This window comes from Chroicocephalus ridibundus, chromosome 14 (assembly GCF_963924245.1).
Source record: "Chroicocephalus ridibundus chromosome 14, bChrRid1.1, whole genome shotgun sequence".
In the NCBI taxonomy this organism is placed as follows: Eukaryota; Metazoa; Chordata; class Aves; order Charadriiformes; family Laridae; genus Chroicocephalus; species Chroicocephalus ridibundus.
In genome coordinates this window covers 11,703,574-11,908,047 of record NC_086297.1, presented here as the reverse complement: position 1 = coordinate 11,908,047, position 204,474 = coordinate 11,703,574, and the positions used below count along the sequence as shown (strand labels likewise).

General features: G+C 53.9%; 5 protein-coding genes across 5 annotated transcripts; all 5 read left to right on the top strand.

The window, feature by feature from the left end:
• The first annotated feature begins 13,100 nt into the window (after positions 1-13,100).
• Positions 13,101-19,293, top strand: LOC134523275 (cytochrome P450 2C5-like). Its single transcript, XM_063352027.1, has 9 exons — positions 13,101-13,381; positions 13,884-14,046; positions 14,419-14,568; positions 15,352-15,512; positions 15,672-15,848; positions 15,953-16,094; positions 16,528-16,715; positions 17,978-18,119; positions 18,321-19,293. The coding sequence occupies exons 1-9, from the start codon at positions 13,205-13,207 to the stop codon at positions 18,512-18,514; spliced, it is 1,494 nt and encodes a 497-aa protein (XP_063208097.1). The 5' UTR covers positions 13,101-13,204; the 3' UTR covers positions 18,515-19,293.
• Positions 19,294-21,127: 1,834 nt separating this feature from the next.
• LOC134523282 (F-box/WD repeat-containing protein 10-like) lies at positions 21,128-37,792 on the top strand. The gene is made up of 14 exons (XM_063352045.1): positions 21,128-21,467; positions 25,036-25,195; positions 26,118-26,327; positions 26,429-26,556; positions 27,751-27,873; positions 28,509-28,618; positions 28,821-29,024; positions 30,009-30,130; positions 30,639-30,787; positions 31,500-31,642; positions 32,498-32,656; positions 33,709-33,908; positions 34,903-35,088; positions 36,648-37,792. Exons 2-14 carry the CDS (start codon positions 25,042-25,044, stop codon positions 37,523-37,525), a joined length of 2,766 nt encoding a protein of 921 aa, XP_063208115.1. The 5' UTR covers positions 21,128-21,467; positions 25,036-25,041; the 3' UTR covers positions 37,526-37,792.
• Positions 37,793-43,054: 5,262 nt separating this feature from the next.
• Positions 43,055-50,076, top strand: TVP23C (trans-golgi network vesicle protein 23 homolog C). The gene is made up of 7 exons (XM_063352285.1): positions 43,055-43,153; positions 44,290-44,372; positions 45,260-45,404; positions 45,878-45,967; positions 47,264-47,395; positions 47,482-47,610; positions 48,631-50,076. The coding sequence occupies exons 1-7, from the start codon at positions 43,142-43,144 to the stop codon at positions 48,661-48,663; spliced, it is 624 nt and encodes a 207-aa protein (XP_063208355.1). The 5' UTR covers positions 43,055-43,141; the 3' UTR covers positions 48,664-50,076.
• A 26,679-nt stretch (positions 50,077-76,755) lies between these two features.
• Positions 76,756-159,771, top strand: LOC134523453 (tektin-3-like). The gene is made up of 8 exons (XM_063352392.1): positions 76,756-76,797; positions 151,484-152,098; positions 152,657-152,740; positions 154,114-154,184; positions 154,466-154,609; positions 156,375-156,597; positions 157,815-157,969; positions 159,555-159,771. The coding sequence occupies exons 2-8, from the start codon at positions 151,520-151,522 to the stop codon at positions 159,769-159,771; spliced, it is 1,473 nt and encodes a 490-aa protein (XP_063208462.1). The 5' UTR covers positions 76,756-76,797; positions 151,484-151,519.
• Positions 159,772-166,418: 6,647 nt separating this feature from the next.
• PMP22 (peripheral myelin protein 22) lies at positions 166,419-186,275 on the top strand. The gene is made up of 5 exons (XM_063352441.1): positions 166,419-166,576; positions 167,829-167,929; positions 169,143-169,233; positions 181,595-181,735; positions 185,979-186,275. The coding sequence occupies exons 2-5, from the start codon at positions 167,852-167,854 to the stop codon at positions 186,143-186,145; spliced, it is 477 nt and encodes a 158-aa protein (XP_063208511.1). The 5' UTR covers positions 166,419-166,576; positions 167,829-167,851; the 3' UTR covers positions 186,146-186,275.
• The last annotated feature ends 18,199 nt before the right edge of the window (positions 186,276-204,474 follow it).

The following is a 204,474-nucleotide window of genomic DNA, read 5'->3' as shown; positions in this document are numbered from 1 at the left end:
GCTCACTCCGCTAAAACGGGCTCAGGAAACCCACGCTCGCTCTTGGGCCCTGCAAAGGATCTGCTTCACCGCAGCCCCGCAGCCCTCAGCCTCAGTCTTCCCATCTGCGAAATGGGCCTAGAAAGGTGCTCCCAGGATTTTTACAGCCTCTTTTAGGATCGATGGGATTTTTTGGTAGTCCTATGAGCTTCTAGGCGTACTGTCGATCATCCCCCAAAATAAGACGATGGGATGCTGCAGCTGCTGTTTCCGTCAGTCCAAACAACCCCCCAAAACAGCGTTTTCCCTGCCGGCTCCAGGACGATGCTCAGTGCGGGCAGGGCGCACTGACGGATGCACAGCACCACAATTCCTTAAAAAAAATGAACAAGCCTCAGCCGTGTTCCTTCCAGCTCTCTGAAAACCCAGGGGAAAAAAATAAATCCGTGCTCATCTAACGGAAAAAGCCAAGAAATTTTGCATTAATGGAGAGCAAAAGCTGCCCTGGGTGGATGGTGCTGGGGGGAGCGCTCGTTTGCTCCCCAGGTTGTGCTGGGCCGTGCAGCAGCCCCTCTCCTCCCCCTCTGCCCAGTGCCATCTGAGGACATTCCCAAGATTTTGGGGGCTTGCTGTTATTTGTAAAACAATGGCCCTTCCTCCCTGTGACCATTTTCTTGCAAAACCCGTCCCTGCTCCCCGCGCCGGCAGGCAGCTCCGCACCACGCCTCCCCGAGGACGCTCTCACTTAATATTAAGCCCCGAGGAGCAATCATGGGCATCTTAAGTGACTGAACCCCCCCGCCCCTCTCCAAGACTGCCGGGAGGTGACAAAGCAGGAGTGACAAGGGTGGGAACAGCAGTGCTCACAGTAGCCCCGGGCTTGAGCTCAAATCCAGCCTGACGCCGTGCCGATGCTTTCCCTGGTCCCACAACCCAGCTCCCTGCGCTGCGCTGCGTCCCTGGGGGGCTGCCCGGGCTGCCCCCAGGAGGTGAAGCCCCAGCCCAGCGTCTCCCACGCCAGGGGAGCTGGCAGCAGCCCAGGGATGAGGTTTGGGTCTCTCAACCCCTGTGCCTGGGCAGCAGGGCACGGACCGAGGCGGGAACATCCCCATTTCGGGGCTCGTGGGCTGCTGGCGAGGGATCTGCCGCTTCATTTAACCGTCGTCACGCGAGGGCTGAGATCGGGTACCGCGGGCTCGCTGCGATGGCGGGGGAAGGTGGCCGAGCTCCCCAGCCGGGCTGGGACGCACCGGGAGCAATCCCAGAGGCGGCTCCAGCTCCGCTCGGCCGCTCCGGAGCTTCTCCATCCTGCGGGATGGGGGTGAGGGACCGGGGCTCCCGCTGCAGCCACCCAACGTCTCTGATGGCGCCCCATCGTGGGGTCCCCTCCTGGGTCGGGGCAGGGGGGCTGCACCCAGGGGTGCCTTTCCTCCTTTTGGTGCGTCACAGGGCACAACCTGCCTTCGGATCCAGGAATGTCGTGCTCTCAGGGAGCTCCTGGCATCTCCCCTGGCATCAGCTGGTGCAGGCTCAGCGCTTCCTCTCTCTATTCTTCCACTCTTAATTGCACTGTGACCGCGGAATGGCAAAAAGGGACAATTTATGGCATGGATACAGGAAATTTTGGCTCCTTTGAAGAGGTACAGAGAGCTGCACGGTTCAGAGCTGTGGTTCCCACCGTGTGATGTTTTGAGCCGTTGCTGGAGAGATGGTTTACAGCCTTTCACTGGAGCAGGGAGGGTAAAACTCGTGGACGCAACCCTGGGAAAACACCTGTAGGACACAGTAATGGCGTCCACCTTCTCCTGGCCCAAAGGCAGCTGCAAAACACCGTGTCAGGGTGGATTCTTCTTCTCTTCAGCAACGCGGTGGTGCCAACACGGTCAATCTGACCACCCCAGCCTGCTTCTGGCTTTAACCCTCTTGCCTTGTACACGTGGTGACCGAGCTGTCCCTCCCATCCCCCCCCGCCCCACCACCACCCCATCCTCTCGGCGCTGTTGAACCTCCAAGACCAGAGAGCGTCGGCCCAGATGGGTCAAAGCAAATTAGCATCAAAGCAACCCGTTTCGGTGGAAAACCATATGATAAGCGAAGAGCCCTGAGACGAGCCAGGCGCCAGCCCAGTTGCCCCTACCCGCAGGTGCAGCGCAGGCTCCTCCTGACCCACATCCGTCCCTCCGTCACCCGACCTGCTCCCAAAACACAGCGCCAGCAAACGTCACATCCCACTGTGACTCTTCGCGGGCTCTGGTGGGCTCCATGGTGTGAACGTAGGAAGAGCACCAGCCCCTACTCTGTTGACGACAGCCCTGCGAGCACCAAGGATGCTCTCCCCCAGCAGCGATGAAGCTCATGTCCTTTCCGCAAGCTGATAAGTTCCCCAGCGAAAGGGCTGTAATCATATTTCCCTATTTTTCTGTTCCAGGAGGCAGAGATAACGAAGGGCGCGATGGAAGTGGGGCCTGTACAATCCCCGCAGCAGGAAAACAGGAGGAAAAGGAGGCGGGGAGCGGGGGAAGCGGCCGGAGAGCTCGCAGTAAGGTCCCATCCTTGTCATTTGGTGAGCGGGCAGCCCCCTGCCACGGGCAAGCCCAGCCTGGGTGGCACCCACCATCCCACAAATGCCACCAAATCCCTGTGTCCAAGCCTTCATCCTCCCTGCGACACCGTTCCCCAAAAACCTGGAGCCACCAGACTCTCTGGTTTATTCCCGTGCAAGCGTAAATAATCGTCTGGGCACTAAGAAGCAACAAAGGAGCGAATTCCCAGCAGCCGGGCACCGCTGCAACGCCGACGGTGCCGCAGCCCTCTCCTCCCCGTGCCCGCCGGGATCTGGCCTGGCACGCCTGGCACGCCGCCACCTGGCACGCCGCCGCCTGGCACGCCGCCGTGCCCTCCGAGCCAGGGCCCGGGGAAGGGGAGCCATGCTCCACCTGCCATCTGCTCGCCTGGCTCTGCCGCCCCTCTCCCGCCGCGTCCCGTATGGCACCGGAGCTGCCCCTTTTCGGACGGGTGACGAGTGATGCCGCTGGCGGGGGCCGCGCCGAGAGGCTCCCACGGAGGGTCCGGCTGCCGGTTCCCTCCAGCTCCCGCTCTGCAGGGATCCCCCCCGCCTCACCTGCGGTGACACACATGCTGGGGGTTAAATCCCTTGGGAGAGTGGACCTGGATGACACAAGCCCCTTGTCCCCAAGCCAAAGCCCCAAGGTAGGGGTGCGCAGGGCACTCCGAGCATCGCTCTGCCCTCCCCAGCCGGAGGGACGGGGCGGGGAACCCTTAGCCCAATTCCCAGGAGCTGGTATCTATTACAGAAATGCAAGGGAAGGGTTTTTCCAGGCAGAAAGCTCCCGGCGGAGGTGCTCCCTGTCCCCAGGGAGCATGCCATCCCAATCTGCAGGGACACGGTGCCGGTGCCAGGTCACCAGCCCGGCTCTCTCCCGGTCGTGCCGGGGAGGGTGCAAGCATCCCGCTCAGCCGCCTCCGGCGCAAGTGCTATTTTCTCCCCTTTCTTGGCATTACCGTATTTTAATGAGGTTCATAGATGCGGTAAATACACAGGCGCGGGGAGCAAAGGCACGGCGTGCCCTGGATAAGGACGCGGCGCGTTTGCAAGGTGGCAGGAGAGAAGCGGGGCGGGGGGAGGCAGATTTTTTCTCCTCTCCGTAATTACTGCGAGACCGGTGAAGAGCAGGACGGGGAGGTTTCAGGGCAGCGCAGCCCGCACCTCCACAGCCGTTCGAAGAAATCCCATGTATTTTACAGCCTTTAAATGACTCTCAGAACAGCTCGCTCACGTCCCCGCTGGGATGCCCGTCTCCCTAACCAGGAAAATGGGAGCACGGCAAGGGTCAGCTCATTTTCCATGCGTACGGCGCAGGATTTGCTCTCTCCAGACGGTTTTGGATGGTGCTTGGGCTCCTGGCACGTTCCCATTGGCAACCCACAAGGCAATTCCCCCTGGAAAGCTGCATCCTCTTCTTTAAAAATAGAGCCGAGAACTGGGAGAGGGACCAGTGCAACTGGTCCCATTAGGAGCAAGGGTGCAGGGAGAGCGGCGGGATGCTTTTCTGGCGTGATTCGGAGCACAGCGTTGCACCTTTCGTCCCCAATCCAGACCCACTACCAGCAGCGCAAACTGAGCCTCCCCGTCGCATCCTGCCTTGCTCTCCAGGGAACTGCAGGGAGAGATTAACGCTGTGTAATTAAGCAAGCGGAGGCCGTACGGGAAGCGCCTGCGAATCCCCCCGAACCGCCCCTCGCTCCTCGCGCCCGGCCGCGGCCGGCATGCACCGCACAGGCGGCACGGGGAAGCGTCAAGCTTAAAAATTAAAACATTATAGGAAAGTTTAATCGCGTCTTTCGGTTCTCCCCCCGTTGGTGATTCACCCAGCTAATTTGATTTACAGGCCAGGGGGGGCGGGGTACGTGCACCCGCGGACCAGGACCGCGCTCTACCAGCGCGTGTCTCCGGCCAAATATTAATAGATATTTGGGCTGTCTTCACGCCCGGCTCTCCCGGGCTGAGTGACCTTCAGGGCAAGCTCGCCTTTGATGTGCATCGCTTCGGAGCGGGATTGATCCTGCAGGCACTTCAAACACCGGCTGCCTTCGCTTGCCTTCGGTGCGAACTCTGATTAACGGGCAAAACGCCTGTCTCTCTTTTTGCTGTGACCACTGAAGGAATCCAAACGAAGGCTGGCAGTCCCTGATTAACCAGCGCCCTTTCCACGGCTCTTCCCAACGCTGTCGCCGTGCCCTGCTCTCCTTTGCCGCTGCTGTGCCGATCGCCCGCTGTCGCCGCCGTATTAAAATCAAAACCATGGTAGACTAGAAGCAAGGCGATGGTATTTATTGAAGGAAAATGGGAATTGCTTCATCTTTCTGCTTGAATTATGGCTTACTACTTGGCAAGATGGGACACAGGAGCCCCTGCCCGCCCCTCGCACTTGTCCCCAGTGTCCCATGGGGCTCCCAGAGACCTCGGAGAAGTTTCATGGACTTTAGGAGCAGGAGAAATGTGCTGGCACCGGAGGAAGCCTCGTCCTCCTCATGGGAGGAAAGCAGACCAAGCCGTCTGCTTGATTTAACTGCGATGTGTAGATGGATGAAGGAAGAGCCCGGCGGTCCTCCGGTGCCGAACCCTCAAAGGGCGCAGGGTTTGGCCCGTCGGTCTTTTACAAGCCCAAAGCCCTGCTCAGTGCCCACGCTGCCAGGGCTATCCCCAGGAGCTAAGACCACGATGTGCTGCTGCCATCTGCCTCCAACGAGCAGCCACCAGGACCTCAGCTGAGATACGCAGGCGAGGACCGACAGCAGGAGGATGGCGAGCGGGCGAGGGGGACCGGCCCCGCGGCTTTGCCTGCCTCACGCTGGGACCAAACATCGCGCTAAAAGGACTGTAGTTTCCATATTTGCCTGTCAGAGTCCCAGGACTTTCGCTGATTTACTATCAGAGTCCCAGCAAAGGACTTTCGCTGAACCAACTTCACAAATAATCGAAATCAGTTATTTTATTGAGAGCGACAGCCGCAGAGTCGAGATTGCCGTTGATAAGTTCACTAACTACGATAGCGCGAATTACTTAAGGTTGATATTGTTAGCAAAAAATAAGGATAGTACAACAACCCGGGGTAACATTCCCAGCACAGCATCCCTGCCCGGGGTGGAGGAAGACAACGCGGCCCGTCGGCTGCTCCGGCAGGTATCGAGTTTCTTCTCTCCCAATTTAAGTCATTTTTTCCATCCTTTTAGCCCCAAAATTATGAGGTGTCCTTCCCCTAGGTGACGTGTAGTATGATTTGGGTGGAGAGAGGGAGTGCTATAGTCATATCTGTTTAGCATGATCTCTAAAATCTTCATTAGCGTACACAGCGGTGTCAACTTTAATATGCATTTCACAGGTAACGAGGCAAAGGTGGATTACCCGGCACGGCAGCCTCTTGAGGAAACAAAGAGCTATGCAAAGTCTCTGTTATCTTGATTTTACTGTCTCTGCTGACGAAAAGCAGGGCTGTCCCGGCTCCCCAAGGCTCCCCTGTTATTTATGTACCCTGTGATGGCCAGACAAGCCTTCGCCCCCCTGGGTTGCACAAGAGAGAGCGAAGCCAGTCTGAATTGCTCTTTGAGCACACATACTTCACCTCATTATCCAAATTCCACACCAAACAAACCACATTTTTATCACCGAGACAAATCAAACCGTGCCTCTCCTACACACCAGAGCGGGTCTGGGTTGGTCACTGGTGTAAAAGTGGATTTTCTTGAGGGATCCCACAGCAAACCCCAGAAACAAACCCCCCGGAGTGTGAAAGGGGCTCCAGCGTCACGCTGCCGCGGAGCTACACCCCGGCGAGAGGAGATGACGGCGATGACAAACGACACTCGCCCTATAATTACAGCCAGACTCCAATGCAGCGAGTACTGCTGCATTATTAAGAGCAACCAAAAATACTCCCAGATTAGTCATTAGCCGGCCCGGGTTACGCAGCAAGCGGCCCCCGGGGCTGTCTCACCCCTGCGCTTGCAGAGCTGAAAGGTGGGGGGGAGATTAAAATGGTTTGCAGCTCTTTTTACGCATCCTTCCTTTTGCGTGGCCGAGGCCCTGGGGTGAGTGGAGCATCTCCAGAATGCCCCGGCTCTGGGGAAAACTGCATTAGGATAATATTAATTGCCTTAGTGTAGTGCAACAGCTTAGTCTAAGCCAGCAGAGCTGAAGCAATGCACGAGGTCAGGGGAACCCACGGGTGTAGATTTGCTTTGTGCCCAAGGTGGGATCTGGGCGTCAGCCTTGAAAATTGGCTTCAACGTGAAGGGTGCGAGAAGGAGGTTATGGAGGCTCCAGCAGGTCGAGGGAGGTTGTTCCCCCGCCTCTACTCCACTCTTGTGAGACCCCACCTGGAGTCCTGCGACCAGTTCTGGAGCTCCTATTGCAAGAGAGGTATGGACGTGCTGGAACGTGTCCAGAGAAGGGCCCCGAGGGTGATCAGAGGGCTGGAGCACCTCTCCTATGGAGACAGACTGAGACAGTTGGGGTTGTTCAGTCTGGAGAAAAGAAGGTTCCGAGGAGACCTTATAGTGGCCTACCAGTATCTTAAGGGGGCCTACAAGAAAGCTGGGGAGGGACTTTTCAGGATGTCGGGTAATGGTAGGACTAGAGGGAATGGATTAAAACTAGAGATGGGTTGCTTTGGACTGGACTTTAGGAAGAAGTTCTTCACCATGAGGGTGGTGAGACACTGGAACAGGTTGCCCAGGGAGGTGGTGGAAGCCCCATCCCTGGAAGTTTTTAAGGCCAGGCTGGATGGGGCTCTGAGCAACCTGATCTAGTGGGAGGTGTCCCTGCCCATGGCAGGGGGGGTGGAACTAGATGATCTTTAAGGTCCCTTCCAACCCAAACCATTCTATGATTCTATGATTCTAAAGCCCAGGCTGAAACCACACACGGTGTAACGGCAATGCAGCAGTGCTGCCACAAAGGCTGTGTTTGAAAGCCTGTGGACCAGAAGCCTCCAGAAATATTGTTTGACACCTCTGATAATGACCTGGGTGATGGGGCAGGGCGCACCCTCAGCAAGTTGGCAGGTGACACCACAACGGGAGGAGGTGGCTGATGCAGCAGAGGGTGGTGCTGCCACCCAGAGGGACCTGGGCAGGCTGGAGAAACGGGCTGAGGGACCTCCTGAAGTTCAGCCAGGGGAAGGGCCAAGAGCAGCCCCAGGACATGCTGGGGCCACCCAGCTGGAAAGCAGCTTGGCAGAGATGGCCACAGCGCTGGGAGCAAAAATCCCAAATGTCCGGGGGTTGCTCCCAGAGCAAAGGTGCAAGGAGGGAAAGCCCTGGCTTGTTCTTACGCTCTCTGGGAACTGCTTCCATCGCCCCACAAGCCTCGGGGCGCCGGGCTTTCCTGGTGACTGCATCCTCAAATGCACCCCTTTCCTGGCTGCAGCGCTGGGTGCCAAAAATCCTGAACGTCCGGGCATGGCTCCCATGGCCAAGGTGCCAGGAGGAAAAACCGTGGCTTGTTCTCACACTCTCTGGGAACTGCTTCCATTGCCCCGCGAGCCTCGGGGCGCCGGGCTTTCCCAGCCACATCAGCCTCAATACCCACCTGCTCCAGGCACCGTGCCTGGCAGTCTGGTAGACACCAAGCTGACCATGGGCCAGCAGTGCACTCTCCCAGCAAATGTGGGGACCAGCCTCCTGAGCTGCATTGGGCAGAGCATCGCCAGCAGGTCCAGGAGGCAGATCCCACCCCTCTGCTCAGCACTGGTGAGACATATCTGGGTATTGTGTCCCACATTGGGCTCCCCGGTAGAAGACAGGTGTAGACATGCTGGAGCGAGTTCGGAAAAGACTAAGGGCCTGGAGCATCTCTGCGATGAGGAGAGGCTGAGCGAGCTGGGATGGTTCAATCTGGAGAGGAGATGGCTCAAGGAGATCTTATCCATGTGGACAAACGTTTGATGGAGAGAGGTAAAGGAGACAGGGCCAGACTCTTCTCTGAGGTGCCAAGTGACCAGAGGCAATGGGCACAAATTGGAATATAGGAAGTTCTCCTTAAACGTAAGAAAATGCTCTTTTATTGTGAGGGTGGTCAGACACGGGAAGAGGTTGCTCAGAGGTGTTGTGGAGTCTCCATCCTTGGAGATATTCAAAGCTCGACTAGACCTGGCCTGGAGCAGCCTCCTCCCGCTGGAGCTGGGCGTTGGAGCAGATGAGCTCCAGAGGTGCCTCCAGCCACGGGGACTTGGTGTTTCTGCAGCTGTGAGCCCCAGCCAGACCCTACTCCGAGCTGTGCCATGGCTCTGCTCCCCATCTTCTTCCCCGGGATGTGGGACGTGTCCCACTCCTTCCCAGTGTTTCGACACCGACTGCAGAGAAGCACTAGCTGAGAGACAGGAACAACCATTACGATTGCCTCCAGCACATCTTCTTAGATCTAATAACCCAGACGGTTTATTGACTTCTTTATTTAACTGGAGTCATCTTCTCTCTCTTCCGCGCAGCCGTGTTTGCCTCACGGCTTTTCCAAATACACGTCTACACCGAAAAATACCCCATGAGCATCATTTCTTCTAATTCCTTGAATCTATCCTTCAGATACTTTCTGGGTCTGACCCAGCCACATAACAATTTAATTGAGCGACGCTTTCCCCCATCCCCTTGCGAAGCTGCAGCGTGGCAGGCAGGAACCAGGCTCCGTCCCGGCTCCAGGACCAGGCACGGCTGGGATCAGACATCCCCCTTTGCTCCGGGAGCATGCAGCCCATGCGGGGCCAGCGTGGGCTGCTCTGCTCCTCGAGTGCTTTTACATGTTATTTCTGCACGAGTTTTGACCCAAAACGTGACTTTGAATTAAAATCCAAATTGCCCTGGCAATCTCTAAATGGATTATTTATTTTTTTAGTAGACAAAATGTTCTTTCCCTTTTTTTTTTTTCGGTCACCTCACATGGGTCCGTTCGTGTGGGGGTTTTTCTGGACCATCCCTACTATTTGAGGTTTTGAGGCACAAAGATCTCACTGACTGATCCTAAAAGGATTCCAAAGCCCTGCAGCAGCCTGCTTCTCTACTGCCCCCCGGTTCTCCAAGAGCCCTTATAAGAAAATCAGTAGAAAGACGGACAAAGTACTAATGGTTTTGGGTCCATATGAAGCGGTTTGGGCTCACTGTAGGTCCCAGCCCCGCAAAGTGCTGAAGTGGCTGCGCCAAAGGCCAGCTGGGCTCTTCCCTCCTGAGCTTCCTTCAGGCAAAATGGTGTTCAGCTGCTACAAGTTGAGTCAACAAATTCTACCTTCCCCTTTTTTTCTGCACACTTGACAAGAGATACCATAGGGGCGGTAAATTCCATGTCTTTTGGTTTAATTTATTCTACAGATTATGAAGAGAAACTTAAACCCGAGTTTCATCAAGCAGTTCAAGAAGACGAATGAGAAGTTTCATCACCCCTGGGAGTTCTTATAAAACTGCTTGTCTGGTTACCTGGACTCACACACTCCTCATGCCCGGGGTGATTTGTTTGAGTTCTCTATTTCATTAATAAAATGTGATACAATAATGGGGTCTTTTTGTTGCATTAGAGACATTCAACTTTCGAAAGACCTGCTGTAGCAATGAGCAAGTGTCTCACTCAAATGCTACCAGTGTCCAGGCAGGCGGCCACGGGCTCGCCCGCAGAAGAGGGAATTTTCCATTGGATTTACACTTTGCAACTCAAATTAATCCCCACGGCTGTTTCTTTTCCTGTTGTTCGGGTGACTCCTTTGTATTGTTTGGCTGCCGTGGAATAAACGGTGTCAGTCACCGAGAGGCTGTTCACCCCCCTGCCAAAATTCCCAGTCCCTACATAACCTCCCCGAGCAAAGTTCCCCACTTGCAGGCACCCAAGCCAAGAATTTAGAGCAATCCCTGGGGAAGAGCTGGTACAGGGTGGGACGGGGTAAACAAGTGAGTCATGGTAAACTCCTGGCCTCAGTCCCAGTGGGACTCAGGTACGGGGCTCCTGGCATCACTGTAGGGCTGCCCCTCCAGCCACCATGACCCTCTGCCCCCAAAGCTTTGGGGTGCTGGTGGAGCCCCCTCACAGAACCACAGAGAGGTAGGGGCTGGAAGGGCCCTCTGGAGATCACCCAGTCCAACCCCCTGCCAGAGCAGGGTCACCCACAGCAGGTGGCACAGGAACGCCTCCAGGCGGGTTTGGGATGTCTCCAGAGACGGAGACTCCACCACCTCTCGGGGCAGCCTGTGCCAGGGCTCTGCCACCCTCACAGCAAAGAAGTTCCTCCTCCTGTTTAGGTGGAACTCCCTATGGTCAAGTTTGTGCCCGTTACCCCTTGTCCTGTCCCCGGGCACCACTGAAAAGAGCCTGGCCCCATCCTCCTGACACCCCCCCTTTCAGTATTGATAAGCGTTGATAAGATCCCCCCTCAGGCGTCTTTTTTCCAGACTAAAAAGACCCACATCCCTCAGCCTTTCTTCACAAGAGAGGTGTTCCAGTCCCCTCATCCTCTTGGTAGCCCTTTGCTGTCCCCTCTCCAGCAGTTCCCTGTCCTTCTGGAACCGGGGAGCCCAGCACTGGACCCAGCGCTCCAGATGTGGCCTCCCCAGGGCCGAGCAGAGGGGGAGGATGACCTCCCTCCACCTGCTGGCCACACTCTTCTTGATGCCCCCCAGGATGCCGTTGGCCTTCTTGGCCACAAGGGCCCATTGCTGGCTCATGGTCACCCTGTTGTCCACCAGGACTCCCAGGTCTCTTTCCACCGAGCTGCTCTCCAGCAGGTCACCCCCAACCTGTCCTGGTGCAGGGGGTTATTCCTCCCCAGGTGCAGCGCCCTACACTTGCCCTTATTGAATTTCATAAGTTTTCTCTCCGCCCAGCTCTCCAACCTGTCCAGGTCTCTCTCAGCCAACCCCCCCAGCTTTGTGTCATCAGCAAACTTGCTGAGGGTGCACCGTGTCCCTTCATCCAGGTCATTGATGAATATATTGAAGAGGACTGGGCCCCTTACTGACCCCTGGGGAACACCACTCGTCACTGACCTCCAACTAGACTCTGTGCCCCTAATCACCACCCTCTGAGCTCTGTCTTTCAACCGGTTTTCAGTCCACCCCACTGTCCATTCATCAAACCCACACTTCCTAAGCTTCCCTATGAGGATGCTGTGGGAGACTGTGTCGAAAGCCTCGCTGAAGTCAAGGTAGACACCAACCACTGCCCTCCCGTCATCTGTCCATCCAGTCATGCCATCATAGAAGGCTATCAGATCAGTCAGACATGATTTCCCCTTGGTGAATCCATGTTGAGTACTTCTGATAGCTTTCTTCTCCTCCACATGCCTTGAGATGACGCCCAGAACGAGCTCCGGCAGCTTGGGGGGTGTGTGTGTGGGAATTGAAATATTGAAACAGAGCAGTCCCAGGGCTGTGGAAGGGTCATTCCCGGTTGTTTTTTGGTGATTTGAGAGAGATTTGGTGTAAGGAATCGCACTGTGGCTATGGAGAGCATCCTCCTGGAGCCTGTCTGGGATAAGCCCGGCTGGCGACGCTGAGCACCCGTGGCCCGACACCTGCGCATCGTCCTGCTACGTGGCCAAAAAAGGCTACTAGTGCAGAGATCCCCTCTGTTTCCATCAGCCCTGCGCAACTGCAGTCCTGGCTCTGCCGTTCATCCCGCGGCTGGACACCGGGGGATGCTGCCTCGCTCCGCTCTGGGTGAGGGTTATAATTCAGGCTCCCCTCAAGAAATACCGCTCCATGCCTTCTGTCGAGGGCTTCCTCCTTCCACTGCAGAGGCTTGCATGAAATCAAACCTCATCCCTCTTTTCCTCGCGTCCTTTGCTGGGTAGTGGCTCATGACAACTCTCTCCATCAAGGGCTGCGAGGGCTTTCGACCAGAGGTGTGGTGGCTCAGCCGGTGCCAGATGTGCTCGCGTGCAGCCAGATGTGCTGGTGTTTAGAGCGAGATGCTCAAAAGCACCAAGAGAGCCCTGAGGAGGTCGGAGGAAGAGTTAACCCCATGCCTGCAACAACCACAACAACCTTGGGCTGACGTTCCTCCCAAACCCAAGTGGAACCCCAGAATATTTCAGAAAAAAAATTTTAGTTTTTCCCGGGACTGACTCATTTTCCATCAGAAAGGAGTTTGATGGAAAATCGTGACCTACCCTAAACCCAACAAGTACCTGACCAGCACCTGTGCCCTGCTCCCAGGTTCCCCCAGTTTACGTCTACAAGAATGTCCCCTCCTGGGTCACTACACTGGTATGCGAGACAGCGACAAAACAAGCAATGACCTGGCAGTAACACGCAAGATTTTTCCAGGACGGTGACATCTTCTCCCGTCGCATGCCACCAAGAGGGAGATCCGAGCAAAAAAGGAATCAGCGGCGCGGGGAAGGGCGGAGTGGCGAAACGCCTGCGGGGTTTTGCAATGCTTCTCTCGCCCCGTGTCAGCTCTTTCAGATCGGTGTTACAACACGGTGGGGCCAGGTATGCGCTTGACCGGGAGAAGCCGGCATTTCCGTGTCACTGACCGCCCGGGGAGCGGCGGGGGGACGCGCCAGAGACCACCCCGGGGATGTGGGTAGGGCTGTGCCTATATAGAGTGTGAGGAAGGGCAGAGGCAGCAAGTTTCAGCTCCTCTCTCCCCTCTGCTCGGTTGTGATTTTCTCCCTGGAGGGGGAATTTCTTGATTTTTTTCACTGCTCAGCGGCACGGGGCGAGGATGGATGCTGGACTGGCCGTGGTGCTCATTATTCTCCTCCTCCTCTCCATCCTCTGGTTCCTGGACTGGAGAACCAGCAGGAAGAGAAGTCGGCTGCCTCCGGGACCAGCCCCATGGCCCATTCTGGGCAACCTATGGCAAAAGGATGTCCTGCCCCTCTACAAGACCTACGAGAAGGTAAGAGAGGAGCTGGTGGTGCCGGACTCACTCCCAGCCCCAGCAAGGCAGCAGGAGGGAATGGGAATGGGAATGGGAATGTCCTGTGTCAAAATAAAATGGGAATTGTGCAGGTGACTCTTTTCCCACCTTTCTTTTCTCTTTTTCCCTCCCTCTTGTCTTGCTCTGCCAGAGTTGCCTAAATCCCTGCTAGCGGGAGCATAATCAAGACTGTTATTGAAGTCTTTCTCCTCCTCTAAGGTGGTGCTGCGGCACCGCTGCCATCCAGACACGCTTTCCGGAGATGATGTTTTGAAATCCCAAAGCAGCAGCGGGATCAGAACCCCCTCGTCCCGGGCCAGGGCTGGGTGGGAACGGGTCGAGGACGCCGGCCTTGAGGGAGGTTCTTCCCCTCCCTGCCCGTGCATTTGCCAGTGTTGTGGCCACGAGACTTCATTTAAAATTAAATGAACGGCTGGGGTTTGGGACCCTCACTCACCACAGCTTTCCCGTCCTCCCCCAGCTCAGCAGCACGTACGGCCCCATCTTCACCGTCTGGCTGGGGCTGAAGCCGGTGGTGGTGCTCTGTGGGTACGAGGCGGTGAAGGATGCTCTGCTGGGCCACTCCGAGGAGTTTGGAGGAAGACCTGAAATACCCCTTCTGGTGCAGCTATCGAAAGACTATGGTAGGCGCCTGCATTTCTTCTAGACGCGATTGCTGTCTGGGTGAGCAGAAAGTCCCCGACTGCAGCTGTCCATGCTCATGTCTAGTGAGGGACTCAACACCCAAGACCTCAAACACCCATTTCCCACTCTGACAGTCCCTCTAACTATTAAGCCTCTTGTCCAAGGACAGTATTAATTCCAGGTAACCAGTTCCAGCTTTGTTCTGAGTTTCTGTAGAGATCCTCAGCCTTTCAGGGATGCTGTGCACGCAGCAGGGTCGTTCCTTGGCTTACTGTCCTATTGCTCCACAGCTGGGCTCAGAGCAGGGTCCCCCATTCCTGGGGAAGAGCGGTGGGGCGGGCAGGTGAGTGGTCTCCACTGCCTCCCTCCAGGTTTTATCTCCAACAACGAGAAGAAGTGGCGGGAGCTGCGGAGGTTCACGCTCAGCACCCTGCGGGACTTCGGGATGGGGAAGAGCTCCATGTCGCAGCGGGTGCAGCAGGAGGCCCAGCACCTGGTGGAGCTGCTGGCAGAACTCAAAGGTGACATGAGTCCCATCCGTCCTGGCTCCTGTGGCAGGTGGAGGACATACAACAGCCTCACGGGACATGTGTGGTCCCAGAGCTGTTTGCAATGGCTGGCGTGGACGATCCTTGAAGGGAGAGGGGTTAGGCTGCATCCCACCCAGAGAGCGCTGCAGGGCTGTGATACAGTCATGGCTTAAGGGTCGGGGTGGGAGATCCTGCTCCAGAACTGGGTGCACGTGGTGGGGGACCATGGAGGAATATTTCGTGCCCAAAGAACAGAAATAGGAAATTAAAGTGCATGGCATCGCGAACGCAAGAAAAACATATTGCTCCAGCAACACAGGGGTTATCAGGGCGATGTCCTCCTCTCTGACAAAACTGAACTGCTCAGTGCCACCACCTCTTCTGGGGCTTCCTGAATATAAGAGGAGACGGAGGCTCCGTCATACACTGGCTCCTCTGCCCTGATGTGCGGTGCTGGCCAGGGGCCGCTCATGGCAGGGAGATGTTCTGCAGCCCCCCAGGTCCCCAGGGCACGTCAGCAGGAGCCCAAAGCACCCGGAGATGCCTCTGCTTTCCTCAATCCCAACCACTGGGGAGGGGTTTAGGAGCAAGGAGGTCGATGTAGGAGCCCACAGCGCAGGAGGGCCCTTTGCTTGGGCTGTTAGGCCCAGCAGATTCAACCAGGGCTCAGAGTTCAAAGGACAGGGGCTCGAAGGGGGAGGAAGGGTGTTTTCTGTGTTGAAGCAAATAACTGTTGACTTTCTGATGCCTTTCTTGCCACTTTTGTGGCTGCAGGAAATGCCTTTGAGCCGATGACAATGTTCAGACACGCAGTCGCCAACGTGATCTGCTCCGTTGTCTTCGGGAGCCGTTACAGCTACAGCGACACAGCCTTTCTGGAGCTACTGAACGTGATCGGGAACTACATCAGCTTCTTCCTCTCCCCCATCGCCGTGGTAGGCATCCACCCTCATGCCCAATGTTCTCGGGTGGTCGAGGGATGCTCCTTGGCTTTGGGTCACTCCTTGCCTTTGATGGGACAGCATGGCTTTGAGGAAAGGTACGGGAGGCTCCATCCAGACACCTGAGTCCTCCTGTTCCTCCTCCATCTGCAGGTCTACAACACCTTCCCCAACATCATGCACCGCCTCCCGGGGCCACACAGGAAAGTCCTGGCTGAATGCGAGAAGCTGAAGGACTACATCCGAGAAAGAGTCGAGCTTCACAAGCTGACGCTGGACCCCAACTGCCCCCGGGACTACATCGACTGTTTCCTTATGAAAGCGGAGAAGGTAGAGGTGGTGCAAAGTGGGGCGAGGGCTGCCCTCCAGACCTGGCTGCAGCCTGGAAAATCACCCAGATGACACTGAATCCCCTCCCTACCGTGTCCTTGCAGGAGAAGAGCAGCCCGGAGAAGATGTACAGCAACGAAGACTTGGTCATGTCAGTATTCAACCTCTTTGGTGCCGGGACAGTGACAACTAGCAACGCCCTGGTCTTCTGCCTCTTAATACTGGCAAAATATCCCCGTATTCAAGGTAAGGGCAGCAAAATGCATCTGCTCCCTGTGCCTGAGGAGGTCACGGTGCAGCAAAGACACAGACAGAGAGTCCCAGCCCTGGTGGGTCCTGTTTGGGGGGAGACCAAAATCATCCCGCATGGGTCACCCAAGGGTGACAGCCATCACAGCCACAGACACGCCGGGGGATCCGGGTACCTGATCCCTTTTTTCCATCCCTGCTTGTGCAGGTGGCCCCAGACTGGCCTATGAAAGATGCCTTGAACCCTCCAGATCTGGGGAGGTACATGGTCAGAGACCCTATTTCTGGTCTCTATGAGGGTTTATGCCGGTTTCTCCCTCTCTGCTAGATCATCCTTTGACTCTAGGATAGGTGTCCAGGGAGGCCAGTAAGAATTTACGGGGGGTTTTGCACAGCAAGCACTGCAGCTCCACGCCTGCCTTTTCCCCAGCCAAGGTCCAGGAGGAGATCGATGCGGTGGTGGGTGCTGGCTCTGCTCCCAGCACAGAGGACAAGCTGAGGATGCCGTACACCAACGCAGTGATCCACGAGCTGCAGCGCTTCCACAAGACCCGTATCGAGAACTTCCCGCGGATGACAACGCAGGACGTCGTGTTCAGGGGCCACACCATCCCCAAGGTAGACATCATGGCCCTGAAGTCTCTGTGTCCCCGAGGGGAGGGGTGACAGGGGGGCTTGAATGAGATTCGCCTTGGCCCCTGGACTGTTTGCTCCCTCCTGGAGGTCCTGGGTCTTTCCCAGTCCTTGGTGGGGGGAGATAGTGATAACCTTTTAGTGGAGGAAGAGAGGGAACTTGATGCTGCTGCCAGTTCTGCCCACACACAGAATCACAGAACCACAGGCTGGCGGGGGGTCGGAAGGGCCCTCTGGAGATCACCCAGTCCAACCCCCTGCCAGAGCAGGGTCACCCACAGCAGGTGGCACAGGAACGCCTCCAGGCGGGTTTGGGATGTCTCCAGAGACGGAGACTCCACCACCTCTCGGGGCAGCCTGGGCCAGGGCTCTGCCACCCTCACAGCAAAGAAGTTCCTCCTCGTGTTGAGGTGGAACTCCCTATGCTCAAGTTTGTGCCCGTTACCCCTTGTCCTGTCCCCGGGCACCACTGACAAGAGCCTGGCCCCATCCTCCTGACACCCCCCCTTTCAGTATTGATAAGCGTTGATAAGGTGCCCCCTCAGGCGTCTTTTTTCCAGCCTGAAGAGACCCAAATCCCTCAGCCTTTCTTCACAAGAGAGGTGTTCCAGTGCCCTCAGCATCTTGGTAGCCCTTTGCTGTCCCCTCTCCAGCAGTTCCCTGTCCCTCTTGAACCGGGGAGCCCAGCACTGGACACAGCACTCCAGATGTGCCCTCCCCAGGGCAGAGCAGAGGGGGAGGATGACCTCCCTCCACCTGCTGGCCACGCTCTTTTTAACATATCCCAGGACACCATTGGCCTTCTTGGCCACAAGGCTGGCACACCCGTGTCCCTTGCCTGTCCTGGAAAACACCTCTTTCCACCAGGGAGACGGCCGCAGGCCCAGGTTTGACTGCAAGCGTTTTGTACAGCACCCACCTTGAAGGAACACCTCCCTCCTTTGGACCTTGTGCAGCGAGAGGGGTTTTAACGTAAAACAATGGGAATAACTCAATAATTTCTGTCTCATGAGGTGCACAGAGACCGGCAGGACCCCGGGGACAGCGGAGCCCCACAACAGTTGTCCCTGCCTGGCACAGAGCCATCGCTCTGGGCTGCATCCCTACGGGCATCGGAGTGGGCATCGGGGGGTGCACCCAGCCTCTCCCCATGCCCTCCAGATGCTCCTCACTTGCTAATAATCCCCCTCGGCAGAGCCCTGCGTCACGGTACTGATGTTCCTCCTTGCCCTGTCCCTCTCCCACAGGGCACAGTTGTGATTCCGGTATTTTCTTCCGTGCATACGGATCCAACCCAGTGGGAGAACCCCAAGGAAGTCGACCCAGGGCACTTCTTGGATGAGAAGGGCGAGTTCAGGAAACGTGAAGCCTTCATGGCTTTCTCAGCAGGTCAGTGCTTAACCCCCACACAGCCACCTTGGCCGTCACCCTGCCTGCATCGACTCCCAGCACCGCCAGCGTGAATATCAGTTGGCGCCAAAGTTATACCCATGATATGAACTTTCTCGCTATCCTTTTACGCCCTTTTTTCCCCAAGCGCTGGGTGAAGCCCTCAGCCCGGTGCTCACCCTCCGCTTCCCATGTCCCCAGGGAAGAGGATGTGCCCAGGAGAGGCGCTGGCCCGCATCGAGCTCTTCCTTTTCCTCACCACCCTGCTGCAGAACTTCACCTTCCAGCTCGCCATCGAGCACAAGGAGACCGATTTATTCTCCCTATGGCTCGAGATAGAGAGGAGGGCGATACCAGGCATGTTCTTCGCTATTCCGCGCCCGGTGTCCTCTTAAGCAGAGAGGAGCAGGGAGGAAGAAGATGTCTTCCAGGTGCCTTCACTTCTTCTGCAATCAGAGCAAGCGACGCCACCATGAACGCTACAGCAGCAGCCACCAAGGAGGGTGGCTTTGAGCTTCTCCTCGGAGATCTGCCAGGCATCTCTGCCACCAGCTCCGTGGGCATCCTTGGCTCCCAACCCTTCCCCTCCACGTCCCTGTAACACGAGGAAGACAGCGCTGGTTTTCCTCCCCCCGTATCTATTGGCTCCAGTCAAACCTCTTGCTCCTTGGGGCAGGGCTGCCTGTGGCTCCCCGGCTCGGCTGGGCGCTCCCTCGTTTTGGCACTTCTGCAATAAAAATAACCGTCGCAACTGGATGCTGGTGTTTGTAAGAACGCTTGAGGTGCCTCTCGACGTAAGGGCGGTGACGCTCAGGCTTCCCTGCCCTCCGCAGGCGGTCCGTCAGCCAGGACAAACCAAGGTGACAGGCACCTAACGCTTCTGCTTCCCTGCTTTGTCCCCTCTCTCTGTGCATTACACAGAGGCTGTGACACTGCAAATCACCATCACTTCTGTCCCCGCACCTCATGAACGCCTTTTAGGCCATCGAAATGTTAAAAAAATGATGCACAGGGGGAAACGTGCTACAGGACAGCGGTGCCGTGCTTGGCAAGCAAGACGTATTCTGCCAGCAAAGTCACCGCGTCCCTCTCAGGGTGCTCGCGCTGCCTGAACCACCCCTGCAGGAAGAGGGATGCACTTGCCAGCCCCCAGGCATGCTCCAGCCTTTATTCCAAAACATTGGGACTTTAAAGAAAAAGGGTTTTTTTCTTTAAATACTCGTGCAAGGGCAAAATAACCCAGACGCACTCAGCCCAGCCTCCTTCCGCCAGCTGAATGTGTCTTCAGGCTTTGGAAAACCAGTAAGTTTCCCATTGCTTCCAGTTCTCCCAGATACAGGACTTCAGCTCCATGTCTGTTCCCAGGGTGTCTTCATCTTTCCCAGGTTTTTGTGTGTCCCAGGACAGACGGAGCCAGGGAAACATTCGGTTTGCTTTAGCTGATTTGCCTCCGCGGCTTTTAATCTTCAAATGAATCTTACACATCTCAGGAATGTATCGCTAATCCCCGTAGCTCTGAGGCAGGGAGGGCTCCCCAGGACAGGCAGAGACACCTGAGCTCTTCCAGCAGCAAAATGCTTTCAGCTGGAGAAGGTTTCCAATAAAAGGCCTGAGCTGCAGCACACAGGAGCTGTAGCTCAGGAGAAGTTGTGGAAAAGGGCTTAGGGGTGCTGGTGGATGAGAAGCTCAACGTGAACCAACAATGTGTGCTTGTAGCCCAGAAGGCCAGTTGCATCCTGGGCCACATCAAAAGAAGCGTGGCCAGCAGATCCAGAGAGGGGATTCTGCTCCGCTCTGGTGAGACCCCACCTGGAGTCCTGTGTCCAGCTCCGGAGCCCTCAGCACAAGAAGGACATGGACCTGTTGGAGCGGGGCCAGAGGAGGCCACAAAGATGATCTGAGGGCTGGAGCCCCTCTGCTGTGAGGACAGGCTGAGAGAGCTGGGGGGGTTCAGCCTGGAGAAGAGAAGGCTCCGGGGAGACCTTAGAGCCCCTTCCAGTCCCTAAAGGGGCTCCAGGAAAGCTGGGGAGGGGCTGTTTGCGAGGGCATGTAGCGACAGGACGAGGGGAAATGGTTTAAACTAGAGCAGGGCGGGTTTAGATGAGACATTAGGCAGAAGTTCTTTCCACTGAGGGTGGTGAGACGCTGGCCCAGGTTGCCCAGAGAGGTGGGGGAGGCCCCATCCCTGGAGACATTCAAGGCCAGGCTGGATGAGGCTCTGAGCAACCTGATCCAGTTGAAGATGTCCCTGCTGACTGCAGGGGGGTTGGACTAGATGGCCTTGAGAGGTCCCTTCCAACCCAACGCATTTGGTGATTCTAGAATGCTGTGGGAGAGAAGGGATAAAAGCAACATGCAGCTTGCTGTCTCAGCTGTGGGGCTGTGCCTCTCTGAGGTCCTTCATGTCAATATTTACCTCTAGCAAATACTCTTGGGTGCTGGCTCTGCTCCGTGAGCTCCTGTGCAGCTGGGGAAGTCACTCTGGGGCTTGTTTGAGAGGAGCTGGCAGCGTGGGATGTGCTCCCAGCTGTCCCCTTCTCCCTGCCCAGGGGCTTAGGCTTGTTGCAGTGGGGCTGGGGGTCTCTATGAAGCCTGGGACTGGAGGGCAGGGGGGCTGTTGGGGTTTTGTGGGGGTCTCCAGGCTGGTTTTGGTGGGTGTTGCCTTGCACCTCCCTGCAAGCACGGAAAGGGGAGAGCAGGGAGCGTGCCTCGGGGAGAGGTGCCTGTGCCCTCCCGGAGGTAGGTGACACCGGGGGTGTTGGGGACTTTTCTCACCCTGGGCCAGCGGTTCCTCGATGGTGGGTGCTGCCATCCCGAATGGCCCATTTTGCCAGTAAAGATTATTTCCTAGATACCACCGCGAGAGGGGCGTTTCTGTGCGTAGGGAGTGAAATGCATCTCTGGGAGGGCTTGTGATCTCTTCAGGGGGGGAGCTCCAAGCTTTGATTAATTGATTAATTTGAGGCAGCCTGTAGCTGGGTTTGGAGCCGGTGAAAAGGGGTGGATTTGCTGTCAGGTAGCTCTTAGTGGCAGGAAAACAACCCTGCACTGGAGAAGAATGGCTGAGGCCGGAGCCCTGCTCTTCTCTGCTTAGGAGTTACCTTAAAATCCTGCGTGGGGACGTGTGTGGGATGACGACTTGAGTGCCCGAGCCCGTTGCCCTGCCAGCTTTGTGCAGCGCGTTTGTTTTGCAAGCGCCAAACTTGAAACCACAGCACCAGCGGTGCCGGAATCTCCGGAGGATGGAGAGAGCATCATGTTCTCATCCAACGCTGCCTTTTCCACTCCCGCCTCTGCCGAAGCGAGAGCCCAGTGGGCACGCGAGAGCCCCGAAACTGCCGTGCACAGGTACGCAGCCCCGCTCTCCGAACGCGTTTGTGCCCGTCTCCGCAAGGGATGAGGGGGTATGAGTTTATTGCGGCTTTCCCCTCTGGGCTGCTCTGCAAGGCTCCGTCTTCTTGTCAAAAAGTCGTGTTGTTGTTTTGTTGTGTGTGTTTTTTCTTTTTAATGACTTACCTAATCCTCCTACCTTCTCCTAAATTATGGATGAACCAGCCTGTACTCATATTCTACGTGCGTTTTTTGACTCATTAGATGACTAAATAGAATCTTTTTTCAAGCTGGGGAAGCTTGGGACTCAGGAAACTAAGTGAAAAAAAACAAACCCAAACCAAACATGCGTTTGACCAAAACAACCTGATTTAAAGCATTTTTGCCTGACCTCTTTCCAACATCCCCCTGGATCGGCACTTATTGCCCCTGGGTTTCCGTGCCTGAAAACCAGATGCTGGGGCGTCCCAAGGCTGGCGGTGCTCCTGCTTCCCCGAGGACTTTTTTTTGGTTTTACGCCTGTTTCCTTTATTTTTCCAGCTGATTTGTGCTCTTTCGGGGAGGGGGGGGAACTGCAGTGCCCCCGTCCCACCTGCGGGCTCCCATCCTTGCTGGCGGGACCCCGAAAGCGGGTGCCGTTGAGCGGCTCTTTGCGGTGGGGGCGGCTATTAGCAGCGCTACGGCCCGGCGGGCGGAGGTTTGCGGTAGCGGGTGTCTCCTAGCAGCCGCGACGCGACGGGGACGGGCGGCGTGGTGGGGGGGGGGACGACACGACGCGACACACACGAGTCCCGCCGCCCCCCCCCTCCCCACACCGAGGGCAGGTAAGGGGGCACCGAACCGCCGGGGATCCCCGGCAGCATCGCCGGGGCCTGTGGCCGCCCCCCCCGCGCCCCCGGCCGGGTGTGGGAGCGGGGCCTGTCTGCGCCCGGGCGTGGGGACAGCGGGACACCCGGCCGAGCTTCAGGTGACGCGTCATTTGCTGCGTATCGGGCAGAAAAGAGTGGACCGAAAAACCAAACCCCAACCAACCAGTCCCGACGGCGGTCGGGCCCGCGGGGCTTGATTTTTTTGGGGGTGCTGACGCCGCGGTGGTTTCGCCTCTGGTGCTTTTTAGAAGTTCTCGGTGGAGCGGAGGCAGATGCCACCCTGCTGGGGCCGTGCCGGGTCCCCCCGAGCTGCGAAATTCCTCTTGGTTTCTCCCAGCTCAGGCTCGCAAAGCCTGAACTTCGCAGGAACTGGAAGGAACTCCTCTGGGCGCAGGTCGGGAGGTGTCCGGCTCTGGAGCCCTCAGCACAAGGAGGGCACGGAGCTGTTGGAGCGGGGCCGGAGGAGGCCCCGGAGATGCTGGGAGGGCTGGAGCCCCTCTGCTGTGAGGACAGGCTGAGAGAGCTGGGGGGGTTCAGCCTGGAGAAGAGAAGGCTCCGGGGAGACCTTCCAGCCCCTTCCAGTCCCTAAAGGGGCTCCAGGAAAGCTGGGGAGGGACTCTGGATCAGGGAGTGTAATGATAGGACACAGGGTAACAGCCTCAAACTGACCTAGGGGAGATTTAGGTTGGATATTAGGAAGAAATTCTTGGCTGTGAGGGTGGTGAGCCCCTGGCCCAGGTTGCCCAGAGAAGCTGTGGCTGCCCCATCCCTGGAGGGGTTCAAGGCCAGGCTGGACAGGGCTTGGAGCAACCTGGGCTGGTGGGAGGTGTCCCTGCCCAGGGCAGGGGGGTTGGAACGAGGTGATCTTTTAAGGTCCCTTCCAACCCAAACCATTCTGTGATGATGTCTCACAGCGCAGGTGGCTTTTAGCAGACCCTTCCCTGCAGGGTCAGCAACTACTGAGCCCTGTTTTGGTGGAGAGAAACAGCACGCAGCCTGTGCCGGTGCTCCTCCTTGCTGGGGAACGAGCTGCACTTCGCAGAGTGGTGGGGCTGGGATTATGAGCTGCGTGTGAGCGTATCTCCTGTCCCCTGGGGAACGCGGGGTGCTGCAGCCACCCTTAGCTGTTTGTCCCAGAGGTGAAGATCTGCCTCTCGGCGTTCTCGGGGCGTGCTGTGGGCCAGCCTGCAGTCGGAGGAGATGCCCAGGCTGTGCATCCCCGGGGGACAAGCGCTGTGGTCCAGGGGTGATGCTGTTGTGGTTTAACCCCAAGTCGGCAACTAGAACCACGCAGCGGCTCCCTCGCCCCCCACTTTTTTCCTCCCAAGAAGGGTGGGGGAAGAAGAAAAAAAAAAAAGAGGGGAAAGGGAGGAAAAAAAACCCAACCCCTCATGGGTTGAGATAAATACAGTTTAATAGAAATAATAACAGAAAAGGAAAAATTAACAATGACGACACAGGTGACTCTCACCACCCAGTGAATTGGCACTGTCTGGAGCAGTGATTGCGGATTCCCAGCCAACCCCCATTCCTACACCGAGCATGACATCCATGGTATGGAGTACTTCATCGGCCATTCCATCCTTCTGTCCATTTTTCTAGGGGAAGCTGAAAAAAAAGTCCTTGAACAGAGTAAATATCACTTAGCAACAACCAAAACCACCAGGTATTCTTCACCTTCCTTTCACAGCAATCACTAGATAGGAAATTAACTCTTTCCCAGCTGAAACCAGCAGAGGTGCTAAGATGGAGGTAACGTTCCCTTCTGCCATCTGCAGGAGTTTGGCACCTCCAAATGCTGCTGCTCTGGCTGTTCCCCCTCCTCTAGCAAGCATTTTATCACATTTGTCAAAATTCCCTGTGCGGGCAGTACAAAAGAGTAAGTGCCGAAAGAAGCGACCCAACCAGCATAACCATTAATTGTAGCTCGATTTGCCTTGTGCTGTTAAGCTCCTGGTTAATACCGCAAATCTGGGATCATTTAGGTCTCCGATCCCTTCGGCTGCAGGAAATGAGTGGGCAAAGCCGGGGGCACAGGTCGCGGAGGGAACGGGGTGTTCTTGGCAGCAGGAGATGGGGCCGGATGGGGCTCAGACCTGGCAGCTTTGTCCTGACCCAGCATCAGCCTCCCGGAGCCAGCTCCGCCTCGGAGCCAGCTGTATGTGTGCAAGTAACCCTGCAGATGAGGGCGTCATTAAAGGGGTGATAAATATAGCCTATAATGAATTATTGTTGACAACAGCATAATGATAAGAACTTTCTCCTGAATTCTTCTGGGTAATGTGTCTCAGGTTGTGAACGGAATGTTTTAGGTAGTGAAAACCACGCGAAAGAAAGCGCTGAAGGGACCAATCCTGCATAGCTAGACTAAATAATACAGTACGATTTCCTTATGAGATACTTAATAGAATCATGGAAAAGACCTTTAAGATCATCAAGTCCAACCGTTAATTTAGCACTGCCAAGTCCACCGCTAAACCATGTCCCTAATGCCACATCTTTTAAATACCTCCAGGAGTGGTGACTCAGCCACTTCCCTGGGCAGCCTGCTCCAATCTTTGATACCCCTTACGGTCAAGAAACTATTCCTAATAATGAATCTGAACCTTCCCTGGTGCAACTTGGGGCCATACTACTCTAACTTCTGCAATCCCCGAATTCAGCTCTAAGAAGCCTACTGGGATTGTAAGGTTTGACCCTTTGCTGAATTCTTCCAGAGGAAGATGATGGACGGATCGCCGGCTGAATCCCAAAGCAGCTCCAAGGAAGACAGCTGTCCTCAGCCCGGTGCCCAGATTCGATTTCCGCTGTGGTCTGCCAGCACTTCTTCTGCAGCCCTTAGAAATAAATCCTCATCTGCGAGAACTGGCCGGCTTGGTAAGATGGGGTGCCGCTGCCTGAGTGTTTAATACTGGAGAAAATCTATGGTGTTTCATACCAGAATATTAACAACGGGCGCCACTTAGGAACAATTCTGTTCTGGGTCACTTTGAGGGGGGAAACAAACCACCATGGCAGTAATTAGCTGGGAAGTGCCATGCAAGAGGAGGTGATGCCATTCAACAGATGCTTGTCTTTGCTCTGAGTCGCTCCCCCAGTTTGCCGAGGTGCTGCCGGTGCGCTCGTAAAGAATAGGGAAAAGAGAGCGTCTCCCTTGTTGCTCACGGCATGGACTGAGATCTTCTCTCAGGTTCAAGGGCTTCCACCAGCACAACTTGAATTTCAAAAGGTAGCACTGTGGCTGCCGTTGCACCTGGAAGGAAGGACCAGCTTACGCTATGGGAGCGTTGCAGTTTGTCAAAGATGCCCAGACACCTTCATCTGCAGGAACTCCCGACGTGAGGAGGGCATTAGCTGCATTTACCCTTCCGTTATCTCAGGGACAACAGAGAAATCTGTCCCCCGTTCTTTCCTCCTGCAATGTCATAAACCCAAGTCAAATTTTTACTGAAGAAAACCTAATGGCTAAAGGAAGAGAAGGTTTTCCACTCTTTTCAGGAAAGAAGTGCTGTGTCCTTGGCATGAGGTTGTTTTGATATTCCCCCTTGGAGGCTGGGGCAGACGCCCTCCCACGCTGGTGGTTGCTGTAGATAGAGGTGGAAGAGGTAAAGTATCTTGTGTTTGTAAAGGGAAAACTGTCACACCGCGTCCCCATCAAGCTCACTCAGGGTCTCCTGTGGCCCCTTGGGTCTCCTGACTTTTCCAACCAACTCTTGCAGGGCCATTACTAACCGTTAATACCATTAATAGCCACCAAAGCTCAAGCGCTCACAAGACTGTCAATTCTTCTGTCTTCTAGGCGGTCAGCCACCAGCAATGCACTTCTGGCCCCAAAACACCGAGTGCCTCATCCAGGAGGGTCCTGATGCAGAGGACAACTCACCTATGATGTCCTCAGCCCATCAAGGTGACGCCGTGGTTCCTGCATCTCTCCAGTCATCCTCTAATGTCGGCCCATCCAAGGACTTCATTCGCTGCCTGCCACTTCAACTGTCCATGTACATCCTGGGTAAAGCTGCTCTGATTTTTCCAAAGGTGGTTTCCCCTAAGGGTCATGGATGGGGTTTAACGTGGACAGGGGTCAGTCATTCTGTCCTTTTAATTCCACAGGGTTTTTGGATCAAAAATCCCTCCATGCATGTGCTGCCGTGAGTAGATGCTGGGCTTTTATGGCTGAAGAAGTCAAGAGGGAACGTGTGTGTAAAAGGATGACACAGGAGAAGATCTTGTATTTGCAGGTATGATGTCTGGGCTTCTGCAATTATTATGCCTTTCAAAAAGGGTCTGTTTTTCTGCTACTGCCCAAGCCATTAGACGGAGATGCTTTTACTAGAGATTCCCTCCCAACTTCCCCCTGTTCCTACTCCTTGCATCCACAGAGCTAAGCCAGGTTAGATGTTGACACAGTCACAAGTAAGCACAGCAGAGTAGCCTTTACTGACCTTTGCAGAGCCTGGGACTCTAAAAATGGATCAAAACATTCTTGTAATCAAGAAAACAGTGTTTGGTCACAAATTTTAGAATCATAGAATGGTTTGGGTTGGAAGGGACCTTGAAGCCCATCCAGTGGCACCCCCTGCCCTGGGCAGGGACACCTCCCACCAGCCCAGGTTGCTCCAAGCCCCGTCCAACCTGGCCTTGAACCCCTCCAGGGATGGGGCAGCCACAGCTTCTCTGGGCAACCTGGGCCAGTGCCAATACTGGACTTCCAGGAGCTAGTGGAAATGGGGCAGAGCTACAACAGCTCCCTGAGGCATCTCAAAAATGAGCTTTATTTGCTCTGCAAGGAAGGCGGGAATGCTAGGGTTCCCTGTGAGGAGTCAGAGCTGGTGGTCGGGACGCAGTACAGCGGTACGTCTAGGAAAGGCTTGTCCTTTAGTACAGACCTGCCACAGACCAAGCTAAGTGTAAAGGGAAATCCCTGAGAGACAAAGTCTTTTCACGCTTTGAGTTGTGAAGAGAGCATGGAAATCTCAGCTCGGTGCTAGCATTCCAAGGAGGCTTAATGGAAGGTTCCGCACATTAAAAATGAATCTTTGATATTGATAAAGATGTTTGGAGAGCCTCTCATCTCACTGGGTCTGGATTCTGAATCAACTGAGCGCTCACCAAAGATGAGGTGCACTTTGAAGTCTCTCTTTCCTGGTGAAATGGAAAAGTTTTGCAGCTTATTAAAAGCTTAAGACTAAAGTTTGGGGGGAGGGTGGGGTGGGGAAGAAATTATTTTTTACAAGAAGTTAAATTTTATACCAACAAAGTGGTAAATGCAAGCCAGGTCTCTTAAACTGTGAGAGCAAGCCAGTGTGTGCAGCTCGGCTTTGCACGTAATTCAGCATCTCACGGAGATGCCGAAGCACCAAGACACGAGCAGCAGCACCCTCTGTGTGCGTGGGCTCTGCAGCGACTGTGTTGCCTCTATTGGTTCATTCCAGGGGTCGTCCCCAAGAGGAGCGGTTTCAAACTATGCTAAAACAGTCAACGTGACAATTCCACAGTTAAACGAAGAGGGTGATGTCATCAAAGAGCAAGGCCATGATCGGGAAAGTATAACAAAGGTGCGTTGGAAGTTGTTTGCTTTCGCTGGATCCCGCATCTCGGTGTTTGGGGAGGAAGGAGGGAATGGTGGTCTTGGCGGACAGGACTGAATTGAGGGTTGCTGTGCTCTTCTCCCCCTCCTGCTTCTGGTTTGCACCATCGTGAGCAATTCGTAAGGACCTTCTTGCGTGGGAGCCTGCCTCCCTGAACTCCTGCCTTCATCGCAGGATAATAGAATTGCCCAGGTTGGAAGGGACCTTGCAGATCATTGAGTCCAACCATCAACCTAACGCTGCCAACTCCACCACTAAACCATATCACTAAGCACTACGCCTACCCATCTTTTAAGCACCTCCAGGATCCCAGTTGCATGAATAGCTGTGAGGTGCTGGCAAGGGAAGGCGGCGTCAGGAGTTCACGGCCTTTTTCCCAAAGAATAAAGGCTGCAGCTGTCAGGTCTTCCATTTTTGCCACGGAACACGGCATGGGAACAACCAGGACGTTCTCGCACTCTGGGTGTCCCTTACCAGCACTCTCTGACTCTGTTGGTCTCATCGCTATAGTGGGGACCAAGCGGATACATTTAATGCTACAGAATAATGCTGCAGTCCCCCCGCCCTGACTTATATTTTCCTATTTCTCTTTCCATCGGGAGGAGGAAGACAATCTGCAGGCCGTCTATCGCGACCTGCAAACCGACACGATTCAGTTGGAAGAGAGAAATGTCTTTTGTGGCTCCTACAATATTCGTGTCCTGACAGACCGGTGAGTAGACTGCCTGGCTGTAGGGCCAAACGGTGGCTTCTAAAAACCTCTCCTGTTCCTTGCAATCCTTCTGTGGGAGTCTGTGGCTGGAGAAGGGTCCCTCAGCATCAGTGCGAAGAAATCCTCGGTGTCACATCCAGTTATGTATAAAGATATCAAGGTTGTTAACCCGCTAAAGCTCATCTCACTATTTCTTATCCAGCCCAGACCGAAGCAGAATAATCCATTACAGTGGTGGAAACTTGGTAGCCGTTGGCTCTGCAGACCGAAAAGTGAGGCTTCTGGACATGTCGGGAATGAAAGAAGTGCCACCTCTTCTTTCCGGCCATGCTGGGAGCATCAAAGCACTCTTCCTCCATGAGCAGAAAGGGTTCATTCTCAGCGCAAGCTTTGATCTCAGCATCAGGTGAGCAGCACGGGGGCTGTGCCCCAGGACACCAGCCCCTCGGCAAACCTGGGAAAAACGAGACTTTAACCCTTCCACCCCGACCTTTAGGAATCCTCCTTCCTATCCTTTTCATTAAAGGAGAGTAGATATGGAAACGCATTCCCCACTCACGCGGGACAGCTGCTGTTTCCCAGTGTCACCCAGTACTGAATGATGAAGTAGGAAGATAAGTGACGTGCAGGTTTTCCTATGGGAAACACATCTGGCGTTTTAAGATGCTTTAGGGACTTGCAGTGAGATTCTGGCCTTGCCAAGCGCAGCGTCGGGTCCGGGGAGGCTGGGTTTGCCCATGCCATTTTGGCTAAGCAGGTTCAACACGGTTGTACGCCTGCACCTCTCCCGGCACTGCCCCCTGAAACAAGGGGTGGGTGGAGATGGTCAGCTCTTACCTCTTCTTTATCACTAAATCTCAGAAACATCACAATGAAGGGTGAAAAGTTAAACAGCCGGCTGTCTGGCTCTGGTGTGGCGATTGCACAACTTCATTGAAGGCGGCATTTAACAAAAAGGGAGTTTATACCAGCTCAGGCTCTGCCCTCCCTGCTCTTCCCACTCCAAAAGGGCTGTTTGTTTAAGCGCAGGCTTGAGTTGTCTAGATAAAGTCAACAGAAAGCCTCTTGGCACCGGCCGGTAACAAAACAACTTTATCTGTAATGCTCTACATTTTAAGGTTAACTGAAGGTGACCGTGCCAAAGGTGAAATGCGTGAAATCTAGACACGCGTTTCCAGGCAGTTTGGAGGCAAAAGAACAACGTATATTGGTAAAAATTTAATGCTGAGCCTGACTTGATCATTCCAAATCCTCCGACACCTTAGTGGAATGACTCCTGATTTTAACCCAGTGTGTGTGGGAGAAAAGCTGGGCCTGTTAAGCAGGGAATAATGACCAAGCCATCAATTGAGTTAATCACTGTATTCCCTTTTTGGCCGGCCCTCTGTAGGTGCTGGAATATACGCAGTGGTGCTTGTATGAAAGTCTTTAACGGGCACTGCGGGACGATCACCTGCTTGGATTTCCATGAGGAGCAGTTTGTGTCAGGAGCCAGAGACGGGATGGTAAAAGGTGAGAGCCAAGACCGGCAGCTTCCCGGCCAAAGGCAAGCAGTGGTGAGCGATGGGCAACGTGCCTGGGAGATGTGTGACGAATCGGATGGTGAATTTTAGTATCTCATATTTTTGCTACCAGAAGAGCCTCAGCTGACACGCACGCACACACAAGACCCCTGCGTCACCAAATAAATTCTCATTATTTCTGCTTTTACGCCGTTTCAATGGCTTCGTGGCCATAGGGCCAGACCGAATCTCGGGAGAGCGGTATCAGCTTTCAGCTTGCCCAGAGATTTCCTTGGTTTTGGCTTATAGAAAAGGATGTGCCATTTTCTGCACTTCCCACTTGAAAATTTTGCCATGCGATTACACTCTATAAGCCAACACCTGGCTCCACGCAGAGCTCCAGGTACAAGGTGCAACTGTAATTCCAATAGTATCTTGTAACTAAGTTAGAAAAAAAAAACCAACAACCTGTCGTGGGGGCATAAATAGTTAATATTTCTCCCTTTTGCCGCTGACAGTGTGGAGCCTGGAGAGTGGGAAATGCCTCAAGACTCTGAAGCACGGCGGGGGTGTTTGGGTGGTTAAAACGGATGGTGCCCGTGTCGTCAGCGGGTGCGACCGAGGGCTGGCGAAGGTCTGGTGTGCCGAGACCGGCACTCTCATCAAAGTGAGTTTCTTCATAGGTGGAGAATTTCGTGCTAAATTTTCCAAAATCTCCCGTGCTAGTTTTGGAGCTTTTCGCTTATGCTGAAGACTTTATTTAAAAAAAATAATAAAAAATCCAAAAAACCAAAACCAAACGCTGTTTAAACTGATAAAAGAAACTGCAGAGTTATTGGTGAGCAAACAGCGTAAAAACCAATTTGAAAACGATTGCCAGTTTTACCCCAGGGTTTGATTTCCCTTCCTTAATGCCCATCATTACACGGTCTCTGCAGAGACATTAATTTCTCTCCTGTGGAAACATTGAGAAGCTGGGAAGAGGGCGAGAGGGCTTGACTAACAGCTCTCGGGGTCGGAGGTGTCATGGGCTAGCCCCAACACTAAGAAACTTGCTCCCAGAACCAGTTTATGAAGCTGAAGGAGCTGGATAACTGCTCTGCAATGTTAAAGATTGAGGCCGGAGTCTGCGAATTACCTTTAGCAGGCGCCCAAAATTGGTATTAGTCCACATCTGAGAGGAGTCTATTGCTATAATCCGTGGTATTATACGGTATTATTGGTATACACACCATATAGGGTGTATTGGTATGTCATAACAACACCCAGTAAAACTGCAGCGCAGGATCTGAGGCTGGTATTGTGAACGCCGTAAGATATCGCGGCGCGGTGACGCCCAGATTGCTGACAGTGTTTCACCTCTTTCTTTTACTTTGCAGACCTTGGAGGGGCACCAAGGCCCGGTGAAGTGCTTGTCCTTTGATCAGTGGCACCTCGTCACAGGAAGCACCGACGGATACGCCCTGGGATGGAGCATGTTGGGAAACCTGAAGAGATGCCTGATAGCTTTCCGCCACCCTAAGTAGGAACCAGATGTGTTTCCAGTTGTGTTCAGCAGTCCTCTGAACCCGTACAGAAAACGTCTCCCTTGTTGGAACGGAAAATGCCTTAATTATCAGTCTTAGGCTTTGAAATATCCTCACTTTCAACAATCTTCCTCTTTAAAACAGTGTCAGGTCCCATGTGGTCGCAACCAGTGTTTGCCAGTTAAGACCTGTAACAACCTGAAACGCAAACACCCAACCCCTTGTTCACAAACAGGGATGACTTAAGGCTGACAGGGCAAAGTCCAGTATTTCAAGGATCCCAACCCGTATGCAAAAGGGTACGCGCTGCCTGGTCAAGAGAAGGTACTGTCTCTGTCAGAGGTGGCTGAGTTACACGCTGAACCCTACCAACCGTATATTATGTCACTTTCTAATACTTCAATAGCTTATTAGATCTGTGAAAACTGTAGCATGTTGTTTTCATTTACTTTCCTAGACATAAAAATGGAATTTAAAAGGCAGCAGATGGCCATAACCACACTGGTTGCTCTGAGGATGTGCTGGGTTGGTTGATCTCCGTCTCTGGAGACATTCCAAACCCGCCTGGCCGCGTTCCTGTGCCACCTGCTCTGGGTGACCCTGCTCTGGTAGGGCATTGGACTAGATGATTTCCAGAGGTCCCTTCCGAGCCCCACCAGTCTGTGATTCTGTGGTTTGGACATGGAGTGATTATGAAGGACTTCACTACTTAAATATCTCAATGAGCTTTTTTATTTAGCCTGTTGCTGGAGACAGACCTTTGCGTCTTCTCCAAGGCGCAAGAGGTAGTTGATTGTGTCTCCTTGGGAAAGCATGATGAAGGTACCAACACGGACACGTTGTGTTTTCAGGGAAGTTCTGTCTCTGGAGTTCCTCTATCTGCGAGTCATCAGCGGCTGTGCCGATGGCAAGATTCGGGTATTTAATTTCCTGACTGGGACCTGCCTGAAAGTGCTGATGGCCAACAGCAGAGGGGACCCCATATCTTCTTTCTGTGTTGCAGAAAACAGGTTGGTGACGACGGCTGCAGTCAGTCTCTGAACCAAACTAGGTAGATAACATTGCGATTTAAGGGATTAGGTATTTTTTTACTGTCCTTCTCACAAGTAAGCTTTAAAGGGCTCTACTGCTTATTGACTACTTCAATGACTCGGTTTTGTAAGCAATGGCTGAAAATAGATTTGCTTGGTCCACTCAGCAATCTACAATAGCCGGTTTCTAAACAACTTAAAATACAGCATTGGAGCAGGTCGCCCAGGGAAGTGCTGGAGTCGCCATCCCCGGAGGTATTTAAAAGATGGGTAGACGTAGTACTTGGGGACATGGTTTAGTGGTGGACTTGGCGGTGTTAGGTTTACAGTTGGAATTGAAGATCTCGAAGGTCTTTTCCAGCCTAAACGATTCTATGAAGCAACTGTAAAGCTGAGTTGAAAACCCAAATTTTTTTAAGAGGCTGGGGAATCGAGCCAAGGCCTGACAAAGCCTTCACCCCTTCCCTGACCTACTGCCTCTTTTGTAACAGCCACCCAAGGAAAATTCCTCCAGATTCCTTCACATCTGCACTTCTCAACTGAAGGTAGTTCCCAGCTTCTGTGTAAGCAGTAGCTACGACACTGGTGTGTTATCAGGGCTGTTTTGGTCACAACTCTAAACCGCAACAATATATGGGTTGTTAGGAAGAAAACTCCGTCCCACCCAGACCCAGTACACCCCTCCAATTTGGGTTTAAGTGTCCCTAGTGATACGGTATCTCCAGTTTCTTCTGGCATTGCACTGATCTAGCTCAGTCCACCGTTGGCGATTTTCATCCTAACTATTTTAAAACTATTTTGGCCATAGAGCTGGATGAAAAGAGCCCCCGGGAGCTCCTACAGAGTATGAGTTAAAATGCACAGTGTCTGACTGATGAGACTAATTGCTGTCGCTTCCGCAAAGAGGCGATGGTTATCTCAGAGCTGTTTAAGTGCCCTCAGGTTTTGCATTGCACAGAAGCAAATGGCCCTGTTAGGTAGTAATTGCTGCGTGAATGATAATTTTCACGGCTTTTCCTTCCCTTCTCCAGGCTGGTGATCAATTCACCAACCGGTCTGTTGCTGTTCCAGTTTGAGGAGGTCAGGTGGGACTATACCTTAGACACTGACCGGGAGATGGTGAGGAAGAAAAACCAACACAACGGGACTTCAGCCAGAGCACCGCTCCCCCTCCAGCCACCCGAACGCCCCAGCCTCGGCCAGATGCACCCACTTGCTCTGCAGACACCAGGTACCCACCAGTTCAATGCCGTCTTGCTGGATCCGCCGCCGGTCACCAACTCCGGAGCATCTCGAAGTATCGCATACAGCCCTTGTCGCGCTCCGGCATCATTTTCGGAAATGAGTTAGAAATAGTTTCACGTAGCCGCTGCCTTCATCCCAATCAATATGCAGACTCTCCGCTTTTTTTTTTTTTCTTTTCAGTAGACGCGCTGTTGCATTTCAATAGTTCTGTCACTTCCAGGCTTTTGTAAAACCTTTGTACCTTTTTAGAAAGGGTTGGTAGAAATTCGACGCGTTTGTCGAGACAGGCGCTGTCACTTTCTGGGTAATAGAGGAATCAGTGGTATTATTCATATTCTTACAGCTGGCGCGCGCGGAAACACGCTGCTGATTCAGTGCTTGAATTATTTATCAGAAAAGACTCTGGAAAGTCACAGGACACCTGCATTCAGGATCTGCCATCACCAGGAAGTGCAATGGCACATAAGCAGCCACCTTTTAAATTGTAACATTGTGGTGTTATTCATTTTTTTTAAATCAGCAGTTATTTAACGCGGTATGTATCGCAGATCTTCCAGCTCTGCAATCAAACTGTACGTCGCAGGTAAACTCACGGGCTAAGAAAGTTTTCGTGCTTTTGAGGCATGAACTTAATCTCCTTGATGCAGCTCTACTTGGTAACAGATCTACAGTTCGTAGAAATGGGAAACAAATAGGAAATGCACTATATTTTAATTTTAATGGCAAAAAAAAGGCATAGGTTGTGTATACATGCTTAATACTCAAAAAAAAAAAATGAACATTTGCTGTCATGTTTGAATTCTGTGAGGTTTTCTGCTAATCTTTGGATTATTTCTAATACCTAGACCTTTAGAAGCTGTGATAGGAGGCAAAACAGTAACCAAAGACTTGAGATCCCATCAGTTACGAAGATTTCATTTAATAAAAATCAAGTTTAACACCAGTGAAGTTGAGAGATGGCTTTACGTTCTGCTTTCTAGCACTCTGCTATGAACTGATGGAATCAGCAGCTTGCCAGCAGCTTTTTCTCGAGATGGAAAAGACTTTTCGTCTTCCGGCAGAGCAGCAGAAAAAGCTTTTCATCCCTGGCAGCCCAGAGCTCCACGCCTTCGCCTTGGGAAAGCCAGCGAGAGCGCTGTCTGCAAGAATCCGAGCAGATACCACCGGTAAGGGCTCTTCACAGCCAGGTAGGACGGGAATTCTTCAAACCAAGTGCGCCTAAGACGAGTGAATGGCTTAAAGAAAAGGTGAGGCTCTCTAGAAGACAGCCCCATTCTAGACGAAAGGTTTGCAGTGGTAAAACAGAGCACTTGCAAGAGCCTGTGATGGCTACAGAAGCTGCTTTAGACCTATCAAAAAATAGGAGAATCGATCAGTTCTAGCTATAAAGCCTAGTTCTCTGTATCTATTTTTGGGTGTTTTTTTTTTACTGTATCCTTATTCTATTTTTTTGATTTCTTCAACAGGTGTAGGAGAACTGTGTGCAAAGTGTATTCAAGTAGTTGGTATTTAATCAACAGCAGTAACTCAAAAAACTGTTTAAAAAAAAAAAAAATTATATGTAGATCCTCTCAGCCAGCAACAGCATGGCAACCCGAAACTTGACAATGAGATAGTACCGAGATCAGAAAAATGCGGTCTGTGGCCATATGGCGTTTGTCTCGAGTTAATTTTTCTCAGGTTTTATATTCGGAATCTGTTGGTACCTTAAAGGTTGAGGCACACTTTGAAATCTTACTGAAGAGCTGTACCAGTCAAAAGTCCCGAACCCCAGAGTCCTGGTGTTTGTAACCGAGATGCAGGATCATGTGCAGATGCGTAGATTAAACAGTTCTAAACCCCGTGAATGGGGAACAAGCAGTAATTTTCATTAGTTTGCTTTGCCGTATTCTGCTTTTCTGCGCTGTCACTTGATGTTCTCTGAAATACGTTTCCAGAGGGTGGAAGTTGCAGTTAACCAGCCTGGAAAAACAGAACCGTATTGCAAAGCAATGATACGTGAACAGCGTGGCGTTGCAAAGCGAAGTGACAAATTAATCGCTACGGCAAGGCCATGGGACTGAGCATCTTACACCGTCTGTGTCATAATCCCCATCCAGTTCTTAGCCAAGGGTGTAATCACCCAGTCCATGTCCGTCACACAGCACAGGTCCCTCTCTCCATCCGTTGGGACAGCAAAGCCAGGCTGTGAAGCACGTCTTGTGATTTCCAATCCCAATGTGGCTCCGAGTAGTAACGGTTCAAACTGGTTCTCAGGTGTTGGCTCCTTCAAAGATTTCTACCAGGAACTGCCTTGTCTTGAAGCCTTTTCCCAGTGCTGTAGGACAAGGAGGGGGTGCATGGGAAGAGGTGGTGGGGAACCTCCTTCCTTATTAGAAACCACGGTGTCAAACAAGGTGGGTGCCGAGTTATCCACCCACAAATACAACGCGCGTTACAGAACCTGACTTCAGTTTGAGCCGTACAGGCTACGGCAAGGAACACCTCTCGGTTAACGAAGACAGCATTAGCTCTGATGTTGGCAGCATCATTAACGTGGCCAAACTGCAATGGGCACCGTTGGTTTGTAGCTTCCTACGCCGCCTGTTCTGTAGATAAACTTGGGCTGTCTATATGCCTGTCAACCCAGCACCCATCCCTGGTCTTACTCTGGTACTACCCTGCCAACAGTGATCACAAAAGCTATCCTCAACTCCAAATGTGGTGTTTTGTTTTTTGGAAACAGATGGCAAATGTGAATATGGCCCTTCTCTCTATGCGCCTGCACATCCTGACGGGGCAGAAGCCGCTTTGCAGCACGAAAAGGGAAGAGACCTAAATTTTCCAATGTCCCCTGACAAGTTCTTCTTAGTGGTCAGCATGCTGCAGAAAGCCTGGAAGGCAGCCCACGTCTGCTCCAGCGTTAAGGACACTGTGAAAGTCAGGGAAGCATGGGAACCTCCACGGGAACACGGGCAATGCCGCCCTGAAAAGGTACAACTCCACAAAACCCCTCTGCAACACAAAAAGGATCAGGCAGTCCAGCTCCAACGTGTGAGGCTGCACAGCGATTCTCTGACTATGAAAAGCATTTCTACGCCCTTTGAAACCAAAATGCTGCAGCTCAAGCTGAAAAACTCTTTGCATGGACCCACTGTGAATTCCTCCATCCCTGCTCCTTCTGTCGTACGGCCCAAGACTTGTGGTTTCTCACGGGAAAAAAAAGCTCACGGTGGTCATGGTAAAGTCATTCCTCTCCCTGAAGATGGGGTTCCGCTTATTGATCCCTTTACAGCTTCTTCTGACCTGATCAATTCAACGCATGTGATGATTGCACAGATGAAAAAGAACGTGGTTTCACGGAGAATAAAGCCTTTTTGTCCATATGCTGCAGACCCTTCCCCGAGCAGCAGCGGGTTCAGGCTTCTGACAGGAAAACAGAAGGCAGCGTACGAGGCAGCGGCTGTAGCTCAGGATGAGGAACAGCAGACAAAGCTCACAGAAGATCAGCAAAGAGCACGCAAGAAAGCCTGGTTAAGGAAGGTTAAAGGCCTCCCTGTAGACTCTTTTACTGGGGAGGGGAAAATAGCGGCTCCTGAACTTGGGTTTAACACATTTATCTGAGGTAATCCCTCAGTCCAACAAACGACCAGCACCTGAGGATTCTGGTGTCCAGCTGAGTCTGCCATGTCAAGATCCCTGTGGCTTCTAAGTACACAAGACGTCTCCTGTGTAAGTTCTTCTAAGTGATATTATTGGTATCTTCAGCTGTTTCTCAAGGCAGTGAATGGATTGAATTCCAGGAGAGGACTATCTTTCTAGACCTGCTGTTTACTACAGACACAGCACGGTTTGACACTAATATGGCCCAACTGTGTGTGAAGAATAATAAAAAAATCTTACGGGAGTTCATGTGGATTGATTAGTTTATAAATGGAAGGAGTGTGGACTGAAAACTGGCTGAGCCCAGAGGGTGGTGCTCAGTTGCACGGAGTTAATTGGAGGCCAGTAACTAGTGGTGTAGCCCACGGGTCAACATCGGGTCTGATCTTGTTTAACATTGTCATTAATTAATGACGTGGGTGCTGGGGCAGGGCCTACCCGCGGCAAGTTGGCAGACGACACCACAACGCGGGGAGGTGGCTGATGCAGCAGGGGGTGGTGCTGCCACCCAGAGGGACCTGGGCAGGCTGGAGAAATGGGCTGAGGGACCTCCTGAAGTTCGGCTGAGGGACCTCCTGAAGTGCTGCCCCTGGGGTGGAGCCGCCCCAGGCACCAGGACATGCTGGGGGCCACCCAGCTGGAAAGCAGCTTCAAATCTAATTTGTATTAAATAAAAAATAAAGGTAGTGGTTTCTATTCCTGTTTTTGTGGATAAAATGCCTAAATTAACGCTCAGGACCTACGTTGCCTTGAGTTGGGAAGACAAAAACCTGTCTAGTTGTCCAACTTTGAGTAGCTGGGCCAGTGTAGCAGATACATCTCCGTTATTTTCTTGCATTAGAGACTTGAGGCAGGACATTCCTGCCCATGGTCACATCAAGGGTCCTCTCAGCAGCAGTTCTGGTTTGAGACGAAAGTCTGAAACTCTCCATACACTAGGGTGATGATTAGTTTTGGTTTATTTTAACGTCATCTTCAACTTCCAAATCCTGTGACTAAGCCAGACCTTGCTAACAGTGGAAAAATAACAATAGTTGTCCTCCAAAGAATGATAACGAAGAGGTAATAAAAACTAAGTGCCCGTGTAAAACTATGAGGAAGCCAGCAAATAACGAGGCCGTGGGAGCTGGGCTGTTGTAGCTGAGATTTGCTGCCGAAAGGGGATGGGGTCGGGGGCGGGAGGTTGGTGACTGTCCTTGCTGCAGCAGGTCTGTGCTATGGGACAGGGATTGTAGCTGTCTGGGGGGGCTTTTCCTGACGCAATTTTCTCAGACTCGAAGCAGCAAGGATTTCACGCTTAGCCACGGGATGGCACTTTCTCACAAGAAATCAGGCGTAAGCTCAGCACAGCTGCAGCCAGAGGCCCTTTGGCACAACCCCCCTGGAAAAAAGCATCTCATAGAGGGAGGCTGATGGAAAAACCACCCGGAAAGGCCGAGGGCTTTTTAGTCGCGCTGAAGTGAGGAGGTTTGGAGTGTTGCCTTCCTCTTTGGAGCCAATAAATCAGCATCTCCCTGCAGGTGTGGGTGCTCAGGTGCTTGCAAGATGCTACAGCCAAGGGAGATGGTGGGACATTACCTACAAAGGCAGAGCTGGAGCGCATCCTGCCATCGGCTTTAGGAGCTGGGCGTCCGAGATGCATCAGAAGGGAATTAACGTATGGGAAAACGTCGTACACGGTAGCTGAAGGTAACTCTGAGGAGGTGGGTTTACTATCTTTGCCAATTCCCTTTGGAATTAAATTGACCTCTCGGTGCGCCTGGCCTTTGGGGGCGCAGGGGTGACAACCTGGGGGTGCTGTGGGCAGCACTGGGGTCGTGCAGGACACGAGGCACCGCCAGCAGAGCCAAAGCCAGGCAAAGCGGTGGCAAGACCGTTTCGATAAGAGTTTTTTTGTAACCAGGTGCCACTAGCGTTGTACTTGTGTCATCCACAAAGCGTCGATAACGTTATCCCGAGACGACGATATTGGTGCCACAGCCATTTCGTCTGTATAGCTCAACGGGTGCTTCCGAACAAAACAGTTTTACACCAGTGTTGGTTACAGCTAGAAGAGGAATGGTGCTCGATGCTTCACACGGTGAACTGAGAAGGAGCACAAGAGTAATAAAAAGAGGCAACAGCAAAGATATAAAAAGCAAATTAAGTTTTTTATATAGTATTGTATTTACCAGTAACAGCTTTGCATTGCCTGTGAAGCGGCGTACTGAATTCAGCGAGCGTAGAAAACGCACTTGGCTAGTTAGGCAAGCAAAATGGACTTTTTAATGTTGTCTTCCATCAAAATGAAAACAAAACTGTGTGCAGGCAGTACTGAAGCGAAAGGATGTTTCGCTTGTTTGCGGCTGGATCGTGCACCATGAGATTAGATCGTATCAGGCTTAAAATCGTGGTGATGCTAATAATGACATCTGCCCTTTCTAAATTGGAAAAAAAAAATAAATAAAAAAACCTAGAGAGATATGAGAGACCATTAAACAGCCAGGTCTTTTACGATGAACGTTTTGTCTTCTGCGTAGTACGCTTATTTCTACAGTGCTTCTCTGTCGTGGTTTTTCAGGCGTTTTGTAGAAATAAAGTGTTAATTGGAATGCAGTACTGGTTTTGAGTAAGTCATACGAGGGAGGGCTGTGTCACTTACAGCACTAACGGATGCCAGAGCTCTTTATAAGCGAGCGGGGACGTTACCCCTGGAGCATGGGGGAATCTGAGCTCCGGGGTGACAGTCTGCGTGGCCGGGGGTTTTCCCTATATCCGCAGCTCCACGCCTCGCTCTTCCTCCCGGACGGCTCTAACCGTGGCGTCCCCATCTGCGTTTTGGGGACATCGTACACAAGAGACTGCTGCTCCGCTGCCCCCCAAGCAGGCAGTTGTGTGGTGGGTGGAAAAGAGGGATGAAGGGGACTCTGTCGTCCCCCAACGCCGGGACAAGGGGAAAGCGCAGACACCCGCTCCCCAGCTCGGAGCGTGTCCCAGCCCCGGTACCAAACAGCACCTTGGGGTCATCTGGGAGGGACTGCTGTGTGTGAAAAGGCTGTATTGATCACAAAATAATAAAGCCTAAAGTACTATTAATATTTGTTTTGCTTGGTCCTCAAAGCAAATATTTGGACATGTGCTTTAAAAAAGGGGCAAAAAAAAGAGAAGAAAAAAAAAAAAAAGGAAAAATACCCAAACGAGTGGCTGTTTCATTCAGAGGTTTTTCCAGTAGAATTTTTGGTTTACTTTTTTTAGTTTATTTTACTTTTTGGTAGTTTAATGTAAAGGTTAGGCAGCGGTGCTGCGTGTCTTTAGAGGTCCCAATAAATTTTTGTTTCTTCAACAATAACAGGATTAATTGCGTTGCAATTAATATTGTTTCTTCAACGATAACAGTATTAATTGCTGTAATATCTCTTATGCCGCACCGCAAGCAGGTCTGAGGTTTTTGCAGAGACACCGCAGGGAAGATTGTCCAACGAGAATGCATCGCTTGTACCAGCGCTTCACACGCTTCCACATTATTGCTTTAGAAGATGGTATTTTTAACTAAAAACTAGGGACTATTGGTAGTGACGTATGCTAGTCACACGGGCCCCCCTTGCTTGTTCTCCCCTGGGTCAGCCCAATTACAGACTTTTTTTGTCCTTAAGAAGCTCTGGATTTCTACATCTTTGCTTCGATCTATGACTTGCTAGAGAGGTCACGTTCTTATAGGTCTGAAATCTCTTTTACAGCATATGAACACAGCAAAGGATGAGCTAGACCCCAAAAATAACAAAATCTGAACTAAACACATAGTCCTTCAAGAGTATATCAGCTCCCAGATCCACTTGGTAAGCCGTTATGGCTGGAACCAGCTCTGGTAAGAGTGACCCAGAGAGCGAGAGATCCTTTCTGCTTCAAACAGGATCGTCATGATCCTTCAAATAGGCAGCAAGTAATAAAACAACGTTGTGCCTCGTTGCAAGGCAACCTCTTTGTTCCTTTACACTCGCCAAAAACAGATGGAAGAACAACCAGAAGGAATAACCGTATAGTTAACTCTCCCGTCTTCCTTTATAAATGAAGCGGGAATGTACTTGTTTCTTCCCTAAAGAATGCTTTCTAAATTGTTAGTGTACAAAAAACGCTGGGCAGCGTGTTTCAGATGAGCTTTTACAGCATGTGAGCGAACTCGCAACTGCTGAGGGATCCTCAGGTTTGTGCCTGCCCTATGCTCACACCCGTTGCTCCAAAGAGCAATTTTAAAATCCCTGTCACCTTGCGCTTTCTTTCCTGCAAGCTCGGTGCCTTTCTGTAGACTGCGTAAAAACTGAAGCTTAAAGCTTCCCCTTTCTTTTTAGCTAGGCTGCTCGGCCTTTCCTTATGTTCTAAAAATAGTGATCTGAGGGTGTTATTCTATTTTGAGCTTTTTCTACCACATCCACACCACATCTACCCATCCAGTTGTTTGGTATTTTTTTGACCTGTGCCTGGCGCAGACTTTTATCAAGCTGCTTGGGAAGAGGCGCGGTGAAGCGAGCGCTGGGCACGGGCAGCTCTTGCAGAGGTACCAGCCCCTGCCAGTCGGCACAGACACTCAGCTGCCCTGCGGGAGCGAAGAGGGTGGCTAAAACCCCCAAACCTGGCTTTGTAACGGTGCACGCTCCTCAGTGGATGTTTTTCAGATATGTTAGAGATTAGGAAAGGTGAGGCTTCAGAAAAGGTAGGGCCCTGGAGATGCTGGGAGGGCTGGAGCCCCTCTGCTGGGAGGACAGGCTGAGAGAGCTGGGGGGGTTCAGCCTGGAGAAGAGAAGGCTCCGGGGAGACCTTCCAGCCCCTTCCAGTCCCTGAAGGGGCTCCAGGAAAGCTGGGGAGGGACTCGGGATCAGGGAGGGGAGCCACGGGACGAGGGGGAAGGGTTTTAAACTGAAAGAGGGGAGATTTAGATGAGATATCGGAAATTAATTTATCACTGTGAGGGTGGTGAGCCCCTGGCCCAGGTTGCCCAGAGAAGCTGTGGCTGCCCCATCCCTGGAGGGGTTCAAGGCCAGGTTGGACGGGGCTTGGAGCAACCTGGGCTGGTGGGAGGTGTCCCTGCCCAGGACAGGGGGTGGCACTGGGTGGGCTTTAAGGTCCCTTCCAACCCAAACCGTCCTATGATCCTATGAAAAGCCACTTTTCCTCTTCAAGCTCTCCCTCTCACTATCTCCACCTGACATCGACTCTGGGTACTACGCGTTCGCCCTTCACGGAGCTACAGCCGTGCCTCCTGACGGAACACCGGCGGGGCTCGGCCCGGCTCCCTGGCGCTGCGGGAGCCTCTTCCCTGGGAGGAGCTCCCTTCCCGCCGCAGGCGCTGCGGGCAGGGCCGGGCCGGGCCGGGCCCCGCGGTGCGGGTTCTAGGGGTGGGGGTGCCGCCGCGCTCCCTCAGGCCCGGCGCGGGGGAATCAGTCCCAACGGTCGCCGGGCCTCGCACCGCCCCCTGACATCACCGCGGCTCGCGCCCCGTCCCGCCAGCGCGCACGCGTGGGAGGTGGCCTGGGGTGGGGCGTGCCGGGATTGGCCGGCAGCGGTGACGTGGCGGCGGCAGGCGGAAGTGAGGGGGCTCCCACCATGCTACGGCAGGTGAGGGGGGACCGGGACCGGGGGGACAGGGACCGTGGGGCCCTGGCCCTGGCCCTGGCCCTGGCCCTGGCCCTGGGGTTGAGACCGGGCCCGGGACCGTGGGGGCCTGGGTCGGACCTAAGGCCTGGGCCCGGGCCCGAGACCGTGGGGGCCTGGGTCGGACCTAAGGCCTGGGCCCGGGCCCGAGACCGTGGGGGCCTGGGTCGGACCTAAGGCCTGGGCCCGGGCCCGAGACCGTGGGGGCCTGGGTCGGACCTAAGGCCTGGGCCTGGGCCCGGGCCCGAGACCGTGGGGGCCTGGGTCGGACCTAAGGCCTGGGCCTGGGCCCGGGCCCGAGACCGTGGGGGCCTGGGTCGGACCTAAGGCCCGGGCCCGGGCCCGAGACCACGGCGGGGCCTGGGCCGAGGCCTGAGGCGGGCAGGCGGGAGCGGGGCGGCATCGTCCGGGCCCCGGGAGTGTGAGACGGATCGATGGGAGCATGGATAGGCGCTTTCTGCTGTCCTAGGCCTGCAGCCCCGCGGGCTGCGCTGCCAGCGCTGGGGGCCCGGAACGCGACAGGGGTCGCTGGGAAGCGATCGTGCAGCGATTCACAGTCGGGGGGAGCGCGGGAGGACGGGGCAGGCTGATGTTCTGCGGTGCTGCCCGAGGCTGGAAGCCGCTGAGGCAGGGCTGGGCTCAGGGAGAGGGTTTCTGGATGAGAACGCTCGCTGCTGGCATCACCTTTCTGGAGGGCCTGTGATGGAGATGCGCCCTGTCTGTAAAAATAACCAATTCTGGTTCCATCACCAGTCTGTCTGCTAAAACGCAGGAGGTTGTGAACCTTAGCCTGATGTAGAAATAGCTTTTGCTCTCTAAGAAGGATGAAGAATAAAAGACCCTACTCTAGGCTGTGAAGTCAACTGCTTGGGTGCAAAAAGGATTCTTGGACTCACGTTGTGAGATTATGTCGATTTCACAAAGCACAAATCAAAACGTTTAATACTGCTCTTTTGTATATGGTTAAATCTTCAGATGCTTCCCAAAGTCATTTTGGTCTTAAGGTGACGCTGTAATACTTCTGAGTAACCAAAATTCTCACTACTTGAAAACTCGTTCTTTTTTCTCACATAACTCTTTGCACCTGTTCCCCGCTTTAGGACAGCAGTGATGACATTGAGGATGTGTCTCTCTTTGATGCAGATGATGATGTATCCAGGAGATCAAAAAAGTCAAAAATAAGGTCAGTGGCAGTAGAGAGAGTTTCCAGATGAGGTCTATGTGGGAGCCTGAGGAAGGCAGGACTGCCGTATTACATTGAAATACGTAATGGCAAATACTTTCCCTATTTGGATAGAGGTAATGGAAAGTGACTTTTACATAACTGAGAGAGGCAGTTCCGGAAGCTCAGCTTGAATTTGTAGGTCTGTGCCATCATGCCTCTGAGTGCCCTCACATTTAATACATGTTTGTCTTTCTGTGCGTAAGGAATCTACGCTGATACAGTGACACTCTGTAACTGGAGGTTCTCACCACATCGAGTGCTGGTTCTGGGCTAGTCCATTATCTCTTCCCCAGTCTTTGTTCTCCAGTATGTCTGGTGCTGCCCTGCTGTCTGCCACGTCCTGGCGTAGTTGGTCCAGCTGCCTCCTTCCTCGTTCTGCCCAAACTCCTGCCACAGAGCAGCGTTCAGACACAGGTGCTGTGGTGCCCCTGGCTCTGTACTGCATGTTTCTGACCTGGAAACTGCAGAAATCAGAAAGAAGGGCGAGTCTGCTGTGTTGAGAAACGGGATCTTTCCATCAGAGGTATTTCCTCTGTCAGAACTTTTTTTGAATTTACACCATTAAAATTGCCTTACATTGGACAGCGGGTAAAACTCCCTTTCCCCTTCCACCCCAAATTCTGTTTGCGCGTCAGGTGTGGCTGCACATAGAATGTGTCTTCCTTATGATGAGCTTCTAGTCAGTTTATTTCCCATATTTTCAGTAGTTGTTGCACGCTGGGTTCATGTTACAATGCTGACCCTCATCTTGTAAGTTGGCAGGAGATTGCCTTGGCAATGTCATTTCTCTGAAATTGCTTCAGTCTTGTCTGAAAGAGCTGTGACTGCACTGTCCTTCATTCCAGGCATCCAGTGGCGTCATTTTTCCACTTATTCTTCCGAGTCAGTGCGATAGTTGTCTATCTGCTCTGTGAGCTCTTAACTAGCAGCTTTATTGCCTGCATGGTGACAATTATCCTCCTCTTGTCGTGTGACTTTTGGGCTGTAAAGGTAAGTTCCTAATCCGCTTTCTGTTATTTTTGTCTTACTATATAAGAATAATTGAATGAAGAATTCACGTCACAAAAAAAAGTAACTTCTTTGTGCCTTTCCAACAAAATGATACCCAAGTACTGTGATGTATTGCAATAATACAATAATTGAAATAATAACTCTTAAATCGCTGTTTACTTGACTTCTTATTGAAAATCAAATACAGGACATCTATTATTAGCCTTTCTTTTAAAGTAGCGCAGGCTTAGTTAGATCACTCTCGAATCACCAGAAATATGCCTTACTTTATATTATTACAGTAATTTGTTACTGCACTGGACATATCAGAAAATAGATTGCTGTGGATGTAAGAGCCATGTAATCTTGTTTGCCCAAATGTGAAGCATTGAAAATAGCAACCCAAAGAGCTGGACTTTGGCAAATGGTTTCTTTTAGCAGAAGATGTAAAGCTCATGGCTTTTCTATTTCAGAATGTCACCGGGCGACTGATGGTTGGCCTTCGCTGGTGGAACCAGGTGGATGATGATGGCAGAAGTCACTGGGTATTTGAAGCCAGGAAGGTAAGTTTCTTTCTTTGTATTTTTTTTCCTTCTTTTAATTGTTTCTGTTTTATGAAACCCCTATTAATCGGCGGTTATGCTTGTGATGGTAGATTGCTGGTTTACTTCTAGCCACTTCCAGATCTGTACCCACGGGCTTGTTCCACGTAGGCTGCTGAATGAGCTTTGCGATTGTTGAATTATTTAAAAATTCTCATGATGTATTGATCTGGCTTAATGTAAGTAATAAAGTTGCACGTAAAATGCAATAAATGTTCCCATGTACCATCAGTGACCTGCAAGTTTTCTGGTGTGAACTTGGAACAGGTGATATAGCTTTTATCTCCTATAGAAAACTTATTGGAAGTAGGAAGAGAGATAATAGCATTTGTCATGGCTATTGCTTTGCCTTTGTGTTCATGATGGCTCCTGCTACCTCTTTAGTATCCCATCTGTCAGGCACTTGACAAGGTGTCCCGTGTTTAGCCTTTTGATCCCTGTCTCTTATCTCTGTTTGTGTGGAGCTAATGGGATGCAGATCTGGACTGAGGTGAAGATCATTTCCTGCGGTCAGGACGGAAGTCTGCAGTGGTGCAGGGGCTTGAACCTGAACCTTTCTCCGTCTGAGTTTGTGCCCTCACACTACAGGCACATTCTTTCTCAAAACTCTGCTAGTTTAGAAAAGCTAGAACATGCTGGGGACGGGGGGAAAGGTAGCTGAACTGCTGTTGGTGCTGGAAATTTACCCATAAGTTGTTAACCCAGTCCAGATTTTTTAACTAAAGTGAGAAGTAAGTACTTGCTTGGGATCTCCTGCTCTGTAAAGACTTTATAAAAATCGGTAGTGTAGTGTGAATCAGACCTCTGTGTGTAAAGAAAAAATTACCCTACTTTGATCCCTAAGAGGTATCAGTATTTAGTTCTGCCAGTGCTAAGATTAGTGAAATTCTGGTTGTCTGTGCAGTGATTTGGAGGTAGAAAACATTACCGGTTTGGCTGTTTCTAGGCATTGTGACTGAACCATGCAGTAAATATCATGTTTCCCAGACTTAGCCTTTTAGCCCCAAGCATTCCAAGAGTATTTGATGCTGCTGCCTCCCCTGTTTCTGATAGAAAACTGACAAAAGGGTCCCTTAAATGGAAACATCTCCTGCGCAGAAAGATCTTTACGTGATGTAGAAATTGATCTAGGAAGCACCTAGTTCTGGTGTGTGGGGGCAAAAAACAGGGGGCTTCTATATTCTGGGCTGTTTGTAATGGCAATGTGAACTATACAATGGAGCAGCCTGTTAATTTCCATTTCCTTTCCATTTCTAGGTATCAACACAAGGGAGTAAAACCTCATCAGAAGCAGAGTCCCGAATTTTCTGGTTAGGTCTAATTACCTGTCCTATGATCTGGGTGATATTTGCTTTCAGCGCTCTCTTTTCTTTCAAAGTGAAATGGCTGGTGAGTGGACTCCCTCAACTCAGTAGGAGAGCCTGTATGTTACAGGCAAGGCGGTGTAAATCAGTGACTGTTTTCCTGTGTCTTAGGCAGTGGTTGTGATGGGAGTGGTGCTTCAGGGAGCCAACCTTTATGGTTATATCAGATGTAAAGTCGGCAGCAGAAAGAACTTGACAAGCATGGCAACCAACTATCTTGGGAAGCAGTTCTTGCGGCAGGTAAGATTTCTGGGGGTTCGGAAACCCTCCAGCCATATTTGTTTCTCTCCATCAGCTCCCTTACTGCCCGGGCCGTGAAAAGAAAGACTGAAGACGTTATTAGTAGTTCTGCAGGGGGAACCTTCGCACCTTGCTGCGTTGTGAATTTGAGCCCCCTTAGTGAAGTCACAGAATAACTTGCTAATTGCTGGCATCAAGTTCCATTTGCAGGGCATCGTGAGCTCATATTATTTGCTGGTGCCATGGACAGGTGCCATAGAAGTTCCTGGAATATGGCTGCTATACTGGAAATAAGGAACACAGTGAACGTGCTGACAGCGTGAAAGGGGTTTTGATAAACTACTGCTCTTGGATAATGCGTTGCTAAATTATTCCTTCCATTGCACTGCTTCTTCTTCAGGTTGTGCTAGCCACAAAGCCATGCATCTGGAGGGATGTTGCGTTGGTCCCTGTGCTCCAGCGTGCAGCTGCAGCGTGTGGCTCTTAGCCAAAAGGGCTGCTGCTGCCCCTTATTTCTTTCTCACTTCCAAACAGCTCTTCTTAACCAGTCCTTTTCTGCCCCAGAGCTGGGTTTTCTTCCTTCCTTCCATAGGTCCCTGCAGCAGTAGGCACAACCATCCCTGTTCCGCTTCTAGGCTGTCGTTTCACTTCTGCCTTTACCGAGTTTCCTGGCTGTGGCTGGCTGGATTATGCAGCTGGCTCTGGGGACAGGTGGTTTGGCTGCCACAGGTTCACAAATATTTGCCGGAATTATTGTCGTTAGTGCAATCGAAAACTCAACCATTGCTGAACTGTTCTTCTTGGCAGTCTGTGCCGGGATTGTGCTCTTCTGTTAGCTGGGTTTGCTTCTGAATGCTTTTACTGCTGCAGCGGTTGACCAAAGGCCCAGACCAGTCTCGATCTCTGGCAGAAACGTCTGTCTTGCCCCAGAATCATGGCAGTGAGTCACACAATTCTCCCATACTCATTGTCTTCTTTTTTTTTTTTTTTTCTTTTTTTTTCCTTTTTTGCCTTCTGCAGACTGTGGCTAAAGAGGACCAAACAGCATCCTGAATGTGGCGGAAGCCTCAAGCCAGACTGGATTCACAGTAGTGGACAACAGAGAGTGTTGCTCTGACCATGAGATTTGGGAGCTGCATACGTGAGGTGTGAATTAAAAGAAGTAAATAAATTGTGCAAGACTTCAGGTTAATGCTCCTAGCGACTTATATTCGATTTTCCACTAGCGGTTTGTGTTTCAGTCCTTTCTTTAGTTTGATTAATTAGAATTAATTTGCCTAAACTTTAAATCAAAAGTTATCCTAGGTAGCTTTCGTACAGGTTTAGAACTACTGGATGAATTAAGAGAAAATTGCCGGACATCTTCCTTCAGAAAAACCATGCACAAGCCGAGCCTTCTGTTATCCAAGAATTCCCCAGTTCCTCCAGCAGCTGGTGCCTCAAATAGTTTCAGTTGTGGACTTTGCTGCGTTTTGCTCTCAGAGGTCGTTGCTGCTTCTGTTACGGAGTTTAGGTAGCGCTCTTTTGGCTCCACGTCTCTCTCATTCTCTGATTTGATGGTGATTGTGGTGAAAGACGTCTAAAGAAAATGTTGGCTTAGCAGGAAGGTTATTGAAGTCTTGTGGAAACTGCAGAAAGTGACTTCTGAGCAGCTCCAGTCCTTTTTGGTTTTATATCTGAAGCTTTCTTGGAGGTCTCAGTAACATCTTAAACCCCTGGATTTATGGGAAGTCCCCCTTCTACCTGCAGGCCTGTGTATGGAGAGCGTAGCAGGAGTAAAACCAGGTTACGAGGAAGGTTGCAGGCACAATTTCAGAGACGGAGTGAATCTGAGAGCAGTCATTGTCTGACTGAAGCTGTTAAAGCGATGCCACCCGGCGGCGTGTCGGCCGGACAGTAGCGTGTGCTTGGTGCCACGGGTCTTCTCTGGCCAGGAGGGCATAGGGTGGTGTGATCTGCGGTTTCCTCACCAGCCCCTCGGCGCAGGATCGCAGGGAACGGAACCGGCAGGGGTTTACGTTTGTTGAATCCATGCAGGGTGCTGTCCTCAAGCCGCGCTGCTCCCCACGGAGTCGGGGGCGGGGGGGGGACTGGAAAAAAGCCTTTTGTAGGATGGTGAACGTGGCGGCTGGCAGTGTTCGCTTAGATGGCAGAAAGTGGTGTGTTTTGTGTGAAAAGGTCTGTGAAAGGGATCCGTTCCTTCTTGTCACGTCGTTCTGTTCAAGGCAGATTGTGCTTTCGCAGCGGTGGATATTGTAAACTTTGGCTGAGGTATTTTAAATTAAGAATGTGGTTTCTTTTTGCATTAATGGGTATTGTAAATTGTGGGATTGCATTAACTCTCTCTCCCTGTACTGTAGCAATACTTGGGAGCTGTACATTTGTTTAACTCTTTGGATTGATACCTTCCTTTTGTAAATATGTATTTATAAAATCTTGAAATTAAAATAACGCTTTGTTTAACCAGACCAGATATCCCTTCTGTGATTCGTGGCTGAGCTCTATGTATACGCTGTCTTCTTGTAATGTAGTTTTAGCAGGGGTTACTTGTCAAGTTAAACCGTGCTGTTGAGCGAGCTCTGGCACAGTTCCTTTCACCCAGGGGTCTTGGACAGTTTTCCCTGTGCAAACGCTTTCTTCGTAAGCGTGCTGGAGTCGTTATCATGCAGAGCTGAAGTAATTATCCCTCTACAAGGCTCGGTTGGAGTGGGTGACGTTCCTTCTGAGGGCACCGAGAGGGCTGCTCTGCCCAGGTCCCTGGGCAGGCGCTGCTGGCAGGTGGCAGCGGGCCACCACGTAGCGGGAACTTCTAGTCCCCATTTAACCTGGAAGAGATGATTTATTTCTAAGGAATGAATGTAAACAGGCCAAATGAAGTCAAGTGCTGAAATGAAGATGCTTCTGCAGCCGTGCGGGGATGCGCAAGTGCAGCATCTGGCCGGTACGGCGCGATGGAAGGGAAATCCTTTCTGCTTCAGTCCAACGAGCCCCCAATTTGTTCGGAAGGACGGCACCGACTCCGGCACAGCTCCAGCCACAAGGTAGTTGTTTTAAAACGTGTTGAAAGTTTTGGACTTAATGTTTATTCCCCTGCTGCCGAAGCTCCCCCCAAACCGCTGGAAAATAGAGTGCGCTTTTCGGGAAGTTGCAGTTTATTTAATCAAGGACACAGGCATTTATTAGTACGTGTCTTTAAATATAGCCCTCTTTGGCTTATTTTTAGCCTCTTGGCAAGCGTTCAGTCTTTCGGCTTCTGAGAAGCTGGCATTTTACTGCATTTCTCCACGGTGTGGATCAGAACCAAATTTCTTATCGCTGCTCCAGTTGGGTGTGAGTCGCGTTTGATTTTTCACTCGCTGCCTGCTGGGGTTTCCTGTGAAGCAGGAAGCGGGAGTTGCCGCAGAATGGGGAAATTCTCTGAATGTGCTTTTCTTCGGCAAGCCTTGGGAATCCACGCTAAGCTGTGTAATGGTGGCCCCACCTAAGACCTCCGGGCCTGGGTGGTGGCTGAACTTCCAGGGTTTACAGAAGCAGAAATATTCCAAGAACAATAATAATAAAATACTATTTGCTCTGAAATAGCAAAGTATGCCTCAGGTGTTGCAAGCACAGCTGAAAGGTGGGCTTGAAATCATCCTCATTTTACAGGCAGAGCTATTTTGTGTCCTTGGAGCATTAGTGTCTTGGGTCAGCGAGGAGCTTCTTGCGGAGCTGGGGACAGAACGGGCCCTGGGGACATATGGTATCTATTTTGGGGTGCGTGAGGCCTCATCCTTCCCATGTGTCCTAGGGATACGCTGCTCCGTTGCGCTTTGGCGGCAGCGGCGACCTGTCCCCTCCTGCTGCCTCAGACCAGCCTTGGTTTGTCCTCACCCACCGTGGCCTTGCCAGCGTGGCGCTGGCGTCCCCAGGGAAGGCGCCTCATTTCAGGGGCAGAAGCGAGGCTTTTTCTGACCTCGTGCTTTAACACGTTACCTTGATGCACCTGGATATTCTCAAAACGCAAAAGCTTAAGAGGCAGTTTTGCCCCGTTGGGTGCATCTCCCCATCCCTCTGTGCTACTCCCAGCCCTGGGGAGAGCCGCAGGGCAGGGCGAAGGAGGGATGCTGAGTGCGCGCAGGCGACCTGGCCCCGGGGAACTTGGGACCTGTCTCTTTTTTTCCTCTATAGATTTCTTGGAGACTTGCTGGGCCCGGAGGGCGGCGGGGAAAGGTCTATTGTAGTCCCTTGGCAGAGGCCACGCTCAGCCCTGCTCACGCAGGACAGGACATCCCAGCTGGTATTTCCTAAACAAAAAGCTGCAGTGACTAATGGAGAGTGACCTTTGGGGAGACCAAAGGGAGCGGGAATGCGGGTGAGGAGGGTGGATGTTGGCCAGGACCCAGCGCTGCTTCCAGGGCTCCTGGCAGGAAGGAATTTCTCGCTTCCCTCCTGCTTTTCTGTGCAAAACAGCCCCAATTTGGGGAGCAGGCGTCCCTCCCCGCCCTGCAAACCCACGGCAAACCGAGAGCCTCCCCACCGCCCTGATCGGACAAGCGAAGGGTAGAGAGAAAGGAAACGCTATTTCTGTTTTACTGATAGCAGCATTTTTATACCACAGAGGACACGTGAGCGCGTTGTTATCTGCTTGTGTGTGCCGAAAGCAAACCGGGTCCATTGAAGGCGATGCCAGTTCCTTCCTGTCCCCTCTGGTGCCAGCGCGTGGCTCGGGGCAGCTGGTGTTGGGGACACGCTGTGCTGGTTTCCGCCGCTCAGCCACAGCCTGCAACGCCCAGCTGCTTGAATTTCACTCCTTTTTCTCAGGGGGAGGCATCGCCTTCGGGTGCTGCTGTGGGGACAGCCTTTTCCTTGGGTGCTGCTGTGGGGACAGCCTCTCCCTCGGCTCGTGGCAGTACGTGTGCTCCCAGCTCTGTCTCGAAGCTGCGAGAACGACCCTCTGGGTCAGACCGAACCCACCAAACCCGAGGTTTGTCTCCAGCAGTAGCTAATTCCGTGTGCCTGGCAAAGGCCGTATGGAAAAGGCAAACTCGCAGCCACTCCAGGAACACCTTTTGTACTCCCACAGGTTTGTGGCTTCCTCTATCACCTGATGGATTTTGCTGCCATTAATTTGACCGACTCCTTTCTGAGCCCGCACAGGCTTCTAGTATTTGCAGTGTCCTGCGGCAGAGAGCTCCACAGATTAACGCTGAGCGTGGAAAGATGCTTCACATCTCGTTCGCGTGGAACCTGCCTCCAACTTATTTTGGTGCCCGTGTGGTAAGGGAAGAGAAGGCCAGGGGTATTCTGTGTTTGCCACCATACGCGGCGGCAAGATGCTGGGTTTTATGTTAAACTTGGGGTTTGAAATCCCCAGACAGACTGAAACTACTGTTGGGATCCTGCTGGATCAGCTTGCTGAAGAGCCAGGGTCTCTCCTCCCAAAAGCCACCAGCTCACGCTGCACCCCCAGGAGCAGTTGGCATCCCCCAGGAGAGGGATTACTGTCTGCCAGGACTGTCCCAGCAAGGCCACAGGTTTAACTGGAGTAAAGATGTCCACGAGGACGTTGTGGCTTCACGTCCAAGGGGACTTTTGTAAGGAGACAGTTGAGCAATTGGACCTCAAGAGAAGACTGGGATGTGGGGAGTTGTGGGATTCCTTCCAAGTATCTTCCTTTTCTATTCCTGGCAGGGCTGAGGATGACTCAAATGCTCTGGAAGGGCTGGAAGGTGCTTTGATGCCCGGCAAGGGAAGTGAGCCAGTGTGAGGAGGAGAAGAAAGGCTGGGGCTGAGACACTATTTGTAAGACATCTTCATGTTTTGGGCTAGTCCCGGCTGTGTGCCTGGTGCTTTACCGGGGCAAGCAGCACAAGGGTACACGTTTTTTACGGTGATACTCAGCAAGGCTGGCAGGGGTTGTCCCCGTTTCTCAAGATGGGTAACGAGGAGCAAAGCCAATGTGGATACACACACCAAGCCTTGCCCAGTGGCTGGACTGGGCCGGGGCTGAGCACGTCCATCGCGGGGCAGGAGCCGGCCCTGGGGGGGACAGTGGGGGCAGCACGAGGAAAGACAGGGCTTTTCTCGCAGCGGCCAGGCTGGGGCTTCCCTGGGGTGGTGGCAAAGGCCAGGAGTGACCCCAGGGGATGGAGCCCCGGAGATGGGGGGGAGCATGGTTGGGTTTCCCTGGAAAGGGAAGCATCTCGATTTTCTAAGGGATATTTAAAGAGGAGAAGGAGGAGACAGTATTTAAACCGTAGTGTAGTGCAAGGTAGAAATGGGCAGCAGAGGTGATTTTAGGCAGGGAAGCTTAGGGCCGTAGGGTATAGGCTTCAGGTCACGTCACGCTACTGAATTATCTCTAGCACAGATGAACTACATCTGCTTCAAATAGCTGGCTTTGTTCACATTAAAACGGCCACTCTGCATCATGCCAAAGGTCACTGTAACTCCAAATCCAGTTTCGGACCCTGCCGATGCTGAGGAAACGAGGGTGTAAAATAACGATGCCCCTCTTGCACCTGCTTAAAGCCTGGCAGTCGGTGGAGCGGGATCTCAAAGGCTGTGTCCGCAGCGTCGTCGCTAACAGCTAGGAATTTGTCTCAGGACTCGGTGGCGTCCAAACCCTCCCATGGCGAGGTATTTCCTACAGAAATGAGGTGTTCCCAGGGAACCCCTTTGGTGTCCTTCCCCTGGTCTGAAAGCTCTTATTTTATTCCCATCCTTTGTTACGGATTTTTTCCACAAACTAGTCATTTGTAAATTATCCGATTAATGGCTATTAAAGCCAGAATCAGCTCATCCCCCAGCTGCTTGCCACACGTTTCAAAGAGCTTTAACATTTGCCAGGTGGGACTCCCCTCGCCAAAAGCCACCTTGACGCTCTTCAGCTGTTTCCTTATCTCTGTGAATCCCGGTCTGTAGAAGCCCAACCAGTTTGCTCGGTGTAGGAGTCGGAGTTTTCTGGTCTGTTGTTCCTCATTGTCCTCCCAGAATCCTTTAAAAAAAACAAAACAAAACCAAACCAGTATCGCGCTTGCCACCTTCCACCCGTGTTGGCAGCGGGAGACGCAGTCGGTTCGCCGGGGGATTAGTGACTCGGTGGGTTCATCCCTGAGCCCTTCGGGCTCCTCCTGCGAACCTCTTTGGCTTGTTGAGTTATTCCTCTTCGTGCCGCCAGCTTTGCGCAAACCTCCTTCTATTTAGTTCATTTTGGGTGAGTTCTTTAGATATTTTTTTTTCTCTTTTTTTCTCTCTTTTTTTTGGTCACACACAGCAATGTGTAAACAACTCCATAGTAACCAGTGGAGTACATGAGTCATGTAGCTTTTCTGCCGCGGGACAGACTCACTTGCTCTTGCCTACTGCCGTGTTTCCAGACTAGAGCAGGGTTTGGTTGGTGAGATGATTACTCACGGTTTCCTACTGACTCTGCCCATGTGGAGTCCAGCCCTTTTTTGACGGTTTCTATGACTTCTTCCCCGTTAGATAGAGCTTCTACCCCTGCGGGACCTTCCACGCTTGTCCTCTGTCCCCTCTGCTCTAAGGTTTTAAAACTCCACGGAAGTTTCTTTTAACTAGGAAGCCGGATTATATTTTGCTTTTGTTGGAGCCCTCCCTCACATCTGGACCCTGTTTCAGAAGGAATTTGAATCGCCCACCGAAACTGCCTCTAGTCTCGGGAACTTCCACACCCGGCTTCCCAGCATCCGAGAGCCCACCAGGCCGGGGAGGGGCCTGACCCCACCTGCGGGCAGAGGTCCTGACCCAAAACCTCACCCGGAATCTCTCCGGATGAGAGGAAAACGCAGGGTCTGTAACATCCCATCCACATTAAGCGTTGGAACAGGCTGCCCGGGGAAGTGGTTGAGGCACCGTCCCTGGAGGTGTTTAAAAGCCGGGCAGACGTGGTGCGTAGAGATGTAGTTTTAATCTAAACTATGTTGTGGTTTTTGTCAGAGTTAGGTGGACGGTTGGACTCGATGCTCGGAGAGGTCCCTTCCGACCCAGGCAATTCCATGATTCTATGATCCCTGGGGGTTTTTTCTCTCTGTTTGCAGCCAGGTGGGGGGTGAAGCATCCCCTGGGGTTCCAGGGGACTGGGCAGCCCTTAGGGGACGTTAACCCAGCTTTTTTGTTAGCCTCTGGCCAGTGACCCCCCCCCGGGCAAAACCTCCTCATGCCCCCTTGGTCCTTGTGTCTACGGGCAGCATCAGCAAACATCTGGAGCAGCCTCTGCAGCTGGGGCCCTCCAGGCTGCGTGACGCACTCCATCCCTCTCTGAACCCGCACGGCAGCAGAGGGAGCTCTTAGGCTTTTTTTTTTTTTTTTAAATTAATTAAATTTTTTCTTTTTTTTTTCTTTTTTTTTTTTTTTTTAAATGGAACAAAGAAAAGTTTTCTGGCAGGGCTCGTTGGAAACGCCTCTGAGGATCCATCCTACCATGTGAGAAGCGCCAGGAGGAACCTGCCAGCCCGGCGCATCCCATGCGAGCGTGGGACAGCGGTGGGAAGGGTGTCACCTCCCCGGGCGTCACCCCTGGCCGCGGCCGCCCGTCCTCCCACCCCTCGCAGAGGGGTGACAAAGAGGGAAAACAATAACCGAAACCACCTCTCCTTCCGTTAGTGCTCCCTCTGAGCCTTCTGGGGCCGAGCGGGGATATAACGGGAACATGATTTCACCGCCCTGATGTTACGGGGTGGTGTGAGCAACCACTTGAGCTGGAAAAAGTAAGTAAATAGCAAATTTATTCCCAGCTGGGTGTGTGTGTGTGGGACCGGCTGGCTGGGTTGTCTCCTCAAACAGACCTGGGGACCTTCCCGATTTTGGGGAGTAAACTCTTGATTTAAATAAATGGTTTGTAGGATGCGGTTCAACCCTGCAGCCCTGTGCCGGGGGACACGTCACGCCCCCATGGGTCCAGCATCCCTCCCTGGTCCGTGGGCTGGGTGTTCCCCAGAGCAGCGCCGCGGTTCGGGATGCAGGGATGGACGTTTTACCATCGCTTTTAGTGGGAGCTGCCAGGTTTAGTTGTTGGACACCACTGTAAAAACCATGTCTGCTGCTTCCAGGCTCAACCACGTATCGTTGATGCTTAGAAGCAGCAGCTAAATGCTTTCCCTGCTATTTAATTGATGACATTTTGGGACGATAGGACACAGGGGACGGGACAACCTGGCACCAGTGGCAGCCAGGACCAGCATCACGTGGGTGCACTTAAACTGGTCCAGCACAAAGCGAAACAGATCAACCCCCATAATTTTTTTTCTTCTGGTGGATTCAGTTTCACTTGGCGTGGCCGGGGACGGGGAAGGTGATCCCGTGATCCATGAGGGGCAGTGAAGAGCCGGCGCAGCACCTCTCACCTCTCACAGCCCGCACCCCATGCCAGCCCCCCCCCCCCCCACCTCGGTGACGCTGTGGGGTGCAACGCTGCTCCCCGGCACCTCCATCCCACCTCGATGGCTTTCCACAGCTGACAACCATGGGGTTGTGGTGCCTTTTCGCAGCATAACCCTGAGCCCAGGTCCCTGGAGCTCTTGGGAACGTCCTTAGGAAAGACCTGGCTCCCTCAGGTCCTTCCCAAACCACCACCCCCCTGCCCCCCCGGCCTTGCAGCACTTGGGTCTGGCTGGTTCTGGTGGTGGGTGAGGAATAGCCGTCACTTGCTCAGTGACATTTCAGCGCCGAGCCATGCTTTCAAATTGTCGGGTCTGTGTATGCCCCTGCCACGGCCGGTTCCTACCCACCAGCTCCCAAACCCATCATGACCTGGTTTTGCAGTTGCTCCTCATCCCTCCTCGCTCCAGCCAAGCGGTTCGGGCCCCTCTACTGGGGTGGTCTCACCGAGAGACGTCAAGTACAAACATCCCCAGTGTAATTTTTGGCAACGTCAAAGTTTCTGGCTTCAGATATATCAACAGGACTTGTCATTACATTTAGCTGCTTTCCCCTACCCTCGCTCCCCTGAGACCTTACATGATTTTCGGATCTCTACAAAACATCTGACCTGGTACCCGAGCCTCGGATTTCATTTTCACAAGGTGGGACTGCAGTTTGCCTCCCCTGGCTGACATCCCCATCCGTGCGGAGCCCTGTCGCATCCTCATCCTCCATCATCCTCATCCTCCGCCAGCGTGGCAAACGCCGTGACCCACGTGTGTCTCGTGGCTGCTTCTCGCTCGGGTCTCTCTCCGGGCGTGGGGCCAGACATCGCTGTGTGTGTGTAACACAGGGGTTGGGCTGGGGAGGGTCTGGGCTTTATAGTTTTCTTAGAAGTAGCAAGAAATGATTCCCTCTCCCCCGTGACCTGCTGCCATCACCGCACGTGGTGGCCGTGGACACCAGCACTGATGAAACCGGCGGTACCCTGCCCTCCTCCCACCGCTGCAGCCACTGGGGCTGAACCCTCCCTCGTTGCCTGAATTCTTGGTCTTTGGCCCCAACTCTGAGGTCCCTTTTTCTTAACAGGCGTGACGCTATATTGGCCGCAGAGGACTTTGCAAGCTTTCCATCCAATTAGCGTCAGCGCCACAGGCAGTCGCTGGGTCAGCGGCTGGAGCCAGCCGGGAGACGCGGCGGGTGAGCAGGGAAGGAGTTGCAACCTCTGGGCTGGGCTGATGCACTTGCTGGCACAGATCTAAGGTGGCTGGAGAGGAGCCTGGGACCGTCTCCACCCCAGCTCCCCATGTGCTGGGATCCCTGCTGTCATCCCTTCTCCAGCACCTTGACCATCAGGAACAGCCCCCACTTTACAGCTGCTTTAGGAGGTGGGAACTGCAGAGGAGGCTGGAGCTCGATGGATGCGTCCTACGGGACAACCTGCAGGGCCATAGGACAACGATGGCAAAAGAAAGGAAATTAATTCCCTTCTCCAAGCTAAAGGAAGGCTGTCCTCTGCCCAAATTTTCGGCGCTCGCTGGCGCCGTGGTGACGTCTACCGGCCCCGAGCAGAGCCCCACGCAGCTGTGCGGGCGGGCACCCCCCAAACGCTGCCAGCAAAGACGGCTCCGTGGCCAGAGCAGAAAGTGATTCCCGATGGCCGGGACAGGAGGAAGGAGCCTTGCGAGGACTGCGGTTCACGGGACTTTCTTCCCGCAATCTTGGTTTGCATCTCCGTTAAAAATTCAGACCAGAAAAATTCAACTAGAGAGCTCAGGCGTGGCCGACCGTCACCCCCGAAACACGCAGCAGCCTCAGGCGCGTTCTGCTCAGCCTGGTTCCCCCCGAATAGCGCAGTGGCCGGTTATCCTCCTTTTTCCCCCTCAAATCCAGCGCGATCCTTTCGTACAGGAAAATCAGAGTCCCCCCCACCCGCTACCCCGTACCAGAGCCAAACACAGCGTGTTACTTCGCCCTGGAAACTAAAAGCATCTCAAGCATAAAACTCACCTAGCTGAACTATAAATCAAGCCGCTGCTTTCAGGCAAACCCGGCTTGGGTACCTATGAATCACTCCCTCCTCGCTTAATCATTTTAAGGACGGCTTAAAATGAATGTGGCCCAGTCAAAAAAGTCCATTAAAAAATGAGAGCGCAGCTGACTAAGGGAGGATTTCACAGCTGCGTCCAAGTTTGCAAGCAAATAGGGGCATTTGGAGGAAGAGCGGTCATCCCGCAAATATTTCTGCGGGGGAAAAAAGCAAGCGGCGGCGGGGCCTGAGCCACGGGAGCGGGGCGGGAACGGGGCTGAGCCGCGGAGCCTGCGAGGAGCCGGGCTGGACCTGCCCGGCCCCACCTTGGCCTCTGCAAACCCGGCTGGGGGAAGGCAGATTTCCTCGGAAAGGGAAAATTTCCCCGCTTTCCGATGACCCTTTGCCAAGGCCAAGAGAGGAAAGCGCGCAGCCAGCCAGCGCCGCCGCGGGGCTTCGGCTCGAAGGGCTTGTGACGTGCTGGGGACCGTGACAGTGGGTGGGATGGCAAACGGAGGGTGTCCTCTGCTTCTAAAGCACCAACTCTGCCCTTTTATTTCCTGCTGAGAAAGTCCTTATCAAATATCGGCCGTGCTCAGGACGCTCCGGCAGCAGTAAGCAGGAGAAAAATCAACTTTCTGCCCTTTTTTCTGCAGGAAGGTGTTCGGGGGCCGGAATCTCCACGGGGTTTGGGGACGGGGCGCCGGGCGGCACCCATAGGGCAGGCACGAGCAGGGCACGTCCGACCGTGTTCCTCCGTGAGAGCAGGAGAGAGATACCTCGTGTCAGAGCCGTACAACTCGCCTGCGGTAACCTGGGGGCTGCAGAGCCCTTGGGGCATCGCTGCACGGGAGGGACACGCGCTGCCCTGGTTTGAGCAACACAGGACTAATGTCTCGCCTAATGCCTGGGAAAACTGCACTTCTAGAAGGCTCTAGTGTCTGAATTTGTGAAAATATTTACTTTATAGCCAGCTCTGGTGTGCGGGTTTCAAGGCCTCAGTGTTTTTGAGCTCACCAAGCGCGCGGACGAGGAGGAGCGAGACCCGGGCCCTTGCCCCAAGCTGCCAGCAGGGTTATTTCTTACCATGAATGTCATGTTTAATATAAATTAGAGAGTTTGCTGAGGAGTTCTCTCCCTCCCTTGCTGGCTGCCGTCCTGAGCACTCTTTGCCCCGGTGCCAGAGCCCTGAGCCCTTCCCTTCCTCCCGCAGCCGCAGCGCTCGCAGGGTCCCACATCGGCTGTCCCTGCGGGGAGTGCAGGGCCTCCTGTGATGGAATGGGCTGGGAATAGTCCTTGTGTGTTTAATATTGATATTGTGATCAGTATTGGTTCTTTAGTGTTATTAGTGTTAATTATTTAGTCTTATCCTATTAAATCTGTTTATATTTCAACCCTCGGGTTTCCTTGTTTTTTCCCAATTCCCCTTCCCGCGTGGAGAGGGGTCCTCGGCTGAGAGAATAATTGTCTAGAAGACAATAAATTATTGTGGGCTCCTCAAACCACGACATGCCCCCAGCCCACATGGAGATTTGCTGGCTCAGAAGCCCCTCTTTGCAGGCGGCGCTTGGGTAAACCCACTGCTGGCCGTGGGCAGGGCTGTCCCCTGGGTGCCAAACTGGGACGCGGTGACCGGCCCCGCACCCTCTGCCCTCCCTGCGCCCGCTCCCGCCCACCCGGAGCTCGCTCCGAACATAATTGCTGCCAGGGAAAGACGGGTTGGGAATAGGTCCACGTCTCCCTCTTGGATGCTGAAGTTTGGGAGGCGGAGTACACATCGTCCGGGGGATGCGTGCCCATCTGGGGCTCGGAGAGCCAGACGGAGGGCACCCCACGGAGCAGGGCTCTGGTGCTGCCATCCTTCCCCAGCCAGAGCTTCCCGGCGGTGACTTGATTCATCTCCTCCTGGCTTTTGTGGCAACTGTAATACCTGACCCGCTGCAAGGACGGAGCAACAGCCCCGAGCACAGCAGGACAGGGGAGCCCAAGCGGATGGCACGGGCGTCCCGCTGCCCAGACGCCTGGTGTTGGGCGCGCACGGATGCTCCGAGCACAACCAGGCACTACAGAGCATCACAACGCAGATCCCCGCTGGGGTCCAGGGCGTGCATCCCACATCCAACACGTCCTCCCCGTGTCAGGATGCGCTCACACGCCTGCACACAGACACACACACACACAGACACACAGACACACACACACACACACGTATTTTTTCGCTCGGCCGTGGCTGCGGTGAATTTTTGAGCCAAAGGCACGGTCTGGGCTCTGTGCTGTCGGCAGCTCCTCCGGGAGGTGGAACAGGCTCCAGCTGCAGGGGATGAGCTCAGCACCAGCCCAGCCCAGGGAGCCTCCACCTTTTGCGAGCCCTGGAAGCCGGGATGGAGGTCGCTCCTCTTCTCCTCGGGCAGTTTTTCAACTCCAAACGACCTTCGGTCCGTCCCTCGCCCGCTCAGCCCCTGGCTGCTGCCAAGCCAGAGGGGTTTCGTCCTCATGCCTTGCGCAGCTCTCGTGGATTTGGTATAGATTTCATGGATTTGGTACGGATTTCATGGGTTTTTGAACTTCAGCGACTGCTTAACTTTGGCTTGGTGATACCCAAAGATGTGAAGGCACCAGGATTTTATAAGCCCCAGCTGGAGCGGGCACAGCCCACCTCTGCCCCCCGAGCATCCTCCTGCCGGCCTGGGAGCACCCTCAGACCCAGATATGAACTCCGGGGCTCGGGTCTCTCCTAGTCTAAATATGTATTCGAAGGAAATTCCAGCTCAGACCCCTCCTGGCAAAGCTCTCCGGCTCTGCTCTTGTGGTTTGAGCACGCAGGACCTCTGGCTTTACAGCTGCAAATATCTTGTAGTTATAAAAGAGGAAGCAGCACAGCTAACGTGCATGGGAATTATCCCATGTCCTAAAACTTTGCCGAGCCTGGAAGCCATCTGCGTGACCCTTCCCGGGGTCGGAGGTGAGACATTCCGTTTTTCCTGTGTCATTCGGAATAAAAAGCAAAATATTGGCTGGTGCTCGCAGCCCTGCGAGACGCTGAGTCCTTGTGTCAGGCCGCGGCGAGCTATTTTCTTTAAATGTGATTTAGCAACGCGAAAGCATGTCCAGCGAGCGGCCGCCGGGTCCCGCCAAACACCCGGCTGGGGGATGTGTCACGGTCCTGCAAGGAAAGGGCAAAAGAAAAGGAGCGCGGGCGAAGGGCTGAAACCTCGCAAGTCTGTAGGATCCAGCAGCTGGAAGGGGAAATAGTAGCGACCTCAGTGTCTGGAGAGAATGTAAAGTGCAGGGCACGGATATACAACTCTGGAAGCGCTGGCCGGAGATTTAACCGCACTAAGATGTGCAATTTATTGCAATCCGTTAACACGTACTCGCTGGTAGTTGAACAGTATCAGCCATTGGCAACTGGAGCGGACAGTTTAAATTAACTGATTTAAAATTTAACAAGTGAATTTAAAAACAACCCATCGAAGGTGGGTCAAGTCAAGCCCGCCTAGGTTTGACCCTGGGGACCACCCGTGAGCATCTCTCAGGACACACACCCATGGGGGAGACCCGAGGAGTCGCAGCACCCCAGAAGCAGAGGGGTGTGAGGTGTCCAACTCAGGGCAAGGCAAACCGCCTCCCAGAGAGCCTGTTTCTCCCCAGGTAGAACGGAACGGAACGGAACGGAATAGAGTAGAGTAGAGTAGAGTAGAGTAGAGTATTACTTGTAATATTTGATTACTTGGGATGGAGCTGTGCACCTCCTCGCTGCACCTCTCCTTCCCACCACCATCAGCACACCCCAGGGATGTGGCGATAAACCAGGGCACATCCTGACTTTCCAACAAAGGTCTCCGGCCTCTGCTCTCTGTGGTGGTCTCTCTGGGGGAAGACCTGGCTAGTTGTGTACTTCCACGGTGAGCAAGGTCATTGTGGGCTCGTTGTGTTGAAGGTCATCATGGGCTTGTGTTGGACCAGCACCAAAGACACCAAGCTGGAGCCTCTTATCCTGGGTGCTGCCCAAAGGCGGGGCGAAAGGACAGACTTTGCCTTAATGTACAAGACAGAAGACAAGAAGTTGACATGACCATGGGCAGAAGCAGTAATGTTCTGCCAACAGTCATGGGTGACAAAGCTCCTCGCCCATGTCAATGGGTGCTGGGGTCCTTGATGAAGCCTCCCAAACCTTCTCCTGACCCATCCTTTAGAGGCGGCACTGCCACGATGGGGTGGTGAATCCCAGACTGGCAATTATCTCCCTCAAATAAAAAAGCCCAAGCCATGAGAAGAGGGGAGATTTAGATGAGATCTCAGGAAGAAATTCTTGGCTGTGAGGGCGGTGAGCCCCTGGCCCAGGTTGCCCAGAGAAGCTGTGGCTGCCCCATCCCTGGAGGGGTTCAAGGCCAGGTTGGACGGGGCTTGGAGCAACCTGGGCTGGTGGGAGGTGTCCCTGCCCAGGGCAGGGGGTGGCACTGGGTGGGCTTTAAGGTCCCTTCCAACCCGAACCATTCTGTGATTCTATGAATCAGGAGAGGGAGGTGGAGCCTCGTGCTGGGACGTTCCCTACAGGGAATAAATGAGGCAGCGCAAGGAGGAGGGGAGGAAACCACCCTGGAGAGGCGGCTTGTTTACCGCAGCTCACGCTGGTCCCAGACAGGAAAAATGTCCCTTGACTTCCCCCATCCCATGGCACACCAGGAGGTTGTTTTGATGTGTCGGGAGAGGCGCTGGGGGCTGTCCGAAGCGCTCATTGAGAGACGCGCTTTTCCATCGCTCCCATCCCACCGAACAGCCGGGAGTGACTCAGATTTCCCGGAGATGCTCTTATCTCGTCCTGCCCAGCGCTCGCTCGGCAGCGAGGGTGGAATAGCAGCCCCTGGAAAGGCTGCCCTCTGCCCTTTCACAGGGTGCTGGTGGTTTCCTGGCCTTTACAGGCTTGTAAAAGGTGGATTTTCCTTCCAAGTCTTCCATTTGCAGTCCGGAGGCGCAGAAATGCCTCCTCCTGCCTGGGAAAAAAAGTTTCCATCGCCCTGTGACAATCAAAGCCGAGGGGTTCGCTGGAGCTCTGGGATGGCCAGGATCAGAAACGGGATATCCCCCCCCTCTGCTTCCCTCCCCAGGTGACACAACCGCCCACCTCCCCAGTCCCCAGCTGCTCTCATGTCACCGGTGCTCCTGGAGGGGCCGGGGTGTGTGTGGGGGGGATCGGCACCTCCCTGTGGGCTCAGGATTGGGCCACGCTGAGCGGAGAAGCCCTTTGCCGGCCAGAGCGCACCTGCCCGCGCTTGAACCACCCTCCTTTTGGGCACAGGAGATGATGCTGGAGATGGAGGTGCAACCTCGCAGTGAAAGCCGCGCTCCTTCCCGCAGCCTCCTCGCTCCCAGTTAATCGAAGCAGACAGCCAAGACCATTATTGTTATATTATTACCCTCATTATTTTTTTTTTTTTCTTATTTTCTTGGATGGCAGGTTTGCTCTCTGTGTTAGCAAACAAATACGGAGAGGACGGCAGGACCCTGGGCTGATCGGAGAACTCAGGTTGTAGGTGCAGGTGTCAAGGATCCGTGGCAGTTCCCAGAATTTTGCATTCTGCTTCATGGCTCTTTTTTTTCAATCCGTGCCCATTTCTTTTTCCGCCTCCCTGCAACGTGACCAGCCTGACATTTGGGCTCTCCATGCTGTCACTTGGTGGCCTTCCCTGCCACCTGGAGCCCTGCCACCGTCTCCCCGTTCTCCGGCCACTGCGCTCCTGCCCGGGGAGGGGTGACACCTTCTCACCGGTCACAAGGACATCAGGAAATCATCCGCCGTCTTGCTCCCGATACTCCCGGTGCATTACAGACAAGCACCATCCAGGCACGGCAAGGCGTGTGAGAAATGAGTAAAACGCCCAAATTTAGGAAAAAAAAAAAAAACCAACCCCAAACACATACAAAAATTTTGTCTTGACCCGGCAGCGCCACTGCTCGGGGGCAGCTTCGGTGACTCTGGTACCATGTGGGGATGTTCCTGGGCGTCTCTGCTGGGGACACCTTCAAATGTGGGGCTTCAGCCCTTCCCTGTGACCGGAGACCACCTTTTTTTTGTCAACCCAGCCCAGAGGCACCTTTTAACCAGACAGAGGAGGAGGAAGGTGGGCGATGGCTGGATGGAAAGGGATTTTTTTTAGGGCTACGGATATTATCAGCTGGGCTCCTTTGACTTGCAGCTTTCTCTGCTCGTCATGAGACAAGATCTCCAAGCTTTAACCAGGGCTTCAGCATCGACCCTTTCTAAGGAACTAGGCCGCCTCGGCTCCCTGCCTCAGTTTCCCCAAACAGGGCTACCGGTGTATCTACCCCGCAGGAGTATTTTCACGAGGACGGTGTTGTGCTGTACACGTTGCCACTGTGATTTCCCTCTGTCCGGTAAGTCCGGACCCCACCAGCATCCCCAGCACACCCATTTTCCTCGCCCGGTGAGACCGCTGGGACACCACGCTGCGCTCCAGAAGCGAGCGGGGACCCAGCCTGCGCCACGGATGACTTGGAGGCGCCTCTACAGCCATTTCCTTGCTGGATCCCTCTTGCTGTGCCCAGAATTAGCGCCTCTGGCTATAAACAAGGAATCCTGGAAATCCTTAGGCCGCCCTTGTGCATTGCAATGGCACCTGGCGGGGGCCACAGCCCAGGCGAGGAAGGGTCAGGCTGTGTGGGGGATCCGGCTTTTTGGGGGACAGGGCTCTGGCGTAAACGATGTGGCGGAGTTTGTCCAGGACAGGACGGATCTGTGTCACACCAGCGATGGCTTTGGCTGCCTGCCCTGCCGGAGGCCGGCCCGGAGCCGACACGGGTCGGATTGTCGTCTTGCTGCTTTTTTCAGACCAAGGCTGAAGCGCCTCTTCCCAGGGCAGGGGAGGGGGGGTGTCCCAGAGGAAGCAATTATTCATTTCCAGGAACATTTGAACCAGAGAAAGCTCCTGGAAGCCTTCTTAGTGCTTGATGTCAATGTGTTTCCTCGGTACCGTGACTCCCGTGTCCGAAGGGGCCGGCGAGCCCTTCTGCATCGCCGCCTGGTGCCACCGGGGCTGTCCGGGCAGCTCCCGGCCGGGCTGATCCCTGGAATAGCCTGGGATAACGTCACACCCCAAAAGCGTCCAGAGGCAGGTGGTTGCAGAGCTGCAGGACACCTCCTCCACACGGATGGGCTCTCCCCGGGCAGGGACTGCTGGAGCTAAGGATGATTTCCAGGAGCGTCCATAAATAACCTCGACGGACACCCGAACTTCTCTGCTCCCCCGACACCCGCACAAACTCTCCGCAGCCGCAGTGCCTGTGCCCAGCTGCCTTGTGGTTGAACTACACGCTGAAAAAAAACACCCTCTCTTTTTGTTTATTCTGAACCTCCACCCTCCAACTTTCATTAACACGACCTTGCAGGACTGAGACCCGCGTCCGTCTGCCATCACATCTCCCCTCCATGGGCTCCCTTGGTTGGGCTCCTCCTGTTTCCTTCAGCCCCCTCTGCTGTCACCTCCCTGGGATGGGGGACCAGTATCCACAGGGCCGGTGATTTCAGGTGGAATAACATCATAGAATCATAGAGTCGCAGAATGCGTTGGGTTGGAAGGGACCTCTCAAGGCCATCTAGTCCAACCCCCCTGCAGGCAGCAGGGACATCTTCAACTGGATCAGGTTGCTCAGAGCCTCATCCAGCCTGGCCTTCAATGTCTCCAGGGATGGGGCCTCCACCCCCTCTCTGGGCAACCTGGGCCAGTGTCTCACCACCCTCAGTGCAAAGAACTTCTGCCTAATGTCTCATCTAAACCTGCCCTGCTCTAGTTTAAACCATTGCCCCTCGTCCTGTTGCTACATGCCCTTGCAAACAGCCCCTCCCCAGCTTTCCTGGAGCCCCTTCAGGGACTGGAAGGGGCTGGAAGGTCTCCCCGGAGCCTTCTCTTCTCCAGGCTGAACCCCCCCAGCTCTCTCAGCCTGTCCTCACAGCAGAGGGGCTCCAGCCCTCAGACCATCTTCGTGGCCCCCATCCTCAGCTCGGATCCCTGTTGCTCCCCTCTCCCTTTCTCCCCCAGTTTGGGGGGAGCTGGGTGCACCCACCAGCCCTCCTCCTCCCCTCTGCTCCTCCCAGCAGGGGGCTGGGACTCCTTGGGGCTGGGACGGCAGAACAAGTGACCTCAGCGCTGAAACTCCTGGCTCTGCCTCTTGTGTGTTCTCCAAATGTCTCTTTATTTACGATGCTCCGTGACGACAGTTACTCTCTGTACCAAAGAGGGTGGGTTGCAGGAGCACCCAGGTCCCCTGCTGCTGGCCAGGGAGAGGGATGGACCTGCCAGAACATGCCTGGGTGCAGCCACCGGGGAGGGAGATGTCTCACTCAGCCCCAAAACACTGCCCGTCCCGCGAGAGGGGCTGCTCTGGGGCGGTGACCGGCCCCGCTCCCCGCTCCCGGGATTGTTTTGGGTGGAATTGCTGGGCTTGGTTGAATTTGCTGGTTTCTGCCTGCTGTCTTTTTGGACGCATTCTCCCCACCTCGCCCCACCTCCTAATTCAGTGCCTTCCAGCTCCCTCCGCCGCGGGCGTTCCCCTCCTGCTATCTGACTCCAGTCCTCAGGATTATGATTGTTAAAATCTGCCGCTAAATAAGATGAAGATGTGCTCTCCCCCCTCCCCGACCGGCCGAGCCTTCGCCCTTCATTTTGAGGACACTGAGGGCCCACACCGCCTCCCCCAGGAGCCTGGAGGTGACCCCTGTGGGGCTGGCAGGGAGGAGGCAGGATCCGTGCGTTTGGGTGCAGGATGCGCCCCGGCACCGGCAGCTCCTGCCCCATGGGAGACCCCCGGGGCAGGCAGGGGGGAGCAATCCACCCGGCCCTTCGTGGACAGGCAGCCCTCTGAGGCTCTCCTGGCACGAGATGCACCATGACACACTTCCCAAATCCATCTGCTTCTTGCCAGAGGCATTACTCAACCCAGACATACCACGAGCATCCGAATCCCTTTCCCATGTGCAATCGTGGGGAGGAATTACAGCTGCCTTCCCACAGGGAGCCCTCACCCACCTGCTGCAGGTGAAAATCGACTGCTTGCATAGAATCATAGAGTCATAGAATGGTTTGGGTTGGAAGGGACCTCAAAGATCATCCAGTGCCACCCCCTGCCCTGGGCAGGGACACCTCCCACCAGCCCAGGTTGCTCCAAGCCCCGTCCAACGTGGCCTTGAACCCCTCCAGGGATGGGGCAGCCACAACTTCTCTGGGCAACCTGGGCCAGGGGCTCACCGCCCTCACAGCCAAGAATTTCTTCCTCAGATCTCATCTAAATCTCCCCTCTTCCAGTTTAAAACCCTTCCCCCTCGTCCCATGGCTCCCCTCCCTGATCCAGAGTCCCTCCCCAGCTTTCCTGGAGCCCCTTCAGGGACTGGAAGGGGCTGGAAGGTCTCCCCGGAGCCTTCTCTTCTCCAGGCTGAACCCCCCCAGCTCTCTCAGCCTGTCCCCACAGCAGAGGGGCTCCAGCCCTCCCAGCATCTCCGGGGCCTCCTCTGGCCCCGCTCCAACAGCTCCGTGTCCTTCTGCTGTTGGTGCCCCAGCGCTGGAGGCAGCACTGCTGGGGGGTCTCCCCAGAGCGGAGCAGAGGGGCAGAATCCCCCCCTCCTCGCCCTGCTGCCCACGCTGCTGGGGGGGTTTCTGGGCTGCCAGCGGATGCTGCTGGTGAGTGTTGAGCTTCTCGTCCACCAGCACCCCCAGGTCCTTCTCCTCAGGGCTGCTCTCAGTCCATTCTCCGCCCAGCCTGGATTTGCGCTCGGGATTGCTCCGAGCCAGGTGTGACTTTCCGCGTGAGCTCTGTGTTTCAGTTAGAAAACATCTATTTTGTGCCTCAAGGCATTTTTGCAGCGGGGGACTGACCTGGCGGGACATCACAGACAGCGTGTGGGGTCGCAGGGGAAACAGCCCCTTTCCCACCCCTTCTCCATCCCCCTCCCTGTCCCCACGCAGGGACCAGGAGGGGGAAGCCCAGCAGCTCTGGGCTCAGAGCACGCGAATTCATGGCACTGCAGCAGGAAAGGAGGCCGAGGAATGGGCTGAGACCCCTGTAACTCCATGGTGGTGGGGCTCTTGCCCAACCTCCTCCCACGGACTCTCTGTTCTTCTCCCTCAGTTTATCATAAGAAGCAAACTGGAAGCTCTGGGAGGAATCACCGGCTCCCCAAAGCTTTGTGTAGAAAATATCTATGAGGTCAGCCCCGTTCCTCCCTCTGCTATTGCAAAACCTTTTCCTCTGGGGCTCTTCAGTACAACGCGCAGATGCAGAAATCTGTCATGAAGTCCACCTCCTGCTGCAGCAGCCTGGAGCTCCCGGTGCCTGGCCGGCGATTTTTAAAATATACAGAGGTAAAAGCAGAATATTTAGAAGTCCTACGGGTCCGTCGGTTGATGGGCAGACGGCACCCAGGCACGTATGCAGGCGATGCCCTGCGGCCGTGCCGGTGCACGGTGCTGCTCTGCACCCTCTGCAGGGGCACCCACCCCAGTGCCCCCTTTGCTGGGGTGGCAAAAGCACCAGCTGAGCTGCTATTTAATGTTTCAGACCAGCAGCCAGCTTTTAAAGGACCTACGACCGGCTCCCCGTGCCTCCAGTGTTACCCCAGTGTCGAAATGCAGCAGGGGAGCGCCCCAGCTCTGCTCCTCTCTGGATGCGCTACTGGTTATAGTGGTTTTCCTACGCCAGCATCAGCAAATTCCCTTGTGTGACCAATCCTTTCACCCTCTCCTACTGCATTTGGTTGTCACTAAAGTAAGAATAATATCCCCTTCTCTCACTTGCTGCTCGATACTTGTACTCAGAGTATAAATTCCCGGCGCCGGAGCTGCACGCCGTTAATTGGACAAAAAATCCCGTGTGGGTAGAGAAGCCACAGGCAGCACCCGCCCGTGTCCCCGTACGCCCGGCCCCGGCCCCTCGGGGATGTGTTAGGTGTCACGACACGGGTGACAGCAGCATCACCCTGCCCGGGGAGGGGGCAAAGGGCTGCCCCTGCCACCCCCGGGTCACGTCCCACTCCCAGTAAAGGGGAGGGGGTGGTAAGTGACTTCAGATTCGTAAATTCTCAACGGCGCGGACCAAGGTGAGATAAATCTCGAGGTCCATATACAAACATTTATTAGCTTCCCAAAATGGTTAGTGTAGGTCTTAACAAGTCCACGGGAATTGGTTAGGTGTATGGCAAACGGTGAGGTGTGTGTCGTGTTCCTGAACAACAGGGATAGGACAACTTACGGCAAGCGGTGCTTAAGGTCGTTACTTAACAACTCTGTTACTTCACAATTCTAAAAGAAAAAAGAAACTGAGGGATAGAGAAAGGAAAAGACAGAGAAAAAGACAGAGATAAAGAGATCACCGGTCCTGGTTCCAGCGTCTTTTTCAGGGAATCTTCCCAGGCACAATCTTCTTCTTTCTTGGAAAAATCTTCCCAGGTACGGTCGTCTTTCTTGGGAAGAATCTTCCCAGGCACTACCTTCTTCTATTGTTTCTTCTTTGTTCCCCCCAGGGGCACTTATTTTCCCCTTTTATGTTTGCTGAATCAGCAGGGTCCACCCCCCTTGCCCAGGACAGCCTCGTCTCAGGTTTCTCCCTTCTCCCAGGTGACATGTAGCGTGATTTGGGTGGAGAGACGAGTGCCATAGTCACACATGTTCAGCATGATCTCTATAACCTTCGTTAGCATATGCAGGGTGTGCGCTTTCATATGCATGTCATGGATAATGAAGGAAACTCGTCGCACACAATGGCCTTGAGAACTGAGAACTATCAAGCTCACCACACGAGTGGCAGAACTACCCTGGCTTCACAAGACAGTTCTCCCACACTTTCAGGTGCCAGAAGCATGAGCCTTATCAGTTCTTTGAAGGCCAGGCCTGCATTATTTATTTCCTTGCGAGTGTTTGAGGCGTTCCATTGAAGGCTTGGAGGGGCTCCTGCCCTCGTCAGGGAATTTACAGCCGGTTCCCTTACACCCCGCCACCTCCCACACCGCCATGCCAGGGTGTAACTGGCCAGTGTGATGCTGCAAGGGGGAATAACCTCTCTTGTGAAGAAAGGCTGAGGCATTTGGGTCTCTTCAGGCTGGAAAAAAGACACCTGAGGGGGGATCTTGTCAACGCTTATCAATACTGAAAGGGGGGGTGTCAGGAGGATGGGGCCAGGCTCTTTTCAGTGGTGCCCGGGGACAGGACAAGGGGTAACGGGCACAAACTTGACCATAGGGAGTTCCACCTAAACACGAGGAGGAACTTCTTTGCTGTGAGGGTGGCAGAGCCCTGGCCCAGGCTGCCCCGAGAGGTGGGGGAGTCTCCGTCTCTGGAGACATCCCAAACCCGCCTGGAGGCGTTCCTGTGCCACCTGCTGTGGGTGACCCTGCTCTGGCAGGGGGTTGGACTGGCTGATCTCCAGAGGGCCCTGCCAACCCCCACCAGTCTGTGTTTCAGTAATTGAAGATGCTTTCTCTGGTGGGACAGAGGATGGGTAAGGGAGGAGGCTCAGCCGGAGCCAGGTGAGCTCTCACCAGCACGTCTGCCCGGGAAAGCGGCAATGATGCCCCGCTGGGCACCGGTGATGCTTCCGAACGCATCTCTGCGTGGGATGCGGCTTCCCCAAATCAGGCTGAATCATTGTCCTGGTTTGAGCGACACAGGGCTAACGTCTCTTCTAAGGCCTGGGAAAACTGCGCTTTTAGAAGACTCTAGTGTCTGAATTTGTGAAAATATCTACTTTATAGCCAGCTCTGGTGTGCGGGTTTCAAGGCCTCAGTGTTTTCAAGGTCACCAGGCGCTGGGACAAGGACTGTGTCAGCTCCCCATGCCCTTGTGGGTAGGTGGCCAGAGGACAAAGACACATCTGGAGAGACAGATGAGCCTGTACAAGGGCCACACACAGGACAACAGGAACGACTGGAGACACCTAGGCTGATTTTAGGCTTATTTCCTAAGGAAATGAACTCTGTATAAGTGCTCTCTGAGTGCCTGCCTCTCCCCCAGCAGCTCTTAAACCAGCTGGGGGCTTCAGCTGAAACTGCTCAAAGAAAGAGAAATTCCCCGTGACATTTAAAAGCCCCCTCCCAGGGTGGGCAACGCGGTGGCTGAGGCTCAGCTGGTGGCACTGATTGAGGAGGAGGTGGCTTTGGGGGCTAAAAGCACTTCCAGCAGCTGGGCTGGGTTTTCACCTCCTGTTGCAAGGGGGGGGGTTTGAGGTGCTTTATGCTGTAATAAACATCCAGCAAAGGCCAGATCTGCCCAGGAGCGTGTCCTGGGGCTGGGTGGCTGCTCCTGGCTTGGCTGCTGCATCCAGGTACTGGGGGGCTGGGAAGCTGGGGGCAGGGTTGGGGACTGGGAGGTGGAAAAAGGGGGAAGGGTGAGGTTGGGGCGGGAAGGGGAAAGCAGGGAATAGGGAGGGAGCCCTGGACAATGACGGGCTGAGGCTGGGGGTACTGGCAGCGCAGGTATTCAGAGAATCATGGAACGGTTGGAGTTGGGAAGGACTTTAAAGGTCACATCGTTCCAACCCCAAAAGGGAGAAGTGAGGTCTGTTTGCAAACCCTGTGCATCTCCCAGCTTTTGCATAAATGGCTCCGATTGGGCTTTTGCAGAGGAGTCCCATGCTCTAGATGCTTTTTTTTTTTTTTTAAAGAAGCAAAACCAAGTGCCCTGGGGTAGGGAAACATGGAAAAGTGTGTGCAACAGCCTGGCTGGGGCTCAGCTGCCCGGTGCATGCACCGCACAGGGAGGAGGGGGCGGCTTAAATTTATCTCCTCATCTCAAATTCTGGTGTTTTCCTTAAAATGCCTGGCTCTGCAACCTGCCCCGTGCTGTCCAAAGCAGCGAGCTCCGTGCGAAGTGTCCGATACCCCCAACCAGACTGAAATCCTTTGGCTCAGGCTGGCGCTGAGCGCGGGGGCTTTGGGGGCTACCCGAAGGACGGGGCGCGGGGCAGCGGAGCGGCTCTACCCTGACATCTCTCCAGTAACACAGCGTTTGCTGGCAGCACAGCAGCTTCCCGCAATCTGTGCCAGGCCTGGATGTCCCTAAAAGGGGGGTGGGAAAAAAAAAAAGGGAAAAAACAATTTTTTGGGGCGATTTAGCATCATGTGATAATGTTTTTTTTTTTGTTTGTTTTGTACTCACACTGTGTATCCAGCAAGGGGAAAAATGGATGCTTTTTTTTGAAGGTGATCCTGGAGCCTTCGGAGCAGGACACGTTTGACCACTTGATGCGGATGGAAACGCCTTCTCCCAGCACCTTCAGCAGCCCGGGCACAGGTAAGGGGTGCTCGGGGCTGGGCTGGGGGTGCCCTGTGCCAGGGTGATGGGCAGGTCCTGCTGGCTGCCGGGGGTAAAGTGGAGAAAGCTGGAGGATGCTCACCGTGTGCACCTCCAGTACGGCCATTTCCCTTGTGCTGGTTTCCTGCAAAAACCTTGGGGCTTCTTATTTATAAGCTGAAATGGCCACTGGGTTGACATTTAAACCTGGCTGTGGGGATTCTAGTGAAGCTACGCCTTGATGTCTGCCGCCGGCCAAGCCGAGATGGCCGCGTGCTGGGCGTTTGTGGCTACCTTGTGCCAAATTGGAAGGTTTAAGGTTAGGTTTGAAGTTGGCTGGTTCTGCTGGGCGCTCTGGGGTCAAGCACTGACTGCGTGTGTCCTCCACGCCTGGGGGGGAACTTGGAGTTCCCCCTGGATCTCTGCAGTGCGCCGTGAAATCGGGAGTCACCTCCTTAGGAAGCGTGCGATTCCATCCCCTGAAACATCTGAAAATCCTAGGATTTTGCTGTGGGCAGCCCAGCAGAAAGCAGCGAGGCTCATTCAAAGTGCTTGTGGCAGGTTGCTTCCCCAGGTGTAAATTCCCTCCTCGCTCACGCCCAGCAATTGGGTGCGATTAGTGGCTAATTACAGCCATGAGTGGCTCATTTCAGGCTGGCTGTTGGAGGCTTCCACTTGCCTGTGTGACCTCAAGCCGGTGGTGGTGGGGGACAGGGAAGCATGTATTTGCAGCAGGTTAACAAAACTGCTGACCACTGGCTTCCCCTGGTTCCTCCAGCCCTCGCCATGCAGGTGTTTGCGTTGCCACCCGGGCGGGAGGGTTAGACCAACCCCGTCCGCTGCGGATCGCAGAAAGGGTGAGACCGAGCTGCTCTTCAGCCCGGCTCTCTGCCTGGGGATCGCTCCTGCTCCGCTTCTAGCTTTTATTTCGCGGGCTTGCTCCGTCCCCGGGGGATGAGGCGTGTTTCTTGGGGGAGCTGCTTTTTTTTTTTTTCCCCCACTCTGCTCCACCGAGCTTTGCTGGGGTGACTGGTGAGCAGTGCTGGGGGGAAGGCAGGTGGCCCGTGCTGTATGGAGACGGACGGGCAGATGGACGTGTGACGCGCTTGGAGCCCTGCCCAGGGGAACGTGGCAAGCAGATGTTGGGCCGGTGACCTGCTAGATAAGCCGCGGGCCCTTGTTTCCTCCTGCGCCTCGGTGGTCTGGCTTGGACGGAGCCGGAGTTAGTAACCACGGAGGCTCGGGTGAGATCGGCACAGCCCTGGCTGGTTCGGCTGAAAGGACTGGTGGAAAAACAGATGCAAAAGGCAAGTTAAATAGGAGTTAAAGTGTGATCAAGACCTTGAGAGGCTCTGACCTCTTTTCCTCATTTTTAAGGTAGGCTGGAGGCTGCTCCAGGTTATCCTGGGGTGACCATGGGCCAGCTGGAGGTAGCTGGCTTGTTGGGCTGATGGTCTGCCCTACCCATCCCTGATCATTAGGCACCACCTGGGGCCAGCACTGGTTATCAGGAGTTAGGAGTTACCTTCTGGTCCTTCTCCATCTACCCACACAGCTGAGGGTTTGGGCCAAATCTTCAGATCCATTTGAACTGCAGACCCAAAGACAGACCCAAGTGGGTGAGAGACTGGGCTCCACAAACTTCCTGACCTCCACTAGCAAAGGAGCAGGAGATATCTGACCCTTTGTGTTGTCCTCCCCTGTGTCACCTCACCCTTGCTCAGTGGACCATGATAATGAAGGAGCAGTTCTCATGGAGCTGGTGAAAACTGGGCAAAGAAACCTTTCCCTCCCCAAAACATGAGATCGAGCGATTCTGAGCGTGCTGGGACCTCAGGTGTGTTTATAGAAGCCGGGATGGTGAGGGTCGCAGCGCTGGCTCCGGACACTGGCACCTGTGTCTTGGTGGGATGTGACATTCCTCCCGGCGCTGGCTCCCGGCTGCAGCTCGGATGTGGCAAAGGAACAGTTTGCTGCTGAACAGGGAGGTGTGTCTGTGTGAGCCTGCTGGTTCTCTGCAGCCTGGGATTTCTTTGCTCTTAAAAAAAAAAAAAAGAAAACCAAAAAAAAACCCCTAAGGAATTCATTTTATTCTGTCTTGCCCATAGGCTCTGCTTACTGTTCAATTTACAAGGGGGTTTGATAACGCGTGGCTGGAGAGAGGAGACCAAAAAACAACAACAAAAAAAAATTGCTCCAGGCGTGATCAGATTTGCTGAGAAGGAAAACTTCATGGTATTGGCGTGATTGTCCTCTTGGAGCGAGGAACAGCGCTGTTGGGAAACAGATGCTGGAGAGGATGTTTCGAGGGACTTGTGCCTTCCCCGCTCTAAGCCATACGCGCAGCTGGATCAGCTTCAGCCCTGGCTGACTTTCAGGGCAGATTAGAAAAACTAATTGGATCCCAAATGCCCTGATTTGGCCTCTCTGAGTCTCTGAAGCCCGGTGGGTGATTTGGGGAGCTGAGTGCCTCTTGTAGGGGGTTGTGTCCCACAGGTGGTGGACTCCATGGTTCAGAAGGGACTGGCCTCTGGAAGCCCAGCATCCCAGAGGGGGCTTAACCTTTTGCTAAGGAAACTCCAGCCTGGGGTGTGTCATGGTTGGCAACGCAAATCTCTGGATGTTTTTTGGAAACAGTGGTCTGTACTTTTCATTTGAGGGTGCCTTTTTTTTTTTGGGAATCAACCAGCTTTGTGAAGTTTTTACCTGAAACACCCCTTTCCTACCAGCCCAGGGAAAGGGCAGCCTTGTGGGGCGCTTGCTTTAGCAACTCCTTGCTCTTGTTTTTTTGGCTTTTACCCTCTTACTTTGCAGCTCTGGGGAGGTCGTGTTCTGATTCTCACTTTCAGTTTCTGTGCCATGGAGATAAAGGCAGAAGCGAGTGGAGGATGTCGTAAGGTCGAAGAGAGCCCCGTGGAGGGCTGAGCTGTTCTCCAGGGACAGCCGGGCAGAAATTCAAAGCAATGTCTTCTTGATCGCAGCTTAGGAAGAAGAATGCTGTAAGCAATTAATTCAGTGACAAGCCCTCATATTTCTTCTGAAACTTGTGTTGCTCGTGTCCAGTAACCCGTCTTTGGTGTTGGTTTCCCTTGGAAATCATATCAAAAGCTTCCTTGCAGGAACGTGTGTGAGGAATGCAGGAAACTTGCAAGCAAATACCTTGGGGGATGCTTGTAGAAAAGCAGCGCGCAATTTTTTTTAAGTGCAGATGACGGATGTGAAGGCTTCGACGGGAGAGTGCGTGTGTCCTGCTGGGACGTCCATCCCCACTGAGCGGTTGCTTGGTGGCCTCGGTCAGGCCAGGTGGGGGGTCCAGGGCTGGGTCCTGCTGATGGAGCAGCCTGTGTGCGGCAACTCGTCTGCAGAAAAGGCTTAACAGTTTCCCTGGCAATTGCTCTAGAAGACACCACAAAGCTCTTCCAGCCACTTCGGATGTGCTCCTTGTATTTCCACTGTGCCGTGGCCAGCTCTAGCAGCGCATCCCCCATGTCTGGGGAGTGTGTGAGTACACTTAGCTTTATCCCTGACCTTCTCACCTAGATTCGTCTGGTGACCTTCGGACTTCAATCTTTTTTTCCCATAGCGGTGTGTTCCCCAGCTTTCAGAAAGTTGCTGCCATCTAAAGGGCGCAAAAACGTAGTTCCACAGCTATGAAACTGTGTCCGTGGTGTGTCCTAGTCCTCAGATGCCTGTGAAGGTCTCTTTGGGATTAGATATGTTCTTCTTGTTACCTGAAATAAAAACCAAAAGTAGTTTAGAGAGGAGATATTGCTTTATTCGACATTGGGTGCTAGGGGGAAAACCCCCACAAATCTAGCACAGCTTACCGGGGATATTCACCCATTATTTATACACAAAATATTCTCATAATTCCGCTGACCTAATCCATAACTCCACCTAGGCTTACATAGTCATTAGGATGACCCAATAGCCTTTCTGCACCTTCCAAATTTTGCTGCATCAGCAAAACACTTCTGCGCAGGCGTGAGTGTCTCGGTGGTCGTTTGGGTAAGGAGACCCTTCCTCACCTCGTCCTTTTACGGTACTGAGTCATCTCAGGACAGTAAAAGCTTGCTGTAAGTTTGCCAACTTCTTGAAGATAATAAGGATGTTCTTTGAAGCAGCCATAACTCTGTCCTAATTGGCATAGGAGTACGTACTTCAGGTATAGAAGAACCTTGAAGTGATTGACTACTTGTTGTTCTCCCACCCTTGGTCATGAGCTACTTCTGGCTGTCTCCTCATTATCGCTATCTGTAACATCAGCTCAGTGACTATTTTTACACAGTAAGAAAGTCAGTAATTAGCTATTTTCTCACACAGTAAGAAGGTTAGTAAGAAACTAATCGTTTTAGAAACAAAGCAGAGGCCTGTCTTTGGTAATGTTCTGGGCAGAACCTGTGCCTCATCTCCAGCTTGTGCCTACAAGCGATGCTGGGTGGCACTGAATTACCAACCAACTGCCTGAAAGCTTGACCATGCGTCATTAAAGTGATCGGGGGGGTTCATCACTGGCTCTGCAGAACGTCAGGATGAGGTGTGCTTTGGGTTTGTCCGTGGGGATGAGAGCTGTGAAGGGTGGCCCTCAGAGCTGGGCTCCCAGTGAGCCTCAGGCAAAGCCAGAACCGGTCACTGGAGGAGAGCAGGGGATCCACGGATAACAGGAAAGCCTGCGTTTGTGGAAAGCCATCAGATTCCTATAGCTTCGTGTGCATAGTTACCAAGAGAAAGGCAAGAAGCACAAGCAGAGCTTGTGTCCCGAGGAAGCCTTTGGTTTGGCTTTCCATGGCTCAGTGAGGGCTGCATTCCCTGTTGGTGAGATGTGGTCTAACGATGGGGAGAATTTTCTGTGCTGAGGGAAACTGGGGGTTGACAGAAAGTTACGGCGGATACAGAAGGGGCCACGCAAGCGATGCCATCGGTGCTCTGACTCTTTCCTTGTTGTCGAAACTGTTCACAGCTTCATTTGTATAAACTGCCTTCCCAGCAAAGGAAAAGCTTGGTTAGAGAAGGGCAGCTCAAACGCTTGGGAGGGTCCTTCCGCTATGCTCCCGTGACGTTCTTGATGGACGTATGGATTGGTATTTTGCCTTTTAAGACAAATAAATTGTTCCACGGTGTGCAGCATCCATCAGCTCTGTTCAGGCCAGGGGCTTCCTAACAAGTTGGAAAATGAAATCCTCAAGAGGCTACTTCAAGTGACCTCAATCACTTGGGTCATTCCAGGAGGCTCCCCAAAAGACACAAAACCCGCGGTAACTCAGCAACCACAACTACTTGAGGGATTTTCTTTCCTGGACTGGTAAAACCTTTATCCTTGTGTGCAGACTGCAGCTCCGCTCCGGAGCCGGGGGAAGCTGCGGGGGGGTGTGAGGGAGGAAACAAAAACAGAAGCAAAAATCCGCTGTAGCGAAACCACTTCAGAAAGTCATTTGAGTAAATAAACGTGACAATCCGTGTGGATAAACTAAGCGACACATGTGCAAGAGAGGTTTTGCTGCTCGTACGTACCAGCCCCTTCCTGAGTTATATTTGGTGGCGGGTCCGTGCAGGGTTTCCTTTTATGCCCTCGCCTTTGTTCTGCTCTTGTTTGTTGTTTAGGAGCGAGGGACCGGGGACCTCCATCTCGGGTCGTCCTGGGTTTCCTAAGGGCGGGCCGGGGAGATGTTCTCTTCCCCTGGAAGATTAATTGTACACACCCGGTATTTCTGTTCTCAAGGCTAATTTGGCTGGATGCTGAACATTCCCGCCCGGCGTTTTTAGCGTGGCAGGCGGGTGTCACCGCCTTGCAGCATCTTCCTGCTAAAAACAGATGGCATTTCAGCCCCGGGCTCACGTCGCGTGCTGCCTCCGGAGCAGCTCGTGGACAGAAGGACGCGCGCACGCCCTGCTCCTCCTGGACGGCATCTCCGGGGAACGCGGGGCGCTCGTAGCACGCGTGGTTAAGGTAGTTGGGTGGTGAGATGAGCTTGTCCATCCGCTCCTCCTCCACTCCACAGGGCCAGGTTGCTCATGAAAGGCTGGGGTTTGCAACCCTGCGAAGCCAAAAGTGCTTGGACATCAGCGGAGCAAGGATTTTTCTGTGTTCAAAGCAATCCTTGCTGGCTGGGAGTTGTGGAGATATTTGGGCAATGACATGTCCCGCGGGTCTCCAGCGTTGCTCGGTGGGAGGCAGCCTGGGGCCGTGTCAGACCAGGGGCGATGGCGTGTCACTGTGGCAGGAACGCCACGCTCGGGGCACGGCGTCCCCCCTCAGCCTGGCAGAGCAGCCCGGTTGCTGAGCGGTGGAGCTGGCTGGGAAACGTTTTCCTGTGCTAAAGGAGAATTTCATGACAAAATGAAAACAAACAGTGCGGATCTTCCATTTTGAGAGCTCATTTTAACTGAATGGCAGAGTCGTCTTCTGTTCTCTTGCCTGATCAGGATTTTGATGCAAAGTGGATATTTTCCGGTTGGAGTGGTTTTGTTTGGTTGGTTGGTTTTTATCTTGTCAAAAAGTCAACAACTCCAAAAAGCACATTTCTTCCAGCAAAATGGTTTCTAGCCAGCTCAACTTGTTATTGCTGTTGAGATTGGATGTTGCCTTTTTACAAAAATCTTTTTTTTTTTTTCTGTGATTAAAGAGTGGGATGTTAGTTAAAGCAGAAAAAAAACCCCCATGAAGCAGAAGAGTCGCCATCCTCGGAGTTATTCCAAATCTGACCAGACGGTCCTGAGCAACCTGCTGTGAGGAGGCAGGTTGGAGTAGACGATCTCCAGAGGTGCCTCCAGCCTCAGCAGTTCTGTGAACCGCCGCAAATAAAGCGATGGGCTTTAAGACTCAGGGGCTGCCCTGTGAAAGGGAAGTATTGGAAACCGCACAGCCTTGACCTCTTACTCGCTGAAATTCCTTCTGGCCGCTGCTAGAGATAGTGGCTTGCAAGCACAGCTCCTTCACGGTCCTTCCAAAACAGTCTGGAAAAAGCGGACTGTCGTGCGGCAAGGTCAGAGGTTTGGACCTGTTGGCTAAATCCTTGCTCCAAATCTCTTCCAGGCTGGGTAGGCAGGGAAAGAGAGGAGAAAGCCTGGCTGAAAGCTTTGCCTCCTACTTCTAGCCACGGAGGTGTGGAGAAGCTGGTTTTCTGGGCTGCCTCAGTCTTCCAGGAAATCCATGGAAGAGTAGCTCCATGCTTTGGTCCTCGCCTGCTAGAAACTGCACAGCTGTATGAGGTTCCTTCCTTTTTGAGATGAAATTATATTGCAATGTGGTGCCCAGCCGGCAGGCCGTTTGCAGTGGGTGTGCGTGCCGCAGCTCAGCCCACCGCCGGGGTACCAGAGCGTCTCTGTTGGTGTAGGACCACCGAGGGCTTCAGGCTGCCACCTTCAGTGCCGTGTCCTGGCTGTGTGACAACAGCAGCCACCCCCGCTGAAGGGCTGCTGCTGACTGATGTGGTCCTTAAGGGAAGTGTGGCCTCTCCCGCAGCCCCTCTGGGAGTGAGCAGGTATCACCCTGCTCTCGGACCAGGCTGCTGGGTGAGAGAGGAGATGCCTTCTGTCCCCTTCTGGTCCGGTCTCCTCTGTCCCCTTCTGGTCCGGTCTCCTCTGTCCCCTTCTGGTCCGGTCTCCTCTGTCCCCTTCTGGTCCGGTCTCCTCTGTCCCCTTCTGGTCCGGTCTCCTCTGTCCCCTTCTGGTCCGGTCTCCTCTGTCCTGCATGCGAGCGAGAAACCGTTCACGGCCAGAAATGGGGGTGTCCATTGGAATGAATATTGGAGAGGGTTTTGTAAGAAATGCTCCTTATCCAATAACAATGGCTCAGGCAGGGAACGTTACGAAGCGCATTTTATTTAAACGTTCTCGCAAGAACGGGTGACCTAGCAAACAGGCACGCTTTTGGTTCTTGAAACACACCTATTTGTTTCCTAATCCCCGGCTGAATTTTCCCTCCCCTGTTTCCCACAGGTTAGGTACTCCAGGGTTCACAGGCTGTCCAGAGTGCCTAAAATCCTTCCCGCATGTCCTGCCTCTGTTTACTTCTCCTTATGCTACACCTAAAGGGATTATCTGGCTAGTTGATTTCTTTTCTTTTTGGTAAAATTGCTCAATGTCATTAGCCCTGGTTAAATGTTTGACTACCCTTCTAGTTGCTAGCTAATCCGGTAGGAATCAGTTTGTCCTTTTGTCTGTGTGATAAGAGATGTTCCACAAGCCGTTCTGGAGCCTCTTTGTCTTAGTCATTCCCTTATCACCTCACCTCCGATGGAAACGGCTTTTCTCCCTTGCAAAAACAATACCTGCCGTTCTTATAGTTTCTCCAGCAGCCGCTCCCGAGCTGTTGGTGGGGACTCACCAGGGCAATGGTTGAGCTGCTGGTGAACCGTCGAGGGTGAAGGATCTGAGCTCTTGGAGAGCTCCAGCCAGCACAGGGAGCTCCACTGGGGTTATCAAGCCGAACATGGAGTCCGGGTCTAAGCCACCCTGGGAGTCCTGCACCATCCGTTCTAGATTGCTACGTGTGTGCTGTCTTTTACTCTTGTGTTTTGCTGAGTCGCGTTATAGTATGTCTTGGTGAAGGGGAAATATGTGGCTTCTCTGAGTAATCCGCTTCCTCTCTGTGAAAGCGTTGGGATTACAGGCAGCAAAACGGGGGAGGAAGGTGCAGGGAGGGGGAGAAAGTGGGAGGCCCGGAGCATCCTCCTCGTTCCTGGGGGGTGCGGGAGCAGTCACGAGCCCAGCAGTGCTCAAGTTAAGGTTATGGCTGTTCCAAGTGACAAAAAGGCAGCACTAAGCAGCCGGGTGGACCCCTTGGCGGTGCTGGGTACTTCTGTGCTGTGCTTCCCACGTGTGGAAGGTGGTCTGAATTGAGTTGGCCAGATAGAGCTCACTGTGGTGGTGGAATTAGATACCTGAGTGAGCATCAGCAGAAGTGACTCCTCAGCAGTTAATATTGGCTGCCAGCAGGATCTTGCCTATCAAGTTTAGTTTACCGCGGAGGCTAATAGCGCAGTAATTAAGGCAAAACAAATATTGGCTTGAAGCTGTGCCTGCAACTTGAATCACGTAGCTCTGCTTTTGATGTGAGGCTTGAGTGGAAAACCTGGTGTTTAGTGTGCGTCGCGTTAGTCTGATGGCAGCTGGTCTTGTGGGCTGAGCGTGAGCCAGATCTTCTGCTGTCGTAAAAAGCTCTGTCTCCGCTAACGCAGCGCTGATTTATGCGGGGTGAGGATCTGGGCCAAGTCTCCTTGCTGTGTTGCTATAACCTGTATTGTTCAGGCATTTGCTGGGGCGTTGTTTGAGGACAACCAAGTAGTAAGGAGGCTGTGAGGAGGGGAAAAAAATACTCTCTTTTCCTTCCTGTGGGTCAGCGTTTTTATTTTTTCCTGTGTTATAGACAGGCATGTCTGTAAACGAGGCCAGATCTGTGCCTGGATTTGAGTTTTTGTTGTGCTTCAGCATCTCCCTGTACCTGAATCTGTGTTAAACATGGGAGAAAACACTTGCTTTCGCTGTAGCTGAAATGGTACTGGGTTGTCACGCGGGACACGGATGCAGAGATGCTGCGGGTGGGCAGAGGTGGAAAGGACGTCTGGCAGCAGCAGTGCATGCCCTGGGACTTGACACCGCTGCTGTGGAGGAGAGCGGCATCGCTCCTATTTGCTACCCGAGAAACACGGACTGATGTTGACTCGGTTATCCCCAAGATCCTCCTTGTGCAGCCTTCCTGCTTGGTGACAGCCTCTCCAGCCCCGGTGGACCCAGGCCTCAGAAGACCGTGAGCAAGGCTGAGCTTTGCAAACAACCCTTCTGAGCTCCTGAGCTGTTTCTCTGGATGAGAGCGGTCTTCAGAGGACCATCCTCGTCTCTAACCCCATCTCAGCTTTATGCTCAGCCTCCGCATTTGGGGCATTAGCCCTGAGGTGGTCTCATCCCCATGGCGCCTGCTGGACATCAGCTACGTGTAGTAGACTTGGTGGAGCTTTTCTGGAGGCAGCGAGTGGCTCGGTGCAAGGTGGGGTTGACGCGCGATTCCATTCGCGTGCCGTTGGATAATGAAATGAACCGGGCTGCCACGGAGCGTTTTGGCCACGGGGATTGAGATCCCAGCCTGGAGAGCTGCCTGGGAGGTGCTGGTCTCTACCTGGATGGTGGGTTTTGCCTTGCTTTGTGTCAAACCTTGCCTGGGGCTTCACGCTCGCGGAGAGAGAGCAAGTGGTGCGTTGTGAGGGGCAAGCCCTTGCTGAGAAAATCCTCTTTCCCTCGTGTTTAAATCCTTAACCTGAGCGCAGCGCCCTCGCAGCACTTCCCTGCTGTGGGAATAACGTGAACTTTTGACTCTTTCTGACTAATACTTAAGCCGCCCGCCCTGCCTGCGCTGCCAGCCTGCTTTCTCTCCCTTCATTTTCGTGATTTCCTCTGATCCCGAAGCCGGCCCTGGCTGCGCGCGGAGTAACCCCGGTGTGTTTTAACCGCCAGCACTGGGATTTGATGCTGCTGCTGGTTTGAGAACCCAGGGGGGCTGGAGCTGTGGCGGCGTGCCTGGGAGGGCATTTGCAGGTTGACTGCGGGGCGCAACCTGCCTGAAGCGAACTGACTCCATGGATTTGTGCAAGAGGAGTCCTGAGAGGTGGCTGGGACAGCAGGAAGCTCAGTGTTTGCTGCCCAAATACCGACCGAATTACTTGAAGGTTTGGAGGCATCCGCACTGAGGGCTCCGAGCTGCTGGGGGCTCCTACACAAGCTGTGCTCGGGGCAGGCACCTGTGGCGGGACAGGACCCGTGTCGGTTTGTGCTCTGCTCTGGGTACAAGACTTGGAGCATCACCACCGAGGTGCACGTAAGCCCTGCAGGAGGGATGGGATGTGTCTGCTGGAGGCATCTGGATGGAAAACATTGCGTTGAACTGGCCAGCTTGCGGTGAAAAATGACCATCCTTTCAGGCACAAACTGGCGAATGCTTTAGGAAAATGATTACTAGGGAAAATGTGGCCATTACTTGCCCTTTGGTAGTACTAAGGCTATTTAGCTCTGATATTCCCCGCTGTCAGACACCTGAAGTAGAAACAACAGGGTGATGCTGGACCAAGAAAGCTCGTAATGACCTCTGTCAGCTCGTTGCTGCTTAAGCAAGGCTGAACTTTGGGAGCTTTCTCTGGAAAGCTTTCCAAAACATGGGGTTTGGACATCAGAAATAAGGCACCCCTTGAGAGGGGTCGCAGGGTGGCCTTGCTCTTCAGCGTGTGCCCTGTCACCGTGTGTCCTGGTGCTGTCTCTGCTCTGGCACCTCTAGGTTACCAGCCACAGCACTTGGGAAGGTGCCAAGGCATTCCTGGGGGATTAATTTGGAGACAACATGAGGAAAGTATAACCCCACATGACTTGAAAGCCACAGACGCTGGGATTTAGGGTAGGCTTTCCAGCAAACCTACCACAGGAGTGTCCCATCCCTGTGTCATAACAGGTCGGAGGCGGAAAGCAGTGCAGGAAAACTAGGAGAGCTCCAACGCCGACGTGTATTGCTCTGTACACATGGAATATCAACTCTGGGAAGGTTTATATGGGTGAAACTACATGTGCGATTAAGGCTTTTGGAAGATCCAGCTCACAACACGGTTGCTCACCGCTTAGTCAGCGTGAGCTGTGGGAGGCTTGCAGGAGCTGTTCAACCAGAATCTGCACTAAAATAACTCCCTGGGCCAGCTCATTTCCAGGCAAAATCCTGCTGAGTCACAAAGCCTGGCTCAAACTTTATGGCCTTCACAAATGTATTTACTCACAAAGACATGAGGTATCCTGGTTCTTAGTCTCCAGAGCAGGGCATCCTGGAGGGCTTCTATGGGGGTTGCTCTGGCTGTGACTTGAGGTGTGTGACTCTGCTGCAGGGGGTTTGGTTTCGTTACCAAGGGTGGCCAGCAGGTGCAGGGAGGTCACCCTCCCCCTCTGCTCGGCCCTGGGGAGGCCACATCTGGAGTGCTGTGTCCAGTGCTGGGCTCCCCGGTTCCAGAAGGACAGGGAACTGCTGGAGAGGGGACAGCAAAGGGCTACCAAGAGGATGAGGGGACTGGAACACCTCTCTTGTGAAGAAAGGCTGAGGGATTTGGGTCTCTTCAGGCTGGAAAAAAGACGCCTGAGGGGGGACCTTATCAACGCTTATCAATACTGAAAGGGGGGGTGTCAGGAGGATGGGGCCAGGCTCTTTTCAGTGGTGCCCAGGGACAGGACAAGGGGTAACGGGCACAAACTTGACCATAGGGAGTTCCACCTAAACAGGAGGAGGAACTTCTTTGCTGTGAGGGTGGCAGAGCCCTGGCCCAGGCTGCCCTGAGAGGTGGTGGAGTCTCCGTCTCTGGAGACATCCCAAACCCGCCTGGAGGCGTTCCTGTGCCACCTGCTGTGGGTGACCCTGCTCTGGCAGGGGGTTGGACTGGGTGATCTCCAGAGGGCCCTGCCAACCCCCACCAGTCTGTGGTTCTGTGAACCATCAGAATTAAAGTGGGGGTTTGAGAGACTGCAATGTATAGGGTAACTTTTATGATAATAGCACTTTATCATAACTTGGAAACATTGGCAACAAGCCCCCAGCCTGATTGGAATCAGCCAGGTTGAGGGATGGTGATGGTGGTGGCTCTTCCCTGGTGGAGTTTGGGTGATGTTGGAGCGTGAGGAGCCTCCCTCCAAGTAGTTCCCCTTGGAGCTGAGCCACCAGCCGGGGACTTCTGCCAGGCCAAACGCGCTGCATTGGTTCAGCCATTGGTGGAAAGGGAAATGTGGATGGAGAGGAAAACACCGAGGAGTCTCTGTTTCTTTGGAGGTTTTGAAGATATTTATGGCCATCAGTGCTTTGAGAGCTCTGGAGCAGCACTCGCTGCTGTCTCAGCAGTAGCTATCTCTGCTTTGCAGTCATCAGCTGAGCTTCTCGAGCCAAAAACTCCTCTGGAAGGTGCAGTAGGAGGTCAGAGATGTGGGGACATGATGCTCTGGCTGCATCCCTTCCCTGCCACAAACAGGCGTGCCTTAACGTTGGGCCCTGGGTGGGTTGTTGGTACGCTTCTGGTTTGTTCTACCTCTTAGTGGAAATCTGTAGCACGTTTTTGTCTTTGAATACAAATTTCTTAGGTTTTCTTTGAGAGACGCTTTTGGGAAGCAAAACAAAAAAAAAATCCAACTCGATTGCACGGACATGTTTGTGTGACAGAAACGTATTTGTAAACGTGCTCCTGAATATTTATATATACACACAGAGAAAGTGGTGATAACCCTGCCGGTTGTTCTGAAAGTCCCTTTCTGGGGAAAGTTCTTGCGGATGGACGAAAAATATTGCCTGGCTTTCCTGTTTGGTCGCTGAGGTTTACTGTGCGATAGCAACGTTCCCGAATAGGCGCTGTGCGTATTCGTGAAGCTTTGTAGAGCTCGCTAGTCCATCCATTTGCGTTGCGCTAATTAGGTTGTGCAGTGGTCTAATCAGCTGCGGGTGCTGCTGCCTGGTAGCCTGGCGTTACGGCATGCAAAAGAGAAATCTGAATTCCTTGCACTCGTTCCTCCCAGCCCTGTGCTTTGCGCAGTTGGCCTGAACAAGACATTGCTGCGTGCTGTATTGCAGCAGTGTTGGATTTTGGATGGGGATAGATCCTGCAGGCTCTGGGTATCTGCCCCCCCGCCCCCCCCAACCCCTTCCCCAGTGTGCGGCTGAGCCTGAAAAGGCACTGAAGGCAAATAGAACAGAAAGAGGAGGTTATTCGCTGCTTGTTTGGGGCTCCAAGGGGTTAACTTCTCTCTGCGTTCATAGACCAGCGTTATGGAAGTTGAGCAATCTGGGATTTATTAGGGAAACTCGAACTGGGAATGAAGAGAGCTCCAACCAGTAGGCAAGCTTCCTCAGAGGTCTGAAGTGAGTTTTCTCCGAGCTAAGCACTGGTTTGACATGGCGATGCCAGAATTTCTTGCAGGGGCCTCCGGGAAGCGAAGGACGAAGAGGCTGATCCGTTTGAACCGTCCCACCAGCTTAGCACGTAACTTTTATTGCTCTGTTGTGTTTTCCCTTGCCCGGGCTGACAAAGCGCCCATTGTTCGGCCCGGCACCGCTTCCTCCTCCACACCCCGTAGGGATCGCAGCCGCTGGCTGATCCCAGTCTTATTCCCGGTGGACAAGGATGTTAAGTCCTCCCCGAGGATATTCGGTGCCCCAAGGGGTTCAGAGGCATCAAATGTGCTGGAGGGATGGCTTATGGCCGGGTGTCGGGGACCAGAAAGGGCTCCTCTCGCTCCCTGCAGGATGTGGCTTTTCTTTAGGTCTGGGCTGCTTTTCAGAGGTGATCAAGAGTTACAAGTACCATGGGGGGGGTGGTGGGGGGGGAAAGCCTGTGAGCTGGGAGAAATAAACCCCCCGAGACTGTGGAGCAGGCAGCTGGGTGGTGCTGGGCAGTGCCTTGGGGAGGCAGGAGCTGATGCTTGCTCCCAGCGTGGCTGGGACTGGTCGCCTCTCTAAAATGCCTCTCTCGGATGCGCTGGCAAATGCACTCTGTATTTTTGCTTTCCTCCCTCAGAGTCTCCCAGTTAAACCGGGAAAACAATATTCTGCCAAGTCCCCTGCTGTTCGCCCCCCCACCGATGGGGGGGGCGGTTCTTGCACAGCCCGGGCTGCTCATGGGCACGATGCTGGGGCTGTTCCCGCGATCTGTCCCCATGCTCGGTGGGATCACGCACTCTCTGCTGGCACCGGCGGTCGCGCTCAGTACCTGCTGCAGGAAAACGGTGTTTTTATTTCCCATGTGTCTTCAGCCTTTTGGACCAGGGCTGTCCTAAACCGACCTTCCTGCCCTGGCTGGGTTCTATGTATGTTCAGGAAGGGGAAAACGTGATGGATCTCCAAATGAACTCGGAAGGTCTCTGTTTCTCCCCTTGCTGCTGGGTGGGTGAGGTGGGAAAATGCCTGTAGGCAGCAGGAGTTGCACCATGCCCTGGTGTTAATGGGACTTTCGTCCTACAAAGGGTGGGTGCTGTGTCAGGGTTGGTCTTATCTGGCATTTTGCTTGCATGGAGGCGTTTGCTCTTGCTGCTGATGGATGTTGGCTTTCTTCCCTGGCCTGGCTGCCCTCCAGCAGCACCTATGGCAGCTGGGCTGCCTGCAGAGGACAAGTTCTTCCTATCATCCATGGGCAGAAAGTGCCCTGGGGGTGTGAGGGGCTCTAGGATGAGCAGTGCAGTGGGGTCAGTGCCAAACTCTTGCAGTCTTTGTGGTGGCAGGTGTTTGTGGAGGGTCAGGTACATCCATGTACCTTTATGAACTTGGCGAAATCTCCGTGCTTTCGCCAAGGCGAGATGAAGAGCTCTGCTGTGTTGTACGGATGCCCTGTCCACAGCTGCTCGTGTTGCTTCTGAGCTGGTCCAAGCCCTGTGGACACTGGTGCGGGAGACGTTTTGGGGCAAAACTGTGTAACACTTCCACAAAGAAAGCACTGAGAGGTGTCCTCAGCCCTGTTGGGACCAGCAGCACATGTATCCTGGTCCTCGCTGGGACAGGAGCCTGTGCATGGTGGGGGAGCTGGGCTGACCTGGGGGCTGGTGTGGGCTTGATACTTGAAGCTGTAGACCCAGGTGGGACGATGAGCCCAAGGCAACCTGTCCTGGCTCCCAGGCTGCGGCCTGAGATGTGGTGTATCAGCTGGATGCCGGAAGACAGACTGGAGATCCTCAGCGGAGTGTGTGTGGGAGCTGCACTCCCCTTTGAAATGGGGCTGCGTTCAGCAAATGGTATTTTGTACCAGGACAGGTTGGGGGTGACCTGCTGGAGAGCAGCTCTGTGGGAAGAGACCTGGGAGTCCTGGTGGACAACAGGATGACCATGAGCCAGCAATGGGCCCTTGTGGCCAAGAAGGCCAACGGCATCCTGGGGGGGGCACCAAGAAGAGTGTGGCCAGCAGGTGCAGGGAGGTCATCCTCCCCCTCTGCTCGGCCCTGGGGAGGGCACATCTGGAGCGCTGGGTCCAGTGCTGGGCTCCCCAGTTCCAGAAGGACAGGGAACTGCTGGAGAGGGGACAGCAAAGGGCTACCAAGAGGATGAGGGGACTGGAACACCTCTCTTGTGAAGAAAGGCTGAGGGATTTGGGTCTCTTCAGGCTGGAAAAAAGACGCCTGAGGGGGCACCTTCTCAACGCTTATCAATACTGAAAGGGGGGGTGTCAGGAGGATGGGGCCAGGCTCTTTTCAGTGGTGCCCGGGGACAGGACAAGGGGTAACGGGCACAAACTTGACCATAGGGAGTTCCACCTCAACAGGAGGAGGAACTTCTTTGCTGTGGGGGTGGCAGAGCCCTGGCCCAGGCTGCCCCGAGAGGTGGTGGAGTCTCCGTCTCTGGAGACATCCCAAACCCGCCTGGAGGCGTTCCTGTGCCACCTGCTGTGGGTGACCCTGCTCTGGCAGGGGGTTGGACTGGGTGATCTCCAGAGGTCCCTTCCAACCCCAGCCAATCTGGGATTTGCAGTGTCCCTGTGCAGTTCTGTCAGCCCTGGTCCCTGGTGGGACACGCAGGCCTCCGGCTGCTGCAGGCAGTAAAACTTCTCGGGGGCACAGGGTTTGGGGGGGGGGGGGGGGGGGGGGGCTGTGGCGGGCAGGAGGCGGGTGCAGAGCCACGTACGAACATCTTGTCCTTTGCATCCTACTTCATCTGTTGCTTTGGAGCGCGGGCCATCGCGTCTCCAAGGGGGAAAAAAATGCCCAGAAATTCCACAGACCCTTCAATATCGTTTCTGTTTTACAGTGAGACAAAAAAAGGTCCCTTTGTGCGAGGGCTGAAAGAAACAGCCCAGTCCCACAGCCTCCCCGAAATCTTAATGTCAACTATTTGCCTCCTTGTGTTTTCACACAAACAAGCACTTTCTCCTGAATATCTGTGCCCTGGCTTCTCCCCCGGCGTGGTGTTGCCCCTGTTTGGTGGTGCCTGCGGGATGGACAACGCGGCCCCCTCCGTCCACCCTGTGCGAGTGGAGAGATGTGGGACCAGCTCGGGGGGGGGGGGGGTGGAATGTGGCCAGAAAGGCGACTAAAGCTGGGTTTGGAAAGAAACGAACAGTTTGAGCTGCTTTTAATTCAAGGGACTGCTGCTCGTCTGACAGCGGACGTGCTTACAGATCCACGGGGTGCCTGGTGAACTGTCCCTGTTTACACCAGCCTGGCCCAGCATCTCCTTCTGCTCTTGCCAGGGCATCACCCGTCCTGCGTTGGGGTCAGATGTTCCCCTGGTTTCAGTGACTGTCAAATTAATAGCACTACACGGATGGCAGCAGCTGAGAAACCGCCCTTTCTATTTTAGTTGCTGTTTGCATATACACACTGGAGCGTCTTGGGTGTAACGCTGAAAGCTTCTATCTTGGAGTCCACCATTTTTTTTTTTTTTTTCCTCTGTCATTCTCTTCCCCTTTATAAGAAGAAACATTAGAAGTGGGAAAAATAAAGACTATAATGTTGTGTCTGCAAAGTAAAACCGAATTAGACTAAGCCGCCAGTGCCAGCAGCGTTCCCATGGTTATTGTTCATTCAGCTGCGCCGCACACGTGTGCTGCTCGGTGTGCCTGTTCTCGGCCGCGTAACCTGATATATCGCCGGGCGTGCCGCAAATCGTGTCCCGTGAAAGCCGGAGGATGTAGTGCCTGCGAGCTGCTGCTGCTGCGGAAACCCCAGTTTTTGTTTCTCTTATGTGCCACGGCCAGTTTCTCAAAACGTGTTTTCTGTTGTGGGTGGATGCTGGTCGTGGGGGTCAGCGCAGTGGCTAAGGTGGCTCTCTGGAGAGAGGTGAGGTGGGGTGGAGGGATGTGATCCGCATGGATTCATGTCTTGCCTCCTCGCCTCAGCACCTTTCAGAAGTATTCGGGGTGATGCAATGGTACCTTCTGGCCTGGGGCAGGATCTTGGCGAACTGCTCTTGAGCCACCATAGCTTACTCCATTTCCAGTGGATCCCAAGCCCCTTGGAGGCAATGGATGGGCACCACCAACTCCATCTGATGTCAGATGAAGCCCATCCTGGAATAAACAGAAAGAAAACACTTGTCAAGCTATTTGTTTCTTCTGTTGGCTTTTCGTGGTGGCCCTTGGACCCAGGCAGGGCTTCTCTCCTTCCCCAGTTCCCCTTTCTGCCTCTTCTGTTGATCTCTTCCTCCTCCAGCCCTTTCCGAGCCTGTGATTAGCTCTTTCCATCTTTATCGCACAGCTTCCCAATTCACATGTACGGGGAGGAGTTTGGGTTGGAAGCAGTTCATGGAGAATTTCAAGCAGTAAAATCAGATGAATGAATGAATGAATAAAGGGTAGTTTTGTTGCTCTTATCCTTTCATCGGCTTTATTTGCTTCCCGGCAGTTCCTTTGGTAATTGCTGTTCCATCTGGCTTCTTGCTGAGGGTCAAATTAAAATCCTGCTGGAGACTAGAGCAGGCTGCTGTTGAGTTGTGTCGGACTAGTAAGGTCTGAGGTTGACTTCTGGCAGAGTAGCGCTCGTTCCTCTTCATGTTGCTTAAACTCAGAACAACCTTTGGACAGGAACCCCCGGAGGCAGGAAATTCCTGTCCTGAGGATCCCCCAGCAACGCAGGCTGAGCTAGGGCTGTAAAACACAGCATTAAGATACGCCCGATTGGTGTTTGTCAGCTTTCTCGGAGAGATGGATGTGGTCATCTCCAGGACACGGGGAAGAGGAAGGGACATCAGCTACTGATGCCTTCCTAACTTAGGTCAGCAGTTTTCAGAGCCATACTCCTATTTGGTTGAAAGAAATGAATAAAAAGGTGCTCCAGTTTGAGTGGAAAATCCACGTCAGTGGAAGATGACGTGATCGCCATCCCAAGTCTTGCTGCCAGCCAGACCCTTTCCACCAACTTGGGCGTGCTGAGGGCTGGCCCCGTGCTGCAGGAACGCGCATGCCTGCAAGCTGCTGAGAAGGGATGTGCTGCACGAGTTCCCATGGCCAGAGCGAACAGAGCGTTGCATCTTCTCCCTTCTCCCCCCGCCAGCCTTTGGAGACGTCGGCTCCTGCAGGCCAACGTACCCCAGCCAAGAATATGGGAACCAGATGGCCAAAGCCAAATGAATGGGAACCAGAGGTTGGGGGCCCAGAGCCTGTCAGCAGGGGCTGGCTTAAAAACAAATGAAAGAACAGAGGGGGAAAAAAATAGTTCTAATTATTGTGAGCTTTTAAAAACACAAAAGAAAAGCTTATTATTTCACAGAGTTCCCTTTGCAGCATGTAATTTCATTTCCCCCCATTTGCTTTTACTACTTTGCTCTGGGCGCTGTCAGAACAACCTGATTTATAAGCGACAGCTCTGGCTGTTTTTCAGGCGAGCCTCTCTAAATATAAGAGTGTGAAAACTGTCCCGCTGCCAGCCGCTCTCTCAGAACTAGAACTCTCAGGAGCTGTCGCGTGAAGCAAAGAGCCGGGTGCTTTAGGACTTAAAAGTCTTTCATAAAAAGCAGCCCTCCCTCCTTTCTCTCGGCATACTTTTTCCTTTTGTTACACAGAATATCTCAACCTGTAGATGGAGAAAATAAAATGAACCGAGCAGCGGCTGTTACCTCTCTGTTTCCCTGCTACCGGCCCCCTTATGTACCATCAGGAGGGAGTTGGAGATCACGAGGGAGACATTTATTGACCAAGGGTTTTAGCAACGGAGCTTTGTCTGAAGTTTTCTTCCCAACCTGAAGAGGTGTACAAAAGAAAATCGGCGAAATGAAGCTTGACACCGCCTGCTAATTTTAAGTGAATTGATAGTAAGGTCTGAAAACTGGGGAAAGCCTTAACTGACAGCCTGAACAAAACCTAGCCTGTGCTTTAAAGTTCTGGATAATACAGAAAAGCGGTGTTTGCTGCGTGATGTTACTTCTGTGTATCTGTCTGTGAACACAGTCTCCCTTTTTGCCTGGCTTTGGTGATGCTGCTATTTTGGATGCAGTTAGTGAGAAAATTGGAGCTTTGACTGTCAGGCTCTTAAAGCTCAGAAGCACTTGACTTTACAATGTATACAATTTCTTTTATAACCTTTTCTTTACAATTTCATTACGCTGAGGGTGGTGAGACCCTGGCCCAGGTTGCCCAGAGAGGTGGGGGAGGCCCCATCCCTGGAGACATTCAAGGCCAGGCTGGATGAGGCTCTGAGCAACCTGATCCAGTTGAAGATGTCCCTGCTGACTGCAGGGGGTTGGACTAGATGGCCTTGAGAGGTCCCTTCCAACCCAACCCAGTCTGTGATTCTCTGATGATTCTATGACTTGCATTTCAAGTCGGCCACGTGTGTCCCTGTTCTCGCAGGAACCGTAGTTCTTGTTGGTGAATTCTGCGTTGCAGTTCTGGTGTTGCCCGTTTTCACTCAGCGGCTCAAAAGGATCATTGTTTGAGGAGTGTTTTTTAAACTCCACTCTCTGAAGCGTGCTGCTCTGGAATCTGAGCAACCTGAATCTGATTTAATAACCTGCTTGGACTGAGCTGGCTGGAGGCTCCCGCTGCCAAACCAGCGGGCAGCGGCTTGAGTTAGGTCCATGGCTCTGGTCTGGCTGCCGCTCATCCAGCGAAGCTGGATAGAAGCAGCAACTTCTTGTGTACCAAGGAGACTTATTTTTTTTTTTTATTCTGTTTTTGGGCTGAATGTATTTGCAAATGCGAGGATGCATCTCAAACGCTGCTTCTCTGTGGTGCTTGTGGGTAGAGGTAGGGCATCCCTTGTGTGGCTGTGGGAGAGGTGTGAGGAACTGTTCTCCTCTGCCATCCCGTCTTCTGGTGTTGAGAGGATGCCGCGCAGTGAATTCTCTCTGCAACGACTCAAAGGACATAAGTAATAGCCCCAGGTGTGACCCTACGTACGTGGAAACCCAAGGGCTGGGTCTTCGTGTTGGGGAGAAGAATGGAAACAGATCTCTGGATCTTAAAATCCCAGATGCTGGTAAAGTTTAAGGGGATTTCCAAAGATTAGGAGCAGAGCGCCCCTGTGAAATGGCCTGGCTGAGTCTTCAGAGCAGGTTGGAGAGGGTTTAACACTTGGGGGGTTTGTAAAGGTCTGCCAGGCAATAAATTTCCAGGAAGAATGGTCACGGGTGTAAAATCAGCATCCTTGTAAAACACACACACTGTGTATTACATCTCTTGAACCTAAGGCTGTCCTCAAATAAACTCCACTTGACGTGAAGATGAAAGTCTGGCCGGGGAGGGAGTTGGGAAGTCTGATCTGAAGCTGCCCTCGCCTTACAAGCCCAAGCAGGTTAACCGTACCTGTTACGGGGGGCGTTTATACTCACCTCAGATAGTACGTGTGCTGCTTGGTCCCCATCCGAAAGGGAACTGCTCGGCCCACTCTACCCATCAGCAAGACAGAGACCCCACCATGGCATGGCTGGTGGTGGGCAGTAAAAATAAAATAAAATAAAATTAAAAAAAAAATATATATACAAAGAAAAATAATGAAATTTGATCAATGCTGCTTTTGTGGATAGGGTTTTCAAAAACTCTCCCTCCCACTGGAGTCGATGAGGAATTTTTGGGGTTGGATGAGTTTTATTTCAGGAGGAAAAAGTTAAGCTAACACAGGGTGTTTTTACAGTCCCGTTGCTGGGTATTACATCCTTCGAGGCTCTCTTTGGAAAGCTTCCAGGTGGGAGATTTTTTTGGGTCTTATATTCCAGGGCTGGCACTTTCAGCGAAGGCGTATGGAGTCCAACAGCGCAAAACTGAATTTTTCAGAAATGTCTGCGTGCTGTGGGGGCTTGGTGCTCAGCTCAGGAGCTCTCAGCTGTCCCCAGTGAAAGGCAATGCTAACCTGGCTTCATAGTTACACCTGAGCAGATGAGGTGCCCTGAGGCCCATGGTCTCATGTTTTTAGACTATAATAGAATGCGTTGGGTTGGAAGGGACCTCTCAAGGCCATCCCGTCCAACCCCCTGCAGTCAGCAGGGACATCTTCAACTGGATCAGGTTGCTCAGAGCCTCATCCAGCCTGGCCTTGAATGTCTCCAGGGATGGGGCCTCCACCCCCTCTCTGGGCAACCTGGGCCAGTGTCTCACCACCCTCAGTGCAAAGAACTTCTGCCTAATGTCTCATCTAAACCCGCCCTGCTCTAGTTTAAACCATTGCCCCTTGTCCTGTCGCTACATGCCCTTGCAAACAGCCCCTCCCCAGCTTTTCTGTAGGCCCCCTTCAGGGGCTGGAAGGCCGCTATAAGGTCTTTTTAGCCATTGTCTGATCGTGCTACTTCAGTCAGGTTCTGTCTTTATGTTTGGCATTGGCTGCTTATCCCAGGGAAGGGGATAAGTGAATTCAGGTGTGTACAGAGTTTAAGACCCAACGAAAGCACGGGATGGGATGTGGATGGAGACCCTCACTCAACCTGAGTGCCCCTTCTCACAGGGCACCCACTGCCCAGGACGGACGGCAAGAGTGGACGGTGAAGAACATGAGGTGGAAGCAGAGATGGGAGGGGAACGTGTGGGTTTTTGGGGGGAATCCTGGCACTCATAGCTGCCGGGAGCAGCCAGGCTGGTGGTTGTGCTTTCCATAAGGGGCCATGTTTCCCAGTGGTTAGTCTGCAGGTGGCCGTGCAGCTGGGTTGATGGCTTGTGACAAGGGGCTGGGGAGGTGTGTCCCTTGTCTCAGCCGCATCGGGTGGTGCGTGGCAGGCCAGAGCTGATGCTGAGCTGGTCTCTGTTATCAGGGTACGATGTGCTAGGGTCAGGTTTGTCACTGGAAGGCACAGTCTGGAGGGAACGTGACAATGCCACCGTGGTGCTCCCTGCGGCATGCCGGTGAGATCCCGAGCAGGCATCGGAATGGGAGCGGAGCGTGTTGGAGGGCTTCCCGTTGGAGTGGTTTGTGAGCAGATATCTTGGTGTGGGCAGCTTCAGATAAACCCCAGGCAGGGCTTGCAGAGGCAATGGCAGGCAATCATCCTGCATCTGCAAGTGGGAGGGAAGTCGACCCAGTTCTCCTCTGGAAAGCCTCTACTGGGACAATCCTGGGACAGGTCTCACTAGCGGCGCTTATGAAGCAAAGGAGCTGATATGCTTAGAGGATTCCTAGGGATATTGCGGAGCCTTTTCTCCCTGGGCTCTGAAATCACTTCCAGGCCAGTAGCCAAGGACAAGCTGTAAATAACAACTGGTGGCTGATGATCCCATCTCATTTTGCTCTGAGATGTTGTCAGCTCTGGGCTTTCCCTTGGCATCTTCTCTCCAGTGCTTTGCATTCCCATCTTCAGCTCCCAGGGCTGTTGTGGCATTTGGCTGGCTCCTGTCATGTTGTTGGTGTGAACTTGTTGTGAAGGAGTCACTTCTGTGGTGGCCTCCACAGGGACGTAATGCAGGAAAAGCTGATGGATCCAGGCTCTGTGGTCAGGGAGGTGGTGGTGTCTTCTCTCCCTGGGGCTTCTCCAGTCGTTGCTGGTTTGGGAAGGGCTAGAGGTAAGGTCAGGGGAGAAATGTCTGGGATTTACATCAGCCTTTGTCGTGGCACTGCAGCACGGGCGACTTGGAAGGCAGATCTTGTGGCCTTATCTGAGGCTCTTTACGCTCAAGCACCCACAGCTACATGGGAAAATTCACCTGGTGAGTATCCAAACTTTATCCTGTCACCAAACGTTTCCCCCTCATCAAATATCCAAACTGGGGTTGCTGTCCATCGCGCTGGTTTTGTCGTTTTTTTCCCTCACCGTTTAGGAAATTTGAAAACCCATTTATTTTATTGCCCTGTGAGATGATGCTGTAGCAATTAAGCAACGGAGCTGAGCCCGAGGCCGTTTAGAAAGCCCAGCCTACACAAATATCACATAAGCGGCAGTATTTATCCAGGATCAAAATAATACTGTGCAAGCACTGAAATATTAGGAGGCATGCCCGGCGCACGCGCATGTCCTCCTGCCCCGAGCTCGTGAGCTTAGGTGGCCTCTTCACGTCAGAAACTCTTTGAGCTGGGAACATCTGGCTTGGTGCAGCAAAGGTAAATGTTCCAAGGAAAACACCAGGCGCGCAAACGAGAGGCGCGGGCTGGAGCCACATCTCAGCACCGTAACCCTTGTCCTTCCCTGTTCCACCACCCCGTCGTGCTCACTCCTTGCCTTTTCATTGCACAGTTGATCGTTTGGGCCAGGGACTCCGCTGGATCCTTTTGTTTGCTTGGCAAAACAGGCAGCACGTCTTGTTTTGGGGCTACGTGTAGGAAACAGCTCGCCGTCTCCTCATGGCATAGGTCCTCCCCCGCGTTTAAGCTTGTGTTTGCTTTGCTCGGAGCTTGGCTGTGGCCCTCGCTGTCACCCTCCCCGATCCCCTGGCACCATCTCGCAGTTGTTTGGGTCCAGGCCGGGAACAGACGGCGAGGTTTCGCCGCGGCTCTGGGACACATGACGTTCTTTCCACGGGCTTTGTTACCGCTGAATTAAATTTACAGCCCGGCCCCGTGCGGTGGCGGGGTGCCCGGCTTTCCCTCGGCGTGTTTATTCATTTCACAAAGACCTGAGCTGCAGCCTATAAAAGTGAGGGGCGGGGAGGGGGGGAAGAGTTCCAGGTCAGCTCTTTTTGTGCCTCGTTAGTGTTGTTTGGTGCCTGATCCTGCTGTTTTATCCACCCGGCTGCAGTCCTGTAGCTTGCGGGCTGGCACGTGGCACGCTCGCCGTCCTGCCCGTGTGTCCCTGTGGTCGCTGCTCCCAGCGCAACGCTTCTCTCTGCCAGGGCTGGGGGTGCCCCGCTGCCCACCCCGGCTCTCCGGAGCATGGCCTGAGCCACAATTCCCTCGTCATCAGAAACACTTGGAGAAAAGTTGAATTGTCCTTTAACAATTTTATTTTTTAACCCACTTGTAGTGTTGTGGGTTGTTTTTTTTTTATGCACATCAGCCCGATGAGCTAAATTGTGAAACAGTTCTCTAACAGGGGTTAAAAACTCCAAATAGCGAGTCAGAACAGGCTTTTGAAGAGACACGGGCTATCTCAGCTTGTCAAAACAAACATTTTGTGTCAGCACAGAGTGTGCCGCTGTCTGAAAGCTCATAATTTAAAACAAGGCTTTTTGGGGGTTTGACTTTTCCCGGCTCGTAAAGCTGAGTGTCTATAGCGTAGGTATGGAATGGCATAACTTCACAGCAACTCCATTGCAGTGAAACTTTTTTGGTATGGAAATTCTATTTTTTTTTTTTATTTTTTTTTTTCCTGAAAACATGTCAGGCTGTTTCTATTTATAAACTTTGGGAAGAGCCTGGGCTGCCCGTCGGCCGATCGTCCCCATATGCTGCCGTGCCGTCGGCTGGTGCTCTGTGGGGTTGTCCTGGCTGGATCTGCTGAGGTCTCGCTGGCAGGGAGGAGGGTTGGCTGTTTCTGGAGAGCGCGGCTCGGCCAGGGGAAGCCAAAAAAGCCCCAACGCCCGCCTCTGGGATGGGATGAAAAACGGTTTTGCCGGGTTGGAGCCAGGAGCGTAGAGGGGCCGGGCAGGGGGAGCGCAGGGAAGGCAGAGCTCGGTGCCGGCCACGTTCCTGCAGCGCGAGCGGGAGCCCAGCCTACGTAAAAGCAAATTCCTGATGCTTTACACACCCAGAGCCCGTCTGGCACCAGCCGCGACACGGAGAGAGGCTGCGGGAGTGGTGGCCGTGGTGCGGGTTCCTGGGCTTGAGAGCCTGCGGGATGAGTCTCAGTGCAGAAATCACGGAAAATACACTTTCCCTCTCTCCTCCTGTCCCTACGGCTTTAGCAGAAGATAATCTGAAGCAGCGTGTTTCTTTAAATGCTCTCACTCCTCTAAAACTCCGACTCAGAGCTCCGAGATTTTTGGTTTTAATTTCTACCAGGAGCTCGTGGTGGGACACTGGGAGGAATGCCTGTGGCTCTGTCCCTGCACGTCCCCGTCTCCGGACACCCAATGCTGGCACGCTTTTCTGATGAGGACCCTGGGTATCGCAGCTGAACGTCAGAGCCCTAACAAACCCCGGCGTGTTTTTGTTCGGGGCGTTTCCCTGATGTGCATCATGGCTTGGTCTCAAAAAACCTGACCCTCTGCAGGGGAGAGGAGGAGAAAAGAGGCAGAGTTATTCCCAACATGCAAAAAGACAAGACAGTAGTGCGCCATGAGAGGTAAGGACCAGGCTTTCCACCTACACCCGACTGACTTAGGAAGAGGGAGGTGTGCGTGATGTGGGCAGGTTTGTAGATCCCACCTGAAGCAGCTTGACTCCTACCTCCCAGTGGGAGGTGTCCCTGCCCGGGGCAGGGGGGTTGGAACTAGATGATCTTTAAGGTCCCTTCCAACCCGAACTTTTCTATGATTCCTCTCTGCTCCTGGCTCAGCTGAGCCTGGGGGGGCGTAACCAAGGGCTGCTGCACCCTCCAGGGACATCTGGTGAACAGGGCTATGGAGGCGACAAGTATTTATTGGCTTCTACTTCTTCATGGGTGAAAGGGTTCATAAAGCATCTAAGGGACAAGATTTAGCATCACTTTGTGGTTCGGGCTTTCCACTCCTGTAAACCACGTTGAGCTTTGCTCTTTAAAAGGATGATGTTCTGCCTCTGCTGCCCTCCACAGCAGCCGCTTCTTGTCCTTGCCCGTTTTGAGGGCAACCGAGTCACCCCGCCTCCTCTCCTTCAGACCGCTGGGCCCACCGTGCGTGGAGGACTCTCGAACTCTAAGTATGGATATCTTAAGAGCCTGGTTGCAGGATGGCTGCCCCATCTCTCTGTTCCTCCTCCCCTCCTTGCCTCCAGGCTGCCCTTCAGAGCTTGCTGCAGACTGGTTTCAAATACGCCATAGCATGGGAGCTTGTCCTTTTGGCAGCGACGGACCTTCAGGGGGGCCTTTATCAGCAGGACTTTCCTACCATCTTATCCTTGCCGTTTGGGCAGAGCAAGATGGTATTTTGCTACCCCGACTATCTAGTCATAATGACATTAGCTGTTATACTAGGCAAAGTTACTGAAAAGTAAAATATTTGAGTCAAAGCTCTGCTTTTGTGCTCTATAACTCTTAAAGGACTAACAACATCTAAGTGAAAACAAGCTGGTTTTATGAAAAGCCTCGTGTCTAAACATACTAATAATCTGATTTTTCCAAGATCTGTTTGAGTGCATCTTCCTTGTCTGCATGGAATTTTTTCTTGGATTGCCTGCTTTGAAGTTTCCCTTGGACAGACATCTTCCCAAGTAGGTTCAGTCTAATCCCTCCAGCCGCTTCTCCCAACCTTGCGGCTTCGTGTTCGAGGTGCAAGACTTGAGTGATGAATGGGCTTTGGGCAGAAAGCTGAGACTGGGAAGATCTTGTCCTGCTGCGTGTTCTCTTGGCCATTGGTCAGTGCTGCAGAAATGAGAACTGCTGACTTTTTTTAATTTTTTTTTCCCCCCCTTTTTTGTCTTTCCCACTGTGCTTCTCAGTGTAATACTGACCTTCTGCAGCTCCTCCTTGGTCAGCGCAATCGCATCCTATGTTCAAGTATAGAAATAAAGGCTAGAAACGATGGACTTCACCTGTATTTCTTGCATGGGTTATTTGAATCTTGATGCAAAGTAGCTACCCGGTAGGACACTGCTGTCCCTTAGTGCTACCTGGCCCTCCATGGCCAAAGCCATCATTGAACCTCACCGTGGTTTTTGGCTCCAAAGAACATCCTTGGTTGAGGAGAAACTGGACTCCACACAATTCAATGTGAATCAAGAGAAGCCATTTATTGGTTGTCACACTTTCTGCTAACTAAACAATAATTTCGGCTCCTAGCTATCTTGTTCCGCATTTGCCGGTGAAGCAAGCACTTTTCTTCCTCTTTTTGCTCTCACAGGGCAACTGGCCTTTGTTAGGGTCATTGGTCAGTCCGAGCTTTCATAGCGAGAGCTGGCTCACACGGCCATTTTCTTCTAGATACAATCCCACACTTGGTGTCATCAAAGGCGTCCTCCTTTCTAACCCTTTCCAGAGAGGAAGAAGCCAGGAGGTAACTGGCCGCCCTCTCATGGTGTCTGTTTCTTGGTTTCCAGAGTACGCCCTGCCCTCGGCCGCCATGGCTCTGCCCAGCCACCTCATCCATTGGCCACCGCCCGTGGCCTGCCTACACCACTCACACGGCCCCTGTGGTCAAAATGCTCGTTGAGCAGGACAAGCGGAGAAAGGCTGCATCCAACTGCCCATCAGAGGCAGAGCCAAAGAGAGAGCCTCCAGAAGCTGGTTTTGAGGAGGAAACCCAAATGCTGTCAAAACTGAGCAGAGGCGGCAGCACCGCCAGGGCTGGGATGGATTCTGTAGGAACGTCCGTGGCGGAGAGCAGTTTGCCATCACCAAGTGTTTGCAAGAGGGTTATTTTTGCAAGAAAACCTCCCTTGCGTGTGCTGCCGTGTGGTTCCCTGGCACGTTCCAGCCAAGAAGAAATGATCTCTCCGCAGCTAGCAACAAAGAAAAGAAGAAGATGCTCTCGGGTGTTTTCCAGAGTGCATTAAACTCCAAACGCAAATAGCATTTAACTCTTTGACTCTTTTCCTAAAAGCCCTCATTGAATGAAAGCAGACAAGCGCAAAAGGTGGTGGCGTTGCTTTTTGTGCTTGTCTGCCCTCAGGTCTGCAGAAAACCTTAACCTCTTCCTATTGAACTTGCTCCACGTGCGTCGTTAGCTGTTTGCTGCTAGGCTCCTTGGAAATGCCCGGCACGGGGGTGCGGGTGCCTGCCCCCGCCACAGCAGGGACACGCCGGGACCGCTTCTCCGCTCTCCTGCACCTCGTGACCCCGCTGGCACCGCTGTTGGGGGCCAGCAGCTGTCGCGGGGATTTGGCTGAGGGTGCTGGCCTCTGGGCGCTCGCCGTGCCTCTGCTTCTGCTCGAGATGTTGGGTGACTGGAGGAAAAACGGACCGAGGACCAGCGTCCCCTCTCCTCGAAGCCATGTGCCGCTGAAGGAGTACGGCCTGGGAGGGAGAGGAGTTCAAATGAGCGTTTGCTTGTACTTTTATCCCTTTTTATCCCTGGCCCGTCTGTCCTTAGGGTGTGAGGTCTGTTGAGGTTGCGTTTGCTGGACTCCGTACCTATATGAACGTGTCTGTGCCAGCTGAAAAGCACCGCGGCAGCAAAGCGGAACAGTCAGCTGGGAGATGAGCGGCTGCTCTGTTCTCACTTTTACGGATAGCAGAGACGCCGAGGTCGGAATTGCTGGGGAAGGTGTGATTATTTTATTGGTTTTGGCAAGTCCTTAAGCCTTATGTGATAAGCGGATACTTAGGGTCTCCAGGGGAAGAAAAAAAAAAAAAACAAAAAAACCAAACAAACCCAACCCCCCCAAAAAAACTCAAATGCCTTGGCTTTAATAATTCTTAAAATGAGTTTTTCCATAACTTTATGGGAAACTTTGACTTTTCTGTTGTCACTGAGGTTAAAAGGGACCTCTCTAGAGCTGCAAATTCACAGAACAGCGATTCTGTGTTTCGGCTTGTACTGCCCACTGGCATTGGTAAAATAGGTCGAGGGCTCCGTTCGGCTCCGGTTGAAATCAATCGTTATTATTTTGGATCCCCAAGGCACAGCAACGCGTGGCGTCGGCGAGGCCAGGGCTGCGATGGAGAGGGTGCAGGTGGCATTGGGGATACCAAGAGGGCTCATGGTGCTGGGGGGGAGCTCTGTGCTCCAGACATGCACCTGGTGAGGCTGAGACCCATAAAGTAACGGTGTTACTTCAAGCAATTGTCCTTGATCTGTAGCTGGGCGCCAGAAAGCTGGGTAGGAAGAAATTTGCCGCGCGGCGCAGGCGCGGGGATCCCTGCCCACATGCGAGGTGCCGGAGGAGGAACAGGAGAACATCAAGGACCTGAGGATGGGAGGAGATTTAGGGTGTCTACGGGTGGTGGGGTGGAATTGTCCCCCCCTGCATCTGTCAACAGATGCAGCAGCACCTACTTCGTTATTATAATATACAACTGGGGGCCCAGAGCTAATTGCAGCTCTAAATGACTTTTATTATGCTGTGGTTGCTCCTTGCCTGCTGTATTGAAACCAGATGGTCAGGTCATTAAATAGATATAAGCCAGGTGCTGACTGCCTTATTTAAGCAAAATACGGATTGATTTCCTGCAGGAGTGAGTGTGGTCATATATATGCCAGCACCCAAGAGTGGGAGGAGAAGGCTGGAGAGAATGGTGGCCATTGTGGCTTGGGGACCCCTGGTGAGGCTTTTAGTATTGCTTGGGGACTTGGCTCATGGATGCAAAGTTGCTGAGGGTCTGGGGGTAGTTACTGTGCTCCAGAGCTGCTCCCCAGCGTGGCAGGAGCATCCCCCCCCCCATCCCCTCCGTGGGTCGAAGAGCAGAGTACAGGAGTGCTGTAGCTCATTTGGTGGGAAGCTTGTGAGCTGCTGGTCACCTACACAAACAACCCCCGGCCCCACACCCCAGGTACCCAAGCCTGAGCCCACCTCAGAGACCCCTTGGCCACTGGAAGCTATGTGAGCACGACCAGTAGGTGCCCACGGTTCAGATCTGACCAGGTGATAAAGTGGGGCCCAGGCTGGAGAGCCAGTGGGAGCGGTTTTCCTTGGAGCAGCGAGTCTGGGATTGGAAGCCCTGCTTTTGGGTCGAGATGTAACTTCCCCCAGGGACTGGGTGTCCTCACTTTTAACCGAGTGGTTTGCCCGTTTTAAGACATCATTCTAAGGTTATATTTAGTACGTACCGTGTAGCGTTAGTTCCCAACTGATATCCTGAACCTGTAAAAAGTTACCTCGGCTGAAGCGTTTGCAGTATGAGATCCCTGTTAAATTTTACTGCTCGGCCTTCTTGTGACACCATCAAGCCTGATTTTTGGAACAGGTTTAATTGGCCTTACACTTCTGCGACGCGAATTGGTGTAGTCAGCGGGATGCTGATGGAGGAACTGTTACAGTGGGGTGGCCTCTCCCCAGGTGGCACCTGGGCAAGGGAGAGGTGCTGTGACCCCGCCGCAGGATGTCCAGGGAGAGGGACGGTGTGTGCCATCCCGGGCGCCGCCGGACTCGGGCACAGGAACACCGCAAGTATTCTGGAAAACTAGAAGAGGATAATTTAAAGAAACAACTAGAGATAGGTTGCCTAAAAAAAATGCATTAAAGAGAGCAAGAGCATAATCATCTCTTAGAACCAAAGGTTGAACTCCTGCTAGCGCAAGCAATGCGCCCGGATCCCGGAGCTGATGGTAGGAGCAGATCCTGGGATTGGGACGGGGACTTCTGGGGAGAAACAAAACCTGAGGGATCCAGAGGAGGGGGAGGAGTTAGAGGAATTCAGAGGAGTTAGAGGAGAAAAACGTGTGGCGGTTCATTAACACCGAGAGGCACACGCGGGTCCCCACGGCAGTACCCCCACCCCCTGGAGGGGTCCCCGGCTTGCCAAACTCCAGAGCAACTTTTTGCGGGAGCTGGAGCCTTGGTGGCGTGTCTCTGGTCTGCAGAAAACCTGATTTAGTATGTACCGTAGTGCTAGTTCCCAACCGACATCCTGAACCTGTAAATATTAATGTCTGCCGAAGTGTTTGCGGTAGAAGTTCCCTGTTAAATTTTACCATTCTACCTTTTCGTGACAGCATTAAACCTGGTGTTTGGAACATGTATTGTTGGTCCTACGCTTCTGTGACGCTCTGAGCGTGTCACCGATTTGTTGCTATGTGGAGGTTCCTGCCCAAAGGCACGTGGATCTGACTGTGGCACAGAGGTGACAAACCCTCAGCAGAACGTGGTGCTGGCTCTGGGAGGATGCTGCGGGATAGTCCCTAGATCAGGTCTGGGGGGTGTCTCTGTGCCTCCAGCCCCGTATTTTAATGTCCCAAGCGGAGCTTTTTGTTAGAGGATTTGTCACTGAGAACCTTTCATCTCACAGGCCCCACCTTGAGTGCTGTGTCCAGTTTTGGGCCCATCACTATAAGAATGTCATTGAGGGGCTGGAGCGTGTCCAGAGAAGGGCGACGGAGCTGGTGAGGGCTCTGGAGCACAAGTCTGGTGAGGAGCGGCTGAGGGAGCTGGGGGTGTTCAGCCTGGAGAAGAGGAGGCTGAGGGGAGACCTTCTCGCTCCCTGCAGCTCCCTGAAAGGAGGGGGTAGCCGGGGGGGGTCGGTCTCTTCTCCCAAGGAACAGGGGATGGGACAAGAGGAAATGGCCTCAAGTTGCACCAGGGGAGGTTTAGGATGGATATTAGGAAAAATTTCATCATGGAAAGGGTTGTCAAGCACTGGAACAGGCTGCCCAGGGCAGTGGTGGAGTCGCCATCCCTGGAGGTATTTACAAGACGTGGTGCTGAGAGACGTGGGCTAGTGGTTTTGTCAGCGTCGAGTCAGATTGGACTCGATGATCTGAAAGGTCCTTTCCAACCTGGACCATTCTAGCAGCAAAGCAGGTAGAAATCAGAGTTTGGTCGTGAACAGAACGAAGAGTTGCCCAGCTCACTCCAAGGTGTTTCCAAAAGAGCGTTTCTCAACACTTCTGTGTCTGTGTTCACCACTTGACTCACCTGTCAGCACGCAGCCACCGGTGCCAGCAGCAGCCCCAGGCGGGGAAGCGCTCGCTGCCGTTACCTCGTGTTGGAGCCCTGGAGGACCTGAGCCGCTGCCAGCAATTAGTAGCTCCTGACTTATGCCAAACGCTGCCGGCAGCGCTCAACCTGTCCTCACCGTCCCGCGCAGGCAGAGGGGGAGGTGTTGCAGACGCCGAGGTGATGGAGCTGCCGGTGCCTGCTGTTCTCCGATCTTTTGCAGCTCTTCATGAAGCCTGTGGTGAGTTCCATGGGGGTCACAGCCTGCTGCAAACTGCCTTATTCTCACCTGGGTGTGGATTTCTTTACTTAGAGGCAGCTCGGGGTGTGTTCTGTGGGGGTTATATGAAATTGAGGGGGGAGATGGGAGAGAACCACTTGCTGTTTGGCTGGTAAGGCTGAACCGGGGTAGCTGGAAGCCTCTTGGAGCAGTGTCAGCCTTCAGGTGAAGCTAGGGAAAAGCCTGGCAGCCTGCACTTGGGCTTCGCTCAGTCATTTTTATTGGAATCAAAGAGCAGTGGAAAAACTGCCATTTCCATGCAAGAATTCCTCCTCCCCGAGCGCTGCTCTGTGTCCTCCTGGGCTACAAAGATGCTTTTTTTTCCTTTCCCCAGCGTTGACGCTGGGTGCAGTTGTGCCGCACAGGGTCTCGGGAATGGCTCTGTCTCAGTAGGAGCTTGGTATGATGTCAATGTTTCGAGTGGGTGAAGCAGAGGAGGCAAAAATAGACATTTAGACATTTTTCCAGTTGTGCCTTTTCAAAAAAAAAAAGGAATATTTATAGCTCGGTGCATAAACACAAGCTCTCTTTGTCAATCTGCTACCAGTTGCAACACAGCACATTACCCCCTCGGACCCTCGTGCTCTCAGTCTCAGGACTGGTCTAGGCGGCTTTGACCTTCTCGCAGTGGAAGCCTCTGTCTCCCCGGAGCGCACCACAGCGCTGGAAGTGTTTTCCAGTCCAAGCGTGAAGCCTCCGCAAAGATCTCGGGGTGCCCAGAGGCTGTCCTGGCTCAGCTCCAGGGTGGGGAATGCGGCCCAGCGGAGTCTGAGCCTCAGTTTTGTCATTAACCCTGAAGCATAACGAAGGCTGTGATCAGGGGGGTTTTGCCAGGTCGGGTGCCGAAGGTCCAAATCACTGCATTTCACTTTACCTCTATTTCCCCATCTACGGAGTTTGGATAATGGCCTTTAACACGCAGTTTAAAGTGCTTTGAGACTTTGTCAGGGTGGCGTTTCACAGCAGCGCTGCCTGAACCGCCTCCCAAGATCTAACCTTGCTTGCCAGGCGGTTTGGGTCTGTTAGCGTCATATATTGTTAAAGCTTTCTACCTACCCTGTGCTCCGCTGTTTCAGCAGGAACGGGAGGTCCTTCACGGCAGGTGAAGAGGTTTTCAGAGGCCAGCGCTGGCTCTTCAAAAACTGTGTCAACTGTAACTGTCAAGGTTGTCCCACTGCCGCTCGGCAAGAAGCGCAGGTTGGTTGTGGCAACGCTCTTCGCTGCACTCTGAGCTGCAGAGAGATGGTGGCCTGCAGGGCTTCATGGCGTGAAGCTCCCCGGAGTGGCTGGGCTTTATATATTTGTATTTCTGGATCTGTTGCGAGGCTTTGAACAGCAGCTTGGTGGAGGGTTAACACCGGCTTCCGCGGGAGTAAAAGTCCCAGGTCTTCGTGAGATGAAAAAGGTGCGTGGGCAGAAAGGTGGGGCCCGACCAATGTCTAGGTGTTGTGAGAGTCTCTGCAGGTGGGTGGTGGTCAGTGCCTCGCAAAACCAGGCTCCCGGGATCCAGAGGGATTCAACTTTCGCACCTTAGAGCCTTAAAGGCAGGAAAAATAACCCTGATGAGCAATGGGCTGACATCCTGGCACGCTCCCTCGTGCTCGCCGTGACCCGCAGCTCCGAAGGGCGTGCCTCCAAAACCTTGCCAGAGATCTCCATCTCGCCTCAAGCTATTTTTCGCTAAACCTCGGTCTCATCCCCGGCCTGCTCTGCCAGCTGCTGGCATGGAACAATCAACTCTGCTCTGGTGAGACCCCACCTGGAGCACTGTGTCCAGCTCCGCAGCCCTCAGCACAAGGACACGGAGCTGTTGGAGCAGGGCCAGAGGAGGCCCCGGAGATGCTGGGAGGGCTGGAGCCCCTCTGCTGGGAGGACAGGCTGAGAGAGCTGGGGGGGTTCAGCCTGGAGAAGAGAAGGCTCCGGGGAGACCTTCCAGCCCCTTCCAGTCCCTAAAGGGGCTCCAGGAAAGCTGGGGAGGGACTCTGGATCAGGGAGTGTAATGATAGGACACAGGGTAACGGCCTCAAACTGAAAGAGGGGAGATTTAGGTGAGATCTGAGGAAGAAATTGTTTGCTGTGAGGGCGGTGAGCCCCTGGCCCAGGTTGCCCAGAGAAGCTGTGGCTGCCCCATCCCTGGAGGGGTTCAAGGCCAGGTTGGACGGGGCTTGGAGCAACCTGGGCTGGTGGGAGGTGTCCCTGCCCAGGGCAGGGGGGTGGGACTAGATAATCTTTAAGGTCCCTTCCAACCCGAACCGTTCTGTGATAACTCCATCCCCATGGAGCTACGTGCCAGCTCATCAGGTTCCCCACGCGGTGCCTTCAGTCTTGCTGCGAACTCCCAGGTGGGCGCTGCCTTCCTCACCTGTACATCCCTGCCCTGCTCGAGCAGTTGGTGTCTCCGCTGCATCAGAGGTGGCATTGCTCTGCAGGGCTCCTCCCCTGCAGATGCAAAGTCTGGAAAGGTTGAGTGCATCAGCCCTGTCGGGATTTCCTGAACTGCTCAGGCCTGAGCTCTGGGTGCAGGAAACACGTCTGGGTGGGTCACAGATGCTGTTTGCGGTCAGTGGGTACCGAGGGGTAACTTGGAAATGCGGTTCCGTCCTCAAAACCCATCCGGTCCAGTGAAGCCAAACATTTTTACCGGGATTTTGCTGTGTTCCTGCTTCTGTTTGGGTTCAAGGCTCCTTTGGATATCGCAGCATGGATGTGGATCATAGGGGGGAGTGCCCAAACGCTGTAATTCAGTCTTTCCAGGCTGATCATTCTTCTGTATTTCTCTCTCCCTGTCCTCCCGATCTCCATCTTTCAGCTGAGCTGCTTGTTCGCACAGCGAGGACAGGAGCAAAGCTTAAAGGCTGGGTGAGATTTCCCTGGCTCAAATGCGAGGGTTAATCTCTACACCTCATTCTCACAAAGCTCCATGGGTAGCTGCCTTTAGTCCCCATCTTCAGCGGGTGGCATCCGCTTCTTCGAGTCCAGCCGTAGTCCTGCAGTGGGAATTTTGAGCGTGCAGTTTGGGTTGAACAAGGGGTTTTTCCACGTTTCTCATAATGGAAACTTCTTCCTGGCGAAATGGAACGGTTAGATGCTTTCAAAAAGTGTTCTTAATGCACAGTAGATGCTTTCTTAAAGGTGTTACAGTTTCTTGTTAAAAATCTGCAAACCGCAAACTGTTTTTGGTTTGGTTTTGACCGCAGATTTTCAGTTTTTAAATAGCTAAATAAAAGATCCTTTCCTAATGAGCCCTGGGCAAGGAGAGCTAGGCTTTCTCCTAGATCTTTAGCTGTGCTGCTATGAGACGCCGCGTTATCTGGTAAGGAAGAATAGCATGGAAAATAGGTAATGCCTTCTCCAGAAAACGCAGATCATCTGCTGAGCTGAAGGAGCGCAGGCTGGGAGCCTGCCCCAGGACTGCAGTCCTCGCCTGGGGGAAAGCTCCCGCTCCAAGACTGTGGCTTTTTGTCAAACAGTGATGACCAGGGTAATGTGTGAGCAGGTTCAGCCGAAGATCCGTGGCAAGCCTTGTTTGGAGGAGTGCACGTGTGGCTGCTCGGGGCAGAGCTGCAGAAGGGTTTGCCGACCCCACGGTCCTTTCCTTTTGCAGCAGCTCTAGCATTTGCTGTGCTGGGAGCAGGGCCGATGGGTTCTGCCATAGTGGCAAAGCTAGGGATGAAGAGACTGACTTGGTACAGTGCAGTAGCGTCCTCTGAGATGGGGTGTGCCGGTGGGACTGCCATGGGCTGAGGAGATACCATGAGCTCAGGAGGTACCAGTAGCTTTCTCCCCGCATAGAAGTGGGGAGCTGCTGCAGAGAGGGGCCGGAGCTTAAAATGCCGATGGGGTTTGGAGCTTAAAACACCAGCAGCAAGAGGGAGGAGGCCAGCAGATCACTCGGTCCTTGTCTACAGAGGTGGGACCAAGTGCCCTCATGGGGAACTGCAGTTCCACCTCTCCCCATCCCCCTCGATGCTCTCTGCTCGACTGCACTGACTGTATGCCAGGCGCTAGCAAGGGCTGCACATGAAGGAAGAAGAGTGGTGGCAATTCTGTTGTCGCCCATGGTCCTCTCCATGTGTGTCAGATTACTCTTTACAGTCATCAGGAGCCAGAACCAGACCTGTTGCTCTCCAAACATAACTCCCTACGTGCCACTGAGGTGCCAAAGCTGCGATGGAGGATGGCACAAAAGGCAGCAGCTGGGAAAAGTCTTTTGATTTGCCATCAGGGCTGACAATTCCTGCAGGACTCCTGCTTTGGGGAGGGGGGAATTGTGCCCAGACAGACCTCACACAAGGACCTGTCAGCCTCTTGGCGAGGTGCGTGGAAGGCCACTCTGCCGGAGCTCCTCTGCAGTCAAAAGATCTCATGCCTCGGTGCTGGCACCCTGGGCTCCCTTTTAGCAGCCTCAGGAGATAGATGGCATTCCAGCCACCCCCAGAAATCGTGTCAGCTAAAGGCAGCCAGAAGACTGGGGAGTTTATAAGGCGGTCACGTGCCTGTCTGCCACTGCGTCCTACACTTGGGGCTGCGGAGCAGAAAAGAGCTCGTCATACACTATGTCTGTGCAAGATAGAATCATGGAATGGTCGAGGTTGGAAGAGACATTTAAGATCATCGAGTCCAACCATCAACCTGACACTGCCAAAACCACCACTAACCCACGTCCCTCAGCACCACGTCTTGTAAATCCCTCCAGGGATGGCGACTCCACCACTGCCCTGGGCAGCCTGTTCCAATGCTTGACAGCCCTTTCCATGATGAAATTTTTCCTAATATCAATCCTAAACCTCCCCTGGTGCAACTTGAGTCCATTTCCTCTTGTTCCATCGCCTGTTCCTTGGGAGAAGAGACTGACCCCCCCCAGCTACCCCCTCCTTTCAGATGCTTTGTCCCTTTGTGGTCTTCCCCTAAGGCTGCCCTTTCTTGCTTGTTCGACTGTGTTGGACCTCCGAGAGTTTATGAAGTGCTTTAAAAAGAGAAAATGTTGCTGATCTTGCTTGCAAAATTCAGAAGTAGCAAGAAACCCAGTCCCTTCTTAAAAGTTGCTGTCTGAAGTCATGGTGGGGGAGGTCAGAGGGAGCAGATCCTGCCACTCTCAATCTACAGCCCTGCCCTACAAGCTCAATAAACGCATCAAGGCATGGTATAAACTCTTCTGGGGAGCTGCGCAACCCACTTTATTTAGCAGACCCTGCCACAGGCAGCAGCAACCACAGCTAGTAATCACCTGGACTGAGAATTTCTTCTCACACAGGAGTTGTACCTGAATTTGGGGTGCTTTATAGCAGGGTGACAGCCAAGGCAAGCCCTGTTCTGATGCTCACCATCCCACTTCTCTCTGTTCTTCCTCTGTACCCTTCCTAAACAGAACCATGTGTGGATCCAGCAGCACATTTCCCGGAAGATGCTCTAGCAATTAAATTACCATTGATCTCTCCGAGCTGGAAGCGGGCTCCGCTATTAGCTGAGGCCGTTAGCAGGGCCGTGGGGAGCTCAGCGTGGTGGAGATGAAAATATGCTGGGGGAACAGAAACTCTCTGTGGCCGCCCCAGCCAGTCTGGGCTGCTGGCCAGCCTCCTTCGGGCGGATTAATGGCAAAGTACAATGACAGTAACGAGAGCTATCCTTTCCAATGGAGAGCTAATCCATGGCGAGCAGGGCTCTAGACTTGCTGATTCACTCTCTAATGAATAAACAGGGCTGCTCTGCCTGTGCTTCGGTGTCTAGACGGAGCGGGGTGCACAGGGAAAGGTGCTGCGGCAAAGAGACGGGTGGTTTGCAGCGGGGCGACTGCGTCCAGCTCTGGAGCCCTCAGCACAAGAAGGACATGGACCTGTTGGAGCGGGGCCAGAGGAGGCCACAAAGATGATCTGAGGGCTGGAGCCCCTCTGCTGTGAGGACAGGCTGAGAGAGCTGGGGGGGTTCAGCCTGGAGAAGAGAAGGCTCCGGGGAGACCTTCCAGCCCCTTCCAGTCCCTGAAGGGGGTTACAGGAAGGATGGGGCGGGGCTCTGGATCAGGGAGTGTAATGATGGGACATGGGGTAATGGTTTCAAACTGGAAGAGGGGAGATTTAGATGAGATCTGAGGAAGAAATTCTTGGCTGTGAGGGCGGTGAGCCCCTGGCCCAGGTTGCCCAGAGAAGCTGTGGCTGCCCCATCCCTGGAGGGGTTCAAGGCCAGGTTGGATGGGGCTTGGAGCAACCTGGTCTGGTGGGAGGTGTCCCTGCCCAGGGCAGGGGGTGGCATTGGATGGGCTTTAAGGTCCCTTCCGACCCAAACCATTCTGTGATTTGTGTCAGCACTTCCACTAGAGACTGTCCTCCCTGGAGGATCCGATAGTGTAGTGCTGCAGAAACGATGGGGCGAGCCTCGATAAAAGCTGGGTGATGCAAGAATTGGGGGAGACTTGTTGTAATGGTCTCAGCAGTTGCGGCGTTTCACCTGTCTGCACAACGGAGTGGCTGGAAATTTCGCTTGGCCCACGGGAGCGTGGCTCCCCGGGGAGTGGAGGTTATGGCTCGCTGTGATTGTCATGGGAAAGGCTTGCAGGATCTGGTGTACGATGCTCCGTTTTGCCCAGGGTTTCGGCTGTAGCTTGGCACGGAAAAATGCGTCCTGCTTGGGCAGACTGGTCTGAGCGGAGCCCTGAAGAGCCTCTGCTCAGCGGGACAGGGAGATGCTGTAGGGAGTCTGGTGCTTGTAGCCATGCAGACTCTGCTTTCCCAGTAATGATGCAGTAGGGCGGGTGAAGATTCATGCTTTCCCCTGTTTTTTAAAACTGATTTTGACCTGTGAAAGGTGTTTTGTGGTGAAGGCAGTCAGCTGAGGAAGCCACGTCTGCTCCTGCCCCTGTAACAGTCAGTTCCTTCATCTGGCATGAGCGTAGCCGGGCTGAGGTGGGTCCGGGCTTGGTGGAGATCGGTGCCATTTGGCCTGTCCCTGCTGGAACGTGAGAAGATGCCCCGGTTTGATGCCTCCTGGGAAAACGGTCAGGCCCAAACTGAGGGAAAAGCCATTGGTGTGGGGCTGGGTATGAAAACATGGGGTTCCCCAAAGTCTGAGACACGTCCCGGCTGTCAGTTCCAACCTGTTCTCATTTCTAGAGCCTTCGGAGTGGTAGAAGAACGTGGCATTCAGCAAAATGCAATTTTTGACCTAAATAACTGTTTTATAGGAGAAAACTAAAACAGTTTAATTAAAGCCAAAGCTCAGTGGGATACTCTCTACTGCAGATGGCCGTTACTCCTCTAGTGACGTTCCTGGTGTGGTCACGCTCAGCTTGGCCACGCAGAACAGCTCTCGGGCTCGCTTGTCTTTGTGCTGACTTTTACCCTGAACAGCACCATTTACCAAGCTGCTGAGGACCCACCGGCGTCCCATCCAGCCTCTCACTTTGCTGCCTGCAGGTGGGCTGGCAAAGCCCACCCTGTGTGGCCGGTTTGGGGTTTTTTGGGGTTTTTTTGTTTTTTTTGAAGCAGACGTGGCAGCAGCTTCTCCAGCCGGGGACTGCGAGGGAGGTTTGCAGGAGATGGAGGGTGAGTTTTCACGTGGAAGTGAGCTTCGCTCCAAAATGTGGCCAGATCCTTTGCTTCCAGCACTGCAAATCGATTATTCTGCAACAGAAAGTAAAAATGATGAGTTTGATCGTTTGAAGGCAGCTCCCCTGGTTTTGTTCCAGCCTCTTGGTTTGAACTGCGGCTGATGCGCTCCTTGCGGGGGAATTCCTTTGGGATTAAAGGCATCCTCTATAGCAGCCTGGAGCGAGGGGGCTGTGGCTGAGGGGTTTATTTTGGTATCAAACCCCTCGGGACAGACCCTGCAGCCTGGCTCACGTTAGGGCTGAGCTCCCCCAGCCCCCTGGGTTGGGCTGGGGTCTGCTTGGTCGGTTCCCGTGGGGAACTAGAAATGTCCCAGGCTGGGGACATCCAGGGACATCCGATGCTGTTGAGATGTTGGCTGTAGAGTCAGTAAACCCCAACTGTGGCCTTGTGAAACTGAGAAAAGGCCAGAGGTGGGTGGAGGAAGAAGCAGAGCCTGTGGTTAAGGACAGGACAGAATAGGAAAAACTGTGTTTAACCCTTCCTCGACTGTATTTGGCTTGTGAAAGCAGCTCGGTTGTGCCCTGGCCTTAGGCTGGCATAAATTAACCTCGTTAAAGAGAGCAAAGAGATAATGATGGGTTGAGGGGAAGCTAATAAAAGGTGAAAGAGCAGAGACAAACCATAGAATCATAGAATCATTTAGGTTGGAAAAGACCCTTGGGATCATCGAGTCCAACCATCAACCCCACTCTACAAAGTTCTCCCCTATACCGTATTCCCCAACACCACATCTAAACAACTCTTGAACATGTTCAGGGATGGTGACTCCACCACCTCCCTGGGCAGCCTATTCCAGTGTCCGACCACTCTTTCTGTGAAGAATTTTTTCCTAATGTCCAGCCTAAACCTCTCCTGCTGCAGCTTGAAGCCATTCCCTCTTGTTCTATCGCTAATGACCTGTGAGAAGAGACCAGCCCCAACCTCTCTACAGTGTCCTTTCAAGTAGACCACGAGGATGATCAGAGGGCTGGAGCACCTCTCCTATGAGGACAGACTGCGAGAGTTGGGGTTGTTCAGGTGCTGGTGGCACACCCGGGAGCGACTCGGTGACAGCTGTGAGTGTCAAGATGCCCCATGTGTTGTGCTCCCCAGGCATTGCCCCCCAGGATGGTGACTAGGGCTACACAGGAAGAGATTTTTCCCAACTACTGTATTTCCTGACAACTCGGTTTCTTTTTCTGCAGCAGGACAGGCTGAGACTGGTACAAGCTTTCTCTGATGAAGAAGCAGAGCCAAGAAGTAGAGAGGGAGCCCAGGCTGGGAGGGACGGACCCACAGTGAACTTCTGCCCCTGATCCCACCTCCTGCAGGGAGGAGAAACCTTTCTTCGAAGTTATGTCAGAAGAGGGACGTGCTGAGGAGAAGTTTCACTTCTTTAAGCGGCCGGATTTTGGACAGTTTCCAAATGAGTTCTGGTGATGAATAAGCACTTTTGCCTTGGAAAACTCTTCCTCCCCCTCCCTGTAGCAGCACAGTCCTCCAAGACTAAGGGCTGCATTGCCTGAATTCCAGGCGAGCCACCTCGCCTGCCCTCCCCATCGCTTCAATGCACCATTTTCAGGGGCTGATGCAGCTTTTCCTGGGGACGGAGGTCTCCCGGGGGCTCTGGGTGCCTCACCCCAGGCAGAAGGACCTTCTGCAAGCTCCCATCCAAAAGCCACCGCATGTTTTCTAACATTTCTCTTGGTGGGGTGGCACCTCTGGTCTTGCGGCTGGTGACAAGCTGGGGTCACGCTGAGTGCAGCTTCTTTTATAATTTGACTGAGGTCATCTTGGATGGGGTCATGTCGCCTGCTCCTTTCCTTTGTGGCGAACCAGGGGTTTCCTGTTGGTGTTGGCGAGGGTGTGGGTATCCCAACACCATCAAGACCAGCGTCTCCTGCCCAGGGCTTTTCTTAGACCCTTCAGGATGACCAAATATCTCCCCCATGTGCAACCTCTGGCCATTAAGGAGGCGTTTCACAGGAGCCTCTCTGCCTCCCGCCCGCAGCATCCCACTCTGCTGTTGTCCAGCCATGATACCAATGTACTTGCAGAAACTTTGCTCGGGCTGGTTGGGTTTTTTTAAGGTTGTTGGTGTTTCCTGGGCCTTTCAGGCTCCAGCTCCCTCCCTTTCCTCCCTTCTCTTTCACTTTTGCCTCTTGATTTTTATATTTTTTGCATCTGTGGGCTAAAAGGGTGACTCCCAGCTGAGGAAAGCTTGCAAGGACGTCACCCAGGCCTTCAGAAAAAGCAGTCATTAAACATCTACGTGCGGCTTCCCCTAAAAGATGTAACGGGCATTGCATTAAGAGGCGGGGTAAAGCAGAATATATCTATAGAGCGATACAGCTCTAACCATACAGAGCCTAAAAACGGTCAGGAAAACGCTCCCAGGCAGTCAGTCCCCACCGCAAGTCCCAGCAGATAATTGGTTTTTTTTTTTTGTGGCATGCCTGGAGCATTAATGTTAAGGGATATTTTGGACTGAGGACTGGGAACCGATCCCATATTTTGGACCGAGGACTGGGAACCGATCCCAGCGTGCCGTAGCCCTCCTGAGAACTCCTGGCAAGTGCTCGCTCGCTCTTCTTGAACGCAAGATATTTGCGAGTTGGGCTGAGCCGCCTTCCCCCGGGTAGCGGCGGTGGGGACGCCGGGCTGCCTGCCTCCCTCCCTCTCCGCTGGGCCGGACGGGGCTCCATCGGCCACACGGTCCCTTCACCATAGGATCACGGAACCAAATGCCAGAGTTTTTCTCTCTGAAATGCAATCTCCTTATGAAAGGGGGTTTGTGTGACCGGGGGGTTTGGTTTTCCTGCCGTGACCTGCGAAATGGCAGGGTTTGATCTGTGCAGCGGGCTCTGAGCAGAGGAGGGAGAGGGGCAAATGGCATGGACTTACCAAGTGCCTCCCCTGTCCTTGCCCTGGCTGAGATCCTGCTTTGGTGAAGGGATTTCTGCACCAAACGCTCTAGAACTCTCACTCGGTATTGATTTGAAAGCAAAAGGTGTGCCTACATCTCAAAACCAGGCTCCTTGCTGCCTAAATCCCTTCTGAGAGTGGGTCTGGGGTTCTTCTGGCACTGGTGGGGTGACTTCTCTTCCTTTCCTTTGGCCATCCGCGGGTCTCGGGTGGCTCTGATGAGAGGGAGAGCAGGTCCCTCTGCTCTGAGACGGGTAAAAATGGCTCGTCTTCAGAAAGGGTTGGAGCTGGGGATGAATGCCCCAATTGGACGGTGTTTTTTAAATCTGATCTGAAACAAGGAACCCAATTTTGGCCAGCGGTTGGCTCCAAACACAGGCTGCGTTTCAAGACCTGTCCCCAAGAGCGTCCTGGGTTTGCTCAGGGGGAAGTTCATCAGCGCCACATTTGATGAATGAGGCTCTGTTACGACACAAACGTTTCAGAGCCCGGCGAAACCCCGTTGGGTTATATAGGGTTTCACGACGCTACGCAAACCCCCCGGAGGGCGCAGGAGGAAGCTGGAGGGTGGTGCTGTGGGTGCGTGGCTGCCGCGGTGGCTCGGCGCAGGCGGTGCTGGTTTTCCTGTTACCCTTTTAGACTTCCCGAAGCGCTCGGTGCTGCGGCAGCAAGGGCGGTTCGGGCTGCAGGGGTGGTGAATGAGCGCTTTGGGAAGGAACAGGAGGGCACACGTTGTGCGGGAAGGGGTCCCTCTGGCCCCCAACTGCAGCCTCCCCGTATTCCCATCCCAGCCCACTCCAGAGCAGTTCTTCCGATGCCCGGGGGTGTCCCCTCACTTTGGGCTTTGACTTCAGGTGGTTTTGCTTTCAGATTCCAACCAACTTGCATTTATTATTATTTTTTTCCAGGCTTTTTTCCCCCCCCTCACAATTTCCTCGCGTTACCGGGAACAGAATCTGGGGTCTGAATTCCTTACTTTCCCAAACAATTAGTTTCATATTGACTTAAGCACAAATATGCTCTCTGCAATCCAATGTAAAGACCCGCGGAGCCAACAGCTCCTTCAGAGCGCTTGGCAGTGTCAAAGTGAAGGACTAAACCCTGCGTCCTGCCCCGCTACGCGTGAGCAGCTACTCGAGCGCGTGATCCCGAAGCTACTGAGCACCAGCCCAGTGTCAGAACGGGTCATGGGGGCTCCTTGGGTAATTGCACTCATCAGCTGAGCGAGGCTGAACGTCAGCTGGAGGAGAGCATGAGAAACCAAGCTCCTTCCCCTTGTGGCGATGGGCTTTGCATCGCTCCGGGGGCTGCTCAGGGACGTGTCATAGACTCACAGAATGGTTCTGGTTGGAAGGGACCTTAAAAGATCATCTCGTTCCACCCCCCTGCCCTGGGCAGGGACACCTCCCACCAGACCAGGTTGCTCCAAGCCCCATCCAACCTGGCCTTGAACCCCTCCAGGGATGGGGCAGCCACAGCTTCTCTGGGCAACCTGGGCCAGGGGCTCACCGCCCTCACAGCCAAGAATTTCTTCCTCAGATCTCACCTAAATCTCCCCTCTTTCCGTTTCAAACTGTTCCACCTCATCCCATGGCTCCCCTCCCTGATCCAGAGTCCCTCCCCAGCTTTCCTGGAGCCCCTTCAGGGACTGGAAGGGGCTGGAAGGTCTCCCCGGAGCCTTCTCTTCTCCGGGCTGAACCCCCCCAGCTCTCTCAGCCTGTCCTCACAGCAGAGGGGCTCCAGCCCGCTTTGCTGGCGGCAGGTTTGTGTTTCTCTGCTTGGCTGCTCTCAGCAGTGCTCGCCTCCAGCCCTGGCAGCGCTGAGCACGCTGGTCACATTGCCCCGACCTTCTCACGTTACAGGGCTTTTTTTCAGCGAAAGCTATAAAAAGCCCGTAGTGAAATTAAAACCACAACGTAGCTCCTGACTTCGCCGGAGGGATGTTTCTTTTCCTTTATAAGTGGAGCGGAGGGTGAGGAGAAGGGATGTGCGCGGCCGTGCGAGGGGTCCGTGTGTGCATCAGAGGGAGCGAAGGCTGTTGGGGCTGCGTCCCTTCATCCCTGTTCGACTCCTCCTGTCTCACCACCCACTCCCCGGGGAACCGTGTCTCTTTACTTAGCAAAGTGCCTAAAGTTAGGCGAGACAAATCCAGACTACTGAGTCATTTAAGACCAACCTTCAAGTGTCTCATAAGCAGAGACTCTCAGAGGTACTCCCGGGTGGATGTTCTCCAGCCGTGCTTCCCTGGGCATGAGGCATTGCTGGTCCAGATTTGACTGTATCTGCAGGATATTTATGGGCAGAAAGGTCCCCTGCCTGCGTGGGGTGGTTTGTCACAACTTCGACATAGCTTATGATGCCTCTCTCTTTCCCTTCCCCTCTGCTGAGGTTTGTGCGTCGCAGAGGTATGTGTAGATGCTCATCTTCATGCGTTGTGGACCGGCTCCGGGAAGGCGATGCAGAGCCCTCAGGCCTCCCCAGCCCACTGGCTGTGAGAGCCCCCTGCCATCTCAAGGTGGCCGTGGTGAGCCGGAGTGGGGACAGCAGGCACGCTATTAATAAGGCAGAGCATGTAAGGAGGAGAGGGAGGATGTGGCGTGAGGTCCGTTGGTGGAAATAGTAATGGAGAATATAGGAATACGCGTCATGTCTTTCAAAGAGTGGTGGGATGCCTTGCTGAGTCCCATGAATTCCCGCCTATTTAAATTAGCATTGTCGCTTGGAAATAAGCCAAAGAAACCTGAAGTTGAATTGTTGAAAATGTTTGCTAGGTGGTTTTTTTTACCCCTTTGGAAAATATCAGTTTCTGGAAATCTCTCTGACCCGGAAACATCTTTGTCCAGAAGGTCTCTGAGTTTCGGAGTAGACTGTCGGAGAGGGAAAGATGGACACCCACTGGTCAGACTGGTCCTGGGACAGGAGCTGCGCCCAGGCGTGCCCAGTCCTGTGTCCTTTGAGCTGAGGTTTGCCATGCCCAACTTCGTGAGATGTCCACATGGCCCTTAGCTGTTCCTGGGAGGGACGGTGAGAAGGCCTGAAAAGGGTGAAAGATGTCTCAGATTTCACAAATAAAGCCCTGGAACGAAACCAAGCCTGGGAACCTCATTGTGTTTCCCCAAATTACTGTTTCTCAAGCTGTCAGAGCTGCAACACCACGAGATGACCAGGCTCAGGAGGGAAGGACTGTAGATCCCCCTGGCCCACAGTGCTGAGGAAAGATGGGGATTGCCCAACTAGGAGAGTCTCCTGGAGCAGCCTGGCTGCTTCAAGGGTAATTCCCTGCCCCGAGGGACGCTGCAGCATCCTCTCATCTTCTCGTTGTCTCACGTCTTGTTTCTCCCTGGGCTGGCAGGACATGGAGGTGCTACGGTGGCCAATTTTCTCACTTCTTCTTTGTCCAGCTGTGATTGCTCGGTGATGGCACGTATCCCTCTGCTCACCCGCTCCCCGGAGCACGCTGTACTTTGCCTGCAGCTGTTGTTCCAGCTGTGTCCTGCCAGCACAACCCAAGGCACAGCTTCATGAATCACCACCCGGCCCCTTGCGTGGAATGAATTGAGCTGCTGCCATCCGTCGCAGGCAGACGTGACCTTTGAGGAGGGTTTGTGGGTGGGCAGTCATGCCCTGCAGGGAATGGCATGTCCTGCTGACGCTCCGGCGAGTGCTGTGCCTTCTGACTGCAAACCCCCGGACACCTCCAGGAGCTGTTGCTGCTCCTGACCTCCCCGTTCGCGCTGCAAGAGGGAAACCTCATGTCTGGCAGCGTAAGATTTATCTGTGCATCCTGCACGGGGCCAGGACCAGCTCGGGGGGTAGATTATGGTGCAAGCTGTCTGCTGGGAAATGCAGAATTCTGTGCGTCTTGTGCGTTTCTACAGGCTTTTAGCTCAAAAATAATTCCCAGCCTTGCTAAGCCATGTGTCTCCTTCCCACAGAAAGCTAGAAGTCTGCACTAGAGACCTTGTGACAGTAATTTGCCTCCAGCTGTGGCCTGGGTTACATCCTCTGAGCACCACCAGCGGCAGCCAAGCCGTGTAGTGCCATTGCTTGCTCCCGTGGGAACCTGCCTTCATGCCTGTTTTCTCTGTTAGTGAATCCCACCGCGGGCTGGAGGCCATCGGTCTAAAATCGGTCCCTAAACCCAGCGGCCCGTGGAAAATTCAGGTGAAAATCGAAGGGAAAAGGTAGTTCAAGAAATACGGGTATCGCTGGGTATGGCTGGGTCACACAGCAACGTGCTGCTCAGGACTGACTCAGCTTCCAGCTGGAAAACCTGGGTAACGCACGGGATACAAGCATTTATTTAGGCAATAAATACTGGTTCTTCAAGATGTACACAGGGAACAGGGTGGATGCTTTCCACCCTTTTACTCCTTTTCTCTTGGAGAGCCTGAATCAGTCCAGGCTGTGCCCTCATCAGCTTGCAGGTAGCCCCTCGTTGCTGGACCTGCTCTTGAAGCCAAAGGCTTCAAAGGCTGGTTCCGCCCACGCTCAGCCCCTCGTTCGCAATAATTGCGGTGTTACAGCTGTTATAAAATAGAGGATACCCGCACTCACGTTTGCATATTTGAGTTTTCTACTTCTAAAGAAGGGGAGGAGGAGAGAACAACGAGCACTATGAAAGCTCTTGTCTCTTGGTGAGGTTGGAGGGGCTGGAAGATGTGACGTGAATGCAAACGTGCGGTTCTTGATCGTAAGGGCAAATCTGTGTGGACACAGCCCTTGGTAAAGCCTGGGGTGAAAGTAAAAGATACTTTTTTTTTTTGTTTATTAAATATCAGTGCTTTTCAATTGTAATTTAAATTTTGGAAAGGGTCTCTCTTCCCAGTAGTCTGAAGGTAAACACATTGTTGTCTCCAGCCTTGCGGGGTTTCCAGCAGGCAGGTTGCGGCCGTTCTTGGAGCTGGAGATACCCAACCCTCTCTGAACCATGCTTTTTCTTTCCATCCCATCACTTTCAGGCTCTGTTTTTGCTTAGGACCTGGGTGATCTGGGGAAACGGTGCGTAGATGGGCAGAGAGGAGCTGAAGGACGGGGACAGAGCTTCAAGTTGTGCCAAGGGAGGTCTAGAATGGATATTAGGAAAAATTTCTTCACTGAAAGGGTTGTCAAGCATTGGAACAGGCTGCCCAGGGAAGTGGTGGAATCACCACCCCTGGAGGTATTGAAAAGCCGGGCAGATGTGGTGCTGAGGGACATGGGGTAGTGGTGGCTTTGTCATTGTTAGCTTGATGGTTGGACTCAACGATCTTAAAGGTCTCTTCCAACCTAGACCATTCTATGATTCCATGTGAAGAAGTCACGCTCGAGCGTGCAGGCGGTGGGAAATGGACCACGAGCTCCCGCGGGGGCTGTGTGGGTGTGGGATGTGCCGGGCTGGAGCATCGACACTGGGGGAGCCGCGGTAAGCGGGTGCAAGGGAGAGGTGTCCACAGCAGGCTTGGCTGAGCGGGGAGGGCAGCCCTGGAGACCAGGACTCAACCCGCAGTCGCCTTGGGACTCCCCCACCCTGGTATATTTTTGTTGTTTCTCCTTTCCCCTGGCAAAACTCATTTTCCTCCAGAAACCCACATTTCGCTATGCATGTGTTTTTCATCACGCGTACTTGATGAAGAAAACGACCAGAGGTGTTATGTCTTAGAGCCGAATTCACGGGCCCTTTGTTTTCTGTAGGGCTGCTGCTCCACACCTAAGGCTTCTTGGCTTTGATTTTCTCTTTCATGAACCGGGTCTCGGGGGAGGAAACTGTTGGATAATACAACCATTTGTTTTGGCAGTTGCCTGCGGGTGCCGGCCCTCCAGCCTTCCTGAATGTGTGCTCGGACATGAACCGCTCAGCCCAAAGGGTCGGCAGGGCCTTGACCTTTAGCCTTAATAAAAAGCCGGTTGAAATAGCAATAAGGAAAGGAACCAGCTCGCTGGTGTTGGCTGTGCCCTGCCAGCTCTGAGCCGCCTCCGCTAAGGGAGACCTTGTCTCCAGTGTTGGGGTTCCTCACGCCTCAAGGTCTATCGCTGCTTGACCCCGCAGCCAGGACGTGGTGTTTGGCCTCTGCTCAGGAGGGAGCCTTTGCCCATGGGCTCACCTGCAACGCTTTGCAATAGCTACAGAGCCACGCTGAGATTCCTTGGTAGGAATCAGAAAACACCATCATTTCTCATTTTCCCCAGTTCAAAACAAAGCCGGGTCCTGCCTGTGTGGACGAGATCAAATCCTGCCGTAAACAGTTGTTGTCATTATTACACTAAGGCCTGTTATCACCATATCAGACAGCAGAAGCCTTTAACGGCGTCCTTTCCCCAACCCCTGTCGTTGTGCGAGGCTGCCCTGTGACTTTGGGATGCCTGAGCACGACGAGCTCTAAGAGGAAAGTATTTCCTGCAGCCCAGAAACCCCCCAGCAGCGTGGGCAGCAGGGCGAGGCGGGGGGGGAGACCCCCCTGCAGTGCTGCCTCCAGCGCTGGGGCACCAACAGCAGAAGGACATGGAGCTGTTGGAGCGGGGCCAGAGGAGGCCCCGGAGATGCTGGGAGGGCTGGAGCCCCTCTGCTGTGGGGACAGGCTGAGAGAGCTGGGGGGGTTCAGCCTGGAGAAGAGAAGGCTCCGGGGAGACCTTGGAGCCCCTTCCAGTTCCTGAAGGGGGCCTAGAGGAAGGATGGGGAGGGACTCTGGAGCAGGGAGTGTTATGACAGGACACGGGGTAATGGCCTCAAACTGCAAGAGGGGAGATTTAGGTTGGATATCAGGAAGAAATTGTTTGCTGTGAGGGCGGTGAGCCCCTGGCCCAGGTTGCCCAGAGAAGCTGTGGCTGCCCCATCCCTGGAGGGGTTCAAGGCCAGGTTGGCCGGGGCTTGGAGCAACCTGGTCTGGTGGGAGGTGTCCCTGCCCAGGGCAGGGGGTGGCACTGGATGGGCTTTAAGGTCCCTTCCAACCCGAACCATTCTGTGATTCTATGATTTCATCTATCCAACCCTGCGAGAAGAGAAATCTCCTCCAGAGAAATGCCCCCTAGCTTCCTAGCACTGCAGAAATAAGACAGCTAAACTTTAATAAAGGCTTTCAGAGTTCCCATCCCTAATCTTCTTGCAGCCCTTTGTGGGGGGGGGGACGCGGCATCTCCCGTGCTCCTCCCCTGCAGCCCCAGGGAGGGGGGTACCAGGGACAATGCGCGCCTCTGCCCAGAAGCAGAGGTCTGTCGGCGGGAGCTGGGAGTCTCCCCGAGATGCTGCGTGACTAAGACTTTTACAGCGCCTCCCACACCTCAAGACAGCGTTTTAGGGCTAATGAACTAAAGGTAAAAATATTTAGACGCATCCCTCCCAGGCAGGGCGCCTGGAGGCACCGGCCGAGGCGAACGGGCGGCCGTGCACGGGGTGATCCTCGCTGGGAGCGGCGGGGTTGGTGTCACCGGTCGGAATGCAGGAGAGGTCCCCAGGGAGTGCCACCCGCGCCCTTCCCTCGGCGCGGCGGGAGCGTCACCGCGCCGACTGCACTATCCCGGGGACACGCAGGAGGGGCTGGGATTTATGCTTGGGCTCTGCCTCCGATGAGCCCGATAAATGACTTTGTAAGGCTGATGCCAATAGATAAGATTGCAATTATCCCCCCATGCCAAGCGTTCCATCTGGGAGGTTTCTGCTGGTTTTGGGGTGCTGATCCCAAGGATGGCATGCGCGCTATTATCGTGCTGCTTCTGTGCGGTGACGAAAATAATTTGATTCAGCCATTCGGAATAACGTTATTAGCTACAGAAAAATCAGAGCTAGTCACAGGTGAGTATTGCCCCGTTAGGAAACGTTTTCGTCAAAAATCATTTGGGGGGTGGGCTGAAGAGATGGAAGGCTGAAGTCAGAAGAAAGCTTGCAATTTCTTTCTTCTTCCTCTGCGGTTTTTATCCCTGGTTGTTTATCTGTGGGAGTTGTTTAAAGGTGTTTTCACTGAGTTGCATAAAGGCCGCTGCAGAAAGCCCTGGTGCACTCAGCCAAAAAACCCTAGAATAGGCTCTGATGGTGCAAGGTTGGCCCCAGAGCAACTCTGCCAGCTCTTATCAGAGCCTTTTCCCCTCCGCGAGACCCAGACTGGTGCTCACTGAAAACCTTAGAACTAACCGCGATTTTGCCAGAAGCCACGGCTGCAAAACAGGCAGAGCTCAGCAAGCTGCTTCCCCGTCTGCAGCGGCGTTTGGGGACGGGGTTCCTCTCGCTTCTGGACTCGTCTCTGCCCCGGTTTGGGTTTCGGTCAGCTGGAAAGGGCTTTGCACAAAAATCCGCTTGCTGGCAGCGCAACGCCCACGGGCAGCTTGGAAGAGCATCGATTCGGATGCTAATTGCAGGCAGGCGGCTGCGATTGCTGCCCCACGAGGGATGGCAAAGTAGAGAGTGAACGGATTAGGGAAAGCAAGAAAGTAACTAAATAAAATCGATGGCGCAATTAGATCCGATCTGCGCGAATGGAGCTCCGGGTGCCAGCCTGCAGCCCAAGGCTGTGCTTTGGGTGCTGAGCCCCTTCTTGTGAGCACACGAGGGCCTGCCTGAAAAATGAGGGTGCAAAAAGGGGTGTGCACACGCGTGCTGTGGCCATCACAGACTGCTCCCCTCTAAGGGTGGCTTAATTTTTTCCCTAAACAGGGGAAATCCTGTTATTACGTGACTGAATAGCTCCGTGCGCGGGTCCCCACCCTTACCTTTAGATGTCACCCGCTGTGCCAACAACCGAGACGTGCCTATGGGGACAGCGTCGTTCTGCTTCCCATACACCAGTATTAGACAAACCTCCCTCCTTGACAACCACGTTACGGTCAATGTGTCGTCTGTGCCACACGTAGGATTCAGCCGTGAGTGATGGCCATGACCCCAGGCAGTAGTGGCCGCACAGGACCTGCAAAGCTCCCAAAGCCTGGGAAGGTGCAAACCCCTTTGAAATAACCTTGATCTTCCTGGTGGCGATGGTGGTCATTAAGCTTTGGTGTGGCGAAGGCTTTTAAGGCAGGTTAGAGACGATGGTGTTGAAGTGAAGCTCTCACAAAGCTGGTCGAAAGGCGGGTGAGGTTTCAGGGCAGGAGAAGGCTTTCCCTGTGGCAGATGTGTGCTGCTTTCATTCTTCCTATGAAAGACCAATGTTGGGACCGCTGGGCATAGCCCAGATGATGCTTTCACCTATCCGGGTTGACCTCAGCGACACCTTGGGTTGGCAGAGACCTTTCAGCTTACCTCTGTGCCCCGGAGGGACATGTGAATCACATAGGGACAGCCAGGGTGCGTCTCCGTGAGCATTACTGAGGTCCCTGCCCTTGCTGACGCCCTCCAGCTTTCTCTTGTTTTGCCAGTGACACGCCACAGTCGTCCCTGGAGAAGGTCATGGCTGAAAGCCAAGGTGACGTTGGGTGCCCTGTGGGTCTGCTGGGGTGGAGCTGTGAGCCCTGTGCCCTGGCATGGTCCACCTGAGACCCTTGAAGAAGCTGTTTCAATGCAAAACGTGTCTGCTTTTGCTCCGGAGACAGAGATCCCCCCCTGTGGAAAGCGGGAGTCGTGGTGCCGCTCTGCCCGAGGGCTGCTGCTGGGAGTCGCGGGCAAAGAGTGACACAGAGTTCCCCAGTGGCTGCGTTTTCGGGTGGTTGAGGGGGTGGATGCGTGGCGGGCGCTTGGCTGTGTGCACATCAGAGGGGCACAGGGTTTGCATCCCACAGGGGAAGAAAAATCCCTTTTTTTTCAGTAGTACTGTAGATAAGTAGAAGCCAAATACGCGTCTTTTTAACCAGACCCTCTCCAGTTATATTGGGAGTTTGGGCTTTATAATTTTTTCCACCCTGAAGTGCGTTTCTACGTGCTTTCCCCTGGGGATTCCTAACTGCTCTGCAGACGATCTCTCTCCAGCCTCTTGCTGTGCGAGCAGCTCCGAACCCCTCCGGCCCTTCTCCTGATCTCGGCTCTGCCAGCAGCTCCGCCTACAGCCGCGACTGGTTCTGCTGGGCACAGCGGGAGTCCCGCTGCGTTTGGGGGCAAAGGGACGTGCTGAGCCCACGGGGTTGGGATGTAGGATCGGGACCTCCTACGCCCATCAGATAAAGCGGCGCACTGCTCATGGGAAGATGGTGTCGTATACGATGACATTAAATGCGCAGAGGGAAGAATTATTTCTGATTTAGCCACCTAAGAGCTGGATGTCCATGCTGCCCTTCTGGACCCACTTTATCATCACTGGAAGGAGACCAGTACCTCTATCCATTTCTTAGACACCTACCAGGTGTCTCCTGGTGGACGCTACCAGGATGGGAGAGGTTGGGGTCTGGGCCACCAGTTGACACACGAGGCTTCACTGCAGGTAGCCCAAAGTAGGGGAGAGGAGCCCCGCTCTCCCACCAAGGGCTGGCTCGGCGGGGCAGGAGCCCCGTGCCATCCCTCCCTCCCCGGCACGGCTTTGCCACCGTGTCCTCCTTGCATTCCCAGAGCTGTTTTGCTGGCAGAGGCAGCATCCCAAGCTTTTGGGATGCCGTCCATCATCCCCCCCCGGACTGCCGCCGCTGGCCTGGGCGTCTGGGTGGGAGCGTGGGGCTGGAGGCTGGGACAAGCTCTTCTCTGGGTCCCGGGGCTCTGCAGGAATTCCCTAATTGCTGCTGGAACAAAAGCTGCTTCTGTGCGGCCGGGCTGCAGGGCTGTGCTGAGCCTTCCCAGGCCCCGCGCGAACCCTCCCTGCGGTTCCTGCCGCCCGCTCTGCACACGCTCCCGGCATATTTGCGAAGGACTTCGCTTTATCTTTTCTCGTGCTCTCCTACTTAAAAGGCATACTTGGGGCATGCCAAGAGCTCGCCTGGAAAAAGCATTTCCTCCTCCTCTTCCGTTCAAATACACAGCGAGCTGCTCGCTCAAATCTACCTTGAATACCGCCACCTGAAATTTCAGGGGGGTTTTCTTAAGAAAAAAGTGCCCTGCGCTCCCCAGCTATTTGCTGCTGTCGTGTTTACCAGGCTCCCTGCTGTCTGGTGATTCAGCAACACTCCTCGCTCTTTGATTATTACTTTTTCCCCCCCGCCCCTCCGCACTGGTATTTTTTGCTGAGGCAGCGTTATTTCCCTTATCTCCGCGCCAGCCCGTTCGGGCAGGTCGCTGTGCCTCTCCTCCCGGCTCTGTGTCCCGCTGGAGATCGGAGGTGGTGGGTACGGCCGCAGGCGCCGTGTGTGATTGCACAAGCATCCCACGGCCGCCCGCGGGCATTTCTTCTTGCAGGGCTACGGACTACTTCAGCAGATGGAGTTTTAATCCCCCCCCCCAACGCCACCGCTCAGGGCAGCGGGGAGCAATTTAGTGGCAGCTTTCTGGAAATTAAAGGATGCAAAGAGAAGTTAGGGCAATGCAGTGGCTTTTCCCGGGGAAAAGGAGCACGATTGCGTGCGGGTTGTGGCAAGGAGGACCCTTTAAGTCCCCCTGGGCAGTTTGTGCCGAGCATGTTGGCTGCGGCTCCCTTCCCAAACACTCGGATTTTCGCGTTGCGGTTCAACAAGTAGAAGGCATTGGCTGCAGAAAGCCACATAGATGGAAATAAAGTGAGATTGTGCAGGAACCAGAGAGGCAGCCCATGGGGCCGCGGGCTGGGGCTCGGCTGGGTGCATCCGTGCCTGCGGGGCTACTGCGAGTGGACAGGCAAGGGGCGGCCGTGTCATGCAGAGGGGTCTCCGGGGAGGTGGCTGGGCTTGGACAACAGGAGAAAACATCTCCATGAGTGCCAGCTCCACCGTCCTGGGGCTCCCGGAGTCCCCCAGCTGCCACTTCAGTCATTAAAACCCGCCTCTGCGCAGAGACGGGCTGCTGCGGTTTGGACGCCAGCATCCCGCGTAAATCTCTCGCCGCGGTCCCCTTGCCGGGACGCGTGTCCTCGCGGCGGGGAGGAGGGAGGGACGGGGCGATGCACACTCTCTCTCTCTCTCTTGTTTCTATGTTTAAAAATCCCTCGAGCCGTGGCAGGGGCCAGGCAGCCGTGGCGTGGGGAGGGCTCTGCTGGAGATGTCTGTGTGTCGTTCCTGAAGAGCAGGCAGGGAGCAGGAGGACGCTCAGCCCGGGTGAAACTCCTCTCTGCACAAGAGGCAGAAGTGACGCTGGCTCTGGCATTGCTCCCAAGCCCTTACGGTGCGTTTGTACATACGCTGGCACTTTATGAGCCCTCAAAAGAAGCTGTCTCCAGTCCTGAGAGATTAGGTTTTATTGCAGGTGGGGCTCATAGCAACGTTCCTGGCTGTGTTTGCCTAACGATGTCCATCATGGTTTTATTTGATTATAATCTTGCTGAAGTGTGGCCAATTAGCTTTTACATTTATGTCATGCTGTGTGTCAGCTCCCTTTTCTCTTTTTGGAAGCTTTCCAGGGCAGGGTTTAGCCGTTGGGAAGAGCAGGGCTTGGGGCACTGCCCCTCGTACATCCCACCACGTTGCCTTTCAGCAAGCTCCCCCAGCCCACAGCGTGAGGCCCCGACTGTGTCTGGGTGAAGTTCTGTGACGGTATTTCTATTTTCATAGATTGCTGATAAAAACCCTCGGACGCTGGTTAAGAGCTGTGCCGGAGTTTGCGGTGCCGCCCCCTCGGCGTTGCGGCCCCCGCTGGGGCTGTGCCGTTGGTTGCATTGAGGGACGGTGGCATCTTTCGGCGTGCGGAAAGGCAGAGGCTGCTTTTAGAATCGTAGAATGGTCGAGGTTGGAAGGGACCTTTCAGATCATCAAGTCCAACCATCAACCCAACACTGCCAAAACCCCCACTACCCCATGTCCCTCAGCACCACGTCTGCCTGGCTTTTCAATACCTCCAGGGATGGCGATTCCACCACTGCCCTGGGCAGCCTGTTCCAATGCTGGACAACCCTTTTGGTGTTTTATCCTGCCTTTGCTGCAAAATGCGGTTTTCCTAGAGGCAGTGCAGGCATGGAGCCTGCCCTGTTCTCCGTCCTTGTCTCCGTTTTCAGGCTGGCTGGTCACCAAGCTAACCTACACGGGCAGTGTGTCCTTCTAAGCTGGCACAGCTCTGCCACGCTTGGGCTGCACCCAAATCAACCCAACCTTGGAGAAGGGCTCCCGGGTCTCCTTTCCCTAGGATTAACACAGGAATGTCTGTCAGCAGCTGGAATAAGCTGCAGAAAACCAAACCCATGAGGAGTTCCTGCCAAAGATAAAGATTTAGCTGCAGGCTGAGAAGGAAGATCTTCTGTGGCCGGGGAAGGGGCAGAGCGGAGATGTCGCTGGGATGGATGGATGGGTTGTATAGCAGGGCTGTTCCTGGAAGGCATCAGCCTGGCCTGGCTTCACTCAACCTGACCCCGACAAATGCAGACTGATGTAATTTCTTTTTTTTTTACAAGTGCGATGTCTGGATCTCGCTATGAGGGAGGTTTACAAATGGCTGAGTCTGGCAGATAGATGCACAAGTCAAGCCCAGGGGAGAGCACGTAGGACGTCAGCTAGTGAGAGGGTCCCAACGCAACGTCTCTGCTGAGCTCTGCACCGTCGGTGCCTGGCTGGTTCGGTGATGCTCAGCGCAGGGCTCTGGGGTCTGGCATCACAGAATCACAGAGTGGCAGGGCTTGGAGGGGACCTCTGGAGATCACCCAGTCCAACCCCCGGCCAGAGCAGGGTCACCCACAGCAGGTGGCACAGGAACGCCTCCAGGCGGGTTTGGGATGTCTCCAGAGACGGAGACTCCACCACCTCTCGGGGCAGCCTGGGCCAGGGCTCTGCCACCCTCACAGCAAAGAAGTTCCTCCTCGTGTTGAGGTGGAACTCCCTATGGTCAAGTTTGTGCCCGTTACCCCTTGTCCTGTCCCCGGGCACCACTGACAAGAGCCTGGCCCCATCCTCCTGACACCCCCCCTTTCAGTATTGATAAGCGTTGACAAGATCCCCCCTCAGGTGTCTTTTTTCCAGCCTGAAGAGACCCAAATCCCTCAGCCTTTCTTCACAAGAGAGGTGTTCCAGTCCCCTCATCCTCTTGGTAGCCCTTTGCTGTCCCTTCTCCAGCAGTTCCCTGTCCTTCTGGAACCGGGGAGCCCAGCACTGGACCCAGCGCTCCAGATGTGCCCTCCCCAGGGCCGAGCAGAGGGGGAGGATGACCTCCCTCCACCTGCTGGCCACACTCTTCTTGATGCCCCCCAGGATGCCGTTGGCCTTTTTGGCCACAAGGGCCCATTGCTGGCTCATGGTCACCCTGTTGTCCACCAGGACTCCCAGGTCTCTTTCCACCGAGCTGCTCTCCAGCAGGTCACCCCCAACCTGTCCTGGTGCAGGGGGTTATTCCTCCCCAGGTGCAGCGCCCTACACTTGCCCTTATTGAATTTCATAAGGTTTCTCTTCGCCCAGCTCTCCAGCCTGTCCAGGTCTCTCTGGATGGTGGCACAGCCTTCTGCTGTGTCAGCCACCCCCCCCAGCTTTGTGTCATCAGCAAATTTACTGAGGGTGCACCGTGTCCCTTCATCCAGGTCATTGATGAATATATTGAAGAGGACCGGGCCCCGTACTGACCTCCTCTGGCAAAATTCCATCTGCCCCCGGTGTAGCCCAGAGGAGGGTGTGGAGCTGCCTTGTGGCTTCCCCCATCCTGTGCACCGGCTGCTGGACCAGTGCTTTTGGAAATTTGGTCGTTGCTTTTCTGGGAAGTTGGTGTTCTCGTTGCATGAGACCCACGTTGTGGTCACGGGCAATGGGCTGCCAGGGGTAAAATCCATCAAAAGGTAGTTTGTTTTGGAGGCGGTGAAAAAAGGTAGCTCTCCTGGAGCACCAAATATCAAGAGCTGATGGAAGAAAAGAGCAATTTTGTTGTTTCAAAGCGGTAGCTCATAGCTACCACTGAGTGCATAGCTCAGTGAGGGATGGTCGGGCCCTGCCCTGCAGAAATGAGCCCCAAGGGTTGCGATGCTTCTGGGCCCACCTGAGCCCTGAAGGAGACACCGAGATACCCTCTGGTGCTCTCAAAAGATCTGCCCTTCCCTGTGGGGCATTTCCAACAAAGCGGCGTTTGCTCCTGAAAACCCTTTGAGGGCAGAGAGAGCACCAAGCACTGGGTGCTGTAGAGCAAAGTTTATAGTGGCGCTTTCAGTCGTTGCAACTAATTGTTCTGCAGTCCCGCTCCCTTCAGAGGTGGCTTTCGTCTTCTTTCATATCCTCAGGATCCCAACGGGCAGCAAATCCCCCTCCCTGACGGTGCTCTTTCTGCACTCGCTTTGTTTTCCATGTCTCCGTGTGAAATCAAAGCGTTCCAATGACCATGTGGACATGTATATCTAGCCATAGATCTACATCTACACGTATTTCTCATCGCATTGTATCCAGCACAGTCAAGTCACATTAAATGGCCTATTGCATGTTTTGTTGGTATAAAGAAGTAGAAAATTTGCCCATCAAACTTAGCAGAAATGGATCATTTAATCCAGAGTAGCCCCTGGAGAAGCGAATGGGGATGAAATTGCTCTGAGCCCTCTCCGTAGCCTTTTTGGGCCAACATTCCGGGTAGCAATATGAGTTTAGGAAAGCACGGTCTCAGTTTCTGTCTTCGTTGCTTATCTGTTGGCACAGCATTTTAACATAAAGAAATAAAAGATGGGTGAGAGGCTTTTGGGGATGAATAGGGTGGGAGTAGCTCAGTTATTGAAGCCCCTGAAAAATTAGTCTCAGCAGAACTTTCCATATGAGAAAAGCAGGTTAATTGAACTCGAGCCACGTAGTAGAAATGTGCTGATTCCGACAACATTTTCCAGCAGCAAAAAAGAAGTTGAAATATTTTGTTTGGACAGTATCAAAACTCCAGCAGAAGCAGAATGTTTCCGTTCTGTCACTTAAATTAATTTCGTGTAATGGAGGCCGTAAATTTCCATATCATACTGTCTTTATCGATTGTGTAATTCCACACGCATGTAGTGCATCATTTAAGAAACGCATAGGAATGAAAGGAATAATGAACAGAGTCACTGAAGTGGAACGCCCTAATGGCCCTAAATCGATTGCTGGGAGGAAACGTTGTTTCTTGGCAAACAGGAGAATTCTAGCGTTTTATGCAGAATCAGAGTCAATCTCTCCCTTAATGTCAGGATTTCCCAAGTAATGGAAAACGCAGCTCCCGGCCAGCTCTGCTCAGGATGTAAGTCTGTGTTAATTATTCATCAGAGTCAGATACGATAGGAGATAAGTCAGAGGAAACCTGGGCTCACACGGATGCTGTAAAGCCACGTCACATCCCCGGCTGGCCGGGGACAGGGACCGGAGGAGGGTGCCCTGCTGGCGGGGACGGACCGGCTCCCCTCTGACAGACGGTCCTGGTCCCTGCTGCTGGAGGGGGCGGCGGGCGTCTCCCACCCTGCGGGGCTGGAGGACGCCGTAGCTCCGTGGGCGTCCACAGAGACCCCATTTCAACGCTCCAAAACCCTGCCGTGGGCTAGAGAGCCTGACAGCTCCTGGTGGCTCTTGGCTCTGCCTCGCCAGGGCTCAGCCTGCGGCTGCTAAAGCAATAACGGGGCTGCCGCTGCCGGGAGACAGAAATGGGCTCTCGTTTGCTTTGTTTAGCAAAATACTGAAATCCTTAGAGCGTGTGCCTGCGTACGAGCGAGGTAGCAGCAGCCCGTGCTGGTTTGTGTGGTGGGACCCCCTGGGAAGCCGTGGGTGCTGGTCGCTCGCCGCGACTGAAGGTTGTCCGGCCACGGGGAGCGCCCGCAGCCCCAGCGTGCTCCTCCCGCCCCGCGTCTCTCCAGCACCGGCTGAGAAAGAGGCAGCGGCAAGAATTTACTTTCAAGGATTCCAGAAAAAAATTGCTGCGTTGGCATTGCTGTCGGAAAAGGGGAAACGGGGGAGGAGGGTTGGGAGCCAGAGCCCAGGGTGCTGCGTGGTGCCAGGGCTCTGCCAGGGCAGGCGAGTCCCGGCTGCCACGTTACGGGGCCGGTGCTGAGCGGTGCGGGGACCGGGGGAAGCTTCTCGGGGGGAAACACGGCAGTTTGGTACTGCCGGGCAAACAGAGCGGCTTCCTCGGTCCAAATCTTGCCGCCTCTGAGCTTCTGCCGTGTAATTTCATCCAGCCATTTCGAAGGAAGGTTTCACCACCAGATGATTTGATTTTATGGTGAGCGCTGAGATGTTTGGGTTTGTTCCTTTCAAGATCTTGGAGCCCTGTGGCTACGTCAGCATCTCAGCTGCTGTATAAAACCAGCGACCTTTCCAGGTCCTCGGGATACTAGACTTGAAAGCAAAGGTGAACGCGGATTATTTTATACAGTTTTTCAGAAATCTTAGTCCATTGTTACCCGTGAAAAGCCATGTTTATTTTGGCATTGGAGACACCTTTGAACATCTGCTGGGTAGCCCTGTGGCAACCTGTAGCCATGGGGGAAACCTGCCTTAGGGAGGAAAGGTGTATTTCATCCTGGGATTAAGCTTTGAGATGTAGAAGGAACAGAGTTGCCTCATTGCCCCAGGGTGGGGTGGGGGAGCCAGGAGGCTGCGGTGCCTGAGCCTGGGAGCAAAAGGAGTTGGTGGGACCATTCCTTCCAACCTCCTGCCTGATCTCTGCAGGGGACCCAGGCTGGGGCAGCAAACCCTGCCCCAAAGCCAAGAGCTGTCCCCAAGGTCCTCTCCCAGCTCTGCCTGGAGCTGCCGCTGCCACATTCACCCACTCGCAAGCGGTTCCTGGTCCAGGAGTGATAATTGCATGAAAACTTTTCTGATAATTCCACAACGAACTTGTATTCACCTTGAAAAAACAGCATCTTTTGCATCAGCAATACCTTCCCAAAAATATTTCAAGGAGGAGAACGACTTTGGGTTTCTGATAAAGGTCTCCAACACCAACCAAGCAGGTTTTATTTTAATTTTTCTTCTCCACAAAAGTTTCCATTGTGTCTGAAAGCCATGTTGTATCAAAAAAGGTTTTGATGGAAAATATTTTTTTAAATCTTTTTGAAGCCGATACAAAGCGTTGCCAAGAAAGAGGGAATGAATAAACCCCGTGGCAGCTACTCGGCGCATTAAAGGAAATATCACCCGACCTCCCAGAGCCTCAGGAGGGTGGTGGGGTGGCCCTGGTCCTGGGGCGGAGGGGCCGGGCACATCATATCACGGTCAATGTTAAGCTAATAAATAAATCTGCTTCGCTCAGCAGCCAGAATATAGCCTTCAAAACCGGGTGAAGCTTTCTAAATACCGTTTGGCGTGTTTTCTTTAAAGGAAGGAAGGATCTTAATTCCAGCATTCCAACCCAAAATAGACGTCTCTAAGAATAGCCCTTCCCCATCGCGGGGCAGGATGCCGTCAGGAGGAAAAAGGGTCGGGGGAAACGAGAAATGCTTTCCCTAAATAGCCAGGCTGGAATTGCGAAGTGATGGCTTTTAACAACCCTGACCGCAGGTGATCACCCCCGCAGCATCCAGCCCCATTGAGGTGGCTCGGAGCTGCCGATGGCCCCTTGGACCGGGCACCAGCGCGGCTCGCCAGCTCCTTGGGTTGATGGAGCTGCTCCTTAGAGACCTGCAGTGGACGTGCATTGGCGTCCTCCGTCCCGCTGCCGTCGGAGCCCATCGTGCGGCCAGGAGGCTGAAACCTGCAGGGGTGGAACCTGGAGCAAGGAGAGGATGCCCCAGCCCTGCTTGGTGTGTCCCGGCAGAGAGAAGCCAAGGCGTCCCATGGAAAGGATGAGGTTGGGCGGCGTGACCTACTGAAGTCTCTTCCACCGTGAGTTTTCCTGTGATGAGGTGCGACCAAGCTGGAAGGCTTTTGTGCGCGGCTGCGTGTGTCTGGGGTAGGGAGGGATCTTGTTCCCGTCTCTCTCGGTTTAAAAAGTGCAACGCTGGAGTAACCCAGGTCCTGTCAACTTCAACAAGAGATTGGATGGATGGAGTCTTTAGTCCCACCCCCTTTTCCCTAGAAAATCCAGGTTTGCATCATTTGAACAGGTTTGACTTTAATATTCCCCCTTCGGGGTCACATTTTCTATGCAAATACGAGCTTTAGAAAGGAATTTCGGAGTGAGAGAGGAGTTTCTGATACAGCCGTACAACTGCAAGAACTGTGGCTTTAAGAAAAGTACTAATTGTCGTGGTACCCCTAAAGAAACAATAAAAACTGACAGCACAGGCAGGTCCTTCCGCCCTCGTGTCCTTTCTTTCAATGCCGGCAGTGGAATTTAAATCTCACAAATTATAAATGCCCTCCGATGCTGAGAGCTTCACATCTCCTGGAGGTGCAGGCTGCATCTCCCCAGTTCCTACGTATCGTCCCTGTTCCTGCTCTGTCCCTCCAGGAGCTGTTTGAAGCTTTTCTCCCTGCGCCGTTGGTGTCGCGTTTGAATCGAGCTTTTCCCCAGAAGTCAGTAACTGAGCTCGGGTGATACCCAACGCTAAATAGCATAATCCCAGGTTTTTCAGGAGCACGTGTCAGACCTTAAATAGCGTGATAGCGGCGTTACAAAATCGCACCTTTCGATTAAAAGCAATATTTTGGGGGCGGCCACGTGCCTGGTGGAGGGTGTCGTTTGTCCTAGTCCGTGTCTACAGGGCGAGTGTCTCCGTGTGAGCTGGTTGTGCAGATTTCCTTGACGCTCAGTGGACAGAAAGAGGCGATTTTGGGGCAAAATCCCTCCCTGCCGCGACGGTATTAAACGTATAAGAAAGCGAATGATCTGCCTCTGCTTTTATAGCCCAGCTTTAGAGCTGAGATGATTTATGTATTCAGGTGGGTTTGAAAAATGTTGGCCTAAACCCAGGCAAAACCCGCTGGGTTTGGCCAATTACTCGCTTTGTATTTTGGGCCCTTCTCAAATAAAACTCAAGGTGGGTGTGTAACGAAACCACAAAACCCCCAAATCTGAAAGATAACTTGCACAAAACCCTGAAAAACCTCCAGGAGCTGACTCTCACGCTCCGGAAAGAGGGGAAAAATAATAAGGTGGAAAAATGTGAGGCTCCACCAGGCTGCAAACCTGAAACCTTTCGGCGCTTGTTTGCGAAAAAATGAAGCCAATGAGCCGAGCTCCTGCCAAAATTTCCGCCGCGGGAAGGGCTGGTCCGGCCCGAGCTGCCTCCTTCCTGCTGCTCGCACACACCGAGGAGTAAACCCTCCGCGGAGATAAGAGGAAAAAACACTTCCACCCAACCACGGCTTCAGGCGCGCCTCCGTGTGCCCGTCGGCGGAGCGGGTCCACCCTCACCGGCAGAGCTCTCTGCTCCGCGGGGACACAAAGCTCTTCTTTTAAGTGACATAAATGGCCCTTTGGGGCATCTGTGTTCAGGGTGCTGGTGGCGAGGGTGACGCCAGCCGGGCTTCGCTGTGCCGGAGGAAGAAGTGCTCTCCTTGAAGCAGCCAAAGGGTTTTGATCCACGCGATGCTCCTGCTCTTGTTTTCAGACCCTGCTGCAGAAGCGTTTGGGAAAACAAGGACGTCAAAGTGTCAGGTTATCTCCTTTGATTCCCCCCACCACCACCTTCTTTTCCATCTTTTTGGAATCATCTCCAGGACATCGGTCAGTTTACCTCCATACATCTCCCTTGCAGATCACCCAGAAGATAAAACAAACCCCCCAGGGCCATCGCACGTGGTCAGAGGGGGCAGAGCCGTATGGGAGCAGGGTGGCCATGGCACGTACACCTGGCTCTCGCTGTCACCAAGCACCCACCGTCCATTTTTCCCCTGCTCTGAGCCCAGGTTTTATTCACCGATGCCTCTGTTGTAGTCGGGAATCTCCCCGATCTCCTGAAAAACATCCCTCCTCGCCCCCCCAGCTGGGATAACGCGGTGCTCATGGTCTCCAGCCTCGCGCAAGCCCATCTGCAGGCAGAGCTGTAGCCTGCGGAGCAATAAATTATTTATTTCCCAGCATTTGCGCCGTTCTCCCCTTATGTTTTATCCCTGAAAGCGGGCGCAAAGGGCTTCTCCACAAACCCGCGCTCCTGCGCTGGGTTTTCATAGCTGCTTGGCTCAGGATAAACAGGGTTTTTTTTCCTTCTAGCCTGGAAATCTCTGTTTGAGGAGTCGCTGCCCGTAGCTCTGGCCCCGGCAGAAATTGCTGCTGAGCCGGCATCACTGAGAAACCTCCCGCAGGTCTTGCTGCGCCCAGAGGAGCCCCACCGAAAGCCCTGAGTTCTGTTACTGGTTTCTCGAGTGTTACTGGTCTCCAGAGGCTTCTATGGTCGTGAGGGATTGCAGGGGGTCAGGGCAAGCACATCCCAAAATCGTTTCTCGGCAAAGGGTGGGAAAACACGAATTTCCTGGCATGCTTTTCCAGCTTTCATGATTTCTTGCAAATCTCTTCTGGTTATCCTTTGCTTCGTTATCTGTTTTTACCTATTTTCGTTGTTCTAAGGTGAAATCAGGGTGTTTTGGTTTGCTGCACATAGCTGATGGGGGAAGGCAGATCGCATTCTGGCTCACCAGCGCTCGGCTCCCTCCTGCCCACCCTCGGGTTCATTTGTGTGATGAGTTTCTGGGTGCAGGACGTCCCTGTCCAACTCTTTCTTTCCGAGGACTGTTGGTGACACTGGGAAAGCCCAGCCCGGCTCTCGGTTCATGGGAAAAGCCGCCGTGGAGTGGGTGCAAAACAGCCAGCAGGATGCTCTTGATAACACCAGTTACCTGTGTCGTGCTACTGGGAGAGACCTGTATCTCTGTTAGTCCTGCGTGATATCAGGCAGAAAGCATTTATGCGCAGGTTTTTTTAATACAGAATAGGAAAAAAAAAAAAAAATGGTTTGAAGGATAGAATGGGTGATGTCTAGCCTACAGCCAGTCCGTGGTGGGTAGGGGATGATGCAAATCGCTATTTCGTTGAGCAGCGAGGACTGAGGGACCTGTGCGGCAGGTAGAGACAGAATTAGCCTGTCTCCGTGAGGATGATGGAGATTCCCCCGTGATGGGCAGACCCCTGGCACAGCCTCCCCCGTCTGCCTTGGGGCAGTGCCTGGAGGAAGGGCCTTTGGGGTCACTGGAGACCTTTCCATGCACCAGCCAGTTGTCGGAAGGAATTTACCCCGGGGCAGACCCCTGGGGATGGGTTTTGCAGAGCTCCCTGCAGCAGAACAGACCCTGCTGTGCACCCACAGACCAAGAGAGGCGGCTTCGGGGAATTTGAGGCAATAACGTGTCCCGTCCTCGGGTCGGTGGTACCTGTGTGTGAAGCCTCCGGGGAGGCTGCTCATTCCCCGACTGTTCTTCCCCCGCCTCTGTCTCCCAGGGCTGATGCAAAGCGTTTGTGCCGTGTATTGTAATTGTGTAAGGCAAGGCTCAGGAAGAAACCATGGGATTTAGAGGAAAACTGAGAGGCTAGCACATCACTTTTGGGGATGAGGGTGAAAATCCCAGCTGCTGACTCAAACCCCAAACCAAAATGGCCCGTGGGTGCCTTTTGGAGCAAACCTTTATGAGAGGTCAATGTGCAGAGACCCCAACAACTTTCCTCCTCTCACCACCATTCGTCTCTCCGAAACATGCCAGAATTAACCTTTTTCTGAAGGCAGCTCAGGATACAATCAGAAAACACCTTTTGCTTAAGCTGCTTGAAAATATTTGCCACTTGCAGGGGAAGAAACCCATCGATTCCACCCTGCTTTTCCATTTTCTTTAGCAGGCACCGCGTACGCCATCTGACTAAGTGGACCGCAGTGTTCCAAGGATAAAAATTACATGTAATATGAGATAAGGTATCAGCCCAAATATTTACATAATGAAATCTTAATGATAGATCTAAAGGTCTGCGGCAGGGCAGGGCAGAAGAGAAATGCTCCTCTTGCTGGTGTGTCACAAGGGGGACAGATGCACAACCAAAGACACTCACAGGGGGAGGAAAAAAGGGGATTTTGTTAGAAAATTCAAACCGCCCTTTCTAGCAAAAAAAAAAAAAAATCTACTAAATGATTTCTAGTAATTTGCGGGGTCTAACCTGATTGCAGCTGTCTTAATTATTTGTCAGCTTTAGATGGAAATGGTTTTCCCTTTGTTTTGAAGTCGTAAACGTCCTCCGTAATCCTCCAAGCCCAGCGGCTGCTGATGTATGGAAACCAGAGAGCGATGCTGACCTAAACCCCCGAGGGCCCCGAGCGTCACAGGCTGCAGCTGGGAGCGGATCCAAATTCATCCCATACTTCGCTGGCGGATCCATCTCCGGCGTCCTGGCTTGGGCTGGGACGGTGATAAGGGCCAGTCACAACCGTGGTAAGATAGCCAAATTTTCTGAAAGGACAAGACAATTCAGATTCAGGCTCCAATTCCAGCTTAATATTTGGCCAAGCGAGGTAGGCTGTTTTGTTGTCCTTATCTGGCAACTAAATGTAGTTAGAGTTTTCCATACAGCACATCAAAACAGCTCTTTAATACGTGCACTTTATGCTTATCAGAGCTCTCAGCGGCCAAATCTGATAAAAGAAAATTTCGCCTGGAGTTAGACAGTCCCTTGAGTGATCCTGAATGATAAGTGATCCTGAAATGTGGAGTTATTGCTTCATTTTTAGCAGAAGTAACTCTGTAGGTGATCTCTTTGCAGAAGTGTTAAAATCAGTCAAGCACGGTCTGGGGGGGGTGTATTTAAAAGGAGCTGTAGTCACAAGCACTAGGAGTGTTGTGAGTGTACGTTAGGGACAGACCAGCCAAGGCCACCTGTATTTAGAAGCACAGAAACACAGAATCATCTACGTTGCAGGAGACATTTAAGATCATCGAGTCCAACCATCAACCCAACACCGACAAAACCCCCACTAACCCGTGTCCCTCAGCTCCACGTCTGCCCGGCTTTTCAATACCTCCAGGGATGGTGACTCCACCACTGCCCTGGGCAGCCTGTTCCAAGGCTTAAAACCCTTTCAGTGTAAAAGTTTTTCCTAATATCCATCCTAAACCTCCCCTGGCGCAACTTGAGGCCGTTTCCTCTTGTCCCATCCCCTGTTCCTTGGGAGAAGAGACCGACCCCCCCCGGCTACCCCCTCCTTTCAGGGAGCTGCAGAGAGCGAGAAGGTCTCCCCTCAGCCTCCTCTTCTCCAGGCTGAACACCCCCAGCTCCCTCAGCCGCTCCTCACCAGACTTGTCCTCCAGACCCCTCACCAGCTCCGTCGCCCTTCTCTGGACACGCTCCAACCCCTCAATGACTTTCTTGTAGAGCAACTGGTATCTAAATTGCTTTTTTTTGACTGCAGCCCTTTGAGGTCCCCTGGGCAGGTGTTGGGGATGGAGCATCTCATCTTCTTCTCATCTGCATACTCAAGGCTGAATAGCCGGCTGTATCCTAAGCCCAGTGAGGGAGAGGACACAGGAGAAAGGCTGGGGTGAGCACTGGCCAGCTTCTCCCCCTGGCCTGGGGGAACTCAGGTCACCTTGCTTACCGAGAGTATTTTTCCCTACCTGGCTGTATCACAACAGAGCCTTGCTCACGGCTCAGCCGCGGGGTATTGCTGCTGCAGAAACAGAGAAGGGATGTGCTCTGGGAGCTTAGGTGCTGCATCAAGTGGCTCCTGATGCTGTGCCCAGCAGGTTCCCTGCACCCATTCCTGCGAGGAAGGTTTGCTGCATTTGGTGAGTATTTACTGAGGTAGCTGTGCACTGGGAGATGTTTTTCATAGAATCATCGAATGGTTCGGGTTGGAAGCGACCTTAAAGCCCACCCAGTGCCACCCCCTGCCCTGGGCAGGGACACCTCCCACCAGCCCAGGTTGCTCCAAGCCCCGGCCAACCTGGCCTTGAACCCCTCCAGGGATGGGGCAGCCACAGCTTCTCTGGGCAACCTGGGCCAGGGGCTCACTGCCCTCACAGCCAAGAATTTCTTCCTCAGATCTCATCTAAATCTCCCCTCTTCCAGTTTGAAGCCATTACCCCTCATCCTATCACTCCATGCCTTTGTGAAAAGTCCCTCCCCAGCTTTCCTGTAGGCCCCCTTCAGGGACTGGAAGGGGCTCGAAGGTCTCCCTGGAGCCTTCTCTTCTCCAGGCTGAACCCCCCCAGCTCTCTCAGCCTGTCCTCACAGCAGAGGGGCTCCAGCCCTCCCAGCATCTCCGGGGCCCTTTTTCTTCCCCCTGAGCTGGACGGGTGCGATCGCAGTGGGAAGGGGACCGCAGAGCTCTCCAGTGCCTCGCTGGCACTGCACGGCACTGATGGAAGTGCTTCATGGACCTTTCTCTTCTGGAGCTCCAGCAGGGTCAGGGACAGCTGGTCTGTTGGGATTATTTGGTATTATTTCCCCACGCAGACAAGCCCTACAGCCCAGGGATCAGGTGCTTTTCCACCCAGCACAAGGGGAGCGGGGAGCAGAGGCTCGTCTCTGGTCGCGTCCTTCTGAACAGTGGCAAAAAGCAAGTGGGGGCTCGTGCCAGGGGACGGTGCAGCAGCACATCGCTCCTTCGCAGAAGTTTACTGCCACGGGGAAGAGTATTTATATGACCATGGAAAGAGGAGGACCCTGGCAGGGCTGCAAGGGGAGCTGAAAAGTGAGGAGAGAGATATTTTTCTTTCTTTCTTTTCTTTCTTTCTTTTTAAAAGTAATTTCCATGAAGGTGTTTTGTGGTTTTTTTTTTTTTCCAGACAAGCTTTCTGGGCACTTCCACAACGGGACTGTGTTCAGGCCTCGCTATTTCCTGAGAGGGCAGAAGCTGAGGTCGTTCCTATCGGCTCTGCAGACTTTTGTGGTCCTTTTGCTGCCTGTGAAATAGTAGCCTGAATACGATGACGGAGGGGAAAAAAAAAAAATACAAAATCTCCCCCCTCCCCTTTCCAACCCAAGCCCTTGCCAAAGCAATAAAAAACTTTAAACAATAGCCAGTCATGACATAAAGCAGTCCTTGAGCGGCCTGCCAAAATTCACCTCAAGAAAGTAGGTCCAAAAATAAACACTAACCTATAAAAAGCCCCACAGACTTAAAGATAGTCTTCCCGTTGTGCTAATGGCTTTCACATCTGGCTCAGAAATGAGGAGTGTGCCCGAGCGTGGAGAGGCCACCAATAACTCGCTTCAGCTAAGCACAAAAGCATGTGCGCAGCATCAGTCACGCGAGCCATCTCCTTCTACTCAGCAGATCTCAGATGCTGGGGCTCAGTTTCAAGTTTCGTGTTTAAATTGCAGGGAAATAACGGGGCCGGTCGTGACGTTAATAAACGGCACACGGTTAAATGCTTTCACGGGTGGGATATTTCAAGGCGAATATAGAGAAATGGGTTTCATTTCCCTTTTTTCCCCCCTCCGTCAGTTATCGCACCACAGCGCCATCGGTCCTGAGCAGACTTTGCGTGGCCTCCTCCTTGGAAAGAAGTTGTCTCCCGGAGTGGTGGGAAGGTTGTGCCTTTGATAAATCAAGGGCTACACATCAAAATGGGCTGTACAATGGAAAATTAGCTGGGGACAGTTTCCTAAGGCCTTTCATAAGGCATGTAGTGATAGGACGAGGGGGAACGGTTTTAAACTGGAAGAGGGGAGATTTAGATGAGATCTCAGGAAGAAATTGTTTGCTGTGAGGGTGGTGAGCCCCTGGCCCAGGTTGCCCAGAGAAGCTGTGGCTGCCCCATCCCTGGAGGGGTTCAAGGCCAGGTTGGACGGGGCTTGGAGCAACCTGTTCTGGTGGGAGGTGTCCCTGCCCAGGGCAGGGGGTGGCCAAGGAGGTGACCCCAAAACGTCACCTTGTGAGAACTTGGTTGGAAGAACAAAGCTCCCCATCAGGCTCCTGGCAGGTCCCAGGGAGGCAGAGAAGTGGTGTGATGTTCTGCATCCTCTGCTCCGGGCTTGTGCTCATCTTTTCTCATGCCGATGTCTAGGCTTTTAATACGACGATGAATCAGCGAGCGTGCGCAGGGCTGTCTCCTACTTGCTTGTACGCCCACTCGCTCGTGCGCTTGATTGAATTTGAATCCTTCTACGTTTTCTGAGCTCACGAATGCTGTGATTACATGAGTCGTCTGTGGCTTCACCTCGTGGATGCACAGCACGGCCTGCCCCGAGCATCTGTGGTTTGGTGGTTGTGACTCATCACGAGAGCGCAAGGAGGGATTTGTAATGGTTTATTCATGCCCCGTTTATTGTTTGGAAAGCTCAGTCAAACGCTGCTATGGTTAGACTGAATAATTCATCTGCCAGTTCTCTTTCTGATCTCTTTATCGGTTTCTCTCTTCGTTAAGAGCCTCGTGTTCAGAGGTGAGGATCCCCTAGGTCTAGAGGCAATATTCCATGCTTGATATCTTTGGAACCCAAAACTTTGAGGTTAGATTTGCAGTAGGTCTGGTCTTGCTGAAGGACTGAGGGTGTTTTCAAGAGAGCCTGGCTTCATCTGCCCTGGGTCAGTTAGACGTTTGGGTCTGGGTGTTGCTCTCTACGTCTCGTATGGGGTATACGAGAAATGCACCTTCCCTTGCGCCATTTGCCTAATCCTTAAAAAAGCACCTAAGATAGTGCAGATAAAGGAGAGGCCTATTTCTTCCGACTGACTGTAAAAGAAAGTTATGGAGGATGCAATGTCTAAACTCAGGTGAGGTGACTCCTGTTCAGCGTGTCCCCCATGGGCCAAATTGGGGCAGGTGGGCTCCTATCACACATCACGTGTAGCTCCTGAGCATCCCGAGCTCCAGGGCAATATTGTGTGAGGTATATCCGCATAAAATGGCATTTGTGTCTCCACACAGCGGGTCTCGCTGGTTTAACTCCATCATTTTCTCAGTGCCCTTGAGAAATTTGGTGAAATGTCTTCTTGTAGATGAGACCTGATCCCTCAGTGGGGCTGGAGGTGGGATGTGCTCTGGTATCTGTCAGGACGGGGATGCCAGAGGGATGGGAATGGCCACCCTGCCTTTGCACCAGGACAATGAGGGGGTGGTTGGCAGGACAGGGCAGAGGTTTGGCTGTGCCTCCCCTCGCTGCAGCCTGCCCTTGTCCACTTGCAGTTGGCTCAAACACATCCCCTAAGTTTATTGATAGAAAAGCCAGGCTGGAAAAGGAGATGGGAGCTTCAGCAGAAAACGCAGGTTCTGGGAAAACCGTCACTAACCCCCTCCAGAATGTTAAAAAAATGCACATGAAACTTATAAATAAGGAATGATTCACTTGAGGTAACTGTCACTGATTTGTACAAAATATTTGGACTGTTGCTCATGCCTCTTCCAGGGCAATAGGATACACACAACATGCTTCCGTCTCAGGGAAAGGAAAGGTTTCACAACACGCATTTTTAACAGTTTTTCTATGAACAGCTGCTGTGTCAGAACTGGGCGCAGGACGGGACGGCACATACTGACCTGCTGACAAGGCAAAGTGGTTTCTCGAGCCTTCGCCAGCACGTGCAGACAGTCCCGGCTGCACCGCAGCATCACAGAATCACAGAATGGTTTGGGTTGGAAGGGAGCTTAGAGATCATCTAGCTCCACCCCCCTGCCCTGGGCAGGGACACCTCCCACCAGCCCAGGTTGCTCCAAGCCCCGTCCAGCCTGGCCTTGAACCCCTCCAGGGATGGGGCATTGACTTAGCTGTGGGCTGGTTCTTCCCTGCCTTACGGTCTATTTACTGCAGAACATCTCATGGACATCTCAAAGGTCATCCCACCTTAAACCAAAGCACGGGAGAGGCGTCAGGTCCTGCTGGTGCAGCCTGCTGACGGATTGCGTTTTTGTAGTCATTGAAGGACAGCAAGGAAGTGACGCAAATGTTGGAATTAACCCCAGATTTGAGTTTGGCATTGCCCCTTATTTATACGTGGATATTTGCCCCGCTGGTCTCACCTGTCTGCCTGCAGAGTGCAGAGAGGTGCCTGCCAGCAGACTGGGGAGATGGGTTTTCTAAGAAGTCCAACCAGGAAGATGGTGGCACTTCCAGGTGCTGCTTGGAGCTGTGGAGGAGCCGGCATGAACACTTGAGCTTCTCCAACCACAGAGAAAGAACACAAGCTCTTTGAGGAGCTGTTGGCAGAGGAAGAGAGACCCCAGATGACCTCCAGTGGCTGCCCATGTCCAAAGCTGGCTCATTCTCCTTGCCAACCTGCTCAGCCTCCTCTCCCTCTCCTCCATTTTCAGTGTCCAACTCCCCAACCCTCCTCCTGCCAGTCCCAGCCTCTGCTGTGGTGGCGGGGGGGCTCAGTCATGGCCATAAACCATCTTTTTCCACTGGCCACATGCAGAGATCAAAGCAGCCCAGGCCTCACCTTGAGGGTCCTCGGCCATCCGTGTTTTGTGGTCTACTCATCATTTTCACCAGAATGCAGAAAACCCAGGAAAACCTTGGAAAATCTGTGTCTCCTGGCCAGACGGATCCTGCAGGAGGACTAAGCCAGCCTTGGTTTCATAAGGAGATAAAATGTTGAGCTTCTTTGAATCCCTAAAGTATCCCTGGGCTGGACAGGAGCGTGTGCTGCCTATGCGCATACTTGTCCTTTGGCGTGACAGCATGGGGTGCACCACACAGACTTTAACTATTTTCCGTCTTCCATCAATTAATGTGACTTTTGAAAATTATTCTGCTGTTGAATAGACAATTGATCCGGTGTCTACAGGAGAGAGAGGAGCAGTCAAAAGTGGCGTAAAGCTGCGACTGGGCGATGTTATGGGTACGCGTAGACTCATGACGGATGCTAGAAAAGATCTGGATCTGGGTATTTTCAGAAGGGCAGCTTACGATCCAGCGTAATGCTATATTAATAGACGGCGAGAATGCAGAGCTGCGGCAGAAAGATTGACAGCTTTTGGCAGCAGATTTTGTACTTAGGTATCTAAATGTGTCCCTTGAAATCCCAGTTTAGTCAACTAAGGCAAACCTGGGCTGACGTGCTGAAAATCGGCCCCCCTGCTTAACGTCAGCCTCCATTTTCACCCTGGGTTGGTTTGTTGTTTGTTTTTTTTTTTTTTTTTTTTTTTTTTATTCTGAGCTAAAACGGTCAAGGCTTCGGGACAAACTGTGTCCGTCAAAACTGGACGTGCCCCACCAGAACCGGGAGTGGTAGTTTTGTAATTTTAGCGAATTTGCTGCTGTTGGAGTTGTCGTCATAATTAAGGAACCCAGTTTAATTACTGTGTGAATAGTCTACTTAATTCGGTGTGGTGCCCAGAGCACGAGGGATTTGGGGACCACTTAATGTGTGCCGTTGATAACTTCTTGCCTGAGGGTCCCTTAGCTTGTGGATTTGACGGTTTTACCCATGCCGATTTTCCTTGTCTTTGCAGCTTTTAGGTACGTCATGAGCCCTGCACTTGAAAAGCCGCTCCAGACGTGATGGGGGGACCAAAGCTTCATCCATTCTGGTGTCCCCTGCTGTCCCTCCCCATCGCGGGGCCCATGGGAGCTTCCCCAGAGAGCCCTGCTCTGCGTGCTTTGCAGAGCACCCCTGGGCCTTTCACGATATTATCTAATTATTGCTTAATTTAGCAAATACTTCGAAAATGGTGTGGTTGCCTACAACAATTAGTGGTATCCCTCGTCGTGCAGTGATTCATCTGAGCAAAATTAGCTCCGGGCAGGGAGGGAGAGCGGGTGAAGATGGAGGCCGGGAGGGTTGCGAGGACCAGAGAGCAGGGCTGGGCCGAGGGTCCTGCCGAGGGGCAGAGGTTGCCTTGCAGGAATTGAAATTCTTTTCCCTGGTTTAGCTGTGGAAAAGCAGTTTGTGTGTGCTGAGCTTTTTACTTCGGTTTGATTAAGATGATTCTTCACCCGGCTAAAGCAAGACGCGTGTTTAGGGTGAAATCAAAGCGTGCTAACCTTTGTATATGCAAAAGAGTTTGAGTCATTTTTTCTGTCAGATCCCTGGCAGCAGAGGCACGGCTTTCCCGTGGAGGCCGGCTCCGTGTGTGTGTGCGCACAGAAAGCAGGAGCGCTGGGGCAGGGTGTCACTGCGCTCACGAGAAGCTGTAAAACATGTTGGTATGGTCTGAGGGGCTGGAGCGTGTCCAGAGAAGGGCGACGGAGCTGGTGAGGGGTCTGGAGCACAAGTCTGGTGAGGAGCGGCTGAGGGAGCTGGGGGTGTTCAGCCTGGAGAAGAGGAGGCTGAGGGGAGACCTTCTCGCTCCCTGCAGCTCCCTGAAAGGAGGGGGTAGCCGGGGGGGGTCGGTCTCTTCTCCCAAGGAACAGGGGATGGGGCAAGAGGAAACGGCCTCAAGTTGCGCCAGGGAAGGTTTAGGATGGATATGAGGAAACATTTTGGCACTGAAAGGGTTTTAAGCACTGGAACAGGCTGCCCAGGGCAGTGGTGGAGTCACCATCCCTGGAGGGATTTAAAAGATGGGCAGACGTGGTGCTTAGAGATAGGGTTTAGTGATGGTTTTTGTCAGTGTTGGGTCGATGGTTGGCCTCGACGATCTGAAAGGTCCCTTCCAACCTGGGCAATGCTATGATTCTGTGATTCGGTCCGCAGCTGCAAGAGCTGGGAAAAGGAGAGGCGACGGAAAACAGCTATGAGAAGACAGAGGTGTCAGCCTGGCACGAGCCATTCACACAGCTCACAGTTCATCTAAAGCGGTAAAATGAAGCCAATGAGAATGTTTCCTCTGGATAAAGCGGGACACAGAGGTCATGGCAGCAGACTTGATGGGTATTTTCAGAAGCTGGAGAGAAAGCCCCTTGGGTTAGCCGGAGCAGCTGTGCTAACCACCCCCGGCTGGGCTGGGCTCCTCCTCTTCCAATGCCTTTTCTCAGGCTAAAGCCTGAAATAAGTGGGGAAGGACCCTCTCCCAGGAGAAGTTCCCACTGTCACTGGTGCACGGTGCCCTGGTGCTGCGAGAGGCTGTGCCGTGGTGGGGCTGCTGGGGACACCGTGCATCTCCTCACCAGCACCCCCACCATGGTCTACCTGCCTGCCCCAGCGAGCCCTCTGCTCGCCCACGGGCTGGCCCAGCAGCACCACCGCTGCCACCGCCTTGTCCAGTGAGGGCACCAGTTTGCCCAGGGGTGGCACTTGGTTGCCCAGGGGGGGCACTCGGATGCCCAAGGGCTCTTTGGGTTGCCCATTGACGGTGCTGGGGGTTGTCCAGGCAAGGGATCAAGTTGCCCAGCAAAGGCACTAGGATGCACGCAGTCTGCACTGACTTGCCCAGGGGTGGCACTGGGTTGCCCACTGAGGGCCGTGAGTTCATAGGATCATAGAACGTCTCAAGTCGAGAGAGACCCATGAGGATCATCGAGTCCATCTCCCTGCTCCTTGCAGGACTACCTAAAACTAAATGATAGGACTAAGCCGCTCAACAGTTGCCCAAAAGCTGCACCTGGTTGCCCAGGGGCTGCAAAACCTGCCCATGGAGGGCAGTAGGTTGTCCAGGGCAGGATCTAGGATGCCATGTGAGGGTATTTTCTTCCCAGGGGTGGCCCCGGCTTGCCCATCCAGAGCAATGTGTTGCCCAACGGCTGCATCGGGTTGCCATAGCGGCTGCAGGGAGTTGCCCGCGTAGAACCCGGTTACTGAGCACCCTGCGCCAGCGGCAACGCTGCCCTGGTTCTGTGACACAGAGGGCACTGGGGATGCTGCAGTGTCTGGCAGTGCTGCCACCCAACCTGACAGCACAGCACTGAGTAGCAGCCCCCCCCGCACACCCCCAAGCCTCTGCAGGGTGAGTATGTCCCTGAACCGGGAGGGAAAAAAACAGGTCATTCTCCTAATCCCCCTCCATATCTCTTCTGTCCTCTAAATGTACCCAGATGAGGTGGTCGGGGGCTCCTGTCATGTGTCCGTGTTCAGGGGTGGCACAAAGTGTCGCCCTGGGATGGCTTATCCCAAGGGGGATGCAGGGGCATTTATTTCAGCTGGAAATGCAGGGAAAAGTAGCCCTGGGCCGTTCCCAAGGGGTTTTCCCTCCCTTTCCTAAACGTGTGTCTGTCAGTATCTGAAAGGGCAGAGTTTATTTGTGGGGCTGGGAGCCAGGGAAGCTGCCTCCCACCCTCCCAAGGCTGTTTCTCAGGTATAAAGCGGCACGGAGCTAGGGAAAGCGCCGTCATTTATCCCTAGCCGGGACAAAAGGGCTGAAGGGAGCGGTTTGTGGGAAGCGGCACACACGGTGGTTTCTGTTGGACCTGAGCGCAGACATTTCGCCCTCGGTTCTGCCAAACTGCCTCGGAGGGTCGTGTTTGCGAAAGCTTTTTTTTTTTGCTAAATCTGAGGGTGTGAGTTTCCCGCTGCCTGTCCCACAGCCTCTTCGGCCGGGCTGGATCCCGGGGCGAGAGTCAGGTACTGGGGCAGCCCATGGCCAAAAACTGGGCAAGGCTTAAAAATCCCAAAGTGCCATGGTTTCCCAGCTGCAGGCCGTGCACTTTTGCCCTCTGACTCATCCCTGGTTTTTTCTGATCTGCCCTGACTAAAGGACCTGTTATTCTCCTGCCTTCGCCCCTCCTTTCTTTTAATAGCTGCGTTTTGCGATGCTGCGCACCTGAGCGCATCAAACGGTTCCAGGCACGGGTGAGGGTTTAAAGTCACCTTTCCCCATAGCTAGGTGTTGGAAAAGGTGTTGTTTAATGAGTTGTGTTGTCTGCTCGTCACCTGGTGTAAATGGGCATGTCTCCAAGAGAGGTAAGGAATGGGCTGGGAGCATCTGGCATGGAAGAGGAGTAACAGCAGCTCACAGGCAGAGCCTGCCTGTCTCTGTACGTCTCCCATCCGTCCCCTTTTAAGCTTTCCAGGAGGAAACCATGACTCCCTGGCCCTGCCCTTGTGTAGAGAGAGGCCTCCCTTGTTGCAGAGGTGACTAAAATGAAAGAAACTCTCTTTCCCCAGGGTTTGCTGATTTTAAAAATCGGCCGGCCTCTCTCAGCTCGCCTACGCACGCAAAGTGATCAGGGTAGCCCAGGAGGAGCAATTAAACCTCTGGTCATGTGCTTGCCTGCATGGATGCTTTGTTCTAGAATAAAAGAGAGTTTGTTCCATGCAAACATCCCATTTTTAAAGGAATAAAGTGGATTTCGTGCTGTAACAAATGGGATTTAGCACATGCTTTGTGTCAAACCCCACTCCCATCAGGGATCTTGCTGTAGCACACCCGTGTCCTCATCTTCCCCTGGGGCTCCGAGCCAGGCTGGGAGCAGTGGGGACGGGACGGTGTTAGGGGAAGGACACGTCAGGCTGGCTACAACAGCCGTATTGAGGGACTTATTCCTGCCCGTGGGTGACACTTGTAACCTCACAAGAGCTTCGTACCGAGCACCACGTACCCCTCCGGAGTGTTTGTCCTCAGATGAGGTGTGTTTGGTGGCCCCCTGCCTTATCTTGCTGATAACCATCGATTGACAGCCTCAAGCTGGAGAGGACAATATGCAATTCTTGGTAGCAAAATCTTCATGTGTGGCCATTCCTCCTAGGGCTACTGCAAGGCTGGTGTTTCCAAACCACTCTGAAAAGACTGTGGGCCATCTCCTTCCCACGCACACTGATCTTACACCAGGTGAGCCATCGACACCTTTCCTCCTTTGCAAGGCAAGAGGCGGCCCCTCTTTTGAGGCTGAAATAGGGGTGTGGGGGGCTCAAATTTGGATATAGTCCTGCAAAGCTCAGCTCACCTGCAGGCTCCTCACTCCAGCATTTAAGGCAAGGGAAGATAGAGGGGGTGAGGATGGAGTCCCTCACCCACCCACAAATGGCGCTGGGCCGGTAGCAGATGTGTGTCCAAAAGGGACGCAGCTCTCGGGGCTGGGAATGGAACTTTTACAGAGAAAATGACCTCTGGAGTATCAGAAGATCAGCAGCTACGCCAGCCAAAAGAAACAAAGGAACAGCAGAGAAGGAGCAACTCCAGTTTGACTGGATTGACAGATTTAAGGAAAAGGAAGGCACGGTATCTGTCATTCTCCTTACGGCCGTGATTTGTCTTTCTCCGCATTCCAAGACCTGATGCTAGATACTAACAACAAAGTCAAACGCTTTTATATACAAATGTTTGGGATGCTGTCAGGAGGGATTTGTTTTCAAGGGGTTTAGGCCTGTTCAGGCGCTGTGAGGGCGCTCTGTGCGTCGCTGTTTGTGTTTGCAGTTGCGGGTGTTGCTGTAAGAAGTAAGGCAAGTGCAGGAGGTTGCTGAGGTTGTCCTCTCTCTCCTCCTCTGTGCAGGACACGGACGGGACACACGAATAGCAGCGGTGGAGCATGGAGTCTGTCGGCTCTCCCTTACCTGCAAAGTTCGCCCATCCCAGAGCCATACCCACCAGGTTTCTCCCTGCCATCCACACCATGGCGTCAAGCTACAAGAACCGATTTCCTTACCGCCCCTTGCCTCAGAGCTACAGCCTCCCCTGGATGCCCAGCACCTACTACAAAACGGCTGCCAGCAAACCAACTTTGGCTGCCTTTTCCAAGAGTTCCCAGGGGATAACCGCCGGCGAGAAGCTTCCTTCTGTTTCCACCAGAACCACCGTCTTCACCCGCTACACCCCTGAAGACTGGTACAAGTCCAACATGACCAATTACAGGGAGTCAGAGACCTCCCAGAAGAACGCGGAGCGCCTGAGAGCCGATACCTCCCGCTTGATTGACGACAAATACCAACAGACCAAGAAAACCCAAGTAGAAAGCACCAAAAACCTGGGAGTGCGCGCCAATGACATCGCGTTTTGGAAATCGGAGCTCTGCCACGAGCTAGATGAGGTGATCGGGGAGACCAACGCGCTCACAGAGGTGAAGACCAGGCTGGAGAGAGCCTTGGCCGAGGCGGAGGCCCCTCTCCGGGTAAGCACCCGTCCCGGCGCGCTGCAAGCTGTAGCCTACTGCTGAAACATCTGCAGCCCTTCAAACGTCTCATTAAGTTTCACTGCAGCTCCGGAACGTCTAGAAAGTTGTTATTAAGAGGCCATTAGTTAAGTTAGTAGTAACCAAACCCCCCTTGCCATCTGCTGGATCCCCTATCAGCACAGGCTGAGCACGTCAGAGCAGCGTTTGCTTAACTCAATATTTTTAGACGCGGTACATCCAGAGTCCTGATTTGGGAGACAAAAGCCCGTGTCTTACCATGAGGCTCTGGCGAGGTGGGCGTCAAGGCTGACACGGGTCCCCCGTTTCAGCTGTGGCTGCACCAGGGACACGTCTGCTCCCTCATGATGGTTTAATGCTGATGTTGCAGCTCGGCTGCTCCTTGTCAGCTAGACCAGCTGCCCCGGGCCACTTTTTTCCCCCTCTTGTCATCTCCATGCCCACCTAGAATTTCTTTTCTCACATAACTGGAGATGGGGACGGTCCCCATAGAGAGCCCTGCCCCTGCAGCCAGCGGTGATGGCGTGTCCCCAACAGGTCGCTCAGGAGTGCTTACTTCACCGGGAGAAGAGGATGGGCATCGACCTGGTCCACGACAACGTGGAGGAACATCTCTTAACAGTAAGTTGGGCAACTCAGATCATGCGTTAAAGCTATTTTTGACCTAAACTGCCCTAAAACAGGCTTTGCAGCCTTGTTCCCTAACGGGCTCCTTAGTGCTGGTGAGGTGCCAAACTCTTCAAAGCCCCAAAACCTGCTGGGGCACGGGACGGGGTGTCCGCCCACGCAGCAGCATGTCCGCACGCATCTCCATCACACACATCCATCTCTCTCTCTCTCTCTATCACACACATATGCTCACACAGATACGGGGAAGGCAGCGTGTGCCTGATAACTTGCCCGGTTTTCCCGACTAGATTAGTAGGTCTAATAAAAGATATTCAATCTACCCCCAGCTTTGCTTTGCTCAGAGCGGCGCGGCCACGGCAGGACTGCCGCTACGTGAGCTCAGCCAACGTATTTTATAGAAATCATGAAAACGCGCAGCCCTGCCTGCCTTTCTATAGTCTGCTTTAAATTACGAATAAAAAGCAAACACTGTATGAGAGCTGGCAGAGAAGATGGGCTCCTAACGCGGGGTACAGTGACACATAATCACGGCAAAGGCACCGTGAAACCGGGAAGGAAATCGCAGCCCCTGGGACTGTGAAGCCACTGCTCCGTTAGAAGATTTTTTCTGATGAGTCAGGCCCTAGAAAATTAAAAGATTAGTTTAAAGGTCATGAGATTTTAGGAAAACAATCAGAGCTCGTATCTCCACCGTGGATTTTAAGTGTTTGGGACACATTTAGGCTGTGCTTTTCAGTTGGCTCCTGCAGAGGGGAGGGCTTAAAAATTACGGGATTTGGAGCACTGGTCACCTGCCTCCAGCAGCCGGAGCTTCACAAAGGCAATGGGTTTGTGCTGAAGTCAAGTGAGCTGAGAGCAACACACTTCCTCCGGTGGAGCTGAACGTGTCTCAGAAATTCAGCCTGGGCATTTACACCGAAGTCAAGTCCATCTCCTCTTGTCCCGTACGGATGGGATTCCTCCTGGGGAGGAAAACATTTTGGGAGCAAAAAGGGCAGGTGCTGATCTGGGGATGGAGGTGTGTAGTGGTCCAGGGAACCGCTCTGCCTCTCCACACCAGGATGTGTCTCTGTCCCTGCAGTGGGACTAACCACCGCTTGACACTGAGGTCAAGGTGAAAAAATCCTTATTGACCCACCCTGAAAGGGAACGCAAAGGCCGTGGCTGCAGCCACAGCACCCTTCTGTCCCCTCCAGGGCGCTGGGCGCAGGCTCAGCTGCGAGTTTTCCTGCCTGTTTGCTTTGGGCAGGAAGACAAGCAGGCAAGTTCTTGCTGTGTGCAGGGTTGGAGAGGTCCAACGGGAGGAGTGTGACCAGGACGAGTGAGTATGGACGCTGATGGGGTCCTCTTTTGCCTTTGCCCAGGAAGTCGATGTCATCAGGTCGTGCCAGGAGAAGATGCAGCAGTTCCTGGACAAGGCCAAAGCCCAGATCACGTAAGGAGGAGCTCCTTCTCTCATGTCGTAGGGCTGATGTGTATTTCTGGTCACAGCAGAAGCCCAGCAGAAACCCAGCAGATGTGAACCCCCAGAAGAAGCCCGTCTATCCCCACACCCCGCAGGCGTAAAGCCCATGGAGGCTCCATGGCATGCGGGCGGTGATGCTCGTGGGAGGACAGAGCTGCGCGGGGGGGCGGGAGCTGCTGTGGGGAGTGGAACGGGGAGGAAGCCATTCCACCCGTACGTCCCCACCGATGGCTGCTGTTTGCACGTTGCAGGTCCAACCGGGCGGCCCAGCACAACCTGGAGAAGGATCTGGCTAACAAGCAGGTGGCCCACCGGATCGACGACAGGTGCCACCACCTGATGAACACCTCCCAGGGCATCAGTTACTACCGAGGGGTGGAGCAGGTCGATGCCACGTGAGTGCACGCTGTCGGTCCCCAGCAGCAAGCTGTCCCCGGGATACGCGGTGCCTCTCCCTGGCAGGGAGCTGCTTGTCCCCAACCCAGATCCATCCCGCCTGGAGACACCTCCCTCAGAGCGGTCATTTCTCTCCGCTCCCCGGAAAGGGAGCACAACCCTCTGCTGACAGTTGGATGCCAAACATCCAGAGGGTGAAAGCCAGTCCCACCTCATTAAACATTCTACCAGGGGTTGAGAGATCAGCCTGCCAATTAATTCAGCGGAGCACCTCTGCTGAAACAGCTCATGAAGTTTATGCATATTTTCAAAGAGGTGTCAGTGCTTGCCTGAGTGCTCTTCATTGATGTAAAGTCTGGGGGGTTCACCCCGGCAGGGAGAGGGCCTGGCAGGGAGCCGAAATGACACAGGAGGTGAAGAAATAGAGAGCCTGGTCCTGGGAGAGAGTTCAGCTGCTTTGGGATGCCAGGAATTCAGCTTTGGCTCTGCAGTAAATGAATGGTGACCTAAACCAGCACTCGCAGAGATATGCCCCAAGTGGCAAAGGGCTGAGGGAATAAATCTGCTGCTCGCCCAGACGCAGGCACTTTAGGGAGGGGCAGAGATTGATTCAGTTTTTCTAATGTTTGAATAATTATTCACAGGAGAGCTCAGACATATTTAGACAGGGAAACGGATTGCAAAGGATTGCTGCTAAAATTCAGAGGGCGGGGTAAAATGTGCCGAGGATCAGCATGTTTTAAATGGAGCTTATGTGGTATTTAAGTCTTTTGTTGGCCTTGTTCTGGACTACCGCACCAGCGTGAACTTCATCCTGAATGCACAGACAGGGAATTGAACATTATCTCGTGCTCGCTCGGTTTAGTAGGAAACTGAGATAAGTTATGAGCAAAACGAATCGACGGCAATCTGCGCGTTGTCATGAAGCTGTGAATCACTTGGCCCTTAAATGCCTTGAATGTCTAGATTAAAATCTCTGTTCTTCTGGGTGAATGTTTTGTTTTGAGCTTTCCTAAGTATCACAGTTGTTTTCATGAACACTTCATCATTTGATAAGCGTTATTAAACAAGTGGTGTCCAGATGTTTCGCTTTCATATGGTGTCCTGGTTTCAGCCGGGAAAGAGTTAATTTTCTTTCTAGTGATTGCTGTGAAAGGAATGTCAACAATGCATATTGTCTTAGTTGTTGCCAGGCAATGTTTATACTTTTCAAGGACTCTTTTGTTGCCAGGCGATGTTTATACTTTTCAAGGACTCTTTCCAACTTCCCATAGAAGTGAGGAGGAGCATAGGCAGAACAAGGGAAAGGCCAACGGAATATTCCGTACCATAGACGCCATGCTCAGGATATAAATGGGGGTTGGTGCGGCGTGGGAATATGTGGTCAGGGCTCGGGAAGGTGCCAGTTCACTGGGTGGTGAGAGTGACTTCTGTCATTATTATTATTATTATTATTATTATTATTATTATTATTATTATTATTATTGTTCGTTTCTGTTACTGTTCTATTAAACTGTCCTTATCTCCACCCACGAGTTTTTCCCTTTCCCTTTCCCCTCCTTTTCTCCCTCTTCTCCCTTCTGGGGGGAAGGGGGAGAACTGCACCAGCGCATGCGTGGTCCTGGCTGCTGGCTGGGGTTAAACTATGACATACAGTCCAATTAAAAGTGTAGATTTAAGCTATAGTTAATCCACGCTGCTCCCTGGCAGGGTCCATGCCTGCCCACATCCAGCTTACCGGGGGCCTCTCCTTTTCCCCCCCAGGATCTCGGTGCCGCAGTCCTGGGCCAAGTTCACAAATGACAACATCCTCCGCTCCCAGAGCGAGCGGGCGACCTCCGCCAAGCTGCGGGACAACATCGAGAACCTGCTGGCGGTGACGGCCAGCCAGATGTGGCGGCAGTTCAACGCCGTGAACGTCGCCTTCACCAACCGCATCGCCGAGACGGCCGATGCCAAGAGAAAGATTCAGACCCACCTGGCCAAGGTAGCCTGAACCCCTCCCTTTTGGTGTGACACTGTCACTTCCCGGTGACACCTCCAAAGCGCGACCCTCCACGCAGACCTGGCCCCAGCAGAGGAATGGTCACCACAAGAACCTGGTTATAGCATCATTTAGAATCATGGAGTCATAGGATGTGTTGGGTGTGAAGGGACCTCTCAAGGCCACCTAGTCCAACCCCCTGCAGTCAGCAGGGACATCTTCAACTGGATCAGGTTGCTCAGAGCCTCATCCAGCCTGGCCTTGAATGTCTCCAGGGATGGGGCCTCCACCCCCTCTCTGGGCAACCTGGGCCAGTGTCTCACCACCCTCAGTGCAAAGAACTTCTGCCTAATGTCTCATCTAAACCCGCCCTGCTCTAGTTTAAACCATTGCCCCTCGTCCTCTCACTACATGCCCTTGCAAACAGCCCCTGCCCAGCTTTCTTGGGGACTTTCTTCTTGGAGCAGGATGAGTTGGCAGTGTAATTTCATCCCAAGGGATACTGCCCGTTGCTCATCCCAGCTGACAGCCTGCTAGCACAGGGATTTCCAGCAGAAAATGCCAGCGCTACTTGCATCAGCGCTAGTTACTTCAGAGGCGCTGGCTGCTCTGCAGAAGGGCTTTACTGGGACTCTGCTGGGGTGTCTGCTGTGGGGTTTGCAGCTTTGCTGCTCCTCCAAGGACGCGTTTTCGGTCTCAGCACTCTGTGGTGGCTGAACAGGTATCGGTGTGTTTGCTCCGCCAAGCAGATGAAGTGGAGATCAGCCATGGGCAGCAGGCTCGCACCACTGGCTCTCATGGAAAGCTGCCTGAAAAGTGCTCGGCACAGATTAACCGAGCAGAAACTGGGCTTGCAGCATCGCGGGCTGGTGCCACATCCTTCAGCGAGCATCCACCAAAAACCTGCCCTCTGTTAGTTGCTAGTGATGGACGATCAGTTCCTGCAAGCAGTAATTTTGGGGAGCGGGTAATTCAACAGATCCATCACTGCTCCAAAACCTCCTCTGATGTGACAGCAAGAGCAAAGAGAGGCTTTTCCCCGCAGAGAAATGGCTGCTGGATCTGTGCCTCCATCTATGGCAGAGTGAGAGCAGTCTGAGCCCGGGGTCTGCTAATTGAACTTGGTTTTTTTCTGCAGATGGATGGCAGAAAAGGGAAATCACGTTGCCGCTGGAGAATATATTTTTTAAATTTATGCATGTGTTTCTTTCTTACACCAGACACTGCAGGAAATATTCCAGACCGAAAGGAATATAGAAGCCATCCAAAAGTCCATTAGGGACCAGGGGCCTCCATTAAAAGTGGCTCAGACCCGGCTGGACGAGCGCACTCGGAGGCCAAACATGGAGCTGTGCCGGGACACTGCCCAGCTGCGGTAAGGCAGGAGCGCGGGGCCGGCAGGGACCTCGAGGGCTCACGGGTGGTAGCACTCGGGAGCATCGCTGGATGACAAAATTAATCATGGGGGGTTGCTTTTTTTTCCTAAAGAGTCCTTTGATAAGTGCACCGACAAAATCAAAAGCAATGAGCGGGTATCCCAGCCTTTGGGTGCTGGGAGAGCTCTGCACCCACAACGGAGGCTGTACCCCATGGCCGGGGGCGGCCTGATGCCACCCCATGAGGGGCTGGATTTTTCCTACTTGCGTCAACCCCGTCTTCTCTCCTGCCTGCTTCCCGGCGGCTGGATGGGCTCAGGTTTGAAGGACAAGCCCTTTACTCTCCAACAGGCTCATGCTGAGAGCTCTTAGGTCCTTCCTTTGGGGTAACCGCAAGGGTGCAGCTGCTGTGCAAGGTGCTGTGTCCAGTGCTGGGCTCCCCGGTTCCAGAAGGACAGGGAACTGCTGGAGAGGGGACAGCAAAGGGCTACCAAGAGGATGAGGGGACTGGAACACCTCTCTTGTGAAGAAAGGCTGAGGGATTTGGGTCTCTTCAGGCTGGAAAAAAGACACCTGAGGGGGGATCTTATCAACGCTTATCAATACTGAAAGGGGGGGTGTCAGGAGGATGGGGCCAGGCTCTTTTCAGTGGTGCCCGGGGACAGGACAAGGGGTAACGGGCACAAACTTGACCATAGGGAGTTCCACCTCAAGACGAGGAGGAACTTCTTTGCTGTGGGGGTGGCAGAGCCCTGGCACAGGCTGCCCCGAAAGGTGGTGGAGTCTCCGTCTCTGGAGACATCCCAAACCCGCCTGGAGGCGTTCCTGTGCCACCTGCTGTGGGTGACCCTGCTCTGGCAGGGGGTTGGACTGGGTGATCTCCAGAGGTCCCTGCCAACCCCCGCCAGCCTGGGATTCTGTGCACCACACGGAGAAGCAGTGAGGGCTGTGCTCACCTCCCCTGGGGACACTGGAAATCCTGTCAAGGACAGAGGGAGCTCTTTGGCATTGCACCCCGAGGGGCTGGGGAGGATCAGGCACCCTGAACTTCACACCTCCTCCTGGCAGCCCGCTGGGTGAGGCTCCCTGGGAAGCCTTTTCAAAGCAATTTAAACCCAGCCCCAGAGCCTGTTTAGCATCTCTCACGCCATCCTTTGTTCCATCCTCCACTTGTTTCACCTTCGCTTTTAGCCTCTCCCAGCTGTCCTCTTTCGCTGCGTGTGCACCCGTGGGTGTGGGGAGGACCCTTGCCTGGGGAAATCCAGGAGGGGGAGCCAAGAAACCCACAAAACCAAACAGGAACGGGAAACCACAGCTGCTCGTCCCTCTGCTTGGTGGCACCACCTGCTCTGGCAGACGCGGCTGCGCGTTGCCGAAGCCTTCGAGCAGACGTTCACTGTGCCTCCCCGCCGAGACCCCGAGGAGCTCTGCCCTCAGCTTCCCCATGGATCTGACACAAACAGGGGGGGTCCGAGTGAGTCTGAGCGCGCTGAAGGGGGAAAACCCAGGGGCCCATCAGCAACGCCATGCTAGAAACCACCCGCGTGACGGGACTTCTAATGAGGGCTCCTTGCTGTTTTCCAGCCTTGTCAACGAGGTCCGTGACATCGAAGAGACGGTGCAGACTCTTCAGCAGCAGCTGAGAGACAGCCAGGACACCTTGCAAATGCTGGTTCGCACCAAAGCCATCCTGCAGCACGACCTGGCTGTCAAAGCCAACTCCCTGTTCATCGACGAGGAGAAGTGCATGGGGATGCGCAAGACCTTTCCCAGCACCGCGCGGCTGCTGGGTCCCATCTAGGCTGGGCTCAGCCCACCCCACGGCATCCGTTGCCAGAGTTATCAGTTTTCCCTATATGCTTTAAAAAGTACATGATTAAACTTCCACTTCCTGATGGAAGCCTGGTTAGAAATTAAATTATCACTTTGCATGTCACATGGTCTACCAGGATTATTTTTTTGTTCCCTTTGTTTTTTCTCTTTCCACTGCTCTTTCACGGCGTGCCAGAAAGTAACTGAAAATATCCTGGATGCAACTAAGAGTAAATCCACCCACGGGGATGCATTCCTACCCATTCGGTCTGTGATTTTAGGAGAAAAAGTGTCGTGTCCTCCTCCTTTGGAGTCTGATGTGGAAAAAGCACAGGGTGAAGCCATGTCTCAAATCACCTCCTTGTCCTCCATGGGCCTTAGCGTGGCTTTTAGGAGGATCTGCCCCATGACCTTCCCAGGCACAGAGGTGACGCCGACAGGTCGGTACCCTCCTTTAAACCCTTTTTAAAAATGGGTGCAATGTTTCCCTTTTTCCAGTCCCCGGGAACTTCACCTGATGCCATGACTTTTCAAATACCACCTTCTTCCAGGAACACCCCTTGATTCCTTTGGGGTATTGCACTGGTGTTTCCCTCCTGGCTCCTGTGACCTCAGGAGCCCCCGGCTCATCTCTCCAAGACTTCAAGTGTGAGGCAGCGTCACCAGCGCGTCTCAGAGCAACAGGCCCTCGCTGGCACCCCGTCCCTCCAACCTTGGCATCTCATCCCACAGGGACAGCCCGATATTGTCCCCCTCTCCCTTCAAGCCTTGTTTAAAGCTCTGTCAATGAGCCCCGCTACCTCCTGAGCAAAGACCCTCTTCCCCCTTGGAGGTGGGTGGGGAGACACTGGCCCAGGTTGCCCAGAGAGGTGGGGGAGGCCCCATCCCTGGAGACATTCAAGGCCAGGCTGGATGAGGCTCTGAGCAACCTGATCCAGTTGAAGATGTCCCTGCTGACTGCAGGGGGGTTGGACTAGATGCCCTTGAGAGGTCCCTTCCAACCCAACACATTCTATGAGTCTTGGATTCTATGAGAGGTGAACCCCATCTGACACCAGCAAGCCTGGTGCCGTGTATGCCATCCCATTACCATAAAACCCAAAATGGTGTTGATGACACCAGCCACGGAGCCATGTATTAATAGGCTGGTCCCACCTGTTCCTTCCAGTGTCATTGCCTGCAACTGGGAGGAGAGGAAAAAACAACCTGCCTCCCAGATTCCCTTACCAACCGTCCCAAGGCCCTGAAGTCTCCTTTGATGGGTTATCAAGCATTGGAACAGGCTGCCAGGGAAGTGTTTGAGTCACCAGCCCTGGAGGTACTGATGGCTAGATGGGATGCTGAGGGACATGGTTTAGTGATGGTTTTGGCAGTGTTAGGTTGATGGTTGGACTTGATGATCTTAAAGGTCCCTTCCAACCCAGACCATTCTATGATCCTATGATCGAGACCCCTTGGATTACGTGTTGTGGCTTCATTGCCACCCACACGGGAGAACAGGAATGGGTAGTAATCCAAGGGCCATACCTCTTCTTGTTGCCTAAGAAACGAAGAAGGAGAGAATGTCCTGGAGGAGTCTGATATGAATTTGGGTGAAATCAAAGATTGCCACAAAACATGTTAACAGGATATTGCATAACTAAGGCTTGAGGGAGAGAGAATTCCCAAAACAGCATCAGCGGTCAGAAAAAAAAAAAAACAAACTCATTGCTTTTATAAAAAAAAAAAATAAAGGGGGGAAAAAACTTTGGCAAAATGGTAAGGAAAATTTGGGCAGTGTAGGATCATAGGAATGGCTGTGCTGGCTCAGAGCAAAGTGCAGCGAGCCCCACATTCAGCCTCTGACAGAGCCAACAGCAGATGCTTGGATAAAAGCACCAAAAGAAGGCAAGCACCCTGTGATACTTTCCCAGTCTACTTTCCCAGCTTCCAGCAATTAGCATCTCAAGGACTTCCTGAGCTGCCAGGGCTGTCCTTGAATTTAATATCCCCCCGTGGATTTGTTTCACATGAGCTTGTTCCAGTTGTTCCTCGAGCCCGTGCAGACTTGCAGCATCCGCCGTGTCCCTCAGCCGGCAGCTGCAGGGGACGGAGCATCGTCACCCTCGGAGCATCGGCAGCCGCTCTCGGGACCCTGGAGGAGACCGAAAAAGGGGCCAGACCTGGCACTGCTGAAGCCAAAAGTCTAAAACTCAAGAGCTTGAGCAAAAAGCTGGTTTAGATCGGTATCCTCGGTAGGTTCAACAAAGGAGCTGGCAGGGGGTTGGCTGTCAACACGCAGGAGACGAGCACAAATCCCAGTTTCTGAAAGTATCTGAGTGTGTCCTGACACAGAGTCATGTCCCAGCTGGGAACCTCAGTTGGTTTTTTTTTTTTTTTTTTGGCTTTTGGAATCAGTGGGTAAATTTTGGTTTCCTTGAAGCCAGTGGGATTTTCTCCAGGGATTTCAGCCTGACTCTATCAGTGATGACAACTGGCTTGGAGTTGAAAGGGAAAAAGTTGGATGAAGTCGGGTTTTGGGGCATGAATGCAGACAGGACTCCAACATTTTATGAATTCTTCTTGGTTTGGTGGAAAACAAACGTCAGGAAAAGTTAGTAAATGTCTCCAAGATGTATTAGGGCTTTTGATTTAGAAGTTTGCTGAACTTGAATGTCTCCCCTCCTGTCTTTTTTTTTTCTTCTTGAAATGGCTTTTCAGATCGCCATTCCACCAGTTTGACCAGAAAAGGTAAAAAAACCCACTCTCCCTCAGTGCAATTTGATCCAAACAGCATTTCACGCTGCAGCAAAGGCCCGTGCCCCACGCAGCCCTGCCGTGGGGCAGCCGTGGGGCTTGGTAACCCACAGCAGCATCCTTCCCGGGGCACGGCACCCGCCTCCCCCCCGGCACCTCCCGGAGCCGGGCAAAGGGGGAGATCCTGGCACCCTCCACACTCGCTGCCAGCTGGGGACGTGCTCTCGGGGTGGAGAGCCTTCCCCCAGGCCTTCGGCTGGAAAGACTTATTTAGAGAGTTATTTCTCTCTGTATTTTTATAGAATTATTGTCGTGGTTTGGGACGGTGAGATGAACGATAGATGCTCTCCCCCACCCCCAAGGAGAGGAGGGAGAGAAAGAAAGAGAATTAGGAGTTTAGAAGGGACTAAACTACTTTAATGAAATATTAATAAAATAAAAAAATTAAAAATGAAATATATACCATATATATAAACTGTATCAAGCTCCGAGGATGAGATCACGTCACCAGCAGGCACTGGGAAAGTCACTGACTGGACTCAGCGACGGATGGGAACTGCGTTGTTTGGGGGAGCACTATCGGTTCTCCGTACAATGCGAGTCAAACCGTATATTGCTCTCCTTATTTCCCTAGCAGCACAGATGTTTGAAACCAGGATCTTTTTTTTTTATTTTTATTTTCCCCGTTTCCAGGTTTCTGCCCCTTCCCCTTTGCATTTCAAGTCCTCCGTTGCCAATGGTCTCAGGGTAAGGAACAGGAAGCGAGTCCCCAAAATTGTGATGACAGAGCAAAATCTGGGGGTTAAAGAAGTTAATCCACAAGAATCATAGGACCATAGAATGGTTCGGGTTGGAAGGGACCTTGAAGCCCATCCAGTGCCACCCCCTGCCCTGGGCAGGGACACCTCCCACCAGCCCAGGTTGCTCCAAGCCCCGTCCAGCCTGGCCTTGAACCCCTCCAGGGATGGGGCACCCGAGAAGACACACGGAGAAAAAGTTGTCCTTTGGTGTCGTTTGAAAATGCTTGTTTTCAGAGCGGTTTCATTCGCCTGGCCTGGGGAAGGGGGTGGTGTACGTGTACGCTGGACCGATGGCGGCCGAGCCCATGATGTGCTGGTTCAGGTGATGCCGCAGACACGGTTAAACGAGGCTTCGACCCTTTTCAGCAAAGCCCTCAAAGTCCGTCACTGCCTTGTCAGATTAGATCTGAGCCCCTTGAATTGCTATAAAACCCACTTTCCCTCCTAAATTCTCTTTATTTTGTTCTAGAAATTCAAGCTGAAGCATTGCAAGAATTTTAAGTGATCCCGTGGAAGAGATTCAAAGTGAGAAATCCACTTTTTTTGGTTTTTACGCAGTGTTTATAAAACCCGTCGATCTTCCAGTATTCCCAGCGCAGCCTGTGGCAAATCTTGTTTGTACACAAAACATTTTTCAAATTTATTGTGGCGCCTGCTTGTATTTAGGCGGTGACCACTGCTAGCCACGCTCGGACGGAGCTGGGGAAGCCGGGCAGCCGTCGAGCCCCTCGATGGGAAGCAGGGTGCAATTCCCTGGCCTGTGCCGGGAAGGCGATGCCGTCTGATGCCCAGGGTTCTGCTGTGAACATCCCCCCTTTCTCACCTCCTTCTGGCCCAGAGGCGCCATCCGGCACCTCCAGATTTGCCTCCCGTGTTTTCAGATGAACTCCCTGGAGCATCCCGGTCCCCCGGCACCAGAGCTGCCGTGATGGCACGTACTCAGCAGATGGTTTTCCAAAGCCCTGCTCCGTTTGGATGATGCACCTTTCCAAGAAGAGGAGCGTCTGAGGAGCACGGGATTGATGTGCTCTTCTCTCTGGGCTTCCTCCTCCGTTTCTAATCCGCAACTCTCCGCCAAGACAGGCTTCATTACCCGCAGGCTACTCTTTGCCCTGATTGGAGTTTCAGGTGTTTCTCCGGCGCTTAAAAAGCTGCTTTTGGCAGCGTTTTCAGAGCTGGAACCAAAGTGGTTTTGCTCTCCCACGTTCACGGAGGAGCTCGGGTGCGTACGTGCCCCCCCACGCCCCCCGGCTGCCTGTCACTGCTGTGCATCTCCCTGCTCTGCTTTTGGGGAAGCGGGTCAGATAATTTATCCAGAGAAACACAGCCGCCGAGAGCTCAGCCCTACAAACCCGACTCAGAAGATGGTCTCTAATGGCAGGTTGGGTGGCAGTCCTTGGGGACAAGACCCTTCTCGCCCTGTGTTTGCGCAGCCCCAAGCGCAGCGGCTCCTTCTGCTCTGAAAGCAGCAGACAGCTCAACCCGCAGAGGCAAGACAGCCCGAAATAGCCTCGTTAGTGAGGAATGGACTGATGTTGGTCCAGATGTTTTAGTCCTCTGGGGCTTGCAGTCACGGATGGCACTGGCTGCCGGCGATGCCTGCGATGGCAGGCAGCAGTGTCACAGGGGGCAGGGGGGGTGGCACAGAAATGGGTGGGGTATTTTTCAGAGGGAAGGGCAAATTGCCTCCTTCGAAACCAGGCTGGGCAAACCTGCACAAGGCAGAGCCGGCGCTGCTAGAGCAGAGTTTGGCTCGGCAGCATCGCGGCGGGGCGTGCAGGCATGTCCCGAACCAGGGGCTCGAGCACGGTGGGAGGCCGGGGGGGGGCTCATTTCAGCCGCTGGCCCATCTCCCCCCCCATCCCCATAGAGCACTCCGAACTCCCACTTGCTGGCCGATGTGTGTGACGGGACCACTTAACACCAGCGCGGAGGAGCCAGAGCCCATGCTGCAGGGAACGCGCCTGTGCTTGCCAGGAGGAGGGAGCCAAGCACGCTTCTCTCCCTCTTTCTCCCAGGATTTGCAGTTTTGGTGGCTGGATGCCGAGTTCTCTCGTCTCAGCAAGCAGGACTAGTTCGGAGCTGGTGCGTGAAGAGGGGCAGAGGTGATGGGGAAAGGTGACGGGGAGGCAGGTGCTAGCGCTCAGGGCTCCCAGGGGTGCGCAGGTCTCCTGCGGGGACTATGGGGGAGGTCTGCGCGTGAGGTTGATTTCAACAGATTAGCTGGGGTTGAGGGATGAGCGAAGGCTGCCGTACCGGAGTGCAGCCACCCCTTCTGCTCCGAGCACCTAAGTCCTCCAGCATTTCGGAAAATCTCCATTTAGTGAAAGGTTGCTCAGTCCCACAGGATTCGGCTTTTTCAAGCGCTCAAAAAAGCCCCAGCCCCCGGAGCCAGAAGCCCATTGCCCATCGCGGGAGCAAATTGCAGAGGTGTCACTTTCCTGGCCGCAGCCGCACCGTGTAAACCAGAGGGGACATTGCCCCCGACTGCAGCACAGCCCGTTCCCCAAATCCCGCCCCACGGATCCCTGGCTGAGGCTACACGAACCGCCTCCGCCGGGGCGTGGGGGGCCACCCGGTGCAGCGGAGCTCTCTGTCCTCTGCGTGTCACCTCCTCGCTGACCGCGTCCCCCTCCCCGAGCATCCCCGGGGGAGGGAAGCTCCCTGCCAGCCCTCACCAGGACTCACTTCTCTGCTCAGCAACACACGCGGCTGCAGCCGCCGGCCACCGGCCGCCTCCGGCACCCCGGGCTTCCTACAGCCCCGCACCCCGCCGTGCTGCGCCCCCCGCCCCCGCCCCCCACCCGCGGCCGCTCCGGAGAGCGGAACGGGGCAGAGCCGCCCCCCGGCACAGCCCCCCCGGGGCGGGGGAGGGGGTCGGTCCACGGTGGGGAAGCTGGGGGTCCTGGCTGGGGAAGCAAAGAGGGGGGCAACCCATCCCGTGGGGTGCCCCCCCCCCCCCCAAAAAATAAATATCCCCCCGCTGAGCCAGCGGGATCGGCCGCGCCTGTGTGCGGGGGACGGGGATGGGGCAGGGAGTGACCCCCGGCTGGGGGGGGCCGGCGGAGGGGGGGTGGGTGCTGGCGGGGCCGGGGCGCTGCCGCATTTATAGGAGGAGCGGCCGGGCGCCGCGGCAGGGCCCTCCCCGTCCCGCAGACGCCAGCGGGGCGGTGGCCCCGGTTAAAGGGGAAACTTGTCAGCGCCGCCGCCCGCTCCGCTCCGCCGCTGCCGCCCCGCGCCCCTCGGCTCCGCCGCGACGTGAGTACGGCCCGGCCCGGGAGGGGGGCGGCTGCTGCGGGCTCCGCCGGGAAGGGGAAGGGGAAGGGAAGGGGAAGGGGAAGGGAAGGGGAAGGGGAAGGGAAGGGAAGGGCTCTCGATGGGGAGAAGGGCCAGAGAGACCCTCCGGGGGGTCCACAGGGGAGAGGGAGGGGGGAGCGCACCCCCGTCCCCCCGCTGCGAGGGTCCTCTAGGGAGAGCGGTCGGGGCAGCCCCTCCCTGCTTCTCCGCGGGGAGATGGGCTGCGGAAAGACCCCCCCCACCCGTCCCGCTCCCGGGGGAGAAGGGCAATGAGAGCCCCTGCTGGGGGTGTCGAGGGCAGATAAGCCGAGGAGACACCCCCCCTACGGGGGTCTTGTAGGGAGAGGGCTCAGGGCAGCCCGTCCTTCCTTCTCCGCGGGTCCCCAGGGGAGATGGGCTGCGGAAAGCGCCCCCCCCCCCCCGCCTCCGGGAGGAGAAGGGCAATGAGAGCCCCTGCTAGGGGGGCCGGAGGGAGATGGGCCGAGGAGACCCCCCCTGCAGAAGAGGGGCAGGAGCAGCTGTCGGGGGAGATGGGCCGAGATAGACGCTTCCCCCCCTCCCACCCTACGCGGGGGTCCCCAGGGGAGATGGGCTGGGGAAAGCCCCCCCACACACATCCCGGGGCGGGAGAGGGGCAAAGAAAGCCCCTGTTGGGGGTGTCGAGGGGAGATGGGTCGAGAAGAACACCCCCCCCCAACCCGGGGGGAGTTGGGCCTAGATAGGTGGCTCCCCCTCCTTCCCGCAGCCGTCCTCTGCGGGGGTCGCCAGGGGAGATGGGCCAGGGAAAGCCCCCCCTGGGGAGAGGGGCCGGCAGAATGACCCCCGGTGGTCCCCATGGGTAGGTGGACAGGGGACCCTCCATCCCGGCGGAGGGGGGCCGGGGTAGCCCCTCGGCTGAGATGCGCCGAGATAGACACACACCCCCACACCCCCGCCGGGGTTGCCGAGGAGCACGCTGCCCTCGGGGAGAGGGATGGGAGCCCCCCCTTCGGAGGAGAGGGGCTGAGGGAGCCCCTCGGGGAAGCCCCCTCGGTGAGCGGGCTTGGGGGGAGCTTGGAGGATCCCCGGGGGCATCCGGGAGTGAGTCTGGGCAGAAGGCTCCGACCCCCGCCCCACCGTTGGCGGGACCCGAGGGAAGAAGCCCGGGAGCCGGGCGCTGCCCGAGCATCCCCCGGAGCCCTCCCCGCTCAGCCGCATCCCTCTGCCCCTCCAGTTCTGCCCTCCGCTGCCGCCAAGATGCTGCTTTTGCTGCTGGGGATCATCGTGCTCCACGTCACCGTGCTGGTGCTCCTCTTCGTCTCCACCATCGTTAGCGTAAGTACGGACTTTTCCTCCGGCACCGGGGTACCAGCGAGGCAGGGAGCGGCCGGCGGCGGGGTTAGAGCATGGCAAAACCAGAAGGTGGTGTTTTTATTTTTGGTTTATTTTCCAGCCTGGCTTTTAGCAGGAATTGTTACTTGCCAACTGCTGGTCTTCCTAACGGTGGGATTTTGGAGCATTTTGCACAGAAAGCTCTTTTCCGTATTTGTGCTGTCAGGTGTCACTGGGGGGGTGGGTCAGTCAGGTGTAATGGGGGGGGGTCGCTTGGTTGTGTGCGGCAGCGGGTGCTCAGGACATCCCCATCAGTCCAGAGGAGAGGGCTGTTGAAGCCCATCTCCTCACTGTCCCCATGTCACATCATAGAGCACCCAAAAGACCCTCGGTGGGGGTGACGCCGCCCTCCCCTTTCATAAAGGAGCTCCACCTGCTAACGGGCTTCAGGCCACAGGACCAGTACAGCCAGTCTGAGCAAAACCCCTTGAAACGGGACTGGTTTGGGCACTGGCTCCTCAGCACCAGCAGTTTTGCTCTGCAGCTCTGCTCCTCTGGGGCTGTGCGTTGGGCACAGCCTCTCGCTCCCCACCCGCATGGGCTCCTCCTGGCGATGTTCAAGGCTTAAGCTGTGCAAGCAGTGGGAAGATGGAGGGTTGGATGCTGCACAGAGGGTTCCCAGCACCGTTCTCGGTCCAGAGCCCAGTTAACACGTCATCTACTTAGGAAGAGGTTTGCCTTGGTTTTAAGGCAGCAGTTTTGTAGAGCTGGTGAGTTCCAGGCTTGCTTCACCAGGTTCTTCTTTCCCTTAATTTTTTTTTCTTTTTTTTTTTGGGTGGTCATAGTAGTAGAAGACGTTAAAAAAAAAAAATAAATCTTGCGAGTCGTTAGAAATCACGTGGAACCATTCAAATAGCCCGGCCCGGCGCTGGGCGAGGACGGCAGAGGGGAGGGAAGCGCGCGTCCCGCGCGGGACTTGGTCCGTGTTTAAAGAGAATAAAGAGCTTCTGTGTTTTTTCTGCCGTTGGGGTGAAAGCGGCTAAAAGCAACTATCAGTATTTCCTTTCCAAAACCCTTTTCTGTGGAAAAGCATGTGCCTGGGAGCCCCCGGCTGGTGCGCCCTGGGGCTGCTGGGTGCCGAAGCCCTGGCGGGGGGCACACGGCTGCCTGCCCCCTCCTGCCAGGGCGCTGCTCACGGGGCTGCGTCTCTTTGCAGCAATGGCTGGTGAACGGCGGGCACACGGCGGACCTCTGGCAGAACTGCACCTCCGGTAGCGTCTTCCACTGCCTGACCTCCTCCACGAACGGTGAGTGCTCCCCCCCCGGCAAATCGCTGCCCCTCGCTTTTATTCTCCTCCCCAGCCTTAGGAAATCAAGGGGGATTTGCCTGTGTGGGTTACTTGCGATTCCCTCTTGCTTTTCACTGCACACCCCCCCTCCGCCCCCGAAATTATTCCCTCCCTCCCCATCCCCTCCCCTCCTCTGCTCTGTCCCCAGATGGAGGGACAGGGACCCACCGCATTCCCGGTGTCCTGGTGGGGAGATTGCGCCCCCCCCCAGCTTTACCGGTCCCTGAAACTGGTCTGGGGCTTAGTGTGGGTCCCAGCCCCGATGCCCATTGCTCTGCCCCCCAGCTGTGGGGCAGCTCCTGGCAGCACCGTGGCAGGGTGTTCAGCGCGCCCAGCCGCAGCGGAGGTGACCGGCTCGAGTGCTTTTCGGTAGCCTCCTGTTATTAGCCCCTTTCGATGACACTGGGATGTATAAACGCGAGGCAGTCCTTGGAGCAGGGCTCGCTGGGCGCCCATCGCCCTGCTGGGAGTGGAGGGGCCGTTTTCATCACGCCTCCCTCTTGCCTGTGTTAAAGTGGTTTAAAGATGCCGCGGTGCCCTGAGGACACCCCGTCTCCAGGGGACACCCTGTCCCCTATCCACAAAGTTGCCCTGCTTTCTGCCGCTGCGACAGGCTGAGTTTTGGGGCACTCTCCTCGCTCCGTGGTTCGCTGCCGAGCCCCATGGGGTGGGACGTGCTGAGCCCTCAGGCCCTGCCTCATCCCGCCGCTGACGCGGCACCTGCACATCTGGAGTGGCCGAACGGCCACCTCTGGCCTGGGCTGGGTGGAGGCTGCTGTGGCGCTGGGTGACGTCACCCAGCGAGCTGTGTGCTGAGGTCAGCAGGGGAGGGGTGCTTGCTGAGAGGCCGTGACGCAGTTTGCAGGGCACCTAGCGGTACCAGTGTCATGAGACCTGTGCTCAAGGAGTCAGGCAAGCCCGTGCCTCAGTTTCCCCACAAGGCAGGGCTAATGCCGGTGGTGCCGCGTCCAGCGTTTGTTTTCAGTTAGCCTGGGTTTTGCTTTCCCCTGGAGACGGATTCTCCCAGTGAAACCAGTTGTGAATCATACCGATGTCACACTACGCCGGAAACACGCTCCTGGCGTAGGAGCAAACCGATGCCACGTGGTCTTGGCAAGTTGCAGGGAAGAGCACTGTGTGCTTTCAAAGGGTCTTGCGGTGATGGGAGACTGTCAGGGGTTTGTGGAGATTCAGGTCGCCCTAGTCCCCAGCCTGGTGGGAGCAAAACTCTTGTGGGTGCCCGACGTGGGGAGATGGGTGCTGATGCTCACTCTCCCTTTCCTCTTCCCTGCGCGGAAAGCAGCCCAGTGAGGGGACCAGGCTCTGGTTTCGGTGGGAGCGAAGCCACCGCCGCGGGTCTCTGCTGACGCCTGGTGGTGTCCGGGCTGGCTGGGAAGCGGCTGGACCCCGTCCCAGCCCGGGAGCCTTCTGGAGCCATGGCCTTCATCAGCAGTTGGCTGGTGTTGGCCGGCTGCAGCGTAGGCAGGCTGCTTCACGGCCATTCATGCGTGCGCCAAAACTGCTGACCTTGCGCTTTGAAATAAAAGGCAGCGATTGCCCCCCCTTCCCCCACCGCAGAGTCCCAGAGCCCAGGGCTGTAAAGCCTCCCCAAATCTTTTGCTTTTCAAATCTCCACTGCTTTTTTTTTTTTTTTCCTGGGTGTTTGCAGGGTGCCGTGTGTTGGGGAGTTTTTAAGTGTTGAGAGGGGCTTGTCCAAAACGTGGTTGGGGTGGTTTCCTCCACGTCTGACTGCCCTGCTGGGGGTTGCCAGTCTATATTGCCCCGTTCCCAGGAGCTGCTCGAAGAGGGGCTTCCCTCTGGATCCTTTCAGTGGTGAATTTTTGTCATTGAAGGGACTATAGTCGGAAAGGCCCTGCTAAAAACGCCGTCAAGCGGATGAGTTTGGTTCATGAGGTGCCCCAGTGGGCAGCTCTTTGGGTAGAGGTGCATTGTGCTCGAGCCTTAAAGAGCTCTCTGCCAGCTCTTATTGATGTGAAGGCTCTGCTCTGGCATCAGGAAAAGGAGGTTTTGCTTGGGCAAAAGCTTCTGCCCCATCCACCCTGCGGCCGGGCTGGGGGAGCAACGCCGCTGAGGACCAGTCTTCATCTGGTGGGACCCTGGATGCAGGAGCCAGAGCTCACTGGTGCTGTAGGAAGAGAGAATCAAAAGATATTTCCTGGGCTTTTAAAGCAAGGCTTTTAAAATCTGTCGGTAAAAATGGAATAAAAATAGCCCGCAGTATCCTTTCCGGTGGGTCCCTGTGCCCTCCCTCCCTGCTGCCCGTCTCCGAGCCCCTCCGCTGCCGGGGGACCCGCGGTCGGCCACGATTCGGAGCGATAACAGGGACACGGAACAAGGATGCTGTGGCAGGACCAACTCCGGGGCTCGCCCTCATCCCCTGCCCGCTCCTTGTTAACGCTCCTCAGACTCTCTTTGCAAGGAACGTGCTTATTTTCAAAAATACGAACGATCCTATACCAAATAACCACAAACCGTTCTCATTTAAGTCTCTCTCAAAACACAGGCTGTGCATGCCGCACGGCGTTGTAGAAAGCGGTAAGAATTTGTTTCTCTGTGCCTGTGCCAAGGACGGTACTCAACGGTTAATCGCCGAGTGCCAAGGTCTGCTCTGGGCTAAGAGCAAGAAATCCTCGGTCGGGAATTTTTGGCAGAACTTGGTCTTTACGTAGAGGCATTTTTTTTTTCTTCTGGCCATCGCAGTGGCCGCCGCAGTGCAGTTATTTCTTCCTCTCTTTTTGAAAAGGAGCGGTACTCGGTGCTCGGAATATGTGGAATTAGGTAGGGTTCAGCATGGCGGGGGGGGTTGTTGTGTGCTGTGATGTTCCCCTTTGGTCTCATCACAGTGAGGGTGGATGAGCCTCCTCTCGCCCGCTGTCCTGCTGCACAAGGATGCTTTTGTTCAGGTGACCGTTATGTGAACGCCCAAGGAGAAGCTGAGCTTGCTAAAACCGGGTGCCAGCAAGATTAGGAAGAGATTTATCACTGTGAGGGTGGTGAGCCCCTGGCCCAGGTTGCCCAGAGAAGCTGTGGCTGCCCCATCCCTGGAGGGGTTCAAGGCCAGGCTGGAGCAACCTGGGCTGGTGGGCAGGGGGTGGCACTGGATGGGCTTTAAGGTCCCTTCCAACCCAAACCGTTCTGTGATTGTATGACTTCCTTGCATTTAACCCTGGGGCAGGTTTGGGACGGTGCTCCTAACTTTATAGATTATCCCCAGGGATGGAATACGCAGCAAAACAACCCCAAAGTTGACCGCAGGACTGTCAGACCGTGGCTCCCCGGGACATTAGCACAGGATGGAGTTGGTCTCAGTGGAGGCTGAGGTCCCACCACCCAAATTCCTCTTGGCGGGGCTTGAACCCCCTGCACGTGCGAGGGCTGAGTGGCCCTGATGGGATCCAGTGCAGGGAGGGAGGAGGACGCGCAGGGCGGGAGGAGGACGCGCCGGGTGGGGGCAGATGCCCACTTCTTCGCCTTTTACAACCGCCTGCTTGTTGCTATGATTTCTACATTTGCTCGTTAGATAATGCCTTTTTTTTTTTTTTTTTCAAGAGGAGGAGAACTATGGAAAAAATGTTGCAATCTTCTCTCCATTTGCGCTGTCAGACATTCCTGGAAAAGACTTATCTCAAGAATTCAGCTCTGAATCCCAGAATTGTGCGTCGGCACGGCCGCGCGCCAGCCCCCAGCTGTGCGGTCCCGCTCGCAGGCACGGGGCGCACGGCCGGACCTGAGCTGCTCAAGTGCTCTTAAGTAGATTCCACCTCAAGTTTCCAGACAGCGATATTTATTTTTTTTCCCCTTCCAAAAATGGCCTTTTTTCTCCATAACTGAATTTTTTTATGCAGGCAAGATTAGTTTTGTGGTTTTTTTCTGCTGCTTTCCACTGCTCTTCCTCTGATTTTGGTGGGAATGCCGAATGCTGGGAAGCAGTAGGAGATTCCTACATCCTTCTGTAACATCAGGAGACATTTTTCCTGGTGTCTCCTGCCAGTTTCTCCTGTCGCTGCTCTGTGGCTTTTGCATGAGTGTCTTGTTCCCAGGCCGGCTGGTGTTTGTTTGGCTTTTTGAAAGGGAAACGAAAAAACCCCAAACCTTGGGAAATGCGCTGGCTGCCAATCCGCATGCTTGCTAGGTACCGTGAGCCCTGTGATGCTGATGACTTGCTGCTGCGATGGCCACGGGCAAAGCCCAGGTGGGTCCCCCCAGAGCAGAGATCTGCCCTGGACCACCTGGGCGGGCAGGGATGGAGCTCCCATCCATGGGGCAGGCAGTGCCACGCACCGGGGGGGTTGGCCCAGCTCTTCTGCACGCTGACCTTCCCTCTTCCAGAGCCCCTTTGCTCTGGCAGACGGGACCTTAAGCAGCACCGCCGGTGCTTGAAATGCATTTTCTTTGCGCTGGGAGAGGCAGGAAAGATCTTCCTCCCTGGCACGAGGCAGGGGCACCTGTGCCCTGACCCACCAGCAGTTCCCAGGAGGAATTACGCTGCTTCTTCTCCCCTTTAAAATGCGTAACTGAACCATCTGAACCCATTGCTTTTGCTGTGTCAGCCCCCCCAGGCTGGCTTTGCTGCCCTTATTCTTTCAAACTCTTTCTTCCAGCAGTGCTGGGCTCGGGTGACAGAAAAGCTATGGAGAGACGGAGGTGCCTTTCAACTTGCCGTAATCCTCCTTGTGGCTGAAAACGATGTCGCGAGGCTGCGGTGAAGCCTTGCGCCGAGGAAAATGATTTCTCAGTGTCTAATTCCATTCTCGACAGCGGGTATAAAAATACCTGAACAAAAAGAGATGGGGGCAAATTCCCCTCCAGCCCACTGGAGGAACCCAGACTGCACCAACTGGAGACTTGGTCACGGGTGAGGGGACACTTGGAGCAGGAGGGTGAGATGGAGGCGATGGTCCAGTCGCCCCTGCAAATTAGGAGTTCAAAAATTTAAAGATTCAAAGATTTAAGACAGAGTGTGTCGGCTTTTCATTGAGTGCTGAAGTCACCTTCTGCCCTTAGGCTGTGCTGTCTTGCTTTGCAAGCCTTTTGGCTTTATTTCTGCCGGGCAGCTGCAAACGAGCAAGAAATTACCCGTGTTTAAGGCTGCTGAATCTGTTGTAACGAAGAAGCCGTGTGGTAAATAATGTATAGTTTGTTTGTGTGGTAGCGCGTAGCCTTTGTGCTTGAGGTTCTAGCCATCAGCTGGGCCGCATTCCGCTTATCACGGAATGGTTCGGGTTGGAAGGGACCTTAAAGCTCACCCAGTGCCACCCCCTGCCCTGGGCAGGGACACCTCCCACCAGCCCAGGTTGCTCCAAGCCCCGTCCAACCTGGCCTTGAACCCCTCCAGGGATGGGGCAGCCACAGCTTCTCTGGGCAAATGTACAGATCCCTTGATTTGGGAACAGCTCTGGTCCTTCGGGGTCTTCGCACTTTGCAGCAGAGGAGCAAAGAACCAGCTTTTAACCTCAGCGGTTTGTGGGTTGGGGCACCCTCTTGGTCAGTAATGACGGAGAACATATTGGCTTAACTCGAGCAGGGTTGAAGCCCTCTCTGCCAGCTTGTGGGTGACTGTGGCTGGCCCCTTAGTCGTCTAAAAATAAACCGTGGGGTATTCCAGGAGAATCTTTTGTATTTCAGATCAGTTTCTACCGTAGTTGTGTTGCTTGCGGTATGGAAGGGACTTCCTCTGTTTAAAACCAGGGTTTTATTGTTGTTTGTTCTTCTTACAAAGAGCATCTGATAAGGAGAGGTAGGGAACCGGTGCTGTTTTTTTTCCTCAGCTGCTCCAGAGCTCTTTGGCTATTTCTGCGTCGGGGGGGTGTCCGTCAACCCTCCCTGCTGGGTGAGGGCTTTGGCCCGTGGAAGAGGAACAAAAGGAAGGAAGAAGGCAAAGTGTGGGCAAACAAAACCCAGAAGAATGGGTGGGGGAGTCCAGTGTAGAGTGCACTGCTGGAAAATCCTTCACCCAACGTTTTTTCTGGCCTCGATGAGACTCTCGGGTGTCCCCGCGGCCTCAGGCAGAGTGTAGCCCAGCAGCGTGTCTGCGGGTCCAGGCAGCGCCGCTCCCCATCCCTGCTCCTGCTGCCTGGACTCGAAATCGGTGGGAGTTGGTACCTAAGCCCTTCGGAGGACCTGAAATGATGTATCTACAACCTCAGCTCATTCTCACACACAAGCCGAAAAAGGAGGTCAGAGCCGCCACCTCGAGGGTCTTGGAGAGGAGCCGCCTTGGGCATCGTGGAGCTGTTGGAAGGTGTTTTTCATGGCGCCAGCAGCTTTCTGCTGCCTCGGCAGCATCAGAGGTTGCCTCTGCGGGATGTGAGCTTCGACGGTCGATGGGACGCCAGCCGCGGCCTCATGGCTGAACCACAGAGATACGGAGGACAGGCCGTGCTCCGCAAACCGCTCACGTTTGAATGTGGCAGCTTGGGGAGCTCTGGACTCCTGGCCTCAGGGGCGTCTTGGATGGAGCTTCAAGGAGAAGACAAAAGGGAGAACAGCCCACCAGAAAAGAGGACAAGAGGAGAAAAGAAGAATTTGAGGGTTTCATCTCCTTCTGAAGGGAGCTACAAAAGACGACCAGCAATTGCAGCACTGTGTTCATTCGCTGCCTCCCCGCAGCCCCGGTGTTTCCCACCTGCCCATCCCCTGGCTCTTACAAATACCTTGGGAGCTCTTTAAAATCCCCCTTTTTCTGGCGGGATTTCCAGGAATACCTCCATCCAGCACCCTGCGGTCCTCTCCAGGGAGTGAACATAGGAGGGTAGGAAAAGAGCAACCGTTGGCTGAAAAACCTGCTTTTCCCAGCTGGAGCATCCAGCAGCCCAGAGCGCGGCGTGGGCCGGTTTGACCTTGTGCTGGTGGGATGTCCAGGACCGAAGGAGAAGAAAGTTGCAATGTCATGGAGCTGGTTTTTTTTCCCCTGGAAGAGCTTAGCAGCTCTGCTGGCAGTGGCTGACGAAGAGCGATGCTGTTCTCCTCAACAGGAGAGATGCTGGCTTTGAGCGGTGGGGCTGGGGGGGTGCCGGGGGGGCTGTGCTGCTCGGGAGTAGCGCTGCGGGTCGCTGAGCTTTTTTGCCTTTCTGGGTTGCCAAGGGGCAGCGGTGTGAAGTTCAGCCCCAGCAGAATGATGCAATTGAGCTAGGATTTCTGCATCTTCGCTTCACCCTTTTTCAACCCTCTGAAGGACTATTTGAATATCAAAGGTTTAAAACCGTCGCAAGCCCCAGCGCTTGTGATGTGACGGCTCCATAGGTGAGGATGCAAGCTGGGTCCGGGTTCTTGATCAGACCTTGAAGCCTGAGAGTCTGCTTTGGAAAAACTCTGCTCAGAAATCACGTCTTTTCCCTGGCAGACCTGGGCTGGCACCTTTGTGCCCGTAGATGCTTGTGCTGTTCCTGACCCTGCACGTATTTAGCGTGCAGCATTGAAGGAGCAGGTTTTACCATGCCGAATGGTCATGAATTTCCCCCTCCCGCTAGTTTTGTGTATATTATAAGCTACAGTTACCTCCTCGGTGGAATTTTTCTTCCCGAAAAGTGGTTGCTTTTTAAGTGTATGGTTCATCTGCAGTTTGCAAAGGGAAAGCTGCGCGTGCAAAATGTTACCGTCAGCTGCAGGTCACGGCACAGAGGTGTTTTTAATACATAGCACTAATTTAGTGATGTCTTACCAGCCGGTGTTTAACCTGATGGCTTCAGGAAGTTTCTTCTCAGTTTGTGCTTTATTCTTTCTCCTTGGCTGGGCCAAAAGAGGAGAGGGTGTCTGTGACCGAGCGGTGAATTAAACCCTGGGGAGCCAGTGCTTGTCCTTTAAGGCTCTTTGCTGCTGGCGGGGGGGGTGTTTCTGCCAGCCCCATCAATCCTCAGCTGCACCCCTTGTCAGGGTGTAAAACCTCCCTGCGAGCGGGGCTGGGGCTCTGCTGTCTTTCGGGGGGGAGGGGGAGGTTCAGCTGTAATTTCTACTCTAGGTTTCAATTTCTGCTCCTAGTTTCAATTTCTGTTCTGGGTTCCTTTCTTTTGTGTTAGACTTTAGGGCAGGGAAATGTGGTCTTTAGCATCCCAGGGGTGAAGCCTTTTTCCCCGCTGTTCTAAGCGGCGGCGTGAGCGCATCAGGGCTTGCAGAGCTCCGGGAAATTTTCAAATTTGTTTTGTAAAAACTTCTCCCCTCATTTCTGACTGCCGGAAAGGGCTCTAAAAATGCTCCCGATGGCTCCTCTCCGGAAGCGGCGTGCAGGGTGTTATCTGTCCTTTCCACTCGGTTTCCTTTTCTTCCTCCTCCTCCTCCTCCTGGAGAACAAAGATATAAACACGGAGCTGAAGAGTTGCCGGAGAAAAATGGAATAACCGACTCGCCGCCCAGGGGAAACCACAAATAACAGCCTGGGAGTGAAGAGTGCTGACAGCCCTCGCCGTACCACCCCCGGGGCCCAGGCCTCCCGCTGGGAAACTCCCTTTAGTTTTTTAAAAAGCTACAGGCAGGACACAGCGCTAACAGCAAAGGAGTTAAAAGCATATGGAGCTGAGGAGGTAGCCATCCTACCTGCAGTTGTGGTGGTGTTTTTCAAGTGAATTAAAGGCAATTAGCGAGCCTGATGCGGCTGGGCTTGGGTTTAATGGGAGTGTAGCGGCTTGTGTTTGTGGGTCCGTGAGTGACGAGCTGGGGCTCCTTCCCCTCGCTTTTACAAAGGAGGCCAATAAAAGTCAGCAAAGGGCCGGATGGGAGCGGGCTCAGAGCTCTGGTCTGTGGGATCATCTCCTGATTTACCGTGGCCAGCAGATCCAGAGAGGGGATTCTGCCCCTCTGCTCCACTCTGGTGAGACCCCACCTGGAGCACTGTGTCCAGCTCTGGAGCCCTCAGCACAAGTAGGACATGGACCTGTTGGAGCGGGGCCAGAGGAGGCCACAAAGATGATCCGAGGGCTGGAGCCCCTCTGCTGTGAGGACAGGCTGAGAGAGCTGGGGGGGTTCGGCCTGGAGAAGAGAAGGCCCCGGGGAGACCTTAGAGCCCCTTCCAGTCCCTGAAGGGGGCCTACAGGAAAGCTGGGCAGGGGCTGTTTGCAAGGGCATGTAGCGACAGGACGAGGGGCAATGGTTTAAACTAGAGCAGGGCAGGTTTAGATCAGACATTAGGCAGAAGTTCTTTGCACTGAGGGTGGTGAGACACTGGCCCAGGTTGCCCAGAGAGGGGGTGGAGGCCCCATCCCTGGAGACATTCAAGGCCAGGCTGGATGAGGCTCTGAGCAACCTGATCCAGTTGAAGATGTCCCTGCTGACTGCAGGGGGTTGGACTAGATGGCCTTGAGAGGTCCCTTCCGACCCAACACATTCTGTGATTCTATTTCCCTGTTTGTGAGCGGCTGCTGCTCCCTGGCTGCAGCAGGGCCGGCTGCCGAAACCCCTCCGGCCACGGTGGGCTTTCCCACCCCCTCTCTCAGTGCCTGCCTTTATATTCCTCTGACAATGGGATTTTGAAAAGCCCGTGTAAATCATTCACATTCAGAACCAAAAAAAGACACACGGGGAGGCGGATGCAATTAAAAGGGCAGCTCAGCTCAGCTTTCCGTCTAGACAGCCTTCTCCTGAAATAACCGGCAGTTGGAGCATCTACCTCCGAGCAGAAAGGGCTCCTCTCCGGGCCGGATCCCATGGCCTTTGAAATCACAAAAGACTTGGGTTTCTTGGGTCCTGGACCAAAGGGGCAGGGCTTGGGGCTGGGCAGGCTCTGGCTCAGCCGGTGCCCGGAGGTGGACCCAGCTGTAGGGCTCGGAAAAGGGTGAGATGAGAGCTCAGCTTCCCGGAGCTGGGGTGGGAAGTGCTGATGGGGTGGGAGGAGATTTGCAATCCAGCAGCTGGACATCCTCAAAACTATATTTCTCCCACCCCGTCTGAGCAATGATTCACGGCTTGGTTTTTAGCAGCGCTTGGGGCTGCCTCATCCCCTCTGTTGCCCACTGGTTCGGTGTGGCCGGAGCTGAAGGCCCACGTGTGGTCCAGGCAGGGCTTTTCCCTGCCTGGCCAGCTGAGATAGATGAAATATATGGGATGTTCTGTGCAGGTCAGTGTGAAAGCCACGCTGGGATTTCCTGGACGTGACAGAAGGGTTAGCTGCTCCTTCCTACGGAACTGGTGCCCGTGGATGTAAACCTGGTGGCACCAAAATGGGTGAAGCTCAGCAGCTCCTTAGCTGGGCCCGTTAATGCTGCGGAGTAGCTTGGTGTGGGAAGCATGAAATGGAGGGGAAGGAAAAAGCTATCGCCCCCCACCCACCTCCCTGTATCGGCACCAGTGTACTGGCAGCTCGAGCGTTGTGTCCAGTTTTGGGGGGCCCCTCACCACAAAAAGGTCATTGAGGGGCTGGAGTGTGTCCAGAGAAGGGTGACGGAGCTGGTGAGGGGTCTGGAGCACAAGTCTGGTGAGGAGCGGCTGAGGGAGCTGGGGGTGTTCAGCCTGGAGAAGAGGAGGCTGAGGGGAGACCTTCTCGCTCTCTGCAGCTCCCTGAAAGGAGGGGGTAGCCGGGGGGGGTCGGTCTCTTCTCCCAAGGAACAGGCGATGGGACAAGAGGAAACGGCCTCAAGTTGCGCCAGGGGAGGTTTAGGATGGAAATTAGGAAAAATGCCTTCACTGAAAGGGTTGTCAAGCATTGGAAGAGGCTGCCCAGGGCCGTGGAGTCACCATCCCTGGAGGTATTTAAAAGCCAGGCAGACGTGGCGCTGAGGGACATGGTTGAATGGTTGAACTTGATGATCTTAATGGTTCCTTCCAACCTAGACCATTCTATGATTCTATGTCTGCAATGAGCAGAGGCTGCTCTGGATGGTTTCAGGTTTCGCTCCATTTCATGACCGACCAGAGGCAAGATGCAAAGATAAGAGGTAGAATTGATGGTCCAAAGTCAAACACGCCAGACATTACTAAATTGCCTAGGATGTTCCCCGTGGGCATGGATGCCTTCCCCAGAAAGGCATCTGGGAACCAGCCTTTCACGGTTCCCAGAAAGGCTCAGGCGTGGATCATCACTGCCGTCCTGGTTGAGGGCTGTACCGCGCTCTCTGGTTCAAATTCTGCTCTCACCTCCGTGAGTGCAGCTTGCGAGGGTTTGGTGGGGAAGCGCCGTCGCTTCTCTGGGAGCAGACGCTGTTCCGGGCAGTCCCAAATGGCCTCGTTTGCTGCACCAAGTATTGAAGGCTGCTCAGCTGAAGCGTAGCTTTATTTGGAAGTTTTGCTCCGTTTCAGCTATTTGCTGCAGAAAGCTGGGTTGGTTTTTTTTGCAGCGTGCAGCCAGGGGAGGCGAAGCTGGTGGGAGTAAAACTGCGGCAGGGGCCGGGACTGAGACTTTAGTGCTGCCTAATTCTGCCCTGTCTGTGAATCCAGCCCAAAGCCTGTTTTTTCTGCCTTTGACTGGGTGGTTTGTGCCTCAGTTTACCTGTACCGAGTCCTGCCTGGCTTTCGTGGTGAATTAATCAATGCCGCATCCTTAAAGACCGCTCAAGGAAAGCTGCGGATGCTCCTTTTGATCTCAAACTTTATAAGGAAAGGGAAAGGCAGAGGCATTCGTGAGCACGGCCCCGGCCCGGTGCTGTGAGGCACTGCCTCTTTCTGTCAAGCCACAGCAGCTCATGGGATGGAGCGGCATTTCGCTTGTTTATTTATTTTTTTTATTTTTTTTTTTTTTACGCTGGGAGTTACGCGCCCACGAAGCCCTGAAATAGCTGGGCCGTGACTCACGCAGGGGCTGGTTTAACTGGTCCGCTCTGGGAGGCAGCTGCGCTTGGCAGCTGGGGAAGGCTCTTCCCAAAAGGTTTGACTCCGCAAGGGCAGAGGCTGTTTTCACATTGCCGTCTCTATATTTTACCTCCGAGCCTGGCCAAGCTCGCTGGCTCACAGCGTGTTGCGCATGGCTTTTGTGTTTCTAGTCCCGCTGAACTCCCAGGGCCTGACCTGAAGCTGGTGGTGGGCTCGGGGGGGGAGGCTTTCTTTTCTCTCTTTCCAAGAGAATCCAAAATTCTCTTGGATTTTCTCCAGGCTTTGGGCTAGTATCTCTGCTCGTATTTTATAATAAACGCTCCCCGCGAAAGCGCGCGACCCTGCGATTCATTTTACCCCAGCACGCTGGTCCATGCCACACGTCATCCTAAACCCCAGGCAGCATCGTGCCCCTGCGGAGGACCTCCCTTGGCCACGTCCCCCAGATGTTCAGAGACTGAATGGGACCCAAGGGTGGGCTGGTGGCACTGGGGAGGATGCCGTGGTGGGGGCTCGCTACCTGTGGTGCCCGCACTGAGGTTTCCTTCTGTCTGTCTTTCCCCAGAATGGCTGCAGTCTGTCCAAGCGATGATGATCCTCTCCATCATCTTCAGCGTCTTGTCCCTGTTCCTGTTCTTTTGCCAGCTGTTCACGCTCACCAAGGGCGGGCGGTTCTACGTTACCGGAGTCTTCCAAATCCTTGCTGGTAAGTGGGGGCTGGCGGATGGGGCTGTCAGCGGTGGGGAAAGGGCTTTCAGGCAGAGGAGAGGGTAATGGTGGAAACAAGCATGTTCTTGGGTACAGCAGCAGGAGGGCCACCGAGCTGGCTCCTGCTTGGCTCAGGGAGGGGAAAGGGGGATGAATAATTTGCATCCGTTGAGGTCTTGCACTCTGAGATGGGATGGAATGGGGTGGGGTCCGGCTGTCAGGGCACACTGTGCATCCAAGCTCTTCTGCCCTTGCATCCTGGAAGGTGCAAGAAAGTTGCTGCCCCAGCCGGCGAGGTTTCGGTGCCAGACCCGCTGGAGGCAGAGCTGTGCCAGCGATGGGGTGATGGAGCAGGGTGGGCGCGGGGGCTGCCGGCCCGAGAGCGAGTCGCCCTGCACCTCCACCTGCTCTTCCCATGGCACGGGGTGGGACGCTGAGGGTCCAGGGTGGCCGCGCTGACTCTGGGACCCACCTCTGCCGGGCTGGGTGAGGTTTCCGCAGCGGCTGGCGGGGTGGGGGAAGTAGTGACGAGCCCTTTTTGGCAAAAGAGGATCCGATGATTATTTATAAACTTGCCATAAGGGGGCCGGGTGCTTTCCACATCAGCAAGGAGCCGCTGGAGCGTGCATGGTTAGCCGGCTGACTTTGAACTGTCAGCTGCTATTTTTAACTCTTCAAGAACTCAGCGCTGGAAACGGAGCACGGTTCGTGTCCCGCGTTGCAGTTCTCCAAATATAGATGCCATAAAGCCACCGTCTCCGCTTGCGTTTCCACGTATGAAACCGGTGGAGAGGATTTTCAAGCATTCAGACGAAAAAAATTGAATTGTGCAGTGAGATTCTGGCTAAGTCATGGCAGACTGTCTGGGAAGGAAACTAATCGTTTGCTAGAGCTTTAGATGTTAAACTAAAAGCCACCCTGGGTCCTGCCACTAAATCAGTGGAAAAACTCATCCACTGAACTTTAGATAAAAGTTTCTGAGCGTCCTCTAAGTGAATGGCTTTTGCAAACCCTGGAAAAGTTTAGAGTTAAACTTTATTAGCAAGTGTGGCATGAAATCTATTATAAATGTAACTGCTTGGCCATAATGCAGGCGGTGAGTTCGTATCAGTTCACCATCTCTGGAAAGAGAGATGTGCAGAAAGCCATTACGGCCATGGAGACAAGGAGGGGGAATGGGCATTAATAATGCAATTATCTGCCCGAGAGCTTGTCTAATAGATCTGGGAAGCAGAAGGCTTCTCTCTCCGGAATGATTGCTGGTGAATCCTCATTCTCAGAGGAAGAGCAAATGGGATTGCAGCCCTCCTCTCCATGCCGTGCTGGATGTCCGAAGGCGATGCAGGGTCAGGCCATAGACCTACTGTCTCTCTTCTTGTTGGGCCCGAGGCATGAGTCAAATCCATCCCCAGCAGCTCTGGAGGACAGAAGTGTGACCTGATCCCCGTGGCCTAGGGGACCCATAGGTAGAGGTCTGAGTCCAGATGGACCATGCAGAGGTGGGCGTTAGTGACTATCCTTACCGCTCTCCCCGGCCGGGGCTGGAGGGCTCAGGGCAGATGTGGTCTTTGCACCCTAAATTTCAGGGTTGTTGATTGATAGGAAACAGGACATGGCTGTGCCAGTGCCGCCAGGAGATCCCACCTGGAGGTACAGATGGCTCTGGTCAAAGGAGATGAACCTGATGTAGTCTCCTTGCAGCTTGTTGTGTAAGGCCACCGCTGTCTAAAGCCAACGGAGGAAATTCCTGTGGCCTTCAAGCTTTGCAGGTGTTCATCCGTGCCTTGCAAAGCCCTGGCACCACAAAGCCCTGCTGCAGGTCTGCCAGGGACGTGGTCTTACCCGCTTGAGGGCTTTGTTCTCAGCTTCAGCAGAGCTGGAGAGGACCTCCCTCCTCCTGGGAGGGGATGCCCTTCCTGAAGCCATCCATCACCCTGCACCTCCTCCTGGGGTGATGCAGCTGGGCAAAGCTGAGGGTCTCCAGCTTTGGAGCCTGACCAACAGCAATGCTGGACCTGAACCAGCGGGTGCCAGGGGCAGGACTGCTGGGTGCTGTTGGGTGGCAGAGCCGGGCAGGGGCTGGGCTCCACTATGGCTCGTGGCTGTGGCTCAGGAGAACTGGGGAGTGGAAGTAAGAGCAAGAAGAGATGCGTGAGGTCGGTTGGGTGTGTTGTGCAGCGCCAGGGCAGGACGCATCCCCAGCACCTTCTCCACACTGCTTGGAGACATGCCCCGAGGTCTAGCTGAATCTGCCCTGATGGGATTTCAGCCATGACAAAGGCATCAAAAGGGGACCTGAACAGGTCCCCTCCATCCTTGGTGCGTCCATCACATCCACGGGCAACTTTTCATAGCTGTGTAAGCCCAGCACGAGAGACACGTTGGTTTGGGCCTCTCGGGGTTTGACCCAGCTTTTCCATCACTCTCTCCAGCCTCAGCATCGCTTTTATCTCTCTTTTCTCATCCCTCCCACCCTAGAGCTGCTGTCCTCCTGGGGTGGAGAGGGCAGGCTCAGCCTCGAGGGCTGGGCCTTCCACGTATCCTGCAGCTTTTTGCAAAGCCCTGCATTGAAGAGCTGACCATGAGTGTGCACCAGCACCCGTCCCAGCTTGGTTGCGGGGCCAGAATGCCCAGACCTGCAGGAACAGAGTTTAGGTAGCGTTTGCCCAACTGGCCTGTCAAAGCAAGACTAAAACTCTTAAAATCAATCTCAAATGTGGTCATGCGTTATTGCTTGCATCAGTGCAAGCAGCTGAACGCAGCTGTCCTTCAGTTTCTGAGCGTGTTCTCTGGGCCAAAATCAGTGCAGATGCTGCAGAAACCGTCGCCAAATTCCTCACGCGGACAATTGCCACTGTATTTTCTGCTGTCTGTAGGTGACCGGCGTGGCCGCACGCCCGTGCTCTGTCCCACCAGCCTCGGCAGACAATAGTTGCGCTCTCTTAGCATGGGCCGGGGCAGTGGGAGTTGGCTCTCGTGCTTAGAGAATGGAAACCGCGCCAGCGGCGCCTTAATGAAACGTATTCCCACTTCTGCACTTTCCCAGAACAAAGGAGCAGTGTCCGGTGGAATTACAGCTCAAATATCAGGGTGGTTAAATGTAGGTGGTCCCAAGGTCCGTGCAGGGGATTTGGAACTCGGCTCTGACAACCGCCCTGCGACTGTATAATAGAACTGCTGGGATTGACTGAAAGAGCTTGTTTTTGGGCAGAAATAGAGGTGGCTTTGTGTTAGTTCTGGGCAGTCCCCAATGCTGATGGGGGTTGTTTGGGGTTTTTTTTTTGCAACAAAGCTAAAACGCTGTCTACCAGAGCTGGGCCTGGCCGGACAGCCCTGGGGGACCTGCGCTGGCCCGTGGCTGGCGAGGGTGGACACCAGGAGCCCAGGGACAAGGGACAAGCCGCAGGCACAGTGGGGTTTGCAGGGAGTGGGGTTTGCAGTTGAGCTCCTCTCCCATTCCTGCAGGAGGACAGGAGATCACAGGGCACAAACCTGCCCGCCCAGAGCATCCTTGGCCCCCAGCTGTGCTTGCCTGGGGGCAGGTGGTAAAGAAACTTTCATGCTTTAAAAAAAAAAAAACAAACCACCATGGTTTGTGTCTGAGCTCTTGCAGCAGCTCTGGCAGGGTGGTTCAGGCTGCTGTCTGGGGTTTAAATAAACTACCCAAGGGAGTGGGGCTGGTCCAGAGCTGGGGGATGCCCGCTGCTTGCCTCAGGGATGGGTTTAGAGGGGAGATTTAGATGAGATCCCAGGAAGAAATTCTTGGCTGTGAGGGCGGTGAGCCCCTGGCCCAGGTTGCCCAGAGAAGCTGTGGCTGCCCCATCCCTGGAGGGGTTCAAGGCCATGTTGGCCGGGGCTTGGAGCAACCTGGGCTGGTGGGAGGTGTCCCTGCCCAGGGCAGGGGGTGGCACTGGGTGGGCTTTAAGGTCCTTTCCAACCCGAACCATTCTATGATGGGTTAGCCCAGGCGATGCGCCAGCTTTCCTTGCTCCAGGGGCTCCGGCTTTGCTTGCTCAGAGCCTGGCCGATATCCCCACTCACCTGCAGCCAGGAGCTGCAGCATCACACCCCTGAAAAATCATACCATAGTTTTCCAGGAGACGGAATACAAGGGGGCAATAATAAAAACAGTTTCCCGTGCTGGCGTTGGGTATTATCCTCTCCGGCTCTGGGTTTCTAGCAGGGAACTGCTCCGTGTGTGGCATCGCTAATCCCTTTTCCAACGTGCTCTTCCTGGGCAGGGCTCTGCGTGATGAGCGGCGCGGCCATCTTCACAGTGAGGCACACGGACTGGCACCAAGCCTCGGAAAACACCTCCTACGGTTTCGCCTATATCCTGGCGTGGCTGGCCTTCCCCTTGGCCCTCGCCAGCGGCATCATCTACGTCATCCTACGGAAGCGGGAGTGATGCCGCGGGAGGCGGCGTGGCGTGACAAGGGCACTCATGACGTCCACGGAGGAGACGGAGGCGGGGGAAAATAGACGAGAAAACGGAAAAGAAAATTAACCAGAAAAAAAAAAAAAAAAAAAAAAGAAAAGGAATAAACCCTCCCAGCAAAATCAAACCCACACCCAACCGACCCCAAAAGGAAACACTCAAAGGGTTACTTGTTAATTGAAGATGTATATAGTATCTATGGTTTAAAAAACCTATTTATAACACTTTTTACATATATGTACATAGTATTGTTTGCTTTTGTTGACCATGCGCTATGTTTTAAAGCCTAAAGCAAGTGCCTAAGGAACTATTACTCCTAACAGTGTAACAAGAGCGCGGTGATTTTTCTCTCATGCAAAACCCTCTTTGACCTGAACTCTCCTTCCCCGTCCCAGCCCAGATCGAACCGTCAGAAAACCCCATCTCTGACTGGTTTTAGGCTGGCGTAAACTGGAGTTACGTCCGTTTACGCCAGCCGGAGGGTTGGTCCTCGCTCCTGCCACATGCTGTGATCCTGGTGCCTGAAGTGCGTGTCCAGATCTGACGGGAGACGCTTCCGAAAGGTTTGAAGGATTTCGGAGCAAAGGCTTTGATTGCCCCAAGTGCCTAAATGACTTATGTGCCTAAGTCCCACTTGCCTTGCCACCACACCCGCTGGGAATTTGGGCTTTTAAATCACTTAGGTTGAATTGCCATCCGACGCGGGCTCCGGGGGTGCTCCCGGTCCCCGTGCCGGCGGGGCTGGGGTGCGTGCCGTGCCGTGCCGTGCCGTGCCGAGCTGCCGGGGCACTGATGCTCCCAACCGTGAAATGTGCTTTACCCTTGCCGTGGAGCTAAAGTACCGATGAGAAAGAAGCAAACCCAGTATATCTACGAAATCGAATACCAGATATATGAAATGGTGCTATCTATTTACCATTCCTTATATTGCTAGCCATTTAACCTTATTCACTGGAAATTCAGTTAACAATCGTGAGGTAAACAACAAAGCTAGAAATGAGAAATAATTCTGTGTAATATAAACGAGCTATAACTGCTTTTGTACTTAGACTGGCTCTTACTATTATTTTTAATAAAGCATTTATAACCGAGGTTCCTTTTTTCCCTCCCCTGTGGTCAAGAGGAACAGAAACAGCTCCGGGTGCAGCCCTCGCGGTGTTTGCTGCCGGAGCGAGATGTCTGTCCCCTGCCTGTGCGTCAGCGCTGGGTCTGGCCATGAATTGAACGGGCACCTGCGTAGACCCCAGGCTGCCCTCTGAGGACTCCAGACACTGCCTTGCTGTTGTTGTTTTTGTTTCATTTCGGGGGGTTTTTTTGTTTGGTTCTTTTTTTTTTTTTTTTTTTTTTTTTTTGCTTCGCTTTTCTGATTTTATACCGACTGTGTGGACTAAGAAGCAATGAAATAAAAGTCAGAATAACTCAGTTGCTGCGGCTTTTTGGTGTTTTCGCGGGTTGGAGCTGGGCTGTGTTCCACCAGTCTGCTTGCACGGCCATCCCATGGAAGGTCTCCGTGGTGCCGTGCAGCAGATTTGTGGGCTAGTTCATGCCGCTGAGAGAGGCTCGGAGCTCGCTGGGCTGTCTGCGTGGCAGAGGTACCTGTGCCGGAGGGGTAAGGCTGCACCAGAGTTAGTGCCAGGGCCAGGAACTGAGCTCAGGGTCCTGTGCCGTAGTGCTGGTCCATGCTCATCTTCCCACCTCCGTCCCAAGATGCTCCCATGATGTGACCACCAGCTCCCCAAAGACAGCAGCCAGGCAGCAGCTGGCAGGACCACGCTCGTAGAATCACAGAATGGTTCGGGTTGGAAGGGACCTTAAACAGCATTTCGTTCCAACCCCCTGCCCTGGGCAGGGACACCTCCCACCAGCCCAGGTTGCTCCAAGCCCCGTCCAACCTGGCCTTGAACCCCTCCAGGGATGGGGCAGCTACAACTTCTCCGGACACTTATCCCCTCCGTCTGCTGAGCAGGGAGGGTTCGGGTCAGCATCGGCTGCCCTGGGGGGACCCGGCCGACTCTGCCACCCGGCACCAACCACAGAAGCCTTTCAGTCCTGGGTGCCAAAAACACCCAGAGGCTGGGGGTGCAATTACGGCCGGGGGGATTAGCACATCATGCACAGTACGGGCAGGCTCCATGGCTGGCACGGAAGCATCCACACTTCCGTTCCTTCATTCATTTGGCTATTAAATATCCGAGCTGATGTAGCAACTGGTGCTGGCAGAAACACAACGGCTCTCGCGAGGCAGCGTGTCGAGGCCAGTTATTAACATCAGGTCAGCTCCCAAAGCCCTCAGCCCAGCCACATCCCAAAGGAAAGGAGCGGGAGCTGCCTCACGCCTCCTGGGCCGATCAGTGCCGGAGCCTGGGCAGCACAGTGTGACCACCCCGGCATCTCGCTTGACGGCTGGGGTTCCTGGTCGTGATCTTCCAGCTGGGAGTGTTTCCCTGTGTGTTCATTTTGCTGAGCTGCGACTAAGCCCGGGAGGGTATCTCGCTTGCTGAGGCAGCGGTCATACCCCCATGAGCTGCAGCACTGGACCACACGGTCATCCTGGGTCCTGCTGGGTTTGACACCACGTATTTGGCGCAGGGGATACAAATTTCCATTCTGAGCAGCGGGCAGCAACACAGGTGTTTCCCGCCCCCCCCGGGAAAATTAAAGATGCTCTTTTCACTTTGGATCAATACCTCAGAAGGCACAAAAAAGCTCTTCGTCCGTTCCCAGATGTAACTGATTGAGCAGCATCAGCTCATACCAACACCTCAGCGTTGCACAGTTGCTTTGTCTTGGGGATGCATTTTTGAAAGCATGCAGAGTAAGACGACTTTTGAAGTGGAAACAACGTGAAGGTTTGAATCCCTGGTGGAAAGGGTCCAGAAGGGAACTGCCACCGATTCGCACCAGAGCTGATGTCCCTGTGTGTGTCCCCCCGCCCTGGCCCCGGCAACTGTCTCATTTAGGATGACTCCGTTGGGTTGGAAAACACCAGACCCTGTTACCCTGGCTCTCAATCATCATTGCAAACATGTCCCACACCTGGGTGGCCTGGGGGAGCGGGAGCTGCTGGGCAACACTTGGCAGCTGCGTCTGGTCCCTCCACCAAGGTCCCTTTCACAGAATCCCAGAATAGCAGGGGTTGGAAGGGGCCTTTGGAGATCATCTGGTCCAATCCCCCCTGCCAAAGCAGGGTCATCTAGAGCAGGTTGGATTTTGAATAACCAGAGAAGGAGACTCCACAGCCTCCCCGGGCAGCCTGTTCCAGTGCTCTGGCACCTTCAAAGTGAAGAAGCTTTTCGTCACGTTGAGATGGAATTTCCTGTGTTCCCGTTTGCCCCCTGTCCTGTCGCTGGGCACCACTGAGAAGAGCCTGGCCCCATCCTCTTGACACCCACCCTTTAGCTATTGCTGAGCATTGATGAGATCCCCTCTCAGCCTGCTCTTCTCCAGCTGAACAGCCCCGGGGCTCCCAGCCTTTCCTAGGCAGAGAGATGCTCCAGCCCCTCGGCATCTCCGTAGCCTCCGCTGGTCTCCCGTAGCTCCCTGTCCTTCTTGAACTGGGGGGGCTCAGCACCACGCTGGCCTCGAACGGGGCTCTTTTTGACCTTTTTGGCCTTAATTCAGCCTACCCGGGTGTCTCCGGTGCCACGGGGAAGGCGGGGGGAAGAGCCGGGCCGGGGGGGGGAGCGGCCCCAGGCTGCTGCTCCGGCTCCGGCGCCGATGGCGGTCGGCGGCCGCCGCCCGGTGGCTGCAGGCGGCACGGCGGGACACGGCGGGACACGGCCAGAGCCGGGGCAGGGACCCCCCCCGGGGCAGGGACACCCCCCACACACACACTCCCAGGCACCCCGACAGCGGGGCTTCAACCCTCTCTCCGCTTGCGGGGGGGGGGGGTGGTGGGGGGGAAGGGGCTGCGATTCTTAAGGCGCTCGGTCAGGCTGTCCCACTGGGTGACAAGAGGGGCTGAAGTGATGTCCCCCGGGGTGGGAGCATCACCCGTCCCCGCGGTTGGTCAGTGGGAGGTGGGACGCAGCCCCCAGCCCTTGCAGTATGGAGGGCTGCCCCCCCCCTGCCCAGTGCATCACTTACTGCCCACTGGGAACGGCTTGGTTAAAGCGCAATTAATTAATAATAAAAACGCAGGGAGCCCCAGAGGTCTCCAGTCCTGTCTCCTGCTTGGGGTGGGACCACCACCAGCGCTAGACTGGGCTGGGCTTTGTTGGGCCAAGCCTCAAAAACCTCCAGGTGTAGAGAATCTCTGACGCTCCCTTCCCAGTGAAAAAGCCTTTCTTAAATACCAGCCCGAACATTCCCACGTCTTAATTTTCCCCTCGTTACATCAAATGGCCACAACGACCACCCTCTGAAGCCCAGCCCAGGAACCCACCTCCACCAGGGATGCGGGGACCACCAGCACGCGGGTTGAAGGTACGTCACCCACCTTGGGTGCTCCGCTCCCCACACACACACACGGCTCTTCCAGCTCCCGAGATGACAGCAGACATTAAGACAGGACCCGGCCCTTCTGCCTGATCAGCTGTAAGCACACTTAGAGCTAACTGAGACTCCAAATTTTCACTGCACCCTGGGGCTAGAGCCCAATTAAAATCAAGGCAGCCCATAAAACAGCGAGCTGAGCAAAACAGCAGCAGCGCGGGACGAAGCGGCAGAGGGGTGGAAAAAAATATTAGGGAAGTTTCTTTAATGTGTGTTGTATCATAAAAGCAATTGTTTAAATGGCTTTTCTAGTGCTCTCAGCAGTAAATACTTCTGAAAAAATGCGCTGAGCAAACCTCATCCTCCTCGTTCATTTACTGCCTTGTAAATTGGAAAATTATGGCAAGAATAAAAAAAAAAAAAACAAAAAAAACCCTCGGTGCCTGGGAGCAGCTGGTTTGTTTGCAGCCCCCTTTTCACCGCTCAGCCGGGCGGTGGCAGCTCGGAGCCGCGTTTCCCGCAGTGGCGGGGTCTCCCTGAGGCCCCGAGCAGACAGATTGGGCTGGGTTTGGCCACACTGCAGATTCAGGTGGGAATGGCCATGGTGCCAACCAGCTGCCCTTGGCCATGGTATCAACCAGATCTCCTTGGCTGGAGTGTCAACCAGATCATAGAATCACAGACTGGGTTGGGTTGGAAGGGACCTCTCAAGGCCATCTAGTTCAACCCCCTGCAGTCAGCAGGGACATCTTCAACTGGATCAGGTTGCTCAGAGCCTCATCCAGCCTGGCCTTGAATGTCTCCAGGGATGGGGCCTCCACCCCCTCTCTGGGCAACCTGGGCCAGTGTCTCACCACCCTCAGTGGAAAGAACTTCTCCCTAATGTCTGATCTAAACCCGTCCTGCTCTAGTTTAAACCATTGCCCCTTGTCCTGTCGCTACATGCCCTTGCAAACAGCCCCTCCCCAGCTTTCCTGGAGCCCCTGCAGGGACTGGAAGGGGCTCTGAGGTCTCCCCGGAGCCTTCTCTTCTCCAGGCTGAACCCCCCCAGCTCTCTCAGCCTGTCCTCAGAGCAGAGGGGCTCCAGCCCTCGGATCATCTTAGTGGCCCTCTGGATCTCCATACAAAGCTTGCAGCAGTGGTCCCCTCCTGGGCACCCCTCCAGGGCACGTTGGCCATTGATGCTTTTTGACTGCCATGGTGAAGCCCTCTTTCTTCTGGCACCAACATGGTCTTTGCACATAGAGATAAGGTGCTTGGTGACCACACCTTGGAAATCTAACTGCTATGTCCACCTAATCACTAAGGGCCACCTAATTAGTTAATTCTGGCTTGACTTCTTTGGTCAGTGCTGCATTAACTCATGCTGGGAAGGTTTCCTTCAGACCATAGTGGCTGACAAAGAGCACGAGGCTTTAGTTTGTCAAAATGAACAGGGCAGCTCGTTCAGGAGTGGCCCAACCAGGGAGCCCTCAGATGTAGACACCTGACGATGAACCGTGACTCAACCAGGGAGTGCTCAGACACACAAAGAGGAACCAAGCGGGAGTGAGCATGGTTCTTTGCATCAGGTAAAGATGCTCTAGTCCCTTCTCACTTCCTCTTGGAGATAATTTGTTGATGAACAAGGAAGACACCTGAAGCAAATCCAGCATTTAAGGAGAAGTTCTTGGCTGTGAGGGTGGTGAGACCCTGGCCCAGGTTGCCCAGCGAAGCTGTGGCTGCCCCATCCCTGGAGGGGTTCAAGGCCATGTTGGCCGGGGCTTGGAGCAACCTGGGCTGGTGGGAGGTGTCCCTGCCCAGGGCAGGGGGCGGCACTGGGTGGCCTTTAAGGTCCCTTCCAACCCGAACCATTCTGTGATTCTATGATTTGTGACTGTAAAGCCATGCCAAGGGCCAATATCTTGCAGAGAGCATCAGACACGCCTCGTGACAAACTCAAGTCAATTAACAAAGTGGCAAAGTTTGTTAGAAACGTGCAATTAATTATCTCACTCAATCTGCATGGAGCAAGCAGTACAGGCAAGTGACCCTGGCAGTGTAAATCAAACAGTCCTCATACAAATAATTGCTTTCATTTTCTTTTGTACTGTGGCTCCTTAGTCTGTTTTTATTAACTACATAAGATGAACTATATCCATGCTCGTTTTATGGCTGCCATGCAGCAAGAACGCAGGTGGGTGGTAATTTTTTCCCCATTGTTTTTGGTTTTTGTATGCGACACAAAGAATGCCAGATGACCTGTCCTGGATGGGGGGGGCTGCCCACTTCAGCCTTGTTCAGGACTAGCAGAAGGGGAGACTCAAATCACAGGTGATTTGAGCAGGTTTTATTGCTCCTTTATAATCAGGTTAATTAAAACAAATGTTATAAGAACATCATCGATTGGACTTGGAATAAAAGCGGCCACCGCAGACTTGCCCAGTCAAACTCTCCCGGTCACAGGGGTGCTGAGGGTTGGTTTTTTCCCCACATGGGTTGGAGCTGGGAGGCGGTTAGTGAATTATATTTAGATCCATTCAGGACTTGGCTGGAGTAGTCTCAGCCTGCTTTCGGAGTCTAGCAATGCTTTTTTTTTTTTTTTTTTTTTTTTGCATCCCATTTCCCATCCCCTGTGCCCTCCCATCCCTCAGCCGCCCTCATCCTCCAACCTGCCCTCAAACCCCTCTGCCCTCCGGCGCTGACCCCGCAGCCCTCCTATTCTCACTTGGTCAACTTTTTCCCCCGTAATTATTTAACGTGATTATTGACGCTTCCCTGAACACAACCTCTTTGTGCGGTGATTTATGGAGTGCTTCCTCGGCCGCGGCTCCCCTTTCCCTTCGCAGGGACGGGCCGCCCAGGGGCTGTGGTCAGATGTGACTTTAGCCCAAGCGCTGAGCACCGAGCCGGAGCACACAAGTGCTGATGTCCCCTGCAAGCGCTGATGTCCCCTGCTTTGAAGGTGTCTGAGATGCTGCAGAGACACCCCGAGAGGGTTTAGTGGGTCTAACCCTGATTTCAGCCAAGGATGATCTGTGCTGGGGCTGAAAGGGTGAAGCTCTGGGGATGTTCCCGCAGGGTCTGTGTCTGGGGTGGCTTCTCACCCCTTCTCCCTCGCCGCGTCTGGCATTGCCGCCACCCAAGGAGGTGCTGCCCTTTCCCTGGAGTGGGGTGGAATCATAGAATGGTTCGGGTTGGAAGGGACCTTCGATACCGTCTAGTTCCAACCCCCTGCCCTGGCCAGGGACACCTCCCACTCGGAGAAAAGGCGGCTGCGATTGCTCAAAGCCGCACAAAGATGCTCAGAGCTGGGCTGGGAGCGACGAAGCTCCTGGTCTCTGCTCTCTGCCTTGTCCCCAACATCGGAGGGACCCGGTTCTCCCCCTCTCCCGGCCAAGGGGCGGTCCTGCTCCCTGCCCCACCGCCCCGTGGCTGTTCGCTGGGGCTCACGTTCCCGCTGAGCCTCCCAGCATTAACAAGCCACTTCTTCCCGGGCTGATGAAAGGCTAAAAGCACCAAGTTGTCCCTGGTTTATTCGCTTCCTGGGGGATAATTCAACATCTTTAACTTTCCCCAAAGGGCGTGCTTTCCCGGGGGAAGCTTTGGCTAGCACTTTGCAGGATGGCTTTATTGCCCCTCTGCAGGCACCGGGTGGGGATAGGCTTTATTTTAAAGTGCTTTAACTGCTTCATTTCAGTCTTTGTCGGTTGTGCTTCCTTTCATATGTACTTTTTTGGCTTTCATTTCCCAGGGCTCCCTCTTATCTGCCTTTGGAGACAGCCCTTGTAAAAAAAAAAAAAAAAAAAATCCAAAAAAAAAAAAAAAATCAAACCCCAAAGCACTCTCCCTGGGACCCTTTCAAGAGAAAGGCCCCTGCCCCCTTCCAAACCTCTTTTGAGAAAAATAGATCCCGACCCCCGCGTACGCCGGGCCCTACAGGAAAGTCTTTGAAGTAAATTAAACCAAATTAGTGTCTATGATAGAGAGGAGCAGAGGAGCTCCCCGCTGTGTCGCTGGCCTGGCCCTTTGCGTAATCTTTAACCCCTGGCCCTTGCTGGGAGCTCGCCTCTAATTGACCGTGAAGCACCTGGGGGTGATTTGGAGGAGATCCCATCTGCCCTGGCGCAGGGCAGGATTTCCTCCCGCCCACGCCGAGGGGATGGAGAGAATTTAATAGGCCTGGGAGGAAGCTGGGATAATGAATTACTTTCCACCTCCTGTTCCTTACGTTTGGTATCTAATTTTATTTTATTTTCTTTTTTTCCCTTTTTCTCTCTTATTCCCCCTTAACGAGAGACCCCCTGAGCCCAGGGGCAGCCCGGCATCGCCCCAGTGGTGCTGGTGGAGCTGGGGCAGCGCCTGACCCCTTGGCAGCCGAGGAGCAGGTGGAGCAGGAGGTTCCTGAGCCCCGATGGCTGTTAAAGCTCTGCAGGGGTTTCTTTTCCCAAGGGGAAAAAAGGGGCTTTCCCAGCCCTTTGTGTGCCTGACCCGGGACTCGGGGAATCGACTGAATTTGGCCGTGAATTGGGGTGAGGTAAGCCGGTGTTTAACTCGGTCAAAAAAAAAAAAAAAAAAAAGGTGGTGGGTGGTTTTGTTTTTTTTTTTGTGTGTGTGCATAAGGGGGAAATGAGCATTTGGGGGGGATTTGAGCCACCTTTGCTCCCCGTGTCCTGCCTGCGAAGCAGGCTGCAGGCCGGGCAGGCTCACAGCAAGGCAATTAAGAGATACCTGTGTCAAGGGGTAATTGCATGTGCAAATTAGATGCATGTGCGTGCAAGGAAAGCATCGCGTATGCAAATAACCCACCGGTGGCAGGAGGTAACCGTGTATTTGATTTATCCTTCAGCCCGTGCTTTGGTGCTTGACCCGGGAGAGTTGTGCTGGGGGCTGGCTCCAGTCGCCTTGGGGAGCCCTGCCTGGCCTCCAGGTGCTGCTCCAAAAACGTGCTGCCCTCCTGGAGGTCCTGAGTCGCGTTCCCCCAGCCCCGGCCGGTGTCTCAGACACCGGGATGAGCCTCACACCTGCACGAAAGCTGGGAGTCCGCTGGGCACGGTCCGTCGGCTGCTTCTCCAGGGACATTCAGCGCCTTTCGAAAGACGAATGGGGGAACTGGTCCCTCCCGGGAGAGTGCAGGGAGCAAACACAGGGGCTGAGCTCCCCCTGGGTGCTCCTGGCAGGTTTAGCTCGTGGTCCTTTGGGCAGGATCTGTGCCAGAGAGGCGTTTGTGCTGCATTAGGTGCTTCCCCCACCTGCCCTTGAGGCCTGTTTGGATGCCCCTGAGCCACTGACAACTTTTGGGGGGGCACTAGAGTCCTCCTTTAGAAACCTGCAGCAGGGCCACCCACCTCTCTTCCTGAGAGGTCTCAGAGCAAAGCTTGGGGACCCCCTTGGGACAACTGTCATTGTGTTGCGATGTCTTCATGCAGTGGCAATAGTCTCCAAAGAGCTTTGAGCTCAGGTGGTGACACAGGCTGTGTTTCCTCTGGCAGGGAATGACCAGAAGTGTGCCCAGGGAAGTGGCTGAGGCACCATCCCTGGAGGTATGTAAAAGACGGGTAGACATAGTGCTTAGAGATACGGTTTTTGTCAGGGTTAGGCTGATGGTTGGACTCGATGATCTGAAAGGTCCCTTCCACCCTAGACCATTCTATGACATGGACAGTGAAGGGATGGGAACACAAGCATGAAATTTTCTGTTAACACCAAAGGGCTGCCTGGCTGGATGCCCTGGTCTGGGAGAAGATGCTCCGCAGTCCTGCGGCAGCCTGAGAGTGTTACCTCTGCAGCCATTCCTGCCCCGCGGCGTACGCGGCGATTATTTCAGTCCCTGCAAGCATTCATGTGGACAGGGATTTCAGAAGGGGCTGCATATTTTATAAACGTGACTATAAATAAATCACAGCCAAATGAAAGCGTGAAGCAAAAATAAAACCCCACGAAGCTGACGGGCAAACAAAATCCCTCATCCCTGCAAACGTGCAGGAGAGGGCAGTAGGTTCCTACAGCACTCGCAGCAGGATGCTGGGTTCAGGCTCCTATGCTGAGAGAGCTCGTCCTTTGAGCAGAGCTGAGAGCCCACACGGCCTTGTGGATCAGTTTGACAACGTCAACCTGAAAACAGCGGCTTTGCGGTGCATTCCTGTGGGCAAGCCAGTGCTGCCTCAGTTTCCCCCACCTGCAAAGCACCAGTAGGAGCAACGCGTGTACCTGCCAGCCTATATTGCACGGTGGGAGGTTGGGATTGTCCTCTGGGGAGGCAAAGGGTGTCATGAGGCTGACCCAGGCTCCCGTGCAATGCAGAGGCACCGATGTGCAAGCCACCCATTGCGCTGAGCCTTCGCTGCGCCGAACAGGCACCCACAGCATCCTCCTCCTCCGGGCTGGCTGAATAAAGCCGTACCCAAGCATTTGGGTTTTGCTTATTATGTATAAGGATACAGTTGAGACCAGCTTTACTTTAAAGCATCAACTTTCCGGCTCTAGGCTGTGGGGTCGCTTCGATGCGGAGCAGCTGGGTGGTCAGCCCAGTGCCTGGGATTGTTTGGGGGGATGTGGAATTAGTCCGTTCGTAGAGCGGATTCGCGCCCTCCCCGAAGCCGGGTGCTCAGCCCTTGCTGGGGCTCTACGGGGGACTTGCGCAGATTTCGTCCCACCCTGGGCTTCTCTGACGAATGCCTGGGAAAAACCAAACGGTCCCGCAATGGGGCTTAATTCAAGGCAAAAGGAAGAGCCAATAAATCTCTATGAATGTAAACGATGTCATCTTTAACTGAGGCTGTGTACGGGTGAAGCTATTGCGGGGAGGGCAGGCGGCCTCACGCTGTAGGGTCAGGCTGGGTTATCTGGTGCCCTGCGGGGCTGGGGAGCAATCGGAGCAAGTTAATATCCCTTGCCCTTTCCCAGCAGCCTTGTAACGTTAGGCATGGCCTGAGACCTCCCCTGCCTGGAAAACCCGAGTTGGGTTTCCTGGGGGTGGTAGGAGGAATTATCTGCTGTGATGTTTTACGTGGTCCCACTGAATGCTTCAAGTGCTCAGAGGGAGAAGAGACGAGGGGAGAAAGCAAAGGGCAAGAATTAGAAAGTCTGGCATTTTCACGTGGCTTTGCAGGGTTTCCCGACGAGCCAGGGTACCACTTATTCATGCCACGTTCTCAAGCTTCACGTGCTGTCGCGGGCAGAGTGAATAACTTCACTTGCGGACATGTAGTGCCGTTGGTGGCTGAGCATCCCGCTTGTCTTCCCAAAGCGCTCCCTGTGCTTCCCAGACCTCCTCGGCCTGTCTCTTCCAGCCCAAACCATCTCAAACCTACCTCTTACCACCCAGACAAATAGATCCGACTCTCTCAGTCCATCAGTAACTGTGATGAGCAACCGGAGCCCACATAGCACAGGTCCAGGCGTTCAGCCAGAGCTTTATCCCAGCAAGATTCCTCTATCTGTTGCGTCCCAAATGGTGGTTTCATATATGCATTTACCTGAATTCAAACAGCCATGGCTGTTCTCTTCAAGAGTAGCACAGAATCAGTATTTCCTCCCTTTCTGAGAGGCCAAAATCTGGGATTACTTGACTTCTGGAGGCCATGCTAGCAGCAAAAGGGAGCTGGACTGGGCCAAGGACCTCTGCCCCTCTCTCCCGTGCAGTGCGGCTGTGCTGGGATTTGGAGACTCGGGTGCCGCTGCTGGGATGTCAGGGCGTGGCCTGCCCCTGGAGCAGCACAAGCGTAAGGTATGGCTCTCGCTGGGAAAAGCAGAGCGACAGCAACTGCTGCGGGGATGGTCTTTCCCAGGGTTCTCCATGGGTTTGGACCCTGGCTGCTGCCCTCTGCTAACAGCCCCCTGGGGCTCTTGTACCAGCCGGGTGGGCACCACGGCTGTGGATGAGGATTTAGGAGGAGTGGGCTGGGATCTCAGCCTCCTGTTGCTGTACCTGGAGGCGTCCCCTTGGCTTCCCCAGTGCTGCTGGGGCAGGCAGGGCTGTCTCCAGCTGCGCATGGTCCCGTCGACATGCTGTGGCTCTGGCTGGGGAGCCGGTGACGAGGCAGAGCATCTGGCGAGCGGGCAGCACGGCGTGGCGCTGCTCACCCGTGGAAATCAGGTGAGGAAGCACTTTGGTGAGGACGGCACACTGCAGCAGAGCTGGGAGTTCGGTGGGATCGACCCTCTCCCTTGTTCTTTATGGGCTACAGTCTTATTATAAATAATAAATGGGGTGGGCAGGGGGTGAAGCGAGAGGATAAATGACTTGCCCGGGGTGGCACTGGTTCCCCGTTAAACAGCTGTTTGGAGCACCCCGGCACCCTCGGTCACCATCCCAGGGACGGGGCGGTGCATCCCCCGCTGCCTCCTGGGGACGGCCGGATCCCAGCAGCATCCTCCAAAACCCAAAAAGGGAAGCCGAGGCAATGGGGGGAGAGGGTGGGGAACATCAACTGCTTAAATATTCTAATCGCTCTATCTTCTGGGAGATAATACTTTTAATTTTCGTCACACAAAGAATATGTCCTGAACCAGAAGGGGTTTGCCTAATTCATCATGCTTGCTTTCCACACAATACCAGGGCTGACAAGCATAACATTTTAAAATGAGAGAAGTGGACATAATTAATGCTCATGAATTGCAAACGCTTCTTTATTAAAGGGCTTTCGCTTGCCCCCGGACCATCTGCTTCATATCACTGGGCCAGGGTCCTGAGGCTATAATAACTTGCAGCTTTAATAATTTTACCTCTTAATTAAAGCTCATCTCAAAGCGTAGGAGCACAGACACGTTCCCAGCCCAGATTTGATTTTTAACGGAGGAAACCTTGAGGGATGGGTAATAGAATTTGCATCCTTTCCTTTGAAGCATCCCTCTGATGAAGGCCGTGGCCGTGTGTGAGACATCCCTGTGCTGACGCTGCCCAGGGAGGACCATGGGGCCAGCGTCCTCCAAGACTGGGGGCTTTCTTAGGGATCGGAGGTCTGAGCTCTGGACCTCCACTCCTCACGTGATGGCCATGGACCCAGCTCAGGGGGTGCTGCTGCTCCCGTGTCCCTCGAGGGATGCGAAGCCCAGGGTGGTGGGGCTGGGCTGGGAGACCTCTGAGGAGCAGCCCATGCCTGGGTCCTGCAGGGCTTCGAGAGGCCAGGCTAAGGCATCAGGCAAGCTCCTGCCTAGGCAATAAGAGGGATAATGGATCCCCTGCGAGGGGGTCCCAAGCCCGTATGCTCTGGTGTTGGGTTAAATAAAGCCTGGGGCTGCGCAGGGGAGGTGGTCCCAGGCTTTGCCTGGTGCCACCGGAGCCCTGGGGTGCTCCATGCAGTGCGCCCTGAACCCTTCCAAGGGCTGCAGTAAAGCTGACGCCATCCGCATCTGCTCTCCCCACAGATTTGGGTGACCTTTCAGGGGGGGCTGCGCTCCGTTTAGATGGCATGAGTTGACAGCGCATGAAATACGGTGGATTAATTCACACTTCACTGTTGCGAGACATGAGGCCGAAGGTCGAGCTCCATTAAGGAAACTAGGTATAAATTAATGCCCCGTAATTCATACATCACAAGCCTTCTTATGGACAGAACATTTTATTCTAAAATGTTGTTTTAATTATTTATGTGTTAATTGATTGCTAGAGAACTGGATTCACCAAAGGTGCATTAATGAGGAAGAGGCTGGGTTTTGACTGACGCTTTGTTTGTCCAAATTGAAAAATCAATAAATAACCTGAGATCCAGAGAGACGTCTTTATTTTACTTTTTTTTCCTGTTCCTAGTGGCTGAAATGTTCCGAGTAAGCCAGAGAGAAGTCTATCATCAGAGTGATCTGCTTAACTCCATCAGCCTTGGAAGGACAGAGCCATGTTTGAGGTGGGGGAGATGAAAACACTGGGCCAGGCAGCAGAAAAAAAATAATGCAAAGTGATGGCAAACGGCTATTGCGCAGCCCCTTCCGCAGCGTGTCGCCAGTGGGTGTGCCCAGACTTATCATAGAATGGTCTGGGTTGGAAGGGATCTTTAAGATCCTCAAGTCCAACTATTAACCTAACACTACCAAAACCACCACTAACCCGGGGTGCTAAACCAGCGCCACGTCTGCCCGGCTTTTCAATCCCTCCAGGGATGGCGACTCCACGGCCCTGGGCAGCCTCTTCCAATGCTTGACAACCCTTTCGGTGAAGACGTTTTTCCCAATTTCCAATCTAAACCTCCCCTGGCGCAACTTGAGGCCGTTTCCTCTTGTCCCATCCCCTGTTCCTTGGGAGAAGAGACTGACCCCCCGGCTACCCCCTCCTTTCAGGGAGCTGCAGAGAGCGAGAAGGTCTCCCCTCAGCCTCCTCTTCTCCAGGCTGAACACCCCCAGCTCCCTCAGCCGCTTCTCCCAGGGCTTGTTCTCTAGACTTGGAGCTCCAAAGGTCCCTCCCGCACCCAGCAGCAGCGCGGGGCCTCTCCGTGCACGTGGCGCTGGGTGGCTGCCTGGAAGGGCTCCAGGTCCGGTAACCTGCACAAGACAATTACTGTCCCCGTCTGGGCTTGCTCCTCGAGAGCCTGGGCACGGCAAATTTATTTTTTTTTTTGCTAATGGAGAGCAGTTCCCCCGTCCTGCTGAAAGCCCGGAGCAGGAAAGGGCTGCGGAGGTCTGTGATGCTGCAGGCGGCGAATACTCATCCTCTGCAGCACTGTCAGGAGGCTTGAATGCCGGCTACAACCAATTGAATCACGCTTTTTCTTTAGATTCTTGGAAGTTCAGAGTAAAAAAAAAAACCAAAAAACAAAACACATTTATTTCAGTCGTCGCAACAGTTTCCTTTTGTTTTTGCTTTACTGACCAAAGCAGCTGGCTTTCAAAAACTTTTTCAGGAGCGGTCTTCTGGTTTTGGTTACAGAAAACAAAACAAACAGCTGCTTTTCTGTAACCAACGTTTACTTTAAGGAAAATTCTTGCTTTTAGTGAGAAATTGGAACAAATGATTAATTGTAGTTTTTTCTCTTCATTTTCCTGCTAAAATGTCGATTTCCAGTGACGCGTCTCCAGCCAAACGCCCATTTTGTTGGCGAGTGCCGCCCGAGTTTCTGTCTGCCCGGGCTCACCCCGGCAATCGGGCAACGTCGGGGTTCGGTGTGCGACGCTGCAGGTTGCGCGGCTCAACAGGGTGCAAGGAATTACACGCGGGGGATCCCGCCCGCTCCAATTAAAAATGTCTCTCCGGAAGATTCATCACGCAGGAGCACGGCTCGCGGGGGTCGAGCGCGCGTGCCACAGCGCTGAACCAGGCTGCGGTTCAGAAATCCTTCTATTTATTATAATTATTTCCACCCCCCCCCGAATTGGGATGGAGAAAAGACCTGTTTCCTTCCTGTGCTTGGATAACGTGCTTCCTTCGCCAGCGTGCCGGAGCAGGAATTCGCAGCGGGTGACGACTTCTGGGCACCTCGTGGGCTTTTGGAGCCTCACAGGTTATGGATGGCGCTGGGTGGGCAGGGCTGTCCCCCACGAGCTGTAAATAAGCCCTGGTGTGGGCCCGCGTCTGCGTCTATCCCCGAGAACCGTAAATCGAGCTTCAGGAGAAACCTTCCCATGGCATCTAGTTACGGTTCTTGTCTCCCGTGATTGTTTCAGGCCCTTTGGATTGTCGTTGGGCACAAACCCCAAGAACCAGTGGGGTGACAGTCCCTCCTCCTGCCCTCGCGGGGGCGAAAGGGGAGTGTGTAAAAGGGGCAGTGGGACAGAAGGACAAGTGCCCTGCAGGGATTTATTTATTATTTACATATAGTTATTTATTAACCCTGGAGCTGATGTTTTGCATCCTCCCTCTTCTCTTCCCCCTGTGACCTTGGGGGTGTCGTGCTGTCCCCAAGATGGGGACGCGGCAGCAAGCCCAGGAGCTGCAGGCAGGGCTGGCTCCATCACCCCTGCCCAGGCAAAAAGGCAGTTCTCCAAGCGACATTCGCCTTCTGGGTTGTGTTTTCCCAGAACCGGGAGGGCTAAAAATGAGTTTTGTGTGTTTCTGGAAAGCTGAGGTTCTCAAGGAGTTACCTGTTTCTGTAAGACCAAGTGAACGCTCTTTTTTCTTATTTTTTTTTTTTTTCAGGACTGCGATAAGCCCCCAGCGTTGGATACAGAGGAGTGGGAGAAGGCTGGGAAAGGGCTGAAGGCTCTGCAGGGAGAAACAGCTGCCCGGGGATTCGGAAGAAAGGGGTAGGTGCAACTACATACCGCAAGGTTTATTTCCAAAATGATTTCGCAGCCTGATCCGGAATCAAACCCTGAAGTCTACAGGGATGAAGCACTCCCAGTACACCCAGTTTAACGACTCCCAAAAAAGACCGTGCAGCCCAAAGGGGCTGTTCCCAGCAGCCGCTGGAAGCTTTTGCTAATTTTGCAAAGGGTCTCGGGGCTCTGGGGACGGCGGGGAGGGCGGGTGGGACAGAGGCAGCAGGTCTGTCCCATGCTGGGGGGACGTCAAGGAGACCCCGGAGCCTGTCCAAAGGCAGAGCTTGGGCTCCTGGAAGGTTAAACTGCTGCCACGAGAGGGTGCGTGTGTCCTTGTAGTTGAGCTCCCAGGGACCAGCGTTCAAAGGAATTAGTGCCAAGTCCTCGGAGATGCAGCACATCCAGGGTCTGAGGGGCTGGGAGGAAACTCAAGACCCCGACCAGCCCGGTTGCTTCTTAGCGCTCTGTAGAATCTGTCAGTTATGAGCAAAAAGTAGAGGTGGGGGGGGGGGGGGAAAATCACTGCCGAGCACTGGTTTCAGCCCAGTTTAACCCACCAAACCGTAGTAAAACCAAAGGAAAATTCCTCCGATCCCAGCGCCCGCACTCAAGCGGTTTGTACCCAGCAGTTCAGGGGGGGCTTCGCTGGGGATATTTTATTCCAACCAAAAAAAGGCGCGTGTTAACGGGGTGACCGGCACCCGCTGCTGAATGGTGCAAATATTGAATAAACAGGAATGCCGGAGCCGAAAGTTCTGCCGCAGTCTGGAGGGGCTGTTTTCTCCCTCCCGCTCTTTTCTCCATCCCGCACGGCATCGCGGTCTGTGCGTCGGTAAATGATGCCACCTGAGCATGGCGAACTCGCAGCGTGTGCCAAGGGCGCAGAGAGGTTCAGCTTCTCTGCGCAGACCTTGGGCATCCCTAAAGGACTCTGCAAATGGTCCTGTGACCACCTCCGTACATCCCAGCTCAACATCGTGGCCCAAGAAAATAGCCTTTGCTGGTCCTCGCAGCCCGGCGTGGTGGAGGAGGCACCGGTTTGCGTGATTCCTGCTCACTGATGGCTCTAGAGTCAAGCCCTGGGTGTGCTGTAATGGTCCCAACGTGCGCTGGCACCCTGGATTTTGTAGGCTGATAAAACCTAGGGGCTAATTTACAGCTCAGGTGTAATTTTAGTAATTCAAGGGGGACGGCGGACTAATTGGCTTTTCATAACAGCTCTGCTTAAATGCGGAGAGAATGGACTTTTCTTGCAGCGGGTGGGCTGCTGAGCTCCCGTGCGTCATCGTTCGTGGTCACAAGTCGCAAGGGCTCTTCGGAGCAGCAAACAGCACTTTTCCTGATCGTTCAGCTTTTCCTTTAAACCGTAGCCCGGAAAGCAAGGGAAACTTAGGAAGAAGAAAGAAAAGAAGCATTTGGCTTTTTAAAAAAATCCACCCTGAAGAGCGGTTTGCATTCTTTCCATTGCACGGACTCCAAGGGCCTCCCCCCCGCGCAGCCTCGCCGGCTTGACGATGTCTGGGAGCAGACACGGCCGTGCTGCGTTCCTGATCCCAACCTGACGAGGGACGCCTCCTGCAGACTCGGTAGCCCGATTTCCGCGCCAAGTTGCCTTGTTTGTTCTTGTAGCAGCTGGCGAATGGACTCTCGCTCCTCTATGGAAGAAAAGGTAAAGAAGTGATGCTGGGAGGATGTGG

Coding starts and splice junctions, on each gene's coding strand:
- TVP23C (XM_063352285.1), top strand. Junction 47,396..47,481: donor CTTTCAAAGTGAAATGGCTG/GTGAGTGGACTC, acceptor CCTGTGTCTTAG/GCAGTGGTTGTGATGGGAGT. Junction 47,611..48,630: donor GGAAGCAGTTCTTGCGGCAG/GTAAGATTTCTG, acceptor TGCCTTCTGCAG/ACTGTGGCTAAAGAGGACCA.
- PMP22 (XM_063352441.1), top strand. CDS start 167,852: ATGCTGCTTTTGCTGCTGGGGATCATCGTGCTCCACGTCACCGTGCTG. Junction 167,930..169,142: donor TCGTCTCCACCATCGTTAGC/GTAAGTACGGAC, acceptor GTCTCTTTGCAG/CAATGGCTGGTGAACGGCGG. Junction 181,736..185,978: donor AGTCTTCCAAATCCTTGCTG/GTAAGTGGGGGC, acceptor CTTCCTGGGCAG/GGCTCTGCGTGATGAGCGGC.
- LOC134523453 (XM_063352392.1), top strand. CDS start 151,520: ATGGAGTCTGTCGGCTCTCCCTTACCTGCAAAGTTCGCCCATCCCAGA. Junction 154,185..154,465: donor AAGGCCAAAGCCCAGATCAC/GTAAGGAGGAGC, acceptor TGCACGTTGCAG/GTCCAACCGGGCGGCCCAGC. Junction 157,970..159,554: donor CGGGACACTGCCCAGCTGCG/GTAAGGCAGGAG, acceptor GCTGTTTTCCAG/CCTTGTCAACGAGGTCCGTG.
- LOC134523275 (XM_063352027.1), top strand. CDS start 13,205: ATGGATGCTGGACTGGCCGTGGTGCTCATTATTCTCCTCCTCCTCTCC. Junction 13,382..13,883: donor TCTACAAGACCTACGAGAAG/GTAAGAGAGGAG, acceptor GTCCTCCCCCAG/CTCAGCAGCACGTACGGCCC. Junction 15,849..15,952: donor TCCTTATGAAAGCGGAGAAG/GTAGAGGTGGTG, acceptor GTGTCCTTGCAG/GAGAAGAGCAGCCCGGAGAA.
- LOC134523282 (XM_063352045.1), top strand. CDS start 25,042: ATGATGGACGGATCGCCGGCTGAATCCCAAAGCAGCTCCAAGGAAGAC. Junction 29,025..30,008: donor AGCTTTGATCTCAGCATCAG/GTGAGCAGCACG, acceptor GGCCCTCTGTAG/GTGCTGGAATATACGCAGTG. Junction 32,657..33,708: donor TTCTGTGTTGCAGAAAACAG/GTTGGTGACGAC, acceptor TCCCTTCTCCAG/GCTGGTGATCAATTCACCAA.